General features: G+C 48.9%; 4 protein-coding genes across 5 annotated transcripts; 3 read left to right on the top strand and 1 right to left on the bottom strand.

Moving 5' to 3' along the window:
* The first annotated feature begins 31,930 nt into the window (after nt 1-31,930).
* MAS1 (MAS1 proto-oncogene, G protein-coupled receptor) lies at nt 31,931-32,908 on the top strand. The gene has a single exon (XM_065889210.1). The coding sequence runs from the start codon at nt 31,931-31,933 to the stop codon at nt 32,906-32,908; it is 978 nt and encodes a 325-aa protein (XP_065745282.1).
* Nucleotides 32,909-93,052: 60,144 nt separating this feature from the next.
* On the top strand, nt 93,053-201,155 carry IGF2R (insulin like growth factor 2 receptor). Its single transcript, XM_065889079.1, has 48 exons — nt 93,053-93,201; nt 113,582-113,721; nt 123,118-123,242; nt 124,813-124,911; nt 130,296-130,428; nt 131,670-131,799; nt 133,563-133,668; nt 136,208-136,370; nt 136,533-136,707; nt 137,543-137,646; nt 142,973-143,137; nt 145,549-145,689; nt 146,805-146,945; nt 148,246-148,383; nt 148,961-149,108; nt 149,607-149,784; nt 150,456-150,571; nt 151,015-151,183; nt 152,719-152,898; nt 155,215-155,316; nt 156,455-156,556; nt 158,704-158,899; nt 161,736-161,906; nt 162,692-162,835; nt 162,916-163,091; nt 163,354-163,441; nt 163,888-164,103; nt 171,106-171,236; nt 171,466-171,563; nt 177,530-177,666; nt 178,801-178,991; nt 180,475-180,601; nt 181,278-181,397; nt 181,694-181,950; nt 182,220-182,438; nt 184,020-184,169; nt 186,316-186,477; nt 187,598-187,805; nt 188,118-188,264; nt 189,505-189,739; nt 190,450-190,586; nt 192,735-192,849; nt 193,579-193,725; nt 194,276-194,463; nt 198,183-198,369; nt 198,846-198,998; nt 199,967-200,036; nt 200,757-201,155. Exons 1-48 carry the CDS (start codon nt 93,053-93,055, stop codon nt 201,153-201,155), a joined length of 7,473 nt encoding a protein of 2,490 aa, XP_065745151.1.
* An 11,811-nt stretch (nt 201,156-212,966) lies between these two features.
* Nucleotides 212,967-245,735, top strand: LOC136131757 (solute carrier family 22 member 1). Of its 2 annotated transcripts, none has more exons than XM_065888472.1 (11): nt 212,967-213,481; nt 218,318-218,421; nt 223,913-224,067; nt 226,418-226,586; nt 227,764-227,878; nt 228,116-228,222; nt 231,773-231,987; nt 235,315-235,423; nt 241,643-241,755; nt 242,939-243,038; nt 245,538-245,735. In XM_065888472.1, the coding sequence occupies exons 1-11, from the start codon at nt 213,071-213,073 to the stop codon at nt 245,644-245,646; spliced, it is 1,707 nt and encodes a 568-aa protein (XP_065744544.1). In that variant the 5' UTR covers nt 212,967-213,070; the 3' UTR covers nt 245,647-245,735. The 2 variants fall into 2 exon arrangements, with proteins under 2 accessions (XP_065744544.1, XP_065744545.1); XM_065888473.1 differs by lacking the exon at nt 245,538-245,735 and adding an exon at nt 245,000-245,006.
* Nucleotides 237,469-238,364, bottom strand: LOC136131994 (large ribosomal subunit protein eL42-like). The gene is made up of 2 exons (XM_065888781.1): nt 238,309-238,364; nt 237,469-237,802 (listed from the first exon to the last, which is right to left on the bottom strand). Exons 1-2 carry the CDS (start codon nt 238,362-238,364, stop codon nt 237,469-237,471), a joined length of 390 nt encoding a protein of 129 aa, XP_065744853.1.
* Nucleotides 245,736-256,114: the final 10,379 nt, after the last annotated feature.

The raw sequence follows: 256,114 nt of genomic DNA, 5'->3' as shown, positions 1-256,114 counted from the left end.
CAGAAGTGTTAGTACTGGCAGCCACCCAGAAGGAGAGTTTGGGAGCCACCCCAGAAGTCACACGCCTGTCCTGGGGTGTGAGTGACACGGTGACCGATGGGCTGCTGTCCCTGCGGTGCTCGGGGCAGCTCTTGTGGTCAGACCAATGAAACCCTGCTCTCGGTGAGGGGAGGGAGGTCTTACCCGTTTGTCCAAACGGCCTCCTAGTGGGATTGTTGTTTTGTCTGTCTTCCCATTGGATGTTCCTTTGTGTACACTAAGGAAAAGTCCCCTTTTTTGTGGGCTTTTGGGGCCCCATCTCATGGATGTGAGCCCTGCATTAAGTAAGCAAACCTGAAAAGTGAAAACGGACTTCTCAGCTGAGCGTATACAGTGACCATTTTGACTTCCCGGGGTTGGGGCAGGGCCTGAGCACTAAGCTGTCTTCGTTCTGGGGCGAGAGACCCTATAGTAATTTTATCAGACATTATTCATTTATTCATTAAACTCTTAAACTGTTCATAGGTTGTTCTCGAGTCCCTGCTACGTACACGCTCAGCGGGGCCTCCGTGCTGTTGGTAGCATCCTGCCGTCCACCCACAGGGACTCTGGCTGACCGCACCGTCCACTGTCCCTCCCCGAGGAGGCGGGTGGGGGTGACATCTGAGCTGCTGAAAGCCCATGACCGGGATCGGATTCTGTCTACCGACTTCCCCTGAGGTTCCCCCCGTGCACATGGTTGGAGGTGCTGAGTGAGCGCCCATCTCGTACCAGCTCCCACCCCGTGGGCCCGGGTCCCTCACCCTGCTCTCTCCTCATCTCCTCTAGTTCTTCGTGTCGGTGCCTCTCGTGCAGCCCTTTCTCCGTCATTAAATGAAAGAACCAAAGCAAGGAACAGACACCAGCCTCCCGTCCTCCGCTCTGTGCCCCTCTCCCTGCGGCTCTGGCTGTCCCCCCGCCTTCCAGCCACGTTTCCCTTCGCCGCTGAGTTGCTCACAGCCACACAGCTCGGCCTGCCCTCTGCCATCCGTGGTCCCCGCAGCTATTCGGTGCCGAGGGACTGGGTGCTGTCCGCGTGTCCTGCTGTGACTGAAGCTTGTGCCCCGGCTGGTGTCTCTCTGGGCCCAGTGCATCTGGGCCGGAGCGGAGCGGAGCTATGTTTCTTCCCTGACGGCCTCGTTTGAGGAAGGTGGTGGCCATCCCTCTGGTCCCCCGCTGTTAGCTCCAGGGTAGGGCTGGGGCACTCTTCCCAGACCCTGCCCTGTCTCCACCGGGTGTCCCCCCTTCAGCCTCTCTCTTCCTTGCCATCCCGCCACTGCTGGCCTCGTCCGGGCCCCCTTCACACCACCTCCGTCTGGGACAAGCTCAGAGCCTCCTGGGACCCTGCCCACCTCCTTCCTACAGCCTCACAGACATGAGAGGGATCTGAGGGCAGATCTGGTCCCCTCTCCTGCCCGAAGCCCTTCCGTGGGTTCTGCACCCAAGTCCCGGAGCCCTTGGCCTCCCCAGCTGCTCCACGCCTGCAGGCCATGCTGAGCACCGTCCCTCAGCCCTTTCCCTCCGCGGGGCTCACGGCCCTCGCCCCTCTCGACTCAGTTCAACTGGCGTCTCCTCCAGGTTCTGGAGCTTTGCCGCCCCGATGCCCCGTCAGAGGTTGGGCTCCTTCTGCCCCTGTGACGACTCTTAGCACTGTGGGAACGAGTTCGGATTCTTCGATGCTCCTCGGAGGCACATGGCAAGTGGCACAGGCCTCATCATTTTGCATAATCGACGTGGCTCTGCCTCAGCGGTACAGAAAAGGGACACGTGGCAGCCCCCAGACTCCGCCCCCGGGAGCTCTTCCGGTCCTCTGGGTCCTGATCATATACAAGTGATGTGACTCTAGTCCTTGCTCCCAGAATTTTGAATCTTGTTTGTTTGTAGTTTAAACCACTTCCCTGAACCGAGGCCTCAGAGACACGTGGGGGGCGCTCCCTGGGCCAGGCGTGCTGTCCTCCTGCCACGCCACCTGTGGGGGTCGGGAGCCCATTTCATACCCTCCATGCTTTAATGCCCCACTCGTCCGCCGTGAATATACATGGTGGGTTTAGGCAGGTTCTAAAAACAAGACCGCGTGGCCGACATCTGAAGAACTGGCTCAGCACCGGTTCTTGGACCTTGGCCGGAGCCCCCGGGTGGAGTACAAGTCTGTTGGGCGCCCTCGGCCGCTCCCCCTGCCTCTCCCCCAGCTCCTGCGGCCCCAGTGCCGTGGGAGGACCCCCGGCTCCCTGCGTGGATGGGTACCTTCTATCCAAAGGCTCTTTCTTTTCTCCATGAGAGCAGAGCTATCTGGTATCATATGATGTCTATTTTTTTTTTTTGCGGTACGCGGGCCTCTCACTATTGTGGCCTCTCCCTCTGCGGAGCAGAGGCTCCGGACGCGCAGGCTCAGCGGCCATGGCTCACGGGCCCAGCCGCTCTGCGGCACGTGGGATCTTCCCAGACCGGGATATGAACCCGTGTCCCCTGCCTCTGCAGGCGGACTCTCAACCACTGCGCCACCAGGGAAGCCCATGATGTCTATTTTTATGGTCAGAGAACTGGGGTAATGATTTTCTAAATCCTTAAAACTTTAATAAATAACTTGGACCGTTTTGTGGTGAAGTTTGGGGCAATGCTGGTGGTTGGCCTGAGTCACTAGTAAACAAGCTGGAGGCAGACGTAATCAATGATCTCTGTGCCCTCTTCCATCTAAAGCCTGTGATTGTCCGTGCGCGGGCAAAATGGCGTGTATGCATCACGTTCTGTTATCCTGTAAAGACTGAGAAAATACATTAAAATGATGTCTGTAGGGGAGATTTTGGGTGATTTTAACGTTCTATCTCATACTTTCCTGTATTCTGAAAATTTTGTATAACAGTATGTATCCCTTCTAAATGGAAATGTACTTTAAAAAAAGAAAAGCAAAGCAAAGAAGGAGTTCCCTGACAGTCCAGCGGTTAGGATTCGTCGCTGTCACTGCTGGGGCCCCGGTTCAGTCCCTGGTTGGGGAACTAAGATCCTGTAAGCTTTGCAGCGCACCATTAAAAAAAAAGAAAAAGGAAGGAAATGTATTATGAAAAAGTCAGTACCTATAACTGAGCATATGAGTGATCACAGCTAATTAAAGAGGTGAACTTGCGCTTCCCTGGTGGCGCAGTGATTGAGAGTCCACCTGCTGATGCAGGGGACGCGGGTTAGTGCCCCGGTCCGGTAAGATCCCACATACCGCGGAGCGGCTGGGCCCGTGAGCCACGGCCGCTGAGCCTGCGCTTCCGGAGCCTGCGCTTCCGGAGCCTGTGCTCCGCAACGGGAGAGACCACAACAGTGAGAGGCCCGCGTACCACAAAAAAAAAAAAAAAAAAAAAAATCTCTTTTGAGTGCTGCCTCTTAGAAATTCAGAATATCTCAGCCACTGACTTTTAAAAATAGCCTATTTAACTAATTTTGGGTTTGCCAAGGTAAAGGGACCTTCCCTTGTCTTTTGGGAAAAATTGCCCTAAAGTAACCGTTGAAGAGATAAAAATGCAATGTCCTATAGAAGCAGGGAAACAGAAGAATAAAAATATTCATTAGATGGCTTCCATTTTGTAAAAACCTCAATCACCACTTGATGGCACCAAAAACTAAGGAACCCCAAAGGGTTCCTTCCTGCATACCCGTAGAGCCATTTAAAACCCCATTTTTCCCTAGTGTGAGGGTGGGATGATATTCTTTGAAATATGTTTTGATGTATTTTTGTTCTCGGAAGAGCTTATCACCTGTGACTCTCTCTTCCCCTGTCTGGGACGGACATCACTGCCCAGGCTGGAGTTTAAAACAGTTTAGAAAATGATGGCTCAGACAGCGAGGAGGAGGTTTCCTGGGTACTTGAAGGCGGGGCTGCGAATGTCAGTAGGTCTGGGCTGGAGGACTACAGCCTGGAGTGTCGATCTGAAGACAGACTGCAGACACTCAGGGGCTAGTGCTGGTCAGGAAGTCCTAGCAGAGCTGGCACGGGGCCTGGGAAGGCGAGGGGCACCAGACAGGGGGATGCCTGAGACAGACCCCAAGGGGAGGGTAGCCCAGAGGGTGTGGGACCTGCAGGAGAGGTGGTCCCACACTGCTGCTTCCTCCTGGCTGCAGGGGCCCTTGGGCATCCTGCACGGACCCGGGGGTGACCATGGTGGGCCGGGTGTCCCGTAGCAGCCTGGATGAGCCCCCGCTTCTCTGCGCAGGGTGGGAACAAGCGCTTACATTTCCGCTGGGGCTAGGGGTGGGATGCAGCAGGGAGACACTCCAAAACCAGGCCAGGAGGGCGCTGCGGAGGCCCCCAGACCAGCAGCTCAGGTGACAGCTGCGAGGAGCGCTGTGTCCGGCGCAGGGACTCCCCCTACATGTGCGCCCAAGGCCTCACTTCCCTGGGCCCGCTCCCAGCCAAGGCTGATCTGCAGGGTGCTGGGGCAAGTGGGACTCCCCTGACAGCCAGCTTGGGCTCGGGGATGCCCCACTGGCCCTGCTGAGCCTTCTGCAGGAGGTCAGGACATGTCCACCAACTTCCCGTCCCTTCACTCAGGGTCAGACTTGCATTGATTGTGGTCTGGCAACTCTCCCAGCCGTTGCTCCCTTCCTGTTTCCTCTACACAGGCATTTCCCCCCATGCTGTCCTTGTACGTTAATCCTACCTTCTTGTTTGCCTCTCAGAGGCCCTGGGCTCACACAGCCCCCTGGCACCACGAGGTGCCAAAGCTTCCGTTACGTGCAGTGCTGTCTTTACTCTGCAGAGGGGAAGGGAGAGAAAGACTGGGTGGGACTTTGAAGTGACTGAACTGAAAATCTTAATTGCCTGCTTACCTGAAAGAAACAATTTAAGCTAGAAGAGATGAGTAACATTGGGGTGCCAAGATTAAGGATTTTTCCAGAACAAAGTGGTTACGGGAGTTTAAGCTTTGTTCTAGAAAGTTAAAGACGGATGTATTTCTCAGTACCTGAGGCAGAGTGACTCTACCTCTGCCTGATTCACTGCACACGGAGCCTGTCTGGGCTGCTCTTGACTGTGGATTTGGGGCCACCTGAGCTACCTCTCACCTCTGTGGCACCATCGTGATGGGCTGGCTCCGTGTCGCTAGTGGGATGGAACACTGGGAAGGGAATTACCTCTTACAGTGGATTGAACAGTGTCCCTCCCAAATTCACAACCACCCAGAATCTCAGGATGAGAACTTATTTGGAAATAAGGTCTTTGCAGATGTAACTGAGGGTCGAGCTGAGGTTATACTAGATTAAAGCATAACAATAAATCCATGGGGGTGTCCTTATAAGAGACAGAAAAAGACACACAGACACAGGGAAGGAGGCCGTGAAGACAGAGGCAGAGAGTGGAGTGAAGCTGCCACAAGCCAAGGGGTGCTAGGAGCCACCAGAAGCTGGAAGAGGCCAGGAAGCTTCCTCCCTTAGAGCCTTAGGAGGGAGCAGACCCTGCTGACACCTTGATTTCAAACTTCTGGCCTCCAGAACGATGAGAAAATAAATTTCTGTTGTTTAAGTCACCCATATTGTGATAATTTGTTATGGCAGCCCCAGGAAACTAGTACACCTCTCTAATAAATTTATACTGGTAAGAACAGGCCCAGCCCTAGTAATTTTGAGGCTCAGATAAAAGTACAAATGGAAGCCCACACCCTCTACATCTAAATATTTAAATGTTATAAAACAAGCTACCCTCCATACCCACTAGGATAGCTTTCATTTACTTATTTATTTATTTATTTTATTTTTGGCTGTGTTAAGTCTTCGTTGCTGCGCGCGAGCTTTCTCTAGTTGCGGTGAGCAGGGGCTACTCTTTGTTGCGGTGTGCGGGCTTCTCGTTGCCATGGCTTCTCTTGTTGCGGAGCACGGGCTCTAGGTGCTCGGGCTTCAGCAGTTGTGGCACGTGGGCTCAGTAGTTGTGGCTCGCGGGCTCTAGAGCGCAGGCTCAGTAGTTGTGGCGCACAGGCTTTGTTGCTCCGCGCCATGTGGGATCTTCCCAGACCAGGGCTCAAACCCGTGTCCCTTGCATTGGCAGGCAGATTCTTAACCACTGCGCCACCAGGGAAGCCCCCAGGATAGTGATTATTAAAAAGAGAAAACTACAAAATAACAAGTGCTGGTGAGGGTGTGGAGAAACTGAAGTCTCGTACGTTGCTGGTAGGAATGTAAAATGGTGCAGTTGCTGTGGAGAACAAATGGGCAGGTCCCCAAATACTTAAATATGGGATTCCCATTTGATCCAGCCATCCCATGCCTAGGTATATACCCCCCAAATTGAAAGCAGGGACTCTGTACCCATGTTTGCAGTATTTTTCACAGCAGCCAAACGGTGGGAACAACCAAGTGTCCGTCGACTGCCACATGGATAGACACCATGAGGTCTGTCCATACGTGAATATGATTCAGCCTTGAAAAGGACATTCTGACACGTGGTACAACCCGGATGGACCTTGAAGACATCATGGTAAGCGAAATAAGCCAGACATGGACAAATACTGTATGTCTCCACTTACAGAAGGTACCCAGAGCAGTGAAACTCATAGAGAGAGCAGATTAGAGGTCACAGGGGACGGAGGACGGAGGGATGGAGAGTTAGTGTTTAATGGGTAGAGAGTTTCAGTTTGGGAAGGTGAAAAATTTCCGGAACTAGATAGTGGTGGTGTTTGCACAGTATGGTGATTGTAATTAATGCCGTCGGTGCCCTGGTGCTCCAGGGTCCTGGGTACCCAGAGGATGACCTCCGGCTGCAGGTGGACCCAGGGACCGGGTCCGTGAACGTTGGTGGGTGGGACTGGATAGGGAAGGGCCGCTGGGGGCCTTTAGGTGCGGGGCTCAGGGCAGGGGCCCCACTTCATCAGGCCTAAGACAGTATAGGACAGTCTGGGACACCCGCTCCCTGTGATGAGGATACAGTTCAGACTGGAGAGGCCATTAAGCCTGACCTGGATCTTTGTTTCTCTTTTTGGACCCGCAGAATCCGGACCCCTGCCCACCTCATGAGAGTCTCACTTTCCCAGGCTCCCTTCCTGTGAATCGAGGCATTTGACCTTGGCACAGTTGACCAGATTTTTCTGGTCTTGGCTTTGCCTGGCAGCTGGTGACAAGAATAAGGAACACTGAAGACCCTCTCTGGTGGGGATGGTGTTCAGGGGGCCCCAGGGCAGCGGGACTGGGCGCCTGCGGGGCTGAGGCAGCAACCGGATCGCCTGTGGCTTTAGCGAAGGATGCAGCGGTGTCTTGATGGAGCTCATTCTGCTGTACAAATTTAGCATCACACAGTTATTTTGGGCGTCCTTACTTAGCCTGGATTTTTCTGTCCTCCTGGAGATTCTGTGAGCTAGCAAATGTGCTTTTAATAAATCCCCTTTCTACTCAAATTAGCTGGAGTCCAGTTCTGTGGTTTGCAGTTAAGAACCCTGATACAGGTCCCTCGGCACATGTGGAGTCCAGGGCCGGAAGTATATGCAAAGTACCTCCCGTGTAGTTTTAAGTGAAGTATACCAAGCTGTTGATTGCAGAAACGTTCCTGAAAACTAGATGGAAAGAAGGGTATCTGGGCATTGATCTATAACGTAGCACTCTTAAAAAAGGATGTCCTCCAAAAACCCAAGTGTCCACCATTGGATGGATGGAGAAACAAAATGTGCTACATACACCTTCCATACCATACAATAGACTATTATCCAGCCTTTAAAAGGAATGAAGTTCTGGGACTTCCCTGGTGGTCCAGTGGCTAAGACTCTGCGCTCCCAATGCAGGGGGCCCGGGTTTGATCCCTGGTCAGGGAACTAGATCCCACATGATGCAACTAAAAGATCCCACGTGCTGCAACTAAGACCTGGGGCAGCCAAATAAATAAATATTTTAAAAAATAATAAAAGGAATGAAGTTCTGACACATGCTACAACATGGAGGACCCTTGAAGACATCGTGCTAAGGTGGACATTGTGTGGACACAGAAGGACAAATACTCTATGATTCCGCTTATATGAGGCCCCTAGAGCAGTTAAACCCATAGAGACAGAAAGTAGAAGGGTGGTTGCCAGCGCCCGGGGAAAAGGGCAAGTGGGGAGTCTTTGTGTAATGGGCAGAGTTTCAGTTTGGGAAGATGAAAAACGTCCTGGAGATGGAACGTGGTGATGGTTGCACAACAGCATGAATGTACTTAATGTCAGTGACCTATGCGCTTAAAGATGGTTAAAATGGTAAATTTCATGTTATCTGTATTTTAACACAAAAAATACAAAAAAAGATGTCCTCCACAGGGAAGGTTTTGTGTATCAGCGTCTGTCTGATAATGAGACTTGAACCCTACATCAAATTAGATTTCCTAAGTCAAGTTGGCCCTTAGAAACTGGTTGCAGGAGGATGTGTATGGGGCCATCTTTGTGGTAAGGACTGGCCGTGGTCCCCTCACGTAACTGCTCACTGGAACCAAAACAGACGCAGACGGTCTGAGATGAGGTTGTCTTAGCTAACTATTATTTCAGGATTCAGCATGGACTGAGCTGCAGCACTGAAGCTATGGATGCCCATTCCTGCAGGTCTCGTTTGTAGTTCGCTGAATGTCCTTCTCAGGAAAGGCTTGAGAAAATTTGGGACTCAAAGAGGTCAGCAGACATTCCTGCTGGAAGTCTGGTAAGGGTTCATGGCTGAGAGCCCCCATCCCCAAAGCTGAGAACTCTGTGGAACTAGGCAGCTCTGTCCCACTTCAGCCAGGGCAGGAGATGGAGGCGGATGCAGGGGGGATGGTCCTGAGCTGAGGGTGTTAGTAAAGCTTTTGTCTCCGGGGACCTCAACATTTTACTGCGAACTAGAGTAGAATAGAAGGGCTTCAGAGCCGTGTTCCAGGGTGGTTTTTCCTCCTGATAAATGTTTATGGTTCTGGAGGCATCAAACTATGATTGTGGACTTCCGGAAGGCACGTTCCTGGTTCAAGATGGCAGGATGTGGTGATTGTATTTGAGCGCATTGAGCTTGCTGTATCCAGAGGGGGACAATTGACCCCAGGGACGTTTGGGTGTAGACTCTTCAAGACAGCACGTCACAGGTATTAATGTGTCCAAACCTCTTCTCCTAGGAACTCCAGAGCACAAGCCTGGGTACGCATTGGTACGTCTGCCCCGGTCACGCATCATGCACGAGTCGGATCCCCGCTGGGCCAGGATCCCAACATTTCATGGTAAGAATCCTCTCACATGGGAGTGATGCACACGGCATGGACCTCAGCTGGGGAAGGGCAGAAATCCAGAACTGTCCAGCAACCACTCCCAAGGGGGCCTCAACTAGGGAGATTTAAGTAAACTTCCTAAAGATGTTGGACTATTGCTCGTCCATAACATCCGTAGCAGTGATGCCACAGACGTCTCAGGTTGGGGGATGGGGGGAACCTCAGCTGCCTGTCTCTGCCTGGAAAGAGTCAAGACGCAGGAAACCTCATCCAGTGGCAGCTAATTTTAGGGACAAGCACAAGAACTGCGTGAGTGGCTGCTGCCGCGTCCTGGAGCTGCTCAGATGGGAATAGGCAATAGCTGGGGGCTGGAGGGAGGGCTTGGGGGCTGTCGGGGGACAGAGTGCTGCTGGGGACCCAGGGGCTACAGTATAGGAGCAAGACGGTTAACTGCTGAAGCCCCTCTGTGTCCTGTCCTGGGACAGTTTAGCGCCTTATCCTAATTGGTTACTGTTGTGAGCTGAATTGTGTCGCCCCAAATTCAGGTGTTGAAGCCCTAGCCCCCAGCACTTCAGGATGTGACTGTATTTGGAGACAAGTTCTTTAAAGAGGTGATTAAGTTAGAATGAGGTCCTTGGGGTGGGCCCTAATCCAAGATGTCTGGTGTTCTTATAAGAAGAGGAGATTAGGACACAGACACACACAGAGGGACGTGAGGACACAGAGAGAAGACGGCCGTCTACACGCCAAGGAGAGAGGTCTCAGGAGGAACCGACCCTGCCGACACCTTGACCTCAGACCTCCAGCCTCCAAGGCTGTGAGAAATAAGTTTCTGTTGTTCCAGCCCCCCAGTCTGTAGTATTTTGTTATGGCTGCCCTAGCAAATGAATATACCCATAAGTAGGGAAGGAGGATGAAAGAAGGCAAGACATCATAATGCACAGAAAAACCTGCTGCCCATTAGGGAGCGTCCTACCCTTGCTTCAGGAAGTACAGTCAGAGCACCTGCGGGCAGGAGGTAGGGCTAAGAGCCCTTCGGGGGGCAGCGGGGGCGTGCAGTAAGCCATCGTGCACCTTGGCTTATCTGCTGCCACTGGGGAGTCAAGTGCAAGGGCCACAAGCAGTCCCTTGCTGGTCCATTTCTGGAGGCAGAGACTGGAGATAGAGTCCCAGCCCCTCTCTTGGGGGAACCCTGGGACCGCAGGTTTTCTGATAATCCAACTTCTCACCATTGTGCCCTGAAGGCTCCTCCCCAGCCCCCAGCCCGCATTGCTCAGTACAATCATTGACTGAAGTTACGGGGGGAAAAAGGAGGCTGCAGTCTGCCCGAGACAGAAAGATCAGGTGCCTATCTGCAGAGCAATTTTTCCACTGACAGTGACTAGATAGATGGTAACAGGCTGGGAGGAAGAAGGACCATGTGGACCAGAGAGGTGGGGGCAGGCGCCGGATTACAGCAGGGGAGGGGAGAGCCACCTGGGCAGGACTCAGCCCTGAGCCGTCCCTCTCGGCTTGTTGTCCCCGAGCTCAGCTGTCGTCCATGGCACAGCGAGGCACTTGTCCATCTGTGCCTGGGACGCTGCCCTGCTCTGCCAGCCCCTTGCCGAGTGGACAGCCTTCGGCTCCACAATCCTCCAGAGCAGAGCGGGACACTTGACATCTTTGGACTGATAAAGGCACGCAGGGAAAACCCTGATCCCAGCTTGTGGGGGACAAAATAGAGCCTCTCTGTGGCTGGTCAGGTAATACATGGACTACATATTTGCTATTACAAAGCCATCCACCAAAAATGCCCAGTGGGTAATATGCCTGAGTTTCCTACCCTCTCCCTCTTTCTCTTTTCAGGAAAGGCTCTTGAGCCTAGAATGTTCCTGTTCTAGAACTTTCTAGAACTTTCACCTCAGGTTACTCCTTTTATAATTCCAGGGTATCAGAACTATTTAAGGGATTGGAACGCAACTCAGATTAATGATAAAAATTAACCTAGGTTGTGCTTGGCTTGACCTGTATCGATAGGTCTCTGCTCACCACCCCGACCTCTCCCCAGGGGTTCCAGGGATTCTCTGAGGGGTGGAAGTGCACGTCCCAGGGGTCACTCATTTTTGCCTTGTGCACGGAGGCCTCTGCTTTCTCCATCACCCACTGCTTTCCTCTCATCTCTTAGGGACCACTTCTGCGCCACCCACCTCGGGGCTCGGAGGGCGTCTAAAAGCCAACCTCTCTGACTCAGGGATGGTGACCAGAGGTGACGTAACACATCCTTGTCAGCAGAGCACAGGAAGAATGTTCAAAGGAAAATGTTGAAAATCCCTAATCTCATTTTGGCCAACAGCACAACCTCCTTCTCCTCCAGCACATTCTGCTAAGAACATGAGTTCAGTGGGCTTCCCCCCCATCTTGTTTCCCTGGCTCACCCTTGCGTGGTGATCAGTCTGTGGAAATGAGGAAGGAGCAAACACTGAAAGCACAAGGTCAAGGTCTTGGAGAACCACACACCTAGCGGTCAAGTCGGAAGGAATGGGAGTTGACTGTACTTTCCTCTTTACCCAGAACGGTGATTAAAGTTGGGACAAATTGAGGTTGATTTTAGTTATTTTGCCTAATTTACACTGCTGTAGGCTGGACGTTTTCATTTTTGTCTGATACAATTTTTATAACCAGGCATAGGGCCGCTGGGTGGGTCTAAAGGAGTCACGGTTGCCAGAAATATTTAACTATTGTTTTCTCGGCTGCGGACGCTGAGCGTCCTTCATTAGGGCAACGTATGGAGATTGACTTACCAGTAATGAGCCTGTCGTACGTGTTATTTTCAGACCACTGGAGCAAAGCTAGTTGGGTGCACTTTCACCTTTGTTACTTGCCACCTAAATCACCTAGCAAGTACACGGTAGGCCACGATAGGGCACTCTGGTTTTAAAAAGAGAGTAGCAAGTCCCTCTAAAACACGGCAGGAGTGATGACCGAGGACCCTCTCACATCCTAAACAGATGGAAGTCAGCAGCATGATATCGTGATATATTCCGAAGGGTTTGCTAGGTGCTAGTTGTGATGAATGGAGACAGATTAGTCCAGCAAACTCTCACCCGAGGGCTTAGGAGTTTCACTCTCAGTTACGTGAAGCCGGGTATTTGTCAAGCCATCTAGCAGTGTTCAGCCCCTGGTGTTCTCAGGAAGTGTACATGTGGTTCCTTCCCCAGATGACATGCTGTCCAGCTGGGGAAATTAGACCTTTGACTAAATTTGTAATTTCTAACATTCTTCTTTTAAGCCATGTGGGGCATTTGCAAAGGCAGTTCAAAGATGTGTCTTCAGGCTTCCTAGCAGGGACCGAAAACCCCCCAGTTATACTCTTTATTGTGTTCTATTGACATAAACAAAGTGGCTGCTTCTCAGAAGAAACTCAGCTACTCCTGACGCGGGAATCTCCAACAGGAGACTCTGGAGGTACGGCGGGAAGGGTGCTCGCCAGTTCCTACACGTGCACGGTTTTGATCCTTTTATGTGTCTTTTCTTATAGAGCCTCTAGATGCCGGCTGATGAATATCTCCAAAGGGTAATTTAGAAATTGCAGTTTTATGAAGGGCCGAGACAATGCTTGCCAAGAATGCAGGGCTGAGCCCAGGGTAATATTTAGAACATCCCGAGTGATGGACAGATTCCATGTCCCAAGGCAATGCTCCAAAAATACTCTTTCTCACAGGTGGATTTTTTCATGATGTTTGGACAAGAGAGAGCACAGGATTACAATCTAGGTAAGGAATCTAGAGGGCAAAGTGTCTGTGTTGCCAATTTGGTGCTGACTCAGAGCAGGAGACGGTCCATCTATTACCGTTAAGGAAACTGCCTGGTGCTGGGTCTACACGGGTGACCACCGCACCATGAGTGTCCCCGCTGCCCCTTGGTGCTGAGAGCCAACTTGATTGAGGACCGCTCACCCCATTGTGGGTCACTTTACATTCTCCCTGCAAAGGTGCTGGGCAGGAAGAGTCTTTCTGGAACATTCCAAATACCGAGGGAAGGTCCGGAGAGGCTCGGGGCTGGGGACCTAGCCTCCCACGGCCGGGTCCAATCTGGGTTCAGGCTCCTCTCAAGGTCCACCCGGGAGGGCTGCTTCCACAGATTCCTGTGGGGCTGCTTCCCCCCATGCAGCACCTGCTATGGACTCTGCCCCACGGTGTTCTCACGGGCCCTGCCACGCTGTCCTGTCTAGTTGGAGGAAAACAAAGGGCAGGGAGTAGAAAATGCATTTCTCTTTAAGATCTGATGTTTTAGAAACGCGCCCCGAAAGTAAAGATCCTTACTTGGGAGAGACCCAACCGATGCTGGGCCAGGGTAGGCGAGGAGATGCAGGGCGAAGCGTCCCCGAGGCTGATGGGATTCAGATCAGAGCTCTGTTCTCAGGGCTTTATCTTGGACTTTTATCTGGCCAGTGAGATCTGAAGTCCCTTTTGCAGGATTGGAGGACAGAGGGCGGGGCCAGCCCTGCTCTGAGACCCTGTCAATCAAATGGATGGGATAAATCTTCACTCACTACTCCAGTCAGGCTCGCTAGTCCAAATTTCTAGCAGACCTGAAGCTGTTCTGAGGCCAAATGGTGAACCAAGACAACTGCTGCTAAATGACTTGCCCACCATTTTGAGGACCTGCCGTCTCCAGCCCTGACTCTGAGTTCTGTCCTTTTCCTACGGGCGTGAGCGCCCGCAACTGCCCCACCGTTGCCCTTCTCTCAGTCTGAGCGGTCTACCCCCTCGCTATGCTAACTGTCCGTTTTTCTAACACTGAGGGGAGCGCTGGGCTTTTGGGAAGCACTTGATGGCTGTCTCCTCATAACCAAGGGCTCAATATCTAGAGTAAAGTAGAGGTCCTTCCAGAGGAGGAGAACATTCTAGGATGTGACTGGAATTCACTGGGTGTCCGTGGGGTTAACCCTGAGCAAAGCATACGTGGCCTTGAGAGGGTTTAAAACGTAAGAGTAAACTCTTGATGGAAGAAAGGAATTCTCCCACGTGGGGGTCAACTTATGGGTTCCACCACCTAATGGGTCTACCACCCATAGATCCACTCTGCGGCCTCCTTGGTTACCAAGCTTCCTCCTTCCTTGGTCCCATAAGGTCCTTCCCCAGGCCTCCTCCACCATGTTTCCCTGTTTGATGGGAGAAAGAGGGATCTTGTTTCTGTAGGGAACTTGTGGAGGCGAAAGATGGAACCTCTTTCCACCCTGGACGTTTGGGACTCCTCATTTTCCGGGGCTCCGTGGGCTCCATTACCCCTTCTCTCTACCCCTCCCTCAGCCCAAGCTTTCCCCACCTCTCAAGAGGAGGATGTTTACTCACAAAGACAAGCCAGCACAGAAATAGACAACCTATTTGTGGCTTAAATGCAAAAGCAGTTTTATTTTTACAGAGTTGCTGTATTTTCTCTAAGTATAAATCATTAGCTACCACAGTGAAATTCCGGCTCCATCTGCAAGAGTTCCTGCTTTCGTTAGTGGTGCCAATTACTCACAAAACAGTCGGTGCCTTCCACTGCCCACTCGATCTGGGGGCAGAGAGCGCCACCTCTTCTGGGCTCCCCCTGAGCGGCCACCCCCAACCCCGGGTCCTCTCCCCCTGCCTGGACCCCACCCGACCTCTCCAGGCACTACTTCCTGCTGCCTCGCTCCAGCAGGTTTACCTGCTGACCGTTACCAGTTTCCAAATGGGGCGACCTGTTGTCCTCTGCAGGATGGACAGACTCCTCTGTTCTGTTAGGAGCTGGGAGAAGCAGATCGGTGAGGCCCTCTATTCTGTTGACTTAAATCATGACGTTGGAGGCTTCCTTCCCGTTGGTCCCTCGGCTCAGGGTTTCAGAGCCCCCGAAGGGACAGGGTGAAACGCTCATAAGATCTGGATGGTCCCTGAGCTTCTGAGAAGCAGCCAACTGCTTCCCTCTCTCCTTCCCTCACTCCTCGTTCCCTTCCGGTCTCTTCCTTCCTGCGCGTGACCTTGGCACTCTCTCAGCCAGCCTGTTCCTTCTCTCCCGGTCTGTGTTTGCTTCCCCGTGTCTGATCCCCTCTCCTCTGGCTGCTTCACCCCCTGGGCCTGGCCATTTGCCTTAGGCTGTCCTGGTTTTCCCTGCAGGTTCTGATGATCCCCTGGGAAATGTAAAGGTCTTCAGGGGGCTGACCTTTCCTACCTTGGAACATCAAATCCAGGTAATGAAAACGCACTGAGTTCACCCGATTTTGATTTGCTGCTCAGCACCTGCCGACCTAGTAAATGCCCTGACCTCACCTTGTTTTGCCTGTGGCTTGAAGGTCTTCAGGGACGTGCCCTGGTCACCCCTCTCCTCTTCCCAACGGAGGACAGAGCCCCAGGTCAGGCTTCCCACAGGACCAGTTTGGCTCGCCTTTCGTCTTCCTGCTTATGAAAATAGTCCGAGGAAAGCTTCATCTGTGGGTTCCTAAGTCGGCTTTCCCACAGAATCTGAAATTGCATCCTTGCCCTCTTTTGATTTAGTCAGTCCCGGGAGTCCATGACTACTTTGACACAATAGCCATGAAGGAATACGTTTGAAAAAAGAAGAAATAAATGCTGCTATGAAGCGGGGGAGGGTCTTGACCACAGGGCTTGGCTACTCAGACCATCCAGAAGCCTCCGGCTTGACCTTTGCGCCTTCACCTCGGGTCTGTGGACAAAGGGAACGGGGGTGGCGGCAGGGAAGTAACTTGACTGCCTGGGTGCGAATCTGCACCTAACAGAAACAGCTGCTCCCAGGAATTGTCTTTGAACCAGGCTGGGAAGCAAGCTGGGCATTGATGCTCGTCCACGCCTGAGACGTAGCTTCTGGGCTCGCTCGCTCTCTCTCCTCCCTTGCATCACACCTACACTCTCATGTGGGCATGAGACGCTCTGCAAATGGGTTGTAGGAAGGGAACGGATATTTAATTACTTAACCAAGTGTCCCTCACTGTGCAGGTGTCTACCTATGCCTCATTTAACCATTGCAACTTGTTCTTTTTTAAGTTTCTTTTGTTGTGGACCATTCTTAAAGTCTTTGTTGAATTTGTTACAATATGGCTTCTGTTTTGTGTTTTGTTTTTTTGGCCGTGAGGCGTGTGGGATCTTAGCTCCCCGACCAGGGATCGAACCTGCACCCCCTGCATTGGAAGGCAAAGTCTTAGCCACTGGACCGCCAGGGAAGTCCCTAACCATTGCAACTTTGGGTGGTCATGATCAGCTCCATTTTACAGGGGACAAAACTGAGTCTTCGAGAGCTTGGCAGACATCACTTGGTTAGTTACAGGCTGAGTCAGGAATTCGAGCTGGGTCTGTCTGTCTGCACACGCGATTCTGTCCTTCCATGCAGCGTGCCTCTGGGCCATCTGCCTCCTCAGCCCTGGCCGGCACTGGTGGCTCAAGGGGGTCAACCACCTCACGTGGTCACCAGCTTCTTCCCATTGCGGATCAGCGCGAAGATTTTCACTTGCGTGTGTCACCGAACGATGCGGTTTGAAGCACGGCTTCTGCTGATAAGCGTGGGACCATCTGCTTGGCACTTCTCAAACATTTTCAGCATTGGGAGAGCAGCTCTGATTTCTTCAGAGAAGGGAGGCTGCAGCCATCCTGGGAGGACATGCTAGGACCGGAGACCCTGCAGGCTGGTGGGGCAGCAGTGCCCCAGGATGCGAATGACGAGCCTTGCTGCTGCCACCTCTGACTCTCCCTGAGCAAGTGGACCTAGTGAGTCAGCACCCCAGTTTCTAATGGTGCAGCTACCCTTGACAACCAGAGTAAGATTTTCCCTCTTCAAAAAGCTATTGCCCGGGCCACTCTTTCTGTGCTGGTTGTTTTCATAGTGTGTTAGATGTTTGGTGTTTGTTGGCAAAAACCTCTGTCTCCTCCTGCCTTCGTTTTGGAAAATTTGCTTCTTTGCTGCGTTAGCTGTCCCCAGATGTCGTTTTTCAACTTCGGGGTTGAAACTTCTGTGTTAACTTTTTCTCTTTGACTCGTGACAGGGGACAAGAATCTTAGGATCCATTCACGAATCTGATGGTGGACTTGGAGGTGCTCAAGGTTGTCTAATGGGATGTGACAAACGATAAAGGTGTTGGGGTGTGAAGGGATTGTTAGTGCATTTGATTCCTCCGGGGAACTCTCTTGGCTGGAGGCTGGACTGATGTTCCTCTACCTTTCCTCAGGGAGCACCAGCATTAGTATCGGTTTCTGTGGCTTCTAAAGACAGGTGTATGGCCCACGGGTGGCAAGGTTCCGTTGAAAAGAATCTCCTGCTCTTTGATGTATCTTGGCAATATTTCCCAGGCAGGGTGGGGAGGGGAAACTGGGGAGAGAACGTGCAGGATTTTGTCCGATCGCTATGTAGGCAGCAGTGAGAAGGTGGAAACAAGACTGCCTCTAGTTGCCTCAGCCTTGGCACCGCGACATGTGAGGCCAGAACTTCTTTGCTGGGGGAAGCTCTTCTGTGCACTGTGGGGTGTTTAGCAGTATCACTGGCCTCGGCCCACTAGATGCCACTAGCCTCCTCCTCTCAGTGGGACCATCAAGATGCCAAATGTCCCCCAGGAGAGAAAGTTACCCCCAGTCCCCCCACTTCTGAGACGAGTGGAAAGGGAGCAAGGAGTTCCTGCTTCTCTGCACAGATGGCTCAAGGGTTAGGAAGCTGGGAATGAGGCGTTTAAAATCAGGACAGATGTTCCTGCCGGCACATTGCCATCAGGTCCCGTACCTGCCATGGAAATTCCATCTCACAGATGGGTTTCTGTTTGTCCAGGTTACTGCACACACACAGAGGGGAGAATTTGCCTTTTCCTCTAGAGGTGCACACCTGGAAGGTCCAGCCTAGGGTCAGGCCTCTCCTTTTTGTTGCCTAGGAACATACAAGATTTCAGATGGCCAACCCAGGACACTCATTTGGTTGGCTTTTCTCTCCTTTCCTTTCCTGTCCTTTTCTTTCCCCCTCCCTCCCTCCCTCCTTCCTTCCTTCTTTCCTTCCTTTCTTTTAAGACTGACGTGGTAGACTGAGAACTCAGGATCATGGGAGCACTGTGGGCAACTGAATGGGAATGTGGAAGAGGATGCCTGCTTCTTAGATCTTTAGAGAAAACTTCAGCAAGCATGTACGTAGAGCATTTAAAACTCCACCTTATACCTCATTAAAGCCGAAACTCCCCACAACTCTGCCTTCTTTCATTCTTCTTGCTTTTATATCACCTCCGCTGCTCGTCTGTTCCTCTCACTTTCGTTGAGAAGTAAATACAGGTAGCAATTTCGAGTAGACCTGCCAGCCCACATCCTTAAACATCTGTGGAAACCACTATTCTTGTTTTCCCTGCTTGTTGATTTATGATCTCAGTTTGGCGTTTCCATGAGACTCGTATTGGCAAAATGCTTTTCAGTCTTTAGCTCTTTGTACGCCCCCAGGCTTCCAGAAATACAGTAAACTATGTGCCAACTAGGTGAAGGACCTGAGGTTCAGAGGGGCTAAGCTGCTTCGTGTAGGACTCACATCTATGGTCAGTTTGAGTGAAAGCGTGGCTCAGAGACAAAGCAGGCTAAGTACAGGCAGAATAGACAGTCACCCCTGCGATGTAGTTTGAACAATGTGCAACCTCTTTTTTCAAACATCTCTTTTGCATTCAGATGCCTTACTGCCCGCAGTTTTTTTTGGTGTTTGCAGGGAGGGAGATGGGTGTTAAGTACACCCTCTCTCATAGCCTGGGGCTTGTATGAGGTGGTGGAGCCTGTGCAACCCAGCTGGGGTGAGAGAGGTAGCAGTGACATGGCAGGACAAGGAGGGCATCTGCACGGTGGGGGAGGGGCCTGGAGCCAAGTTCAGAGCTTCTGCTGGGGGAGGAGTATGTCCCAGGGCAGGAGACAGCGGCATGAGGTGAAAGGCCCAGCAAAATGAGGAGGACATCTGGGTGGGAGTGGAGGATGGGCAGTGGTGGACAGAGGAGATTGTTTCCCTATTCGTGGATTGATCAAACAGGTAAATGCCTTGAGGATAACGGGAGTCAGGTTTCTTACCATCAGAGATGGGAACTGCAGATACGGAGCGCAAGAAAACTAAACTGGACTCAGTGATGCTCGATCAAAATTGGAGATGTTTGTATGAAGTCATTGGTAATCAATACGTATGTAGAAAGTTATGGAATATGGATGTCAGTGCATATGTGTATGCCTGTACATATATAGTTATATACATATACTCCTTAGCTCTGTCCCCTGAGAGGGCCTGGGAGCAGTGACACCTCAGTAGCAACGGGTACACCCCACATCCAGATCTTGGCTTCTATGTCCTCATCTCTACTCAGAGGACCAGGGCTCCTTGGAGAAATGGCTGATTCTAGGGACTGGTGCAGGGAACATACAAGATGAGTAGTGCCTCGTAAAACCTCCAGGGTTTTGGCTTGGCAGACTGAAAACACCAGAGGAAGTACGGAACAGCAGCGAAGGTCTGATTTCTGTTTTGGATCAGCTGAGGTGGGTCTGCTGTTACGAAAGGCCCAGTTAGAGATATCCAGGGCTATTAGTTATAGGGTCTGATATTCCGGAGAGATGTCTGACTTAGAACTATAGATTTGGGTTTCATTAGTATGTGGTAACAGTTGAAATGAGGGGATTGGATGAAGCCACCCAGGGAGGGTGAGAAGGGAGGAGGGCCAGGAATGGAGCCTGGTGGCCCAAAGGGAGGGTGAGAACAGATCCAGGAAAGGAGACAGAGAAGAAACTACAAAGAGACAAGAGAGCCAGAGGGGAGAAAGCATGTCTAGGCAATGGTGTCGTCTCTGAGACCACAGCGAGGAGATGGAGTAGAATCTCATAACACACTTTGTATTGTGTGTGGGCAGGGGTGCGAGAACGAGATTACATCTTACTCCCTTTTGGGGGACTTGTCTAAAAACGTGATGCTGCTGTCTGGACCGTCTCACTTTTATTGTTTTCTAATAGAGGTGTTTGTTGATAGTGGAGATGACTACTATCACCCAAGTGGTCACTCCACTTGGCAGAAGAAAGTCAGATGAGAAGAAACTGAAAACAACTCATCCCTGTCTGTTTTTATTGTTGTTCAGTGTTTGGCACTGGGTAGATGAGATGGTGCTTTAATAAATAAAAATCCATCTTCTAATAAATAATAGCATTCTTTAATAAACAAAGAGTCCAGTCCTTGAGGCTTTTAATAAAAATCTTTACTAACAGTCAAATTGATTGTGGTAATCACTTCTGGTGACATTAAGGCCATTGTTAAATGTCCCCAAAGTTCTACTAGCCACATGCGTGGGTGAGTGAACTTCACACATAGATGAACTGTTGACAAAAGACTGGAGTGGGGAGGAGAAACAGTGCCCACTTGGACCTGGGCAATCTAAACTCTGGTTCTGGCTTGGCTGCTAAGTAAATATGTAATCTCGAGCTAGTTATGAGCTAGCTTCCTCACATGTAAAACAAAGAGTGGTTTGCAGTATCTACATGATTCCTTCAACTTCTAAACCTCAATTATCAACAGAGGACAGGCAGACTTGTAACAGTCAGGAAGTGTTTTTATGAAAACTTCAAGCTGTATCCTCTTACATCTTCTATCACATACCCCAGTTTCTGGGGAAAAGAATTTCCAACGTATTTGACAAAGTATTATACTTACGAAGAATTCTTGCAACTCAGTAAAAGAAATGAAAAAATAATGTCGAAGAAGAAATTCAAAGGACTGTTATCATGAAAAATATTCAAACTCATGAGAGATCAAATAAATGCAAATTAAGTCAAAATACCTTTTTAATCACCTATCAAAGTTGGGAATTTTTCAAAATGGAGATGTTATGGGGACAAAAAAGTATATATGCTGTGAAAAAAAGCATTCTCGGGCTTCCCTGGTGGCGCAGTGGTTGGGAGTCCGCCAACCATTTATAAATAAATAAATAAACAAAGATTAAACAGACTGTAAAATGAGCCTGTTGGGGTGATCCATTGGGTACTGGGGGGCCATTTAAACAGTACTGGTGGCTACTTTACTTCACAGTGGACTTTGAATGTAGAGACAACACAGTGATTTCAGTCTTACATTGGCTAAGTCATAAACAGAAATTAAATGAGTATTTGGAGAAAAAAGAAATCCTATAACATTAGGAAATGTAATGTCTTCAACTCCTTAAGTAGGAAGGATTCGAGGCAGATTAGATTAGATTTATAACAGAGAGGCTATAGGGGGCTTCCCTGGTGGCACAGTGGTTGAGAGTCCACCTGCCGATGCAGGGGACACGGGTTCGTGCCCCGGTCCGGGAAGATCCCACATGCCGCGGAGCGGCTGGGCCCGTGAGCCATGGCCGCTGAACCTGCGCAAGGAGCCAGGTCTTAAAAAGAGGATTCAGCCCCAGGGCAGAGTGGGAAGAGCTCGGAGTAAGAATCCTCAAATTAGTTGAGAATGTGAGTATCTCACAGTCGCTCTGGGCTCACTGAAATCTTTCCTTTGTGTGCACCTCAGCTATCTGAGGCCAGTATCCTGTGCTTTCTCATCCGGAGTCTCCTCTGGGTGCATCATTTTGGGTCTGGCTGCTTGTTGGCGGGGTGGAGGGGGTGGGGGGTGGCATGGGGTGGGGTGGTGGGGGTGGTGTGGGGGTGGAGGTTGGGGGTGGGGGTGGAGGTTGGGGGTGGGGGTGGGGTGGGGGGTGGGGGTGGGGTGGGGGTGGGGGTGTGGGGGTGGGGGTGTGGGGGTGGGGTGGGGTGGGGGGTGGGGTGTGTCCTGCCTCCATCGTGAGTTCCCTCAGGGCTCACCGTCAAGGTGGCTGTAATGTGATGACTTGATGGCTGCAACATGCTTTGTTTACTGATAAGGCAGGCGATATTTTTCATTCATACTTAACAGCCTCCCAAGCTGACTGAAGTATCCAAAGCTAACACAAAGGGAAGATGCCTGGAACCCTGAAGTCCTAGGCAATGGCATTCTCACGCTCCACCTTTCTGCTGTCTCCCTAGGACTTGTAGGGAATGAGAGGGCGGGGAGGCTGGGAAGGTGCTTCTCTGGTGCTGCCAACAGTGCTTCCCAGAATGATGCCATTTCCTACGTAGTGGGGTTTCTACTGCTGTGTTGCTGTGTTACCAACCACGTCAGGGATGCGGAGTGCTGTCAGGATACTCTCCTTCCATCTGGGACAGTCACGGTTGGATAAGCGTGCATCACTGCAAAGATGATTGCTGCCTAGAAAGAGAGCTGCACAAAGAAGACGCTGCGTGTGCCCGGACAGAGAGCCCATGGTACCAGAACTGGGGTGACATGGAGACAGGTTGCCCATAGCAGTTAATCCTGCAGTGCAATTGCGTCCCCTCATCTTCACTGCTTTCTGAGCTAGACGGTCTTCAAAGCTGGCAGCACTCACCCTTCTACTCTCCTTACCCTTCCCGACCTCAAACATCTTAGTCATCCACCCATGGAGGTGAATAGTATGCAAAATGACCCGGGAGCCTGGAGGAAGGAAGGGTCTGGGGGTGGTGAGCAGGTAGGACCAGCTGTATTCAAGGCACTTCTTGCCATCGCTATTTCACCTGAGGGACTGAAATTCAGTTTGGTCTGGTAAGACTGGGAATGTAACTTTTAGCAATGTGTTCATTTACATAAAACCACGCTATAACAAATCAATTTGGAGGGTTATTGTTAGTTTTTTTTTTTTAATATTTATTTATTTATTTGGTTGCACCGGGTCTTAGTTGCGGCAGGCAGGCTCCTTAGTTGAGGCAGGCGAACTCTTAGTTGCAGCACGTGGGATCTACTTCCCTGATCGGGGCTTGAACCCGGGCCCCCTGCATTGGGAGTGTGAGGTCTTAACCACTGTGCCACCAGGGAAGTCCCCAGGGTTAGTGTTAGTTTTTAATGAGAATTAGTTTTAATGGGATTTTTATTTGCTTTCCAACCACATCATGATCAAGACACATGTGATGGCCTGGGCTCAAGATGATGGTTTTCTTTCATGGGTAACCAGGGTGCATTCTCAGGGCCATGGTGATGGCCTTTGTCCCTTGGAATAATTCGGTATGTATTTATTGAATGGCTTTGTCAAGTCCTAGAGATTCAGACGTGAATAATAAAGTTTTGCCTTGGAAGAGTTTGCAGTTTAATGCAAAGATATAATTTTAACTCTATAAGAAGGAATGTCATGGCTATAGAGGTAATTAATGAGTAACACCTGAGTGGTGGAGGGAGTATTAGAAAAGGAAGGAATGGCAATGTGAGGGTCTGGGAAGGATAGATTGGTGCAGGGAGCAAGAACAGGAAATGAGGAGACTGATCCCAGGAGTCCAGGCCAAAGACATGGGAATAGAAGAGGATCATGTGATCTTAGGTGACTTCTGCCTTTGAATTTTTTTTTTTTTTTTTTTTTGCGGTACGTGGGCCTCTCACTGTTGTGGCCTCTCCCGTTGTGGAGCACAGGCTCCGGACACACAGGCTCAGTGGCCATGGCTCACGGGCCCAGCCGCTCTGCGGCATGTTGGATCTTCCCGGACCGGGGCACGAACCCGTGTCCCCTGCATCGGCAGGCGGACTCTCAACCACTGCGCCACCAGGGAAGTCCAGAAATTAATTTTTTTATTTATATATATTTTTAAAAATATTTGTTGGAGTCTAGTTGATTTGCAATGTTGTGTTAGTTTCAGGTGTACAGCAAAGTGAATCAGTTATGCATATACATACTACATTTGAAGTTTATGCACAGTAATGAATAATGTTCTAAAGATCTCGTGTGTCTATTATTCTTTGTTTTGTGAAGTTCTGCTTATTAAAAGATGTAGGCCCTTGGGAGCAGAGAACACACAGGCTAGCACATCTGGAATCCACCCTTATGCGTGTCCTCCTGATGCTTCATTCTCAACACACAATGAAACGAATTCTTTGTTCTCCCGGCCGCTGCCCTTCCCGTCAACAGGAGTTGTCTACACAGCCTCCTCAGATGGGAAGCTCAGTCCGCTGATTCCTCCATGTCTCTTCCCCTTCATGGTCACTGGGGCCTTACCAGTCTTCTCTGAAATGTCTCTGGAATCCGTTCTTTCCTTCAGTCATTATCCTAGTTCTGATTTCTCACTGGGACTATTTCAACAACCCCCTACTGGTTTCTTTGATCCATCCACTATTCCCTTCCATTCAGCCTGTAGACAATGACTACGGTATGGTAACCTTTCTAAAGCACAGTTCAGGTCACATCCCAGCCCTGCACTGAAACTTTAATGGCTCCCTAGTACAAAAGGTAGTATTTTTCTTTTTTTTTTAATTAATTTTAATTGGAGTCTAGTTGATTTACAATGTTGTCTTAGTTTCTGCTGTACAGCAAAGTGAATCAGTTATATATATATATATATATATATATATATATATATATATATATATATACCTCCACTCTTTTTCAGATTCTATTCCCATATAGGTCATTGCAGAGTATTAAGTAGACTTCCCTGTGCTATACAGTAAGGTAGTGTTTTTCAAACCATGGCCCAGGATCCATCTGCATCAGAATGCCCTGGATTATGAAAGTTCAGATTCCAGGGTCCCACCCCAGGCTTCCTGAAACAGTGGGGCCCTAGAATTTGCATTTTTAATAAGCAACCCCATATAATTTTTAAGCACTAATGTTGGATAAGCATAACCTATAAAATAAGCCTGATATTTAAAGAAGCATCATAACCAGGCCTTCACGCTTCAGTCCAGTTGTTTATTTCTTGTTAAGTCATACCTCCACCTTCGGTCCACCAGTCTCCTCAAACTCCACAACATTCTGTGCCCTCCTGCCTCCATGCCTTTGTCCATCTGTTATTTTCTCTTAAAATGCCTTTCTTTTCCTTCCTCAGCTAACAAACTCCTACTGACCCTTCAAAGCCCAGCCCTGTGAAGCCCACCTTGAAACCCTGAGACAAGACTTCCTGGTGCGTGTTTGCTCTGATGCGGTCAGTCTCCTTTATTCCATTTCCCATATTGAATTAGATTTAGTTCTGTCTGCCTCCCCTGTAAAACTGTGCAGATGACTGTGTCTTATTTATTTCTGTATACTTAACTCCTAGTGCAGTGACTGAAACTTACATGTTGGTTAAACAACGGAAACAAGATGATCTCTCTTTAGAAAGAGAATTTGGTTACTTGAGTTTGACTGTAATAGAAAAATACAATTTGGTCTTATGTGTTGAAACACCTTTCCTAGCTGATTTTCTTTTAATATTTAATGTGAGTGCATTTTATTTATTTATTTTTTAACATCTTTATTGGAGTATAATTGCTTTACAATGTTGTGTTATTTTCTGCTGCATAAGAAAGTGAATCAGTGATATGTATACATATATCCCCATATCCCCTCCCTCCGGCGTCTCCCTCCCACTTTCCCTATCCCACCCCTCTAGGTGGTCACAAAGCAGCGAGCTGATCTCCCTGTGCTATGTGGCTGCTTCCCACTTGCTATCTATTTTACATTTGGTAGTATATATAAATCCATGCCACTCTCTCACTTCGTCCCAGCTTACCCTTCCCCCTTCCCATGTCCTCAAGTCCATTCTCTACGTCTGTGTCTTTATTCTTGTCCTGCCCCTAGGTTCATCAGAACCTTCTCTCTCTTTTTTTTTTTTTTTAGATTCCATATACATGTGTTAGCATACGGTATTTGTTTTTCTCTTTCTGACTTACTTCACTCTGTGTGACAGACTCTAGGTCCATCCACCTCACTACAAATAACTCAATTTTGTTTCTTTTTATGGCTGAGTAATATTCCATTGTATATATGTGCCCCGTCTTCTTTATCCTTTCATCTGTTGATGGACACGTAGGTTCCTTCCATTTCCTGACTATTGTAAATAGTGCTGCAACGAATATCGTGGTACCTGTCTGGTTTATTTGTGTGTGTGGTACGCGGGCCTTTCACTGTTGTGGCCTCTCCCGTTGCGGAGCACAGGCTCCGGACGGGCAGGCTTAGCAACCATGGCTCACGGGCCTAGCTGCTCCGCGGCATGTGGGATCTTCCCGGACCAGGGCATGAACCCATGTCCCCTGCATCAGCAGGCGGACTCTCAACCACTGTGTCAGCAGGGAAGCCCACCTGTCTGTTTTTGAATTATGGTTTTCTAAGGGTATATGTCCAGTAGTGGGATTGCTGGGTCATATGGTAGTTCTATTTTTAGCTTTTTAAGGAACCTCCATACTGTTCTCCATAGTGGCTGTATCAATTTACATTCCCACCAACTGTGCAAGAGAGTTCCCTTTTCTCCACACCCTCTCCAGCATTTACTGTTTGTAGATTTTTTGATGATGGCCATTCTGACTGGTGTGAGGTGATACCTCATTGTAGTTTTGATTTGCATTTCTCTAATGATTAGTGATGTTGAGCATTCTTTCATGTGTTTTTTGGCAATCTGTATATCTTCTTTGTAGAAATGTCTATTTAGGTCTTCTGCCCATTTTTGGATTGGGTTGTTTGTTTTTCTGATATTGAGCTGCATGAGCTGCTTGTATTTTTTGGAGATTAATCCTTTGTCCGTTGCTTCATTTGCAAATATTTCCTCACATTCTAAGGGTTGTCTTTTCGTCTTGTTTATAGTTTCCTTTGCTGTGCAAAAGCTTTTGTTTCATTAGGTCCCAATTGTTTATTTTTGTTTTTATTTCCGTTTCTCTAGGAGGTGGGTTAAAAAGGATCTTGCTGTGATTTATGTCATAGAGTGTTCTGCCTATGTTTTCCTCTAAGAGTTTTATAGTGTCTGGCCTTACATTTAGGTCTTTAATCCATTTTGAGCTTATTTTTGTGTATGGTGTTAGGAAGAGTTCTAATTTCATTTTACATGTAGCTGTCCAGTTTTCCCAGCACCACTTATCGAAGAGGCTGTCTTTTCTCCATTGTATACTCTTGCCTCCTTTATCAAAGATAAGGTGACCATATGTACATAGGTTTATCTCTGGGCTTTCTGTCCTGTTCCATTGATCTATATTTCTGTTTTTGTGTCAGTACCGTACTGTCTTGATTATTGTAGCTTTGTAGTATAGTCTGAAGTCCGGGAGCCTGATTCCTTCAGCTCCGTTTTTCTTTCTCAAGATTGCTTTGGCTATTCGGGGTCTTTTGTGTTTCCATACAAATTGTGAAATTTTTTGTTCTAGTTCTGTGAAAAATGCCATTGGTAGTTTGATAGGGATTGCGTTGAATCTGTAGATTGCTTTGGATAGTATAATCATTTTCACAATGTTGATTCTTCCAATCCAAGAACATGATATATCTCTCCATCTGTTTGTATTGTCTTTAATTTCTTTCATCAGTGTCTTATAGTTTTCTGCGTACAGGTCTTTTGTCTCCTTATGTAGGTTTATTCCTAGGTATTTTATTCTTTTTCTTGCAGTGGTAAATGGGAGTGTTTCCTTAATTTCTCTTTCAGATTTTTCATCATTAGTGTATAAGAATGCAAGAGATTTCTGTGTATTAATTCCTGACTGATTTTTTGAGGAGTACACGAGAGCTCTCTTGCATATAATGAGAAACTAAAAGCTGAATGATGCTGTGGTCCGTGAGAGATTCCAGACTGTGAACTGAGTCAGAAAGATGTTCTTGTCCCTTTTCTTAAAAATTCTTATTAGGTCCTGATTTTACATTTCTATTCTTTGATTTAGGTTTGTTATTAAGAGATGAAAACATTTGACTTCCTCATGTAAGCTCTTTTGGTTTTGTGATGGCCCTAGATCTGCGCCATCCAGTATGGTAGCCACTGGCCATGTGTGGCCAGTGCACATGTGAAGTATTGCTGGTCTGAAGCGTGACGCTCTATGAGAGTAAAATGCACACTGCATTTTGAAGACTTACTGTGAGAAAAAGAAGCTAAAGTAGCTCATTAATATTTTTATATCGATTACACATTGAAATGATATTTTGAACACATCAAATTAAATAAAATATGCTATTAAAATTCATTTCACATATTTCTTTTTACGCTTTTGTGTGTGGCTCCCAGAAAGCCTTAAATTACACACATGGCTCACATTACATTTCTGTCGGACAACACTGATCTAGACCCTTCATACCCTCTACGGTTTTGGTGTTTCAGGTTTTTCTGTTTGCTTCTTCTCTCCCCCTGAAACACCATCACCACTACCACCAACAAAACACCCAGCTCTAAAGTGCATACCATCCAACTATGTTACTTACCACCCTCCTTGATATGACTGTCTACAGACCTCTGGGCCGCTCTTCCAAATTCCTTAAGGATTTAACACCTGGCTCACAGCCAGTTTTTTTAATGATATTCCTGTATTCTAGCCTATTTTCCAGTGATTTCAATGTCCATGTAGACAATTCTTCCAACACCCTGGCTCCAGGTCCTGATCAAAGGATCTTGTCCTCCACTCTCCCTCAGCCATTCATTCCCATGGTCATGCATTACATTTATCAATACCAGTAACCCCCAAACCACACCACTGCAATCTCAGCTTCAAGCATCCGACTGTTCAACCTCCACCTCCTATTTTCCAGTTCTCTACCTTTAGTACTCGGACTTCAGCTGTTAGTTCTCTGACACTGCTGGGATCTACAGTCGAGGGCTCCTATTTCCTGTTCACCCTCTGTCACCTCTCTCCTGGCCTCACTTTTCTCATAACTCTACTGAATTCCATAGTCTATGTGCTGTAGTGTGTCCCCCACTTTGTATGTGCTATAATGTGTCTCCCACTTTCCATTGCACCAGCCTGGTAGAACCCCAGTCCTGGTTAAATCCATCTCTCCCCTTTCTGCACACTCACACCTGCACAGCTGAGCCAGAGCTGGAGAAAAGCACACGTCATGCCAATCATCTCTCTTTAAATTCATGAGCACCAATCCAGGCAATCTCTAAGGTTCGCCCGGAAATCTTGCTTTTTGTATATTTACCCAGTCCTTTCCCTCTTTCTCCTAATTACTTCACTTCTTGCCCTCTCTCCTTAAACCCTTAACATCTCCTCACTCTCAGCGGATGACCTTGCCCCTGACTTTGCTGAAGAAAGAGATACTGCACATTCAGAAGAGAACTTCTTCCAACTTGTAACACTCCCTCTTCACTCGACCCACCTGGCTGCATCTTAAACCACACACTCCGCCTTCCCTCCTGTTCCCATGAATAAATTATGCTCCCAGCTTGTCAGTTTCTTTTGCTCCCTTCTCTTCATTCCCCTAAGCTCTAAACTTTGAAACGCTCCAAGCCTCAGTCCTTGGACCTCTTCTCTTGTTTAATGGCCCACATTTCGTAGGTTATCTCATCAAGCCTCATGACTTTACGTTTCACCTCGTCTTTGTGTGTGTGTGCCTGTCCATGATGATCTTTATTTATCTGTAACGTTTTTATTGGAGTAGAGTTGCTTTACAATGTTGTGTTAGTTTCTGCTGTACAGCAAAGTGAATCAGCTATACGTATATGTGTATCCCCTCTTTTTTGGATTTCCTTCCCATCTAGGTCACCACAGAGCATCGAGTTCCCTGTGCTATACAGTAGGTTCTCATTAGTTATCTATTTTATACATAGTAGTGTATATATGTCAGTCCCAATCTCCCAATTCATCCCACCCCCCTCCCCGCTTGGTACCCATACGTTTGTTCTCTACATGTGTCTCTATTTCTCCTTTGCAAATGAGGTCACCTGTACCATTTTTCTAGATTCCACATATAAGCGATATTATACGATATTTGTTTTTCTCTTTCTGACTTACTTCACTCTGTAAGACTGTCTCTAGGTCCATGCACATCTCTGCAAATGACACCGTTTCGTTCCTTTTTATGGCTGACTAACATTTCACCTGTTTGCACACAGCCTACATCTGCTCCCACACCCCAGCTCCCGACATGCTTGGAGACAGCTCCGTCTGGCTGTTGCATGAGCTTCCCAAGCTCCGTATGGCCCCTCCCAAACTGCTCTCCCTGCACATTGTCCATTCAGCAAGTGGCTACAAACTCTTCTCTTTTCCTTCGATAACTCATATCTCACCTGTTAGCAATTCAAATTGCGTCCAGAATCCAACCATGTCTCACTGTCTCCAAAACCACACTCTGGTCTGTGCCGTGGTCTGTGCTTTACTTTTCTCTGTGGTGCTTATTACGATCTGACATCTATTTGTTTGTTGCTGTTGTTATTAGTTATTGGTTATTGACTGCCTCCCCACTGGAATATAAACTCCAAGAGGTTGATGGTTTGTTTCATTCACGGCTGTAGCCCAGTGCCTGAAATGGTGCCTGGCCTGAAGTTGGCACTGAAAAATATTTGGTGGATGAACTTGGGGAATATGGCTATCTTACCTACAAACTTCAAATAAAGTCTGGTCTGTACAGCTGCTCTTTGTTCAGCCATGCCATGGAATTGTGAATTCCGGTCCTTGTGTTTGGCTCCTAAGGGTACTGGGGTCTATATCTTAGCTAATTATGAAACAAAAGGAGAGTCTGCTCCAGTAAAAATAATTTCCAGGATGTCATCAGAACAGCTGAGGGAAGGGTTAGTGGGGAGAGGGGTCTCAGGACCATGAAGCCAGGGACCTCTGTGGGCTCCTGGATCAAACACCGGAGAGGAAACTAGCCTTTTCCCCAGCCCACCTGCTCACACAATATCGCGTCTATGTACTGTTCTGCCTCAGTTGAGCTCGTTCAGAAAAGGCATCTATCTACAAATTAACTTTCTAGAGGTTAATTATTTTGCACATATAGGACCCTGTTTTGGAAGGACCAAAAACAAAGAACAATGTTCTACCACCACCAAAAAAAAAAACCAAAGACGTCATGAGTTGGAACAAAGGAGATGACCTCTGTGGGCACCTCCCTTTTCCATTCCCCAGTGGTGGAAGTGGCTTATGTATATTTGTTATATAACAGGAAGAGGGTGGGAGCCGTGCATATATTTATTTAGCAATTCCTAAAGTGTGAGGGAAAGTGGCTCATAATCTTTGCTTTGCAGTCTCAAATATTGAGCATTTTTATTGGTTTTGGGTTAGTGCCTTGTTTAGTATCTGTCAATAGTGTTTTGCCACATGGTCTGGCCTATGGAGCACGAGGATATGAATACACCTTGTTGAAACGCACCATCTGTTCCCCAGGGATGGTTTGCAGGGCATACCTGGTCTGAGTAGGTGCACAGCTTCGTCACAGATATTGAGACCACATAAAACACATACTTTCTAATTGTTCACACTTTTGAAAATATTGGTACCCTACTGAACATACTTTTTCCATATTGAATATTGGTACCCTATTGAACCACATAAAACACATACCTTCTAATTGTTCACACTTTTTGAAAGTATTGGTACCCTCTCAATCACCCATCACTTATGGTACTTTATGCATTAAAAAGCGACAACAACAGCATTGCCCAAAGATGTATTTTGTCATTGCATCTTAATGTGATGAACCTGGTCTCTCAGGCCAGGAAATGAAGGCACAGAAGATGAGATGGTTTTCAAAACACCATTCAGAAAGCTCGGGCCAGACCAGATACGGACACCAGGAATTTGATCCTCTTGCTTTGGCGGATCCCCTTTGGTGCTGAACCGCAAGCAAGTAGTAATACAGAAACAAAGGCTATTGGGGGGATCAAAAAAGATTATTAACTCAGTTCCCTCTCAGTAAAACGTGTAATTTTATCTTCATTGGAAAGAGAATTGTACAGTCTAGTAAACACTTTTCGTATAACTTGAAGGTTATAATCCGTAGCTGAAGTCTCCCTTTTACTGCAATTCATCAACCTTGATTTTTTCTTAAACTTATTTACAGAAAAATACCTGAAGAGCCCAGGCTGAGGTCTCCTCATGGATGAGGCAAACAGGACATCATTTGTTGCTGAGGAGTCCTCGAACGCCTCAACCAGAGGGAACACCTCAGTAGCAGAGCCGCGTCGGGAAATTCCCATCGTGCACTGGGTGATCATGAGCATTTCCCCACTGGGCTTTGTTGAGAATGGAATTCTCCTCTGGTTCCTCTGCTTCCGGATGAGAAGAAACCCCTTCACCGTCTACATCACCCACTTGTCTATTGCGGACATCTCGTTACTCTTTTGCATTTTTATTCTGTCTGTCGACTATGCTTTAGATTACGAGCTCTCTTCCGGCTATTACTACACAATCGTCACATTGTCGGTGACCTTTCTCTTTGGCTACAACACGGGTCTGTATCTGCTGACAGCCATCAGTGTGGAGAGGTGCCTGTCCGTCCTGTACCCCATCTGGTACCGCTGCCATCGCCCCAAGCACCAGTCAGCGTTCGTCTGTGCCCTCCTGTGGGCACTTTCCTGCTTAGTGACCTCCATGGAATACGTCATGTGCATTGACAGTGAAGGACAGACTCAATCCCGAAGTGACTGCAGGGCGGTGATCGTCTTCATAGTCGTTCTGAGCTTCCTGGTCTTCACTCCACTCATGGTGGTGTCCAGCACCATCTTGGTAGTGAAGATTCGGAAGAATACATGGGCATCCCACTCCTCGAAGCTGTACCTTGTCATCACGGTCTCCATCATCATATTCTCCATCCTCGCCATGCCCATGAGGCTCCTCTACCTGCTCTATTATGAGTATTGGTCGACGTTCAGGAAGTTGCACCACATTTCTCTTCTCTTCTCTACAATCAATAGCAGCGCCAACCCTTTTATTTACTTCTTCGTGGGCAGCAGCAGGAAGAAGCGGTTCAAGGAGTCCTTAAAAGTGGTTCTGACCAGGGCTTTCAAAGATGAGATGCAACTCAGGTGCCCGGAAGACCACACCACCACCACTGAAACTGTGACTGTCGTCTGACAGGTGGAGGAAATTGTGGACAAAAACAGTGGGACGCAGACGAGCTATGGTTTGTACTTGGGATGCAACTGAATATCTCCTAAATACGGTATAGGACACCTTACCCCATATGCACGAGATGCTAATTAATGCTGAGACTGTACTCTTGCGTTGTACCTTCTGGAAATGCCCAAATACATGTTGGAACTCTATCCTTTCTGTAGCTTTCAAAAATCTCCTTCTGTTCCTCTTCAGCTCTCCTAGCAACACTTTCCCACAAACTATAAAAATCACTCCAGCGGGAACGTTTGCATACGTGTACAGGAAAGGGTACAAGTATTTGATGGACCTTGAAAAGGTGAAGCCATATAGCGGGAAGAACATGGGTTTTGGAGTCAGGCTGACTCTGTCCTTTGCTGCTGGTGTGACCTCAGGTTTAACCACCAGGGACCTCATTTCCTCAGTATAAAATGGTAACAGCAATAGCCCATACCTCCCGGGCTTGTGGTGAGGATGAAACGAGAACATGAGGTATGCAAAGCATCTGGCACACCTCAGTGTTAAGAAACCTCAGTCTTTCTGATACCTTTAAGTGGAAGAAGAAATACACATTTCTGTTCTGTAAAGCACAGACACACACAAACACAGACATGCGTACACACATATACACACACGTGTACACACAACTCTATGGTGTACAAACATTGTTACATGTTTTTAAATGTTGAATGTTCTTTCTGTTTGCTACACGAGAACTCTTCATGGGACAACACTTCTATAGAAAACATCTGCAGATGTTATAACCCCTCAACCGTCATATGTTAGAGCATCATTTCCTGTTGTGAGGGAAAACATTTGGCTACCAGTAGAGGAATTTCTCATGGCTTCCCTTCCCTCTGTGGGAATGCTTGATGTAAAGAAAGTCAGTTTTGAAATCTTTTGCTGGATATAAATGTTTATGAATGAAACTTACTTCACGAGTTCATGAGGGCGATCGTGCTTTTGGAAGCTCACCACTCCCCCTGCCCCGCCCTGCCCCCATGAAGTGGGTGATGTATTTATAGCCACAAAGTTCCCGCCTGCAGGCAGGTACAGGGTCCTGAACACATTCTTCTGTCATTCCTGGAAGGAGGCTCAGCAGCAGGGGCTGAGGAGAGTGTGGCCATATCTCGGAGGGAACCCGGACATTTCTCCCAAGACAGATCTTTGCAGGGTTTCACTGGCATCTCAGTGCCCTGCTGCTTGCCTGCCGTGACTTGCGTCTGTACCTTCAGGCACGATGTCCCAGGTTTTAGCTGGGAAACCCATCGTAGCTCATAGACTACGTTGCTGTGTTTGGTTTCCTGCTGCCTCTTCGGGACATCCCACGAAAATGGCAATGCTTCATGTGACTCTGGGGGAGTAAAATGTTCACACCCATAAATCAGCTCAGTAATATTTATATAACTGTGGGTCTCCGAAGGTTCAGAGAAGCCGTGATGAAATGGTTCTCTGTTACCACCTGTTTCTGCTCCATCCTCTTCCTTTGCAGGAAACGGTTGCCTGTAACCATGGGGCCAGCCTCGCTGGGAGCGATGCGCAAGGCTTTCCCACCCAGCCAAACTTGGAGGCAGGAGGCTTTTCAGTGGGTGATGACATCTGATTCAGAGACAAGGCAGCTTGCTTTCAGGAGCCCAGATGGGTGTGGAGCAGTGACATTTAGGATGATCTTATTTTTGATTGAAAACAGAGCATCTTCGCTGGGAAAGAACAGAATATGGAGATCAGAGCCACTCTCCTCTGTTCACCATCGTCTGCCCTGATGCCGCGCTGCCTCTGGGTTAGTGAAAAAGGGATCAACCTCATCTCATCTCAAAGGGATCTTGGTCTCAAAGAGGAACTTAAATACTCTTAGAAATCAGGAAATTCCTACACCGCTGAGACCACTTGTCTCTGGCCATGGCATCTGCCCCGTCTGTGAGCCCCCGCTGCGTCATCTCTCACCCCATCTGGGAGACCCCTGGTGGCCCCGGTCCAGTCACTCTCACCATGTCCCCCTCATTCTCTGTCTCACCCAGGCTGTTGAGCGGGCAGAGAACCCTCCCCATGGTGTGATTAGGGCTCCAGCCAAGGTGCGGTCCTAGCAGGCTGGCCTCTTGTCAGGGCCCCGTGAAGTCTTCCTCCATAACCTGGGCAGCTCTTCCAAACCCCCTCTCTCTCTGAAATCTCTCTGCCTGGAACCTTTCCCCTCACTGTCACTCTCTCTTCACTACCTTCAGTCATAGGTGACTGAAAAAAAAAAGAGTCAAGCCTTTGGGCAATGACTCTCAGATCCCCCTCCATCTAGAAGGACCCCAATCTTCACCATTCCTTTCCTCTTCATCTCCACTATGAAGATTTTTCTTCTTTTCCAAATTTTCCTGTCCGTGAGCCTCCCAGACAATAATTCTACGCTTATATTAGCAACGAAAGTGGTTTTCTTTTCCTTTGGCTGAACAGCGTGACATATGGGGGTCTTAGCTCCCCGATCAGGGATTGAACCCATGTCCCCTGCAGTGGAAGCGTGGAGTCCCAACCACTGGACCACCAGGGAAGTCCCAAAGTGGGGTTTTATTTTTTAAGTGAAAAACCAAGTCTTTGAAGTGGTCCACAAGGTTCTCCGTGACCTGGCCCCCGTGTGACTCTCGGGGGCTCGAGTGGCTCGCTTCTCCCGCCCCTCCTACCCTCCTCGAGATCCTTTGGAAACGCCAAGTGCACTCATACCCCTGGGCTTTCCTCTTCAATGTTCCTTCTGCCTGGGATGCTTCCCCAAAGGTCTCTGCTCCCCCTCTCCCCTCAGCATCTGGTCAGATATCACCTCAGTAGGGGGCTCTCTGCCACCGGACAACAGCCCCTGCCCCCTCTCTTCTCCTCCCCGGTTCTCCTCAGCACTCATGATCGTCACTGTGTCACACGTCGATTGGCTCATCTGTGCCTCTAGGAGGTCAGCTCCCTTGTCTGTGCCTCTAGAGGGTTCAGCTCCCTTGTCTGTGCCTCTAGAAGGTCAGCTCCCTTGTCTGTGCCTCTAGAAGGTCAGCTCCCTTGTCTGTGCCTCTAGAAGGTCAGCTCCCTTGTCTGTGCCTCTAGAAGGTCAGCTCCCTTGTCTGTGCCTCTAGAAGGTCAGCTCCCTTGTCTGTGCCTCTAGAGGGTCAGCTCCCTTGTCTGTGCCTCTAGAGGGTCAGCTCCCTTGTCTGTGCACCTAGAAGGTCAGCTCCCTTGTCTGTGCCTCTAGAAGGTCAGCTCCCTTGTCTGTGCCTCTAGAAGGTCAGCTCCCTTGTCTGTGCACCTAGAAGGTCAGCTCCCTTGTCTGTGCCTCTAGAAGGTCAGCTCCCTTGTCTGTGCCTCTAGAAGGTCAGCTCCCTTGTCTGTGCACCTAGAGGGTCAGCTCCCTTGTCTGTGCCTCTAGAAGGTCAGCTCCCTTGTCTGTGCACCTAGGTCAGCTCCCTTGTCTGTGCCTCTAGATGGTCAGCTCCCTTGTCTGTGCACCTAGGTCAGCTCCCTTGTCTGTTCACCTAGAGGGTCAGCTCCCTTGTCTGTGCCTCTAGAAGGTCAGCTCCCTTGTCTGTGCCTCTAGAAGGTCAGGTCCCTTGTCTGTGCCTCTAGAGGGTCAGCTCCCTTGTCTGTGCACCTAGGGGTTCAGCTCCCTTGTCTGTGCACCCAGAGGGCTCAGCTCCCTGGAAGCACAGCTGGAATCCACTGCTCCCCTCTCTGGGCTCCTTTTCTCCCGCAAACACGCGGGCTCCATCGCTTGCATCTTCACACAAACCAATAGTTCACAAAGGGAAGCCGCTCTGCACACTCCTGCCCGCTCCTCCGCCGCCTCTCCTTCCTCTCCTTCTGGAAAGGCCCCTGTGCACTCATGCTCTGCATTTTCTCCTTACCAACCCCCTCCACGCCCTGCAGGCTGACTCCAGACCTCCCCACCACATTGTAATTGGCCCAGCGAGGAACATGGGCGCCTTCCACGTTGCTCAGCTGATGGGTTCTCTTCTACTCATACCGTTTGTGGCATCTGACACGCTGACCATCCCCTTCCTGAGAGTCTCTCTTTTCTCGGATTCTAGTTCGCCACTCTCCCTTCCAGCTCTCATTTTAATCCAATCCTTCCTATTCTGAGTCATCTCATCTCTGTCATTGCTCTTTCTCTGCTCCTCCTTTATTTAGTTATTTTTTATTGGAGTCTAGTTGATGTACAATGTTGTGTTAGTTTCTGCTGTACAGCATAGTGATTCAGTTATACACACATACGTATATGTTTCCTTTTTCGTATTCTCTTCCATTACGGTTTATTATTAGGACATTGAATATAGTTCCGTGTGCTGTGCAGTAGGTCCTTGCTCTTTATCCTGCTCCTCCATTAAATGTGTCTGTGTTTCCCGGGATTCAGTACCTGGGCCTCTGCCCTTCCCCCTCTGCACGATCTCCCTGGGTCCTGATCCACAGTTGCTCACATAGTCATGACCCTCAGCTCTGCACTGACTGGCTGGGCTCCAGTCCTGTACATTCAGCCACCTAAAGGACACCTGAACTTGATGCCCTGCAGCACCTCAAATGCAGCCTGTTCAGTCCCCACCATTCCTCCTGTACTCCTCTCTCAGGGTGACACCCTAGTCACCCTGTCTCCCAAGCGATGCTATTCCCTTTGCTGAGATGGCCCTCCCCCACCCTTTAATCTGGCAAACTCCACTTATTCGTCCACATCCAGCTCCCGCATCAGCCACTTAACTGCGCCTGCCTGGAACCTGACTTCCTGGGTGACCATATCACACCTTCTCTTTCCTAGTCTTTCTTCCTGCATCTTCTTCCTGCCTCACTCTCAGCGGATGCCTTGCTTCCCTTTACCAAGAAGCTTTCCACATCTTACCAGCATCACATCTTCTGATCCAGCTGCATCTCTCTGCACACAGGTTTCTCCTCGTCTCACTCTGGGGGTGCTCACCGAGCTCCTGGCTAAGGTGAACCCGCACACCTGTGCTCTGGCCCCCCTCCCTTGTTGCCTGCCCAGGGACATTTCTCCAGCAGTTCTGTCCTCATTGTCCTGTATCATCAGTTTCAGTCCAGGCCAAGAGAAGACAGATGTTCAGGAAGCAGGAAGGGGGCGAGTCGGTGCAGCATCCCCCTGGACTAGCTGGTCCCCAACCACGCGTGGCAGTTGTTTCTCTGCAGATAACACTCATGCACTGAGTTAGCAAGCAGAGGGCCCAGTGGTCCCCTGTCCTCTTCCCCTGCCCTGTGCCTGGTGGAGATGGACTCGGGACAGAGCTGTATGGGGAGCACCCGGCAGATGCCTCATGAGATTCCCACAATTTCACCGCTAGTGCAATAATTCCCCTGAGGTTAAATTTTGACTTTTCACTCAATCCTTTGTGAAATTACAAATCATCTGTGGAAGGGACAACATACCAAGTCATATATAATTCTTTCTGTGCTTTTTCTCACGGAGAGGAGTATTACAAGACTAGACACCCCGGTGTTAAGGCTGCTGAATCAGGAAGTGGAGAGTTGGGGGCAGGGGTGCAGAAAGCAGGAGGAGGAGCCATCACGTACCTGGTCTCCTGATAACACGTGTACAGAGAGCTTCTTTTCTTTTTATTTCACATTTGACTCCCTAGCGTTACAAAGTCGCGTTGAGAGTGAAAATCCTCAAAACAGGAAAACACTAATAACCGAACGTGTCACTTATAAAACTGGTTCCCACCAAGCCTCCCTCTCTGCGCAGAAGGCGGCTCTCTCTCCCACTGCCTCATCAACATTTTTGTGGATCAGTTGACAGTCAATGGAAACACCACGCAAACTGACGGCAAAGTTAAATTGGCGATCCTGCAAGATACTTGGGATTCTGTGGAGCTGGTAAGAGAAGTAGGGGTAATAGCACTGCAAACTATTGTCAAGAGAGCAGCGGGCGGAGTTAGACGTGATACAGTTGAATCAGAGGGAAATAAATAAGGATAGTGATGAGAGGAGAGCTTCCCAAAAGAAGGGTTTTAATGTGAAACATTTAAGGAAGGGTCTTGGGAAAACTGATGACGCCCTCAGGTACTTTTGCAAAAATTAGCCATTTCTCAACACTCAGCAAAAGTAACCATGAAGTAAAGGACATCGTATCATGGTATCGCGTCATTAGCACTCTTTTGCAGCTGACAACAAGCAGATATGGTCGTTTCTCAAGGTTCTGTGGGATCGTTGAGTTCAGCTGGGTGCCTCTCATCTGGGGTCTCTTGTAGCTGCCATCAGATGTTGGCTGAGGCCGCAAGGGTCTGAAGGCTGGACTGGGAAGGAATCCAAGATGGCGCAACACTCACATGGTTGATGGCGGGCCGCTGTGGGCTCAGCCGCTCAGGCCACACGTGGCCTCCTGACGTGGCTAGAGTTCTTACAACATGGCAACTGTGTTCTGAGGGGAAAAGCTCCTGAGAATGAGCTTTTCCAAAGGCCCCAAATCAACATGTGGTTGACATTACAGATATTCCCCGTTTTATTGAGATATAATTGACCTAAGACATTGTATTAGTTTTAGATGTACAACATTACAGTAAGTTTTGATAAAAAACAAAATAAAAATTGTTTTCATAATTTTAATTTTACTTTTCAAAATAATGTACTCGGCTTTTTCTTTTCTTCAGGATTTACTGTGAGGTTTTGGTCTTCATTTTAGCAAGTTTCCTTTTTAAGAAACTTTTTAAAGAACGTTCTTAAAACTAGTCATTCTTGGATAAGGAGATCCTCTTCACTAATTATTATTTTAAAATGTGTACATATGCATGTAACACGAAGGTTTAAATTGTCAAAGCAGATTCAGTGTGAATTATAGATCTCACCCAACAGAAAACTAATGGTTCAAGTAATACAGGCAAGGGCAGGCACCAATGAAACATTCTGTCCTGGAGGAGCCCAGAACTGAGATGCAGTTCTCCAAACGTCCCCTTTTCCTACACCAGAACATATCTTAGTTTCCAACTGACTGACGAGTTTTGAGTGATGAAGACAGACGTATGGTTCTCGAAGGAAGACATTTAGGTTTGGGGCCCCTCTGCTTTATACTCTGTTACTTACACAGATAGAAGATGTGTATGTGACCCCTTCCCCTTCTCTGCCCCATAAACCTGTATATTCCAAATTTTTAAAAAAAATTTTATTTTATATTGGAGTATAGGTGAATAATAATATTGTGTTAGTTTCAGGTGTACAGCAAAGTGATTCATATTATATATATACATGTATCTATTCTTTTTCAAATTCTTTTCCCATTTAGGTTATTACAGAATATCAAGCAGAGTTCCCTGTGCTCTACAGTAGGTCCTTACTGGTCTATACATTCCAAATTTATTCACAATAATCAATCTTGACAGATCAGGTATATCCTGCTGAAAATAGGACCATTTCCCTGAGTACAACATGTTTACAAGGCAGTCTAACCAAGGTTAGATTCTCTTCAAGGAGCCCCAGTTGAGGTCATTCATTCCCCAGGGCACTCCCTGTAGGGAAGAGAGTTCCAGGCAAACACTGCCTTTCTAATCTCTTAGCCAACACCAGACTGAATGCTTGAGGCAGAGACCTTGTCTTACAAGTAGGGGAGCGGCGAGAGGACACTGCACTTGTGGTGAGGAGACGAGGACTAAAGCCTGACTCTCTATTTCCTAACTGTGCAAGAGTCAACACATTAACCTCTCTGACTCCCTTATCTATACTCAATGATTTAGTTGGAATTCCCCCCAAAGCAGAGCCTGAGGCAAGGATTTTGTGCCTATAATCTAAATATGTAGAAGCTCATCCCAGGGAGCACGAGAGGGAGTGAGGAATTCAGACGGAAGCAAGGAGGTCAAAATAGTGTGACTCAGTGAGTACAGGGGCCCAGGACAGTGGGGACCCTCTGAGGGACCATGGGTAACTCACCTCAGAACTGCCCTCCTTGGGGGTGAAGGTGCTGCCGAGCCACCAACTCCTGCCCCTCATAGGCGAGGGTCACTTTCAGAGTGATAACATCCAGCTCTTCTGGGCCTGCCCTGTGCCAGGTGTAGTGTGGCCTGAGGTGAGCACACTGCTTGTAGGTGACCTCAGGTGGCCCTGTAGCTGCCTGACAGCATCTGCTCTAATGGGATAAAAATAACCTACCTCACAAAGTAATTGTGCCAAGTAAGTGAGATAATGTGTGTGAAACTCTGTAAACTGGGGAGCAGCCACCAAAAGTTAGCTGTTCCTTGAAGACATCACGCTAAGTGATGGACCAATCACAGAAGCACAAATACCATACAATCCCGCATATGAGAGGTGCCTAGAGGAATCAAATTCCCAGAGACAGAAAGTGGAGGGGTGGGTGCCAGGGGCTGGGGGAGGGGGACAGGGAGCTATTGCTTAGTGAGGACAGAGCTTTAGTCTGGGAAGATGAAAAAGTTCTGGTGACGGTGGGGATGAGTGCACGACAATGTGAATATATTTCATGCCACTAAAATGTACACTTAAAAATCGTTAACGCGGTAAATTTCACGTGATGTATATTTTAGCGAAATAAAAACAATCCGTGCTCACACTTTCGAGGCAGTAGGTGTGATTCTCAGCTCGCTCGAGGGTATCTGGCCCTGTGATGAGAACCAAGCCCATGGTGCTGATGACAAAGAATGAAGACAGACTTCCTCTGTTACCCCGGGGGGCGTGGCCCTGGCACTGCCTCCAGGGACAGCTCAGAGACAGGAGGCTAATTAACAGTACAGCTCAGAATCAGTTGTTTTTTTTTTTTTGCGGTACGTGGGCCTCTCACTGTTGTGGCCTCTCCCGTTGCAGAGCACAGGCTCCAGACGCGCAGGCTCAGCGGCCATAGCTCACGGGCCCAGCCGCTCCGCGGCATGTGGGAGCTTCCCGGGCCGGGGCACGAACCCGTGTCCCCTGCATCTGCAGGCGGACTCTCAACCACTGTGCCACCAGGGAAGCCCAGACATCATGTAATTATATGTGTCATAAAAATTCTTTTTTCCTTCAACCATTAAAAAGTGTCAAAAATTACTCTTAGTTTGTAGGAAAGCAAGTGGCGGGCAGCTCTGGTGCCAGCTGTGCTTTGCCACCCTGGCCTAGGTATTTTGGGAATCTCTCTTCTGGAATGGCCTTCAGTGTGGCAGCAGCACATCCATTTGGACTCCTGACCTCGCTGGTGGCAAATCTTCATTGCTTCCTGGAGACGGGACTTTGCAAAAGGACCAGCAGACATCCTGACCCAAACCTGGTGGATGAGACTGGTGTAAAGCTGAGAAATTTCATTTTTGGAAAATCATAAGGTGCTACTAGAAAACGAAGGAGAAATTTTCTGTGGTAGAAATATTCTTGGTTGTAAATAGAATTCCAGTGCTATGCTCAGAGACCATTTTACTCAGCCATACCAAACTACATTCTCTGGATTCAGAGGGACTTATCGGAGTTTTTCAGAAACCAGGAATGAAATATTCGTGCTTAAGAATTCTTGTTGGGGTTTCAGGATAAAGATCTCGCATATGCCTCTTGGGTACAGCATGAATAAACTCTAATTGCTAACAAATTAAAAAACCAGAGCATTTCTAATATTGGGTTGATTAGTACTTGTAAGCTTTGTGCCATCACCGTCTTAATTTAGGAACATAAGCCTTGTCCCGAGCTGTGGGATAAATATTACAGGATATTATTTATGCAAAGGTCACGATCACACTGATGTATTGATGTGTGCTTTTGATCAAAGTGTACCCTTTAGAATGATTTGCTCTTAGTCAAACACAGAAAAAGCTAAAACTATTCCTTAAAGCACAAACAAAATAACGGCACAATGAACCATCATTAAAAATCCTTCAGCCTGGGCTTCCCTGGTGGCGCAGTGGTTGAGAGTCCGCCTGACAATGCAGGGGACATGGGTTCGTGTCCTGGTCTGGGAAGATCCCACGTGCCGCGGAGCGGCTGGGCCCGTGAGCCATGGCCGCTGAGCTTGCGCGTCCGGAGCTTGTGCTCCGCAGCGGGAGAAGCCACAACAGTGAGAGGCCCGCGTACCGAAAAAAAAAAAAAAAAATCCTTCAGCCTGAGCTTCCCTGGTGGTGCAGTGGTTAAGAATCTGCCTGCCAGTGCAGGGGACACGGGTTCGAGCCCTGGTCCAGGAAGATCCCACATGCTGCGGAGCAACTAAGGCCGAGCGCCACAACTACTGAGCCTGTGCTCTACAGCCCACGAGCCACAGCTACTGAGCCCACATGCCACAACTACTGAAGCCCGCGTGCTTAGAGCCTGTGCCCCGCAACAAGAGAAGCCACCGCAATGAGAAGCCCACGCACCACAACGGAGAGTAGCCCCCACTCTCTGCAACTAGAGAAAGCCCACGCGCAGCAACAAAGACCCAACACGGCCAAAAATAAATAAATTAATTAATTTTTTAAAAATCCTTCAGTCTCATTACTGATTGAGTGTGCACGAATGTTTATGGGAAATCGATGTGGGCTCCCGTGTCTTCCTTCCTTCCTTCTTCCAAGGAGAGAGGGAATCGATGGGGCCGGAGGGGCCGAGGGGCCCTTTCCCCCCTGCATCTGAGTCAGAGACTCACTAACCCAGTGAGGGCACGACAGCTCAGATTGTGTTTTTGGAGGGCTTAACACCCAACTCTTGTCTTTCATCTCTATAGACCAGAACAAGAGTGTTTTCAGTGTCAGGTTTGAAGGGCCTTCAGTTAGACACGTGAAGTAGGAAGATCAACGTTAGTTTCACATGGATGGAGTGTGTCCATAAGGTGGGTGGCCCGGCTCAGTCTTCCCCATCCAGCCGTGTGCTCTGGGCCCGTCCATGGGGAAGGGGTGCAGCGCCCCCTCCCCAGGGACCTGCGGGTGTTAATCATCACTCTTAGATCATTCCTGCTCACTTTGGCTTTTCCTCACACACCTTATTCCCCACTTTCTATCATTTTCCTTACTTGTCTTAAAGTCTGATGAACTGAGATGAGAGAAGACGATGCCAGTGAGGGCCCAGCATTGTTGAGGCTACAGACGTGGGAGAGAACCCCTGGGTCCCCGGGCCCTCCCAGCACAGATGACAGCGCCGAGGAGAATAGAATGAAATGATAACGCTGCGCAAGTGGCCTGGGAGATGGGGTGAACCTGTGCCCTCTCCTCGGGTTACAGAGAGGCCCCTGAATGACCGGGGGTGCTCATCAAAGCTGGTCTGAGTTCGGTGAGGGAGCGTTGGGAGGACAAGGCAGGACACCTTTTTTAAAATTTTTGCAGTACGCAGGCCTCTCACTGCTGTGGCCTCTCCCGTTGCGGAGCACAGGCTCCGGACGCTCAGGCTCAGCGGCCGTGGCTCACAGGCCCAGCCGCTCCGCGGCACGTGGGATCTTCCCAGACCGGGGCACGAACCCATGTCCCCTGCATTGGCAGGCGGACTCTCAACCACTGCGCTACCAAGGAAGCCCAGGACACCTTTGTCTTAGGAGTTGAACAGTATCTGTTGGATGACAGACTAACTCTGCAAGTTAGGGTTTCTCAGGAGGTGTCCCCAGAAAGGTCCCAGCTCCCACCTCGGTCCACAGCCTGGGATGAGACCAGGGGACTCCTCAGAGAAAGAGTCCTCCCTCCAGGCCCAAGTGGCTTCTGGGAGGGTTCCTGGTCCACAGGGAGACCACACCAAGATGAAGTGCTGAGATAATTTATAGTCATTGGACAGAAGATTTTCACATCTGTTGAATCTAATAATTAAGATATTGGACTTATATTTTACATGACTTCGTTTTTCATTTCATTTTTCAAGTCGTTGATTTTTGTTATATTTTTAAAAGAAAGAGTCTGCAATGGATTGTTAATAAAAACAAAAGGATAATGTCCGTGGCCACGGATTTTTGGCAGACACTGCTCCGAGGCTCTGCGGACTTAGAGATCATCCCTACTTCTTCTCCTTTCTCCTCCTGGGGAGTTGTTCTTAACTGTAAAGTCATGCTTTTGTGTCCTGTTGTGCTGTGCCATGTTATGCTGGGTACAGGAGAGCAGGCATCAGCGACCTAAAGAACGGAAAGTTTTTGGGTTTCTGTCGAGGAGGCTGAGTGGCGGCATCAGGGTTGGCTGCCCTGATGAGTTGGCCAGGCTGCTGCCGTTGACTGTGGCCACGTCCATCACCTGGACACCCCCGCGGAGGCCAGGCTTTGTTGCCTGCCGCCTCTGCCTGCCACACAGTTACACTCTCATCACGTGTGGGCAGAGTCCTGGGCGAGTTTACACACTCAGGACCTGGCCACCACAGGGCAGGTGGAGGGGGTACCTGCCCTCGTGACACCTGGGCCTCTACAGTCCACAGATGCTCCACATCATGGGACCCTCCGAAACGGCAAATGCCTGCCCCACGCCTTTCCTGCCCACACGTCCCTCCCCCATTTCTAAGCTTTTCTAAGCGCTCCCACCTACCTCTCCAGCTCAAAGCATCTCCAGTCATTGCATCAGCTCCGACTCTAGGATGTCTTGGGGATGAGTTTTCTCTTCTTTCTTCTTGCCCTGGAATCCTTTTCTGGGTTTAGAGAGAAGCAACGAAATAGGAAACCCTAAGAAGAAAATCACAGGGTAGCGAATATTCATCATTTTGGTAATTAGCCTCTGAAAATTTATTTTTCATTCAATTTACATTCTGTCAAGCTTCAAGCTGCATACCTAAATGGTGCATCCTATGGTACAGCTCTAGCATGATCTACATGTGAAGGAGTGGATGATAGTAAAAAATTATATAATGACCAGCTGTGAGAGCTTTTTTTCGATTCCATGATTTTTCATAAGAAGCTAAGGGACAAACTTCCTTATCGTTTCAAGAACCTTGGGCAGCTTTAAGTTTGGGTATGTGTGGGACTTGTGTTTTAAACAAAAGGGGGACAGTTGATTTTGTACACATCTTTTAGAGCAATATTCTTTTTTAAAAATTCATTTTATTGAAGTATAGTTGGTTTACAATTATGTGTTCATTTCTGCTGTACAGCAAAGTGATTCAGTTATACATATATATTCTTTTTCATATTCTTTTCCACTACGGTTTATTACAGGATATTGAATGTAGTTCTCTGTGCTATATATATGTGTTGTTTACCCATTCTATGTATAATAGTTTGCCTCTGCTAATCCCAGACTCCCAATCCAACCCTCCCCATCCCCCATCCCTTAGCAACCACAGGTCTGCTCTCTATGTCTGTGAGTCTGCTTTTGTTTAGGAGATAAGTTCATTTGTGTCATATTTTAGATTCCACATATAAGTGATACTATATGGTATTTGTCGTTCTCTTGCTGACTTACTTCACATGGTATGATCATCTCTAGGTCCATCCGTATTGCTGCAAATGGCATTATTTCACTTTTTTATGGCTGAGTAGTATTCCATTGTGTGTATGTACCACATCTTCTTTATCCATTCATCTGTTGATGGACATTTAGGCTGTTTTCATGTCTTGGCTATTGTGAACAGTGCTGCTATGAACATAGGGGTTCATGTATCTTTTTGAATCATAGTTTTATCCAGATGTATGCCCAAGAGTGGGATTTAGAGCGATATTCTTTTCTGGAGTGCACATGAGTTCACAAGTAAGACCGACTGGCCATTGTTATCAGACTTCATCTGCATAAAGAATGATATCTACCTTGTGAGAAGTAGAAACTAATACTACCAACTCACATCGATATCTACTGTTTGCCAGGCACTTTTCTTAGGGCTCCAGTTGTGTATCTCACTTAATACAACCCTATAAAGACATACTATTATTATCTCTACTTTGCAGACCAACGTCCTCACACTAGTTAACGGTAGATGAAGAATCCAAGCTGTGATGGTCTGACTCCGGAACTTCTGCTCTTTGTCTTGCTCCTATATTAGAATCTTTCCCATGTTGACCAAAGATCACTTCCACTGTGGATTCTGAAAAGGAAGTTGAGAAATCTATGTCATGTAGATGACACGAGGAATCACTGAGGAAAGATGAAGATGTTCCTTCAAGCTTAATATCTTTCGCAGAGACAAGAGGTGCAGAGTTTAGCTGTTAGGAAAACAAAGTCTTGATGTTCTGGCTCCTCAGTTGTTGCCCTGTCTTCCTCCCCCAGCCCAGCTGCTGCGGTTTGCTGATATAACTGTTAAACTCTATGGAAAAAACAGAACTGGGGCTGCTCCAAGATTCTCAGCTCAGGTTTTAAAGGGAGGTTCTGCAGGGCACTGGGCTGCCTTTGCCCACCAAGCAGACCACAATAACCCAGGGGATGGAGAATTAGGGCTGCCTCTAGGGAGTGTCTGCAAATTCCTGCTTCATGGGCCATTTTTACTTTGTGGTGGTTCCTCCTGGGAACGGATCCTGTGGACCTGTGCCTTGTAGACGTTCCAGTGCAGAACCTGGCAAGTTGGAGGGTACAGAATGAGAATGTAAGACAGACGGGAAACACGAAGGGCTCTAAAGCATCTTGAGAAGAATCGGAAAGAAATCAGTCAATACAACATAAGGCTAAAGACGTGACGAAACACTTGATAAATGAACTAAGAAGGCTGAAATTAGTTTGAGAAAGATAAGAATGAACAGTACACAAACTTATGAATGAAGCGTGAATTATGTCATGATTAGCAGGAATCTATACCTTCTTTCATCAAGGAGCTTAAATGTTTAAAAATAAATTTTAAACTCTTTATGTACCGTAACCCCCTCCCCATTTGGGGAGCCCCTTCCTTTTCCAGAATGATCCAGGGCAGTGGATCAATGACCCCCCTTTTAGCCTCAAGCCTCCAGAGAGGCCTCATCTCTGACAGCTTTCGTCTCTCAATTAACTGTTGAGTGAATGAATGAAAAAAGCTTTCATATGAAAAACCAATAAAGAATAAATGAATTTCCTCTTTCCCCTTCTGTGTGCCAGGCTCAGATTCTGCTTTTGGAAATTCCTTCAAGGCAGCCGTGATGTCCCTGTTTAATCTACTCACACCTACATCAACGGCTGCCCCACATTTTCTCATTATCACTGTCTTGCAATTAACATTTTGTCACACAAGCTACATAACATATCCTTTTCGTGTGTGTGTTTTTTATAAAAATGGTATCGTATTCTATGTAGTTTTCTGAAAAATTCTTTTTCCACCTAACGTTATGTTGAGGAGTTCACCTGTGCTGTTGTGTGTGGTTTAGTTCACTTACTTTGCTGAAATACCACAGTTTATTTATTCTCCTGTCAGTGAACTGTTTCCAGTTTTTTTTTTTTTTTAAACTGGAAATGGTTCTGTCTGGGAGCTTTTCTATACATGTGTCTTTGTACACTTGTGCAAGAATTTCTCTTGGGCACATACCTGGAAGTAACATTTCTGGGTCAGATTTATGATACCACAGCAGAGTGTTTTCTGAAGTGCAGCAGGTCAGATGGTGTGAACCAGTTCACACTCCCCCACAGTACACAAGTCCAGCTGACCCCCTCAGTGGGCGCAGAGAATCCGGCTGATCCTCTGTACGTGTCTCAGCGTTTGCCAGTCTAGAAGGTATAAAACAGTATACTGTTGTAGACTTAATTTGCACTAACCGGAGTCCAAAAGAGTTGAGCATCTTTTCATGGCTGTCAGCCATTTATGCTGGACTGAAGTGAATAGTGTCCCCTCCGCCCCCAAAATTCATGTCCACTCCAAAAAAAAGAAAATCATTAAAAATAAATAAATAAATACGAAAGAAAAACAAACAGACCAAAATATTCATGTCTACTCGGAACCTCAGAATATAACCTTACTTGGAAATAGAGTCTTTGTATATGGAATTAATTAATTTATGATGGGGTCATTCTGGATGAGGGTAAGCCTTGAATCCAATGACGCGTGCGCTAATAAGAGTGCCGTGTGAAGACAGACTCAGAGGGAGGACAGCCATGTGAAAACAGAAGAGGAAACTGGAGTTGCATCTACAAGCCAAGGAATGCCAAAAATGGCCAGCAACCATCAGATGGAGACAAAGAAGTATTCCTCTCTCGAACCTTCAGAGGGAGCACGCCCCTGCCGGCACCGTACATCTTTTCCACTGGTCAAATTTTTAAAAATCTCTCTGGCAAGACCATACTGCCTTAATTACTATAGCTTTAGTAATTAAGTCTTGATATCCGGTAGGGAAATTTCCTCACCCAATTTAATTTTTTAGGAGTAATGTAGCAAATGCTGCCAATGTATCCCACTTGGATTCCTTTACAAGGTCCATTTCACTACTAGAGTTTCCCAGGAACACTTCCTAATAAATTACTTTCCTATGTACCCCTGTCTCAGGGTCTTCTGGAGAACTATTTAAAAATTTTGATATTCCACATACATTTTAGAGTATCTTTTCAGGTTACATAAAAATCCTGTTGCCATTTTGTTTGGAACTGTGTAGAGTATATAGATCAGTTTAGGTGGAGAATTATGCCCTTTTATTATGAAATATTTTTACATGTGAATATAAAATATTTTTCTATTTATAAGTCTTTAGTAACTTTCAACAAATGTTTCATAATTTTCTGAGTAATGATCTTGCACATATTTTATCAGATTTATTTCTATAGTTTTTACTGCTGTTGTAAATGGTGAGGGTTTTGTTTTAATTTTGCTTCCTAACTGTTGCTACTGTATAGAAAGGCGATAGACTTACTCTTGGTCCTAATGCTTGGTATGCCTGGTAATTTTTGGTTGAATTCTGGACGTTCTATATGAGAACTCTATGTCAGGATCTCTTTGTCAGTCGAGTGAAGCCCACAGACTCCTTCTTAGAAGAATCTTTTTAAATGCAGAAAATAAAATGCATGAGATTACAAAGAAACCAGTGATATTGAATTGTAGCCCAAATGATCTGAGGGGGTCCATAGATCCTAGTTGAAGAACAGTGTAGAAGTTCCGGGCGATGTTATCTTCCACCAGAGAAGGTTCACGGCAAACTGTGGTGAAGTAGAGAGAGTGGAGTTTGAGGACCTCAATCCAGTCATGAGCTGATCTGATCTGAGACTGACCTGCAGTTTTGGAAGGTTTTGTCTGTTTCTGGTTGGCACTCCCCTGCTAGGGTGCCACCCCTCCAGGAGTTCCAAATAGGGGCTTATTTTAGTGTTTGATACCTCCCAACAAAGAGAAAATCTCAACCACCCAGGGTTTTAGGGAGTAATATATTTAGCAGAAGTAGGTATATTTCTGCAGATAACAGCCTCTGACAGAGTGTAGATATCAGGACTTGATCACAGGGTTCTGACAATTAAGAACTCAGAGGTTTGGAGTTTTGTTGGCTTTTAAAGATAGGCAGAGCTTAATAAGCCAAATAAATTATCATTTAGTTTTCTGCTTAAAATGCTATAAATAGCATTTTACAAGTTCTGTCTGTCATCTCTTTTTATGAGGAACATTAACTATTCCTCCAGCATAATATTTTTGTGAAGGACAAGACATTTCTAAATATATTTGTTAATTACCAAATAATAAGACAAATGAAAGGTCAGAGGTCACTTGTCTTCCATCTTTTCTTTCAGTGATCCAAAAAATTGTTTAAGATATTCTTAATGTACAGTTCTGAACTTATAGTTAATTTACATTGGGTTTTGGCAACAGAAAGGGTTATATAACTGTGCAACCTCCTTCTACGAAGTAGAGATCTGAGTTTTTAAAAAATCTCACTATTTAAATTTAGAAAATATTGACTCTGGTTAAGAAGGAAAATTTTTTAAGACCTTTTTTTTTTAGAGTCTTTTTAGCTTTACCACAAAATTGACAGGAAGATACAGAGATTTCTTATAAGCCCTGCCCCCGCATATGCACAGCCTCCTCCATTATCAGCAACCTCCACCAGAGGGTATATTGGGTACCACTGATGGACCTACACTGACACATCGTAGTCACACTCCATGGTTTCCATTACAGTTCAGTTCTTATGTTGTACATGCTATGGATTTGGATGAAAGCATGACGGTATGCATCCATCATTATTGTATCATACAGGGGAGTTTCACTGCCTTAAAAATCCTCTGTGCTCTGCCTATTCATCTCTCCCCCAAACATCTGGCAACCACTGATTTCTTTTTTTACTGTCTTTATAGTTTTGCCTTTTCCAGAATGTTATATAGTTGAAATCATACAATATATAGCCTATTCAGATTGGCTTCTTAAACTTAGTAATTAATTTGTATTTAAGGTTTCTCCATGTCTTTTCATGGCTTGAAAGCTCATTTTTTTTTAGCTCAGAATAATATTCTATTGTCTGTATGTACCGTAGTTTATTTATCCATTCACCTATTAAACGATACCTTGTTGCTTCCAAGTTTTGGCAATTATGAATAAAACCACTGTAAACACACATGTGCAGCTTTTAGTGTGGACATAAATTTTCAACTCCTTTGGGTAAATACCAAGGAGCATGGCTGCTGGATCGTATGTTTAGTATGATCAGTTTTGTAAGAAACTGTCAAACTGTCTTCCAAAGTGAGTGTAACTTCTTGCGTTCGCACCAGCAGTGAACGAGCGTTCCTGTAGCTCCACAGCCTCACTAGCATTTGGTGTTGTCGGATTTCTGGATTCTGGCCATCCTAATAGGTGTGTAGTGGTATCCCTCCGTTGTTTTAGTTTGTATTTCCCTGGTGACATATGATGTGGAGCATCATTTCATATGCTTATATGCCATCTGCGTATCTTTTTTGGTGAAGTATCTGTTAAGGTCTTTGGCTATTTTCATATCAGGTTGTTTGTTTTCTTATTGTTGACTTTTAAGTGTTCTTTGTATATTTTAAATAACAGTACTTGATCAGATGTGTCTTTTGCAAATATTTTTTACCTAGTCAGTGCCCTGTCTTCTCATTCTCTTGACATTGTCTTTTACATAGCAGAAGTTTTTAATTTTAATGAAGTTCAGTTTCTCAACTATTTTTTCATGGATTGTGCAAGAAGAAGTTTTTCCCGTTGGATCTTTTACATATTTTTTCTTGTTAATTAAGATACAACAATAAATATAGTATAATACTCTCCATATCACATTATTTCAATGACTTGAGGTCAGCTGGAAGGAAAATAGAGTCCTCCATAGTTATGTGGCTTTAAAATTGTTATTATAACTCTTCACCTTATCTGTTTAAATCAGTTCAACATTTATTGAGCATCTTCTACATGCCCTGCCCTATGCTAAGCATCAGTACTGTGGTCCTGGCTCAAAGAGTCTATACGTTACACCATGCCTGAGTGTCAGCAGTACAGGATTGCTCCATAGGCTAAGTGTACCAACAAGTCAGGGATCAAAAACAAAGCAAAACAAAATATTTTTTGAATGCAATATTTATTTTCCATGAATTTATTTAGCTTTTTGCATTCAGAAAAATCTACAAATTGTTTTTAATTTCAGCACACATGTAAGTGTGGAGTTTTATAGTTTAGTGTTCTTATTTTGAAGTTCCTTGAGGGCAGGTGGTGGGCATCATACCCTTTTCAGTGCTGGGGAACACTAAAGGTCTCGGTGTAGTTTGAGTTTAAGTTTTGAATTTGCAAACTCAGTTGAGAGAAGCTTAGAAGATAGAGGAAGGATACTTCTTCATTCACCCTGCCTGCTTCTCCTCCCCAGAAAACCCTCTAGAATTCTTTGGGCTAGGGGCAAGAAATTCAAGGAGGGTGGGGGAAAATTTGATGCAGAGAACGTGGGGATTTCAAGGTTATCTCTCACCTCCCAAGAGTTCGAAGAGGGGGCAGGAAGGGTCATAAAAAAGTTCTTCCATGAGACGCGACTCTTGTGGTCAGTCAAGAGTTTCAAGGCTGATCAAGGAAGAGACAGGACCACGAGGTGGCAGTGTTGCCCAGTAAGAATTATTGGGTTGTCTATGGGGAAGTACCTCTCAGCAGGCGACCCTCCAGGGACAGCGGGCACTGGACCACCACGAAAACTGGGGAAGAGGGTGGGAAACTCCCAGGGTGTCCAGGTGATGTCACTCAGCAGCAGGGTGGGTTGGAGAGCTCCCAAAGGCAGCAGGGATCTAGGGTGGTTAATTTTATGTATCAACTTGACTGGACCACGGGGTGCTCAGATTTTTGGTTAAACCTGATTCTGGATGTTTCTGGATGAGACTGACATTTGAATTGATAGACCAAGTGAAGCAAATTGCCCTCCGCAACATGGGTGGGCCTCATTCAACCCACTGGAGACCTGAATAGAACAAAAAAGCTTGAGTAAGGAAGAATGTGCTCCCTCTGCCTGCCTGTCTCCAGGCTGGGACCTTGCCTTTGGACTTGGACTTGGAGTTGAACTGGAATCTACACCATCAGCTCTCCTGGATATCCAGTTGCCAACTGCAAATCTAAGGAAGTCTCAGCCTCCAGAACCACACGAGCCAATTCCTTATAACAAATCATTTATATGTATATATATGTGTGTGTGTGTATCTCTATATCTTACTATCTATCCATCTCTCCTATCGATTCTGTTTCTCTGAAGAATCTAATAAGGGGTCTTTTAGAGCTACAGGGTTTGTCTTATCCATGGCTAGTGGATGTGTTAAGTGCAGTTTCATGCGGTATGTAAAGTAGGCAGTCTCCAAATGGCTGAAAATACATTTATTTGGACGACATTCAAAACAACTGAATGTGTGAGAAATTGAGTTTGGGTGCCAGTGGACTCTGAGCTAACAGTCCTAGCCTGCTGTGAAGAAGAAAATGACATGGGGACCATTTTAGGCCAATGTACAGGAGCCCTCTCTGGACCATTTATACAACAACTCTGGAGGGAAAAGAGGAGGGTCCTTAATTAGTGAAAGTCTTGATAGCTGATTGCGCTTTCCCTAATTCTGGAGTCCTCTCTGTTATGGGATGGCAGTGAGCTGAGGGGATCTTATCTTTCATGTGAACTCTCTATCACCCTTGTTTGTCCACACCACACCATCCTGGAGAGGGGAGTGAGGACTCAGGTAACCATAGCAACAGTAACAAGAAAAGCTGCATCCTCTCAGCCACTATCTATGCCTTTACTTTTCCCTGGCAGAGTTCCAGGCAGTTCTACGTACTTCCGTGCGTCTACTGCAGCCACTGTGTTTGCTTTATAGCGTTAATTTTGTTTTAATAATTTAAAGATATTAAATGCTTATTACAGAGGATCTGGGAAGTAGAAGAACATTGAGAATTAAAAGTGACCCATACTAGAGATAACTACTAACATTTTTATATACTTCCTCTTAGTATTTTTAAAGGCATGTTTGTAAATATTGAACATCATTAATGTTTTGTATTCAGCTTTTTGCACTTTACATTAAGTCATACGCTTTTCCTGTGTCATTAAGTATGCTTTAGAAGGAGAATTTTAATGTCAGCGTAAAATTACACTCTACAGTTTTAGCATAATTTGTCCAGTTGTTGGATGTTCAGTTTGGTTCCCAGTTTTCCCATTGATAACCAATGGCCAATCACTGCAGGGCCCTGGATGCACCCCGTGCTGTTGCTCCAGAGGAGGTCGGGAAGGGCTCTCTCTGCCCTGTCAGTGTTAATGCTTCTAGGCATCTAAGAAGATGAAAGCACTTTCTCAGTCTCTCTCTGCATCTCTGATCTTACAACATTTCTTTAATGTCATCCTATTAAGTGGGTCCAAGCTCTCTTCTGAGAAAGGCTGAAGCTGCCAAAGCCAATAAACCAAACTGGCTGGAAAAGGAGAGAAGAGCTGGCTGACTGGAAGCTTCCTGGGTGATAATCGAGGCATTATGCCAAAAAGAACACTACACAAATGTGGTGTTTTCACACTGAATTCATGTTAAAACCCATAATGAGCCACTTCGTACCCATTAAGATGGCTGTTATCCAAAAAATGGAAACTAGCCAGAGTTGGCAAGGGTGTGGAGAATCGGAGCCTTTACGTACTGTTGGTAAGAATGCAAGTGGTGCAGCAGCTATGGAAAACAGCATGATGGGTCCTCAGAAAGTTAATGCAGAACTACCGTATCATCCAGCAGTCCCTCTCCTAGGTATGTGCCCAAATTGCATTTGGGCATAATTGAAAACAGGGACTTGAACAGGTATCGGTCTACCCTGTTCATAGCAACATTACGCACAAAAGTCAAAAAGTGGAAATAATCCAAACGTTTACCAGCAGATGGACAGAAAAACAAAATGTGGTATATCCATACAATGGAATATTATTTAGCCTTGAAAAAGGGTGAAATTCTGATACATGCTACAACATGGATGAACCCAGAAGACAACCTGCTAAATGAAATAAGCCAGACAGAAAAGGATTCCACTTATATGAGGTACTAGGGTAATGAGATTCATGGGACAGAAAGTAAAGTGGTAGTTGCTTGGGGCTGGGGAGCAGGGCCAATGAGGGATCATTGTTTACTGGATATAGTTTCAGTTTTACAAGATAAAAAAGTTCTGGAGATGGATGGTGGCAGTGATTGTACAAGACTGTAAATGTACTTAGTACCACTGAACTGTACATTAAACATGATTAAAATGGTAAATTTTTGTTATGTATATTTTCCACAAAGAATAAACATGCACACGATGGTTGCAGAGCCACGCTAAAACCTAGTAGAAGAGTGAAAGACTATTTTCTTTAACCTTTAAATTTTATTAATTTTTTTATATTTAGGAGTTTACAACCTTCTTGATATTTTCCTTAATGATTCCATTCTTTTAAAAAAATTTTTAGTTTATATTGGAGTATAGTTGATTTACAATGTTGTGTTAGTTTCTGGTGTACAGCAAAGTGATTTAGTTATACATATATGTATTCTTTTTCAGATTCTTTTCCCACATAGGTTATTACAGAGTATTGAGTAGAGTTCCCTGTGCTATACAGTAGGTCCTTGTTGGTTATCTCTTTCATATATAGTAGTGTGTATATGTTACTCCCAACCTCCTAATTTATCCCCCCCTGCCCCTTTGCCCTTTGGTAACCCTAAATTTGTGTTCTAAGTCTGTGAGTCTGTTTCTGTTTTGTAAATAAATTCATTTGTATAATTTTTTGGATTCCACATATAAGTGACATCATGTGACATTTCTCTGTCTGACTTACTTCGCTTAGTATGATAATCTCTAGGTCCATCCGTGTTGCTGCAAATGGCATTATTTCATTCTTTTTCGTGGCTGAGTAATATTCCACTGTATATATGTGACACATCTTTATCCATTCATCTGTCGATGGTCATTTCGGTTGTTTCCGTGTCTTGGCTATGGTAGCACAGCAGCAGAGGTGGAGCCCTATGCTAGAACCTAGTAGAAGAGTGAAAGACCTAAAAAAAAAAAGAGTTCAGGTTGATTGCCAGGGCAGGAATGGTGTGTCTACCTTGCAGATATTACACTCCCTGCATATAGAACAGGGGGTGCTCAAGGTTTGTCGAATGGATGCACCTAAGTTGGAAAGGCTCACGGGGAGCCCTCTGGGCCAGGCATCAAGTTATTGTCTCTCAACAAGCAGCCCCTGCACTCAGCTGTGTGATGCTAGGGCTGGGGCTCTGCAAACAAAGTGCTGCTTTGCTAATGGCTCCTCCAAGTTACGGCCAACTGGGGGCCCAAGAGGGAGGTTAAAGGAGGGGCCGCTCCTTCTTGCTTGCTTCCTATGGGCTCTGTGTCTGCTTGTGTGCTGAGAAGCCACAGCTGGTGTACTGAATTAAGAATATACAGATTTGGGGGGTGGGGGACAAGACATCCACTCGGGGACCGCAGGGAGCTCCCTCAGCATCCGAGCTTCCACTTTGAGGAAGTGAAAACCCTGGGGTCACTTTGATTGAAGGTGCAGTTTCAATAGACCCACACAAAGGAACTAGAGTCACAAGATTTATTATTACTTACAGATCCTAGAAATGAGCGGGGCGCAGAGAGCCGAGGGGCGGGCAGTCTCCCATCCCCGGTCACCTGGGAGTAGGAGACAGAGAGCAGGGCAGCGAACAGCCAGTACTTATTAGATGGTTGGGGCGAAGGTCGCGGACTTTTCCCAGGCTTCACTCTAAGTGGCTATTGTAAAAGATGTCCCAGGAAAAGTAAAACAGGAACTGTGGCGGGTGTCCTAAACCCAAGTCTCCAGACCCTGGGTGTGAGAAGTTATCAGACTATAAAATGCCTAAAAGCAGCAACTCGGAAAAACAGAGCTGTTTTCCTTAAAAGTTGTTTTTCTCAGAAGTTGTTTTTCTCATCACAGCTTGTGATCCTCAACTCTGCCGGTATCACTGAGCCCACTTCAGAGACCCCAGCACCAGCTGCCGGTACCCCCTCCTCAGAGGCCAGGATTCCAGGGCCACGCCACGCCAAGAGTCGCAGGCTTAGTAATACCAACCTCGTCTCTTTGTTCTCCAGCCCCGGGGTATGTCTCCTGCAGTTCCTTTAGTGTATCCTTAAAGATACCTTAAAGGTACTATAGGAACCTCCATACTGTTCTCCATAGTGGTTGTATCAATTTACATTCCCACCAACGAGGGAGACGCAAGAGGGAAGAGATATGGGAACATACGTATATGTATAACTGATTCACTTCGTTGTAAAGCAGAAACTAACACACCATTCATTGTAAAGCAATTATACTCCAATAAAGATGTTAAAAAAAAAAAAGGTATTATAGGGTCTCCTCTTGCCCTTTCAGTTACCTAATTAACAACTTTATATGTAAGTGACAGTCTTTTTTTTTTTTTTTTTTTTTTTTGCGGTATGCAGGCCTCTCACTGTTGTGGCCTCTCCCGTTGCGGAGCACAGGCTCCGGACGCGCAGGCTCAGCGGCCATGGCTCACGGGCCCAGCCACTCCGCGGCATGTGGGATCTTCCCGGACCGGGGCACGAACCCGCGTCCCCTGCACCGGCAGGCGGACTCTCAACCACTGCGCCACCAGGGAAGCCCCGTGACAGTCTTTTATATTAAATTCTTTCTGCTCCAATAGATGAGGGGGGCCCTGTCTCCTGCCCAGGAGCTGACTGGGGAGCCTTGCAGGAGGAAGGGTGTACAAGGGTTCCCTGGTGGATGGGGAATTGGATCTGGTGGGGAAAGCCCAGCCATCCTCATTACCTTTAACCTTCATACGGTGCTTGCATGTGGCTACTCCCACCCTTAGGTGCTTCCTACAGCTTCTGTCAGGTCCAGCCGCAGGGCCAGTACAGGAAGCTGTTTAACCGGCCGTCCATCCCTCAGGACCAAACTCAAATACCTTCAGGGACCGGGCAGTGGATAGAAAAGACAGGTGGCCGGGAGTACAGCGGGAGAGCTGGCAAGAAGCTGAAAGGCCAGCGTAAGGGGGGCGACACTGTCAGTCCCTCACCGCCACGAGAGAGGCAGGCTCCGTGGCGCCTGATCTTCTCATGTTTTTTTTTTTTTTTTTTTTGCGGTACGCGGGCCTCTCACTGTTGTGGCCTCTCCCGTTGCGGAGCACAGGCTCCGGACGCGCAGGCTCAGCGGCCATGGCTCACGGGCCCAATCGCTCCGCGGCATGTGGGATCTTCCCGGACCGGGGCACGAACCCGCGTCCCCTGCATCGGCAGGCGGACTCCCAACCACTGCGCCACCAGGGAAGCCCTGGGGTCTCTTTTTATTTTGCACAAAATAAAGATAATAAGCAACATGGGGTATGAGGGTACACAGCAGAGCTTTGGCGTTAAAGGGACACTAAGAGCAAAGTAAGGGTGCCCCGCGCCTCCCAGAGGCTCTATCGCCGCGGCCTCAGCTCGGAGCTCACTCACGAGCCCCAGCGAGGCCAAGTTCACCGCCTACTACACTTGGAGGAGAGCGGTCCTCAGTGCAGGGCTGTGCCGAGTCCTCGGTCTGGCACCCAGTCGTGAATACTGCTCTCCCTGTTTCCGGGCAGGCAGCTGGCCGGGGAGATCTGGCTCTCCAGCCTGAAAGCTGGACAAAAGGCTGTGTAAGGTCGTGAGCTTGGTGAGGGCCCCGCACGACTTCCCTCCCTTCTGAAGACTCAGTGTCCAACCACTTGAAGTATTTTTCTGTCTGAACTGCCCCCGGGGGACCAGTCCCTCCGCAGGGACAGAGTTAATCACAGCAGTGGACTCTAACATTTAAACTTTTTTTTTGCAGTGAGCATTTTTTCAAACAATAAGCAGATAAAAATTGAGCTGTTCGCTTGGACGCAGGGCAGACCTGAGACCTGCTTGCCCACCAGCCCCTTGACGGCTGCTCCAGCCCTGCGGTTGGCCCGAGTCCTCTGTGACCCCTGGTTCTCTTGGGTCGCACGTCCAACGTGGCAGCAAATCCTCTTCCCTCTACCTCCAAGATCTATCCAGAATTTTTCTCCTTCTCACGTCCCCGCTCTGCCACCTGCTCCAGGCCACCTTCATCTCTGACCTGGATCAGTGCAGGGGACTTAACTGGTCTCTCTGCTTCTTCCCTTGTCTTCTTGCAGGAACCCAAGTGCCCTTTTCAGGTAACAGCCACATCATGTCATTTTTCTGCTCAAAGTCTGCAGTGGCTCCCATCCCGCTCAGAGTAAAACTGAAGACCCCACAGCAGCTTATGGGACCCGACCTGCCCCAGCCCTATTAGTTCTCTGGCTCACCTCCTACCCCTCTGCCTCTCATTCTGCTCCAGGCACACTGACCTCCTGGGTATTAACCCCAGCACACCAGGCAGGCTTCCACCTCAGGGCCTTTGCACCTGCTCTGCCCTGGCCGTGAATGCTCTTCACGGCTCTCTGACTCCTTTCACTGCTCTGGAGCACAGGTCACTGCTGCCCTCTGGGTGAGGTCTTCCCAGGCCACCATGTGCAGAGTATAACCTTTTCCCTCGGTGAACCCATCCCCCTCCCTGCTTTGTTTTCTCCACATCACCATGAACATAGGTATCTATTTTGTCTGTTTCCCACCCCTCCCCCAGCATAGACTCCATGAGGACAAGGATTTGTGTGTTTCCTTCTGAAGCATCTCCTCACAGAGCAAGAGTTGAAAAAATACCAAGTCAGAGGGCCGTGTATGACCCATTTCTGTACTATATGACCATATCAGACTATGAACACGAATGCTTATTTCAAACAACTGACCTATTCAGGTAAAAATAAGTCATCGTGCCCCATGGTGTGAGGGTAACACTCACCCCAATATTCTCCTCATGTCAGAAAACCACTGGTGAGCTTCCCTGGTGGCTCAGTGGTTAAGAATCCTCCTGCCAATGCAGGGGACACGTGTTGGAGCCCTGGTCCGGGAAGATCCCACATGTCGCCAAGCAACTAAGCCCGCGTGCCACAACTACTGAGCCCGTGCGCCACAACTACTGAAGCTGGCGAGCCTAAAGCCTGTGCTCTGCAACAAGAGAAGCCACCTCAATGAGAAGCCCGTGCACCGCAACGAAGAGTAGCCCCCGCTCACCGCAACTAGAGGAAGCCCGCGTGCAGCAACGAAGACCCAACGCAGCCCAAAATAAATAAATAAAATAAATAAATTTATTTTAAAAAAAAAAGAAAAGAAAATTACTGGCTCCCGGTCTCTTGGAGGTGTCTATGTCCTTCTATACCAAGTTGAGAACATGACACCTACTCCTTTAAAAAAAGGCCTTCTTATGGTAAATTTCAAATATAGACAAATATTGAGAAAACACTGGTTTCCCATGAACTCATGGCTCAGCTTCAACAGTTGTCAACATTCTGCAGGCTGTTTTCCTTTACCCCACCCTGTTTGGTGGTGGTGTTTGTAGTGATTGCTGCTGACGTATTTTAAAGCAAATCCAGATAGTGTGTCTCCCATAAATTATTCCAGATGTATCTTTGGAGGTTATTCTTGATCTAAGAAGGGCTCCTCTCTGTCTGAGAAGGTCATGTCCTTCAGTCAAGGGAATATCTTTGCAGAGAGGCACGTGGGCCTGGAGAAGAAAGGGAGACCCAGGCCAGCCAGGCTGGAAGCCAGTCGGTAGTACATGTTGCAACGGTGGCTCCTCCAACCGGTGTCCCAGGCAGCTAAGTCTGGGGTTCAAGGACCCCAGTCCCCCATCATCTGGGAAGAGGTAGCTGCCCTACTTGCTAAGGCAGATCGCACAGATCTTCTCTTGCCTCTTCTGGCCGCATGTCATCAGACACAACCCAAACTCAACACACCCACGGCATCTCAGCAGCTAATTGGTTACAAATGACAGAGTCTGCATGGCCAGCCCATGAGGACTCATCCTGGTCAGCATCTCCAGGTGGGACAACACTGAGAGCTACTACTACTGTATCATCAGGTATGGTTTTCCAAGCATCACCACAAGGAACAGGGTTTTCCATTTGTGAAATGTATTGGACAGCAACCAGAAATGCACCAGCTCTTTATCAGATTGAAAATTATGGGGGAAAAAAGAGATTTTCATGAACTTGAAAGACCTTTTCGACAACACAAAAAAATCGTTCACCTAAGTGTGACTTGGAGGGAGTACATTACGGCTCTATGACACGTCCCACAGCTTGGTCTGATGCTAAAGACTCTGGTTCCACAGATGCTGGAAAGGGGATGCTCAGTCCCTCAGCTTCTTCTCCCCAAGGGCTCGTTGGAACATTTACAAAACCTGTGTCGAAGCACATGAGAACCCAGGTGTGATTTCCTTCTGGAGCCATGTCTCTTTCCTCCTGGGGCTTACCTGAAAGGAAACTCACCACCAGGGTGTCAGATCTGTTGATGACTGGCCGGCATCATTGCTGCATTAGCATGGTCGGGTACATTATGTCTGATCATTCTATATCGGTTTCAGTGGGCCATCAAGAAGCCTTTGCCAAGTGATCAACAACGGCAGTCTTCCTACTTCCTCATTTTCGGGCCCTGGGCCAGGCGGACCATCCCCAGGCTGCAGAGAAAGCCACAGGTCTCAGTGGATACCAATGGGGCAGGTGACCCAGCGGAGGCTGTAATGCGGAAGGGTCCAGAGAGGGTCAAAAGCTAGGGATCTTGGAGCGAGACAGAGGAATCCCAGACCCAAAGAGGGTTGAAGAAGAGGGTGGTGGAGAATGGGAGGAAATAATGGTGAGGAGGTTGGGCCTCTGGGCTGCTTGGTTCCTTCTGGGGGGGCGGTATTGCATTTATCTAAGAGGTGACAGAACGTGGTAATGAGGAACCTGATGTTGGGGACCCCCTTGCCTGGGTGTGTGTTCTGGCCGTGGCAGCACCCTAACTGGTTGCTCCAAACCTCACCCTTCCTGTGACCCAGTTTCCTTATCTGTACAACGGGGATGAATATAATAGTGTTCATCTCACCTGTGGTTGTGAGGATTAAACGCCATTAGACGAACAGCTCTTAGCATGTGCGGTACAGTAAGTGCAGCGCCGTCAGTCATGATGACTTCTCAGCCCTCGGGCCTCAGCTCTGGCTGAGATGTGGTTACGGATGCGGAATCGGCTCCGACTGGCTGGGTATTTATTAAACACCTTGGGCACGGCTCTCACCCATGTCAGTTCACTTGCTCCCCATGGAGAGGTTGTAGGGCAACAGACATCACCTTTATTCTATACGGGAGAAGCTGAGGCTCAGAGAGGGTGCCTTGCTCTGAGTCACACAGCAGGATGTGGCTTCATACTTACCTTCTCTCCTCTATCGGCAGCCTCCCTCCTCCCCCGCCCCTCGGCCTTGGGAGAACTGTGGCCATCCCTAAGGCCATGCCTACTGAAATAACAGTAGGAAGCAGTGCAGGAGGCAGGGGCCAGAAGCTATTTTCCGAGGGCCTGTCCAGGGACATGCTGCTCCTAAGGGATCCGGTCCGCAATGCAGCCGCTCTGGGGATACCAGGGCCACTGCGGGGCAGTGAGCAGCTGTGTTCCAGTCTCAAGAAGCCTCTTTCACATCTACTGCTGCCTTTGGAAGCTCCCGGTGCTCTTGCATCTCAGGTGGGCTTGACGGAAATCACGTGGTAAGGGAAGGAAGCCCGCAGGGGACCTCAGCCACCGAGCCCACAATGCTCAGCCCCAAACTGGCCCTGCAGCTACTCATTCATTTATGTAGACTGGAGGGCATTTGACTCAGTGAGCTCAAAGCTTTATGTAGACTGGAGGGCATTTGACTCAGTGAGCTCAAAGCTTTATGTAGACTGGAGGGCATTTGACTCTGTGAGCTCAAAGCTTTCTTCCAGTGAGAGAGCCTACATTTCCATCTCTTTATATGAAAAGACCCCCAAGACTTTTGCGTGTAAGGAAAGAGAGAGAGAGATAGAAGCCCAAAGCTTAGTTCTCTCTTCTCTCTTTCTTTAACAGGTCCGTGGTGGCTCTTCCGTTGTTCTTGATTGTGGGAGTAATTCAAAGTCCCAAGTATGCAAAACCCAGTTGGAAATGTTTTAAAAGGGCAGCCAGATAGGCGTTTCTCTTCCAAATAACAAGTCTGATTCCACTGTTGGATTTTTTAAACTTTTCACGAATAATTTAACTTTGATTTTAGTGTTTTCTCACTGAATAAATATGCCTAAATAGGTTAAAGGAACAGAGAAATAAGATCATCCAAAAACATGAGTCATACAATGTGCTCTAGTGATAAGAGTCCTGGACTGGGGATGAGAAAACGTGGTTTTGCTCCTGACCCTGTCATGGGGTGTGGACTCTGGAAGCCATTTACCTCTTGGGGACTATTTCTTCCTCTGTCAAATTAAGTGGGTTGGACTCTCAGGGGGGCAATTGTTATTTGGGGGATATTCACTTTCTGTTTCCTTTTTCTTCTGGTCATGGGACTCTGGCTTTCCTTTGGAGCACCACCCTTCTTCCACTGTCATGTTTTTCAGATGGGGCTCCAACACAAGCCTGGATTTGGGGATCCCTTCTGTGGCAGGAAGTAATCGGAAAGGATGCTTCGTATAGCACGAAGGGACCTCCTAGGAACGAAATTTTTATGTTAAAGTAAAAATGGCTAAGGCACAAAAGTATATTTCATTCCCTGTATCAGTCAGCAATGCTGCATAACAAACTGCCACAAATTTAACAACTTAAAATAACATACATTCATCATCACAGAGCTTCTGTGGGTGAGGAATCTGGGCATGGCTTGGCTGGGTCCTTAGCCTGGGCTGTGGTCGAGGTGTCAGCCGGGGCTGAGTAAGGCTTGTTCCCACACTCCTTCAGGTGGTTGGCAGAATTCATTTACTTCTTGTCACAGGGCTAAGCCTTTGGCTTCTTGCTGGAAGCTGCTCTCTGAAAATAGAGGCACCCATGATTCTCTGTCTCGTGGGCTGCTCACCGTGGCCCTTGACTCCACAGCAACTTCTTCGAGGCCAGTGATGAAGTGTCCAGCATGTTTGTTAGCAAGATAGATCTTATCAATACGTGGTAAACTGATCAAGGAGCGACATCCCATCACCTCTGCCATGTTCTCTTAGTTACAAGCAAGTCACAGGTCTTGCCCACACTCAGGGGGAGGGGATCACACAAAGGTATGAATCCCAGGAGGTGGGCTTCCTTGGGGGTCACCTAAGGGCCGCTCACACATTCTTACACAGGGCTCACACAGGGAAGGATTGACTTGACCTGTGAATGAGTATCTAACACCTTCCGTGTTCTGTTGGTGAGTACCTAAAAGTCTCAGGTTGGTGCTGCCCTATGCAGTGGTCAGTATGAACCTGAACTCCTCCTTGTGATTTTTTTTTTTTAAGTAATAACTGAGTTGAGGTTCAAGATAGACCTGCCTTTTGCGGAATTCCACTCAGTAGTATGTATTGTCAGGGTCAGATTCCAGGGACTCTGTTTTCATTTAGATACTTGTGTTTACTGGATGGGCTTCCTCCCAGGCAAAGCTGTAACCAGGAGACAGGTTGGTGTTAGTGGGTGATAGACCCTGTGTTTTTGTCTTTATCCATTTATGTGATTATCCCATTAGTGGGATACTCTTCAGTATCAGCCTTGCCAACCCTGCTTCCCAGCACAGAGAATGGATGTTTTTAAGTCCTCCATCTTTATTACACAAGATCAGTGGTGACCATGACAACAGCCTGAAGTTCTCATGTTTAAATTCCATGCTTTCATACCTTCTGTGAGCACTGAACATCTCCAGACTCTCATTTGAGGAGGCTTTCAATATCTGTTCTACTTATCTCTGATTAAACCAGGAAAAATGACACAATCAGTGCTGGGGAGAGGGAGTAACAGATGGGTGGGTGTCTTCACCCAGAAGGGTGGGGGAGAAACAAAAACACACTCAGGCTTCTGCTTCCTGGAGCATCTAAGGACCATCTTACAGCTTGAAGAAATAAATACCCAATCAGAGAGGAGCATCTGGAAGATGGAAGGTTAACGGTCAATTTTCAGTTGGGAAGATGAAAAGAAAGAGGATGGTTACTTTTTAGAACCGTAGTGTTATTTTTCAGCAATTTTAGTAAATCTTCCCTTTCCCTAACTTCCCTTTCAAATGGCTCTGTTGACTTTTTTAAAATAATGTTTTAATTTTAAAATAGTTTTATATTTACAGACAGTTTGTGAAGATAGTACGGAGAGATTCCAGAGACACTTCTTCCCTTTTGGCTCAAAGCTTTGCAGCGTGCAGTCATGAAGCTGACACAGAGAGTCAGTACCGTGCTCAGAGGGTGTGGGGAGACGAAAGACAGCCTCTTTTTTCTATTTCCTTTTTAGTACATAACTGGCTCACAATTTTCAAAGCAGAGGGATTGGGAGTGATGTTGGAAGAGGGACAGGGAAGGAAAGGAGATAGGGCCATGGATTCTTTAACATTCTCAAATTGTATTTTAATGGCTAATTTCAGTCTCCTACCATCTGCACAGCTCTAGAGAAACTGCTAGCAAGTGTCCAGTTGGGTGACCCGTGCTGGGAACACCAGCAAGCCTCGTTCCTGAAGGAGGATGCTCCTCCCTGCCTGAGGGAGGGGCTGCGCCAGGTCACTGGGTTTGCTCTTAGTTTGGCTCAGGTGCTGGTTTAGGGAGCAAGGAGCAAATGACGGGGCAATTTTCTGCAGTTTCCCACACTGATATTCCCCACAGAAGCCCAGAATATTCTCTGCTGCAACCTGTGTGGCAACTGTTCTAAGACCATTTAAGCAAAAGGTGGACCCTGCTGCCCTCTGGGAGGAGAACACAGGCTTTTCATTGTCCTGGGAAAGAAAGAGGAACCTGCAGACTCTCCTGCATGGAATGGACCTCGGGGGCATTTTTAAAACATTTTCTCATCCCACCTTAAATTCTACTACTGTAATCAAAACAGTGTGGCATTGATAGAAAGATAGATGAATAGATCAATGGAACAGAATAGAGAGACCAGGTGAATGGATAAACAAACGGTGGTATAATAGAATATTACTCAACCAGAAAAAGGAACGAACCATTGATACATGTAACACTGTGGATGAATCCCAAAATAATTATTTTGAGCGAAAACCTCCAGTCAAAAGGAGTCCATATTATACGAATCCATTTATGTAAAGTCGAGAAAATGCAAACTAATCTGGGGTGCCAGAAAACAGATCAGCAGTTGCTTGAGGGGAGCAGTGAGGGAGGGAGGGTTTACAGACGAGAGACACAAGGAAGCTTTCGGAGGGGGTGGATATTTTCACCATCCCGACTGTGCTGACGGTTTCACAAGCGTGTACGTATAGCAGAACTTACCAAGTTGTCTGCTTCAAATGGACAGTTTATTGTCTGTCAATGCGCAAATTATTGCATGCCAATGATACCTCAATAAAGCTATTAAAGTTTTCAAAATTCCTCTACTGAACCGCTGCCAAGAGCTTTTCAGCAGAGTTCCCTTTATCAGAATCAGAGATAAGCCAGTGCCCAAAACTGCAAACCAGGAATCACTCCTACGGAATGAGAAGAGAATTGTCTGGGTTCAGTCAGAGCGATGGAGTGAGGGGATGGAGAAGAACCAGCTGGCTGGCGTGTCCAAGAGCCTTCCCTTCATCCTTCACCTGTGAGACAGCTGCCTCGGATGGGCTGACCTCTAATAGCAAGGCTTCCTGGCACGGTGCAAATGCCCTGCATTTTTCCGCTGGACAAATCTGAACTTGAATCCTGGCTCCACCTCGCACTGGTCTCAGCCTTGTAAACTTGCTCTCTTAGATCCTGGCTCAGTCAACGTGGAGAGGTCATCAGCCCCTCGAGGGCTGTGGGGAGGATTAAGGTATTGATGATAAAGAGTGCCTGGCTTGAGCAGTTATTCAGCATGGGCTTCAAATCTTCCCTGCCCTTATTCTACTGGGCATGAATCTCGGTCTACCAAGACAGATGTGCAAGAAATTGGATAATTGGAAATTTTCTTTACTTTTCTGATAACTGAATTTTTTTTTCTTTAACTATTTTCTAATTGAAGTATAGTTAATTTACAATGTATGTTAGCTTCAGGTGTACAGCCACGTGATTCAGTGATACGTATATATCTATTCTTTTTCAGATTCTTTTCCCTTATAGGTTATTACAAGACATTGAATATAACTCCCTGTGCTGTACAGTAGGTCTTCGTTGTTTATTTTATACAGAGTAGTGTATATATGTTAATTCCAAACTCCTAACTTATCTCTCCGCCCCCGGCCCGCCATCCCTTCTGGTAACCGTAAGTTTGCTTCCTATGTCTGTGAGTCTGTTTCTGTTTTATAAATACTTTTTTTTAATTCATTCTTTTTTTGTAATTGGAGTTTGACACTGAATTTAATTTCTATGTGGAGACATCAACCCACTGGAGAGTAGAAATCAACTTGGTCAGTGCCTTTCCCCAGACTAACTTCCAAATTTTGGAGGGTTAAGTGCGGGCCGTGGTGGAGGTGGAGGTCTGATCAGATGTCTTGCCTGGCCTTTCAGGGACAAGTGGTACGGCTCATGGTTGAGTCATACTTCCTGCGACCTCAGCCCCCTGCAGGCTCTGCTCCTTTGCTTCCTTATGCCCCAATCAGGGAAGCAATTGGCACGGAAGTTAGAGGCATGAACCTAGAGCCTGCTTGGATGTGAAGATCTGCCCCGCCATTTCCTAGCAAGGCAAAAACTTCATTTTCACATCCGAAAACAATAGGCCTTAAAATAATTTCGAAAACAATAGGGATTAAAATAATTAAACTCATAGGGTGGTTGTGAAAATCAAATGAGTCAGAACTAAAATAGTGCCCAGAACTTGGCAAGTCTTTGATAAACGACATTTATTTTGTCCTGCTGGAGTGTGCAGGGCCCTGTCTGTCCTTCTGCCTGGGCTCTTGGCCCCTCTAGGCTCTAACAGGAAAGGTGGCACTTTGCCCTTTTGGTCTTATCTTCCCCCAGATGATCTGGGGGTTCTCTGGGAGGGAGAAGTCAGGGCCCAGGTTTCCAGCATAATCGACTCACTTAAGGCTTTTCTCTCCAGAGAGGCCCTATCTGGGAATCTTTATCCAGTGTGGGGGAGAAAGGGGAAGAGCAGAACACCTTGTTGCATTCTCCCCCAAAATCTATTCAAAAAGTACCTACAACTAGGCTCTCAAATCTCAAAGCCAAGTACTGACTCTTTTGCTTCTGCGTCCTGTGTGATGCAGGACACCAATGACGAGCCATGTGGGCGGGCACCCTGTGACTGAATGTGGACACAGGGACATGCAGGGGGCACCCTGTGTTAACATCTCCAAAGGTTATCCTTTGCCTGGCTCGCTGGGGTCTGAGAGGAGGTGTCTGGTACAGAGGGAGAATTGCTAGCAGAAGCCCCCTGTGCCCTGACCCCTCAGGTACTGCGGCCGAGATGACCGCATTAGACTTCTCCATGCAGAGACCAGACCTGCCGGGTCAGAACCTCCCGCAGCACGGGCTCAGGAGAGCGGCGTTACCTGGGACCTGCTGCCCTTTGCAGAGGTCAGGCCTCAACAGAAAGGGGTGAGGATGACCCAGGAGTAGAATGAACTCCAACTCCACTTTCTTCTGGGGACATGTGATGTGTTCTAAGGTAGCTTCGGAAGGGAACTCAAGTTGAAAAATACAAATTGAAGAGCACTGTCATCCTGCCACCTGGTGGTAATATCATTCTGTGAATTTGTTTCTGTGGTCAGTAACCTAACGACTGTCAGGGAGCACTAACTTTTCCTGAAAAGGATGACTGTTTAATCCTACACAGTGTCTTATTAACTACCATTATGCTTTCTATGAAAGATAGGTTATTTAAATGTAAAATATATCATTAAGATCAGTCTTTGAGGTGTATGATACTTAAAATATTCATTCAACAAACATCGATCTTCCTATATGCGAGGCTCTGGGGAAAAATATACAGTCTCTGTCCTCAACGAGGTCAAAATCTACCAGAGAATAACAACATTTTATGTCAATTTCTATATTACAAGGCAAACCCCCAAAATGTATGTATCATATGAGGATCTCTGGATAAATGAGGAAGGAAGTTGGTGATGTGGGAAACTGGGGGAGGTCTAGTGAGGGAGGTGACATCTGAGTCCAGGGAGTCACCAAATACAGGAGGGACATAAGAGGATCTGTGAGGTAGAAAGGTCACTGGATTAGTGGCGAGCAGTGACCTGCAAACTTTTTTGATCATGTACCACTAAAAGTCAAACAAACAAAAAAGTGAGCACGCATTCCACTAAAAGTATTTTATTTATAAAAGATAAAAGCTTACGGACTTATGGATATAACATGTAAATTATAAGGCATATATTAAGAGGAACAGACTAAAATAATAGAGTAGCCCTTGCACTTCTTGCTTCCTACTGGACTGTCAGACCTAGCTACGTTGGATGTTGCTGGTGTGGACCAGTGTGGGCAGGAAGGTGGAGAGAAAAGAATCAGAGAGACTCTGGGAGGCATTAAGACAGTGCAGGCAAAAGCTATTATGAACCTAAGTAAGGTGGAGACAGAATGTGAGAAAAGGGACAGACTTTGAGAGAGAGAACTAGAGGATCGCCAAGAGTTAGGGAGAAAGAACTGTTAAAGATACATCTTAGGTTTTTGTTTTATTTTGTATTGAAATTATATGCCTTTGAGAAGATGTTGAATCTTTGGCTGAAAGAGAATGTAGAAGAAAAGGCAGATTTCGGGAGAAGATAATGAGCTTGTACGTGTCGAGCTCTAAGTAGCAGCGAAATCTGTTTGTCTTCCATAGGGATCTGGAAATTTCTTTCCTGAAGTCCAGAGTGGAGTAGTGTCATCTGATTCAGAGGTGATGGCTAGCGGTAGGAGGGTATGGAGTTGCCCAGAGAAAGATTACAGAGTGAGGAGAAAATAAGCCAAGGACAGACTCCCAAAGACACAGAGTCCCGGGGGCAGTTACAGGGCAGGTTCCCCAGGAATAGACCCTGCGATGGAGGATCGTGAGCTTGTGAGAGAGTCTCAGGACCATCACCTGTAAGGAGTGAAGAAGCAGAGCTGAGTGGAGGAGATGCCGAGATGTGACGTGGTTTCAGCAGGTCTCAGCCGATGCCACAGGAGCTCTGAGCCTGGGATGGCCCTTCACGAGGTACGCGGAGGTGTGGCTGGCAGGTTCCTACCGGCTCGTGGAGGGTGACTGTGTGCATCTCCCTGCAGTTCCTCATTCAGTGATGAGCTTCATCTGGAAATTGGCCACAGTGGGTGGGAGTATTTACACCATGGAAATCGCCCAACAAACCAGGGCTTTTCTTCCCAGAGAACTGGTTGCTAAATACGTACCAGGATACACAGCGATGTCTCTAATGAGGTAAGGGGACGGAATCTTCTTAACTTTGCATTAACTAGTCGTTGGCTGGGGGCTGCCCCTGGAGAGGGGATGTCACTCAGGTGGGGCATCTCCCTTCAGTTGAGGACCACACCCGGAAAAGAACACAGCTGTGAGCCTTCAGCAGTAAACATCCCCTGCATTTGGAGAAACTAGTGTCCTGAATGTGAAGGGGGAAAGTGGGCAGGGCACCATCATCCACTACAGCCCACTTTCCGCACAACTGCTTCATATACTAAGTTCACCTCATCTGGAAATAGCTACTCCAGGATCCTGGTCAGTCTCTTTCCCTGGGAAACATACAGGAGGAAGATTGGTCTGCTCAAGGTCACATGCTATTCATCGTTCCCCACCCCCTCCTTTTCCATCCATTCTAGATCCCCCTGCCACTCAGCCAGTATCTCTGCTGGTCTAGGCAGCCTTCCAGGTAGGATGACCCAAGTGTTCATCTCCAGGGGTTGAAAATCCTGGTCATCATGCCCTTCTCGGGCTATGGCTGTCACGTGATGACTATTTACCATCAGAATTGAGCAGGGAAACATCGAGACCACCAGTGTGTAAATGTGCTCTTCGACACCCCCATGTGGAAGGGCAGACTCTCCCGATGGCCAGGGCCAATTCCCCCCCCGCTGACATGAAGAATCCTTTTTTTTTTTTTTTTTTTTGCCAGCTCATCTCTTGGCACAGGGAGATCTGGTGGCCACTGTGGCCCCAAGGGAAGCATTCCTTCTCTGGAAACCAGGGCCTCTCACCCTCCCCCCGACCCCAGATCCAGGATCCTTCTAGAGATTCATCTGTCCAACTTTTACCAAGTATGTTCCACGTGCAGTGTTCTTCAGAATGAGTCCGGTTTCCTGTCTGGGAGGAGTTGAACCATTATTAGCCTGTGGTTTGGACTCAGAACAGGGATACAGCTGTGCTCCCTTTTTTTTTTTTTTTTTTGCGGTACACGGGCCTCTCACTGTTGTGGCCTCTCCCGCTGCGGAGCACAGGCTCTGGACGCGCAGGCTCAGCGGCCATGGCTCACGGGCCCAGCCACTCTGCGGCATGTGGGATCTTCCCAGACCGGGGCACGAACCCGCGTCCCCTGCATCGGCAGGCGGACTCTCAACCACTGCACCACCAGGGAAGCCCCTAGGTCTTACTCTTTAATTGCTCGGGGGGTGCTATTTTTGCCTCTCCCACTAGGTTGTTGATTCTTTGATGCTTCTGGCTTTCCATGCTGTTTACAACAGCTGAGGAAAAGTCAAGGGCTGGTAACGGCAAACAGGGGGGTTGAATCATTTGATTCTTGCCAGAGAAAAGTTCACTGAGCCCTTCCTGGACTGAACTGATTTTCAACTTTATAATGAATAGGCCACGACAGATTCTTCTTCTATATGGTCCAAGCCTTCATGTTAGGCCATTTTTGCCAAATGCCTAATCTAAAGCTTCCTCCTGGCATTTATCCCTCTTACTCAGTCTTCTTAGGAAAAACAGAAAATACTCACTCATAAGTATGTTACTTTTCTGCTCATTTATTTATCAGCAATTTTACTGAATTCTTCTTATGTGCACAGCATTGCATTGGTCACTTAGAGGCCACTGTGTTGAATGTGTTCCTGGTTTAAAAAGATGATGAATAAACCCATGTACATACGGTCACCTCATCTTTGATAAAGGAGGCAAGAGTATACAATGGAGAAAAGACAACCTCTTCAATAAGTGGTGCTGGGAAAACTGGACAGCTACATGTAGAAGAATGAAATTAGAACACTCCCTAACACCATACACAAAAATAAACTCAAAATGGATTAAAGACCTAAATGTAAGGCCAGACACTATAAAACTCTTAGAGGAAAACACAGGCAGAACACTCTATGATATAAATCACAGCAAGATCCTTTTTGACCCACCTCCTGGAGAAATGGAAATAAAAACAAAAATAAATAAATGGGACCTAATGAAACTTAAAAGCTTTCGCACAGCAAAGGAAACCATAAACAAGATGAAAAGACAGCCCCAGAATGGGGGAAAATATTTGCAAATGAAGCAACTGACAAAGGATTAATCTCCAAAATTTACAAGCAGCTCATGCAGCTCAGTATCAGAAAAACAAACAACCCAATCCAAAAATGGGCAGAAGACCTAAATAGACATTTCTCCAAAGAAGATATACAGATTGCCAACAAACACATGAAAGAATGCTCAACATCATTAATTATTAGAGAAATGCAAATCAAAACTACAATGAGATATCACCTCACACGGGTCAGAATGGCCATCATCAAAAGGTCTACAAACAATAAATGCTGGAGAGGGTGTGGAGAGAAGGGAGCCCTCTTGCACTGTTGGTGGGAATGTAAATTGATACAGCCACTCTGGAGAAAAGTATGGAGGTTCCTTAAAAAACTAAAAATAGAACTACCATATGACACAGCAATCCCACTACTGGGCATATACCTGAGTAAACCATAATTCAAAAAAAGTGTCATGTATCACAGTGTTCATTGCAGCACTATTTACAATAGCCAGGACATGGAAGCAACCTAAGTGTCCATCAACGGATGAATGGATAAAGAAGACGGGGCACATATATACAATGGAATATTACTCAGCCACATAAAGAAAAGAAATTGAGTTATTTGTAGTGAGGTGGATGGACCTAGAGTCTGTCATACAGAGTGAAGTAAGTCAGAAAGAGAAAAACAAATACTGTATGCTAACACAGATATATGGAATCTAAGAAAAAAAAAAAAAAGGGCATGAAGAACCTAGGCGCAGGATGGGAATAAAGGCACAGACTTACTAGAGAATGGACTTGAGGACACGGAGAGGGCGAAAGGTAAACTGGGACAAAGTGAGAGAGTGGCATGGACTAATATATACTACCAAATGTAAAATCAGTAGCTAGTGGGAAGCAGCCGCATAACACAGGGAGATCAGCTCAGTGCTTTGTGGCCACATAGAAGGGTGGGATAGGGAGGGTGGGAGGGAGGGAGACACAAGAGGGAAGAGATATGGGGATATATGTATATGTATAGCTGATTCACTTTCTTATACAGCAGAAAATAACACACCATTGTAAAGCAATTATACTCCAATAGACATTAAAAAAAAAAGAAACAAAATTGAGTTACTTGTAGTGAGGAGGATGGACCGAGAGTGTGTCATACAGAGTGAAGTAAGTCAGAAAGAGAAAAACAAATACCATATGCTAACACATATTTATGGAATCTAAAAGAAAAAAAAGGTTCTGAAGAACCTAGGGGCAGGACAGGAATAAAGACGCAGATGTAGAGAATGGACTTGAGGACACAGGGAGGAGGAAGGGTAAGCTGGGACGAAGTGACAGAGTGGCATGGACATATATACACTACCAAATGTAAAATCAGTAGCTAGTGGGAAGCAGCTGCATAGCACAGGGAGATAAGCTCGATGCTTTGTGACCACCTAGAGGGGTGGGATAGGGAGGGTGGGAGGGAGGCTCAAGAGGGAGGAGATATGGAGATATATGTGTACATATAGCTGATTCACTTTGTTGTACAGCAGAAACTAACACACCATTGTAAAGCAATTATATTCCAATAAAGAGGTTAAAAAAAATAAAGAACAGACATGGCAAAAAAAAAAAAAAAAGATGATTTATCCGGAATATGTGTGTTGGAAAACCTCTCTAACTCCATTCCATAGCCTGCCTGGTCTTTTAAAAAATTATTATTTAAACAGGTTTATTGAGATATAATTCACATACCATAGAATTTTGCCTATTTAAAGTATATAATTCATGAACCTATTTGTAGGACAGGAATAGAGACATAGATGTAGAGAACAGACATGTGCACACAAAGGGGGAAGGGGAGAGTGGGACGAATTGGGAGATTAGGTTTGACATAAATACACTACCATGTGTAGAATAGATAGCTAGTGGGAACCTGCTGTATAGCACAGGGAGATCAGCTCAGTGCTCTGTGATGACCTAAATGGGTGGGATGGGGTGGGGAGGAGGTCCAAGAGAGAGGAGATATAGGTATACATATAGCTGATTCACTTCACTGTACAGCAGAAACTAACACAGCCTTCTAGAGCAAGTTTACTCCAGTAAAAATTAAAATGAAATAATTCAAAAAAAGTAAAGTATATAACTGAATTGTATTTAAGTATATTCACAGATATGTGCAGTCATCACCACAGTCAATTTTAGAACATTTTCATCACCTCAAAAAGAAACCCCATACTCTCTAGCTACCTGTCCCCCCACCATCCCTCACCCCAACCCTAAGCACCCACTCATCTACTTTCTCTATAGATTTCCCTTTCCCGGACATTTCATATAAATGGAATTATATAATATGTGTTATATTGTGTCCTTGTCAACACTTGTTATCTCACCTTTTTGATTTTAGCCATCCTAGTGAATGTGAAGTGGTATCTTGTGGTTTTGATTTGCATTTCCCTAATAACTAATGTCGCTGAGCATCTTTTCATGTGATTATTGGCCATTTGTATATCTTTCTTGGAGAAATGCCTATTTCATTCCTCTGCCCATTTTTTTTTTTTTTTTTTTTTTTTGCGGTACGCGGGCCTCTCACTGTTGTGGCCTCTCCCACTGCGGGGCACAGGCTCTGGACGCGCAGGCTCAGCGGCCATGGCTCACGGGCCCAGCCGCTCCACGGCATGTGGGATCTTCCTGGACCGGGGCACGAACCTGTGTCCCCTGCATCGGCAGGCGGACTCTCAACCACTGGGCCACCAGGGAAGCCCTCCTCTGTCCATTTTAAAATTAGGTTATTTGTCTTTTTATAATTGAGTTGTAAGAAGGTGCCTGGTCTTTAAGTGGGGGCGGGGGGCGGGTTAATATTTGAAGCAGCATATCCCAGTCTGGGGACACATGGTCCTTAGGAGTTTCATATATGTATTATAATTTTGAAAAACATTTCCAAAATGTATACATATACCAGTCACGAGTTCTCACAGAATAATTACACTCTCAGATTTCTTTCCTTGAGTCAAGAATTATAACAACCCAGAATGGTCACACGAGTTATGTCAGGCTTGTCAGGAGTTGATGACACAGAGTTCTCTGGAATGAGACTGACACGTTGGACAGTGCTCCAACACATTGTACAGAGCCATGTCTCAGGCAGCCACAGTTCCTGACACATCCAGCATGCACTCAGCCTCAGATAAGAATGAATATAAAGTGACACCCCAAATCTTAGCAGTGTTTAAGGTCATTTATTCATTCAGCAAACAGTAGACATTTTTGTTGGTGGTGAAACTAAAAGAATAATTTGTAAGGAAATAATTGACTTCATTTATCTCTTCCGTAAATATGAAATTTCTTCTTTAAAAAGAGACCACCTGTATTATCATTATTTTTCAGCATTCTTCTGGCTGCGCAATAAGTGACAATAAAGTATGAAATGCTACGTATGGAGCGAAAAAGAAAAGAGAAGAGTGCTGAGATAGAGAAGAAGATGTGGTGAGAACAGCTGTTTGGCACGGTTGCAGCTGGCCTCTCCGAATTTGAGAAGACGCCATTTTCCTCTGCTGGTGTGGGAAAGAGTGTTCCTAGAAGAAGAAACTGTAGAAACATAAGCCTGAGTCAGGAAAGAAGGAGCCATCACTCTGTTCACAAAGGGGTCCAGTGGGACAAAAGGTTAGTGAGGGGGAGAGGTGGAGCCAGAGGAGGAAGAACAGGTTCATGGTCTTGGAGGCCAGAAGCCAGGGCTTGGATTAATTTACAAGTGCAATGGGAAACAATACTCTTTTAGCAGGATGTTGCTGTGACCTCATAACAGGCATAAATTTCTCTATCCACAAACTGAGGTGCGCAGAAACGTGACTTCTCTAAAATGGAATTCAACTTAGCTGACAACGTTTCATTTCTTCTGAAGGAGGAGAACTTCACCTTGCCATAATCCGGTTGCCTCTGGTTTACAACAGATTCTTTTGGGAAACTGCTCGGTTAATTGGTGATCCTCTCCAACCTCTCTCCCTTGTCCTTTCTCCCTGGGTGGTGTCAGGGTTCGGGGGGAGGGTCCCCTACTGTTCTGGGTCAGGGAGGTGCTCGATGGTCCTTGGTCATCTTGTTCTCGCTACCTTCCAAGGAGGTACACTGTCCTGCAAGGCCACCCTCACCGGGCCAATCGGGAGAGCCCAGGACCCCTGGCCACTTTGGCCATTTCCTTGCTGCCTTGTTGCCTGTGAAGCTTCTCAAAGGCTCACCTGCCTGAGCCCCTCAGCACTGCTGCCCAGCCACTCAGGGGCCCCGTGGGCGCAGAAATTGTCTCGGGGGTTTGCAGCCTCTAGGATGAGTTCCTGGGGGCCAGGCATCCTTCAACTTACCTGGGATTTCTACCACGCTTGCTGTACTCTCCCATTGCAGCAGTCAGCCCAGGAGATGGGATGCTGGACCCCTTCCCAGGGACCCCTCCCAGCATCTAAATTATGGATGACTCACAACTGCCTTTTTCTCACTTGCAGGCTGAACTCAGCCTTCTGGGTGGGAAATGGCTCTTGTGTTTCCACGTGCTTCCACTCTGAAGGCAGAGTTACCCCAGTCCTGGGAAGTGTAACAGGGCCACGATATTCCACCTGGTTGGAGAGGGTAAAAAGTGGTTCCACTTAAGCCCTTGGTCAAAGGTCAGATTTCCCTTCATCCCGCCAGCCCCACTTCCAGGATGCTCACATCCACGAGCACCTCCGTCCTCCACATTAGGGGACTCGGGAGTGACCTGGGCCCTCAGACAATAGACAGGGTGCTGGTCATCAACAAAGGGCACCGGGGGCTGGTCTCTCCAACTCTTTCAGGCTCAAGGCTGCCGGAGGCCCACACCCGGCTTTCCCGCTTCCTCTCTGCTTCCTCAGCTCCTGGCATATTTTATCTCAGCTCTGGGAGCTTAAACCAGCTCTGTAACTCTGCATCTGAGTCTTCACATCCTCAGGGTCCCCAGGCAACGGCTCCTGAGCCCAACAGATAAGTATTTTGCAAACGTTGCTGTTCCTGGTCTGGGTCAAGTGGGTGACTCAGGCCCACGGCTAAGGAGGAGGGACTGTGTTACCAGAGGACAGCTTTCAGGTGGAGTGGGTGTGAATTGCTGAGAGAGAAATTCACCAGCGAGTGCGTTGAAATCTGATTCTAGAACATTCTAAACATCTAAAACTTCCCAGTGGCTGCCGCCTGGCAGCGGAGGATGAGGCTGCAGTAGGCTAGCGCAGATGGTGGCTGGGCCTGGGGTGGCCCTAGGGATGGGGACACACAGAACTGTACTGATTTGTCTTGTATTTTGTATTTGTAGACCTACTATATTGTGTGTGCCTCTAAGTAAGGGACCTTCTTTCAATATATGAAGGACACTTGGAGACTAGTTCTGCATATGAGTGGAATTTATGAATTCTATTTCAGTCTATTAACCTTTCTCAACCTTTCAGGGTCATCTTGATTATATTCTCGTTCTGGCAAAGACTAGCCATTCCATATAAATTTTGATTAATGGCAACAACTAGCCAAAGAAAGCAGCTGTCTTTTGTAAACACACTCAGGATCTACTTTGTCTACTGGATAGTCATCTCCGGAGGGGGCTATATTCAGGAAGGATCCTGTTTGTAGGCGATTAGACAGTATAATTAAAAGGGAATGTGCATTTGCTGTTTGTTCTTGAAAGGTGTCTAATTTCTCTTTTTAGCCTAAAGCCAGCAGGTTCCAAAGTTCGGGCAAATTAGAGCTCGATTAGCCTTGGTGGAGCCCACACAAGCGGTCTCTCTCATTGTCCAAAAAGGAAAGTTTTGCTGGCGGGATGCCCAGGTCAATGAGCGACACACCCCTGGTACTTGGGTGCCTCCCGCCGAGATTTCCTGTCCCTTTGGTGGCAAATCTGTCCCTGCTGTGTGAACAATCACACCATCTGCCTTGAGTCTGCAGGACAGGAAAGCGTGAAGCAACAGTCCCTATGTATAATTAGCCCACCCCGCCGGCCTATTCTAACTTCTGTAACCACAGTGCCTATAGCATACTCTTGGGAAACAGAAAATCATTATAAGAACTGCTCGGTGGAGCTATTTCACAAACTCTAGAGCAGAATTGCTTAAAGAAAAGCGCAGCGTTCAAGGTGGAAAATCAAATGCAGAACAAAGCCACACTTAGAACAGCTGGTTTGCCGGGACCATTTTCTGGAGTAGCAGCCTGTAATGGTGTGCGTTTTTCTTAAGCTACAAGGAAGATTGATTATTCCATAAGAACATCTGTAGGCCTGGAGCTGGAGAGGGTGTTGCTTTTTTTGCAACTGTAATTGTAAACAAGAATGCTGGCAGGGCCTCTTTAAACAGACCAGAAATATGTATTCTAAAATCAAAGGGAATCTTCACCCCCGCTCCTGTGGCTTTATAACAGAGGCAATGAAGACTGTAAGGTGGCTGATGCAGGAATGTGGGTGAGGTGACGTCACACACTGCACTTGGAAACTAGTGCAAAAGCATCTAATTCTGGGGTTCCTGAGCCTTTTGCTCTCAGGATTCCCTGGCACTCTTAAAAATTATTGAGGAACTCAAAGTACTTTTTTTTAAGTGTGGGTTATATCTACTGATATTTACCGTATTCAATATTAAAACTGAGAAATTTTTAAAACACAGGAATAGTGAAACCCTTAAGCCATTAGCTGAGCAATCTGTCCTCAGCACACCACAGGGAGCCTCTGGGAAACACCAGTGTACATGCGTGAAAGAGTGAAAAAAGCAAAATACATTCTAGTATTATTATAAAAGGAGCTTTAACCTCATGGACACCTTAAAAAGGTCTCAGGACCCCTCAGGGGTCCCTGGACCACGCTTTGAGGACCACTGATGTAGAGAAATGTAAATAATTCCTGGGTCCCTGATGAATACCACTGAAGAACTGAATTCTGTGTACAGAGGGACACTCCATTAGCACTGTTTAGTTTACAATCTACAGTCCAAAGAAAGAGCCACAGCACAATGTGGAACAGAAGAGGATTCCCATTTTATAGAAATTAAAAATACATCTCCAGAGGAGGTGCACAGCAAGAGAGCAGCACAGCTGAATGTCAAGTTCCTTTCTACCCATTCTTAGTCTACCTTCTCATGTGCATTCAACACATGATTTGGTCACTGATGTTGAAAAACCATCACCACACCTATCTTATTTGTCAAACACTGAATGTGTACGGAGCACATGGAAGTTCTCTGTCAAGACAGTGGTGGGCACTGTCCAGCCACGAATTGCTATTTGTAGTTTGCAGATTCGGAAATTAAAGTGGAGAGAGGTTAAGTTAGTCACCCAGGTGGCCCAGCTAGAAGGTAAGAGGAGAACAAATTTTCAGACCCGGGATGCCTTTTAAAAGCCCAGATGCTTAACCACAAAACCATAGTACATCCCATAAACACCCCTGTGCCTTCAAGGGTCTACGGAAAAAGGTCCAGACATGTAGACCTATGTCACCGGTCAGTCTCTCTCACCAGGTCGATTCAACATCAAATAAGGGAATGTTATTACATGCTTCTTGTTGTCGGGAAGAAAAACTTTTCCCTTCCTCCTTTCGAGGTTCTTTGATTAAATTGATCTAATAATTAATACGTAAATTTACTGGTCTAATAACTAAATTAATAGAAGACAGATTAACAGGAGAAAATTTTAATTACGTACATATGGGAGCTCAATGACGTGAGACGCAGGACAAGTTGGGCAGTTGGCGCTTATATGCCATCCTGAGCTAAGGAATGGGATGGGGTCTGGGGCTTCCAAGGGCAGGAGGGGGATTCACAGGCCAAGAGAAGAGCAGGTGTTTGGTAATTAGATGTTTGTCTTGCCACAGGTAGGTCCTTCAGATAAAAAATCATCTCTGATCATAGCTCTCTTTTTTGGCCAGGCCCCCTATCTAAATTTTTTTCAGGTAGTTATGGGAAGAGTAAACGGTTTTCTTGAATCTGCTGGGTCTTGTTTGCCTTCAGCTCAAAACAATCCACGTGCCAAAGTGGCACATTTTGGGGCGGCCGATTCTGCTCCCTTTCAGCGTTGTATTAGATCCTGTGGAGGACACAAAAAAATAATATGTGGGCACAAAAAATCAATAAAATACAGCCCCTGCCTTTGAGTTTACCGAAATAAATGCCTCCACATGGGAAGTTAACTAACGACATGAGTGAGTTAGTACCTGGCCAATGCCAAGGAAGAGGAGTGTCCTTGGCATTCAGAGCGGAGGTGCCACCGGGCTGGAGGGAACCACCACGCCATCATAGAAAAGGAGGGTTTGTGCTGGGCTGCAAGGCAAGACGGAAGATCTCCAGGAAGATAGACTGGAATTGGGAACTAGACTTCAGCTGAGCCCCAGTTCCGTCATCACTCAGAGCCCGGTCCAGGCGTCCTGGGGGTGAGGGCAGCCGCGCAGCCGTGACGTGTCCAGGGGCTGGCACGGGTCTCACTACCCCTTTCCTTGCTTGTGCGCAATGGGCATGTCCCGAGCCCTGCCACCCCAATGTGGCTTGTGCACTCTGGAGCTGACCCTCAGCCAGCAGCGCTCCGGAAACATGAGCTCTTCTCATACTTCTCATAGTTTCCCACCCGACCTCTTCTCCCTGAACCTCCTCTGAAATCTGACAGACCCGTATCCCACTCGAGGTCCCTCCACTCCCTTGTTCTACAACCTCAGGCAGTCTCTTTATTCTCTTAGGAACTGCAATTTGCTCATGTGTAAAATGAAGAAAATGATGCCTTACAGAGTTGTTGTGAAGGTGAATGATTGTCAACCACCCCGTACGTGTATAATACTTGGTACACTGTAAATTCTCGATCAATTAGAATGGCTATTTATTATCCATCTCTCATATACTGTACCTATGACATAGTCGCCAGCAATATAAGTTATGAAACGTTGTATTGGATTACTTCATTACTTTGTTTCAAATTTCAAATCGTCATGGAACTGGGTCATCATGGATAGATAAAAAAAGAAACAGAAAAGAAGTACTGCTAGTTGAGAGAACTGTCTCCAGGGGGAGTGGAGAGAGAGGGAGGGAAAATGAGACTGGGAGCATTTTAACTTTATCATGTTCTCAGCACTTTTTGATCTTCATAAATAACCACAAGTCCCCATTAATACCCTTTTGATACTAGAGAATATTACTTATGAGGGCTAGTCAGATCTAGTATGTAATTATTTACTCAGGGGCAGAAGTCGGATAGTCAAAGAAGATGATTTTTGACTCTAGTCCCACATTCCTCAAACTTAACTTTCCCCATTGCTGTTTTCCAGAAAACGAAGGAAGAAAGAAAGAAAGAAAGGAAGGAAGGAAGGAAGGAAGGAAGGAAGGTTGAGGTTAAATGACCTCCAAAGTCAAAGAAGCAGAGACTGGATTATAACTCAGATGCCCGAGGCTCTCTCTGCTACCAGTTCCACTGGGAGAGTTTCTTGGGATAGGCTTGCATTTTTTGTGAGGTGTGCCAATGCAGCCTTTTGCACACAGCATCACTGACATAGGCCTGCTGAAATAAATATGTCCATAATGACAAATTCAATTCTTAGGAACAACAAGTTCACACGCTACTATAAATAGAGAAATAGGTTGGGGTATGAGAACACTGAATTCTATAATTCATCATGATAAGCTTGACACACCATTCAAAAAAACACAAACAACTGGGACAGGAATAAAATTTGTCATTAACCATGGGGAATAAAATTAAAGATTTTCAGAAAATAACTTTACATAGATGAAAGGTTGATTTATGTTACCTCGATGAATTTTATTCACAAAAAAATTAGTTTTAAGAATGAAGGAGAGTGGAATCTAGAAAAATGGTATAGATGAACTGGTTTGCAAGGCAGAAATAGAGACACAGATGTAGAGAACAAACATATGGACACCAAGGGGAGAAAGGGGGATGGGATGAATTGGGAGATTGGGACTGACATACATACACTAATATGTATAAAATAGACAACTAATGAGAACCTGCTGTATAGCACAGGGAACTCCACTTCGCTGTACAGTAGAAACTAACACAGCATTGTAAAACAACTACAACCCAATTGAAAAAAATTTTTTCAAATGAAGAAGAAAACAGTGGAATGAATGAATACAGTATTCACAAAAAAGACTTACCTCTGATATCTGCTTTTCCTTAATTATGCATTCACTATCCCTTCCACCTTTCCTTCTTCAGCCCCTCACGTTCCCCTCTGCCTTTCTGTAGCAGCCAGTCTCCAAGATGACTTTCAGTTACCCTCAGCTTTTGGCATTCATGCTTTTGTGTAGTTCCCTCCTACATTATATAAGTGTTTGTCTATGTGGCCAATAGAATATGGGCAAACTGATGCTATGTAACTCTAAGGCTTTGCCTTATAAGGCATTGCAACTCCTATCTTGGTTTCCTGGATTGCTTGCTCTGAGGAAAATCCAGTCACCATGCTGTGAGGATGCTCGAGCAGCCCTGTGGAGAGGCCCCACGGAGAGGAACTGAAGCCTCCCACCAACAGCATCACCAACTTGCTAGCCACATGAGTGAGCACCATGGAAGCAGATCCAGCCCATCAAACCTTCAGGTGATGGCAACCTTGGTTAACATTCAACTGCAACCTTAAGAGAGACACTGAGCCAGAACTTCTCTGCAAACCCACAGAAAGTGGGAGATAATAAATGCTTATTGCTATTTAAATCATCAAGTTTGGGGGTAATTTGTTAAGCGACAATAGATAACATATACATTTCTTCCATCTTAGGTCAAAAGATTCATGGTAGAGTAGCAGGCAGGTCAGAAAGAAGGGTTAGCAATGAAACAAAGGACAAAGAAGGAGACTTAGTAAGAAGTCAGATGACGTGAGGAGGAGGGAAATAAAAGGGGGAATGTATGATAGCTATATGGCCCAGATTTTTCAGAGCAGTACAAGCTCACTATTCTGATAACAATAACAACAGTAGCTTTTATTGAGCACTTACTATGTGTGGTGGTATCTCTAAGTGTACTTTCTTTAAGGGACCACGGTTCTGATTTCTTGGATTAGAAAATATGCACCTTAGAATAAGGGAAGAGGAAAAGGGAGGGAACAGTAAGTACGCGGGAGAAAATCTGGACAGCAGGGAACTTTGAAAATAAGGCTAAACAAAAAATATATATTTATATGGAACTTTTAAAACTGGATGAGGGGCTTCCCTGGTGGCGCAGTGGTTAAGAATCCACCTGCCAATGCAGGGGACACAAGTTCGAGCCCTGGTCCGGGAAGATCCCACATGCTGCGGAGCAACTAAGCCCATGGGCCACAGCTACTGAGCCTGCGCTCTAGAGCCTGCGAGCCACAACTACTGAAGCCTGCACACCTAGAGCCTGTGCTCCGCAGCAAGAGAAGCCACCGCAATGAGAAGCCCATGCACCGCAATGAAGAGTAGCCCCCGCTCGCTGCAACTAGAGAAAGCCCGCATGCAGCAACAAAGACCCAACTCAGCCAAAATAAATAAATAAATAAAAAACAAAAACAAACAAACAAAAACTTGATGAGGTAAGGGGAAATGTTGAAAATACCTATCTGTGTATTATAGATATAAGACACTCTTCCTCTTTTCCCTATTTCATTTCATTTTTCCATTGATTCAATAAATAACTAGGTACTGAGCCATCACTGTTCTGGCCCTGGGATCCAGCACGAGCAAACACAGACACAGAGCTTGCATTTTAGGAGGATTTTCTCTTTCTCAGTGGATGGCATCACCAAATACCCAGGCATCCTACCAGAACCCTGGGACTCATCCTAATTCCTCTCTCTTCCAACCTCCACAGCTGGTCCCCGACATGCTGAGTTTGCACTTCTTTCTGTTCTCTGTTCCCACTGCTGCAGCCTTCCCGTGAACATTCATCATTCTATCCTGGTGGATCAGTTTCCTGGGGCTGCTCTAACCAGTACCACAAACTGGGTGGCTTAGAGCAACTGAAATTTATTGTCTCATGGTTCTGGAGGCCGGAAGTCCGAGATCAAAGTATTGGCAGGGCCGTGCTCCGTCTGAAGGCTCTAGGGAAGGGACTGTTCCAGGCGTCTCTCCTAACTTCCGGTAGTTGCTTGGTTCACGGTGGCGTAACTCCAGCCTTCACTTGGTGTTCTCCTGGTGTGTGTGTCTGCCTCTTCACATGATGTTCTTTTTATTCTTTTTTTTTTGCGTACCGCAAAAAAAAAAAAATGGTTAAGATGGTAAATTTTATGTTATGTGTATTTTACCACAATTAAAAGTATTTTAAAAAATACAAACCCCAATTTTTTTTTATTGCGGTACGCGGGGCCCTCACTGTCGTGGTCTCTCCCGTTGCGGAGTACAGGCTCCGGACGCGCAGGCTCAGCGGCCATGGCTCACGGGCCCAGCCGCTCCACGGCACGTGGGAGCCTCCCGGACCGGGGCTTAGAACCCGCGTCCCCTGCATCGGCAGGCGGATCTCAACCACTGCGCAACCAGGGAAGCCCATAATGTTCTTTTTATATGGACACCTGTCATATTGGATCGGGGCCCACCCTACTCCAGAATGACTTCATCTTAACTAATTGCATCGGCAACAACTCTGTTTCCAAATAAGGTCACATTCTGGGTTACTGAGGATTGGGACTTTAGCATCTTTCTGAGGGATACAATTCAACCCATAACACCTGGGTTAAGTTACAGTCTTTTCAACCAGCCTCCCTGCCTCTAGTAAGTCCCCCTCACGTGAGCCCTACACCTATCCTTCACAGGGTGGTCAGTGTGATCTGGCTAAAATAAAAATCTGATTATGTGGCTACTCAGCTAAAAATCCTCCCGAGTTTCCCTTCTCTTTATTATTATTATTTTTTTATTGAAGTATAGGTAGATTTACAATGTTGTGTTAATTTCTGCTGTACAGCAGGGACTCAGTTATACATATGTATATATTCTTTTTCACATTATTTCCGTTATGGCTTATTACAGGATATTGAATATAATTCCCTGTGCTCTGTGATAGGACTTCATTGTTTATCCATTCTATATATAATAGTTTGCATCTGCTGACCCTAAACTCTCAATCCTCCCCTCTGTTACCCCTCTCCCCCCTGGGAACCACAAGTCTGTTCTCTACGTCTGTGAATCTGTTTCTCTTTCATAGATATGTTCATTTGTGTCATATTTTAGATTCCATATACAAGTGATATCATATGGTATTTGTCTTTCTCTTTCTGACTTACCTCTCTTTAGCAAAGCACAAAGTTCCTCAAAATCTGGCTTGAGCTACCCTCACTAGCACCTCCCCTCCCCAATCCTCCGCCCCATCCCCAATCCTTTACTCTGACTTGTGTTCTGGCTAAACCAGCTCAAATCTTCTCCTTCGGGAATCCCTCTTAGAGGAAATTCTGTCTCCCTTAGCTCCCTGTAAGTAATTGCCTACCTCCTTATGACACTAAGTAGTAAATTGTTGGTTTCTCATCTTTCTTCTTAAATCTCTGAGTCCCTTGCGGCAGGGACTGTGCCTTCCTTGCACTCCTAGTGTCGAGTATAGTATCAATTAAAAAATAAATATTCAATATGTGTTTGTTGAATTAACTTTACTGTCTTCTCATGGAATTATGCATTTTGTGGAGAGTGAGTAGAGAAGAGAAAGATGGTCCAGTGGTCCTATTATAGTTTTTTGAGAGCCCTCACTCGTAGAAGTCTTGCTAATACAAATCAAATGCTTGTATTTATTCATGAGCTCTTGAGTTTCCTTGTAGAGAATGTTACAAACTAAGGAAACCACGGCACATATCCTCAGCCACATGATGGTTTGTTTGAAGGACATTATTTCCCATCTTCTCACTTACTTCAGGAGAACTTAAAGAATGTATGTTGTAATTAATCTGAGGACTTTCCCTTCCAGCCACCAACCTAAAGTGAGATTCTTGCTGAACTTGCCACAATGCAGCTGCCACCGTTCATTCTCACATGTGCGTCTCATAATGAGCTCCACACAGTTTTCAAGGGGAATTTCACAGGAACTTTCTCTTCCCCCTTGGCTCCCATGAATCCCCTCAGTTTTCTTTCCATGTCTCTGCTTCTTTTCTGGCCTGTTCTCTCTTTGCCATAAACATGGTGCTCCCCAAAGGGGCACTTTGCATTTTCCAAACATGGCCACACCTTAATGCCTGTTCCCTTCCACTTGCTCATTGAAAACTGGGGTCCAGGGCTCCTCCCCCTGGATCTGGGCAGGGGGACTGCCCTGACCAAGAGCGCACACCCAAACCAGTGTTCTGGGACTTTCAAGCTGAGTCCCCCTCTCTCCCCCTTCTCTCTGTCTCTCTTTCTCTCTCTCTCTGCTTTATTTGGAGCCCAGCCACCATGTTTGAAGGAGCTTGGGCCATGTGTCGAGGCCACATGCAAGGCATTCCAGCTGAGGTCTCAGCCGACAGCCAGCACCAACCATCAGATATTGGAGCGAATGAACCCTCAGATGATTCCAGCTCTGAGCCATCGAATCTTCCAGCTCAGAGCCAGAAGTCATGGAGCAGAAAGGAGACCTCCCTACTGGGCCCTGTCTGAATTCCTGACCCACAGAAACTTGTGAGAATTAATAACTGATGATTGTCACTGTAAGGTAATTTATCATACTCCAGTAGATCACGAATACACCAAGAATCCATTTTGTTCTCTCCCTGGGCTCTTTCGTTCACTCTGCTGATGTCCAGTTACCCCTCCCATCACCAATGCTCCTGTCTTTGCAACTGTTTCCCCTGTAATTACTCCCAGCTCTGTTTCATGTTGTATTACCAGTGCCTGCAGGGCACCTTCCCCTGGCTATTCCTGACTAGTTATTGCACAGAAAGACACAGCATCTTTCTTTTCAAATCCATTTTTCTTCTTCTGTTCCCTTTTTCTGTTCTTGGCATCATTCTTTCCAATCTAGAAACTTTTATTATTATTATTATTTTTTTTTTTTTTTGCGGTACGCGGGCCTCTCACTGCTGTGGCCTCTCCCGTTGCGGAGCGCAGGCTCTGGACGCGCAGGCTCAGCGGCCACGGCTCATGGGCCCAGCCGCTCCGCGGCATGTGGGATCCTCCCAGAACGGGGCACGAACCCGTATCCCCTGCATCGGCAGGCGGACTCTCAACCACTGCGCCACCAGGGAAGCCCTAGAAACTTTAATTTTCACTGACGCCTTCTGTCTGTCCTGTCCAACCAGTTGCCAAGCGTTGCACCGTGTTGTCAGTTGGTATGCTGTGGGCTGCAAGGAATACAAAAGCCAGAAAAACATGGTGTAGCAGTCTGGGTCCAATCAGAGGATAGAAACAGGGGATATTCAATATGGAAAATTATTAACTATGACAAAAGAGAAACTATAAGATATAAAGGAACTCTATATGGTACCCTAGGGCTGGTACCAAGGGAGGACAAGCTTGGAAGGGGTTTAGATCTCATTGGAGAAGGTGTGGTTCAGCTCACTGAATAGCAGAGAAGTTCCCTAGTATAGCCAGGCTGGTCTGTAGTTGCATTAGGTCACCCTCTGACATGCAGGTAGGGGAGCAGGCAGTCAGCAACCAGTGGTGTGGATGTCCTGGAAACAGCAGGAAACTCTCTTCTCTTGAGATTTCCCTCCAGAGCGTATTCTACGGTCAGAAAGCTTAACATCATGCTCATTGTAAAGAGAACTACTTACAAGAATCCCTTTGTTCATAAAATAGCATATATTGAAGGGTGCGCTTGGAGCTGAGAGGCAATAAATTATTAACTAACACACACGGCTTAAGCAAATTTATTTATCATGTCATAAAGTGAATGATCAGATACTGGCCAGTTCTAGGCTTTTGGTGAAGTGGTCGGCAACGTCACCAATGATCCTGACGTTTTCCATCTTTCCCCCATTGTGTCGGCCATATCTTCCCTTGGAATTACAAGGGGCTGTAGCAGCTACAAGTGCCTTATACAGACAGTACTGCTTCCAGGGGAAAAAAAAAAAAATGTGGGGTTGGGGGGGAGAGGATTTCCTTTGCATCACTTATTGGAGAGAAAAACATTTTGCAGAAAAATCTCAGAAGACTTCCCGTCAATTTCCACGGTCAGGATTGGGGCATATGCTTTCCCTCCGTTGTAAGAAAGGCTGTGTTGCAAGGGTCTCACATCTTTAGCCTCTTTAGTGGGACGTGGGCTTTGCCAGCAAACAAGGGCATGGGCAATGCCTGCGGGAAGGCAGCCAACCACATCCATCTCTATTCCCATGCCCCCTCTGTTCCCACTGCCGCTGTTCCAGGTGGTCACTGGGCACCTAAGTGCCCTGCAGAGTCACAAGACCTGAGTTCTACTTTTGGCCGGGTGTTAACCAAATGGGAACTGGGTGTTCCTGGGGAAGGGCAAGAGCCTCCACTGTCTCTTTTGTCACCTTAATTCTGGTGCTTTTATTAAAGTGGCTTTCAGTCCATCCTGCAGCTAGATGGATTTTCCTGAAGTATAGCTGTGAACTAACTCTCCCTCTCTCTCTCTCATGTTCCAAATCTTTCAATGAGAAGGAAGTTTATGAGTTAAAATCTTGGACTTTCATACTAGATCATATCATTCACATTGAAGCTCTTACTAATTGCATGACCCCAGGGAAGGTATTTAATTTTATACCTGAATTTCTCATGTTTTAAGTGTGGATAGGATTCCTATGCTCAGAGGATTCTATAAAGAGTAAACCATGAAATACAGGAACGGTTTTTGACACAGTGACTTTTTAATAGGTAGTATTTTATCAGCCATTATTGTTCCTCACTTTATATCCAATTAAATCTAAATTTCTTAGGTCCCCATTTAAGATCCTGTAGGAGCTGACCCCAATACAATTTTTCCAGACTTATATTAAAATCGACTATCTCCCCTACTAAATCATAAACTACTTGAGGGAAGGATCACATTCTATAAGCCCAGGATTTAGCGCAATCTTTGGCCAGAGTTGTTTCTCTGTGTTCCCATGTGGTTTTCATTCAAGCATTCCTTGGCCTGCAGATATCTCACTCCTCCATCCTCATAAGGCCTTCTTCTCTGTGTGTGTCTCGGTGTCTCTACACCATTTCTTACAAGGGCACCAGTCATATTGGACTGAGCCCACCCTCCTGTAGTACGAGCTAACAAAAATTACCCTGCAACGACCGCATTTTCAAATAAGGTCACATTCCAAGGTAGTGGGGGTTAGGACTTCAGCATATCTTTTTAGGGGACATAATAGAACCCATAACACGGGGTCTTGAGCTACATCTCCAAGTCTCTGTTTTCTCAAAGGCTTGCTGCAAAATTTAAATGAAATACGGGAGAGTTATGCCCTCTACCATTTGACTTTAGAGTATCTAATATGCAATTTACATTCAAGTTTTCCCAGTTATCCCCAAGTGTCCCTTACACCTTCCTTTTTAGGGATCTGGGCTCCAGTTAAGGGTCATGTATCACATTTTGTTGTCTTGCCTCTTTATTTTCCTTTAATTTAAGACAGTGGTGAGACAAGAGGGAAGGGGGCAGGGCACAACCATTAAAATAATGACACAGCCCTTGAGGATACAACAAAAACTGGTTAGAACCAATTATGTCCAAGATGGCAGAAGATCTGACTTCCAGTAGACCTTGAGCCTCATTATACACTCACTGTAATACACTAGCATATGCCAAAGGACACACCCACAGGCGCCATGACAATTTCTAGGCTGACCATAATAGGCCAAAAAGTGGGTGGTAGTCCAATTCCTGGAAATCCCCACCCCTTCCCCCCAAATAGTTGGATTAATCCTCCCACTTGTTAGCCTATGAAATTACCCAGCCCATGAAAGCTAACCACCTCCACACCCCGGGGCCACTCTCACCTTCTGAGACGACTGCATTCTGTCTATGGGATGTGTATCTCTCTAAATAAACTCGCTTTCACTTTACTATGGCTCCCTGTTGAATTCTTTCCTGATTGGAGCCAAGGACCCTCACTTGGCAGCCCATCCCAGAAACTCTCCAGAGACCTGGGAATTCTCTCACTCACCCTTTTGCAACAGTGGTTCTCATACCATCATGTGTATTAGAATCTCCTACAAAGCTTATTGAAACAATTTTCTGGGGCCCATCTCCAAAGATTTTGAGTCAACAGGTTGGAGTGAGGCCCATGAATTGGCATTTCTAACAAGCTGGCAGGTGATGCCAAAGCTGCTGGTCCAGGCTCCACACTTTTGATAACTACTGATCTAGAACAAGGGTTGGCAAGTTTTTTCTGTAGAGGCCAGACGGTAAAATACTTTAGACTCTGTTGCAACCAGTTAATTCTGCCATTGTAGGCAAAAGCAGCCATAGGAATACGTAAGTGGGTGCTGCTACATTCCAGTAAAACTTTATTTATAAAACAGCTACCTGGTCAGATCCGACCTCAGTCTGTTGTTTACTCTTGCTGTTTTTTTTGGGGGGGGGGGTGGGTGAAGGAGGGAAGGGGGAAGTCATTCAGAGCACTGACATTTTTGAATTGTCCAGTTCAGTTTTCCTGTAGAATGTTTCACAATCTGGATTTGATAGTTTTATTTTTATTAGATTTAGGTTAAACATCTTGGCAATAACACCACATAAGTGATATTGTGTACTACAGGGGGAAATTGTGAAAGACTTTGAAATGGACCAAAAAAATTATTGGGTAACTTCAGTGGAAAGCTAGCTGCTGCCTAATGCAACTTTGGGCATTAGCTGATTCTCTGGGGTTTTGAGCCTTTCATTATCATTGAGCTATTTTACAGCTCTCTAAATTGTGGAATACTGATGGTAATGTCTGGCATTCTTGTCTTTAGAAATGCAAATTTTGTTCCTTTGACATTCATTTGACCTATGAGCATTGACTAATCTTCCATCTATTAGGCAACTTAACTTCAGCATTCCTGACTGCGTGTGTATGTATTGGATCGTCTTTGGATTCTCTTTTGAACCAGTTGGAACATGTTAGTGGTCTGACATTAAGGAGTTAAGTATTATCTTTGACACATGTTCATTTTACACCTGTGTCTGAGTCATGATTATGCTCTCTTTTAAATATTATCCTTTAGCAGTATTTTTCATTGCATCATTTTAGGAAGCAGAAAATGTTAGTTTTTCCAAATCTTGGTGATATGAACTTTAATTTCTTGATAAAGGTGGTTCTACCAGACCTTTCCATTGTAAAGATATATTTTTCTTTATTAGGGAAATATCCTTTGAGACAAAGTGAATATTCCGATTTGCAATTATTTTTCACCTGATGGTTTTAGTTTCCACTGAAGATCTTTGCCTGTAACAATTATAACACTGGAGTTGCAAAATATGAACACTTTCATGATGCCCACAGTTGGATATCTGAGCACGCCCTTTGAGCCACCACACCAACTTTCCTTTCTTGGGCCATATTCCTCTTTGGCAATATAGCATCGTGGCCAAGCCACACGCTCTGGGACTGTCTAGCTTGAGCTTAAACCCTGGCTTCTCCGCTTACTAGCCGTGTGACTTGCAAGCTTTTTAATCTCTCTGTGCCTCAATTTCCTTATCTGTAAAATGGGTGCTATAAAGATACATCTCTTATAGGATTGTGTTAAGATTAACTGAGCTAAATCAAAGCACCACAACCGTACTTGGCACATAATCACCTGCTCAATAAATGTTAGCTATTATTGTATGCGTTTGAATTCCTGCTTTGCCACATCAAAGTGGCTTTGGGTAAGTTACTTAACATCTTTGTGCCTTCGTTCCTCATTTATAACGGTTCCTGGATTCATGCATGTTAAGTGCTAACACAGTGTCTGGTATGGAGTAAGCATTAAAAAGGATGAGCGGTTACCATCATGATAATTCTGTATAATAATCAGATTATTCTGTGTAAGGTAAACTTTTTGAGTTCATGTCTTTTCGGATTTACCTTCTTATTTTCATTGTGCCTAGCTCAGTCAGTCACATAGTATGGGTTTAATAAAATATTTGAATAGAGGGATTAATAAAGCTTTGCTGAGTGGCACTCGCTTGATAGCTACATTTTGGCCTCCTCTATATTTCAAGTTCCTATATTGGCGCCGCCCTTCCTTATTGTAGGAAGCCCACGCTTGGGAAATAACATTGTCACACAAGGTTGTGAGAAGCTCTGCTGGACAATGGTTGGAAAGCCCCGTGTAGGGCTCCGCGATCTACTTCCGTAGGGCAAGAAAAGTGGGTTCCCATTCATCAAGGATCCGAAATAACAGGGCTGTGCGGTGGCATTTACGGCACCTTAAGTCTAAGCCTTATTTTCCCCTCCCTAACGGTCCAGGGTGGGAAACGGTGAATCCAAGTTGGGAAGCACCCACATCGCGACCCAGAGTGCGCGCTGGGAGAAACTGAGGCGGTGGCCGTGTCCCCGCCGTGACAGCATCCGTGACGCAGGCCTCGAGGCCGCACCTGCGCCCGCGAGGCCGCCGCGCCGCTTCCTGCCCGGCGCGTGCGACGCTCACGTGACCGGGCCTGGGCGGAGCCCGGCGGGCGGGGATCACCTGAACAAGCGAGTCATGTGAGCTGGGCGGGGGAGGGGGCGGTGCCGCCCGGCGGTCACGTGACCGGTCGCGGGGCCGCAGCTGAGTCCAGACAAGCCGCGCGCCTCTCGGGCTCCTGCTCTGCTCCAGCTCCTCGCGCTCCTCTCCGCCTCCGCCTCCGCCCTGGCGGCGCAGCCATGTCCCGAGCGCGGCCCCCGGCAGCCGCGCGCCGCTAGCTCCGCTCCAGCCGCGCAGCCGGGGCCCGGCGCGATGGGGGCCGCTGCCGGCCGGAGCGCCCACCTGGGGCCCGCGCCCGCCGGCCGCCCGCCGCGCTCCCTGCTCCTGCTGCAGCTGCTGCTACTGGTCTGGGCCCCGGGGGCCGCGGGGACCCAGGGCGCCGAGTTCCCCGAGCTGTGCAGGTGGGTGGCCCGCCTGGGTGCAGGCTTCTATCGCGGTGCCCCAGCGCGCGGCGGGCGGGGTGGGGGGCAGGGGCGCTCGGGGGAGGGGCCGGGGTCCCCGAGTCGCCTCTGGTCCGGGCTTGGGTCAGCCCGTCCCCGAGGGAAAGTTGCCCGCGTGGTGGCGGAGGATAAGAGGCTGGGGGTCATGGGCGCGGGCGGGGGGCGCGGGGGCTCCGGCGGCCCGGCGCTGGCTGGGGTCCGTCGCCGGACCACTTGTGGCTGTCACTAAGTCCGGGGCGGCTTTGTGTGCGAGGGGCCGGCCGCCGCCACCCGCCCGGGTGACACACTGCGGCCACCTCACGCCCAGCGCTTGCCCTCTCGGCGGTGTGCCTGCGAAAGTTGGAGGACGCAGGAACTACTGCTCTGCTTTGTTCCCACTCCACGTTTTCCTCAAAGTTCCACCAGCGGGGCTTTAGAGGGGGCCATTAGTTTGGAAAGACTCACCCGCACCAATGGCCGTGGAGTTGGGGGGTTTTGGTTTCATTTGCTGATTGCTTTCCTCCATGTGGGTTTTCCATTTTTTCTTTAAAGTAGCCTTTCTGCAGAAGGTGACTTTTTGGGTTTTTTTTTTTGGATCGGGGGAATGGAGGGTGGTCATCCAGTACTGGCTTTCAAGACTTCACCCTTCACTTCTCCGAGCCTAACTTCCTGTCTAGTTGTTCACATGATGTCATTGTCTCCGGGTGGATTATTCTAGTGGAGTCTTTTGCTCTGGGAACCATGATTGTATAATCGCACGTCCCAATGAGGGCTGTTAGTGTCCTGCCATGGCCGGGAGTCCTGGGGCTGGGGAGCTGCCAATTCCGAGAATTTTCTAACCAACTTTCTCTGGACTGTTTAGGATGATGGAAAGTACAACTTTTATTTATGTTTTAAACTTTGGTTAAAAAAAAAGGATGAAAAGTTCTGAAAGATTAGTGAACAGTCAACAGTTATCCCTGGTGTTAGCAAGTTACTTCGCAGAATGAAGTGAGGTTTAGCCCACTTTGAGCTGAATTTTGAGTTTGTGGTGGCGTTTATGGGGTTCATATTCTTCCCTGGCATCAGAGATGGTCCTATTACCCCTGAATTCAGAACTTGGAGAAATTATTCCTCTGAGGAGAGTGAGGCTGAGCTCACAATCGAAATGGAAAGGCCCGTATTCTTTCTTTTCCCTTTTTTGGAAAGGGGTAGCGGGGCGGGAGGGAGAGTTTACAGCACATAAGTTAGTAGGCCAGTTAGCCGCCCTAAGATAGTAGTTACTCACGGAAGCCCCCGTTACAGCGAAAAGGGCCCTAGCTGACGCAAGGTCAAGCTGCAACTGACCTTTAAAGGAGGAAGTTTTCGAATAATGGCTGCTGTGACCAAACGCATCTGTGAGAAGTTAGCTCAGCTGGGCTCGTGGTGTTGAAGTCTTGGTGTTGTTAGCAAATTGGAATTGATTTCTTAATAGTTGAGGTTAAAGTTGGCCTCGACGGCAGACCTCTGCTCCGCGGCTGCTGCGGGGGCCCTCACTTCTGCGTTAGGGTGGTATTGTCCCAGCGCCTGGAACCTGGTTTATGATCCTCATCTCCAGGTGGACTTCGGCCTCTTGGTCCAGTAGGAAATGGCCGTTGTATCTTGAAATGCTTCGCCTCATGGTCACACGTGGGCATAACTTATGAAATGCTCCATGGTGTTCTGAGGGGATATGCATTTAGCATGTGCCCTCTGAGGTCTTAGGAGAGCTTTCACGTTGGCTTAGGTCCTTTCTGCCAGCCTTCCTCAGGACCGCAACCCCAGGCAGGTCACAGCTGGGCTTGTGCACATTTCTTTCCCGTTACTGCTCTATGGTTTCTCCTTGAGACTTCCCCATAGCTGTGTTTAAAAATCTACACTTCAAACTCCCTACCTGCAAAGTGAATTCTTTCTATTTGTTCCTGTTTCAAATGGATTCCTTGGCTTAAATACTCATTAAGACTTGTTTCTTTTTTTTTTTACCCTTGGGGAGGGGGTTTTAAAAAAATTGGTTTTCTTGAATGAGGTGACACTGGCTAGAAGTTCCTTAACTCTAGCACATACTTGAATGGGAACATGGGCTGAACATCTTTTTAAATGCAGTTTGAAAAACCAAGTAGCACCAAAAAAAACCAAGTAGCACCAAAGCCGGATGTTTTCAGCTGCCTTTTGTTCCACCCCTGGGCGTCCACTTGTAAATAACTCCCCAGGTCTCACTGTGAGTGTGAAAAGCAGACTTCTGCTGTTACTGTTTGTGCAGCTTGTCGGTGGTAGCAGTCCCCGTAGACACCGGGTCACGTTCCAAATGTTTGTAAATTGGTTGCTTGTAACGAGAAACATGTTTTTCCGTGGAAGACTCTCCTGTTCCTGGTGGTTTGGTGCCTGGCGCGGTTTCCAGATCCCCTCAGGTGCAGGTTTGGGGTGCCCGGATGCCACCCAGCATCAGCTAGAGCCCTGGCAGGCAGTTCTCGTGTCACTGGAAAAGGGAGTTGGATTTCTGGGAAAACAACCTCTCCTCCCAAGCCCAGCTCTCTAGAACCTGAGAGGGCACTTTTCACCTGCAGTCCCTTAGGACCAACACGAGGGAGGTCTGGGCCTGCTTCAGGGTTGCCTGCAGGGCACCCGTGTGGCTCTGACCCCTCCTGGGGTGAGGGTGGTGGGCAGGGTGCTGTCCCCTTGCAGTTCATTAATGGCGGGGATGAAGGCAACAGCGAAGCAACTGAATCAGCAGCAGCTTTAATACCTTTGTGTCTGTGGAGAGAGCTGGGCAGTAAAAAGCAGGCACGACAAAGGCAAGTTTCCCAAAGTGTATCTGCGCTCTCGGCACTTGTAGCGCCTGTTCGTTGGAGAGCCTCAGTTGTGTGTTTTTTAAGCTTCACGAGGATTGACGCACCAGGTGAGTCCTATGCTGTGGAAAAAGTCGGTGATTCTTATCACTCACCTATTTCTCGGGAGGTGGTGTGTAGTAGAAAGAAAGCACTTGAATCCAGAGGCCAGTGTGAGTGCCCGTGGGACTGGCACGCATGGAGGGCCTGGGGCCCGAAGGAGTGCTGTGCTGGTGAGGGATGTCCAAAGGTCGCTGGGGCAGGACCCACGAGAACAAGAGGTGAGGGCGGCAGAGGGCAGCCATGCAGAGTCACCAGAGTGACCAGAAGGCCCTCCACTTGTCCACAGCTTTACTCTTTACTGTGTGAGATACATTTTGTAAAAGGCCATCTTACATATGTAATCGGTTAGTTTCCACCCTTTATTTTGGTGTTCACAACGTTCTTAATGAGTGCGGCTCTAACAGTTTGTACTAGTGATAAAGTAACGCTTTGGGCTGGCTTGATTTAGTTAGTTAAGTACCTTAAAATTTATTCAGAACAAGTTTTCCCCCAATTGTTTGGGTATAAATGCTGGAAAGTTTTTGTTACATTGAGGACAAGAGAATAATGAAGCCAGCTGGGAGTTGAGGTTGGTTTAGTTGATGTTTCTAAGGAGATATTTTTTTTCCCTGTGATTTTTCTGAAGGAATAGTGCTTATATGCCTAATTTAGGCCACATGTTGAACCTGGACCACATCCATTTGTGTATGTTTCTTGCAACAATAAGTGTGTGTAGCCCAAGATTGTTAATTAGGGGTATGTTAGACCGCATGCTTTAATTCTTAGAACAGCGTCCTGACAGATTCCCAGGAAATGAATTCCTGATCGGGCTTCATGTTTTTTATCAGCGTTTCACGGAGGGATTTTTAAAAGATGGGGGTTGAGTAAAATAATTTAGATGTCTCATCTTTATTTTGATCTTGGCCTATAAAACTGTAGTGTGCTGGGCAGAGAGAATTCATGAGGGTCGAAGAACTGGGACTGATGGTGGAAAGTAGCTTGTTCCTTTGCAGATACTGTTCTTTTTCTTCTCATTTTTCTTTTCTCTTTCCTTTTTATTGTCCCAGCCGCGAGCTCTCTTGGTAGTGCCCCCACTGGTCATGGAGGTGGAGGTAGCTGAGATCCGGTATACCTGTGGGTCCTTTGTATCTTCCTCATAGCTGGCTCATGACCAGTGAGGGACAGAGGCCTGAATTTATGCTAATGGTGTCTCCTCCCCTTTAATCCTGGCAGGGCGACACAGGATTCATTTATTCTCCAAGTATTCCTTAGGCATTTCTTAAGCAGAGGGGAAAACTGGGAAGGGCCAGAGCTGGAGTGGAGACACCACCAACTGAACAGATCCAGAAGACCGCTGGCTACGACTGCTCCCCCCAGGGAGGCAGCAACAAACGTCCTTTTCCCTTTAGTTTTGCTAATTTTATTTTATTTATTAAAAAAATTTTTTTTTGCAGTTTTTTAAATTAATTAATTTATTTTTGGCTGCGTTGGGTCTCTTGCTGTGCACTGGCTTTCTTTAGATTCGGGGAGCGGGGGCTGCTCTTTGTTGCAGTGCGCGGGCTTCTCATTGTGGTGGCTTCTTTTGTGGAGCACGGGCTCTAGGCGTGGGCTTCAGTAGTTGTGGCACGTGGGCTCAGTAGTTGTGGCTCGCGGGCTCTAGAGCGCAGGCTCAGTAGTTGTGGCACACGGGCTTAGTTGCTCCACGGCATGTGGGATCTTCCCGGACCAGGGCTCGAACCCACGTCCCCTGCATTGGCAGGTGGATTATTAACCACTGCGCCACCAGGGAAGTCCTGCAGTTTTAAATAATGTGTAGTCTTAGTTTTGATTTTCTTTTTGACCCAAGACTCATCTACATGTTACTAGTTTTTGGCTATTATGAAACAAAGCTGTTGTGCATATTAGTGTGTAAGATTTTGTGTGGACATATGCTTTTTTTTTTTTGATACCTAGGAGTGGGATTGTTCAGTGAATGGGGAGTGAGTGAGTTGTCAAACTGACTTCCAAAGGGGTTGTCCATTTTGTATTCCCATCAGCAGTGTGAAGGTTCCAGTGTTTCTACATCCTTAACAACACTTGATCGTATCAGTCGTCTTAATTTTAGTCATCCTAGTGCGTGTCTAGTGGTACCTCAGTGTGGCTTTAATTTTCATATCCCTGCTGACTCGTGATGTTGGGCATCTTTTTCTGTATTTCTTGGGATGCCTAATGATGAACATCTTTCATGTGCTTATGGACCATTTGGATATCTTTTGTAGTGATTCTTTAAGAAAAATTGTTTTTGTTTTTCCCTCTCATCCCTTAACACACTTTTGGGGGTCATCTTACTGTGTTTTAAGAGTTCTTTATATATTATGGGTCAAGTCCTTTCTCAGGTATGTATAATGTGTATTTTCTCCCAGTCTTTGGCTTGCTTTTTTATTTTCTTAATATATTCTTTGAAGAAAGGATAGTTCTTAATTTTGATGGACTTCAATTTATCTTTTTTTTTTTTTTTTTAATTGTTTGTGCTTTGTGTAGCCTAAGAAATCTTTGCCTGTTCCAAGGTTTCTCAACCTCAGCACATTTGACATTTGGCCTGGATAAATCTTTGTTGTGGGGCCCATCCTTAGTATTGATGAGAGCACCCCTGGTCTCACCCATTAGATGCCAGGAATAACCCTTCCCCCATTTGTGACAAACAATAACGTCCTCAGACATTTTAAATGACCCCAGGGGGTGGGGAGGAGGCAAAATTACCTCCACTTGAGAACAACTGGTCTACTCTAAGGTCAAAAATATTCTCTCCTATGTTTGTTTCTGGAAGTTTTATAGTTTTAACTTTATGTTTAGCCCTGTGATCAATTTTGCTAGTTAATTTTTATGTGTGATGTGAGGAAAAGGTGAAATAGAAATAGATCCGTTTCTATTTCTTGATGTTTTACATCGGAGGCTTGCAACTGTGTTTTTAAGTGAGCTTGGGCTATAATTTTCTTTGCTGTACTATTCTTGCCTGAATTTAGTATAAAGAATGTTTGCTTTGTGGAGAGAGTCAGTTAGCTTTTAGTATTTTATATGCTGTGGAACAGTTTTTGTATAGGATGGACAATTTCTCTTCCTTAAATTTTGGTAGAACTCACTAGTAAAACTATCTGGGCCTGGTGCCTTTGTGGAGGTAGAATGTAGTGGAAGAGGAGTTTTGATTATGGTTTCCATTTCATCTACTTTGTTTATTAAGATTCTGTACTTTTTTTGAGCCAATTTTGATAGTCTGTATTTTCTGAGGAAATTGTCATTTTAATTATGTATTCACATATAAATACGTAGCATACTACATATTTGCTTTTGGAAATACTTTTTGAATCTGTAGGTACATTTTAAAAATTCCTGATTTTTCTTTTTTCCCTTAACATATTTACTAAAGACTTTTCTACCCTTTTTTAGTCTTTTCAAAAGAACTAGCATTTTAATTAATTTATAGTTGACTGCATTGGGTCTTCGTTGCTGTGCGCATGGGCTTTCTCTAGTTGCGGCGAGTGGGGGCCACTCGGTTGCGGTGCGTGGGCTTCTTATTGCGGTGGCTTCTCTTGTTGGGAAGCACGGGCTCTAGGCACACAGGCTCAGTAGTTGTGCCTTTTGGGCTCAGTAGTTGTGGCTCACGGGCTCTAGAGCGCAGGCTCAGTAGTTATGGTGCACAGGCTTAGTTGCTCCGTGGCAAGTGGGATCTTCCCGGACCAGGGCTTGAACCTGTGTCCCCTGCATTGGCAGGCGGATGTTAACCACTGCACCACCAGGGAAGCCCATAGCATTTTTTTTGGTTCACCATCTCTATCACCATTAAATCTTGATTTTATTAATTTCTGCTATTTCTAACTTCTGCCTAATTTTTATTTTTTTAAATTTGTTTGATTGAAGTATAGCTGATTTGCAATATTGTGTGAATTTCTGCTGTACAGCAAAGTGATTCCGTTATACATATATATTATTTTACATTATGATTTATTACAGGATATTGAATATAGTTTCCTGTGCCACACAGTAGGATCTTGTTGTTTATCCTCTTTTTTTCTAGTTCGAGTTGGAAGCTTAGATCTTTTAAATCAGTTTACATAACTGAGGGATGAATTTAAAGCTATGTGTTTCTTTGTCCTGAGTCCTATACTACTTAGGTTTTGATACATAGTTTTTTCATCCTTCAGTTCTAAATATTTCCTTCTTGTACCCAAAAGTTCTAACTATTTAAACTTCCTGGGCCCACTAATTTTTAAAACTCTTTTCTTTCCCCAGGTAAATGGAATCCCCACCCCCATCCCACCCCCGCACTGTGGGCAGTAAATGTGGTGAAACTGTGGCCTAGCACCTAGTCAAGTTAATAGTGTTCTGTGTGTTTGGAAAAAATGTTCTCTGCTAGGGTCAGAGTTTCATTAATTGTGCTGTTCAGCTGTTCTTTATCATAACTTATATTTTGTTCTGCTTGGTTTCTCTTTTATACTTTGTATCTGACTACCACTTTGGTCAGGGCTCCAGAAGAATGTCTTGTGTTCTGTCTCCCAGGCCAGCAATTCTCCTGTTGTTCATAAGCTCTTCAACTTTCCTGTTTTTTTAAAAAATTCCAACAAGGTTTAGAGTTGATATATATTCACAGCTGCCTGTTCTTCATGGATGCCACAGCTTTTCTCATCCCGTGGAAGATGCATTGTGAAGTCCTGCTCTGATGGCTCTATTAATTCTCTTTCCTTGGGCCCAGTTTCTTTGTTGGCATTTGTCATCTCATTTTCATGGTGTTGTTGCCCTCGTGACGACTGGTGCTTCTTGATCGTGCTCTTTGCAGTAAGCCTTCTCTGGGACGTTTGTGGTCTCTTTTTGTGCAGCTGTGCAGGATCGAGCTGGGAGCAGTTGTTGGAGCTTGGCTGCAAGTTGCTGGGCGGAGACCGGGGGATGGGCAGGGCGTTCCTCTGGCTGGTGTGTCTGTGTGGCTGGTCTGAGGTGCTTTTCTGTCCTAAGTATCACACCCAGCCCTGTTCCCGCTTGGAGACAGCTGCTGGATCTCTGTTGATTGCGGTTGGCAGGGTACAGTGAGGGCTGCCTGCAGGTGGAGTCGGGAGAGCTGGGTTACTGTGCTGGTGTGGCAGGATCACCTCTTTTCTCTGGATCTCCGTTTCCTCTTCAAGAGGGCTGAGAGTGGAGTTTTGGAAGTCAACTGTCCAGCTTTTGAATGTGGACAGTTTTGGTCTCCTTCTGTGTCAAATCAGGGTGTGAATCATGTTTTTAGGGGGGTATGAGAACCAGAGTGCGTTTAAGTGCCTGGCCATCCTCAGTGTTCATAAATGGTGGTGACGGCAGTGACTGCTTTATTTCTATAGGTTAAGAGTCTCTGCATTAGGTCAGTGATATTTTTAGCTGGTTACTCTGAACCCCCGGCTTCTCCGTTAGTGCCTAGGGCTTTCTGCCTCAACCAGAGGGCGTTTCGTCTTTATCCATTCTAGCCATTGGCACTCCATGTAAGAGTTCTTTTGAGAAAGAAACATCTCCATCATTTAAAAAAGCTTTAAAACCACTGGGCTGTGTGACTCTCAGGGTCCATTTTGCATCCAGAATTCTGTGGTTGCGAGGTATGGATCCTTCAGGATTCCTTTAGCTCTGAGTAGCAGAAAGCCCAACTCGAGTTCGCTTGCACAGGGAGGTGTAGGGTTGGGCGGGTGCCAGGTGCCATATGTCAGGCGGCCCCAGGCCCTTTCCTGCCGTTTTCTTGGCATCGCCCTCCTTCCTGTGGTGGCTGCATTAGTCCACCATCCAGGGGAGAAGAGAGAGCCTCCTTGTTTGTCTTTTGTAGGGGCCCTGGAGGCCCAGAGGACTTCTGCACGGTGTCTGTGGTCAGAAGGGGCTCCCATCCCGGCTTCCCTGGAGGGGGTGGGTGCTGGGTTCCGGGGCGTTTGTTGTAGGTGGGGAGCGGGTGCAAGAATGCGGCCGGCGGGATGGATGTGAAAGCCCTTCGTCAGCTCCACTTTGCCGTACAACTTAAGAACCAGCTGCTGCTGCTGGGGTTTTGAGGTGCCCGAAGCAGTGTGTCACATGCCTATTTCTGTCCTTATGGTAACCAGCGCGGGGGGGCCGGCCTGTGTGCAGGGTGGGGAGATCCCAGTCCCTCTAGTTTCTGGGAGCATGAAACTTGCCTTTCAGATCGACCAGAGACCTTCGCTGGGATTTTGCTGTTGCTTTTAGATCCTTTGGTGAACCTGCGGAGGGCAGCTTCCCCAGGGCGACGGAGCAGAGTCCTGCACGTGTCACTGCTCATTGGGGGCCAGGAGAGTTGCAGGAAATCAGAGGTTGTGAAAGTGTCAATTCTAGTTTTGTTTCAGGATACGGAGGGGCCAGGGAAAGACGAAGGAATGTGGAAAGAGTGAAACGTGGCCTTTGCCGGTGGCAGCCTGGGAGGAGCTGTCTTTTAAATCAGAGCCTTTGTGCTTTAATGCTGTAAATATTCTTCGCACATACGTGTGTGTGGTAATAAAACATGCGGAGCGCACACGGAGAGCTCATCCAGGGGTCGACAGCCCATTGGGTCTTGATTGTGTGTGACGTTAATTTGTTACCATCTGTGTGATTCTCTAGTTGAAAACCAGTTAGACATTTAAAAAACACTGTTCTGTACTGAAAGCCACTCCCCAGCACTCCTGGCCCCTCACCCCTGGCCTGCAAACAGAAACCCAAACTACCAGCATGGACGTGCTGAAGGGGTGGCTTCCTAGAAGTGACAAGGGCGTGCCTCCACTGAGCCACCTTCTGTGTCCTCTGAGGCCCCTCCACCTGCTGTCTGCTGGAGGAGTGTTACCACAAAACAGAGTGAGAAGCCCACAAGGCTCTCTCTCTCTTCTGCCTTTTGAGGGTGGATCCTTTATAGGGGGCCGTGTGAGTTAGACACTTGGGTGGATGGGCTGAGTGAGGCAGGGGAGAGGGTCTGTGGGTGGAGCTGTTTCATAGAGGGTGCACCGTCCCGAGGTCTTGCTGTAGGCGGAGACCTGCGCGTCTAACAGGGGAAGGGTGTTCTAGGCAGAGGGACCCACGTAGCAGTGCTCTGGCGAGGATGCTGGCTGACGCGGCTGGAACACCGTGAGCAAGGGAGAGGGTGGAAGGCAGGAATGTTTAGCAGAGGATTAGCTGGGGGCCAGGTCCCACAGGCCATCAAGATGACTCTGAAAAAGAACGTATGTGTACGTATAACTGAATCACTTTGCTGTACAGCGGAAATTAACATTGTAAATCAACTAGACTTCAATAAAAAAGTGAAAAAAAAATGTACAACTCTGGCTTTTATTCTGAGGGAGGCAGGAGTCTGGGAGGATTTTGAGCACAGGAGTGCCCTAGAGGGGAAGCCGGTATTTCTGATGGACCAGGTAAGAAGTTATAACAGATTGGACCAGGGTTGTGGTGACAAGTGGTCAGATTGTGGATATTTTGAAGGTGGAGCTGATAGGATTTGCCCATGATTGGGTATGGGATGTAAGGAAAGAAAGAGGAAGGCGGACTCTTAGGTTTTTGGTCTGAGTAATTGAAAGGATGGAGTTCCATTTTCAGAGGTGGGCAGGGTTGTGGGGAAAGCAGGTTTAGGGACTGCCTGGAGGGATTGGGTGGAGGTTGTGACAGTGTTCGCAGGTCATTCAGGGAAAGTGCTTGGGGAGGGGTGGGGGGATATAGTTGTTCTTTTAGATGAACGCAGGAAGGTGACCGCTGACGTGGCACTGTGCTTCTGGTCCCCAGCTGGGTGTTAGGGTTTCTGAGTTGTATGACTCCAGCATCTTGAAAGCAGAGTCTTCTCCTGTGACAACATCACTGGCCTTTGTGAAGAACTCCCCCCAGAGAGTGTTTTCATCAGTATCGCGAGCTAACCAGCTGAGATGACTGCCCGGAAATTAGGAAGGCAGACTTCCTCTTGTACTGAGGGCTCTGAAGGAAGGGTACCAGATCTGGGAGGGTTTGGGGGGCATTGGTGATGGCGTATGAGGGGACCGAGCCTTAAGGTTTGATATCTTTGCTGTGGGCTGGGTTGACGTTAAAGGCAGTTGAATTCCGACATCCATATAATTAAGGAGGAGGTTTAGCCTGTAATTCAACCCTTCTTTCTGCATTTGAGGAACAAAGTATGAGAGCATCTAGATTTTAAAAAGGTCCTCAGCGAGCAGGGTTTCGGGTTGAAATCCTGGCCTGCATCCTGGTACCATAGAGTTGATGGGATGAAAAATACGGCAGGTGTAGCAGAGGGAGGACAGGCCGGTCCTTCATGGTAGATTTCTGTTGTGGAGGGCACTTGCCGATTTACTAAGAAGCCCAGCCTTGCAGTGCGGTGAAACCTCTTGAGGGAGAGTATGACCTATCCTTTTCCACAAGTTTCTGATTCATCGGACCTCTGTTCTGGTGGCAGCTGGTGGCTGCATGGTGCAGGCTTGGGTGCTCCCAAGTGCCTGTTCTGTCTTCTGAGACGTCCCAGGAGGTGGCTGGTGTGTGCGTGGATCTCTGTGTGTGTGTGTATGTGAGCGCGTGTGTGTCCAGAGCCCCCGGTCTCTGTCTTGAGCTGCTCCTGGAGATGGCCCCCAAACAAGGGTCTGCCCCCCCTCCCTTTCCCTCTCCTCTCCAGAGCCTGGCAGTGTCACGTGACAGTCCTTCAGGATGGACTCAGCAAGGTAAGTTGGTGAACTCAGTTTTTAGGCAATCTGAGTCCTGCTGTTGATCCAGGTGAGAGCTTAGATCGTAATAGTCTCAAAAAACTCCACGTTCCCAGTCTTGGTTTTCCTCGCTGTGGCTGTGAGGTAGACAACTGTGTAGACTGGAAAGGCGGGGCTCAGAGAGCTTAAGTGTGTCCCACAGGGCTGGTCAGGGCGGGGCAGGATTCAGGCCCAGGTGTGTGGGCTCCTTCCCCTGTTGCCCTGGCACCTTTCTGGGGGAGCTTGCCTCTAGTTCACGTGACCTCTCCTGGTCACTCACTCACGATGCCGGTTTTAAAAGCATCCCTGCCAACCCCCTGGTGCCTTGGGCCCTAACGCTGACTTAGAGCCTCGCCTCCAGCGGATCCCTCTCCAGACACTGGCTTCCTGCTCCCAGACCCTGCGTAACTACCAGGGAAAACCAGAGACTAAAGTCTGGCATTTCCTTGCTTTTTTTTTTGCTGGCTCCATATCTTTATCCACAGCTTTGTGGGTTTCTTAGAATAGGAAGTGAAGTACTTCCTATATAAGCTTTGGCCATGATGCTGTGTCAGACTCATGTGTCCCCCGGCCTTCAGATCAGGGTGCATATTTATTGTGCCAGATCAGATTTTTCTCTCTTAGTGTCAGCAGCAAAAAGTTATTGACAACAGTGGTTACATTATGCTCTTGACATTTCTGCTGCAAATGTCCGTTTTGGAAACCCTGCCTCTTTCCATGACCTCCTTTCCCTCTGCCATTTCCCACCACTCCCTCCCCACTTCCTATTTTAGGAGACTGTTGCAGATTTTGAAGGTTGGTGGTCTGGAGGTATGAGCTGAGAAACTATCTGATGATGATAAGGGGCAGTAGTGAGCCAAATGTTTCCTGAATGTTCTGTTAGAGGACTTGGATGCAGGCCAGAAGCAGAGAAATCTTTTTTGATGTTCAGGTTGCAAAGACTTTACATTCCCCTCATCCCCCAAATTTGGTATTCGCTGCTCACTCTAGATTCAGAAAAACATTCCCTCTAGCCAGTGACCATGCTATGTGAGTTTAGCTTGTATATCTTTTTTTTTTTAAAAAGGAAACCAAATTATAGATTCGTACATGCTTACTAATTTTGTTACTGATTACATCATACCCCTATCCTGCTTTATGTACCAATGATTGTAAGGCCAGTAATCAAGTGTTTAATAGCCACATGGCCATTACCATAACCCCAAGACTCATGGCGAGTGGGGGAACTAAGATTTCAAAAGAGTGTGGCCGTGTGGCCACATGTGAGTAAAGGACAGAATGAAGGTTCATGGAGCTGTTTTGGAGGGAAGGGATTCAGTTTTCTTTTTTATTTTTTTATTTTTTTTTCAGTTTTCTTTTTAAAAATATTTTTAAAACTTTAAAAAATTATTATTATTTTTGGCCACACCACGTGGTTTGTGGGATCTTAGTTCCCTGACCAGGGATCGAACCTGCGCCCCCTGCAGTGGAGGCTTGGAGTCTTAACCACTGGACCGCTGGGGGAAGTCCCAGGGACTTGGTTTTTCTAAGATTTTTTTTTTTTCTTTTCTTTAAGGGGTTGGGCATACCATACATTTTATAGTGGGACTTTATATACTTCATTTTAGATGTTAGCTCTTTTAAAAATTTAGAAAGAAGCGCAAATTATATTTGCAAGGTGTTGCAGTTTTGCAGGTATTGAGTGATGATAATATATGAAAACTTGAGAGGTGTCACATTAAGACACCAGTGTCACATAGTTGAGAATAATTGTCCAGTTGTAGCCTTCTGGCTTTTTTTTTTTTTTTTTTTTTTTGCGGTACGCGGGCCTCTCACTGTTGTGGCCTCTCCTGTTGCGGAGCACAGGCTCTGGACGCGCAGGCTCAGTGGCCATGGCTCACGTGCCCAGCCACTCAGTGGTAAGTGGGATCTTTCCGGACCAGGGCATGAACCCGTGTCCCCTGCATCGGCAGGCGGACTCTCAACCACTGCGCCACCAGGGAAGCCTGGCTTTTTCTTTTGACTGCTCTCTTTTGGACAGACGTTTGCACCGCATTCAGTGGAGATGGCTTTGTGTTTCTCTTCATGACGCTTTCTGATCTCTAGGCACTTGCGATAGCCAGTTAGATTTGCTTCTTCCTTGCTGCCTCTAGCTTGGTCCCGTTTTGACCAGGTTGCGTTCTCAATGTGGCATTTGCCGAACAGGACTGGGAAAGTAGAAATGCCTTCCTGTCTCTGGGTTGGTTGACACAAGTATGCTACTTGTGTACTTCCTTCTAATTGGTGATCTGCCAACACCTTTCAGGATATTATGAAATGTAAACCAAATGAGGTTAAAATGGAACCTCTGTGCCACCGAATAGACGCAGACTGACTGCCATCGTCCAGGGTAGTTTCGGCAGAAGCGGTGGGATTACAGTCAGGGGCAGATGGTCTCAAGTTTTCTTTAACCAAGGGAACAACAGCCTGTGTGCTCACCTTATACAATGAGGTGAATTGTCCACCTCCAGGGCATATCTCAGCCACAGAATTCATTTTATTTTTGTATTTTTTAATATAATTAATGAATTAATGAATTTTGGCTGAGCTGGGTCTTTAGTTGGGGGATGTGGGCTTCTTAGTTGTGACGTGCATGTGGGATCTAGTTCCCCGACCAGGGATCGAACCTGGGCCCCCTGCATTGGGAGCGTGGACCACCAGGGAAGTCTCCAGAATTCACTTTAGAATTATGTCTTAAAGTCATTTGCCTTGTGTGCGACTTCTGTCCTCTCCGCTGTTCCCTGCTGGCTCGATGGTTCGACTGCAGAATGTTTCCCAGGTACTGATGACGCTGTTGGACTCTCGGCTGAGGTTTTCGGAGGGCAGCTTTCTGCTGAGCTAAGGAGTCATTTTAAAGGAGGGTGTGAATCTGAGGCGGGGAAAACAGTACAGATGTGTTCCTTCTTAGTGGAATCCTCAACTGGCCTGGATACAAAAGTGAGGTGAGGGCAGCCCATGGGGAGAAGGGGGCTGAGGGAATTGATATTCTTTCCATGGAAACCAGTTGGGTGAGGGAAATAGGTTGCTGAAGGCAGTGTCTCTGGTGTGTGGCAATTCAGACTGTGCAAAAGAGGAAGCAGAACTGGACGGGATGGGGGGGAAATAGTAGCAGAAGTTGAAAACTTAGGCAAGAACTTGAGCTCAGAAAAGTGTCTCATCTGTTGATCAGTTTCACATAGGGTAGCCTGGATCTTCACAAAGGTCACAGCCTCTCGCACGGGCTGTAGACACGCAGGCGTCGGTAGTTGCAGCACGTGGGCTCAGTAGTTGCGGCTCACAGGCTCTAGAGCATAGGCTCAGTAGTTGTGGCTCACGGGCTCTAGAGCGCAGGCTCAGTAGTTGTGGTGCACGGGCTTAGTTGCTCCACATCATGTGGGATCTTCCTGGATCAGGGCTCGAACCCGTGTCCCCTGCATTGACAGGCGGATTCTTAACCACTGTGCCACCAGAGAAGCCCCTGGATCTGCCATTTTAGGGGCATCTATTGTGACAAGATTTAAATTGTGAAGTTTCCTGGAATGGTTTGCCAGCTTCAGTGTTATAATTGAAAGTAAATATTTTCTGAAAAGTTAAAAAAAAAAAAGTAAAAAAATTGAAAGTAAATGAGGCAGTTTACCTTAGTGTAAGTGCTGGCCCGTGGGGGTGAGACAGGCCTGGCATAAGCCTGGCCTTGTCATTTCATACTTGGGTGATGTTGGGCAAGGAGCTTCAAGTCTCTGAGCCTTGGAGTCTCTGGCTCTGAAGCAGAGGAATTCGGGAGAGTTGATTAATGGCGTGAGGTGCTTGGGTGGCTTGCTGAGTGGCCGTCAGCGCCTGTGGTTGAGAGTTTGCTGTGACGCGTTCTTAGTTCACTGACCGGCTTCCTTCCCAACCTACCAGCATATATTGATTCTGTCCATATATATGTCCATATGTCATTCTGGGGCAGAGGACACTCCTGTCCAGAGCCACGGGGCAGTTGGGGATGCCAGACACCTAAGAAGATCTAGTGATGGGTGGTGGGAAATGCCAGGAGGGCTGGCATCAGAGCTAAGGATGCAGCAGGGACTAGCCCACGTGGTCCGGGGGGCATTGCATGCGCACCCGTGTGTCTAATCGTCAGGTTTGCTTTGAAATGAATTTGGAGTTTTTAAGAGGGCGAGGGGGACGTTGGCTAGCAGCATGTTATACTCTGGAAAATGAGGTAAGAATGGCAAGGATTTTGCTTGCTTTTGCTGATTTTCGAAGCCAGGGTTCTAACACAGGTGGTTTTGTGTCCGGAGGAACATTTCTAACCGGGATTAGGCTGCCTCCTCAGAGGGTATGAACTGAATTTTGCAAGACTTGGAAGTGGGCGGGGCTTCTGGGTGATGCTCCCCGGGGACCACCCGCTTCCTCGGGCCTTCGTGGTTCTTCTGCGCCACCTCTTTGCATCCTGTTTCTCACAGGTGAGATGGAGGACGGCATAGAACCACGGTGTCTTTTAGAAGAAGACTTGACCTGATATGAGTGTCAGAGTTTCATGAAAATGCCCACTGGGCTTTCATACCTGTCCTGCTGCAGGAGATGCTTGTAGCACAGATGTATTTAAAACATTCGTGTGTGTGTGTGTGTGTGTGTGTGTGTGTGTGTGTGTATCTCTGAACGAAGACTACATTTCCACACAACTTGCAGGTATTTTATTCTACCGTTTGTTTCCTGCTAAAAGTTTAAAATTTTAATATTACAGCTTAGTTTTCTCTTTGGTCTAATATGTTGGTCTCATTTTTTCCTGTTAGTTTTCTTTTCCTCTTTATTTGTGTAAGTCCAAATAGCTTAGTTTAGAATATAGACTTCCCTGGGAATCTCAGCTGAACAGTCTCAGCCGCTTGGCTCTTAAATAAATCATACTGTTGGGTTTCCTCATTTTGGCTGCATGTTTTCACTTTATCGCAGAGAATTTTCTAGTGGAAAACTTTGGACAAAAGATTATTATTCATTAAATGTATCATTAAATGTTATTTAGTCTATGAACTTTTATTTCTGAAGCCATTCTCTGGTTCTAGAATATGATCATGGTGCTTTAAAACTTTAGCATAAATTTAAAGAATGGTTTCAGCCTAGGCCATTCTGGTAATGTGGCCTTCAATCTGGCAAGGAGTGTAGGATCATCTAGTTCCAAACATGTAATTTTCTTAAAAAGTGCTATCAGATATTTCTGTGATTTTCAAGTTTAATGAAGTCATCTTTAAAACATATTTCCTACTGGTGAAAGCTTATCTAGATGATAACTTGAATCTGACTGGGGGCACAGGATGCACTGTAGTTTTGGGAGTCTGCTCCGTGAGTTTTCAGATCGATGATTGCAACGGAATGATTATCCCTGAGCTCCTGTTGCTACAAGGCACTGGGCACGTGTATCTGTTTTAAAGCAAAACGCGTCCACTGGAATCCAAGCGTTTCAAGCCCTGACAGCCTGCAGATGCCCTTTCTCCAGGTTTAAGGGAGATGACGAAGGACTCTTTGCCCAGGTGCTGCAGTTTGGATTTGTGAGTTGCTGCCCTGTGGTGCGTGGTTAAATGAAAGTCCTGAAGAAACCCAGCACTCACGTACTTTCGCAGGGTCCTCACCCCTTAATCTGATAACCGCTTAGCATTTTTTTTTTTTTTTTTGCGGTACGCGGGCCTCTCACTCTTGCGGCCTCTCCCGTTGCGGAGCACAGGCTCTGGACACGCAGGCTCAGCGGCCATGGCTCACGGGCCCAGCCGCTCTGCGGCCTGTGGGATCTTCCCAGACCAGGGCACGAACCCGTGTCCCCTGCATCGGCAGGCGGACTCTCAATCACTGCACCACCAGGGAGGCCCACCGCTTATCATTTTGATAAATCTTGACAGAAAGCAAATATGATGAGATACAAATAGAGAAAAGAAATATAGTTGACTAGAGCAACGTATTTCTTTCTAGGAACGCTGCTTTCCAGATAATCAGGACAACATCCTGCATTTTACTCTTTTCCATCTCTTTTCTGCTCCACAAACACAGGCATTTTCCATCTAGCTTATTTAACTATCACCTCTGCAAAAACAGCAGTGGGTTTCTGTTTTAAGAAAAGCGTAGCATTTTCAGTAACCACATGGATGTCTTTGGAGTTGATTCCTACTCATTCACTCATTCTCAAATACCTTCACACACCTCTCATGTTCTTAGGATTCTGGAACACTTTAATGATGCCATTGCTTTCAATTTGGCTTTAAATCTGATGTCTGCTATCCTGGAAAAACTTAGGGGTCCTGAGTAAGAGATTCACGATTTTCCTTAATTAACTGTAATTAATAGAAAAGTTACTAATACTCTGCACATGAAAACCCTAGCTTAAATTTTTAAGGAACGATCCACAGAGTGGGTCTTTGAGTGGCCTTTCTTTGCTTCAAGTACAAAATCAAAACTGCTTCCTTTAATCTGTGTGACCAGGTGTCCCCATCTCCTGGACGTCATCTTCTCCTGGTCTCTGTATCCACCTTGCTCCAGCCACAGGGCCTTCCTTTCTTTTCCATCCACATGCTAAGTTTATTCCTGCCTCAGGACCTCAAAACGGCTAGTAAGTCTGCTGGATATTCTGCCCACCACATCTCCCCCTGGGTTGCTCTTTGTCATTCAAGCCCCAGGGTGAGTATGATCTCAAAAGACTTCCCCAACGACATTAAGCGACTACTCGGTCATTTCCTATCACATTCTGCTATTTTGTTTTCGTAAAAGCATGCTGGTGTTAGGAGATGGAATTTTCCTGTGTATTTCTTTACCTGTTCATTTTCTGTCCTCCCCTGGAATATACACTCCAGGAGGGCAGGGGTTTTTTGGTCTGATTGTTGTTTGATCGTCGCTGTACTCCTCACTAAGTACTTCAGAAAATATCTTGTGAAGGGAAATGAATGAAGGTTCGTGAAGGTCAAAAGAAACAGGCCTTGATGGCTGATTTTCTCGTGCCTGGTATTATTTGGGTCATTTTCTCGGGCCATGTAACTCTCCTGACTCTGGGAGGTATCTCTAAGGTGTTACCGATGAAGAAGCTGCGTTCAGGGGTAACTGCTTTTGAGCCCAGCTGGGCCCTCACCAAAGCATCCCAGCCTGTTTTTCAGGTTTCTTGCACTTCAGAGGCTGTCAGAACTCCCAGGGGAGCATTCTGCAGCCCTGCCTGCGTGCTGACTGTGCCCAGGTCCTTGGCTTCCTAGCAGGTGGAATTGATGGGTCCCCAGACCTGGGTTCAGGAGAATGCTTGGCTCCTTGCCTGCCAGTAACCCTGGGTTAGGGCTCCTCCATTGCTGGGCGGGGCTCTGGGGAGGCGGGCTCTGGTCAGGGAGGGGTGTGTTGCCTGGTGTTTTGTCTCCGCTGGGGTAAGTGGACTCCTGGGGAGTGCATTCTCTCATCCAGCTGGTACTGCTGTGGGTACTCCTGACACACACACAGGCCCTTAGGGTTTAGCAACCTCAGGGTCTCACACCCAGGCCCTCCACAATTCCAGGATAGGCCTAGCCGAAGCAAGTCTGATTTGCTTTATCTTCCTTTCAACAATACTGTTGCATGAATGTATCCTTGCGTTTTGCGGGGAACTTTTTATTTTCTTTCCTCATTTCCTGTCTACCCTTGCTGAGGAAGTTTTACAAAATGGACACAGCATTTTCCCTGGGGAGAGTGGAGAATTGAGAATAATTTTCATGGCAGGACTGACAGCATGATCGTTGACCCTTGGACAGTGTGGGTGTTAGGAGTGCCACCCCCCACCCTGCCCACCCCCGTCGAAAATTCGCATATAACTTTACCGTTCGCCCTCTGTATCCGCAGTTGGCTTCTGTGGATTCAGCCAACCGTGGGTCATGTAGTTCGGTATATGGCAGTACAGTACTTAGGGGAAAAAATGCACATATTAAGTGGACCCATGCAGTTCAAACCCATGTTGTTCAAGGGTCAACTGTGTTCTGTCCCAAGTGTGCATTTTGGTTCATGGGCAGTTTGCTCAGTATCTACTTTGCCAGAGGTTTGAACAGACAGCAAGTTTTTTTTTTTTTTTTTTTTTTTGCGGTACGCGGGCCTCTCACTGTTGTGGCCTCTCCCGTTGCGGAGCACAGGCTCCAGACGTGCAGGCTCAGCGGCCATGGCTCACGGGCCCAGCCGCTCCGCGGCATGTGGGATCCTCCCAGACCGGGGCACGAACCCGTGTCCCGTAGCATCGGCAGGCGGACGCTCAACCACTGCGCCACCAGGGAAGCCCCCTGGACGGCAAGTTTTAATGCATGTAAAATGCTTGATAACATTGAATCAACCTAAAGTAAATTTTGTCTGATTTTGGATCAGTTGCCTCATGGCACAGCTTCACCTTGTCAGTTCAGATCTGAACTGTAGCTGTAAAAAGTAAAACCAGAACTAGAACTGTCTTTCATGCCATAACTAGTTTTTAACTAAGATGAAGTTAAAAACAATCATCTGGCTTTTCAGCATTCCAGTGTGATCGGAAAGGTCACTCTTAAAATTCATCATGATTCTTGAGCAGTGACTTACACATCTGAGCTGCTATTCTTAAATTAATGGTAGAATTTTAAGTATTTCAATGTTCATGGAGTCTTGAGGCTGCTTCAGGGTGGATTGAACCAGAGTGAGGTGGTATTTAGTGGTTTCTGCCCTGGCTTCTATTCAACTTAACATAGTTTGACTTTAGTATTTTTGGCTAATGAAAGTGTGTCTTCTGGGTTATGGTAATCTTAAGCAACTGTGGCTTGAATATGAAACTAGAGAGAAGTTTAATTATTGGCAGATCAGTAACAGTGACAAATTGCTTTTCTTCCTTTCTAGTTATACATGGGAAGCTGTTGATACCAGAAATAACATGCTTTATAAAATCAACATCTGTGGAAACGTGAATATCGCCCAGTGTGGAACATCAAGTGCTGTTTGTATGCACGACTTGAAGACAAACAGGTTTCATTCCGTGGGTAAGTAAAACTACCCTTAAATTACTGGATGTCCAGGATCCCAATTTTGCAAAAATGACTCTATGTATATACAGCTGTCTATACAATTATATATGCTTATGATACATAATATACATTTTATGCTTTATAGGAGTTAAAAGTGGTAACAATTTAAACGTCCAATTTGAGACCAGATTAGGTTACTCCCATCTAGCGGATACTATGCAATCACTGTGAAGAATTACGCATGTTTGTGTTTATTGATCTAGAAGGATGTTTTCTCCATGGATCTGCCTGCCTCCTCATGCTTTTCTTAAACCCTGTCCTTACTTTTCTCCCTGTTTCACCTCATTTCCTCTAGTACCTAGATCCCTTCCCCCTTATATCTTTCTGCCTTCTTCTGTGGTGGTTTGAGTCTCAGGCAGTCTGTATTCACATGGGGTCAAAGACGGTCACTGGTTTGGGGCTTACACTAAAAATTAAATAGTCCTAAGGACCGCCCATCCCAGAGGAAAAAGCACAAACCTTTCTTTCCTAGGTAGGGCTCATATCATTTCCCCCAAAGCCCTCTTTTTTTGGTCAGTATCCCTTTCCTTTGGCAGGGTAATCCAAGTGGTTGACAGCCCTACCAAGTTACATGGAGTGGGAAAGGGGCAGATGCCTAAAGAGACGTAGGGCAGACATAAAAGCAGCCAGTGCCATCCTTGGATGTGATGTCATGGATGTCGGTGGGTGGTGGCCTTTTGACCAAGGCGTTTCAATGGTGAGGTCTGATGGTGAGGGTCAGTCATGAAGTGGAGACAGCGTGTGACCGGGGACAGCGTAGCAGGGAGAAGAGGGAACTCAGTAGATTTTTGGAGTTGGGAGGGGCAGCTTACTTTGGTAGCTCCATCTCTCATCTTGAATGGAAATTCCTAAGCACAGCTAAAAAGGGCTTTTTAGAAAGTAATGGTTTAGAGTAAGAAGAGCGAGGTCTGGGAGGTCTCCTGGTCAGGTCCAGCGTGTGTTTTGATTTCCCTCTCTTCCAGCACGGAGACGGTTTAGATTGAAAACACTGGTAAGAGGGATTTGAGGCCCTGGGTAGAGATCTGAGAAAGCACCAGGTTGTTCTGAATTCTTGGACCAAATTTTATTACTTTGTGATATACTTAAAAAACTTGGAAATGAGACCACCAGTTTCCTGGTTGGGATCTTTTGACCATTCAGAGAGAGAGGCCACAAGTGGGCCTGTTGGCCAGTGTTACTTAGGTTTTCAGAAAGAGGAAAAGTAGTTTTCCTCTTGACTTTATTATAATACTTGGCTATAGCATTTTTGGCTAATGAAAGTGTGTCTTCTAGTTTGTGGTAGTGCAGTATAGTGTAATGTAACATAGATATATACCAGATGCACACAAGTCACTAGGAGGGTGATTTGTGAGGTTGGCGCAAAATTTGAGAATGACCAAGTCAGGTCAGCTTTGAAGGCCAGGCAGGAGAGTTGATGTTTTCTGGGGTAGGTAGTGGATCTGTTATAGGTTCTTTGTGATGATAATGGGGGAGGTAATCTGATAGATTGTGTTTTTAGAAGGCTGGGCCTGATGGACTAGGAAAGGTTGGTTAAAAGGGAGAGTTAAAAAGATGAATTGTTACTAGTTGATGATGATATAAACCAGCTGTTTCTAATCTCATTTTACCCCCAGACACACATGACATACTTTTCCTAGGGCCTCAAACTCCCTGAGGGAGAGAATGGTATGCTAGATGATGTGTACTTTCAGCAGTAGTGCTTATTACCCTGTCCTCCAACTCAGGAGAGTACATTACTATGAACGGATGAGAGTGACATTAACATTATCACAGATAATCTTGAATCTGATCTAATTTCGCTAATTGGTGTTGTACGGTAGAAATAACTAAATTTGTTATTGTAAATTTAGTTTTATAACTAAATAATAACGAAATTTGGTGTGCACTTACATGCCAGGTGTTACGTTTTTAAGTAGACTATCTCATTTAATTCATTCAGCAACTTTTGCAGTAGATGATCTCATTTCCCTCATTTTATAAATGAAGAAACTGAAGCGCTAAATGGATAAGCAGCTTGCCAGAGGTTGCATGGTTATGGATTTGAGTGCTGGCAGGCCAGCTGCAGAGCCTGTCGATTTATTCAGGGTTCTTGTTCTGCTAGTCACAGGGTCACATCAGACAGTTGTAGAGCTAATATGGGAACTACGGTGGGTAACCTGAACTCCTGGCTCTTAGAGGACAGCTGGAAACTAACATGAACTTCCTAGAAAGGAAAAAAAATGTGAATTTTGAAAATAGCCACAAAAACTGGAGCAGATCAGAGGAACAGAAGAGTTAGTTTAACAGTAGATCCAAATACATACGAGAACTTAACGTATAACCTAAAATTTGTATGTAATTAAGCTGTGTATCTGTTAGGAAACAACGTTAGACCTCTCCTTCATGTTGTGTAACAGAAATTATGGATTAGTTAAAATTAAACGTAAAAAGACAGTAGAACATTGGGAAAAACTTAGTAACATAGAAACTTAATCTGGAGGAGGTAGGAATTTCTCTTAATAAATGGTAAGAAAAACAACCCAGTAGAAAAATGGCAAAGTCTAAGAACAGGCAATTCACAAAAGAAGAAATCCAGATGGTCAATTCAGCTTCATTAGTAAGCCAGGCGTAAATGCAAATCAAAGCAATAATGAAATCTAGTTTTCCTTCAGTCACATTGGCAGAAGTTTAAATGGTTGAATCGTGGACTACTGGCAAGGAGCCTAGAAGTGGGCACATTCATACATTGCTATAGGAAGATGGTTGTCTGTAACCCTTCTGAGAAGATCGTTGTTGATGTGAGTTTTATAGTGCCCACAAGGGCAGTTTTTGTACTTAGAAACAAATATTAAGATCTCAACTTTGGTTTAAATAATATTACATTATTTTTGATAAAAAATCCTGTGTTAGTTCTTCCTTAGGCCAAGGATATTATATTGTTACATGTATAAATCTAACAAGAGTTTACCAGTCATTTATATGGGGTCTGTGAACAACCATTTGGTTCCATTTACAACCGAGTTGAATCATCTTCACATTTTAAAGTGATTTATACATTTTATATATTTGATTTCTCTTTAAAGTACCTCAGGTGTCTGATCTGACAGTAAAAACTTAAGGACTAATAATAATTCTTAAAAATTTAATAGTTTAAATGTAAAAATATGATAAACCTGAAGTTCTCTTAGTTGTTCAAATACTGTCACAATTCTAAATCAATTGCTTAGTTATAACCTTTGAATTAGTTATAAAATTAGACATTGCAAGTATGTAAAAATACTGAATATATTCACATTCCTCCTAAAATCCTAAATATTAATACCATGGTTTTCATTTAATTAATCTTTCTGGGGGTTAAAAACTAGGTGTCCACTTCATGAAGGCTGTTACCAGCCCATTTAACCGAGGTAGCAGACCCACTAAGGAAGGATGTTACGTGAGGTTACTCACCACCGAAGCCTGGGATGCTGCCTGGCTTTTTTATAGGTGACCTGGGTGTAGGGTAGAGTGAATTCAGTTGTAGTTGCTGGTCATGTGACTTCATTTACTCTTAAGGAGCCTGACCCTTGACTTCAGGTGATACTTACTGTCTGATTCTTGTGTGCACTCACAGAAATCTACAACAGCTATCCAGGTTGATCGCTAGATTCAATTTTGTATCTCTATTAACATGTGAAAGTACCTTTTCCTCTTGTATCTTTAATTTTCTAAAATTATATAATTCTATTGGATATTTAAGATGATATCTGGTTGATTTTTAGGTATAACTCATGTTTTCATCTCATTTATAGTCTCTCCTGGTTGTCTGGCATTGTCCATCAAATTTAAAAACTTAGATTCCTGTAATGTACTTTTGTAATCTTACCAACAATGGAGGAATTAATACTGTACATAGATTTTTGTACAAAAAAATTACTTGGAGCATTGGTAATGGTGGCAAATATGCTGAAACAGCCTAACTATGGGGATAGTTCAATAAATTTTAGTGTATTTTATTGATTTACTTGGTTAAATCACACCATGACAGATATATGTATATATAAATATTTTTAAAACAGCCAACACTTAATATTCATTTATTTATTTGTAACAAATATTTGAATCAGTCACCAAAACAGACAAAAATCCCTTTTCTCATGGAGCTTACATTCTAGTGGAGTGGGAGACAGACAAGAACAAACAATGGCTCAGTGGTATATCAGACTGTGATGAATGCTGTAAAAAAGAAAAGGAAGGGGTGTCAGGAGTGCTGGGGGTCTCAGGAGTGTGTGTTCAGGAATATTCAGTGGGGTAAGTGTCGCTGAGAAAGTGACATTTGAGCAAAGACTTGAAGCCGAAAAGCCGTGGGTCACGTGGCTCTGGGGGAACAGCCAGTGCAGGGGACAAGGGGAGGGGAGTGTCTGGTAGAAGCGAGAGTAATCTCAGAGTGTTCATATCAAGAGGAGCGGAAAAGTGAGGCAGTAGCTGTAGGGGAAAGTTGGACAGAGGGGACTCTTAATTTGGTGAAATAACACGTGAACAGCACACGTCGAAAGACACGGTACAATAGAGAAGGGAGAGTGGACAGCGAGGGAGGCCTTCCTTGCTGGAGCACATCGTAGACTAGCACGGAGAGGGCTGGCGGCCTGGCTGGCAGGCTCTGAGCGAGGTGCTGAGAAGGCCCGGCGGCCGCGAGCTGGGCCCCGAGGCAGCAGGTGGAGGCGCGATTGCCAGGCCCGGCAGCCTCAGCGAGGCCGGGTTGCGAGCTCGGCTGGGCTCGGCCGCGGACGGCGAGGGTGGCAGGCGAGGCCTGGCAGGCCCGGAGCGCGGCCTGGTCGGGCGGGCTCTGGTGAGCGCGGCCTGGCGCGCAGGGTCTGCAGGACCCGGCGCGGCCTGGCTGGCAGCGCGTGGCCGGGGCTGGCGGGCGCGGGCGAGCGCGGCCGGGCGGGCCTGGCGCGCAGGGTCGGGAGGACCCGGCGCGGCCTGGGCTGCGGAGCGTGGCCGGGTCTGGCGGGTGCGGGCGAGCGTGGCCTGGCGGGCGCCCTGGCGCGCAGGGTCGGGAGGACCTCCCGGGGCCTGGCCGGTAGCGCGTGGCCGGGTCTGGCGGGTCCGGGTGAGCGCGGCCTGGTCTGGCGGGCCCGGGCGAGCGCGGCCTGGAGGGCCCGGCCTGGAGAGCGCTGTCTGGAGGGCCCAGCGCGTGGTCTGGCGGACCCGGCGCGGTCTGGTGGCCCCGGCCTGGAGACCGCGGTCGGGCGGACCCGCCACGGCCTGGCGGGCTCGGCAAGTGCGGTTTGGTCTGGCGGGCGCAGGTGAGCGCGGCCCGGTCTGGGGGGCCCGGCCTGGAGGCCGCGGTCGGGCGGGTCTGGCGGGCCCGGGGTGCGTGGCCTGGTCTGGAGGACCCGGCCTGGAGAGCGCGGCCTGGAGGACCCGGCGCGGTCTAGTCTGGTGGGGCCTCGCCAGTGCGGTCTGGTCTGGTGGGCCCGGGCGAGCTCGGCCTGGTCTGGCGGACCCGGCCTGGAGAGCGCGGTCTGGATGACCCGGCGCGGCCTGGCGGGCCCTGGTGAGCGCGGCCTGGCGGGCCCGGGGCGCAGGGTCTGAAGGACCCGGCGCGGCCTGGCCTGGAGAGCTCGGCCTGGTCTGGCGGACCCGGCCTGGAGAGCGCCGTCTGGTGGGCCCGGCGCGCGTGGCCTGGTTTGGAGGACCCGGCCTGGAGACCGTGGTCTGGAGGACCTGGCGCGCACGGCCTGGCGCGGTCCGGAGGACCCGGCGCGATCTGGCGGGCCCGGCGAGCTCGGGCTGGTCTGGCGGGCCCAGCGAGCGTGGCCTGGTCTGGCGGACCCGGCCTGGAGAGCGTGGTCTGGAGGACCTGGCGCGCGCGGTCTGGTGGGCCTGGCGCGGTCCGGAGGGCCCAGCGCGCGGTCTGGAGGACCCAGCGCGCGGTCTGGCGGGCCCAGCGCGCGGTCTGGAGGACCCAGCGCGGTCTGGCGGACCCGGCCTGGAGAGCGCGGTCTGGAGGACCCGGCGCGGCCTGGCGGGCCTGGGCGAGCGCGGCCTGGTCTGGCGGGCCCGGCCTGGAGACCGCGGTCTGACGGGCCTGGGGCGCGCAGCCTGGTCTGGAGGACCCGGCCTGGAGAGCGCGGCCTGGAGGACCCGGCGCGGTCTGGTCTGGTGGGGCCCCGCCAGTGCGGTCTGGTCTGGCGGACCCGGCCTGGAGAGCGTGGTCTGGCGGGCCCGGCGCGCGGTCTGGAGGACCCGGCGCGGTCTGGCGGGCCCGGCGAGCGCGGCCCAGCCCATTTGGCGCCGTCCTCGGGAGCTGGCCGTGGGCCTGGCGTGCTGGCCGCCGCCCCGCAGTCCTCGCCCGGCCCTCGTCCGGGGAGGACGGCCAGGCTGGCCGGTTGCCGCGGTTGTCTGCCGCGGTTCACTGCCGCGGTGCACTGCGGCCTCTCTCCGAGTGCCGGGGTCGGCAGTCGGTCCTGGCCGCCAGGTGGAGCGGGCAGAGGAAGAAGGCAAGGTGGACAGGCGGGCGCGATGCCGATGGGGCCTGACGCTGAGGGATGCCGGTGCCCCGCGCCGCGGTGGCAGAGGTCGGCCGGATCCCTCCCGGCCTGAGGCCAGAGCCCTCCTCGTTTTCTTTTCAGGGCGAACCCAGCAGTTATGAGGAGCCCCCAGGAGCTCTGGGCACAGGGCCGGATGGGGCCGCCGTGTGGGGGGACAGGAGGCGTGGGGGGAGGGTCTTTAAGGTGGGGGACCCGCAGCCTGGGAGCGCCCCCTCCTGGCCGCTGCGCGCGCCGCTTCCCATCGGCCTAGCCCGCCCTCCGTGTCTCCCGGAGCTCAGCGCTGCAGGGCGCGTCGAAGCCCCACCCTCTCTCCCGGTCCCAGGCACGCCCACTGTGGGCGGGGCTACGGGCGCTGTCCTCGGTCCCGCAGAGAAGGACGATTCTGGCAGGCCGAATCACGTAGGCAGGCAGGAGAAAGAACCGTTGTACTGTTGTTGGTATGGTGCTGTGGGTCTGAAAGCCATTATCCGCTCTCCATTGGCGTCTTAATTTTTACCCTTTCTACTCTCTGTCTCTCTCTTTTAAAGATCTCTGGTGTATTTATCAAATTGGACCAGTTGTAATCCTGAGGTCATGACACGCACTCATCATCAATCTGTGAGGTCACCTCTTTCTGTTTTTTAATTAGTTGTTTTGGATAATGCAACGAACCCCTTCTCTAACAAAATCCAGGACCTTGACTATAACCACTGTCTGTGTGGTGTTCCATCCTCCTGTCTCTCTTCACTGGAGGTAATCATTCGCTCACATCCTGTATTTGTGAGCGAATGATTTTCTTTCTTCTTTCCTCTCTTTCCCAGAGTCTGTCTGTCTTTCTCTCTTTCTCAAATGTCTGGCTGTATGTGGTGTTTTCAACTTAATAGAAAGTATGTATCACGCTGTGTGTAATTTTTTGGGACTTAAGTGGTAACAATATTATATTGTTGAAAAACAACTGTATTACCTTTCACTGTGATTTATTCCTCTGATTCCTACGTAATATTGTAGATCTACCAAAGTTAATTTGTCCACTCTTCTCCTGATGGGCATTTGAGTTGTTTCCAGGCTTTTAAGAAATTAATTAATTAGGTTGCGCTGGATCTTAGTCGTGGCATGCGGGATCTAGTTCCCTGACCAGGGATAGGACCTGGGCCTCCTGTGTTGGGAGTGCAGGGTCTTAACCACTGGACCACCAGGGGAGTCCCTGTTTCCAGGTTTTTGCTAGTGTGAAGAACACGAGATGGTCTTTCACATGTTTCTTGTCATGTATATGTCTATGGCTTTCACTTATGTATTTACCTAAGAGTTGAATAGCTAGGCCGTAGGGTACATGAATGTTCAATGATAGGACACAATGCCATGCCCACTTATGTAGTGGTTGTACCAGTTCACACTTCCACCAGCAACACGGGAGAGCTCTGGATCTTCTCTTCTCCCACATTTGGTGTTTAATTTTTGTCGATAGAATGGCTGGAATTGGTAAGCCGCATGGTCTTGATCACCAGTGATGTTGAACATCTCTTTATTTATGAGGGTGTTTTTCTCCTGTCTGATCATGTCTTGTCCATTTTATATTGAGTTATCTATTGCATGTGATCAATTCTTTCCCTCTAGAAGCTTTAGAATTTTATCTTTGCCTTTGATATTAGAATCACCATACTGTGACTAGGTGTGGGTTTTCCCTTCTCTCTCCTCTCAGCGTGTTCTCTCTGTCATACGTCGTTCATTTTATTTCCTACAATTATAAAAAAACTTCTTTTGTTTTTGTGTGTGAGTATACATCTTCTTGATGCTAGATCTTTGCCAGCTCTTTGTATCTCCTAGTTTATAACTTGTTCTAAACTTTTTAAAGCTATTTTTAAAAAATAGCTTAAATAGTTTTCCTTAAGCTACTTTTTCATGAATATAAACTTTTTAATAAGCCACAGTTATTATTTTTTTTTGTAGTTAATGCTTTTGAGTCTTCAGTATTTCCCTACATTAAGATCTAAAAGATAACTCTAGCTTTTACTGAGTTAAAATTTGGTTTCTGATGTTTACATCTTTTAATCCATTTAGAGTTGATTTTTGTATACAGTGGTAGATAGGGATTCAGTTTTTGTCCTTTTTCCTGTATGGATTGCCATTTTGTTTCCAGTTTCATTTATTGAACACTTTGCTCACTGACCTGATACGTTACTTCTATTGTGTATCAAAGTTTGACTCATAGATATGTCTGTGTGCTCTCTGTTCTGGTGTCTTGATCTTTGTTACAGTCTGTTTGTCAGTTTATTTGTTCCTGTGCCAACTACCGTCATATTGATATTATGGAGACTTTTTATTGCAATAATATCCCAGGCAGACTGAGAAGTGATCACCGTACTTGTGGACCATTCTAAAGAATTTTGATTCTATAGCATGTATGATGGGAAGTTATTGAAGAATTTCAGCAGCCAAGCTATATATTCTGATTTATGTTTTTGGTGCAAGATGGATGGGGAAGGGAGGATGGTGAGGGACGAGACAGGAGTTGGAGGCAAGGGGCCCAATTAGGAGGCTGTTGCCAGAATACAGGTGAGAGGTGACAGTGGTTTCAGTAGTTGTAGAGAAGGAGAGAGGTGGACGCATTTGAGGTGCAGGTAGAAGCCATACAACTTTCTGATGTGACAGGTGAGAGGAAGATAGGACTGAGTGCAGTGTGTTTGGGGCTGTGTGGGGATGCCATTCCCGAGACGGAGAATTCTGGGGAAGGGGCCGTTTGTAAGTTTGTAAGCTTTCAAGTGAATTATAGTGCCATTTTTAATTTGCTGATGCTTGGAAATAGCTCTGTGGTTATGCATGTTTTATGGCTCGTTCATACCCTTTTCTTTCCGAATAGGTGACTCTCATTTGAAGAACGCAACCAGATCCCTCCTGGAATTCAACACCACGGTGAGCTGCGGGCAGCAGAGCGCAAATCACAGAGTGCAGAGCAGCATCACCTTCTTATGTGGGAAAACCTTGGTGAGTCCACACAGAGGCACTTTATCATCGTTCTTTTAAAATCGTTTGTCCTTGGGGCGTTCTTGCTGTAGCCGGTATTCTAGGACGACCAAGGGAGCAAAATTATAAAAACACGAGCAAACAGATGAACAGGAACCCCAGCCTAATTACCGTCACCATTAAGAACCAATAAGTAAACAAATCCGAAGCCTATAGTTACAACGTTTAAGTGAAACTCGACCCACATCCTGTGTAAAACTCCAGTGTAAAGGTTAGGGTGTTTAAACTCAAAGCACTGTTGAATGTTTATGTTGCAGCATAAATTTTTTTTTTTTCTTTCTGAAACTTCTTCTCGCAGCATTTTATTTTGATAATTGTCAAGGCAATGTGTTTATTGTTTTAAACATTTGTCCTCATTTACATTAAATGGAACATATTAACATCTGTCTAGAAGAAGCCTTGGCCAGTGGGTAATGGGGTTCCCAACTTTTGGGGTATCACTAGTGTTGAAATGGGACCTCATTGTCGAAAGCGTGATGCTGGTGGTCTCACTGTCTGCATATTGTATGTGATTTTTCGATTTTCATCTTTAGTATTTAGAAAGGGGCTCTCAGCAAATGGCTGCTAGCTTTTAGCAAAAGCAATTTGTGTACAAACCCTGTGAATGTTCTCTAATCAGAGTAAGAATCCAAGTGTTCAGAAAAATCAGGTTGAGTGAAACTTAGGCGGTTACCAGATTGCTTTGAAGTATCATTTTTAGAATTTGGTGCTGTGACTGTTGCATTTTCAGGGCCACACTGTCTTGTCTGGAGAACTTTAAAAACAGAACTTACGTTGTTAATTTTGGACCAGCCTATCAGTTGCACTGTTGCCCATGTTGAAACCTTGGGAAAAAAATCTGTTTGCAGTGGTATGAAATCTGGAGGTCTGAGTTACAGAATAAGCCAGCTTGTTGTTTGAATTTTAACTAAATTGTCTTCAAGAATTCTGTGTTCGCCCTGTGAGAACCAGAATTCACAGAACTCTTCAGATTTGCACATGGGCGCCCAGAGGTAAGTCCCCGCCACGTCTCGTCGACCAGCCACACTGTGGCCGACCGGTTCGGAGTCCTCGCTGGCCCCCTCCTGCTGGGAGGGGCCGCCCTCAAGTGCAGGGGCGTCTGAGCAAGGCTGGGGTACGAGCTCGGTCAGGTCCAGATGGGCCTCCTCCCGCGGCTTCCAGGAAGCATGAGGTCACATTTTCTGGCTTTGGTTTTGTTGGCTTTTGGTTCAGAGAACATTTGGAGTTTGAGAGTGGGAGGTCAGTGAAGATTACTTCCCATGAGCTTACTGTACTTGCATAGTTGGGGCAGTAGAACAGTTTTGGATCATTTATAGCCAAATTCCAACATGATTTTATGAAGCTTTTGTCTCAGAAGTTTTGGGTTTGGGAACTTCTTGATGACCTTGTTTAACTAAAACAATTGTGTGTCATTCCCCACCTCCCGCTGCTAGTTTAAGATTTTTCGTTAGCCTTCACTGTTTCTGACTTAAAAAAAGAACACTTTACAATATGCTAACTTGTTTTTCCTTTTTTTTTTTTTAAAAAAAAGGGAACTCCCGAATTTGTAACTGCAACAGACTGTGTGCATTACTTCGAGTGGAGGACAACTGCAGCCTGCAAGAAAGACGTTTTTAAAGCGAATAAAGAGGTAACAAGGGCCCTTCAAGGTTACATGCTTGTGCAATACATCCTGGGACCTTTAGGATTTGAAGTACTGACGCCAACTTTTTGGGGTAGAAATCTTATTGTGGTTTTCAAACTTCATTTGAGCAGAGATACCATGTGATTTAATTGTTAAGTTGTCCTGGGTGGTTCTTATTTCTACGACGGGGCATTTTAAATACACAGGACGGACTGGAAATGGAATGGCTCACTTGCATAGAGCAGGTTAGCTCTCGGTTTCTGATGCCATGCAACTCAAGAGCCGAGTCCCAAGTCGAGCTTGGGTTTAGGTACCATGCCACCTACAGATGGCATTTCCTCAGCCTTGGGGTGGCTTCTGGGCGCCTTGTGGATCCAGGTCAGGTGTGCCTGGCCCTTCAGTTCTTTGCCAGCTCACCTCAGAGACTAGACGACTGTCATCATTACTTCCCTTCTTTCTCTGGTATCTGGTCAAGTGTTCCTGGTGGTTGGTGAAGCACCCTCTTCCCTAGCCTAGAGCCTCTGACTTGCCCTGGTGCTGGAGGGGGCAGAAGACAGTTTCCTCTGCCTCTTCCCTACTCCCACCAGCCCGGGTCTTAAAGGTGACTTCCTGTGTTCACCCAGACAACAGTCTTCATGGGTTGAGTTTTCTCACTTTTCTCCGTTAGTTTTCTGTTCTGAAGGGTTGAGTTCAAAGACTCTCAGGAACTAGGAACTGACAGATGAGAGTTATCAGTCATTTCTGCTGATGACCTAATGTGTTGTCATTTAAGAGGGGCAAAAAGAGATGTTTGTTCTTAAAAAATAAAACCGAATTTAGGGATTCGCAGGGGGAGGGGGAGGGAGCAGGAGATTAAAAAACAAAAACAAAAACAAATTTAGTTACAAATACGACTCTTCAGCTGTGGCAATCTACAAAAGAAAAGGCAGTCGGAATGCTGCCTCCATGGGTGTAAGGAATGTTCAATGGGAAGAAAGTTCAAAGTGTGGGAAGAAGTAAGGCCTAATGAAATGACACCGATATTTAGTAGGAGATGGTGTCATATTTAAACTTTGCATTTTGAAACTTAGCTTCAGCCGTTTGCCAATGTACAGTTAACGGCAGGAAAAGCATCTCTGAACCGCAGTGCCAGACACCTTCTGCTCTCCTGTGAGACCCCAGGCCTTCCAGGCCCCATGGAGGTTCCTTCTCTTGGGCCCTGGTTCTCCAACTGACAGTTATTACACCCATTTTTCCTGTTTTAACCGAGCGTCCTTTTTCCTTGCTTTGCTGAACTGACAGTTGTTTCCCACCACCTAGGGAATAATTGCTTCCCCAAAGAAATAGTGACTTGTTTTTGATTTTCTTTGTGCTATAGGTCAGAAGTCACAAACTACATCCTGTGTTTGTACAGCCTCAGAACTAAGAATGGTTTTTACATTTTTATAGGATTGTAAAAAAAAAGCAGAGAAGAATACACAGCAGAGACCTACGTCACTCACAAAGCCTAACATGTTTACAGAACAAGTGTGCTGACCCCTGTTCTAAGTCGTTTTGGGGGGTGGGAACGGGGAGATACAGTCTGTGTTTTTCTCAGAAGTGACGTTTAACTTCTCTTAGAAGCTAAGCTGATCCAAAGATGCAGGAGGAATCCTGGTATGTTCCCAGTGATCATTTCTTTGGGCCTGGTTGGCAGCTGGGCTTTATTCATGGAGTTTTCATTTATCGAGGGCATGTTGTGGGCTAAGCATTAGGAATTTCCTTCCATTTTGAAAGGGTTGTCGCATTCATGGAGCTCATAGACCGAAGGTATGGAGGGCATCGCTCTGCCTTAGGTGTAGCTAGATTAGACGGGAAGAACCAGAGAGCGTGATGGCTGCAAAAGCAACGCTGTCACCGCCAGCAGATCACTGTGAAGCATAGTCCCTTTTCACTGTCTTCAGTAGGATTTGATTAAACCTTACAGGCTATGATAGAACTTCAAAAATTATATGAAATGTCGAAACACTCATCATTCCTTTAAGAAAAGCCTAGATTCTACACCTTATTGACAGCTCCTCATTTCTTCTGTTGCTTTGGCTTTGTCAGATTTAGAATGGTGTGATGAGCAAAGAACACGGTGGTTCCAGAAAGTGCCTGTTGAACCCACCGGGGTAGTGCTCGTTCAGTGGATTCGGGTGGGGTCGTTTTAGATCATAATTTCTGTGAAAGCTCGTGGACATACGTCCCTACCATCCTACTCTTGGGACACACAGAGAATGCAGAATTGGCAAGCCAGTGGTCTTACCGGAGTTACATAAATACGGTTAATGTACATCCCTACACCGTTAACAAGGGTGACTCAGTGTGCAGTGTGGGGAGCTGGCACCAGCCTCCTTCCCCGGCCGCTGCATTCCTGCGCTGATGAATGTCTCCATTGCTCTGCTCGGGGGAGCAGGAAGTGGGAGGACTTTCCCCAGGAGCCTTGCTTGTTTTTCCGACGCTCCCTCCAGTTGTGGGGGGCGCTGCACTGGGCGTGTCTCCTGTTGCTTCCTGGAGTCGGGAGACAGCCAGAAGTTGCTCACGGCCTTGAGCCGGGTGTCCGCAGCAGGCGTGGCTCACTGGAAGCCCTCAAGCCTTTCGGTGACATCGAGCTAGTTTCAGGAGTGTGGCCCCATCTTCCCTCCTGCTGTGTGCCGTTCCCGCTCCCTCGCCTTTATTTTGTAGCTGGAGAGTTGCTTCTTTGTCTCCTTTCTTGAATTGCTGCCCCGTTGGGTTGAGTTCATGTTTCTGTGTTATCCTGCTAGGAGTTGACAAGCTCTAGATTTGCAGGATTATGGACGCGGGTTACTTTTACCAGAGCCTCCTCCGGGTCTGCAGTCCTCCCTTTCTTGCACTTCCGTTGCCTTTCTGCAGGACGTAGTGCCAGGCGTGGTTCTGGCCTCCTGACCTCACCTGCTCTGTGCCCATGTTCGCCCTCCTTGGTTGGCATCAGCATCTCTCGTCAGCGTTGTAGGCAACGGGAGACTTTGCTTTAAGGGTTTGGTTGACGTGGGTTTAGGTGCCCCGCTGAGGCTCCGAGGGGGTGCAAGTCCTTGGGTCCCATCCGTTTGCTCTCCGCAAAGTCTCTGCAAACAGGACAGGGGAAGAAGGTTAGTGGGTCAGTGCATTCCTGCGGGTTTGATAGCATCTTTCTGAGAAACATTTAAAAGCTAAACATTAACTTTTGTAAACGGACCTGCCTGTGAATAGCTTCAGTTTTCTAAAAGCCTATTTAAGGAAAATTATCCATAGGAAGTGATGAAACAAACTATTTTGAAATGATTGCAGCGAACCTGAGTTTTTAGAATATTCCTTGGCTGAGGCGATTAAAATGATATGGGGATGTTTCACATAAAGACTGGGCGACCTGGGCCTTTACTCGGGGGCACATCTCTGGGCTTGAATGACTTGCCTTCCGAATTTGGTGGAACTTCGAAAGCACAGGGTCTTGCCACCTGTAATGGGTTCCTTGACACTCCTCCTACACCCCTTTTTTTCCCACCCGCGTTACTGAGGTGTAATTGACAAATAAAACTTCATACACTTAAAGTGGATAACGTGATTTGATACACTCCTTGACTTAAAAAAAAATAAAAGACCATTCGTTCATAGAGATGAGAGAGCGCTCATAAATTAGAATCCAGCTAGAGGCCCAGAGGAGGAACTTCTCTTCAGGTTAGTGAGCAGGTGTTCAACGGACCCCTGTTAGGTTCTGGGTACTGTCCTAAGTCTTGCTTAGGGCTACAGCAGTGACAAAGGCCCTGTCCTCGGGGAGCTTACTCTCAGGTTAGCAGGTGGAGGTGCCTGGTGATAGACACCAGTGCTCTGAAGAAGAGAGCTGGCGATGTCAGAAATGGCCCCCACTACGCAGGTGACCCTTCACCTGAGGCCGGAACGCAGTGAGAGAGCCGTGGGGCTGTAAGGGAATCATTCCAGGTAGAGGCAGCATCACTTCCACGGGGCTGATCTGTACCCAGAAGCCAGTGTGGCTGCGTGGAGGGTCCCCAAGGCTGGAGACCGTAGAGGAGCTGAGATTTCGCCCTCAGTGTGATGGGAGGCCACTGGTGGATTTTGAGCAGGGAGTGATGTGACCCAATGGTATTTTAAAAGGATTGATCTGGTGCTTGTGGAGACATTGGCTGGGGGAAGGGGACATGGAAGGTGGAACCAGGGGTCCCGTTAAAAGAGACTGTTGCAGGCGAGAGGTGATGGCAGCTTGGACACGGGTGGTAACGGAGGAGCCCAATCCAGGGTTGGGTTTGAAGCACTGAGAGGACTTGCCGATGGTTTGGATGTGGAACGTGCACGTGGAACGTAGCCTTCATGGTTTGGCCCTGAGCAACGGGCTGAACGATTGTGCGTTACTGAGGTGGGGAATGCTGGGATGAGAGCAGGTTTTGAGGGGAAAAAAGGCCTATTTTAAATATGTTAAAGTTCAGATGCTTTTGTGTATCTAAGTGACAACGGTAAATAACAGCAGGTGACACTTACATTGACCCACCAGGACCTGCACTCGTTCGGTCTTTGCAGCAACCCTGTGAAGTATCGATAGTTACTGTTATTATTCCCACTTGACACATGGGGAAACCGAGGCACAGAGGCTCGATTGGCTCGTGGTCATACTAAGTGTCAGCCCCGGAGTTTGGACCCAGGCGTTCTGTCTGCAGAGTCTGCTCATGAACACATCTTTTGTGCTGGCGTTGGCTGTGAAGTCTGGGCTTGCGGGGAGAGGTCACGGCTAGAAACATACACTTGGGAGCCAGTGGCGGGTACCTAATGGCGTCGTGCACGAGGTCACCAGGGGAATGAGCGGCCGAGAAGTCAGCCGTGGGACACCTTTGCACTTAGGGTCCGTTCAAAGGAAGTTGAGGCACATTCCCAGCAGGCTGAGAAAGCAGGCTGTGGGCAGAGGGACCCCAGGAGCCCCTGGAGGCCAGGCAGCCAAGTGAAGAAAGAGTTTCGGGCAGGGGAAGGCCATTGGCGTGAGGCCGGGGGGAAGGCCGAGAGTGGTAGTGAGGCCAGAGTGGGTAGTGGCTGCGTCCAGCAGAGGGTGACGGAGAGGGAGAGAGGACAGTGAGGGTGGGCAGGCGGGAACGTCTGCGCTGGTTGCAGGGCTGCGGCGTGGTGGCCGCGGGGGTGTAGGGACAGGGGATGACGTGCGTGAGAGGCGGCAGCAGGACAGCACGCCAAGGGGGGACGGGGATGGAGCGGCTGGGAGGGCACAGGTGGGCAGAAGCAGCCGGAGCCCTGTCGGCCTTGGCTTTGCTGTCATCGGGGGACCTCACGGCGTGGAGACTGGTGTCCCATGATGTGGGGCATAGGCTTTGCTGAGCCCCCAGCCCCCAGGAAGGTGTGTGTCAAAGGCTCGTGTTCTCTCCTGTCTCTCCTAGGTGCCGTGCTACGTGTTTGACAGAGAGCTCAAGAAGCATGATTTAAACCCACTGATCAAGATCAGCGGTGCTTATTTGGTGGACGACTCTGACCCGGACACTTCTCTGTTCATCAACGTTTGCAGAGACATAGGTCTGAGTCCGGGGGCGTTGTGGGCGGGGATGGTGAAGGATTTCTCTGGAGGCTTCAGTATCTTTGCCCTTGCACCGTACTCCTTTGTGGATAACCCTGTCGCTGATTGGGCCCTCTAAGAAAGCTTGTCCCCAAAGATGCTCTCTGCACAACCCCTCCCCTTTGCCCCCAGGAAATTCTGATGCCATCGCGAAGTCCATTCTGACCATTGGCCATGCCAACATGTTCTGTCTGCCAGATGCTTTGGGTTTCAGGATTCTCAAGTAAACCTTCCTTCTCACGATGAGGGGAGAATTGGCTGATTTTGCTACTGGGGGTGCTGAGAGCTGCCGGGGCAGAGGAGAGACATGGAAACCCTGCCCTCGATGAGTGCTATAAGACTTGAACTAGGTAGAGCCCAGGCTGGGTGATACTTACCCATCCATGGCAGAGCTATTTTAGGGCCCCCGTTATGTGGTGGCCTCTAATTTAGGCGCTGAGCTGCAGCACTGAGCACATGGAGGTTCCTGCACTCTTGGGGAAGATGCACAGCAAACCTCCTGTAATGTGTAAGGCAGTAGGTGACGATAAAAGTAACGCAGCCTAAAGAGAAACGCAGCTGTAGTCATTGTGGTATTGCTGCCGGCAGGCTGTCCTGTCTGGCTGTTATCCCAGGCACATCTAGTTTGTTCTTTACTCCTCCCCCAGACTGGTGAGGTAGCGCCCTGACAGTTGGATCCGTCTGCAGTTTGACCAAAGTTATAGAGACAGAAAGGAGTGGATCTAAGATTCGAACCCAGAACTGCCCATAGGTTGTTTCCATGAATCTACTCATCTTTCCACCAATCCACTCCGTGGAGACCCTGCATTTTCTTGTCTGTAGGTGATTCTAAGGTTCCTGTAGCTCTAGGAGAAGGGCTGTGTCCCTTAACTACCAGTAGCACCTTAGTCCCTGTTTATCGGCACCTCTTATGTACCAGGTACAGAGTGAGCATCTTACATTGTTTCGCCCTCACTTCCCGGCTGCCCTGCAGGGCAGGAAAGCTGTTCCCATTTTCCACTTTCAGATCGGCCGTTGGCTTGCCCAGGGTCTCAGGATGGGATGGGATCCTACTCTTCTGGGTTTCCAGACCTCTGCTACCTTATATCACTTATGGAGACTTAAAACAATTTGGTAATTTTTACCAGGGACCCTGGACCTAAGGTTAAGTGTGATTGCTACACTTGACACATTCTCTGATTCAATGTCACACGTTTTACAGAGGTGCTACGGGCCACGAGTCCAGAGGTGCGTCCCTGTCCCACCGGCACTGCCGCCTGCCTGGTGAGAGGGGACCGGGCATTTGACGTCGGCCGGCCCAAGGAGGGACTGAAGCTCATGAGCAATGACAGGTCGGTCTGCTGGTGGCATGTGTAATCTTCAGCAAGAGCCTGGCTTTTCAGGGAGTTGCAAGAATATCCCTTTCAACAGGGCTTACAGAGTTACTATTACTACTTCGCATATGCTTGTAAAGTTATTGGTCGTTGCTTGAGTCACGTAGGCTTGGTGACTTAGGCAGGAAAATGTGCATCGTGATCCAGCCCATGTCCATAGGGTATCCACTTCATGAAGTCACACCTACCTTAAGGTGTGTTTGGGCATCTTCCTTGCTTTGTCACCTGTGACGTTGGTTTTACGTCCGTGGTTTTATCTGTTCTTTAAAAAACACCGTCCTGGAGGCGAGTGACAGGAGGGCCGCTTTGCCCTTCTGGGTGCAGAGTTCGCTTCCCGACTGGGACGAGGGGGCGCTCCTTAGTTCCCAGTGGGGATGTTTCATTTCTCCTAATAAGCTGTGTTGTTTACACACATTTTTCTCATGCGTTTGTACCTCTCTCGGTGGGGAGAGGTTTTTCTCCAGTGTGTCACACGTGACCACATCCTGAACTTAGATTGAGGATTTTGATTTTCTCCCTGTTCCAGGAGCCTTTGGTAAACGCCTCGTTGCACCTGCTCTAGTCTGGAACTAGTGGTGTGTCACCGTGTGCCATAGATCACACTTCTGTCCCCAGAAAGAGCTGGAGCGTAACCTAAATTTAAAAACATCTGAGAGGTTTCTATATGTGCGTCTGTATTCGTTTGCCAGAGCTGACACAGCAAGTGCCACAGACTGTGCGGCTTCAACAGCAGAAATTTGTTTCCTCTCAGTTCTGGAGGCCGAGCTGTCAGCGGGTTCTTCTGAGACCTTTCCTCTCGGCTCGTAGAGAGCCACCTCCTGTGTCCCCTCACGGCCTCTCCTCTGTGTGTCTGTGTCCTGATCTCCTCTCCTTATAAGGACACCCATACTGTCTGATTAGGGCCCACAGCAGTGAACTCAACTTAATCACCTCTTCCAAGGCCCTGTTTCCAAATACGGTCACATCCTGAGGTCCTGGGGGGTTAGGGCTTCAACATACGAAGTTTGCGGGGACACAGTTCGGCCTATCGCACCGTCCTAAGTGATAAATGGGTGTCTTTCCTTACTGGGAGGGCTAGAGACGAATTCGGAAAGTGTGGGCATCGAGCGAAAGCCTGAGCGTGTATTCAGAGGAAAGGAAGGTCATCTGTTTTCGGTGGTCCTGTGGCCGGTGCACCGGGAACTGTGGCCACAACCCACAGCTAGGCCAGCACCCCCATGGCGGTTCCAGGCTCTGCCTGGCCGCGGGAGGCCGTGTCACCAGGTTGCTGGGCTGTCTTCAGGCTTAAAAAAAAAAGATCTTCCGCTCGCACTGAGAAGTGGTTGTTTAGAGAAGAAGTGGTCGTGTAGCCTTGCGGGCTGAAATGCAATTGGCTGGCTGGGCTGTGTTTGTTTTGTTTTGTTAGATTGTTTATAATCTTTTTTGTTGTACTCAAACAGCTTTTCTTAGTATTTAAGTTTATATGTTGTTTGTTCTACTTATTTTTTTAAAGCACTCATTGAAGTTTACTTAAAAAAAAATTTTTTTTCCCAAATGGAAATAAATTTAACTTACTTCGTACTATGGCTTCTTTCGTAATGTAAGCTTCTGTTCTCCCTTTCTGCACACATGGGGAAAGGGAGAACAGAAGCTTGAGCTGAAGGCTCAGGGCAGCAGGCTAATTGGAATGTAATTTGTACTTTTGTAACCCTAACCCTCTTTTCTCGACGTGTATCCTCCAGGCTTGTCCTGAGTTATGTGAAAGAAGGGGAAGTTCATCCAGACTTCTGTGAGGGTCACAGCCCGGCAGTGACTATCACGTTTGTCTGCCCGTCGGAGCGCAGAGAGGTGAGTGGCTTGTCTGAGAGGACGCCCCAGTGGCGTGAGCACAAGTCAGGGTGGGGCTGGTGCAGGACAGATGCCTCCGTGGAGGTGGCAGCCATGCTTCCCGGGACTGACTCGGACGCACGTGCTCGGCTTGCTGTTTGCTGTTTCTCAGCGACCCGGAGGGGTGTCTATGCTACGAGAATGGTGTTTTGTTCAAGGGTCGAGTGCGATATTAAGTGGTCCATAGACAGATTTTAAAAAATTGTAGAGCGATGCCGGTCGGAATGAGTATTTGAAAAGACCGTACGTACCATCCTAACCCTGTGGCTTCACGTCTGTTAGTGCTTCGGCTGAGGCACGGCCAAAGTAGCTGATTGGTTTACAGAAACACAGTCAGCAAGGAGCAGTACAGGTGGTATGCAGACCTGGCGGAAATGGCTCGGGCCAGCGGCTGAGGTTCCGGGGGTGGGTACCAGTGTAGGAGAATTAGGGCCAGAAGGGAGGTTCCTGCCAACTCAGAGTGGAGCGTGTCACCCCGTCGCCTGCCCGCCTCCGCCCTGCCCCCCCCCCCCCCCCCACTCTCCCGGGCAGATTGACCACCCTGTCCTCTGGCTGTTTACTCAATTCGAGTGCGGTTGTAAACTCCTTGAGGGTAGGGCCTGCGTCTGGGGTGTCCTTGGGCCCCGTGCCCAGTGGTGTCTCTCCGGTCCACTGCTGCTTAAGTGTCTTTGCAGATGCGGTGGTGATGAGGGGAGACATCCCCAGGGAGGAAGGAAGGGTAGGGCTTTCCTCCAATTTATTTCTGCCTTCTCCTTGTAGAATGAAGTAGGAGGAGCTGAATTCTTTTGCCAAAGAATGTCCTCCCCTCCCCCCAAACAAACGTGGAATTTGCTCTGGTTTCTGGCAGGCAACTGGCCTGTTGTGTGTGTGTGTGTGTGTGTGTGTGTGTGTGTGTGTATGTGTGTAGGGGGGCGTCTATGGAGACAAAAGTGCAGTCCGGCCAGCTTTCCATTCGTTGTCCCCAGACTTCTAGGGTCGCGTGGTGTCCGCTCAGCAGGGACCTGACTGACCGGTAATCCGCGTTAGTCCTGAACGCGATATTGAGGACTATTTATTTATACTCTCCATCCTACAGATGTGAATCAAAATCTTTTGAGCCTGATGAGATGTTCTAAGCCGGCAGTGGTTTTAGTGTGTCCCTTTCTTACTTGTGCTGCATTCAGTGAGAAATCATTTCACACTATCACGAGGGAGAGGATGGAGAAGTTCCCCTCTGTTCTCCGTGGGATGTGAGGCCGTTGGGCTGGTGGGTTATCAGTGGAGCTGAGGGTTCTGTTTCCAGCCTGACTGTTCCCTGGGTAGAACTTGGGGGACGTGGGCTTGGACCCCTTAACACTTGAAGGTTTACTGAAGAATTTCCACTGGCTTATTGAACGCTTCTAGGAGCTGGAACTTGAGTAAACATTCGCCTTGCCACACAGATCTTTTTAAAAGAGTTTTATTGAATTTATGTACATTAAAAATACACCTGTTTTAAGTACAATTTAACGGTTATTAGTGTACTAACAGAATTGCACAGTCAGTGCCACGGTCTGTGTTAGAACTTTTCCGTTACCCCAGAGAAGCCTGCTGCCCAGTTGCCATCACTCCCCTGCTCCCCCAGCCCCGGCAGCTGTGGACCACCTTTCTGTCTCGCCTTTCCTGACATCCCACACAAGTGGAGTCACACAGCACGTGGTGTCCAGCTTCTCTCACTCAGCACTTGGTCCACGTCACTGTATGTATGTCTGACTGCTCTGAGCCAAGGGCTGAAAGCGTAGATTTTGCGTCCGTAGTCGGGGCTGGACCGCGGCTCTGCACCTTACTAATCAAGTGACGGTAAACCCGGCACTTAGCCCCGTGCCTGGCACGTAGCAGGTGCTTAGTAGGCGCTTGCAGAGTGAGGCGCCTGGAATCAGCACAGCTACTCCTGATGCTAAGGCCAGGGAGACGTTTCTCCCAGGGAAGGTCAGAAAGATGACACCGCCCCCCAGTAAACAGTGACTTCGTGGCATCCTTCCCAGAAGCCGGGTGTGTGGTGGGCGATACCCTGGCTTCACCCAGGGGCAGGAACAGATGTGAATACAGGTGAAGTGTGCCCTAGAGCCATGGACGTTCCCGTGGAAAGGGGTTAGGGACCATCTCCCCAGATGCATGGAGGCTCAGTGATGTCCACCCAGCGGGCAGGGGTGGGGGGGGTCCATCTGGCACAGGCTCGGCGGCACCTGTGATTGAAAGGGGTGCACGGACCACAGGCCCTTCACATGTCATGACTGCTTGCCAGGGGCGTGGTGGGCGGGTGATACCGCGTTCAGGGCGGGCTCACAGGTTGACGCTTGCGCGTGACTCTGGAAGGGACCGGAAGGGTTTCAAGGAAATGGAGTCGTTGTAAGGCAGACAAAAGAACAGAAAAATGTCAAACCCCAATAACATACCTTTGGCTTTTCAGAAGCACAGAAACATCTGCATTTAAGCTTCATGAAAAGAATTAATTGCATTCCTTTCACCCCTTTCATGATAGGGCACCCTTCCCAAGCTCACGGCGAAATCCAACTGCCGCTTTGAAATCGAGTGGATCACTGAGTACGCCTGCCACAGGGATTACCTGGAAAGTGGGAACTGCTCTCTGAGCAGCGAGCAGCACGACATCGCCATTGACCTCCAGCCGCTCAGCCAGCCCGGAGGTGAGTGGGTGCCTGGGGGCCAGGAAGTGGGAGAGGGAATGAGAGCCCAGGGACCGAGCTCCCCCTGCCCTGGGGTGGGCGTTTCGAGTTTGATGCTGTCACTTTGCCACCCACACCTGTGTGCGTAACAGAGCCTCTTCTTGTTTATTCCCTTTTCCTTAGCTTCAAACTCCTCGTACTATACCGCAGAGGGGGAGGAATATGTTTTTTATTTGAATGTCTGTGGAGGAACTGAAGCACACATCTGTGATAAGAAGGATGCTGCAGTTTGCCAAGTGAAGAAGTCAGATTCCACTCAAGTCAAAGTGGCAGGGAAGCTCCAGGGTCAAACCCTTCGGTGCGTATGGCCTCCACGTAACTTCAGGTGCATCGTGCGTGTTCCTGTGAGACGTAACATACTCCCCCGCCTTCCTCCTCCTTCCACCTTCCGCACAGCACAGGGAAATCAGTTAAGCTGGCGTGATTTTCCTGCGTGAGTCAGGCAGGTGCCGTCTATCCCTGACCAGTGGATGCTTTTCCTGGCTTTACAGTAAGAATGCTTCTGTTAATACGGTTCGCTTTATAATCTGTTGTTTGCAGGGAACCGTACTGTAGGAAAGCTATTTCATTAGTTGATATGGCTTTTGTATGTTACAATTTACGTTTCCGAGGAGTTTTGATTTTTCTCTGGTGGTTTGAGACTCTGAAACACCATGGACATCACACACAAGTGTTGAACAACTAGGAAAACGCATTCATCACAATTCTTGTGACCCTTACCTCGGTAGTTACCTTCACAAAAGCTTTATCAAAATGTAGTTTCTCTGAGCTGAGGGACCAGGATCCCTCAGGTCACACTTTATGGCAGTTGCTGGAAAAGCTGTGTCTTCTTGGGCGTTACTTATTTTGTACAAAATCCGAAAATGAGAGCAGAAGAGGCCTCATGGTCCTAGCAAAACCTTCAGTGCCTTTTCCCAGCCAGTTATTACTTTGAAGTAAGAGGACGGGAAGCCCGTCCATTTGGAACTCATCTCCTGTAGACGGTTCTCCCCCAGCCTGCGAGAGGGCTCGCTGTTTTGTGTCGCTGCTGCTCTGTGGATGGTATGCGAAGGCTCACTGTAGAAGTGTTTAAGGATTCAAGTTTCTTTCTTGGTTCTACCAAACACGTGCGTGTGTGTATTGTAAAAACTTAGGTACTCAGACGGAGACCTCACCTTGGTATATTTCGGGGGCGACACGTGCAGCTCCGGCTTCCAGCGGATGAGCGTCATCAACTTCGCGTGCAATCAGACTGCGGGTGAGTGCGCCCTGGGTCAGCCGCGTACCTGTGCGGGTGGGCGGGCTCCGTGGAAATGTGGAGCGCTGAGTGGGGTGCTCAGACGTCCTCCTGCAGACGTGGCCCCTTTGAGGCCCCCTCTGTCGTAGCGGGTAGGAGTACCCCACCCCGTCCTGCCGACGCCTGACACACACGTCTTGTTTCCATCTTCTGTTTGTGTGGGGACTGGGCCCAGAGTCAGGCTCGCTGGGAAAGCCTCTCTGTCCTGAATTCTGGCTCTCCCGGAGTGCGCTCAAAGCCGGCAGTCTGGGTTTACTCACCACCTTCTGATGGGTTGTCACTAAACAACTCTTCTTTTAGGAACTGAGTTTTTAGGTGACCCTTTTTGCAAATGGTGGCCCTGCTGTAGAGGTGGGATTTGGGGATCTCGAGAGACCCCAGGGCAACTTTAAGTGGAATGTTTGGTTTTTCTGAGTGACTCGGAGAAGCTACCTTGACGTCACAGTGGCACTGGCATTTCACAGAGCCGCACTGCCGTCCGTATCTCAGAGATTCTGAACACAGTTTGCATCTCTTGAGAGGTGATGGGATCCCACCATCTTGAGAGAGCCGTCCAATCAGTGGACCCCCAAGCCGTGACCCCAGGTGCCCTGCAAGCCGGCTGAGCCCCTGCACAGAGCTCCGGTCTGGGAGCCGCCTGGGTCTGGCCCCGTCCGCACAGCCGGCACAGTCTCGCACGGCCGCCCCACCCCTGAGGGTCTCCTGGCCCCTCACTGTTTGTTTTGTGTGTTTCTATGGTAGAGCTCTTAACCATCTGGTCACGGGGCAGGTTCCTGTGTGACTCACTGCGGGGCCTGGGGGAGGCAGCTGTGCGTGACGGGAGCCGTGCTCCAGAAGCGGCTCTGGTGGTGGAGGCGGGCAGGAGGGGTGGTGACCACCGCCGAGCGCTGGTAACCCGCCCGGAGAGTCAGCAGAGAATCACCTGGGCTGAAGCAGGAGGGAGACCTCATAGCAGGACACCCCTTGACTCCTGGCGCCGCTGGCCATCGTCACCGTTGTTCTCAGCCCACTGTTGCCTGTCAGCCCCCTACCCCTGCCACGTGCGCTCCGAGCTTACATTGGAGGCATGTTCTCAGTTGATGCGTTGAACACATTATATTAGTACGTGTTTGCTCAGACCCTGCGAAGCCTAGGGATGCCGTGATGGCTGAGAGCTCCCCGGGCGTTTACACACCAGCAGCAGAGAGAGAGATGAGGATGGTGATGACGTAGTGCAGGGGACGCGGGTGCCTGGCAAGGTCTGTCACCTGGGCCTTTATCCGGAGGGAGGCCCTGAGGTCAGGGGTCTGGGGTCTGGCTACCCTCGAGGACCGAGGCAGTTAAGAGGAGGTGCTGGGTGAGGGAGCCCTGCAGGACAGTTAGGGGCAAGCTGGGCGCAGAAGCCGGGTGGCCATGGGGGCTGGTCTTTGTGGCAGGAGGAACAAACAGCTCATGCAGAGGCGGGAATTTGGGTAGCCGTGAGCAGGTCAGAGCTGGGTGTCCAGGCCATGGCTAAAGAAGGAGCTGGAGCAACGTTGTGAAAAGCTTATGTGTCCTGCAGAGGAGTTGGACTTTATCTAGAAATCAGCGTGAAGGGACTAAGCAGGGGTGGCCGTGCATCTGGCTTGGACGTGGCCTTTGGATCCATCTCCCTTTGGTTTGAATGCCCGCCCTGCCTTCCCCAGATTCTCCATCTTTCTTCCGTCATCCTCACCTCTTCCAGGCTCGTAGGAGACCCTCTCCAAAGTCCACCCCTTCTACTCTGTGTCCAGGCCCCTGGGAAATGCAGCCTCTGTCTTATCCCAAGTCCCCAGACCCTCAGGCACTCGGGCTGCCCGGGTCTCCCAGACTCCCCTGCTGCTGGGCTGCTCTGGGGTGGGTGACTTGTGTGGGCCGAGGCTCCCTCTGTCCTGTCGCTACCTCCTTTGGCCCTGTTCTGTCCGCACTTTTTATAAATGACTTGGCCGCGATCTTTGGGAATGCGCTGATCTCATTTGGGCATGTTGGGAGGATGGAATAATGATCCAGAAAGATCCCAGCAGACGAGGAGGATGTTGAGAAGGGCCCTTGGTCAGGGGCTCCCAGGGAAGAGGGATGGACCTCCAGGAGTCGTGCCAGGAAGCTAGAGCCCAAGGGGGCTGAGGCGGGAAACAAATAGGAGAGGCCATTTGTTTTTCCTTTATTCCTTTTTGTCATACACGTTTTCGAATATATAAGTAGAAAGAACATTATAGTGAAAACCTACACACCCACCACTCAGGCTTAACAGCTGTTAATGTTCCACCAAACTTGCCTCACGTTTATATGCTGTGTCACGTCCCCAGTGGATCGTTAACACTCCACCCAGACTGCAGGAAAGGACGTTCCTTCACGTAGCCTCAGTGCCATTATCAGACCTGACAAAACTGATAGCAGTGCCTTAATCCTGAAGACTCATGTCATTGTGATCGTGACACGGAGTCCAGATCCAGAGACTTTAGGTGTTTCTGAGCCTACTCTCAGGCTGGAGCTGGATTATGAAATATTTAAGACTCCTTCTAGCTCTGTGATTTGGAGCCAACTGTAGGTACTATGTTCTGTGTACGCTAAAATTATTCCATTTTTACCTTGTTTGAATTTAAATTTAGAGTTTTTAGAGAAAACCCCTTGGTGGATTCTGTGTTTATTGGTAATAATGTATTTTTGCATGTTGAATTGGGTGTTGATTGGCTATGGAATGTTATGAAATGTGGTTTATAGTTCAACTTGGATCTCCAGGAATTATTTATGCTTCTGAATCTAGGGTTTCATGCATTTCAAGACACAGAGGTACATAAGTTTATTTTTTTGTCCATAATATATATATATATATTTTTTTACCATTTGTTTCAATAACTTATATCTAGTTTGATGTAACGTGATACCTGATTATCGGTGATCCTGTCACATAAGGACATGAGACCGTTTTGGGGGGAGGAGTGTGGTGTGTTAGCATAGGCCAGTAAAAACTGTCCACAGATTCAGGTGACTCACGATCACACTGAAGACTTGTTCTCTTTAATTGCGTTCAGGCCTTAGGGGGCTGTGCTCCACGTGGTCGTGTGGGGACCTTTGCATTTTCCACCTCGTGTTGTTGCTGTCTGTGGACATGGCTTCCAAGGACTCTGCAGGATGGGAACAGCAGTTGTTTTTTTAATGGACCAGAACTAAGAGGCATGGCCCAACCTCAGAGGCAGTGAGGCGGGACGCGCAGTTTGGCGCAGTTTGGGCCGAGAGGGAAAGATGAACCGGTTTAGTTTCTGTCCCAGAGCGGCGGGGGGATGGGGCAGCCGCCTGCTGCCCAGGCCAGAGCTGGGTTTCACTGGGAGGGTCCACTTTCTGCCTTCAGCTGGTGCAGAATCCACGTACCGCCAGGCCACGTAAAGGGTGTGCTGGGGGATGTGCTGGAGCCTGGAGAGCCGGGAAACTTTCAGGGATGAGATTGATGGAGAGATTACAGAAAGTCATCCTCATCCTGCTGGTGGCCGGAAACCGTAGGGCTTAGCTGTCCTGATGGCAAGGCCATTGTGTTTAAATAAACAGCGTGGTTTGGTAGTGGGGAGTCTTCCTTTACTATTCTCCTCAAATTCTTGGAGGAATTAAATAAGAATGCAGGTAGGGTGCATGCCAGTGGTTATTTAAATTTTATTTAAAATGGGCTCTCCCAGCAGATCATTAGTAAGTTTCAGATGCAAATCTAGCTCCTGAGTAGGGACGGACCCTGGAACCATTCATAGTATCATTTAATCGTCTGTAAACTTACCTGGTAAAAGAAAAACACTGAGTGCGTCAGGTTTTCAGGAAACACAGATCTTTTCTGAACAGTGAAATACCAGTCCAGTGGGACTAAACTGTATGTAAACCTTGAAGGGGCAGAGGGGTGGGGAGCATGTTGGAAAGAGGCGAAGCAGCTTCACTGCTCCCTCGGTGGAGGGCACGGCGGACCCCCAGCTAGAGCGTGTGCTGTCGGAAGGGAAGTTGGGAGCGCTGGTTCTTAAAAGAGAATGGCTTAGAGGACTTAAAAAAAAAAAAAACCCAACAAACCAAAGACACACAGTAGCGCAGGGAAGTCTTGCCTTGCGGTTATGAGTCTGGCTCCGGGGCCAGACCGTCTGGGTTTGATTTCTGGCTCCTCTGCCCTCTAGCTATGAAGCCATAGGCGAATTATTTAGCCCCCCTAAATCTGCAAAACGGGGCTAAGCTTGTCCCTGTGTCATAGGATTTCACGGTGGAAATACGCGAATGTATGTGAAGTACCTAACACAGAGCCTGTTCTCTGCATCCAACCCCTGTGGAGGGCTCAGTGCTTCGCATGGCGCCTGCCTCAGCTTGTGCTCCGTGTGCCTTAGCCGCTGTCGCTGGTGTTACAATTATGATGTTTATAATATTAAAGATTCAATAGAAGTTGCAGTTGAAACAGCATTCGCCCTTGGTACAGAATATTATTTCCGTTAGAACATTGTGCACTTCAGGGCCCTAAACCTCAAGAAAGGTAAATCATGTAGGAGGTCCAGAGGAGGGTTATTAAACCATCAAGGGGTGGAAAACGGACCTTCGTGCCAGCAGTGCACTAGCTCGGAAAGGCGAGGGGATAGAATTTCTGGTACGGGAAAAGTCAACAGAGTTTGCTGAAGCCCACGCTACGTGGACGGGGAGGCGGCACATGAAGGCCTAGCTTGCAGAGCGGAGCTGAGCCGGGAGGGCTCACGGTTGAGAGCCCCGTGGGGCTCCCTCGGGCTGATTGGAGTGGGGCATTAGAGACCCACGCGTGCCAGAGTCCCCAGGATCCAGGATGCTGGCCCCTCTCGGGGCGAGGTCACTAAACCTCAGCACCCTTCAGCTGGGAGTGGCTGCAGACCGTATCCCTCTTCCATGCTCATTTTAGGGGCGAGTCCTGGGGAACGTGTCCTGCTCACACGCACGTCATTAAGCCAGTGGCACTTCTCTGGAACTGGAGCCCTGATCTCTGCCCCCCTTTCGGTGACTCCCTGTTCTGGCTTGGTGTTCATGAGCCTCTCAGAGACTGACCGCTGCCTGGGGCTCACACCCCGCTGAAAACAGGCTTCTGTCCTCTTGAGACCATCCCACCAAGATGAAAGGGACACAGGCCTGCCCTGCAGGGTTTAGGTCGTGTGAAACGCAGTAAAGCCACTCTGATCTCTGGGGTTTGAGCCCGGAACTGGTTTGCCTGCACACCTGCTACGGGTGTCCTGTTTGCTGTCTCTGCTCCTGGGACGTTCCGGGGTTTTGGTCACATCATGGGTGCTTTCTTCCTTTTGATGCGGCACAGGTAACAACGGGAGAGGGGCTCCCGTGTTCACCGGGGAGGTGGACTGCTCCTACTTCTTCACGTGGGACACGAAGTACGCCTGCGTGGACGAGAAGGAGGCCCTGCTCTGCGGCGTCTCCGACGGGAAGCAGCGCTTCGACCTGTCGGCCCTGGCCCGGCACTCAGGTAGGCCCACCGCCCGCTCCGTGTGTGCTCGCGCACGTTCTCTCGGGTCTTTCCCGCGAGCACGTTTGGAAATGCTGTTACAGTTTTCCTTGTCAGCTAACTGTATCGTGGCCTTTCCCCGCTCCTCACGGAGCAGTATGAATTATCAGAAATGACACCGAATCAGGAGGCGAGATATCTGAACTTGAGGTCGGCGTTACCGTTTTCTACTTGGAATATCTTGGGCTCATCTTATGGTAGTTCAGTAAAAACGGCCAAGTGCCTTCTGTGTGCCAGGCCCTGTGCTTTGTGATTAGAAAAAAAAATTTTTTTTTAAAAACTTTTGTTGCTAAGAGGGTAGATCTTAAAAGTTGTCAAAATCCCCACGAAAATTGGTACCTCTGTGTGGTGATGGTCGTTAACTGCACTTACTGAGGCAGTTGTCGTGCAGTATGTACATACATCGAATCGTACTGTACACCTAAAACCGGTGCAGTGTCATGTGTCAGTCATAGCTCAATTAAAGAGTTTAAGCTCTTACAACAGCCTTCAAGCAGGCGGTGTTCCCACTTAACACAGAGACTGTGAGGCCCAGCGGGTTGCACACCTGGGGTGACAGGTGTGTGTCGTCTCCCTGCCTCTTTCCTGTCTCTAAATGAGGATTTGCATTCCCTGACCAACCTCAGATTCTTTTGTGAGACTGAAAGGAGGCGGGATGTGGGACCTGTCACAGGGACTGGCTCATGGTGAAGACCCATCGAGGTTAATTTATTTGTCCTGTGAACCAAGGCTTGCGGAGTGTTTGTTGCTGGCGGGGGCTGGGCGAGGTGCTGGGGATACGGCAGCAAACCTGGCGAGCACGACCCCTGCCCCCTCGGGCCGTGGAATTTAGCAGGGGGCACAGAAGACTGAACAGTAAGCGTGGGGTCACCCAACAGGGATAACCAGATCTAGGTGGGGATTTCTAGTTCCACCCTTTCAGCAGCCCTGGAATTGGGCATAGATAGAAGCAAGTTGCCTCTGTAAAGTGGAATAGTACACAAGACAGGGAGAACGGCCTGAGGCCACATAGTCACCAGCTACTATTGGAACAATTACTCACGTGTTCAGAGTCCCAGCTGCTTGGGAAAGTATCACATTAGAAGGAGAATTCCTCCTTCGTGGGGTGCTGGAACGCTGTCCTTTGAACAGGAGCCCCACTATAGATGCTGTCGGGCAGCGAATTGCCCGGGGGAATAACCGTCTCCGTGCTTTCCTGGTTCAGCACCTTTGAGCCCTGGGGCTGGTGCCGTGGTTACAGTCTGTGCCCTGGTCAAGAGGCTGGATTTCTGTCTGCCGAGTGGGAAGAGCTCTCACCTCCGCCCAGACATGGGTTTGAGGCCCCGCATCCAGCTGTGTTTACTTACTTGAGCAAGTTACACCCCTGCCCCCCAGTTTTCTTACAGTAAACTGAGTGGTGGTTTCAGATCCTAGGATCTGCGAGGTTGCAGAGATGCATTCGTACTCAGCTGACTTGGGCCACCTCTCCGGTTCTCTGGGACCCGGGTTATTTGTGTAGCATTTGCACCCAGATATCTAAGGAAGCTGTGAGGTGAGAGCTCACATCCTTCTCTGATAGTTTAAAGAAGTCCTGCTGCCTGAAGCCCTTCAGCCCTCCCCAGCCCAGCCAAAGCTTTCAGGACAGTGTTTGTCGTGGTCGGCCGTGAGCCCTTCCCGGTTACTGACACCGGTGCGTAGTGACCGTGTTACCACTGACGCGGGATCTTCCTTTTAAACCCCCGTCTCCAGTCCGCACGGGAGCGTCCTCACTGTCTGTGTGTCCTCCTTCCCACACGGTTCCAGTGATGCCTTTGGGGGCTGTTGGGGGATGGTCTGCCTTTGACTTGCTGTCTGCTCTCAGCCTGTGCTCCTTCTACCTTCCACGGATTGTCTTCTGTTCATGCTTGACTGAGTCATGAACCCTTTGAGTTAAGGGACCACGTATCTTGTTTATCTTCCGGGGGCACGGAGCACGAAGCCCTGGGCCAGGTCTGCCTTATCTGTGGTCTGGAGGCAGATGCGTCACCAGTGGCATCTCAAGTCTGGGCTGGCGTCTGGCTTTGCTTTTCAGTTTCTGATTTCAGACTTTGGGGCTTGGGAGAATTTTGCTGTTTAATCCTCTGGCGGCCCCCCCACCCCGCCTTAAGCCTCCTCTTCTGAGGAGCTGTTCGGGGCTGGCTTGTTTCTGTCACATTCAAGACAGGCTTGAGATTCTCGCTGAGTTTGTGTGCCCTCAGCCTGCCGGGTCCAGAAACGTGAGTGCCTGACGTCTAGCAACCACAGGCCTGGTGAGCTTCAGGCCTTTATCTTCCGCTTAATCACCATTTATGGTGTGACTCACAGAGAAATAATCACTGCCTTTGGCTGGAAGACTCTTTTTTTTTTGGTTACAGAACTGGAACAGAATTGGGAAGCCGTGGATGGCAGCCAGAGGGAACCAGGAAAGAAGCATTTCTTCATTAACGTCTGCCACAGGGTCTTGCAGAAGGGCCGGGCGAGGGGCTGCCCCGAGGACGCGGCCGTGTGCGCTGTGGGTGAGTGGTGCCCTGTGCCTGTAGGTAACGCGGAGCCCGGCTGCATCCAGGTGGGAGTGAATTAGAAGTTCTTCCTGCGGTTTATCTCAGCCTCCTTTCTCTGCGTTCAGCGTATAAAGGATGGTGAAGAAAAGAGTTTAATGACTCAAATGCAGGGAACTGGTGCATTCGGGTATCTTGAAGTTGGCTGAAGCCTTCTGAGGTGGGCTCACTGGAAACAGGAGGAAGTGGCTGGGGGGAACTTGGTTATCTTTCTGCTCCGTCACCTGTGGAGGAGCATTGCCAGTGCTCATGTAGAACTGATTTTGATTTTTAAACAACCTTTCTGCCTGGAATTGTTCAAGTGTTATGGCTTCAGGCCGGTGGACTCTCGTAGCCTCATGCGAGAGCGCTGGACCCCTTGGGTTCCTTTTGCTGTAACTGTGTTGGTTGCGACTTCTCAATTGGATGTAAGTGTTTATAGCATATTAGTTGTTTGTCACTTAAGACTCACCTGGAAAACGACAGACAGTGGGAGTAATTGGAATCTGTTACAAGCATTAGATAAGGGATTGTGAACCCAGGTTGGATTTTAGGAATTATCCCAGGATTCAGAATTGGTGGTGTGTCTTTTAAAAGCAGGTCCAGCCATGTCCCTGCCTTTATTTAAGAAGGACTTGAGACAGACCTTCAGTAAAAGTCAATTGAACCAAGAATTAAGTGGTCACGGTTTTTGGCTGGCTGCACAGGTTTAATTAGTTTCTGCTTTGGTCATGGGACAAATGCTGCCCCCTCGGTTTCGACAGGCCTTGGGTCTCAGGAGAGCTGAGGGCCCCACACAGGGGGGAACAGTGTTATTTTCCAGGATGGTGTAACGTGCGTTCTTGCCTTTCTGCCTCTTGTGCCCTCAGAGGACGTTGTTTATTCACTCTCGTACTTTCCTCCTAAGCCTGAAGGTGCCCTTGGGGTCCTCAGTGTGGCTGCCGCTGCCCTGTCAAACTTGTCACTCAAAAGAAACCCACTGACCCTCCGAACACCTGCAGGGCCTCGGCTCATTTTTGGTACCTCTTCGTCTGTGTCATTCTCACTTTTAATCACGTCTTCTGTTTTTTTCCCTTTTCTCTTCTCTTTTCCAGATAAGGACGGAAGTAAAAATCTGGGCAAATTTCTTTCTTCTCCCACAAGAGAGAAAGGACACATTCAGCTGTCTTACTCAGATGGTGATGAGTGTGGCGACACGAAAATGAGCACAAATATAACACTCGTGTGCAAGCCAGGTACACGTTACAAACGCGTGGCGCCTTCGTGGGCTTCCCCAGCGGCAGCCGCATTCTTTAGTTTTCGGTTTGCCGCCGGCCCCTGCCTGGGTGACGAGGCAGAGCGGGCCCGGGCCGAGCACCGAGGCTCCAGAAGCATTAGTGTTGGTCCATTGGACTAGATCCCCCTCCCCAGCCCCAGCGCAGCGATGAAGAAACCATATGGTGTCCAGGGGGGTTGTGCTGCAGTTTTCCAGATGAGTTACGCTCCTGGCACGGCTTCCTCTTCCTGAGGCCCGGCGCGGGCTGACGTGGAGGCTGCTCCACTTCCTCCAAAGGGGGAGCATCACATCACAAGTGCTTGAAAACACTGTCTGTGATCTCAGCGTCGATACACTCAGTGCACCTTGTTTTTCAGGGTCAAGGTCTATATAGATCCGCACATTTTTATGTTCCTCAAAACATAGTTTTTTTTTTTTTTTTTTTTTTTTTTTTGCGGTACGTGGGCCTCTCACTGTTGTGGCCTCTCCCCTTGCGGAGCACAGGCTCCGGACGCACAGGCTCAGCGGCCATGGCTCATGGGCCTAGCCGCTCGGCGGCATGTGGGATCTTCCCGGACTGGGGCATGAACCCGTGTCCCCTGCATCGGCAGGCGAACTCTCAACCACTGCGCCAGCAGGGAAGCCCAAAACATAGTATTTTGTGAAGACTCTCTTATGTTTCACAGTTGTGTTTATAATTTTTAGGGGCTTCCTTGTTGCTAATGGCTTGGTTTTACTATTTTTAAGCATTTTCCCTATTGTTGGGTTAATAGCACGTTTCCAGTGTTGGTGATTGTGCTGTGACATATCCTCTCTACCTCTTGTTGGAAAATTTCCTTTGGATAAATTCCCAGCTGTGGGATAAGTTCAAGGACCAGGACAGTTTTTTTTAATTTTTGAAAATGGTAAAATATACATAATATAAGATTCATCATTTTAAAGGAATTGTGGTAAAATACGTGCAACATGCAGTTCACCATTTTAATCATTTTTGCGTGCACAGTTCGGCAATTAAGCACCTTACGTGTACATTGTACCTTAAGTATGTTTACACCACCACCCGTCTCCAGAACTTTCTCGTCCTCCCAAACTGAAGCTCTGTCCCGTTAAACACGGACTCCCCCCCAGCCCTGGCCCCCAGCCTTGTCCTTTCTGTCTCTGAAGGTTTGACCACTCTTTGTAGGGGCGTCAGATCGGCATTTGTAGGGGCGGAGTGTATTTAGAACAAGGGAAGCTTTTTGAGACCGGATCAGCGATGGGTCTTTCTTCCCCTTCGGCAGGTGATTTAGAAAGTGCCCCAGTGCTGAGAACTTCTGCGGCGAACGGTTGCTTCTACGAGTTTGAGTGGTACACGGCGGCGGCCTGCGTGCTGTCCAGGACCGAGGGGGACAACTGCACCGTCTTCGACTCCCAGGCAGGTGTGTGTCCGAGCGCCTTGTGGGGCAGGCTCTCCTGCACCTGCTTAGCTTGTTTTTGTTTTGTTCTTAACATTTTCTATGAGTGTTTCAGAGATAATCTGTGTTAGAATTATATTAATACTGTTTGACCAAAACTCCGGAAATCTGGTGTTTCAGGCTTATCTGAGATAATGAAAAACCTGTCATATTCAAAGTCGAGGTAGGTTTGCTGATCGCAAAACCTGAGGAGCACAGGAAGTAAATCATGTTTGAAAAGGCTTTTCGCATGAATTTCTGGCCAGGAAACCCAGCACCGTTGACTTTTCATGGCCGTTGGTCGTCCCGCTTTGAACACACTGGTTGTTCATTCACCCAGGAGTTCCGGGCTCTGACTCGGGTCTTCGGTGAATGCAGCAGAAGGGGCGTGGTGATGGGGGACCCGTCTCCAAGGGGAAAGTGTTGGTGACAGTGGTCCTGGTAGCTCCCGTCCCAGCCGTTGGGCAGGCCTGGCCACGAGCTTCTCCTGGAGGCCGGGAGCTGAGGGGGCTCTGCTTCACTGTGGTCTCACTGACCTGGGATGGTCTTGATTCTTTTTTAGGGTTTTCTTTTGACTTGTCGCCTCTCACAAAGAAGAATGGTGCCTACAAAGTTGAGACGGAGAAGTACGAGTTTTACATCAACGTGTGTGGTGCGGTGTCCGTGGGCTCCTGCCAGCTGGACTCGGGAGCCTGTCAGGTGTCAAAAAGGCAAGTAACTGTTCCCAGTTTCCTGTCTTTCGTTAGGTATCTTGTGCTCACAGGTGTTTTATTCTGGAGTAGGTGTGTTGTCTGCTGACATCTTTGCTTTATGGTGAGTGTGTGAACTCTGGGAAGACCTGGACTGGAAACCGGAGGATGCTGCCGGGAGCTTTCGTCTCCCAGGGAAGGAGCAGGACAGCAGTGGATTCGTGCAGTGCCTCCCTTCTGTGTAGTCGGCACTTCGCAGTTGTTGGATGGGTTTATGTACACGCTTCTCCCTTCAGTGTGTTCGTCCAGGGAGTTGTGCCTTAAGCCAGCCGCGCTGAGCGTGGATTTGGGTCCGGTGTGGGGTGGGTTTGCCCTCGCACCGCTGCTGCGCTGAGATCCTAACTGCCGTCCCGGCACTGCCACCCCCTACGCTGTCCCCGGCGCTTTCTTCAGCATCGCGACATCACAGAGCTTCTGGTCTTGGTATCTTTCCTGAGAAACGTTGTTTATTTGTTTTAGTGGTGGGAATTCTTGGAACTTGGGACGCAGTAATGCTAAGCTTTCATATTATGACGGGATGATCCAGCTGAATTACAAAGATGGCACGCCCTACAATAATGAAAGGCACACGCCAAGAGCCACGCTGCTCACCTTTCTCTGTGATCGAGACGCTGGAGTGGGTCTCCCTGAATATCAGGTAGGAATTATGCTGTGTGTGTGCACATGTGTGTGCCCGTGTGTGTGTCTGCAGAGCGACAGGCAAGGAGGGAGAGAACGTCAGTCTTGTAAAGGCAGGGGAAGAGAAAAAAGTGGTCAAGACAGGGCTTGTGACTTTTCTGGAGCGAGACAAGATTCTGTTGTAGGTGACGTAGGAGCTGGGATGGTCCTTGGGGATAAACCATCAAGTTGTCTGGCTCCTCAGGACTTACACAGGAGCCTGTCCTGGGAACTTTATTTAAAAGGAGAGCTATTATTAGTCTGGTTTCCTGGGCAAATCGTCATCTCGTATGATTTTAATTAATCCTTTTAGATTTGCCAGAGGACACGGGCAGTATTCATTTTCTGAGCTGTTGCTTCAGTGGGCTGTACACCTCAGTCACAGCCCATGACACTGTTGGTTTTGGGTACAAAACACACAAAAGCATCAAAACCATCCCTTATTCCCGTTTAACAGAGGATAGATTTCCATCTTAATTTATTGCTGGGCAATCTTTTTTTTAATAAAATGAGAGGGATGGGCAAAGTAAATTAACTTTCCTGTGGTTTTTATTTAGAAAAAAGTGCCCCGTCTTTTTAGAAATGCTGGCTTTGTGTAATGATTACTCTTTTCTGCCACCCCTCCCATGTCTGTCCTTGTCCTGAGATTAGGAAGAAGATAACTCTACCTACAACTTCCGGTGGTACAGCAGTTACGCCTGCCCGGTGGAGCCCCTGGAGTGTGTGGTGACTGACCCCTCCACGATGGAGCAGTACGACCTCTCTAGGTGAGGCATGTCAGCCTGCCCTTGGCCGGGCCCCAGTCCAGAAAGCGCTGACTGAGGTCGATTAGACCCTGCTGGTGAGCATGTAACTCAGCCGATGATAGGGGATCAGGTTAGCTCTAGGTACAGGACCAAGGTGGGAGCTTGAAGCAGAAGGAATTCTGCTAATGGTCCTGTAGCCTGTGCGAGATCAACCAGTCTTCGCCCAGCAAAACCTCAGTCTTCACTGCATCATTTAAAGCAATGCCTGTTGGTGCAGAGGTGTGGGGCCAGTTCCAGGTGTGCCGGGGGCTGCATTTAGTGAGTTCGAGAACACAGGTGTGCCGGCTTTGGTAGTTTGGTGGGCGGGGCACGTTTCCTTCAGTATTTCTCTAACTGCTTAGAAGTGGATCGTAGGACCGAAACCTGTCAGCTTGAAAAGCATGCATTTCCCTTTGAAATTTCAGGCTAGCAAAATCCGAGGGTGGTCATGGAGGAAACTGGTATGCCCTGGACAATGCCGGGGCACACAGCACGTGGAGGAAGTACTACATAAATGTGTGTCGACCTCTGAACCCAGTGCCGGGCTGCGATCGGTACGCGTCCGCCTGCCAGATGAAGTACCAAAACGACCAAGTGAGTCTGCCGTCCCCTCCTGAGCCCAGGACTTGGTGGTGGAGGGGGCTGTTTTGGGACTCTCAGATCTAAGCAGGCCTGGCTGCTGACGAGAAGCCCTCTGAGTGGGAGAGGGGCCTCGGGGTGAATTCCCCTGCCCCCTACAGATGTGATCCTATTCGAGTCATGGTTCAGATTTAAAATTTTAAAAAGCCTGGGTGTCGGGGAACCTCCTGTGCTCCCAGTACTCGGCAGAGGAAGTGTCTTTGAGTGAGCAGCAGACATCTGTAAAGCATAGTTTTTGCTTCCCAAAGCTCTTACTTCTGGACTAATTAGGGGGCCACCTGCTCGGTAGAGCTGCTGTGGATGAACTAGATCCGAGTGTTAGCTCTCGCCAGGGTGCGAGTTGCACTTTGTCATCCGATGGAATGCAGCTACTGCTGGAGCTTTGGTATGTTTCCCTGGGCTCCGTGTACACGGTGCATCTTAAAATAAAGATGAATGTGTGCTTCTTTAAAAATAGCATGCCGGGAATGTACTTTGCTGGCTTCTGTTACACGGCAGCTTGGAGGTGTTTTAAGGGAAGCTGGCGAGCGCTCTCTGGTGGTTCAGAGTGAGCACCCCGTGGTGTGTACACGTGTACGTACGCGCGCGTGCTCTTTGTCGGAGCAACGGCCTCGAAGGACAGTCAGTCCTCGTTATTCTCAGATTCTGTATCTGCGAAGTTGTCTACTTGCTCGTGTTTATTTGTAACTCCAAATCAGTACCGGGTGCTTTCACAGTCTTCCGTGGACATGTGCAGAGGGGCCTGACGTGGCTCTGCGTTCTCGTCTCAGCTCTCCTACCCAGACGGCCAGAGGGTGGAGACACGGGGGGTGGGCAGTGCGGTGTCAGAAGCTCCTGGCCAGGTGGGCGGGGTTTGAGTCCTTCCTCTGATGCCCGTTAGTGGGGTGGCCTTGGATAAGTCACTTAGCATGTCTGAACCTCGTTTTCTCTTTTGTAAAATAAAGAAAATAGAATCTACCAGGATCTTGAGTATTCAGGATCACAGTCTGTGTGACATAAGTGTACATATAGGTACTTCCAGTCGTCCCTTTTGGTGCGTGGGGTGAGGATTGGTTCCAGGATCTCGGCAGATACCAACAGCTAAGGATGCCCAAGACCTTTATGTACAGTGTCGCAGTATTTGCACATCACCTACACACAGCCTCACCTTTAAGTTCCCTCTAGGTTACTTACAATACTTAACACAGTGTAAATGCTACGTTAGTAGATGCTGGTGGCAAATTTAAGTTTTGTTTTTCCTGGAACTTCTTTCCCCTGAATATTTTCGATCTGAAGTTGGTTGAACCTGCAGAGGTAGAGCCTGTGGATATGGAGGGCTGACTGTGTTTCCCCTCTGTGTACGAACGGTGGTTCAGTATTCACTAATTCAGCATTTGTAGCGAGTTTATAGAACACAACTACTGTGAGTAATGAGAATCCACTGTGTTAGTAACGAGGAAATCAGTTGTTTTCTCTTCAGAAGGAAACATAACGGACACGCATGTTTGCAGGGTTCATTTTCTGAAACCGTCTCCATCAGCAACTTGGGGATGGCGAAGACGGGCCCCATGGTGGAGGACAGCGGCAGCCTCCTCCTGGAGTACGTGAATGGCTCAGCCTGTACCACCAGCGATGGGAGACGGACCACCTACACCACCAGGATCCACCTCGTCTGTTCCAGGGGCAGCCTGGTAAGGAAGGCGCTGCTTGTCACCCATGACCTTGGTTGCTTTGGGTGTCTCTTCACAGGGACAAAGGTTGATCTTAATTCTGCTTCAGGCCAGCATGTGATACAAACTCAAGGAGGCAAGGAGCATGGTGATGGTGCTTGTGTGGCTGTCCTTTCTCAAATTTAAGCCTGATCTCTTACTGCTGGTTTGTGACGTACACTGTATGGTCTTCTGTAGACTTGAGTTCTTTCTCTGAGTGGTACAGATGCCGCCCTGCCTGTTAGTCCCTGTGAGTTGGTGATCTGAAGATCACGGCTGCAGAATAGGTCTTAGAGACGGTTCAGTCCAAACAGCAGACTTCATAGAGGAGACTGAGGCTGGGTGCAACTCAGGCCAGTGGGTGAACACGGAGGGAGGTGTGTGTGATACGTCAGAAAAGCAGGAATGAAAACTCAAGGCTGGGAAATGGAGGAGGTGATGGAGATTGCATTTGGGCCCGAGTTCCTCGGCCAGGGCAGAACAGAAGAGAAAACTCCAAATAAAAATGCCCCGGGGTCATTGGGAATAGTCCCCATTGGTTTTTTAAAAACAATGTGGTGGAAGATGTATAACATAAGATTTACCGTTTTAGCTGTTTTTAGATGTACAGTCGAGTGGCATTAAGTACATTTACAGTTCTGGGCACGCATCACTGGTGTCCATTTCCAGAACTTTGTTATTCTGAACTTAATTTTTTTTTTTTTTTTAACCTGGAGCTTTACATTTATACCTGGGTCACGTGTGTTTTTGAATCATCGCCAGACTCTTCGATGAACACTGAGTGGGAATAAGAAAGAGCTCATGTTTATTATCAAACAGATTCTTTCCAAGGGCCGGTTCCACTTTTTAAGGGTCTGCTACAGCGTCCTCTCACTTCGTAGACAAGAACCCGGCCCGGTGTGTCCACGCCTCTCCGCAGGCAGGGGGCCTCAGTCACTTACATACTAGGCGTCCTGCAGACGCCAAGTTTTCTCTGTCCTTTGCCAGCACACGAGTTTTTCCCAAGAGATAATGTCTCTAGAGCTTAAGGTCACTCTGATAAGGGAAGGAAAATGTTAGCTGGCTGAGCACAGCCTGAGTTGTGCAAGGAAAGTGTCGCATAACTGAGCTGTAAACACACACTCCGATAAGCCAGAGTCGGCTTCCCGATTTCTGCTCTCCGTCCCAGGAAGGAATGCTGGCTGCCCAGCCCGGCCCTCGCCTCCTGCTGGGCACGTCCGGGTGTCCCTTCCCTGGGCCTCATCCCGCTCCGCTTCCTCTCTCTGGTGTCTCGTTGCCACAGAGATAGTGGACAGTTCCAGGAAGTTCTCTCGGACCCTTATTTTTTTTCAGCTTTCCTGTGACATCCTATTTGGACAGTGCTGTTCAGTTTTCAGAGCGATTGTACGTTGTTAACTGTATCCCTCAGCAGTGCTGCAGGGGGTGGCGCATTTCACGGGCCCAGGAAGCACTGAATGAGGGTCGTGTCCCGGGGAGTTCCACAGTCCCAGGACTTTCCACAGCCGCGTGGTGAGGCAGAGGGATGGGTGTGTGTTTAGTTCACTGTTGGTGATGCTGCGGCTGAGAGGGTGGGGACTTCAGATCAGAGGGTGCTCGGTGGGTGAGGCGTGCGGGGCAGCCTAGCATCTCCTTCACCTGTGCGTCTGGGCGGGCGTCTCACCTCCTCTGTGCCTCCATTTGCTCATCTGTACACAGAGGGCAGGTAGAGGTTGTCCTGAGGCTCAGTTGAGGACTGCTCATCACACCTGTTGTTGAAAACACACCCAGGAAAGTGCCCAGATGGTCAGTGACTCACGGCGGGATGAGCACACCCGTGTACCTAGACCCACGGCTGCAGATAGAGCCCGAAAGCCTCCCTGTGCCCCTTCCCGGTCCGTTCCCCCGCCCCGTGCCGATCCCGCGCCCCATAGGTCGGTCTCGCCTGCGTCTGCGCTTGCGTGGCTGTGATCACGTACACCGGCACCTTGGGCTCTGCCTCTTGTTCCGCATCTGGGTGTAGAACGGTTTTCAGAAGCGTGGACTGGACTCAGACCTAGGTTTGGATCCCAGTTCCCACTGACTCCTGGCGTGACCTCAGGTGAATTTCCCAGCGTCCGAGCGTAAGAGAGAACATCGCCTCAGTAGGAATGCTGAGGACGTTGAGCTACAATTAGAGACGTCACGTGCAGCACCTGGCCTAGCGCTGTCCCGTGATAGTCCATACATTTTAGCTCTTGTTATTTATCAGCCATGCATTCTTTTGGTTAGAGCGAGTTCCATTTTCTCATATTGACTTTTATCCCGGATTTGTCCTTTCAGAACACGCATCCCATATTTTCTCTCAGCTGGGAGTGTGTGGTCAGCTTCCTGTGGAACACGGAGGCTGCCTGTCCTGTCCAAGTAACGACAGACACAGACCAGGTACGGGTGCGGTCCCGGGCCTCTGGCCATTCCCACCCGGGTGTCCCGGCTCTGCACCCCTCCCCTTGTGCTTCTTAATCCCTTACAGTGTCTGCCTTTCCTCCGCCTCGACAGCAGGCATCTGGAAGTCATCCCGCGTGCCTCTCCCTCAGCCCCGGCTCCCAGTCCTGGGATGAGAACCAGGGCCTCCAGCTTCCCTCTGGGTTCCTTCCTTTCTCTCCACATCGCTGTCCCGTCAGCGTGGCGGTGGCTCTGGGTTCTCCGTCACCGCAGAGATGGGTGCTTAAATATCACGACCATGCCTAAAATGTGCCCCATCGTCTGTCGGACATAGCCCGTGTGGTTTAACGTGATGTTTAAGGTTTTAATGCCCTGCTTCCAGCCGCATCCCCGCTTCAGCCCCGCGCCTGCTGCAGCGCCGGGCTCACGCCGCGCTTCGGCCTTGGCATGCGCGCCTGCCCTCGGTGAACCCCTGCCTGCAGAACGGGGCAGCCGGCTGCTCCGAGATGTGTTCTCTGCCCTCCCGGGGTGCACCTTGTGTTCACAGCACGGGGTGTTTTTCTTTATGATGGGACGGATTTCCCTCCCTTTTCAGGGCTCCATCAGGCAGCAGAGCCCAGGCTCACCCAGATGAATGTTCCCGGCGCAGGGTCCCGGGCTTGTGGGACGCAGGGAGGGTGGGAGTCGGGGCCCGCCGCCCTGGCCCGCCGGCAGTGTTTTCTGAGGCTGTGGCCACTGCTCCATTCTCTGCATATGGCGGGTGGGGTGGAAAAAAGACACGAGGCGGTGGGGGAAGAGGGGGGCTCGTTATCCCTTTTAGAAAAGGGGAAGAGACAGGTAATTATTTGTGGGTCTCTTACGGTTCCTCACTTTTCTTTGGGGGTCAGCAGCGGTCTTGTTCAGGTAAATGAAGCAGTCTTAGGAGCTCAGATGAGGTCAGCATCTCTGAGCTGGTGTCCCACTTGGAGCGCTTCAGATGCGGTATTGGAAGGGGCCGTGAGCTCTCCCAGGGCTGCTTCTCGGACAGGGTTTAGCGTCAGTGCAGTCCACGCGGGGCAGGCTTTGGAGCTGCTCTGTCTTTGCCATGTTCTCATGGACCAGGTTTGAATGTGCCTCTTTGCCTCTTTTGTTCCTGCAGGCCTGCTCCATCAGGGACCCCAACAGTGGGTATGTGTTTGATCTGAACCCACTAAACAGTTCCCAAGGATATGTGGTCTCGGGCATCGGGAAGACTTTTGTGGTAAGGCTTGTGTGATGACTTCCGACTTGCCTTGGAAGGATGGGAGGATGTGTGGAAGTCACCTGCAGCTGGCTGCAGGGGAGGCAGGTGCCCTCAGGAATTGCCCAGGGCCCTGTGATGGCAGCTTTTACCCAGGAAGAGATGAGAAAACCCAGACTGAAGGGGAAATGAGGTGAAGCCGTCGCCCCATCCTGTTATGCTGCAGATGTGAGGTTGTCACTCTGTAGAAGATAGGCTGTTCCTAACGTGTGGCCATGCGTCTGGAGTGGTGGTCCCAGGCCAGCAGCGTGGGCATCGCCTGGGAGCTTGCAGGAGGTGCAGTGTCTTGTGGGTGGGGCCCAGCAGCCTGGGTTTTTTGTTTGTTTGTTTAAAATTTATTTATTTATTTATTTATGGCTGCGTTGGATCTTAGTTGCTGCGCATGGACTTTCTCTAGTTGTTACTCCGTTGCGGTGCGCGGGCTTCTCATCGCGGTGGCTTCTCTTGTTGCACAGCACAGGCTCTAGAACACAGGCTCAGTAGTTGGGGCGCACGGGCTTAGTTGCTCCAAGCCACGTGGGATCTCCCTGGGCCAGGGCTTGAACCCGTGTCCCCCTCATTGGCAGGCAGATTCTTAACCACTGCGCCAACAGCAAAGCCCCAGCAGTCTGTTTTGACAAGGCCCCACGTGGCTCTGATGCCCATTGGGGTTTCAGAGCCACTGGTCAAGTGGAAGTGATATTCCCCTATAAGAGGGAGACGACCGATGGCAGTGCTCTGGGATCTTCTGACGGCACTTCCTTCATGGGCGGCCCTGACAGGGTGTCTGGAGCGGTGAGGAGGAAAATCTCCACTTAATGCTGTTCTGTTGTAAACTAAGCGCTGCTAGACAGGGAGAAAGCTTTTTAAAAACCTTCATTTAGGTTTAACAACTTCTAGCAAAATCCACAGTGGAAGAAGAGAATACCCTTTGAAAGCAGGAAGCTGGGGTGAGAATGTCATAGCACTTTGATGCAAAGGGGACTTTGTAGGCACAGCGCATGCGGGAGGGCCTGCGGATTGTTCCAGAGCCAGAAGGCACCTGACAGGGCTCGTCACTCAGCAGCACGGTGGCTTGCAGCCCTCCCTCTCCCCACCCCCTCTCAGAAGCTGCTGCTCTGGAGTTCGGCTTGTACCAGGTTATCACAGGTGACAGTATATTTGGCTGTCGGTGTGAGTGTGAGAAGCAGACAGGACCTTTGCTGAGCCCCACAGGGAGCATGTCGGAAGAGGAGAGTCCCATAGAGGACATGCCAGAGGCGGCGAGCCCAGGGAGAACGTGCCAGCAAAGAGGAGCTCTGTAGCGGACATACGGGAAGAGGTGGCCCCGTAGACAGTGTGCTCGAAGCTGTGCCCGTGCAGTAGCAGGGGCGGGAGGCAGCAGGTGCACAGTTGCGGACAGCAGGGACAGACTGTGGACGATGCAAGCGGAAGTGGAGTTGATTAGTGGGTGTCTAGGCTCCTGGGAGTCAGGACACAGCCCTTGTGCTGCCAGAAGGGCTCAGGACGCCACCACCCAACCAGCCGGCTGCTTGGCACTGTTCCCTTATCACCCGGCCCTGCCGGGCTCAGCTGCCCCTACTTCTGTGACCACGCAGCCCACGTGGCTGCAGGGCACCTGCCTGGGTGTAGTCTTAAGTGGCCATTTCGAGCATATCCTGCTTCCTTATATCAACTACTGGATTTAAATCGAATGGTATCGACAGCTTTAAGAAATACAGGGGTATCCCATTATATCTACTTTTAATTAATGTGACTTCAACCATATGTGCTTTTCCTCATGTAACCAAAAATACTGGCTACTTAGAGTCCCTCTCTTATACATGCTGCATTGTTACGTGCAATGTGTCTCACGCATTTAGAGATACGGGGCTGTATAAATAAAGCCTTACAGGCAATTTATGGGCATTGCCGTTTGGACTTTGATTTTTGCTTTATGGACCAGCTTCAGGGTTTAATTGCCCAGGCACGCAAAGTTGGTCATTTGCCTCATAAGGAACAAATGCAATTGTTTGGATAACAAGCAGGCAACCCTGTTTGGCTGGGCGGGGCTTGAGTTGTTCGGGGTTATGTTCGCGGTGAGTCACGTGGCCTGAGTCGGTGTGTGGTTCTCGCTGTCTGGCCTGCAGTTTAACGTGTGCGGCGCGATGCCCGTCTGTGGCACCTTGGATGGAAAGCCAGCTTCCGGCTGTGAGGCAGAGACCGAGACGGAAGAGCTGAAGAATCTGAAGCCAGGAAGGCTGGTGGGACTGGAGAAGAGCCTCCAGCTGTCCACCGAGGGCTTTATAACTCTGACCTACACGGGGCTTCCTTCCCACCCCAGAGGTGAGCTCACATCCCTGTGTTTGCAGCTAACCGGTGTCCTGGGGGTTCCGTGACTGTAAACCTTTCAGAGTGTAACGGGAGTGCCTGTAGACTCTGAGTCCTGGCCACCCTCCCCGCCTCTGAGCCCCACGTGCCCAGCCTCTGGTGTGTTCTCCCAGCCGCCTGAGTGCATCCCGCGGCCGGAGGGGTCCCGGCCACTAGGTTCTGCTGTGCCCGCCACCAGGTGTCCTCCACCTGCACCTCCAGCGGCTCCTCTGATAGGAGTGTGTTCGCTTGGCCTTTTGTGCTGTTTTTCAGGTATTAAAGAAGCGGTGGGTGAAGGTAACAGAAGTTACTTTGCTTTTTCCTAAATTTCTTTCTTTCCGCCAACCCCTCCGCTCAGTCTTGATTGTATCTTCAAATACAGTTTTGCATCTCCAGTGGGTTCACGTTTCTACTGCTTACTGCAGCTGTGACTGTCAACTGAAAGCTGCCGTTTTTGGTGTCATAAGGTGCAAGGCCGAGTCTGAGGGCCTCGGGAGGACGGTGGTGGTGGAGTCACAGCTACCGTCGTGAATGCCCGCCGTGTGTGCCCCCGTGTGGAGTGCTGTGTGCGCTTAGCGGGTTGGTTCTCCGCCAACCCCGTGCATCTCATTTGCGCTCACACCCTCTGCTTAGCCATCTTCTTGCTTCACAGGTGACGAAGGCCCCGGAAGGCCCTGTGTCCTGGGCAGAGCCAGGGCTGGCAGCCAGGTCTCTCGATCCTCATCCTGGCTCTGCCGACTAACACGTTTCTGTGTTGCGTTGAGGCTCGGAGGCCCACAGAGGCGCAGCCACGTCACACACACAGCCAGTGAGCAGCAGGGCGGAGGTTGGAACCCACGCCTTCTGGCTTGTGAACCTGTGCTCTGTGCACCACACCGGCATGGACTCAGGAGGGGGCAGTCATGTGATGTGCGGGGCGGAAAACATGAGGGGCGTCTGAGTCGACGTCAGAGGAACTTAGTATCCAGGAGGGAGTGGGGACGGCTCTGCCCTCCTGCACCCGTGGCAGTGTGCGGTCACTGGCTACTTTTGTGCATCGCGCTCAGGCTGACGGGTCCATGAACACGCTGGGAAGAGAACTCTTAGGGCATCGAAGGAATGAGTTCAGGATTCCTGTGAAGGGGATTGAAGAACTGGGGTCTTCTTCAGGGACAGAAAACATGGGGCCTGGGGTCTGCTATCACCTCCTGGAAGAGTTGTCCTAGAAAGGGAATTGATCTTGTTCTGTATCATTTGTTGGGGAGGGTTTGGACCACAGACCGAGATAATTTTAGTTGGTTAGAGGAGAACTTAGTAGAGCCGGGGGAGTGGTAATCCTTTGCTTTACAGATGGAAAGCTCTTCAACTCTTGGTCAAAACAGTCAGGTGCTCACTCACTTCAGTATCCAAAAAGCAGCGTGCTTCATTCTGGCTTATAATTCTGCTCTCCAGTTCCAGAGTGCTGTTTAAAAATGAAATAGATTAGGCATTTATGTATAATTTTTTTTTTTGGCCCTAATCGTGTGGCTGACAGCCGCTGACACTTACTCTGCTGGGTTTGAATCCAGGCGCTGGCAACCCCAAGGGCGTAGCACATGTATAACCAGCCCTTTTTTTTTTTTAACATCTTTATTGGAGTATAATTGCTTTACAATGGTGTGTTAGTTTCTGCTTTATAACAAAGTGAATCAGTTATACATATACGTATGTTCCCATATCCCCTCCCTCTTGCATCTCCCTCCCTCCCCACCTCCCTATCCCACCCCTCTAGGCGGTCACAAAGCACTGAGCTGATCTCCCTGTGCCGTCCGGCTGCTTCCCACTAGCTATCTATTTTACGTTTGGTAGTGTAGAGCCATGCTGCCCCAGACTGCTCCTTACCCTCTTTTTGCCTCAGTTTCCTCCTGTATTAGCCGGGCATCTCTGGTCCCCTGTGAGGGTTAACGTGTTGATGACCCTGGGGTTCTTCCCCTAGCGCAGCCTCTGGTGCTCACCACCCAGCCGTGGTCCCCGCCCTGCGGGAGCCCAGAGTAGCAGCCAGCCCTGTCCAGTGGCCGAGGGACACTGGCTGCTCCTCTGATGGGGTCACCCGCCACTGTGCTAGCTCACTCCCGCTGACCTCCTGCTTCTGGAACTGGGGAGGCCCACCATCGCCCATCCTCCCCACCTGAGCCTTGGTCCTTGCTCTTCCCTCTGTCCGCAGTGCTCTCCCCTCAAGACTGCCAGGCAGTTCATTTCTTCTCTTCACTTCGGGGTGGGGGGGCTCAGATGGCACCTTCTCAGGGAGCCCGGCCACTCCGTTGGAAACCGCCATGCCTCTTCCCCACCACCCTTGGGGTTTCTTAGGCCCCGTCCCTGCTGCATTTTCCTTCGTTTCCAACTGGTCTGTGAGGGGTTGCCTTTAGTTTGCTTACTACTTGGGCGCTGGACCGGAGTGTCAGCTCCCAGTAGGGCGGGTTTTCTTGTTTCTTTCACTCCTGTGTATAGTAAGGAACTTAGTAAATATTGTCGAATAAACCCGTAAAGGAGAGTGACATTTTTCTAATATTTGGATGGATAAACGGATATAGCATTTGCACACTTCCTGGAAGAGAAGAATGCCAAGACACCAAGTTCACGGTGCAAACCGTCTTTGTGTGGGTCGCTATCACAGTGAACGTGGCCACTTTGTAGTTCAGATTGGGTCCCTGAAGCAGACCTGGCGCTTCGCCGTGTTTGTCTTAGAGGGTGGCTTGGAGGCTCGTTCCCGGGCACACTGTCCTGGTGCCACACGCGTGTTACGGCTGCACTGTGATCGCTGTGGTTTCCTACAGTCTGGTCTTTCTGTTCGCAGGGAGGGCTGATGCTTTCATCATCCGCTTCGTCTGCAATGACGACGTTTACCCGGGGACCCCCAGATTCCTGCATCAAGACATTGACTCTGACCTGGGGATCCGGGACACATTCTTTGAGTTTGAAACTGCATTGGCCTGTGTACCTTCTCCGGTGGATTGCCAAGTCATGGGTGAGGCCGGGGGACCAGGAATTAAGAGGCCGGTCAAAAGCGTGTGTCTTTGCCTGCGTGTGTGTCTGTGTGTGTGCGCACATGTGTCTCTGTGTACTGTATGTTTTACTTTACAGGCAGCATGATAGATGTGTTACATATTTTCTTTGAATGATACTGGAATTGTAAAGCTTCTCTTGAAGAGAATCTAGATACATAATTAATGGTTTTGATCAGAAGCTGGTTAAGAACGGAGAAGAAAACTAGGGGAAAAAAATCAAGTACACGGTCAGAGCTTCTTACAGTGTAAGAGGAGAAAAGAACGAGAGGATAAAGCTCCGTAAGGTGTACCTGGATGCTGAGCCGGGTCTCCAGCAGCCCTCATTCCTTGTGGTGGCCCCCAGCCTCACCTCCACACCCGTGGTGATTTGTTGTAATGGAGGTTTTGAGGGTCAGGGCAGGTGTATGTTTCTGTAGGAGAAGCCTCTCGGCTTCCTGTAGATCTCCTCATTTCTCTGTTAAGAATATTTTTATTTTTTAAAAAATATTTATTTGGCTGTGCTGGGTCCTAGTTGTGCCAGGCGGGCTCCTTAGTTGCGGTATGCGTGTGGGATCTAGTTCCCTGACCAGGGATCGAACGCAGGCCCCCTGCATTGGGAGCGCCGGAGTCTTATCTTAACCACTGCGCCACCAGGGAAATCCCTGTTATGAATGTTAAGTTCGTGCATCCTTGGTCTTTGGGGTTGAAAGGCGGTGCCCAAAGCTGCCAGGAAGGCAGGGGTTTCCAGCGTTTTCATGTGTTTCAGACCTCGCTGGGAACGAGTATGATCTGAGCGGCCTAAGCAAAGCCAAGAAGCCTTGGACTGCGGTTGACAGCTCGGCTGATGGAAAGAGGAGAACCTTCTACTTGAGTGTCTGCAATCCTCTCCCGTATATTCCTGGCTGCCACGGTGAGTTCTGAGCAGTGGACTCAAGTTCGTTCTGCCTTTCCTCCCACCCCCAAGTTCATCGGCTTTCCTGGCCCTTCCAGGCAGTGCAGTGGGGTCCTGCCTCGTGTCGGAAGACAACAGCTGGAACTTGGGCGTCGTGCAGGTCAGTCCTCAAGTTGCCGCCAACGGGTCCCTGAGCATCGTCTACGTCAACGGCGACAAGTGCGGGAACCAGCGCTTCTCCACCAGGATAACGCTCGAGTGCGCCCACACGACGGTGCGTGTCTATCGTGCCTCATTCTCACGCCCCTCCAGTCTCCAGATCTTCTGTCTGATGTAGAACTTGCCTGAGTTTTCAGGGGTTTTAGGCCATCGATAGGGTTTGACTAGAATGTGCTGTTTTCCCCCAGATCTGATGTGTTTCGTAAGTGACATGTATTTTTCTCGTGGAGGTTAAAAGTTGGGTATTAGTTCTAGCTACCATTTGACTCATATTTTAAATAAATGAGAACACAGTGAGCTGTTGGTTTCTGTTGTAGGGATCCCCAACCTTTCAGCTCCTGGACGACTGTGAGTATGTGTTTGTCTGGAGAACCGTGGAAGCCTGTCCCGTCGTCCGCGTGGAAGGTAAGACCCAGCCCTGCTCACTGATGCTGGTGAATGTGTGAAGTAGGGGGTGTTTTAACAGCATCTTAACCCCGTGCGTGATCGTGAAACGTCCATCAGTGGACGGACTGCTTCCTATACTTGATTTTTTTTACTCCACTCCATTGCTCACTTTGCCAGCTACGTTTTCCTCACCCACCCAGACTGATGGACTCTTGGCATCTCACGCTTGAGAATATGAACGTGGGGTTTGGTTTTGTTTAAGTGGGTCTTCATCCTGTGACCTAAGCTTTTCGAGAAAGCTTTTTGCCAGGCAGTTTGTCTTATGTATACAGACAAAAGGAGAGAACGTGGAAGTGATGTTTAGTGCCTCTGTTAAGACAGGACTTAGCTGATTAAAAGTTGCAGAACTTTTGCCTCAAGGTGTGAGTGTGTGTAATTGCCCTTCCCTTCTCGTGTTCTCGAAGGGGACAACTGTGAGGTGAGAGACCCAAGGCATGGCAACGTGTACGACCTGAAGCCTCTTGGCCTAAATGACACCGTCGTGAGTGCTGGCGAATATACCTATTACTTCCGGGTCTGTGGAAAGCTGTCCTCAGGTGTCTGCTCGACCGGTGACAAGTCCAAAGTCATCTCATCCTGTCAGGCAAAGCAGGGACCCCACGGATTTCAGAAAGTGGCAGGTACCATGGTTGTTTCTTCTCTTTTTGCAAAAGGATGGAATTCCACATTTAAGATGTTATATCTTATGATTTAAGATCTAAAGATTATAACTTTCCTGAGTAGGAGGAATGTCTGCTGTGTTCCTGTAAAACAGTGTGTGAGTGATTTTTTTTGTTTAAATCTTTATTGGAGTATAATTGCTTCACAACACTGTGTTAGTTTCTGTTGTACAACAAAGTGAATCAGCCGTATGCATACATATATCCCCATATCCCCTCCCTCTTGAGCCTCCCTCCCACCCTCCCTATCCCACCCCTCTAGGTCATCGCAAAGCTGATCTCCCTGTGCTATGCTGCTGCTTCCCACAAGCTAAATATTTTACATTCAATAGTGTATACGTGTCGATGCTACTCTCACTTCACCCCAGCTTCTCCCTCCCCCACCACCCCGTGTCCTCAAGTCATTTCTCTTATGTCTGCGTCTTTATTCCTGTCCTGCCCCTAGGTTCATCAGAACCATTTTTTTTTTTTTTTTTTTTTTTAGATTCCATATATATGTGTTAGCATACGGTATTTCTTTTTCTCTTTCTGACTTACTTCACTCTGTATGACAGACTCTAGGTCCATCCACCTCACTACAAATAACTCAATTTCGTTTCTTTTTATGGCTGAGTAACATTCTATTGTATATATGTGCCATATCTTCTTTATCCATTCATCTGTCGATGGACATTTACGTTGCTTCCATGTCCCGGGTATTGTAAATAGTGCTGCAGTGAACATTGTGGTACATGACTCTTTTTGAATTATGGTTTTCTCAGGGTATATGCCCAATAGTGGAATTGCTGGGTCATATGGTAGTTCTGTTTTTAGTTTTTTAAGGAACCTCCATACTATTCTCCATAGTGGTTGTATCAATTTACATTTTCACCAGCAGTGCAGCAGGGTTCCTTTTTCACCACACCCTTTCCAGCATTTACTGTTTCTAGATTTTTGATAATGGCCATTCTTCAGAATGGCCAGTGTGAGGTGATACCTCATTGTACTTTTGATTTGCATTTCTCTAATAATTAGTGATGTTGAATATCTTTTCATGTGCCTCTTGGTCATCTGTATGTCTTCTTTGGTGAAATGTCTATTTAGGTCTTCCACCCATTTTTTAATTGAATTGTTTGTTTTTTTGACATTGAGTTCCATGAACTGTTTGTATGTTTTGGAGATTAATCCTTTGTCCCGTTGTTTCATTTGCAAATATTTTCTCCCATTCTGAGGGTTGTCTTTTCATCTTGTTTATGGTTTCCTTTGCTGTGCAAAAGCTTTTAAATTTCATTAGGTCCCTTTTGTTTATTTCTGTTTTTATTTTCATTAGGAGGTGGGTCAAAAAAGATCTTGCTGTGGTTTATGTCAAAGAGTATTTTTCCTGTGTTTTCCTCTAAGAGTTTTACAGTCTTACATTTAAGTCTTTAATCCGTTTGGAGTTTATTTTTGTGTATGGTGTTAGGGAGTGTTCTAATTTCATTCTTTCACGTGTAGCTGTCCAGTTTTCCCAGCACCACTTATTGAAGAGGCTGTCTTTCCTCCATCATATGTTCTTGCCTCCTTTTTTGTAAATTAGGTGACCATATGTGCATGGGTTTATCTCTGGGCTTTCTATCCTGTACCACTGATCTATATTTCTGGTTTTGTGCCAGTACCATACTGTCTTGATTACTGTAGCTTTGTAGTATAGTTTGAAGTCAGGGAGCCTGATTCCTCCAGCTCTGTTTTTCTTTCTGAAGATTGCTTTGGCTATTTGGGGTCTTTTGTGTTTCCATACAAATTGCAAACTTTTTTGTTCTAATTCTGTGAAGAATGCCATTGGTAGCTTGATAGGGATTGCATTGAATCTGTAGATTGCTTTGGGTAGTATAGTCATTTTCAGAATATTGATTCTTCCAATCCAAGAACATAGTATATTTCTCCATCTGTTTATGTCATCTTTGATTTCTTTCATCAGCGTATTACAGTTTTCTGAGTACAAGTCTTTCGCCTCCTTAGGTAGGTTTATTCCTAGGTATTTTATTCTTTTCATCGCGATGGTAAATAGGATTGTTTCCTTAATTTCTCATTCTGATTTTTTGTTGTTAGCGTATAGGAGTGCAAGAGATTTCTGTGCATTAAGTTTGTATCTTGCAACCTTACCAAATTCATTGATTAATTCTAGTAGTTTTCTGGTGGCATTTTTAGGATTTTCTATATATAGTATCATGTTATCTGCAAACAGTGACAGTTTTACTTCTTCTTTTCCAATTTGTATTCCTTTTATTTCTTTTTCTTCTCTAATTGCAATGGCTAGGACTTCCAAAACTATGTTGAATAAGAGTGCCAAGAGTGGACATGCTTGTCTTGTTCCTGATCTTAGTGGAAATGCTTTCAGTTTTTCACCATTGACAATGATGTTTGCTGTGGGTTTGTCATATATGGCCTTTATTATGTTGAGGTAGTTTCCCTCTATGCCCCTTTTGTGGAGAGTTTTTATCATAAATGGGTGTTGAATTTTGTCAAAAGTTTTTTCTGCGTCTATTGAGATGATCATATGGTTTTTATTCCTTAGTTAATATGGTGTATCACATTGATTGATTTGCATATATTGAGGAATCCTTGCATCGCTGGGATAAATCCCACTTGATCATGGTGTATGATCCTTTTAATATGCTGTTGGACTCAGTTTGCAAGTATTTTGTTCAGGATTTTTGCATCTATATTCATCAGTGATATTGGTCTATAATTTTCTTTTTTTGTGATATCTTTTTCTGGTTTTGGTATCAGGGTGATGGTGGCTTCATAGAATGAATTTGGGAGTGTTCCTCCCTCTGCAATTTTTTGGAAGAGTTTGGGAAGGATGGGTGTTAGCTCTTCTCTAAATGTTTGATAGAATTCGCCTGTGAAGCCATCTGGTCCTGGACTTTCGTTTGTTGGAAGATTTTTAATTGCAGTTTCAATTTCATTTCTTGTGATTGGTCTGTTTATATTTTCTAATTCTTCCTGGTTCAGCCTTGGAAAATTGTACCTTTCCAAGAATTTGTCCATTTCTTCGTGGGTGTCCATTTTATTGGCATAGAGTTGTTCATAGTAGCCTCTTATAAGCCTTTGTGTTTCTGCAGTGTCAGTTGTGATTTCTCCTTTTTCATTTCTAATTTTATTGATTTGCATCCTCTCCCTTTTTTTTCTTGATGAGTCTGGCTAAGGGTTTATCAATTTTGTTTATCTTCTCAAAGAACCAGCTTTTAGTTTTATTGATGTTTGCTTCTATTTCATTTATTTATGCTCTGATCTTTGTGATTTCTTTCCTTTACTGACTTTGGGTTTTCTTTGTTCTTCTTTCTCTAGTTGCTTTAGGTGTAGGGTTAGATTGTTTGTTTGAGATGTTTCTTGAGGTGAGATTGAATTGCTTTAAACTTCCCTCTTAGAACTGCTTTTGCTGCATCCCATGGGGTCATTGTGTTTTTGTTGTCATTTGTTTCTGTGTGTCTTTTAATTTCTTCTTTGATTTCTTCAGTGATCTCTTGGTTATTTAGTAGCACACTGTTCAGCCTCTATGTATTTGTGGTTTTACAATTTTTTTCCTGTAATTGATTTCCAATCTCATAGCGTTGTGGTCATAAAAGATACTTGATACAATTTCAGTTTTCTTAAATTTTCTGAGCCTTGATATGTGACCCAAATTGTGATCTATACTAGCGGATGTTCTGTGTGCACTTCAGAAGAAAGTGTATTCTACCACTTTCGGGTAGAAAGGTCTATAAATATCAATTAAATCTCTCTGGTCTGTTGTGTCACTTAAAGCTTGTGTTTCCTTATTTTCTGTTTGGATGATCTGTCCATTGGTGTAAGTGGGGGTGTTAAAGTCCCCTACTATTATTGTGTTACTTTTGATTTCCCCTTTCATGGTTGTTAGCATTTGCCTTATGTGTTGAGGTGCTCCTATGTTGGGTGCATAAACATTTATAATTGTTATATCCTCTTCTTGGATTGATCCCTTGATCATTATGTAGTGCCCTTCCTTATCTCTTGTAACAGTCTTAAAGTCTGTTTTATCTGATATGCGTATTGCTACTCCAGCTTTCTTTTGATTTCCATTTGCATGGAATATCTTTTTCTATCTCTTCACTTCTAGTCTGTATGTGTCCCTAGGTCTGAAGTGGGTCTCTTGTAGATAGCATATATACGGGTCATGTTTTTGTATCCATCCATTCAGCTAGTCTATGTCTTTTGGTTGGGACATTTAGTCCATTTACATTCAAGGTTATTATCAATATGTTGTTCCTATTGCCATTTTCTTAATTGTTTTGGGTTTGTTTTTGTGGGTCTTTTTCTTGTGTTTCCTGCCTAGAGAAGTTTCTTTAGCATTTGTTGTAAAGCTGATTTGGTGGTGCTGGATTCTCTTAGCTTTTGCTTGTCTGAAGAGCTTTTGATTTCTCCATCGAATCTGAATGAGATCCTTGCTGGGTAGAGTAATCTTGGTTGTAGGTTTTCTCTTTCATCGCTTTAAGTATATCCTGCCACTCCCTTCTGGCCTGCAGAGTTTCTGCTGAAAAATCAGCTGATAACCTTATGGGGATTCCTTTGTATGTTATTTTTTGTTTCTCCCTTGCTGCTTTTAATGTTTTTGCTTTGAATTTAATTTTTGTTAGTTTTATTAATATGTGTCTTGGTGTGTTTCTCCTAGAGTTTATACTGTGTGGGACTCTGTGTGCTTCCTGGACTTGGGTGACTATTTCCTTTCCCATGTCTGAAGTTTTCCACTATAATCTCTTCAGATGTTTCCTCAGAGTCTTTCTTTTTCTCTTCTTTTTCTGAGACCCCTGTAATTCTAATGTTGTTGCTTTTAGTGTTGTCCCAGAGGTCTCTCAGATTGTCTCCAGTTCTTTTCATTCTTTTTTCTTTATTCTGCTCCTTGACAGTTATTTCCACCGTTTTGTCTTCCAGCTCACGTACTCGTTCTTCTGACTCTGTTATTCTGTTATTGATTCCTTCAGTGTATTTTTCAGTTCACTTATTGTGTTGTTCATCTCTGTTTGTTTGTTCTTTAGTTCTTCTAGATCTTTCTTAAGCATTTCTTGTATTTTCTCAGTCCGTGCCTCCATTCTGTTTCTGAGATTCTGGATCATCTTTACTGTCATTACTCTGAATTCTTTTTCTGGTAGATTGCCTATTTCCTCTTCATTTATTTGGTCTTGTGGGTTTTTACCTTGCTCCTTCATCTGTGATATATTATTTTGCTGTCTCTTTTTTTTTTTTTTTTTTTTTTTTAATGAGTGGGATTGTGTTCCTGTCTTACTGGTTGTTTGGCCTGAGGCTTCCAACACTGGAGTTTGTAGGCTGTTGGGTAGAGCTGGGTCTTGGTGCTGAGATGAGGACCTCTGGGAGACCTCACTCCGATGAATATTCCCTGGGGTCTGAAGTTCTCTGTTTGTCCAGTAGTTGAGACTCAGAGCTCCCACTGCCGGAGCTTTGGCCTGACCTCCGGCTTGTGAACCAAGATCCTGCAAGCCGCGAGAGGGGGCAAAAAAAAGAACGATGACAAAGTAAAAAATACAGTCAGACTAGGAAACTAACAGATATGTTAGAAAAAAATATAAAAATAAAAATATAGGTGAAACAACAACTGGAAGGTAAAAAGGAACCACAGTAGTAAAAAAAAGAGAGAGAAAAAAAAGGTGGAAAAGGCCTTGGCTCTGGAGGGTGGGGCCTTAGCAGGGGCAAGGTTTGGGTGGTGGGTGGGGCCTGTGTTTAGTACCCACAGGGCTGGAAAAGGCCCTGGGGGATGTAGGGGGTGGGGCTCAGGCTCAAGGAACAGAAGGGGCCCAGGTGTGCCTCCCACCCCTGGTCTCATAGGGCGGGGGACCCCACCTGGGAGCCCAGCAGCCTTCCTGGGTTTGAGTGGGTGGGGCAAACGCCCTTGCTCCTTTCCTGCTCCTCTGGTCCTGGAGAGCCGCCTCCCTGCTGCCTCTCCTGTTCTCTCCTGGCCTCCCTCCTATGTCCGCAGGATCAACCCGGCCTGGAGGGGGACCTCTGAGGGTGTAGGGCCCGGTCTGGGAGCTGGGCAGACTTCCCCGGCCGATTGGGCAGGGAAAACACTGGGCCTGCTCCCTGCTGATCGGAGCCCCTGGGGGTCCCTTCAGGCATGGGAACCCCTCCCCACCTCAGCCACCCCTCAGGGGCGCTGGTCCTGTCGGGTCTCCACTTCTCCAACCCCCTCAGCCCCCCACGTCCTACCGGTTTGGTCGGGGGTTCTTCCCGTCCCCTTAGGTGTCAGGGTCCCCCACCAACGTCCAGCAGGCGCCTTAGTTGTGGGGAGATGCGAACTCTGCGTATTCCCGCACTGCTATCTTGGCTCCATCCCCGGCCCTCCCCCCCGCCCCTGCGCGCCCAACGATGTTTCTGATTTCACTTGATTTTTGTCACCATGACATGTACTGATAAGTGTTGATTTCATTCTTATTTAGCAATACCAGTTACCAGTTCTGAGATTGAATGTCTTCTTTTTATTCCAACTTTGGTGCGCACTGGACTATTAGTGGGTGTCCTGAGGTAGTACCTTCTAGAACTGAGGCAGAGGGGACTCATCTCATACAGGGTGGGCTGCAAAATACATAAGACAGGCTGCTGGTCCTCACGCCGTCTCAGCCGCTGGGCACACGGTGATAAGTTTAAGAATCTTTAAGGAAGAAGTTGAAGTAGCCGATGGGGTGAGTACTTGGGCCTCCCTGAGGGGCTGTGAAGAGGAAGTGCCATCCTCTGAGCTCATCAGGCCAGGGGTCTCTACGTCATTGATCCCGTGGTTAGTCTATAAGATCGCAGCCTTGAGCGAGAGGAGGACTGATTCTGGTCTCTACGGTGGCACGTGACGGAGCCGGTGGTCCAATAGGCCAGGCACACTTGGTCTTGTGTTTGTTCAGCATGTGTGATGCACCGTGTCTGTGTTGACCAGCCTGGGTCTTCCTGAACTGATCCTTGTTGAACTGGCTGCTTCTCGAGCAGGTCTCCTTACCCAGAAGCTGACCTATGAGAATGGGGTGTTGAAGATGAACTACACCGGTGGGGACACCTGCCATAAGGTGTACCAGCGCTCCACGACCGTCATCTTCTACTGTGACCGCAGCACCCAGGCGGTGAGTGTGCTCAACGCAGCAGGGGGCCGCTTCGCCCTCAGCCCTTTGCCTTTGTCTTTACAAAGTGAATCTGCTTTTACGTCTCATAAAACTTCCTGGTTACTGTGTTCACACCTTGATCAGTCTGTGTAGAGTGTAATGAGCAGGCCCATCCCTTACTACTTGCATCCTTAAAGCACCGCCTATCTGACGTGTCCCGTTTCACGGACATGTCTCTCCACTTCCGCAGCCGGTGTTTCTCCAGGAGACTTCTGACTGCTCCTACTTGTTCGAGTGGCACACGCAGTATGCCTGCCCGCCCTTCGACCTGACCGAGTGCTCATTCAAGTAAGTCGATGCGGGTGTTGTCCCTGGGGCAGTCAGGTTTACTTGATAATATTTTGCTTTAATAGTTAGTGGCCGGGGGCTTCCCTGGTGGCGCAGTGGTTGAGAGTCTGCCTGCTGGTGCAGGGGACACGGGCTCATGCCCCGGTCCGGGAAGATCCCACATGCCGCGGAGCGGCTGGGCCCGTGAGCCACGGCCGCTGAGCCTGTGCGTCCGGAGCCTGTGCTCCACAACGGGAGAGGCCACAACAGTGAGAGGCCCGCGTACTGCAAAAAAAAAAAAAAAGTTAGTGGCTGCGGGACTTCCTTGGTGGCACAGTGGCTAAGGCTCCATGCTCCCAATGCAGGGGGCCTGGGTTCGATCCCTGGCCAGGGAACTAGATCCCCCATGCATGCTGTGACTAAGAGTTTACATGCCACAACTAAGGAGCCCACATGCAGCAACTAAGACCCAGCACAACCAAATGAATAAATAAATATTAAAAAAAAAAAAAAAAAAACTTAGTGTCTGGGCAGGGGACAGGATTAGATTAGTCAGGTGATTTCTCTAAGCCTTAATTCCTGAATGTTAAACTGAGGAGTTGGATTAGGGTAACTGCTAAATCCTTCACGACTTTCATATTCTTTGATTACCTTGTGTTAAGGTACAGGGAGGTGACTGGAGTTGAAACAGGAAACCTTGTATGATTCATGGGTGTGAGTGGATTGGAGTGACCAGGGTGTCCCCTGGCCTCTGCTCTTCCCTGGATGCTGCCTGTGTCTGGTGAAAAAGACGTGGAGAGGGAGATGGTGGAGCTGCATGGTGGGGTGTGTGTGTGTGTGTGTGTGTGTGTGTGTGTGTGTGTGTGTGTGTGTGTGTGTGTGTGTGTGTGTGTGTGTGTGTGTGTGTGTAGAGAGCACCAGGGGCTGACACCCACCCTGCAGGTTCTCAGCTGCCATCACCGGTTCCTTTGTCCTGTTACCTGTGGCTCAAGTAGGCTCCTGAAATGAGGTGGTTGGCAGCTCCTGAGATAAGGTGGAGGTCTTCATTGTGTGTGAATTTCATCAGCGTCACCCTCAAAACTGTTACAAATTACACATCTTGGGTTCCATCCCTGGAGATTTTGGTTTCTACACATTTGGTCTACACATTTCTGGATATTTAAGGGACATGCTGACGTTTCTGTTGCATGAGGACCCAGCCTGAAAAGAATCACTGAGTTACAGCATTCCGTCCTGGGGAAAAATTAATCATTTCCCTGTTTCCTTCCAGTTTTTATCCTTAATTGAAGAATCAGTTAAAATGAAAGCTTATGCGTGTATATTGTATGAATTCATAAGTGTAGAAAACTGTGTCAGATGAAGTAAGCTTCCCCCACCTCAGCCTCATCCCACTTTTTACCGTGTCTTCTTGTAGTTCTGTCTGGAGCCTTGCATGACTCTAAATGAGCAATACCCGTGCTTGTCAACCTCAAATGGTATCGGTCGACTCTGTCTTCAGACACCAGAAATGTAATTCTGGTCTCCTCTCCCCTCTCCCCTGCCCCGCGTTCATTAGTTCCATTTTTATTTCCTCTTCTGGCTGCCTTTAGAATATGGGATGATACACTATAAGCTCTGTTTCTTGTTTCATCACCTTTAGACATCTCTTGACTTCCCGCTAAGTAAGATGAGGGCCTCGGATTCTGCCTGTCCCTCAGCCGCTCCTCCCACTGCCTCAGTGCCAGCAGGCTGTCGCTGGTGCATTGCCAAGGTTTAGAACATGTGTCTCCTGCTGGGTAACTCTAATGGTCTTACCTGCTTTATTCAGAGGGTGGTTCTAAAGAATCAAACACTAATAAGCGGCGTTTACAGTATCGCATAAACATCATTTGCTGCAAGATCACATGGTCTGATTGGATCTGCAGAGAAATGACATCATCTTGTGTCTCTTAGCTTCCTCTTAACTGAAGGAAGATAGGCTTAGTGTTTAGGTCAGAAGATTCCCATTTCTTCTATTTCCTAAGTTGCGCCAAAAAATCATTCCACGTTGTTTGCTTAATACTTGGGACATAGCTACCTCGAATAGGTTTTAAATCTTGGCATTTTACGTAGTCTCTCTCTTTTATTGTTGACAGAATAATATGCCTTCCCATTGTATCTCGGACTGTCAGGGCTCTTCACGATGCTGTGTCTACGAATAATCACCGTTCTTCTTCAGGAAGGTCTCAGTTCGGATTTGGGCCGTGTGTTTTCTGCTCTTTGATCAGAGCTCATTTGGAGATCACTCCTGGCTTGGATCCGCTGCTTCTTGGATTTCACGCCCTTTGTCTTGGCTTCCTTTTTCGTTTTGTTAGAGTGTATCCTCCTATACTTTAGAGAGGTTGGATGGGAGAGGACCCATGCGTTGTCTGAAAATGCCCATAACTTGCTCTTAAATCTGATTGGTTGTAGTAGGATTACAGATTCAAATTAATTTCCCCTCAGTTTTGAAGGCATTGTCCCATTTCCTACAAGAACTGTGTATGTATGGTGGAAAAGTTAATTGCTCATCTTCTGTTTTCGTGTTTTTACTCCATTCTGGAATATTTTCTGAACTTGAGAAAATCAGCTATCCTTTGGAGATTTTTATTTGGAATTTCAAATAAGTCCTTCTCATCATCTCTGAGGATACTAATGATATATTTTTTTTGTTTCTTTTAAAAAAAATCTCATCATGCATTCCCTGAATTATAATTCATTTTCTTTTAATGGTTGCCTTAAACACGTATTTTTGATTTAATGGAAAGCTAAAGTTAGTAACTATACCCATCTCTCCAACAATAAAATAACGTAGAGTGTTGTAGCCCCAACACTCTCTCCCCATCTCCATGGTATTGTGGTCGAGTGCTTTTGTTCTGATGTGTTTTCTTACCTCTTGAATAAGTCATTATTGTGATTTTTAAAAATATCCATTGGTTGCTTGACTATATAAATTTCTTCTTTTGAAGAGGAAAAGAAATGTCTCTCTTTCTTTGGCTTACCCTTCCTCTTTGCATTTTACCCCTTGCTTTTGACTCAATTCTCTCTCTTTAAGTATCTGTTTAGTATAATGCTGTGCATAGTGCTGGTTTGCAAACTGTTTGCTTCTGGTCTCTGATGGGGTGAAGAGCTGTGTCACCTTGCACTAGGGACAGCGAAGGAACCAGTGTCCATTACCGGTTCATCTTGTGGCGCTGGCTCCTTCCACGGTTGCTGACTGGTCCTGGGTACAAATCGCACAGTGAGTCACACTGCTTGCTGGTTCGAACAGAGACTCTGTCGAGTTAAATATTGGTCTTTACTTGAAAAGACTTAGTTTTATTGTCACTAGCTTGGCACAGAATTCCAGGTGAGTACTTTGTGTGTGTGTGTCAGCACTTTGAAGGTAATCTACCATCTTCCGGTGCTTAGTATTGCTGTTAGAGAATCTGCCCCCGTCCGTCCTGTTTTCATTCCTTTGTAGATAATCTACCTTTTCTGTATATTTTCTCTCGTATCTGTTCTGCAGTCTCAGTCTGTTTTGTTAGGTATGGCTTTGTTATTTATGTTGCTTGGAAGATGGTGCTTTCTAAGTTAAAGATGAATGTCTGTTATTCACTTAGGAATATTTGCAGTCATTGTAGATTTGAAGGTTGCCTCTAACCTATTCTGTTTCTTTTCTTCTGGGACTTGTATTAATATCTTAGGCTTTCCTATTCTATCCACCATGTCTTTTACTTATTTTTTTTTTAATAAAAAAAATTTTAATTTTTTCATTTATTTATTTTTGGCTGTGTTGTGTCTTTGTTGCTGCATGGGAGCTTTCTCCAGTTGTGGCGGGCGGGGGCTACTCTTCGTTGCGGTGCACGGGCTTCTCATTGCAGTGGCTTCTCTTGTTGCGGAGCATGGGCTCTAGGCATGTGGACTCAGTAGTTGTGGCGCATGGGCTTAGTTGCTCCGTGACATGTGGGATCTTCCTGGACCAGGGCTCGAACCCCTGTCCCCTGCATTAGCAGGCGGATTCTTAACCACCGTGCCACCAGGGAAGCCCTCACCATGTCTTTTAGATATCTTATTTATCTGTTTCTGGACGGTATTCTGTTTCCTTAGACCTATCTCCAACTTAGTGATTCTCTTATCAGCTGATTTAATTTGCTGTTTTGACTGTTCCCTTTTTAATTTTCATGACTGTGCTTTTCATCTAGGAGTTCTGTTTGGTACTCTTTCTGTTTTAAAACTTATTTTAGAAACAGTTTATTCTTTTTTTTAACTTAAAAACGTTTTTAATTTATTTTGCTGCGTTGGGTCTTAGCTGCGGCACACGGGATCTTTGTTGTGGCATGCGGGCTTCTCTTCAGTTGTGGCGCTCGGTAGTTGCGGCGCGCAGGCTTAGTTGCCCCACAGGGCATGTAGGATATTAGTTCCCCAACCAGGGATGGAACCCACATCCCCTGCATTGGAAGGTGGATTCTTAACCACTGGACCACCAGGGAAGTCCCTGTTGGTACTCTAATTCATCATTTCTTCCCTCCATTCTACCCCCCCTTCTTTTATTATAGTTTCAGTTTCTTCTTTTAGGTCTTTAACCATTTACAATAAGTCTCTATCAGATGGTCTATTATATGAAGTTCTTGAGGACCTGCTTTTGCAAATAAATACCTGTGTCTCCCACATTGGCTGGTATCAATGCCAGCTCCATCCTTTCGCTCTCATCCCATTTATGGTCCATCAGCTTTCAAAATGCCTAGAGTTCTATCTTCCGGAAGCACCTCCCTGCCCTGTTTCAGGCCATCTTCATCTCGCCCCTGCATCGCCGCAGTGGCCCCTCAGGGGTCCCCTGACCCACGCTGGGCTAGTCCCGCACAGTGACTACAGTGGCCCTGTTAGACTGTAAGTCGGCCCAGGCCGTTGCTGCGACCCCTCAGTGCGGTGAAGCCCCTGTCTCTGCTGGCGGGAACGCTCCACGTGATGCTACGCTCAGCCCCTGCTGTGTCACTCCTCGTGTCTGCTCTGCTCCAGCCACGTGGGGCCCCTTGCTTTCCTGTGAGCGCACCGGGCTCTCTGCACCTCAGGCCCTTTGCTCCCGCTGCTGCCGCTGCCTGTGCTCCGCTTTGCCGGGTCCCCGCGTGACCGGCCCTCCCGCGTCTTTCTGAGTTTATTCAGAGGTGGCCTCCTCAGGAAGGCCTTCTGCGGCCATTGTCTAAAATCTCACCTCCTCTTTCCCCTCCCAAACCTCATACCCACCTCCCTGCCTTTTTCCCCTCTTCTCTCTAATTGCCATCTTACGTCTGTACGTTTTACAGTATTACCTTGTGACTTCTGCAGACTTCATAAAATGGGCGATTTTTATCTCTCCTTCAACACAGTAGCCCCAGTTGGCATGTAGTTTTTGAATGAATGGGTGATTCACGGGTGATTCACAATCAGTCCCCTCTGATGTGCTGAGGTTACCGCCTGGTGAAGTGGCATCTGTGGCTGTCCTCTGTCTCCACCTGGGTCTGGCGCCCTGCAGAGGGAGTGTTTGTCTTGCTTACCATTAATGCTCTGCACCTGGCGTAGGGCTGGCTCTCGGTGTCTGTCCCTACTTGGGGTTCATGCAGTAAGTAAACCGTTACCTGAGCAGGTCAACATCAGCCTGGTTTACTTCAGTGACTGTTGGTGTCCTCCAGCTTGGACAGGGCTGCCCGGGCTGCCCTGGGCGCTGCGTGTCTTAGCTGTCTGTGTACCCTTGTCTTCTCACCGGCCTGAGCAGGACAGGTGCTTACTCTTAGCTTTCTTTGGTTAATACACAATTTTGTTGAGCTAAGGCTTGACATTTCCTGAACTCAAGCTGTGTTGTTGCTGGTTCCGCCTGGATCTGGGAGAGTCCAGTGTCGAGTTCTGTCCCTGGCAGGGTCTGATTCCCAGGGTGTCGGGAGCAGACTCTGCCTTTATACTGATCCTTTGCAGACGGAGTGCTAGACTCCGTTCGAGTCCAGCCGAACCTTACCGTGGTGCTTTCTTTCCTTCAGAGACGGGGCTGGGAACACCTTCGATCTCTCATCCCTGTCGAGGTACAGTGACAACTGGGAAGCCGTCACGAGGACGGGAGCCACCGAGCACTACCTCATCAACGTGTGCAAGTCTCTGGCTCCGCAGGCCGGCTCGGGTGAGTGAGGTCTCTGGCGGAGGTGCTCATGGCTTGTAGTGAATTTATGGGTGAAGAGGAAGTAAGAACGGATTCTTCGATGGCGCATTGCTCTCTGACACATGAGTGGTTTTGCCAAGAAGCAGCAGGAGGAATTATCTGAGGGTCGTGATGACCCATCCCTGGCGTGGTCCAGGATAAATCAGTGCTGAAGGCTCTGTTGGGAGCGTTGTAACCATCGTTTGAACGTGGGGAGCTGGAGGGTAGGTAGAAATAATCACCGTGGCAGGTAATTCTTAGCCAGGGCAGGAGATAGGAGGGTGGGAAATGGAGTTCTGGGTATGTGCCCTCTGTATTCATGGAGAGCAGAGGGGGTGGGGTCTTGTTAGGATGCACCCAGACCCTTGGTGCCAGTGATGAGGCTAGAACTCAGTTGTGCCCGTGCAACTGGGAGCAGCATCCCACGGAGACCTTGGTGCCATCCATGGCCCCTTGGGATCCTGGGGACGAAACTTGTCCCGTTTTCTTGGAGTTTTATGCAGCCTCGCTGAGGCAGCCTCTTGTCTGGCTCAACTCAAAGTGGGCACTGTTGCTGTCTTTTTTTTTTTTTTAAAAAACAAAAACCCCAGAAAGTTATTTTTCTCCTCTGCATGGTTGAGGCCATGGCCCACTTCCCCTTGCTTTGTATGCTGGCTAGATTGGGGACGCCGAGGCTCTTATTAATCCACGGAGTGGGACTCGTTCTTTACCCAGGGCAGATGACTCAGACATTTCGGGGACTGGGAGATTGGCACGGTTCCTGGTGACTTCTTAAAGTAAGATAGCACGTGAATAGAGGCCATTTAAAATGTTCCACGGGCGTAATCTAGGTGTTTCAGCTTCATCTCGTTTGGGGATCAGAAATAATTGAGGCTGTTCTGCCTTGAATTCTCCCCACACTCCATGCTCACCCCCAACCCATCTGCGGTAAAACGGCGTTTCATGGAGTGAGAACTCATGGTGTCATTGGCATCCGACTTAATGAGAGAAATCATTTCTCTTTTGAGGTAATTGTTAGAATCGACTGTGTCACGTGCCGGACGTTACGTCCCTTGTTAAGTCCTAGACTGGACAGGGGCTGACGGTCACTCCTAATTGTCTCTGCTTGTGCTGCAGAGCCGTGCCCTCCGGAGGCGGCCGTGTGTCTGCTGGGTGGCTCCAAGCCCGTGAACCTGGGCAGAGTGAGGGATGGCCCTCAGGGGAGCGAGGGCATGACTCTCCTGCGGTACGTCGATGGTGACCCGTGTCCGGACCAGATCCGGAAGAAGTCAACCACCATCCGCTTCTCGTGCAGCGAGAGCCAAGTCGTAAGTGACGCAGCTGTCTCGGCCCCAGTGCGAGTCCAGGGTCAGCGAGACCGATGTCTCACTTCCTGGGATGTGAGCTGAAGAGCTCAGGGTGACCCAGCCTAACAAAGGGCGTGGGCGGCGCGGCTCGGGCCCATGGTCCCGGGGTGTCCACCCCGGCAGTTCTTGTTCCAGAATTTGGTGGTTCTCTTTGGAGTTTGACTCAGATCCCTGAAGGCCGCAGAGAGAACTGGTATTTGGTAACCTGCCCTTGTCTTCATGGAGGCACTTGGGTAAAGCAGAAGGTCGGGCAGACCCGGTTCCAAGGTCGCTCTTCCACTTCCTGGCCGTGGACCTCGGTCACTTGACCTCCCTAGACGGGGCACCTGTTACCAGCACGAGCTCGGCCTGTCCTGCCAGATCGCCATGAGGTTAGAGAGAGGAGGCGTGAAGCGCCGGGCACTGTTTCTGGCATGTGGTTGGTGCGTGGTAACTGGGTTCTCGTCTCATCTCTGGATGATTCCTTCCCTGACGGGTCGGTACATGCAGTGCAGCAGGTGGGGGCTGAATTAATGGTTTCTCTGGACTGTGTTTTCACCGCGGGAGCATCTCTGCCACGGAGATTAAGGTGCAGCCTGTGTGCTGTCTTGTAAGATTCGGGAGTGAGGTCAGGCTGGCCCGGTGCACTCCATCCTCAGTGTCGGGACAGAGCACCACTGTCCAGCTGCGTGCGGCCAGCTGTGGTGGGAGGAGCCTGAGGTCTGCCCCCTTGACGGGGTGGCAGCTGAGGTTCCGCCTCAGGAGGCTGTGCAGAGGCTGAGCCTGGACCCCTGTGCTGCTGGGGTCCGGACTCCTGGGCCCCCATAGACTAGCTCAGCTGTGTATCTGAGGAGAGAGGCTCACGGCGGAGCAAGACAGCTGCTTGGTCCGTGGAGGGCTCTGCACGCGGGTGCCGGGGGCTGGTTTATCTGGGAAGGAGGGCGTTGCTGCACGAACCTTACCCTTTTACCCTCGCCGTGTGGACGAGACACGTCTGAGAGGCAGGGAGCCTTAGCCCAGGGGGTGGAGGGATTAGTTAGTTCATGGCTGGTTCTCCCTGAGGGTCTTCCTGTTGTGTCCATCATAACAGATGTTGGTTCCGTTTTTCAGGACATGATCATTTATTTCCTCATTCGTGCCTCACAGTAGCCCTTTGAGCATCCTTCACCACCCTGTCCCCGACCCCACCTTAAAAGCCTTAGCTGTAGGAAAACGTCCCTGCCCCCCGAGTGGATTTCCGGCTCTGTCTCACCCTGTGTGTGTCAAGCCCCCAGGGGTATCTCAGGAGCAAACCCTGACCCTTTGCTTCTCCCCAGTCTGCCCTCGTCCCGTGAAGACACCGAGACGGGTGTGTCACGGGCTTGTGGTGCATCACCGAGGAGTTCCTGCTTGGCGCCAGTGGGCGCTGTTACCTGCATCAGGCGCGCATCCTGTCAGCAGCTGTCTGCCCTTCGCTTGTTTCTAGAACTCCAGGCCCATGTTCCTCAGTGCCGTAGAGGACTGCGAGTACACCTTTTCCTGGCCTACGGCCGCTGCCTGCCCTGTGAAGAGCAACGTGCACGACGACTGCCAGGTCACCAACCCCTCCACAGGTGAGGGCCGCTGCCGGCCACCCATCCCCACACCCTCAACACACACACACACAGGTACACACGCATACACGCGCACACACACGTGGGCACACGCGCACGTGCATACACGTGCGTGTGTGCACGCAAGCGGTGAGAGACCCAGTGTGAGGCTGGGGGGCAGGCACCCCGGGCAGCAGCATCCTGTCTGTGGGTGCGCGTTTGGCCTTTTCTGCTGGATCGGCCCGGTCCTGTTGACTTGCGGTTCTTTAGCGGAGAAGAGACTAAGCACCTCCCTGAAAGCCGTGCTCCCCGTAACTCCTGTTTCTGGGGTGCTGGTCCCAAGCTTTAGGCTGGCGGAGCTGGAGTCAGTCTCCCGGTCCTTTCAGAGTTGACGTGGGGCAACGAGGAAACCACAGGATCTCAGCTCTGGGGCCCGGAAAGGTTTGGGGCTGGGTCACTGGCAGCGGGAGGGATGCCGACGGGCCCTCCCAACCCCACTGGAATCGCCGTGGCCGCAGTGGCCCAGGCGCAGGAGGACGCCCTGGGTACTTTCCGGCTGTCAGGAAGGTTTTGGGGGCCGCGTCAGTGAAGGGGGGCAGTGACACGTGACAAGGAATCAGGAGGCCCGATGGCCGGCGGGATCTGTGTGTGAGCGCCGGTGATGGGTCACGGTGTCCCCATCCTTTCCCCCGAGCAGGACACCTGTTTGACCTGAGCTCTCTAAGTGGCAGGGCCGGGTACACTGCCGCCTACAGTGAGAAGGGGCTGGTCTACCTCAGCGTGTGCGGGGACAACGAGAACTGCGCCCCTGGTGTAGGTGAGTGTGTGTGGCCCGCCCTCCCGGCCCCGAGGTCGGCCTCGGCCTCCGCGTCCCTCCGGCGAAGAGGTCAGACGCCTTCCTTCATCGGCAGCAGTGGGCTGGTAGGGGTGTGGGGGCTTCGTGGCCACGTGATGGGATACTAGATGTGTAACGTTTGCTAAAACCACACGGGACCCTCCAGAGTGTTAGCTGTGAATTTCAAAGTCTGGTTCTGCAGAAAGTTCTCATCGGAAAGCGAGTGGTTTGAATCCGTAATTGTGTGTTTTCCACTCTCCCTTCTGTGTTTGGGACAGGGGCCTGCTTCGGACAGACCAGGATCAGCGTGGGCAAGGCGAACAAGAGGCTGAAGTACGTGGACCAGGTCTTACAGCTGGTGTACGAGGACGGCTCCCCCTGTCCTTCCAAGACCGGCCTGAGCTACAAGAGCGTGATCAGCTTCGTGTGCAGGCCCGAGTCCGGGCCCACTAACAGGCCCGTGCTCATCTCCCTGGACAAGCAGACGTGCACACTCTTCTTTTACTGGCACTCGCCCCTGGCCTGCGAGCAGGTGGTGAGTCGGGCTGGGCGCGTGCGGCACGGCCCACCCAGGGGCCCTGCTCCGCCTCTCCTGCGACTCCCTCGGGCCCCCAGCCTGTCTCACCCACTCCTGGGGCCCCCAGTCATACTTGGTTCAAAGTGCCCGATGTTAGGTAACCAAGCATTTGGGGGCACTGCTTCCACCCTTCGTGCTTTTTTGGATCAGCTTATATTGTCATGGGTGACTTGGTGGTCGGGAACACGTATTGCACACACCAAGGAGGCGTGTTTCCTTCTCGACAGACGGAATGTTCGGTGAGGAACGGCAGCTCCATCATCGACTTGTCCCCCCTCATCCACCGCACCGGGGGGTACGAAGCGTACGATGAGAGCGAGGACGACGCCTCTGACACCAGCCCTGACTTCTACATCAACGTCTGCCAGCCGCTGAACCCCATGCACGGGGTGCCTTGTCCCGCCGGCACTGCTGTGTGCAAGGTTCCCGTCGACGGCGCCCCCGTGGTGAGTAGGGAACCAAGGGCGGAGACCATCCTGCGACATTTTTAACAATCTCCTTCATGCCGTGTTTCTGGCTTTCACTGGAGACTTTTCAGGCAGAAAGAATGGGGAAATGAGCCAGGACTACGTGAGTCTGAGTCCCCTAGGGGAGGCGGGCTGTAAGGAATCGTGCATCGAGCTGTCGGCAGACGAGGGTAGTCAGCAGTTACGGGAGAAAACGTGGACACACACGTGCAGACACACCGTTTTGTATCAGGTCAGAAGGCTCAAGGATGTCGATGGAACTTGGTTTCTTGGCTTACACGCGGGTCTTGTGTCACTGAAACGCTTGTGAAGTGCAAGCAGGTTCTTTGGTAAATGAGTTGTAATTAAGGGTATAAGCTGCTTGGCTAATAGCCAAGTATTCTGCCTTCCGTTACAGATTTGGAACTCTAAACCTTGTCTCCATGAGTTGTATTCATGGTTTGTCAAATTCTTGGTATGTTTTATTTGAAATGCATCTCAAAAGTGGTGTGTTTCTCTGCATTCTTTAAACAGTGAGTCCTGTCATAAGGTATCTAGGTGTCCTTTTAAGAAATGGATGTTGGCTGTGGTGTTGGTGGGGAGAGATGTTGGGAGGGGTGGGGAAGTTGCCGTGTTATGAACTTGACAGAGGCGTAGCTACGTGACAAGTGCAGGGCCTGGAGCAACCAGATGTTGGCAGGAAGTGCTGTGGTGTCAGCCTTTCTAGTGGTGCAGGGGGGAGCCTTGGTGTGAACCACTTGCTTACAGATCCAGTCTGCTTTTCCCATCTGGCTACCTTTTCTCAGATTTAAAAAAATGCAGGAAGTTCTCTAATTAGAGAACTAATTAGAGTGTTGTGTCATCGTGGACCTAACATGCCCCACAGTGGTGAACAAAGCACGTTGTGGCTTCATTCACACACACATACTCAATACACACATACTCATCTCGCTCACCACACGCACACTCGCACACGCACAGTCATCACACACATGTACACACACGCTGTTCCTGGCCGGGCACTTTCCTTTCACTTGCGTGTTCATTTGCTCGAAAACACTTGCTGAGCAGCCAGTGTGTGCCAGGGGCTGTGCGAAGCCGCAGAAGATGGCGGGGAGTGAGTAAGCTTGTGCTCAGTGCCCCCTGAGGCCACGCTGTGGGCACCACCGAGGAAGCAGCTGTCCCGGCGCAGTGCTGGGCAGGATGAGACGGGCATCGTTGGGGCAGCCACGTGGGCTCCTGCTTCCCACCAACTGGAGCCAGAGACTGTGCAGCCACCCCGGTGTAACTGGGGAGAGAAATTCCTGTTGCCTGGAATCGTCAAAAATTGACCCTGAGTAGAAGTAGAACCATTGTTATTAATGTAGGACCGAAACTGATAACCACCCCGGCAGACTGAGGTTTCTTTGTGGTGCCTTACTGTCAGGACATTTCAAGTGAGCTGCTATTGACCCAGTGTCTTTAGGTGCTACTCATCTTTGAGACAGATGGCATGTAATTTTTGCAATTCTCTGCTAGCCGTTTCTCCACTAACTTGGGGAAAAATTACTTTTCTGAAACATGGCTTTTTTCTTTGTTTAGGATATTGGTCGAGTCACAGGACCTCCGATACTCAACCCCATAGCTAACGAAGTTTACTTGAACTTCGAAAGTACTACTCCTTGTCTGGTGAACAAGCGTTTCAACTACACCTCGCTGATCGCCTTTCATTGTAAGAGGGGTGTGAGCATGGTAAGTGAGCGCCTGTTTACAAGGTAGGAGCCAAAGTGTGGGTCGATGAACCAGAGCTGGAAACCCATAAAATCTGTTTCGGACCAAGAGTGCCTGTGTTCACAACGCCTGTCTTGCATCGTGTGGTGTGCCAGTGGTGCATGGAGTAACTTAAAGCCATTAAGTTAACAATAAGTAAGCCCACCCTGAGTTACCAGGGCAGATTTTGCTCACAGAGGCCTGTTGTAATTTAAAAATGTGAAACACTTGAGCATAGAAGCAGCCTTCACCTTTGCCTACCGATATACAAAAGTGTCAACTTTAGTTTTTTTTTAAAAAAATTACAACATTACTGATCTTATTCGCAAGTCAGATGTTGTGGCAGCTGTAATCACTCAGGACATAATCCAAACTTTGGAAGTTGGCAAACGAAAGAAGACCTCTGGAATCAAAATAGCTACAACAAACTCGTACAACCTGCTTTTAAGGAGGCCATTGATTTTTGTTTTACATGCATTTAAAAAACAGAACTGGTTTCCATTAAAAAACAAAGTGCTATTTTATAAAGAATTTTGCATTCGTTTTCTCTTGACCTCGCTCTGAGAATGGGAGATAAATTGGTAGATTGTGGCCTCTGTTTTGCACTGACTCAGAAGGGCCGCCTGATGTCACATGGCTCTGCAGGGGCAGCTGGGCGCCCACCCACTGCTCCAGTGGAGAACTCTTTGCTCCAGGCAGCCTAGCTTTCAGCCCCTTCCCTGTGCTTCTGAAATCTCTAAAACTCCAAAAACTTACAATCCTTTGATGTGAGTGGACTGGGGCGACTTATGGTCTGTATTTGTCACAGCTAACGTGAATATGTAGAAGTGTTAATGTACTTGATTACAGGACCGTGTGTGTGTGTGTGTGTGTGTGTGTGTGTGTGTGTGTGTGTGTGTGTGTAAGAAACACGTATCCTGAACTGCCTCTGAAAACCCTGAAGGTGATGAATTCTAAGGCTCTTGTGGCTGAAGGAGTGCAAGTAAAAGGTCGTGGTTCTGTAACATGGAATCTCAGTAAGATGACATTCTGATTCCCTGGCCTCTAGCAGGTTTGTGAGGGAGAGGGGGCTGTGGCTGCCACAGATGGGTGACTGGACAGTGGCAGGAAGTGGCCTGGCAGCAGCCGGCTGAGGAGGAACAGACAGTACCGTCACTGAGAGGAGGGGGAGAAACAAGCCATTGCTTTCTGGGGCCTCTGCATATAGAGCCCCACAGCTCCCAGACAGACCTTTCCCTGTTCAGAGACTGTTGGGTGTGAGGATAATCCTGAGTGATCAAGGCGAGGGAAGCCGTGACCGTCGGATCCCTCGTCTCCGCAAGCGGGGGCGTCTGGACACACGTCCGCAGGTACCCCTGGACTTGCGCTGGTCTCGGAGCAGCGGTGCGCTAAGAGCGATCGGTGATTTGGGGTTTTAGAAACGGTATCTCACGCTGCGTGTGCAGTCAGGTTTGGAAAGATTTTCAAGGAGATTTTATTTCCCTGTTTTTTATCTTTAGTGGAGATATTTTATTCACTTACATTTATAGAAAAACAGATTTTCAGCTACAGCTAAAAATGAAATTCCTCATCTGTTTTTGTGGCTGTTGCTGAATGAGGGAGGGAGAAAGCACCTTGATTTATATTTATTTATGATACTTGGCCTGTGGAATGTCTTGCCAGGTCACTTCTCTACCTTACTGTAAACGTCCTCAGTTTCCAGAGACGGTGGAGCAGAGATGCATACAGAATCACCTGCCTCCGTCCTTTGCAGCGGGAGGGTCTTGGTTTCACACACTTCTCTGTCACGACGTTTAAAGATCCCTTCCTTTCTGCCTTTGAGCTGGTAGTGTGGAGCACTGAGACGCTGTCCCTCTCTAGGTGCAGGGCCACAGCCTAGGGGCAGCGAGGAGCTGGGGCGTGGGCAGGCCTGCCGGGCAGTGCTGCTTCCTTGGCGCTGGCAAGGACGATGGCTCCCTCCTCTTGGGAGAGAGGCCACCGTGGGTCACCCTGAGCCCCTGGCGGTCTGGAGGCAGCGCAGGAGCCCACAGCCCCCGGGCAGGTGTCTCTGGCACTTGGCGGGGGAACAGGGAGGACGCTGTGTTTATTAACCTGCATGGGTTCAAGCCCGAGCCCTTCCTTAAAACAGGGGACTCCGAAGCTGCTGAGGACCAGTGACTGCGACTTCGTGTTCGAGTGGGAGACCCCGCTGGTGTGTCCTGACGAGGTTAAGGCAGAGGGCTGCTCCCTGACGGACGAGCAGCTGCACTACAGCTTCAACCTGTCCACCCTCTCCAAGAGCACCTTCAAGGTAGCGCTGCTCCCCCGGCGCCCGCCATCTCGGGGCTGCCGCCTGGATTCTTTCTGACGCTCGCTTGCATTTCGCAGCGTGGCACGTGTGATCATTGGAGGACGTGTGGCCACGAGGCAGTGCGTGGCCGGGGGTGGCCTTACTCTGTCCCGGGTGGGGCTCGGACGGTGTGCAAACCAGTCGCGTCTCACACCTGAGATGAGTGTCGCGGTCAGAGCGATTCTTTGTTTTGGAGGGTTCCGCGGCCCGGTGAGGGGGCAGGGGGGCTCTTCCTGTCGCAGATGGAGAGCAGGTGTCCGCTCGTGTGTGACCGCATGTGGACACGTGTGTGACCACGTGCCCGTAAGGGGCGAGGCCGGCAGAGGCCCCGTGGACCCCCTCTGTCTCCAGCGTGACCACAGAGGTGCCGGGGGGAGGGAGCTGTGGGCCCCCCGACTCGAACACATTTGGGTGTTTAGGGGGCTGGTCCGGTCCCGGCCTGAGCGCTGTGGACTGTTCGTTACGTGTCTGGGGCCGTGGCCTACGTCCCTGTGATGTAGGCGTTGCTAAGTCGTATGGCCGTGGACCGAGCCTGCGAGATCCCCTGTCTCCCAGGGGACGGCAGCTGGTGAGCGGTGAGCTCCGAGTTGTGTGCCCAGGTGCCAGCGGCCTGGCTGCTGTAACAGAGACCGTGCCTGGGTGCAGACCCTCCTGACAGGTGCGCGGCAGGTGCGGCCTGCAGAGGCTGGGCGGTAAGGGAGGCACCTTCGGTCAGGCTGCGGCCACTCTGCGCTCAGCTCTGAGTCCTCGGCGCTCACAGGTTACAGGCGGGAGACGTGGGCTTCGGGAAGGGGGGGCGAGCTGGCTGGGGTCTCGCAGCTGCCGCCCCCCACGGGCCCGCGGGAGCACGGCCAGCAGGGCTGCCACCGGAGGGCAGGGCCTCGGTGTGGAAGGCGCCCAGAGAGTGGACAGGGCGTCACCCTCTGGAGGGGGTCAGGGCTCCAGAGGAAGAGGTGAGCGCCAAGGCGCCCGGGCACAGCCTGCGGACCCAGCTGCTGCTTGCCGGCACGCGCCCGCCTCCCGCAGCGCTGGCCCCCTGCACCTGGAGACCCCTCACAGCCGCGGGGTGATGTCTCTCCAGGTGACCCGAGACTCGCGCACCTACAGTGTCGGGGTGTGCACCGCGGCTGCGGGCCTGGACCAAGGAGGCTGCAAGGACGGAAGCGTCTGTCTGCTCTCCGGGAGCAAGGGGGTGTCTTTCGGGAGGTTGGCGTCAATGAGACTGGACTACAGGCACCAGGACGAAGCTGTCATTTTAAGTTACGCCAACGGAGATAATTGTCCTCCAGGTAAATCTTTACAGGGGGGTGAATTTTACGTTCCCAGGAAACATGAAAGCAGACCTGGCGGGAGGAGAGAGCTGAGGAGTGATGCTGTAGGTGATGCTCAGACCGTGGGCCGATCCGTCCTAACAGCCCTAGGTGTGAGCGCTCAGGCCCTCGAACTGCTCGTCGCGTTGTGGCCAGGAGGCCTGGCAGTCCCCACGTTGGCTGAGGGTGACCATTTCTATGGGGAATCCTTGTTTGAGGTGACGGCGCCTGGTAAGGCACAGCCAACGTGGTGCTGATAATCAGGGTTACGCAGACTTCTTCTCTTTCCAGAAACTGAAGAAGGCGACCCGTGTGTGTTCCCCTTCGTGTTCAATGGGAAGAGCTATGAGGAGTGTGTTCTGGAGGGCAGGGCCAGGCTCTGGTGTGCGACCACCGCAGACTACGACAGAGACCACGAGTGGGGCTTTTGCAGACACTGTAAGTGGGAGAGCGCCAGGTCCCAGCCAGGCCAGTGAAGTAGCCTTGTACCCGTTGGAGGCCTGCTTTGTGCTCAGGTCTTTTAAACAGCAGTGATTCTGTTGCATATAATCTTCTAGCCAGGGCTCTTTTCCATAAAGAAAAGTCGTCTTTAATTGTTCCGTGGGGCGTATTGCGTAACCGTGAACGTGCACCGCTGCGGGGCCAGGTGAGGGGCAGGTTCGAGGTGGTCAGCTTGCCCACTCCCCGGCTCGAGGGACTTGTGTCCACACACCAGTGGTTCATGCTCACTCCCAGCAGGATTGCTGCTGTCCGGGTCTGCGGGGTGGTGGGGGGGTGGTCAGGCCTGCAGGGGCTCGTAGGCTGACCGTCTGCTCTGTGGGGGGCTGGGCTGGGCTGGGGCGGGGGTCACAGCCAGCCAGGTCCAGCATCCTTGCTGCTGCCGCGTGGAGAACCGGCACACGAGGGAGTCCTAGTAACACGTGTGGCACAGACTGACATGAGCTCCCAAGGATGGCGATGGGATAAATGCACGAGAAGTTGTTTAGTGTTTGTAAGTCATCAGGGAGCAAAATGATACAAATTCAGGAGTCAGAAACGGTAAGTTTACAAGGGACAACTGTAGCTCTCTTCAGAGGCTTATTAGGCCAGGACCTTTCTCCTGGTCTGTCGGATGACGCGTTTTTAGGTAATGAATTACAGGTATCTTATTGTTACTGTTTCCTTTTTTTTTTTTTTTTTTTTTTTTTGCGGTACGCGGGTCTCTCACTGTTGTGGCCTCTCCCGTTGCGGAGCACAGGCTCCGGACGCGCAGGCTCAGCGGCCATGGCTCACGGGCCCAGCTGCTCCGCGGCATGTGGGATCTTCCCGGACCAGGGCACGAACCCATGTCCCCTGCATCGGCAGGCGGACTCCCAACCGCTGCGCCACCAGGAAAGCCCCTGTTTTCATTTTTTATTGTCATTCATACATTAATCGAACACTGAATACCTGTCTGCAAGGCACCGCGCTATCGCTGTGAGCTTGATGAGTGCAGAAGGAGATACTGTGCCCCGGGGGAACTTGGTCTATCTAGGGTTGAGATAACATGAATGGAACGCAACGAGACCTGGCCGGGGCTGCCTGGGGAGCGGCCAGGGATGCACAGGGTCCCTAAGGGCCAGCGCAGCGGAGGCAGGGAGGAGCCTAAGGACGAGCGAGGGACAGGCCGGGTCTGACTGGTCCCCGTGTGCTGCCCCAGCCAACAGCCACCGGACGTCCGCGATTATCTTCAAGTGCGACGAGGATGCCGATGTGGGGCGGCCACAGGTCTTCAGTGAAATTCGTGGGTGCGAGGTGACGTTTGAGTGGAAAACCAAAGTCATCTGCCCCCCGAAGAAGATGGAGTGCAAGTTCATCCAGAAACACAGGACCTACGACCTGCGGCTGCTGTCCTCTCTCACCGGCTCCTGGTTCTTTGTCCACGACGGGACCTCGTGAGTGCCCACCCCCCACCTTGGCCGCGTGCCGACGGGCTGGGTGCTTGGTGCTTGAGCTCAGACTCTGAAGGCGGGATGGCCTCATTCCTCTGACGCTCAGGGCGGCCTGGTGCGCGGCGGGTGGTTTGGAAGCAGAGGTGACAGAAACCTTCAGAACCCAGAGAAGCTGCTGGTCAGCTGTGGGCCTGGCGGAATTAGTCTCGATTTGGTTCATGTTTGTGAGGGGCAGCCGTCCATGGCTGCGTGTGTCGGGGCGCGTGAACCGTCCCAGCTTTGCTGCCCGAAGTTCCTTAGGCCATGCTGGCCCACGGTGGGTTAGCTGGACTGACTGCTCCCTGCATAGAGCCTTCCCCTAGGCGCTCCGGGATCCTTCCGTCCACACGGCAGGGGGGAGCGTGGACCTGGAGGGCCTAAGTAGCCGTAAGCGAGGGAACGACTCGCCGGGGTTTGAGCCGCTGCCTGTCCTGACTCTAAACCACCCGAGTCTCGGGGCTCACCCCGCGTGCCTGGTTGGCACACTCGCTTCTTCAGGATCCAGCCGCTCTTTGGCCCTTCTTTACCCTGAGACCTGTTTCAGTGCTGCGTGCAGAGGTGCTGTGAAATCCTTGGCTATCAGAACGATTACCTTTTCTGAAAGGAATGGAAGGAGCTGCCCCCGAGTGCGCAGGACAGACACTGACCTTGCCTCTCTCTGTGTCATTTTACAGGTACTACATCAATTTGTGTCAGAAAATATACAAAGGGCCCCTGGACTGCTCTGAAAGAGCCAGCGTTTGCAGAAAGAGCCCCTCTGGCGACGTCCAGGTCTTGGGGCTCGTTCACACGCAGAAGCTGGACGTCATAGGTAAGGCCTGGACCCTTGTCGCATGGTCACAGGTGTCGTGTCAGATTCGGGAATGTGGAGGTGTCTTCCTGTGACCGGAGGGTCAGCACTGGCTTTGGTTGAAGCCTCCAGGTGTCATTTTCAGCGACTGTTTCGCAGGCACTTGGCACCTCCCAGAGCATTAGAATAGGTACTGCTCTGTATCCTCCGGGACGGCAGGTACCTAGTCTGTGTGTCTAGAGCGCTGGGCGATCCTGGGAAGGTATTTGTCCTCAGGAGGAGGGCAGAACGTTCAGGGTTCCTCTGAGTCCCTGCTCCAGCCTCCATGTATATATGCAAGTGTTTATCCGGGGAAGCCGAACGATGACATGAGAGAACCTGGTAAAGACGATTCAGGATACATTTTCGTAATGTTTTAATTCGGAAACACAAAATGAAGCTTGTCTTAGTAGTTTTAATAGAAAATTCATCTTGCAGTTGGTTGTTGAAGGATTCTTTCATCACATAAAAGGAAAAGGCGGGGTTTTCTTAGTTTAGGAGCAGTCAGGTGCGTTGGGAGGACGAGGAAGAAACAACGTTCGCTGTGCCTGTCTGGCTGGAGGGGGTCCCCAAGCTGTCCTGATTAGAACACGGGGAGCCTATGTCCACTCCAGCTGTTGACGGGGAGAAAGGGAATTCTGGGGAACCACTGTTACCCTTGAGAAAAACCCCGACTCTGCAGGTTGGAAGTGGGGCGAGTCACTCCCCCGGCAGGAGTGGCCAGACCTCGTGGCCCACGGCTCGCCCTCCGTTGGAAATCTTTGCCGTAGCCGCCACAAAGGGCATAGGGGCTGCAGGTGGGTCTGTCCCTGCTGTTTCGTCCTCACATGTAGATATTTGACCCGTCTCTCCCTCGGTTTCCCATAGCCAGGTGAGAAAAACTAGAACGTTGAAGCCTCGGGAAAAGATGAGCTAGTAAAACCTGTTCCCTGACGCACCAGGCGGGGTCTTACCCTTAGGCCCCAACAGGACGACCATCTAAGGCCAGTCGCCGTGACCCCCATGAGCATTTAGGGGGTGTGACCTTGTGGGGCGAAGAGTTGGACTCTTGTCCCAGGAGTTAACAGTCCCCAGCAACCAGGCTTTATACGTGTGTGTACGTGTGTGATTTACGCGTGTGTACACGTGTAGTCCTCAGTGGCCCGGGTAGGTGTTAGACTCCATTTCACAGGTTGGGTAACTGGATGTGTGGAAGGTTGAGTGTGTTGTTCATCTAGTATGGGGCTGGGGGCACTTCATCAAGACCTATACCTGTTGGTTCCACATTCCAGAAGTTTAAGAATTTCTCTTCAAAGCTGTGAAACCCTTTCTTAACAAAATTTTCACCAAAGCCCAATATTTAAAACAAACTCACCCAGAGCAGCCTTGAGCCTGGGTGGGTCCGGGAGCGTGGACCTCACCTCCTGTCAAGGGGTCCCCGTGCCTTGGCCACGCCCCAGAGAACACCTGGGCAGCGGGTGCCGTCCCCTCCGCGTCCCCTGCCTCGAAGGACATGGGTCGGTGTGTGAGGGTCAGGCCGGAGGACTGTCCCGTGCTGGCCCCGAGAGCCACTGTCTGTGCGCTGAGCCGGGCTGGCCTCGGGCACCCCCAGGACGGCTCTTGGCTGCCGGTCGGAGTCGCTGGCCCCTGTGAGACGTGCCCCTGGAAGCGCGGCCTTGCTTTTCGCGGCCCCTGCAGGCTGGGCTTCCCCTGGTTCTTTGACCACGTCATCTTCAGAAGGAGAAACAGCTCCACGTGGAGCCAGGGGGCCTGAGGAAACCAGAGCTGTTGTGTGTGGAGTGTCACGCTGGAGGGTGGACGTCTGGCGCCTGCCCTGTCCTGCCCGGGAGGCTCAGGGTGGGGAAGCGCCTAAAACGGCACAGAAGTTGCGCGTGGCGGTGGGGCCCTGCGTGCACGCTGCACTGGGCGCTCCCCGCTCGGCCCCGGACTGCATGCTGCGGGGGTCTCCGGCTGCACAGGTGAGGAGACGGCGAGCGGGCCGGGTGTGGTCACCAGGCTTGGCAGTGCTGATGACCCGCGTAATGAGTCTCCAGAGGCACAGACGTTTGTTCGTGATACAGGATTCACTTCTGACACTGGGGCTCTGGCGATGCCCTAGAAATAGCGTCAGCTCTGTCGTTTGTGTTTCAGATGACAGAGTCATCGTGACTTATTCAAAAGGCCATCAGTGTGGTGACAATAAGACGGCATCCGCCGTCATCGAGCTGACCTGTGCGAAGACAGTGGGCCGGCCTTCGTTCACAAGGTGAGGGGATGGGGGTCCCCCAGGGAAGCTGTGCGCAGGGTGTGCCGGGATCCCGTCGGAATTTCTCCCCGTGGTTTCCCCTTGGGGGCGGCGAGGGGCACCGGCCGCTGAGACGCGCGGCCTGGTGGAGCCGGGGCTGACCCGCACGGGGAGGGTTCCCTGGATGGGGGCTGCGACAGGCATAAAAGCAGGATTTCACCGGCTTCCGGCTTTGAATGTCACATTGTAACCAAAAGGGCATTGATGGGTGCCACCCAAGGCCAGCTGTTCAAGCAGCCTGTCTGGGACCCGCGGCCGGCACGGTGGCACCTGGGATGCTTGCTCTTGGACTATCCTGGAAATCTCTGGGCAGCTCTGTGTCTGGGGCTGGGGGCGGCACCGTTTGGCCAGCAGAGGGAGCGTGTGAGCTGCTGTGTTTGTGAACCGACCGATTCCTTCCAGAAACTGGGCTTGGGAAGGGGGAGACCCAGGCGTTGTCAGAGGATTCAATCAGTTGGAGAGCGTGAGGTGCTTGTAAAGCAAATATTCAGAAATCTAGGAGCAAATCTTTCCAGCTTTTAGACAGTGCACAGTTTCTAAATTTTAAGAATACGCGTAAGCGCTTGCCTGCTCTTTCACGTGGCAGATATGCCGGATGGGCATCTTCCTGACCGTAAGTCACCCTCCTAGCTCGGCGGCGTCCTCGGTTCGGGAGGGTGGCCGTGACCGTGGAGTGTGTGCCACCTGCAGGTTCGACGTGGACAGCTGCACCTACCACTTCAGCTGGGACTCGCGCGCAGCCTGTGCAGTGAAGCCGCAGGAGGTGCAGATGGTGAACGGGACCATCACCAACCCGGCCAACGGCAGGAGCTTCAGCCTTGGGGACATTTATTTCAAGTCAGTGGAGCGTTTTCCTTCCGGGTGCTGCCATGTATTCAGATCTCTCCCCGGCCGAGGGCTGCGAGATAAAGAGGCCCAAGTGTTTGTGTGTTTTAGTTACTGTTTCCAGGTAGTCGTCATATTTTGCTCAAGCAGAGGGCAAGCACTGCTCGGCTACTGAGCGTGACACCAAAGGTGCCGAGTTCTCTTGAGCGTAAAAATAAAGTCGCCCCTCCTCCCTCGCCCAGGGGTTGGAGCTGGAACCTTCTGACACAGTTTTTGATGAGGAACTTCTGGGCTTACTAGTTTGTGAATTAAAAAGTCAGTTGCTCAGCGGTGTCACTGGGTGGGTCTCAGTGTCCGGGGCTGTGCCTGGGCAGGGGGAAGCGGGCATGGTGCGGGGCACAGCGAAGCTCAGAGCACGGAAGGGTGGGCGGTAGGACGGAGAGACGGCAGGTGCCCTCGGCAGTATCCTGCAGCCCTGCCCCGTACCTGGGCTTTGGGTCCAGGTGACAAAGGGCTCTCTTGAAGGACCGTTGGAGTCACCCGACCTTTACTGTTTCTTTAGGCGATTCAGCGCCTCTGGGGACATGAGAACGAATGGGGACAAGTACCTGTATGAGATCCAGCTGTCCTCCATCACGAGCTCCACGAACCCTGCGTGCTCCGGGGCCAACATCTGTCAGGTGAAGCCCAACGACCAGCACTTCAGTAGGAAAGTTGGGACTTCTGACAAAACCAAATACTACGTTCAAGGTAACTCTCTCCATCCATGTGCCACGTTTAACTTCCTTGGAGGATCTGTAACATATTTTCATGAACAAACGCCCTGCGGTTGAAACGTCAGATCAGTTTTAGCACAAAAGTCCTGGGTCCGATCCTGTGTCTTGACATGCGCTTGTCATAGCGGACGAGCAGCGTGTGTCAGACCCGAGCGGTTCACTGTAGGGAAGACTTACCTCCTAAACAAACAAGCAAAACCTGGTCTAAACCAGAGGTGGTGAGGTGGGCGTGCATGGCCACGTCCGGAATTCCCTTTGGTTTGATTTTTGTCACGATACATCTTTATTTTGAAACTTCAGATGTTACTGTAGAAGGGTAAGAGGTTTCGTGTTTGTCAGAAGGATGAGAAGAAAAGAGAGGCCTGACCCAGGTATTCGGGTGGGTGTGGAGGGGAGGGCGTTCCGCTGCGCTGACGGAGCTTTTCCTTTTGTTCCCTTCCAGCTTTATTGAAATATAATTGACATACAGCACTGTATAAGTTTAAGGGGCACAGCTAACGATTTGACTTACATACTTCATGAAGTGATGACCGCAAGTTTAATGAACATCTGTCATCTCCTGTGGATACAAAATTAAAGAGGAAAACAAAAAATTTTTTTTCTTGTGATGAGACTCTTAGGATTCACGCCCCTAGTGACTTTCAAATGTAACCTACAGCAGGGTTAATTATGTTTAGCATGTAGCATGTAATATCCCTATTATTAATTTATAATTAGAAGTTTGTACCTTTTGACCACCTTCATCCAGTTTCCTCTCCCCACAGCCTCCTCCCCCGGTAGCCACAAATCTAATCTCTTTTTCTGTGAGTTTGTTTGTTTTTGAAGTACAGGTGACCTACAACGCTATTTCAAAACGGTCACCACGCTAGGTCTGGTTACCACGTGCCACCACGCAAAGATGTCACACGATTATTGCCCACATTCCCCACACTCTACACTTCATACCCGTGACTCATTTATTTTGCGCCTGGAAGTTTGTACCTCTTAATTGCCCTCACTTACTTCTTTCCTAATTCCTTCTTGACCTTGAAAGAATATTTCCAGGAGGCAGCTCATGTGCTTTTGTTTTAAACAGCTAGTCTTTCACTATATACCATTTCATGATTTGATTTTTTTTTTTTTTAATTAATTAATTTATGGCTACGTTGGGTCTTCGTTTCTGTGCGAGGGCATTCTCTAGTTGTGGCGAGCGGGGGCCACTCTTCATCGCGGTGTGCGGGCCTCTCACTATCGCAGCCTCTCTTGTTGCGGAGCACAGGCTCCAGATGCACAGGCTCGGTAGTTGTGGCTCACGGGCCCAGTTGCTCCGTGGTATGTGGGATCCTCCCAGACCAGGGCTCGAACCCGTGTCCCCTGCATTGGCAGGCGGACTCTCAACCACTGCGCCACCAGGGAAGCCCCATGATGTGATTTTTGAACGAGGTGAATGAACTCGCTTTTTAAACAATTAAATGTGTTTACAAAACCAGCTGACTTCGACCTCAAAGGGCTGCTGAGAGAGAGATTCCCGGCGAGGAGGGGAGAGCAGCTGCTCCCTGAGTAGGTGTAGCCTAGAAGAGGGCGTTTCTGTGCTCAGGTACCGAGCTGGTCACTGCACTTGACAGCGCCCACCAGGGGCCGGGCAGAGACCTGCCAGGTCAGTCTGGCTCGCTTCCGTGATTCCCTGTCATAGGGTCAGCCCGCTGGTCCCCTGTTCTCTTCCGGTGATTCTGGGTCAGATGCTGGAGTTGTGCAGTGGCTGGTTGGGCCCTCTCTTGAGGTGCTGTCCTCAGGGCCTGGCCCTGTAGTAAGTGCTTGGTAAATGTTTGCTGACTGACTGAAGGGCTGCTTTAAACGCCTCCAAGGCCACTGCTCCGCAGAGAAGGAAAGTCCAAGCTCTTTTGAGCACAGCCTGGAAGATTTTGACAGACTGCCGTTTTCTTAGCGGCTGGTCCTGCAAACGCACCCAGACCCAGCCATCAGGTTACTCACGAGCCCCTGCAGGTCCCATGCCGCCGCTGCACGGGCCTTCCCGCTGGACTGCCTCCGCCCGCCCCATCCTCCTCCTGCTGCCTGTCCCAGCGAGGTGCTCCCTTCTCACACCCAGGGGCGCGGCTGCGGGTGTGCCTGCAGCAGTGGTCAGGCTCCACGCCACAGCCCAGGTCAGGGGCCCAGCCACTAGAGTGAGAACCTTCGCGTCCGTAAGGCCTGCGTCTAGTCTAGTTGGCCTCCTGCGGCCCCCCAGCTTCAGGGTGTGTGTGCGTCTGTGTGTATGTATGTACACACACACTTGTGTGCGCACGTTTATTTATTCTTGGTTAATGAAATCATTTCAGACGTTTTCACTGCCTTCATTCACCAGCGCTAAGAAGTAGGTTTAGTTTTAAGCCTTCGTCCACATTTCAGGAAGACCGCAGTTTAACGCCCTTCACGAGCCTGCATGCATCCGAGTGGGCAAGAGTGGGAAGCCGCAAAGCCCGTCTCTGGCTGAGATTCAGAGCTGCCACCTCGGCCCCTCTCTGGCTCACCAGTTTGTGCCCTCGTTCCAGCCCGGGGAACAGCCCACTCAGGTCATGGCTCAGCCAGTTGTGAGTAAGGACACGCGGGGCGTTCCCGAGCCCAGCCCGTGGGGCCGGGTCTCGGCCGCCCTCCGAGCGCGTCGCTGCACACGCTGCGCTCCCTGGTGCTCCAGTGGTGGCCGGTCGTGAGGATTTTGAGTCTCCAGCCACGAAGTTGTCCACACAAGGCAGAGTCCACACAAGCTCCTCTCACTTCTGACACCAGCTGCAAGTTCAGGGGGCTCCATCTCCGCCTCAGAGTTGATAATTCACTAGACGGATGCTCAGAGCCAAGAGCTGTCTTAGTCGTGCGTACAGTTTATTACAATGAAAGGACGTAAAGTCAGCCAGTGGGAGGAGTGGGTAGGGTACGGTCTGGGAGGGAGCCAGACGCTTCTGCTGTCTTCTCCCTGTGGAATCAGGACGTGTTATGTTCTCAGCATAAACGTGACAACGCACACACTAGCGCTCAGGAGCTGACCGGGGAAGCCCACCCCTCCCTCAGTGTCCAGAGGTTTTATTGGGGCTTCATTGCATAGGCTTGACTGATTGATCACTCGGTTGGTAGGTTGGTTGGCTGGCTGGTTGGTTGGTTAACTGATTCGTTGGTTGACTGGCTGGTTGGTTGGTTAACTGATTCGTTGGTGGACTGGCGGGTTGGCTGACTGGCTGGTTGGTTGGTTAACTGATTCGTTGGTGGACTGGTGGGTTGGCTGACTGGCTGGTTGGTTGGTTAACTGATTCGTTGGTGGACTGGTGGGTTGGCTGACTGGCTGGTTGGTTGGTTAACTGATTTGTTGGTTGACGGGCTGACTGGCTGGCTGGTTGGTTGGTTGGTTGGTCAACCTCGGGCTCCAGGTGGACTGATACCGTGTAGGCAGCCCCCTCTCCAGGTCATATTGTTAGCGGAGGACAAAGGCCAGACCTCTTTTTGGGCAAGGTTCAAGTCTTTCCCACATTTTGACTTAGGGCAGGGGCTCCATAATGTGTGTTGAGCAGTCTGTGAGAGCTCACCTGGGACATTTGATGAAGGACCCTTACGTCTGATTTTAACTCTCTGCAAACTTTACAGGCTATGAAAAGGTAAACTTGGCCCACTACTGAAACACCAATGGTAATGGTGCTGTGCTTGTGTGTGTGCCTGCCTTGTTGACAGATGGCGATCTGGATGTGGTGTTTGCCTCTTCCTCCAAGTGTGGAAAAGACAAGACGAAATCTGTCTCCTCCACCATCTTCTTCCACTGTGACCCCTTGGTGAAGGACGGGATCCCCGAGTTCAGCCACGAGACCGCCGACTGCCAGTACCTCTTCTCCTGGTACACCTCTGCCGTGTGTCCTCTGGGGTAAGTGGGGGCCTGCCCCACGGTGTTCCCATAACTCCAGGAGCATTGAGGCTGTGTCCCAAGGTGAGTTGTTGAGAGGGAGAAGCTCTTACCTGGGCTGTGATCACTGTTTCTTCCCAGAGAAGAGAGCCGTGTTCCCGGGAGATGAGGGCGGCCAGCGTGTCCCTGAGTCTTTGCTCCAGAAGCGCCTCTGTGCTCTCGGGGCCCTGCAGAGGGATCAGAGAGGCCTGGGAGAGGCGTGTTGCCCAGAGCTCGGCTTTTCTCGTTCCCTTAGTGGCGAAGGGTCGTGTGGCTGGGGGATCACCTTTCCTAGTCCTCCTGCCTTAGTCTCATCATCAGAGGGGTTTGTCCGCTGTTGACCTCCACCTCTGGTGGAACCGTCTCACTGTGGGGCTGCAAAGGCAGGGCCCCCGCCTGAGCTGGGCCTCGCTAGGCACTGGCGGTGGTGGTGGCTGAGTGTTGTGGCCTCCCCGCAGGATGGGCTTCGACAGTGAGAGCGCCGGGGACGACGCGCAGGAGCGCAAGGGGCTCTCGGAGCGGAGCCAGGCCGTCGGGGCCGTCCTCAGCCTGCTGCTGGTGGCACTCACTGGCTGCCTGCTCGCCCTGCTGCTCCATAAGAAGGAGCGACGGTAAGGAGAGGGGAGTGGGCCGGGGGACGGGCCAGTGGTTCAGAGTCTATATCTGGGCTCCTTTTTTTGAGCTCGTCAGCAGCCAAAGTGTGGAAGCGGTCCCCAAAGCTGTGTTTTGTAGACGTCTGCGTCCTTGTGACGATGTGTCCCGTCTGACCAGGGCTGTGGATCCTGTCAGGTCACGTGGCAGATGCTCTGTGGGCCTTGGCCTGGCCCACCTGTTCCCAGGATGTGGCTCTCTGCACGTGTCCACAGATGGACAGAGAGTTAAACACCTGTCACGAGCTGACTTCCTTCTGACCAGCTGACTTGTCTGCCCTTTAAAAGGGAAGCATTTGTTAGGGACCGGCTGTGACACCTCCTGCATGGGCTCCCCTTTGCTGGTGAAAGGTCTTGTCACTCACAGGCAGCACGACCGTCCAGCAGATTTCATGTCACACATGAATGACGCCCAGGGCTCGGTGTGTAGTCACCCCTGTCCAGAGCGCAGGGATGGTCCAGCTCTGGGCTTCCCTGTTGCCTCTCTCACCTGCCCGAGGAGCCAGCGGCAAACGAGAGAGGGTCAGGGAGTGCTGACCGCAGCCATCCCGACCCTGAGAGGCTGTCAGCGGGATGCAGGATTGGGGCAGGAGGTCTGGGTGTGAGCCGGCCCTGCGTTCGTCCGTCGGCCCAGTAATCTCAGCGCAGCCCTGGGGCGGCGGGAGGGTGTGGGTCATCGTATTGACGCGAAAAAGCAGAAGGACAAATGCTGGCTCACTCACTCTGGCCCTTCTTACACCATGAAAACGGGGAGCAGGATTTGGACCCGCGTCCGTCTGATTGTAAAGCATCCTTCCTGCTGAAGTGGTTTACAGCCCTGCTGTCGTGGGTTGAGGGAGCGCGCTCTTGGTGCAGCCTCCCAGTAGCAGGCCCTCGGGAGCCGGAGGGGGGCGCGGCTCCAGCCTGGAGTAACTTGGGTCTCCTTTCAGGGAGACGGTGATGAGCAAGCTCACCAGCTGCTGTCGAAGAGGCGCAAATGTGTCCTACAAATACTCAAAGGTAGTTCCCTGCTGAGGTCTTTGGGTGACGCAACACGCTCGCACGCGCTCGAACCGTTGTCGTGCTGTTGGTCAGTGACTACGAGGAAACTGTCATCGCGGGAAGTTTGAAGTGGACAGAGGGAAAATGTCCCTCTGCTCTTAACCCGAACACACTTTTTGTTCTTTTTCCTTCAAGTTTTTGTCGTTGTAGTTGCAGCTAATTTCTTACAGTGTTTAGTATTAGTTTACTTCTACTTTTTTGGCTATTCTACAAAAAAAGATGGTAATGAAAATTTCTGTGCCTCTGGCATTTAGATGGCTTCCTTTGGATGAGTGTCTAGAAATTTAGGCCAGAGTGCCTAAATGCACTCATGGCTCTTGACTGTACTGCCAACTGCTTTCTGAAAGGCTTCCCTCAACTACAGTCATCCACGTGTCCCACGCGCGGCCCCTCTCCCTGCTGCCCGAGGGCACCTGGAGCAGAGGGGCTCCGTCCCCCAGCACTGCCGCCTTGTCGCTGGCCGCCTTCTTGCCTCCTGACACCATCTGCCTTGGTTGGGTCTCAGCAGGAGCTGGCAGTCGCCAGCCCTCCCCTTCTCCCTGAGGAGGAACATGGGACCGTGATGGCTGTGGTGGGCTGGGAAGAGGTCCCCGACTCCGGGTGGGTCATGGAGGGAGGGGGGCAGAGGAGGCTGACGAGGTCTCAGGCGGACCCACGGTCTCTGCTGTGTCCCGGCAGGTGAACAAGGAGGAAGAGGCGGACGAGAACGAAACTGAGTGGCTGATGGAAGAGATCCAGCTGCCGTCACCAAGGCCCGGGAAGGAGGGGCAGGAAAATGGTCACATCACGACCAAGTCCGTGAAAGCCGAAGCCCTTACCTCCCTGCATGGGGATGACCAAGACAGCGAGGATGAGGTGCTGACCATCCCGGAGGTGAAAGTGCACCTGGGCAGAGGGACCGGGGCTGAAGGCGTGCACCCACTGAGGCCCCCGCCGAGGAAGGCACTTCGGGAGCGAGCGGACGACCGGGTGGGGCTGATGAGTGGGGAGCAGGCCAGGAGGGGGAGGCCCCGGGCCGCTCAGAAGACCGTGAGCTCCTTCCACGATGACAGCGACGAGGACCTCCTGCACATCTAGACTGCGGGGTGCACTCGGCAACTCCGCCGGCACCTCCAACCAAATAAGACTTTTGACTCCGTGATGCTTCTATCATTTTTGCCTTTAACAAAAACTGTCTCAAAAGGGAAGAGTTTTGGTGATGGGGGAGAGGGTGAGGAGGTGGGTGCCGCTCTCTGTGGTCACCGGGATGGGGCATCGCTCCAACTGCCAGAGGGCGGCACCGGGGCCCCGTGTTTAGTCCCAAGTCCTCGCATAGAACGTGGCCACCGGGCGCTTCCTACTGCGCCCGGGCCAGACACGTCTCGGAACAGAGGGCTGCGTTTGCGGAAAACCCTTGCTGCTTTAGGCCCTGTAGGGTATTTGATCATTATATTTTAGCATTTAATTCTCTCCTCCTATTTATTGACTTTGACAATTACTCAGGTTTGCGAAAAAGGAAAAACACAATAACAACAACAGTTTTTTCCTGCCGGCAGGGGGTAATCTATCTGTCTGTCCCTTAGCGGGGAGGCTGCTGGGGCGCTCGGGTGGTTTCATACGAGGTTTTGAACTGCTCCACGACACGTCCTCTAAGTTAGACTCCGCCGTTCTGTCTCTTTTCCCTTTTGCTTCTGTCTCGTAAGGGCGTGTGTGTGCGCCCCTAGTGCCTGGGCTCTGGAGGGTCTGCCTGCTGTATGCCTCTGGTCAGTAACGGCTGCAGCTTTTTGCATGACGTCTTCAATCCTAGGTGCACAGAGCACAGTTATCAGTATTTCTTTCGCCAGCTGGTGAAGTCAGACAACCCACCCAAAGATTGATTTGTGCGTGCATGCGTGTGTGTGTGTATGTGTGTGTGAGAGAGAGAATGGAGTTGAGATGTCAGACTTTTTTCCGGACTTGGGGGTGTAGGTCTCACCTCTTCAGGTTCACATGATACCACCTTTACTGTGCTTATTTTTTTTTTTTTTAAGAAGAAAGTGTTTATCAACCATTCGACCTATAAGAAGCCTTAATTTGCACAGTGTGTGACTCACGGAAATTGCATGAAAGCCAGTGGGCCAGATTCTCGCTCCTAGCGTTGCACCTGGATTCCTGCTCGGTGGGGGGTGGGGAGGGGGGCGGCCAAGGCCGGCCTCTCAGTCTGCAGGACGGGAGGGCGAGACCACTGTCCTTCCCGGCTGTCGGCTCCTTTCTTGAAGTGTTTAATGAATGACTTTTCTTGCATTATAGAACTGTATATAGACTCAGTGGTATTCATATCCTGGAAAGCAGACCAGCCTACAGGGCTCCTTGGTTTGTACTCCGTTTGGCTGATGGCTTATTTGATTTCAACATGAGTGTATTTTTAAAAATTGATTTCTTTCCTCATTTTTTTTTTCAATCAAATTTACTGTAATATGAAGTATTCAACAATTTGAATAAAAGATAAATTATTAACGGGTGTTCCTGCTTTTTCCCCACGAGAGTGAAAAGCTGCCTGGTTAGTTGCCAAGCTCAGTGCCCTCTCTGTGCCTCCTGTTACGTGTCCGGATGGCAGCCGGCCCTTCACGTGCAGTACATCAGCTTTCTCTCTGGAGTCTCCCTGCGTGTAGGTGCTCACCCGAGGCCCCCAGGGCTTCTGTCAGCTCCATCCACGCCTGATTCTTCTTCCTTCCGAGAAAGGGTATTGTTACCAAAACAGCCACCGTGTGTGCAGATCCCATACTGCCAGAAAGCGTCCTGGTGCACAGCCCGAGCTAACGTGGGGGCAGGAGGGCTTCTCTTGCACAAATTGGGTTTCCATCTGAAATTACTGCCTAGTAATGAGAGCTTCTTAGATATTAATGTGAAAGCAGACCCAACAGGGAGTTACTACAATGTCAGACTAGACTTCTCGGCGTTAGCATCCTTCCCTCCTCATTTTCTGATTATTTCCAATTGGGGTGACTTTTTTTTTATTTTTAAGGATTTTACAATGTCACTCCTGAGACAGGCACTCTGGGGTCTTATCAAGGTTTACATTGTGACCCCAGAGTTGCTGGTCCTTGGACACTGTGCCCAGTGTTCTCTAAGCCACTCCCCTCTCTTCCGGGGGTGGGGGGCACTTGCAGGTGCTCACTGGCCCTGTTGGTAAACTTGATGGTGGGGAAGTTCTCCGTCTGCACCTCGGGCCACCTGCCCTGGTGCCCAGCTTGTGCCGGCCGCAGAGGGATGGGGAAGTGACCATGTGCGTGAAGCTTTTGCTCAGGCTCTTTTCTTGAGCTCCTGCAAACAGACTAACAGCCCGTGCCAGCTGTGGTCACAGGTAGTTTAGGAAAACGCCTCCCTGACAGCAAATAGGAATTAGAATCTTTTAAGATTCTAGTTAGTTTCCTTTTAACCAAATTCTTTAAGCCCCGCCGCTTTTTTGAGACTGTCCATTGAATGGCGGAGGAATGGGATAAGTGGAGGGTCAAACCCTGAGCCCAGGAAATCCACGGGAGAGTGGAAACACGGCTCCCGCCAAGAACATTCTAAACGCAGCTGAATCCATTTCTCCACCAACCTCTGACATAGGCTGGTCATCCGACGATTCCTTTAGGGAGGCTGACTGCCACCCGGGCATTCAGAAGGAATTCTTTGGTCCCCTTGTACCAGTTCAAGAAGTGGGCATGGAGGTCTTAGCTCCCTTCCAGGGGATCAGGTCACAAGGGGATGGTGTGCCTCGGGAGCGGAAGGTACTGGCCAGCTTAGATTGATAAAACCCCCCTCACCAGCTTTGGAGAATCCCCGCGACTCTGACGTCACGACACGACTTCTTATTTCCCCAAATGAACGTGGCTGATGTGGAGCCGGCGTCTCTCAAGGGGAGCTGAGCGTGCCGTGCCTCCTGGAAGGACGGGTACCCGGGGTGGCCCGCTGCACAAAGCCCGGGTGGGGTGGCCTGGCCGGGTGGTCCGGCAGCTCCTCTCTGGGCTGTGGTGGGCCCGGAGACAGGCAGCCGTGTGCTCAGGGACGGAGGGGCTGGAGGCGCTGCAAAGGTAAGGCTGGAACAGTCCTGGAACTTGGAGAGTCCCACGGAAGTCGCTGTCAGTACCACCCTGGGGGAAATGCAGTGTTTCCCCTAAAAGTAGAGGGAAAGGCCAAAGGTAGGCCACGAATTATTAGCTACTCATGTTTCTTTCCCTCTTAATCTATTTTGGTTTTTTTTTTTTTTTTTTTTTTTTTGTGGTACGCGGGCCTCTCACTGTCGCGGCCTCTCCGGTTGCGGAGCACAGGCTCCGGACGCGCAGGCTCAGCGGCCATGGCTCACGGGCCCAGCCGCTCCGCGGCATGTGGGATCTTCCCGGACCAGGGCACGAACCTGTGTCCCCTGCATCGGCAGGCGGACTCTCAACCACTGCGCCACCAGGGAAGCCCACCTCTTAATTCTATTTTGTTTTGACCAGTTTGAGAATCAAATTCAGTGAAATTCATGCTGTTACTTTGATACTCGTGGAGTCAGGGGAAAGCAGAGTTGAGTGGGGTCTTGTTGGTCGTCACCCCTGAACAGGGTGACAATGCAGGTCACTCGGCAGCTGCTCTCAGCGCCGTCCTGGAGAAAGCGGCCCGGGGAGCAAGGCTCATTCCACCAGAGCAGGGAAGTGACGTGGGGGCTGGATCCCATGGGGTGGGTGCGTAGAGGGTCAGGTCCCAGGCAGACCCTGTGACCCTTGGCTTCAAATTTAAAAAAAAGGTTGACAAAACACAGAGAATTTGAACATATAGGACAAAGAACTTTTTTCCCGCAACTGCGAGTGTGAGCTGCCTCCCTGGCGCCTTGTCATCCCAGGCCCCTCAGGATGTCACTCCCCATGAGCACAGTGCACTCTCTGGACCCAGAACGCCCACGTGGTCCTGCCAGTTATCATGGCAACACCGTTTTCACTAAGAGGACCCCATTCAGAATCCTGTCCAATTCAGTTGCCCTGTCTCTCTTGAGTTTCCCTCAGTCTGGAAAGTTCCTCAGCCTTTGACTTTGGTGACCTTTACACGTGAGGTCACCCTCCTCATCCTGATGGCGCTCTGACACGCCTGCCGGTCACTCTCCCCTCAGGGACACCCTCGCCCACCCTGCCGCTGGGACGAGGCCTGTCCTGCTCTGCCCACCTCATGGCTTTGGGACTCGTTCTAGAAGCACGGGGCAAGAGGCGAGGGGCTCAGGATGGATGCAGCCACACCTGAACTAGAAGATTGCATTGGCATGCAGTTGGATTGTCGTATAGTGGCATTTCCCGAAGTGCGCCCCACGGAACACTTGTTCTGTGTGATTGTGACAGATGTTCTGCAAAAATTGGAAACGACTTATGTGCAAGAAAGTTTGGAAAATGCTGAATGAAAGGTAAATGGCTTCTCTTGCTGTGAGGCTTCTCAGAGAGTCTTTAGAAGGAGACACTGCTGGGCGAAATTACAGTAGGAAACGTGGCCGGTGAGTCTCCGAGCAGGGGAACGGCACGCAGCAGTCCCTGGATGCTGGCCCGTGTCCCCTTGGGGGACCTGGTGGGGTGTGGACAGCCCACTGAGGGTGCTGTCACCACGGGCACGGCTCTGTCGTTCTCTGGACAGTCCCGACGAGCAGGGTCGTGGGTCGTCTGTTCGAGAACACACCGCTGCTGGATAACGACAACAAGGCCAAGCGGGCACCCACTGCCTCGGACCTGCCCTCCCCAGAGGGAGCCTCCGCTGCCTCCCCCACCCTTGCCCCCGCCATTTGTGTCCCCCCAGTACTTCTCTCTCCTTGGGGTCAAGTTCCCCAAGAAGGTGACCCTGAGCCCTGATCTTGAAGTACAGTTGACCCTTGAGCAACACGGGTTTGAAGTGCACGGGTCCACTTAGACGTGAGCTTTTTTCAATAGATGCCACAGTGCTACACGCTCTGTGGTTGGCCGAATCCGTGGATGCCGAGCTGTGAGTATGGAGGAGGGTGACTCTGGGCTTGAGCATCCCCGGATTTCAGGACACGTGGGGGTCCCTGGCACCGGCCTCCTGTGGATACCAATGGACCACTGTACTGGAACCACTGAAATGGTGCTCTGACCCCATCCTTCATTTATTTCCCCTCATTTGAATACTGGGGTATAGACGTTGTTACGGGTTGAATCTCGTCTCCCCAAAACCCACATGTTGAAGTACTAACCCCAGTACCTCTGAATGTGGCATGGAGACAGGGTCTTTACTGGGGTGATCAAGTGAGGTCAGTGGGGTCAGTCCTAACACACTAGGGCTGTGTTCTTATAAAAAGGGGAAATTTGGACACAGGGACAGACGGCACCGGGGGAAGAGGTGTGAGGAGACAGGGAGGAGCCCGCCATCCATGGGGCAAGGACGGAGGCCTGGGACAGCCTTCGCTCGGCCCTCAGTAGCAGCCAACCCTGCTGACACCTGAATTCTGGACTTCGGGCACCCAGATCTGTGAGGCCACGTATTTCCGTTGCTTAAGCCACCCAGCCCACGGTGCTTTGCTACAGGAATTAATCCAGAGATCAGAGGCCCAGCCTCTGGCCTCCAGGAGCTCACAGCCTCCCAGAGCGGCCGGGCAGTGATGAGACTCGTGGAGGGCAACCCCATGGCTGTGCCAGGCGCTGGCCCCTAGGCCGGGCTGCCCTACGTGACCTTTCACTGCCTTTCATGCCCGTCATGGCCCACGCCAGTTGCCTTTCCTGGGATTTCCTGAAAACACTATGCAGGAGATCCACGCAAACAGTCCTGAAAGTCTCTCAGGCCAGGTACCATGAGAGATGCTAGCACACCTCCTGAGCCACGATGCAGGCTACAGTTGTGCCCACAGGTGCAGGGCCCTGGGGTGGTAGCTGGCACGGATACACCTTTAACTGTGTGCCAGGCAGTTGACAGATACCAACTCATCTAATCCTCATGGCAACCCCGTAGAGTGGATACTCCTGGTATCCCATTTTGCAGATGGAAAACTGAGGCCCTGAGGGTTAGGCAGTCAGTCTAAGGTCACAGCTGGTGAACGACGGAGATGGCATTTGAACCAAGTTATTCTGGCTCAGGATTTGCACCCTTAACTGCCCGTGTATACTAGCCCCTCAGAGGCCAGTTCACGGGTGGGAATGAGGCTGGAGGAGGCCGGTGGGTTGGTTGTGAAGAGGGGGGTCAGGCTTGGCGTTGGCTTTGCATCCAAGTAGCTCCTGCAAGTTAGTTACTTAGCTTGGATTCTCAGCTGAGGAGAGAGAGCTTCCTGCTTTACTGGGTTAGCATGGAGACTGAGAAGTAACAGCTGGTGTTTGGTCCGCCCTCAGTGCATCAGCATCGTTTTTGGTGGGAGAGAAGGGCCCACAGACTGGGGCTTAAACAACAGAAATTAATTTTCTCACGGTCCTGGAGGCTGGAAGTCTGAGGTCAAGGTGTTGGCAGGGCTGGTTCCTCCTGAGGCCTCTCTCCTTGGCTTGCAGACGGCCGCCTTCCTCCGGGTATTCACATGGTCGCCCTGCCCTCTGTGTGTGTCTGTGTCCTAATGTCCTGTATATAAATAAGAAACTCTATGTATAAGTTTAGGGCGCAACCTACTGACCTCGTTTTAACTTGATTACCTCTTTAAAGACCCTGTTTCCAAATTCTGAAGTACTGGGGTTAGGGCTTCAGCATGTGAGTTTGGGGTGAAGGAGAGCACAGTTCAGCCCCTAACTGGGAACAGAAGCTACAGTCCACTCAGGAGGTGGGGAACACAGATGCTTTTCAGGCCAGGCTTCTGGGAACCTCTGAACACCCCTTAGGAACACCCCTACGAGTGTACACACACGCACACATACACACACAGTGCTGGCGCACCTGTAAAATTAGATCCAGTCATAAACGTAAGAACTGTTTCTTGAATGCTTTCTATCTGCTGGGCACAGTGGAGCTTGGCAGTTGTGAGCAAAATAGAGTGTTTCTGAGTCCCATGGTCCTGAGTCTCTTCCTTTAACTGTCTTTTCTTTTTTAAATTTAATTTAATTTTTTTTTTTTTGGCCCCATGGCATGCGGAATCTTAGTTCCCTGGCCAGGGATTGAACCCATGCCCCCTGCAATGGAATCAAGGAGTCCTAACCACTGGACCGCCAGGGAATTCCCTTAACTGTCTCTTCTTTTTTTCTGTTTTGGATTTTCACCAGAGACCAGTCTGGGAAATGCATGTCATCCAAGAGGGGGAAGTGTGCATTTGTGCACAGCCAGGAGGAGTCATCGGACTCTCTCCCCTGCTGTCACAACAACAGTTCACCCCGACCCAAGGCCTGAGCTTTTAAGTCCATCTGCTGTGTCCCACCTGAGTTGGTTCGGCCCACAAGCTAAGCATGGGGTTTATGTTTTTAAATGGTCGAAAAAAATTAAAGGAAGAAGAATATTACGTGGCACATGAGAATTGGATGAAACTAAAATTTCCATGTGCCGAAATGAAGCTCTATGGGCAGCTGGGTGCACGTGTTCATTTACGTCTCATCCAGGGCTGCATTAGCACTTGGACTGAAGGGGAGCAGCTGCAGAGACCAGACGGCCCAGAAAGACCACTACGCCCAGGCGTTTACCACGGGGCCCTTTACAGAAAAGCTTACCTCCCGCCCCAGGCTTTCTGATCCGCATAGCCGCGCCGTGGGGTGGGGCAGCTGCAGACCCATTTTGCAGTCGTGAGGATTAAGGCTTAGAAGATGAACAGCGTACAGCTTGGTGCTGATGGAGGCAGGCTTTGAACGGGCTCGCTGACTCCAAAGCCCCTCTCCCATGCGCCGTCCACACGCTCTTTGGATGTGGCCCGGTTCACAGCAGCCCCCAGACTAGTCCCCTCGGTTAAGGGCAAGCCAGTCCTTCCAGATACTCAGGCCAAACGCCTTGGTGCCTCTGGACCCCTCCCTTGCTCTCATACCCACACCCAGTCCGTCAGCAAATCCCTTCCTCTCTACCTTCAATCATATCCTGAGTTTGCTTCTTTCCATCCCGGCCTCTTGCTCAAGCTCAGACTGTCTCCGGGGGCCCGCAGGGTAAAGCCCCAGTCCCGGCGGGGCCTGCAGAGCCCTGTGCCCTGGCCCGTGGCCCCTCCGGCGTCCGTCCTTTTGCTCCCTACGCTGGCTCTCCGGCAGTCCTGCTGGCCTCCTCGCTAACCCGCCGGGCCCCTGCTCTTGCCGGCCCCTCTTTCTGGAACACTCTTCCTCCATCCGCAGGGCTCGCCCTCCTCCCTCCCTCAAGGCTCACATCACCTCTGAGAGGTCATCCCTGACCACTGGTTCTGCGGTCACAGCCCGCACCTTCCTGCTTAAGATCTCCGTCGCTCTTCCCACCTACTATGATACAGTCTAGCGTGTCCCTTGCTGAGTACAGACCTCTGCTCTGAGATGTTTGTTTCTTCGTTCACTGCTGCGTCCTCAGTGCCCAGAGCAGAGCCCGGCAGACAGTAGGCGCTCTACTTTGTGCAGTGGGTGAGTGAGTGGGTCCCTTTGCGGGGACAGGGCGGTGGGTAGCTGAGGGCTGAGCGGCTTCCCTTGGACAAGGCTTCCACACAGTGTCTCGAGGCTACCCTGCCCTGGAATGTTGGAGCCTCATCAGGAATAGAACCGAACTGGCTCCTGCCTGCACTCGTGGGCTAGCCCACGTCCCAGGAACCCCGGCCTCAGTGGTGGCATCTGTGCGCACTCGGCCCTCTGAGCTCTGGAGGTGGGGAGGGTAAGTAGGGATGTAATAATGGCCGGCTTCTGCTGCCTGTGTCCTGGGACAGGTGAGGACAAGGTGGAGGCCGAGGACGCCTCTGCTTTGTCCCCTGATTGAGGCCTGGGTGGGAGCATCCTGCCTGGCAGCCTTCTGTGTCAGTGGCTTGGGTGCAGGCAAAGCAGAACCATCGGAGCTGGCCGCTGGCTTTGGGGAGGAGCCCGGGGTGTGAGGGACAGTCCGTGCCCCTAAGAAAGGCTGGGCCTTTGATGGCCAGGCTGGAGCCTCCCGGCGGCCTCCCGTGCTGCTCCCACGCTTCTGGCCGTTTCCGTGCTCCCTGGCGTATTTACCACCTGTCCCCTAATGGCCTTACTGAGCGGCGCTGCTTTGGAGGAAGGTGCCGGGGTCAGGGGCTGAGAGGAGAGGTCTGCTCCACCAGGACGGTCCCCCCGTGACAGCACAGAGAGGGAAACAGCGACCCTGGGGTTCGGTGCAGGGGCAGCCGTGGCCCACACCGTCCCCGCCCCACTGCAGCACAGTCCGGGGGGTGGGGGATGCCCAGTGGCGACAGGGTCAGGAGCTCCAGGGCCGGGATCGCAGGGTGGCAGGCAGGCCCGTTCTCCCACAGCCCTCCTGGAAAGTCAGCCCGGTCGTGGTGAAATCACGCCACTGTGCGGGTCACCTGAACCTCGGGAGCCCTGGTGGCCGGGTTTTCACCTGCAGATCTGGGCTTGCCCCTAACGCCTCTTCCTTCTCTGTTTTCCCGGAGGGGAGCCCGGCCTCTCTTCTTACCTCTGAGGCCTCAGGAGGTCCCAAGGCCTGGGGTGAACTGTCCTGGAACAAAAGAAGCGTATTTGCGTGAAATCTGTGTTTCACTGGCCGTTGGGCAAGTTGAGTGGCAGCGCAAGAGTCCTGGAAACTTGGTCGCTGGTCACTGGCCCTGGGGCTTTCGAGCCAGCAGCGTGACAGTGGACAAGGGACTGACCTCTGGGGCCTTGGTTTCTTGTCTCTAACACGTGGGTAACTCGAGGGTTCTCGCAAGATCACATAAATATCAAGATCAGCGAGGAGCCTGGCCGTCACCCGAGAGGCCAGTGAGGACGGTGGCACCGGCCTTCCCCAGCTGGTGCTTACCCACGGGCCTTGGTCGCTTCTGCCGTCTGCGACCTGAGCCCAGGAGGACCCGGCCACCCCGATGTGAGCCTGGACCAGGGGCTGGGAGACGGGGGGGAGGGAGTGATGCAGGGCAAGGGGAGGGCCTCCCTGCTCTCCGGTCCAAGAGGAAAACAGAGCTCCCAGGCCACGGAGAGCCGGAGGGCGCTCTCTCCCTGGAGAAAAGTGGGCAGTGGTGTTGGTCTGGCCGGGGAGGCGGGGGCAGGGAGGGTCCCGCTTCCTCCCCAGGTTGTGTTGGGGGCAGGATCGCACCCTGGCTGCTTCCCAAGCCAAGGACTCATGTCAGGGGAGCCCGTGCATTTGGGGCTGGTTGTGTTAGAAAAAGCCAGTCGCTTCCTCCAGTGCAGGGAGAACCCAGCTCTCCCTTCTCCCGGGAGTCCCCTTCACTCCTCACACAGGACACTTCACTTTTGGTCACCAAATGTGGGGTGTTTGCCCCACGCCAAACACTTCTCTGCAACACCAGCAGAGTGTCCCACAGTGTAGCCCACTTCTGACGCCATCTACCTGGAGAGAGCATCAGACCCCGCAGGTTAAGGGCTCGGACCCACGACACTGCCCCTGCCCCTCAGATGCCAATCTCTGTTAGGTGCCCGGGTTACCCACACTTCTGTCCGACTTAGCCGTAAATCAGGGTCCCATGACCTCTTCCCCCTTTGGACTCAAGTGATTTGCTAGAGCGGCTCAGAGAAGACAGGAGACACTGATTTGTTCGCCAGTGTATTAGCGGATGTGGCGAAGCATCAGAGGACAGCCGGAAGAGGAGGTACACAGGCGAGGTCGGCGAGGCTCCCAGTGCGGGAGTTGCTGTCCCCGTGGGGCTGGGGTGTGTGGGTGTGTTCGCTCCGAACCCTGGCTACTGAGATTCTAATGGACACTTCACCACGTCGTCAGCACGAACCCCAGTTTCAGCCCTTCTCCCCGCTCAAGAGAATGGGGGCAGGGCTGAAAGTTCCAAGTCTCTAACCACGGCTTGGTCTTTCCTGTGGCCAGGAGCCATCCAGGAGCACACCTGGGGCCACCTCGCTGAGCGGAAGACACTCCTATGGCTAGGAAATGTCAAGGGTTTCAGGGGCCCCATGCCAGGAACAGGGCGGGTGGGGGGAGACCAAGATATAGTTTCTATTATCTAACTCAGCGCCTGGCCTGGGCCTGCCGAGGCCCTGCCTTGGGGAGGTTTGCCCCCAGCACTCTTCCTTCCCTCCCCAGCAGTGAGCGCTCAGTCCAGGTGAGGAGGGGTGGTTTGCAGAGCTGCAGTTCCCTGAAGCGGGCTGTATTACCAGGCCAGCCGGTGGCCAGCTCCCATTGTCCACGGAGTGAAGAGGCGAGAGTCCCAGGAACGAGACGGTGCACGGGCAGCCCCTGAATCTGTTATCTGTCCCTCCTGTGTGCACAGGGAGGGACGTGGCCTGAAGGTCTGGGCTGAGCTGGGGGGAGGGGGAGGTGTTTTCTGCCTGGGGCTCTTTGAGGTCTTCTATCAGCACCTCTGGCCGGGGCCATGGAGGTCTGTGCCCAGACGGCCCCGTTGGCCCTCTTTCCTGGGGATTCAGGGTCAGTCCAGCAGCCGGGAGCCTGCCTGGGGACGCAGTGAAGCTGGGTGAAGTCCCACGTGGGTCCCAGAGAACACGGTCGTCCTACGTTGGGACAAGGAGGTAGGGAGACGGGTCCGTCTGGAGGGCTTGGCTCTCCCATCACCCCAGCCAGACCCTCACTCCACCCTGCATCAGATGCCAATCACAAGTAATAGGTCCTGTAGCTGTGCCCGGCGGCCAGCTGCTGTCTTTGGTTTATCCGGATGATAAAGAGTTTTAAAGTAGGTAATCCCTTTGGAAGAGAGTTCGGGGAGGCTCGCGGCGCCCTTGCTCACTGCTCTTACTCTTTGAACTCCAACTCGACAGAATTAGGCCCTCAGCCCAGGGGACTCCCTGGCCCAGCAAACGATTTGGCCCGTCATCCTCCCGCCCTTGCCTGAAACCCGTACCGCAGGGTGAAAGATTATTTCCAGTTGGTTGCCTTCCAGGGCTGTTACGCTTAGACAGCAAGTTGATTTCAGACCAGCCCATTGCACAGAAAGCCACATGAGACGCTGACCCTGGGCCCTGCGGCCGAAGAGGTCTGGTCAGAGCTATGAGGGTGGTGCTTCAGCCATGCTCACCGTGGACGACGCTCTGGAGCAGGTCGGGGAGTTTGGCTGGTTCCAGAAGCAAGCCTTCCTGACCCTATGCCTGCTCTCTGCCGCCTTCGCCCCCATCTACGTGGGCATCGTCTTCCTGGCCTTCACCCCGGACCACCGCTGCCGGAGCCCCGGGGTGCCCGAGCTGAGCCGTCGATGCGGCTGGAGCCTGGCCGAGGAGCTCAACTACACGGTGCCGGGCCCCGGGCCCGAGGGCCAGGCCTTCCCCCGCCAGTGCCGCCGCTATGAGGTGGACTGGAACCAGAGCGCCCTCGGCTGCGTGGACCCGCTGGCCGGCCTGGCCGCCAACAGCAGCCTCCTGCCTCTGGGCCCCTGTCGGTACGGCTGGGTGTACGACACGCCCGGCTCCTCCGTCGTGACCGAGGTACGTGCAGGCCCTGCACTGGGCCGAGCCCGTGGGTTTCAGGGCCAGGGAGGAAATATATGACGAAGACTACAAGGTTCAGCTTCACGGCAGGAAAGAGGGAGGCGGGGCTGTGTTCACTGAACTCTAACATCAGCGGGCTCCAGGCTGGGCACTCGGGATTCTTCTCTTGTTTAATCCTGCACAGACTCTGGGTGTTAAAGGAAGAAACTGAGGAGAGACCATCGAGAGCCGGGCTGAGCTGGGTTGTTTGGACACGGGTCTCTGGGGAGACCGGGGTTCCTCTTCTCTCTGCCCCACTGGCTCCTCGGCAGGCCTGCAGAATTCACCTGGGGTCTAGTTTCCCCACTATTAGAATTGTGAAGGCCCCCCCCCCCCCCCCCCCCTGCCGACCCGCCTGCTGCATTCAAGAGCCATGGACACGTGACAGCTAAACACTGGCCTCTGAGCTGGGTGGAAGCTGCCCTGGAGTCAGACAGAATCCCAGCCATGCCCCGGATTGGCTGAGCGAAACTAAGTAGGTTACTCAACCTCTCTGAGCCTTAGTTTCCTCATCAGTAAACCAGCGATGATAATGTCCTGCCCTCACAGGGGTCAGCATGAAGGTGTTGACCAGACAAGCCGAGCTACGCTGGGTGTCCCACGGACGGCCCACGGGGGAGGGAGATGGCGGCAAAGGCTTTGCCTGCACAGTTTAATGAGTTATCTGAGCGTTTTCTTCGCAAATATTTTAGTAAAAAGGCACCAGGCTTTTTTTCCTTCATGGACCCTTTGGAAAGTGTTGTACCGTGACAAGCGTGGGCACTGGGAATCTAGAAACAGACCAGGACGGGGAAGTATTGTTCTCTGTGTCTGCAGTATACTCTGCTTGGAAAGCATCAGATGCAAGAATTCATCCACTCACTCCTCCATCTGTTCATTCAGTAAACGTGTTCCGAGCTTTTCCTCTGTTTGGGCACTGGGTGTGATGCCAGGAGGGAGACAGAGAAGAAGCCTATGAGGTTTAAGGAGTTTGCAGTCTCCAGGGAGTGAGGGACAGATGGCAGTGGTGAGAGTAAGACTGGCATCCCAGACCATGTGTGGGAGATGCGGAGGGGCCAGTGGGCTCTAAGGAGGGGGATCTTAGCTACTGAGCTGATCATGGGGGTCTTCCAGGAGGAGGTGGCATTTTTTAAAAAATTGAAGTATAGTTAATGTACAAGGTTGTGTTAGTTTCAGGTGTACAGCAAAGTGATTCAGGTATACATACCTACATATCTATTTTTTTTCAGATTCTTTTTCCTTTAAGATTATTATAAAATATTGAGTCTAGTTCCCTGTGCTAGAAAGTAGGTCCTTAGGAGGTAGCATTTGAATGGAGCCTCGGGTGGTATTTTGAGCAGCAAGGAGGGGGAACAGAGTGGGCGGGGAAGCGTGAGCCGAAGCTCAGGGGAGAGGGAGCCGGTGCTGCATTCGGACAGCAACGAGCTGTTAAATTGATTGGAATCCAGGGTCCAGTAGAGGAGTCCCAGGGGAGAATGGTGGTGCCAGCTCACCTTCAGGCCAGAGCACTGAGTCCTTACCAGATCACCAGATAAAATACAGGACGCCCGTTAAATTTGAATTTCAGGTCAACAACGAACACTTTTTTAGGATAATTAAGTCCCAGGTATTGCACGACATTTGCTACAAATGTCGTGCAATACCTGGGAATACGACCCAGGCGGAGAATGCAAACACTGCAGGGGGCACACTTACACTAAAACAAGAGTTGTTTATCTGAAATTCCAATTCAACAGGGCACCATGTATTTTTTTTTTTCTCTAAATCTGGCCATCCTGCCTTCGTGCCAAACAAGGGAGCTTGCTGGTCAGGCAGAGGACAGAGACCGTCCTCGCTGGACCTTGGGGATGGTCCAGGCGCTGGTGGGCGTGGGGCTGGGGGCTTCGTCAGGCGGGGAGAGCCTGAGGAGGCCGAGACATGAGTCCCGGTGGGACTGTCAACCAACACGGTTGCCACAGGAATGAAAAGAAGAACCGATTTAAGAGACACAGGCCCGGCAGGGGCTGGGGGCCAATTTGCCAGAGGGTTCTGGCTGGGAAGGAAGGGGAACCGAGCTCCTGAAAACTGAGGCTGGAACACAGGGCAGCGGCCGTCTGTGCAGGCCTGGGAGCCTGGCCAGGAGGTGGCCTGAGCGGGGCCGTGGACTTGGAGAGGAGGGGACACAGAAACGATTGGCCAACTGGGGGCTTCCAGTTGCCCTACGATCCAGCGTTGGGGAGGCCTGAGAGGGCGAGCCGAGGGGCCGTAGGGTAGAGCTCATCTGGGGACCCGCGGAGTGTGAGGGCCGGTGGGGCCCGGCTGGAGGCGATGAAGGGCCATGAGAGCGCGGGCCTTGAGGTCAGCAGCGGGAGCACAATTTCTCCCGGAAGGAGTGGGCTTCCCTCTAACTCTCCCTTCCCACTGTCTCAAAACCCCTTTTGCCCCCTCTTCTCATCCAAAGCTGAAGATTAATTTGGGGAGAATTCACCTTTGTTGTTCATTTCTGCAGAAATAATCTTTAACTTGGCCTTGCCTTGGACATTGGAACTGGCTTAAGGGAGGACGATGAGGAGACCTGTTTGAATACCCGGCTCCGCTCCCCCCCTCGTCCTGGGGGCGGAGGTCAGGGTCCATCTGGGGCAGGAATGTGCCGTTTCCAACCTCGCCTGATCCCAGGGATCACCTGGATTCTGATTTGTATCTGCTGAGACAGGATCCATGGGAACCTGTATTCTAACGAGGACGCTGGGTGATTCTGTGCTCGGGCGAGCTTGGTGAATACTGTACTGCTCTATAGGTTGTATTCCCACCACACGGCCTGGTCCCAGTGAAATCCCAGCAGGGATGGTGACCCGGCCTAGGACACCCCATCCTGCACTCTCCCTGTGCAGCCCCAGGCTTTCCCCAGGGGCCAGGCTTGTCTTCCTGGTGGCACAAAAGTGTCTGGGGGCAGTGGCAGGGTTTGGGAGCACAGGGCCAGGCAGGCTCACGAGCCTTGCAGGTGCCTCCAGGCCGAGACCCTCAGCGCAGCTGGGGGCAGAGTCCTCAGGGAAGGCGGGGTTAGCAGGGAAGGCCGGGTGCCCCTTCCTTGAGCTCCGTGAACACTCTGGCTTCTGCACGTCCCCGAGGAAGGATGGCACCCAGGGCATTTCAGGAAGGGTGGCAGGGACATCTTACAAAGATGCTGACTGCAAAGAGTAGAACAAACCCAGGGCAAAAAAAACGGTGCCCTGCGGCTTTGGTGAAATCTAGAATGCACAGAAAGTCGTCTTGGGCGGAGTGGGCGGAGGCTGCAAAGAGGCGCTGCAGGTGCAGACCTGGGACAGCTAGATAACACCCAGGAGTGGCCTCCCCCGCATTCTGCTGACAGGGACCAGGGAGCAGGAAAGCCAAAGATCTGCAGGAGGAGTTTCCTGGCGAGGGTGTGTTTTCAGCTGAATTTTAAAGGGAATAAACCCCTGGACCGGCAGAGAATGGGAGTGACTGGTATCTCATCCTGTCTCTCAGATCTGAGCTACTCTTGCGAGCGGACAGCGGGCTCTGGGCATGAGACAGATGGTAGCGCGAGCTCAGTATTAGTTTCTGAAAGTCCAGTGGTAGCAAGGAGTTTTACCTGTGTTTTATTTTTAACAGTGCTCACGATGGATCCCCGGGACCAGGAAAAGGGCATGGCTCGTGTAGGCAACTTTAGATTTTTAAAGGTGGCGGGTAACAAAGCCTCCACGGAAAAAGTTAAATGGTTTGTTATCTACCAAACCATTTGCACATGATTTGTCCCTGCAGTGCCTGCACTAGCTCTGTGATGGTGACAGGATGGGCGTCACACACCTATCAGACTGGGAAACTGGGAGACTAAGGCCCAAAGTTGCTAAGTGACCTCCCTGCATCACACCCCACAGTGTCACCTGGTGGGGTGGAACCATGAACCCAAAGTGTCCCTGGACACCACCCAGCTGGTGCTGTGCCAGGAATGGGGAGGTGAGGGCCCCGGCTGCTACCCCCCAGCCCCTCTCGCGTCCCTGGGGCGCTGTCCTGCTTTTTGTACCTCTGAGCTCTAAGTGGTGATGCTCCCGCACTCGGGCCTCCCAGCTTGCCCAGGCGTGTGGGCATCAGCACGCATGTGCCAGGCATGGAAGGAACCCCACACACACCAGTGTCTTTCCCCAGGGGACCCGCTCCTGCCTCTGCCTAGGTCTTTCCCCCTCAATCCCTCCCTCCGAGTCTCCTGCCACCCCTGGGTCCCCCCCACCCCACTCCCTGCACACTGTAGCACACAGGCTGCTCCCTAGAAGCTCCCACCGCCGGGACTGTGTGTCTTTGCTCAGCGATTCTCGTGTTGACGCTCAGCTCCATCAGTCATGACCAGTTTACATAATTACTGGTAGAATTTACATAATTAAACATATAATTAATATGTACTTAATTAAGGGCCTTGACCAACTCTGGAAAACATTTATTTTACCACGTTTATGTCTGTGGATAATTACTTTGCTGTATTTCCTTTAGAAACCTTCCCTTTTGGCCATGCTGTCTTTTGGTAACTGTCAGTGGCACTTGACAACAGCCTCTTTAGTGTATATTGAGGGTAAAGCCACGATAAAGATACTAGGCATATAATGACATTGACTGAGATTCACCAGAAACCTTGAATTTGTCTTATGAAAATGTGGTAAAGAGAAAAAGGTGTGAAGCACCTGGGGGAATCCCACATTTTGTGTGGTACGTTTACGTTGTCCGGAGGGAGGATGGAAGGTGTAGTCTGACTTACAAACGGTCTTGTGTTTTCGGCCCCTCCGACCGCGGTGTGACCCGCAGTTTAACCTGGTGTGCGATGACTCTTGGAAGGTGGACCTCTTTCAGTCCTGTGTGAATGTGGGCTTCTTCCTGGGCTCTCTGGGCGCCGGCTACATTGCAGACAGGTACGTAAAGGCCGATCCGACTAAACAACATCAACACCGTGGAGAGAATGGACTTTAGGGGCCAATGGCGGGAGAATGTGACCAGTGGGAATCTTTGCAGAAGTTGAGGGAGACAAGACATGGCAGTGAGTGCTATGGACTTTGTGGGGCAGCAGGACGGAGGCAGGTGGGGATTTAGGATGGATTTCAGAGGTTGAAACTGCACGCAGAGTGTATAGCTGGGGTGTGGGGCTGAGAGGAAGGGGGACAAAGCCACTGTTTGTGTCTAGCAGATGGGTGGAGGTGGGCGGGGCCATTTTTTGAGATGGGACAGAACGGGTTAGGAACAGCCTTGGTTGCTGCTTTTTGGGGTGAAGGGGGTGGGAGCAAAGCAAGAGTTCTGTCTTGGAAGTGGTAAGATTGGAGATGTGTTCAGAGTAGCCTGTGAGACAGAGAAGAGGTGCCAAGTAGGCAGCTGGATTATGAGGTTTGGGCTAGAGTTAAATACTTGGGATTTGTCACCGGCAATTGGTATTTAAAGCTATAAACCGTGTCTGAGATAAGCTAGGAGAGGGCATATGGAGAGAAGATCCACATGTAGAAGTTGGTGGGCAATGGCAGTGTCAGTGGAAGGTAAGTGAGAGATGAGAGAGTGGATTTTTGTGTGTGGATGACTCTTCCCCACACCCCCCCCCCAGTATTTCCTTAAAGCATGTGAATTTCACCTTAACGTGGGAAGAAGTTGGAGTGAAGTTTTCAGTCACAATAGATTAGAATATTTTTAGCATTTATTTATTTATTTTCAGGAGTAGATAATTTTCATGTATGAGTTTAAAAAATATATATTTGTTTTGTTTCTTAACTTCCACATATGAGTGAGATCACATGGTATATGTCTTTCTCTGTCTGACTACTTTCACTTAACATAATACCCTCTACGTCCATCTATGTTGTCACAAATTTATTCTTTTCTAGGGCTGAGTAATATTGCATTATTATATATATATATAATGTATACACACACACACACACAGCAAATCTTTATTCATTCATTGATTGATGGACATTTAGGTTGCTTCCATATATTGGCTATTGTAAATAATGCTGCCATAAACATAGAGGTGCAGATACCTTTTTGAATTCGTGTTTTTATTTTCTTTGGAAAAATACCCAGATGTGGAACTGTTGGATTGTATGGTAGTTCCATTTTAAATTTTTGGAAGAAACTCCACACTGTTTTCCATAGTGGCTGCATCAATTTACATTCCCACCAACAGTGTACTAAGGTTCCCTTTTCTCCACATCCTTGTCAACACTTGTTATTTATTGTGTTTTTGATAATAGCCATTCTGATAGGTGTGAGGTGATATCTTGTAGTTTTGATTTGCATTTCCCTGATGGTTAGTGATGTTGAGCATCTCTTCATGTGTTTGTTGGCCATCTGTATGTCTTCGTTGGAACAATGTCTATCCAGATCCCCTGACCATTTTAAAATCTGGTTGTTTGTTTTTTTGATATTGAGTTGTATGAGCTCTTTATATATTTTGGATATTAACCTCTTATCAGATATATTGTTTGCAAATATCTTCTTCCATTCTGTAGACAGCCTTTTCATTTTGTTGATAGTTTCTTTTGCTGTGCAAAAGCTTTTTAGTTTGATGGAGTACCATTTGTTTGTTTTTGCTTTTGTTTTCCTTGCCTGAGGAGACATATCCAAGAAATATTGCTAAGACTGATGTCAAAGAGCCTACTGCCCATGTTTGCTTCCAGGAGTTTTGTAGTTTCAGGTCTTACATTTAAGTCTTTAATTCATTTTGAGTTTATTTTTGTATATAGTGTGAGAAAGTAGTCTAGTTTGATTCTTTTGCATGTAGCTGTCCAGTTTTCCCTCCATCAGTTATTGAGGAGGCTGTCTTTTTCTTATTGTATATTCTTGTCCCCTTTTTCATAGACTAATTGACATATAAGTGTGGGCTTATTTCTGGGCTCTCTATTCTGTTCCACTGATCTATGTGCCTGTTTTTGTGCCAGTACCATAGTGTTTTGATTACAGTGGCTTTGTAGTATATTTTGAAATCAGGGAGCCTGATACCTCCAGCTTTGTTCTTCTTTCTCAAGATGGTTTTGGCTATTTGGAGTCTTTTGTGTTTCCATACAAATTTTAGAATTATTTGTTCTACTTACATGAAAAATGTTATTGGTATTCTATGGTATTGTATTGTATTGAATTCAATACACTGTGTTGAATCTGTAGATTGCCTTGAATGAAGTATTCTTCCAATCCATGAGCACAGTATATCTTTCCATTTTTTTGTATTGTCTTCAATGTTTTCATCAATGTCTTGTAGTTTCCTGAGTACACATCTTTTACTTCTTTGGTTAGATCTATTCCTAGGTATTTTATTTTTTTTGATGCAACTGTAAATGGGATTGTTTCCTTAATTTCTCTTTCTGATAGTTTGTCATTACTGTATAAAGATGCAACAGATTTCTGTATATTAATTTTGTAGCCTGTAACTGCTGAATTCATGGATTAGTTCTAATAGTTTTTTTGGTGGCATCTTTAGGATTTTCTACATATAGTATGTCTTCTGCAGTGACTGTTTTACTTCTGTTGGATTCCTTTCTTCTTTCTTTTCTTTCTTTCTTTTCTTTCTCTTTTCTTTCTTTCTTTCTTTTTCTTTCTCTTTTCTTTCTTTCTTTCTTTTTCTTTCTCTTTTCTTTCTTTCTTTCTTTTTCTTTCTCTTTTCTTTCTTTCTTTTTCGTCTGATTGCTGTGGCTAGCACTTCCAATATCACGTTGAGTAAAAATGGTGAGAGTGGACATCCTTGTCTTGTTCCTGATCTTAGAGGAATTTCTTTCAGCTTTTCACCACTGAGTATGATGTTGGCTGTGTGTTTGTCATATATGGCCTTTATTATGTTGAGGTATGTTCCCTCTATGCTTACTTTCTGGAGAGTTCTCCATTATAAATGGAGGTTGAATTTTGTCAAAAGCCTTTTCTGTACCTATTGAGATTATCATATGGTTTTTATTCTTCAGTTTGTTAACGTGGTGTATCACATTGATTGATTTGCAGATATGGAACCCTCCTTGTATCCCTGAGATAAATCCTGCTTGATCATGGTGTATGATTTTTTTTTAATATATTGTTGTATTTGGTTTACTAATATTTTGTTGAAAACTTTTGCATCTATGTTCATCAGTGATATTGGCCTGTAATTTTCTCTTTTTATGGTGTCTTTGACTGATTTCAGTATCAGGGTGATGCTGGCCTCTTAGAATGAGCTTGGAAGCATTCCTTTCTCTTCAATTTTCTGGAATAGTTTGAACAGCATAGGTGTTAACTCTTCTTTAAACGTTTGGTAGAATTCACCTGTGAAGCTGTCTGGTCCTGGGTTTTTGTTTGTTGGGAAATTTTTTTTTTAATTACTGAGTCCATTTCATTACTCGTAATTGATCTGTTCATATTTTCTATTTCTTCATGATTCAGCCTTGAGAGATTGTATATTTCTAGAAGTTTATCCATTTCTTCCAGGTTGTTCATTTTATTGGTGTATGATGATTCATAGTAATCTCTTATGATCCTTTGTATTTCTGTGGTATCAGTTGTAACTTCTTTTTCATTTCTGATTTTATTAATTTGAGCCCTCTGTCTCTTTTTCTTGATGAGTCTGGCTAAAGATTTATCAATTTTGTTTATCTTTTCAAAGAACCTGCTCTTAGTTTCATTGACTTTTTCTATTGTTTTCTTAGTCTCTATTACACTTATTTCTGCTCTGATCTTTTTTTTTTTTTTTTTTTTTTTTTTTTTTTTTTTTTTTTTTATGCGTTACGCGGGCCTCTCACTGTCGCGGCCTCTCCCGTCGCGGAGGACAGGCTCCGGACGCGCAGGCTCAGCGGCCATGGCTCACGGGCCCAGCCGCTCCGCGGCACGTGGGATCCTCCCAGACCGGGGCACGAACCCGCGTCCCCTGCATCGGCAGGCGGACTCTCAACCACTGCACCACCAGGGAAGCCCTCTGCTCTGATCTTTATCATTTCTTTCCTTCTACTAACTTGGGTTTTATCTGTTCTTCTTTTTCTAGTTCCTTTAGGTGTAAGGTTAGGTTGTTTATTTGAGATTTTTCTTGTTTCCTGAGGTAGGCTTGTATCACTATAAACTTCCCTCTTAAAACTGTTTTTGCTGCATCCCATAGGTTTTAGATCATTGCGTAGATGACTCTTTAAAACAAGATAGCTGTGAAGGAAATGGGGAAGTGGAGAGGTGAAGGGTCCAGGAAGATGAGACCAATATCATGGAGAGAGCAAGGAACCAAAGGGGCTCAGTCAAGGGCTGGACCTAAGTGCAGTGGGTGAGGCTGCCTTTGGGAGGAGACACAGGAGAAAACGGATGCTGGTACTATTATGTCTGAACATTCTTGGGTAAGAAGATGTGGGCTTCAGACAAGAAGTGTCTCTATATAGAAGTTTGAGGCAAGAAGACATGGAGTAGATAAATGAAGTAGACATGCTGGAAGCCAGGAAGTAGGATGACAGGGAAAGGCAGAGGGCTTGCTGGGCCTGGTGGGGAGAGATCCTGGGTGTGGGCAAGTTCAATGTAACCACATAAGAGGTTGGTCCTTTCCTTCCTTGCCTTACTGCCAGAGAATGTGGGATAAGATTTAAAAGACCAAATCAATAAAGCACAATTATGGGATGAAGTTTTAGCAAATAATTTGCCCATTTTATTCATGAAAAAGGAAGGGAAAAAAGCTTTTCAATAGTTATCCTATTTGGGGCTTTCCTGGTGGTGCAGTGATTAAGAATCCACCTGCCAATACAGGGGACATGGGTTTGAGCCCTGGTCTGGGAAGATCCCACATGCCGCGGAGCAACTAAGCCTGTGTGCCACAACTACTGAGCCTGTGCTCTAGAGCCCGTGCTCCACAACAAGAGAAGCCACCGCAGTGTGACGTCCACACACTGCAACAAAGAGTAGCCCTCGCTCACAGCACCTAGAAAAAGCCCACACGCAGCAACGAAGACCCAACGCAGCCAAAAATAAATAAAATAAATAAATTTATTAAAAAATATTTATACTATTAGAACTGAAGGTTTTCCCAGAAAAACTAGTATGACCATCGATAAGACTAACTATGTGGGGGGAAAGCCTGGTTTCTGGTGCACCCTGTTAATAATAATACGGTCTGTTAAATACAAAGGTAATGAGAGGAGATGAGTCTGAGAAGTAGGAGAGTCCGTGAGGGAGGCCACTCATCCTTGGCTGAGATGCCATGTTGCTGAGAGTGCTCAGGATTCCTCTTCAGAGTGGCTTAATGAACCCCGCAAGAGCCGCTGGTCGCTGTTCACTGAGGATGGACCAGGTCAGGCTTTGAGGAGGGGCAGTGATCAACGGACTGCATGGTCCCTCAGAAAAACTGTCTTGTCTCCCACGAGAGACACTTGCTGTTCCATCGTCCCTGTGAATACTCAATACTCACCTCACCTCGCTGTCTCCTTGCCTCTGAAGGTTTGGCCGTAAAGTATGCCTCTTGGCCACCACCCTCATCAGCGCCATCTTGGGTGTCCTGACGGCCGTTGCTCCAGACTACACGTCCCTGCTGCTCTTCCGCCTGGGGCAGGGGCTGGTCAGCAAGGGCAGCTGGACGGCTGGCTACACCTTGAGTAAGCATCCACTGGCCTGAGGTTTCCACACACTTTAAGGAGCCACGGAAGTCAGGTAGTGGGGTAGAATGGGATGAAGCCAAATGTGGAGGTGGGTTTTTTTGGGGAAGAGGATGTTTGCAGGGTCTAGAGAAAGTGTGGTCATTCTAGCTGTATTTGTTGTCTGCGTGACTAGGGCTGGGCATGCTGTCAGGATGGCCTCCTTCTCTCTCTCTCTTGCACGCTCTCTTTCTTTTTGTTTGAGAGACACTTACATAACCACTTTAATAAATCAGTGTTTCCTATCAACTAATCCGTTTGGGAAAAGAAGATCACATGTGATGTTACAACGATGGGGGTGTGCAGGAAGGGGAGACAGGTGGGAGAGTATTTTAACATTTTAAATATGAAAGAACCAGCATCTTTTAAAGTGAATACAACAAACTCAACTGGTTTGAAGGACACTAAACAGTTTGGAGAGAAGACACAGAGGAAATAAAAGAAGAGATAAACATAATGATTTTTAAAAGTGAAGTGCAAATCAATGTAATTCTATATACTGTTTTTTTTTTCAAATTTTCTCTGAAGGGTAAGAATAGAAAATGAAAAATACTTCCTTAGAAGAAGGTAGCATAAGAACCATCTGTGCTTCCCTCAGCCGGTTTTTGGGCACATCAGACAGCAGTGAGGGTAATCCGCATTTCTGCCATGTCTTGCCATCTCTGAAAACGAAGTCCTATGGCTTGGCATCCTGAGAAATAGTTCACTAGAGCCAAGAAAAATCATATTCCTCCCTTGAGAAACCATGAACACGCTGGTTAAGTGTAGTGAGTTCAGCACATATCTAGTGAGAGCCCAGCTGCCTATATGCTGAACGGGCACTACTTGGCCCACGGTGAAGAGGATTAATTTTAAGGTCAAATCTACACTGACCGGCGGTGTGGTCTTACAGACAAGCTCCATAACCTCTCCATGCCTCAGGATCCTCTGCACGGGAATGACAAGGCTGTGAGGTAGATGAAGTGCCCCAGGTGTAGCCTCGAGGGATGCCCGCCCCAGACTCCTCCCTGCAGCGCGCGCACCTGCTGCCATTTGGCAGGCAGCGGGCGAGATGGGCTGCCAAGAGAGATAAGGCCCCCGTCCTCCTTCAAGGAGCTCAAAGGCTAGAGAGAAAGGGAGACCCACCGGGAACCCCATTTACCCGCGGTGGAGCGACAGCTACTCCTGGCCTCGTTCTTCCCGCGGCTGTCCCCGCTTGCTGTGGGCCACACACGCCCTGGTCCTGTGCGCGCGGCTCCTGCGCAGTCCCCTGTATTGGCTCCTCCTCTGCTTCCCGACCCCTCAACGTGGCAGGACCCAGGAGACTGTGCTCCCCCATCCCCCAGTCTGTCCCACCTGTGCCCCCCTCCCCAGCCCTGCTGTCCCCTTTACTTTCAAAATCCCTCCGGAACCCCATCATCTCACTCCTCTGCTGTCTCCACGGCTCCCAGACACCAGCGTCACCTCACCTCCACGGTGGTCTCCCCGTGGCACCTACAGGCAGCAGCACAGTGAGCCTTTAATAGACGTGGGATCGCGTCACCCCTGTGCCGCGGCGGCTCTGCGTTTCCCGCAGTGGAAGCCAATGTTCTGGGCAAGCCTATGAGGGCCCCCAGGAGGGCGCATTGCCCCAATGACGGGGGTCCTTGTCCACAGGGCCACTGCGCTGCTGTTTCCTCTGCCTGGAACTCGCTTCGCCCTTCTGTGTTCGGCTAAACTCCCTCACCTGTTGCAGGTCTTGGCTCAAATGTCATGCACGAGCTCCACCCCACTGCTCTCTGAAAATCTGCACCCCCTCCACCCTGGACTCTCCTGAATCCCCTCGGGCCATCTGCCTTTTCTCTCCGCACAGCGCGCAGCGCGTTATGACCCGGCTGTGACTTCTCACTTGTGTGTGTCGTCCACCATCTCTCCCGAGAATGCGGGCTTAGGAGGGCAGGACTTTGCCGACTGAGCTCACGGTACATCCAAACACCCACAACAGGGCCAGGTCCCTGGCGGGCACGCAAAGACCGTCGTGAAATTAACGAGCGCTCCCGGGGGTCGTGGAAAATAGTCCAGCTCGGCCTGGAGCCGATGGGAGGAAGGCTCCGGGGAAGAGAGCCCGGCAGACTGAATCCTGCCCCGTGAAAAGGAGAACTCCAGACGGCAGATGGGGGGTTTCAATAAGGGGCGGCTGCAGGAGAGCCGGGGCAAAAGGACTGGGCCTCGTGGGGAGGAGACGGAAGGGCGTTTGGGGAAGGAGCCCCGGAGGCGCACGGAGGAGGCGGGGGCGCGCCGCCCTGGCTTCTCTCCTCGGTGGAGCCCACCAGTGACGCTTCTCCTGTTTCAGTCACAGAATTCGTGGGCTTGGGCTACAGAAGAACGGTGGCGATCCTCTACCAGGTGGCGTTCACGGTGGGGCTCGTGCTGCTCTCCGGGCTGGCCTACGCTGTCCCTCACTGGCGCTGGCTCCAGCTGGCCGTGTCTCTGCCCACCTTCCTCCTCCCGCTGTGCTACTGGTACTGTGTCCTCGCGGGGACCCCGTCTTCCCGGCGGCCAGGGCGGCCCTACCCGCAGGCCTGGGGCTTACAGCCATCTGTGCCGTTTGGGGAGCTCTGTCACATTCCCCCGGGGCGCTGCCCTCAAATAGAGCTGCTTTCAACTCGCGTCCCCAAGATAGAGGCTGGGATGCTACGAGTCAGACACAAGGGCACCGAGTCACAAAGGAGGCATCTGCTGTCTGTCGAGTGAATGAAGGGATGAAATGATCTTTGGGGAGTGTGCACATTAAACCGTTTTGAACAAAACCCGTTCAAGTGAGCTGTTAATCTTATTAGCTGTCAGCCCTTGGCAGGGTGAAGGGAGGGGCAACTAGACAGCTGAGTTTTTATTGTGGGAGAGGGAAGCGGGGGTCGGTGGGCGGGTGCGTGGTAGCAGAGAGGTTTGTGGAGAGAATGATCGCGTCCATGCAGCTTTCGTCACCGTTTTGCTGCGAGCAGATCTTTTCCGTGGGAGGCATCGAGTCCACCCAGTTTCTCAAACCTGCGGCTGTAAGTACACTCCCGTTCGGGAAGAGCCTGCTTCCTCCTTGTCAGTGTGAAACAAGGGGCCCTCCAGTGACGGGACACCCTGGCTGAGTCCCGATGGCCGGGCTGGGTGAGACTACACCTGGGTGTTTTCAGATGACCAGAGATTCCCAATCTTTGACTTTATAACATCCCTGTCCCATTTGAAATAAACACCATGGTGTACTCGATGCTAAAAAAAAAATGACTATAGTTTATTTTGTTTTGGAAATATTTTGAGACATGTTCCACAGCCCCTGTCTTACAAGGAGGCAGCTGCTGTATCGCAAGGGGTGGGGCGTGTGGAGCATCTATTATGTGTGAGAGATTTCCTGGGGTGGGGAGAAGGGCTGCTGGCTTCCAGGAGAGAATGGGACCCCCGCCCCACCGGATGAAGGGTACATAGGAAGCGATGGTTCTCTTCTGGTCCGTAAATCTTAGCAGGTGGCACTAAGAGCACGAGTGACTCACAGAGCTCCTGTGTGGGCTCTCTGGGCCAGCACACAGTGGCCCCAGATGCTCGTCCACCAGACGCTTGAGGAATCACAGTCCCAGCGTGAGCGCCTGATCGGGGCTTAACATCAGATGAGCTCCGCAGAAAATGAGACGACGTGATGATGTGTGTCCACAGGTTTGTGCCCGAGTCTCCCCGATGGCTGTTATCGCAAAAGAGAAACACTCAAGCCGTAAAGATAATGGACCACATAGCCCAGAAGAATGGGAAATTACCTCCTGCTGATCTAAAGGTGACAGCCTAGCAGAGGGTTTCTCCCATCACTGAACTTTGGGTTGCATTTATGACTTAGAGCATGCCTGTGGGGCTGCCTTGGGAGGCAAGAGGGCACTGGTGACATTTGGGGTGATGGGTGTGGCGGGCAGCCATGCGAGGACCGACCTCGGGGCGGGGGCCGGGAAAGGGGGCCCTGATGGCGTTTCCTGCTCACGGCAGCTTGGATGCAGCTGACGCCCTGACTCCTTCCTAGATGCTGTCTCTCAAAGAGGATGTCACTGAAAAGCTGAGCCCCTCGTTTGTAGACCTGTTCCGCACGCCACACCTGAGGAAGCACACATTCATCCTGATGTACCTGTGGTAAGGGCCCTTTCTGACGCCTGTCCCCAGATGGAACTGGTGGGCTTACCTGCATACCCGGGTACAAGTTAAAGACAGTGGAACAGCTCAGGTGGAAAAAGAGAAGCATGGAAAGGAATTTCCAGATGGTTTTCCAGTGGTCAGAGAGCCCTTAAAAAGACACCTGATTTCTCCCCTGAGGACTGCATAGTAGAGGAAGGACCTCATTTTAGTAAGAAGAAATTCTTACATAGGAGAGGTCAACAGTAAGCTGGACGGAGGCTTCTCAAGGTTGCCTCAAATCCCACACGTCTCACCTTTGGGGAGTAGCCGAGTCTTGACATAGCGTCAGAAGGTGGATGAGATGTCAGTGGCTCTTGGTGCTTTCACGGAGGAAGAGCCCTTCCCCGCATCTAAGACCTTTATAGACCCCGATGAGAGTATCAGTGCTTTTTTTAACCCCCGATTAGGAAACTCACATCCACATCCAGATTCACCCATGTACCCCCGGCACACCCCCAGGGCTGCATCCACCTCCCAGGGAGCTACCTGGAGACGGGGTCTCCGTGCTCTTTCCTCAAGGGGTGCCGGGTCAGCTCCTGACATCAGGGCTTTCTCGTCAGCACGAGAGAGGTTATTCAGTTACTCCCCGAATGCCTGGGCTGAGTAGCTGGACCCTGGGCTTCCCTTCCACTGGAGTCGCTCTGCTGTCCTGCACTTGTGTGCCCTTCCATGAGATAAGGGTTCCAACTAAGAGGGCAGCCCCTGGCACCCTCAGTAAATATTTGCTGAAGGTTGAATGAATGACCGCTGTTCCACAGAATCCATCCCAGGTTCCTTAGATGCCAGGCTAACCTGACCCTGTCCCGGCAGCCCCAGTCACTGTGTCTCCGGGCAGGCCCCGGAGTCCCGTGCCCACTACGTGATGGGCCTCTGCAAATACTCCAGGTGCCTGGTGCATTTCTCATCATGCTCAGTATTCGACTCAGCAACGTCTCTTCGATGTGGAGGCCCGGGCCTCTGCAGATAGGAAGGCTCGCTCCTCTCCTATATTACTCCACGGCCCACTCCCATCCCCTAAGCACTCCTGTCAAGGTGTCCCCTCTGCTGTCTTACGCCCCTCCACGCAATCCTTGGGCAGATTCTGCTCTGTCTTGAAAATATACTGAGACTCTGCCATTCCCCGTCACCTGCTCTCTCAGGTCCCCCTTTGAGTGTCGTGATCTCTCGTCCATGTTATTGCGGCAGCCTCCTCGCTGGTGGTCTGCCCCGACTCCTGTCCCCCCAGGAACTGCTCACAAAGCAGGCAAAGGTCATGGCCCGGGTCACCCCCTCGTCCACATCCTCACCGGCTTCCTAGTCCACCGAGAAGAAAACCAGATTCTTTCCTACAAGGCCTCACGCGCCCTGGCCCCCGGACCCCTTCTCCTGCTGTCCCCTCCCCTCCCCCCGCCCTCCATCCACTCCATTGATCACAGCATCTCAGGAGGGGTGCCCATCACTTCCAGGCTGTGTGACTGTCAGGCAGCTTCGTGATCTCTGTGACTCAGTTTCCTCATCAGCCAGTGGATGTAATGATAGGACCTACTCACAGGCCTGTTGGAAGAATTAATGAGAGAATATGTATAAAGGGCTTATGCCTGACAGCTACAAATTGCTGTTTGTGTTTTAATGTGTGCATGCAATTCGTGGGTCCTGCCAAAAGATGGCAGCCCTGCACATTTGTTAACTGTTGCTAGTTTTTTGTTTGTTTTTTGGGGGTCTTTTTCGACAGAAAATTCAGGGTTCTCCATTCCTTTCTCTTGGATCAGTCTCTTTGTGGGTTAAAGGTGACCATTCCCATTTAACCGGCTAAGCTAACCAGCATGGAGGACCCTACCGGGCTCATCTTAACTCACTGAGTTGCTGCCAGGGCCTTCCTTCTTGTATTCTTTTTTTTTTAATTTACATTTTAAAAAATATTTATTTATTTGGCTGCATCGGGTCTTAGTTGTGGCACACAGGATCTTTGTTACAGCATGCAGGATAAGTGGGCTCAGTAGCTGTGGCGCGTGGGCTTAGTTGCCCTGCAGCATGTGGGATCTCAGTTCCCTGATCAGGGATCGAACCTGCGTCCTCTGCATTGGAAGCCGGATTCTTAACCACTGGACCACCAGGGAAGTCCTCTTCTTGTATTCTTGACCCTTTGGTTCAACCAGGAATAATTTAGGACTAGAAACAAAAGCATCCCATGCTTCTCTGGGTGCAGCTTTATAAAACCAGGGGCTATAGTAATGAGAAACATACGCTGTGATCTCAGTTTTGGAGCTGATGGGCAATTGGCATTTCTATAAGAAAATAATTTCTTATCCACCTAAATCTCTTCTCACAGTGTAAATACAGTCAACCCTTCATATCTGCAGGTTCTGCATCTGGGCATTCAACCAACTGCAGATCAAAAATATCTGAAAAAAATTCCAGAAAGTCCCCAAAAGCAAAACTTGAATTTGCAGCATGCTAGCAACTATTTACATAGCATTTACATTATATTAGGTATAATAAGTTATTTAGAGGTGATTTCAAGTGTACGGGAGGATGTGCATAAGTTCTATGCAAATACTACGCCAATTTATACAAGGGTCTTGAGCATCCTTGGATTTTGGTATCCCAGGGGCTCCTGGAACCAATCCCCAAAGGATAGTGAGGAAAACTGTACCAATAGAATCATTCAACGTTCCAAAATTATGTAGTTTGACCAAAAGTGACACGTGGGACTCTCTGAATTCCCCCCCGAGTGGGAGTGACTGTGCTGGTCCCCATCGGTCTGTGTGCCATTTTCTGTGACACTGCTATTCTTTCCTCCAACATGGATGAAGGGGTCGTGCAGCGGGATATGAGGTAAAAAGAGTAAGGGAATAATGCCTGTTAAAGATGGTGTGATGTGTGGAGGGAGGACCACTGTGGAGCTGGAAAGACTTGGCCGACTTCTCCACCCTGTTGTGCTCTGGATCCTTGCCCTTGGAGAGACAGCAATGACAGCAGTAAAATCTCATCTTCACTGAGTGCCCACTCTGTGCCCGGAACTATACTGAGCACGTTTTGTCCATTACCTCAATGAATTCTCAAGACAACCCAAATTCACAGCTGAAGGAATTGAGGCACAGAGAGGTTAGTTAACTTACTTAAGACCACACAGCTCGTACAACAGTCTGATTCCTGAAACTCTCACTCACCACTGCCTTCTCCTGGCCTTCCCCTTGGAGGCCGTTGGAGCATCTGATGAGGTAGGGCACATGCAGTGCTCAGGGCAGGGCCAGCACCCAGGTGCGCGGTAAACAGTAGCTACCATTGTTTGCCATTTCTCGAAAACGGGAACCTATCCTGTAAGTCACACCCTCCCATAGATTGTGAAAAGAGGGTCTCATCGAGGGCCCCTCAAGGGCACCTTTCTTGATTTTGATCCCCCTCTTCTCATATCGCTCTAGAACATTCTACACCCAGCTCGCGGTGTCCTTTATCCTCCCAGCCAGAATCCTAAATCTCCCCTCCTCCGAGGAGCTTGCCTTTGACCCGGCCTCTCCTCCCTGCTCAGGCTCACCAGCTCCGTACTCTACCAGGGCCTCATCATGCACATGGGCGTCACCGGCGGGAACCTCTATCTGGATTTCTTCTACTCTGCTCTGGTCGAATTCCCGGCGGCCTTCATCATCCTCGTCACCATCGAGCGCTTCGGCTGCCTCTACCCGCTGGCTGGGTCCAATCTGGTGGTGGGGGCAGCCTGCTTCCTCATGATCTTTATCTCACACGGTGAGTGGTCCACTTTCATCATCTTCCGGGTCATTGAATTGTGGGAATAGTGTGTTAACTCTTTCATAAGCCTCTGGAACAGACACAAAGACAAGGCATTACCTGAGTCTAGAATCATTTTTTAAAACATTTACGTTGAGGTATAACATACGTACAATGAGCCCATTATAAGTGTTCAAGCCAGTGAATTTTTACATGTAGGTATGCCTGGGCACCACGACCTACAAAAAGATAAAGAACGTTGCCAACATCTCGGAAGGTTTCCTCACCCTCCTTGACCATCAGTATTCACCACCCCTGCACGGGTCACCACGACTCTGGTCTCTGCCGCTGCAGATTAACCTTGACTGTTCTTGAACTTCATACAAACGGAACCATACCACGCGTGCTCTGTATGGCCTCACTTCATTTGCTCATCCTTATGTCCACGAGGTTCGTCCACGTTGTCACGAGAGTGAAGTTTGTACTTCTTCCTTATCGTGAGGCATCCCAGTGTATGAATACCCCACTATATATCCACGCCACTGTTGATTGACAGTTGTGTGGCCTCCAGTGTCTGCCTATTGGGATTAAGGCTGCAATGAACATTCGGGCACATCTTTTCGTGGACAGTCATTTCCCTTGCTACGAGGGGGACGTATGTAAGTTTTAGCAGATATAGCCAGACAGCTTTCCATACAGTTGGACCAATTCACGCTCCCACCGCGATGCACGAGCATTCCCATGGTTGCACATCCTCACCAACGCTTAGTATTGCTAGCCTTTCTAACGGCAGCCATTTTGGTACCCGTGTGCTTTACTCCGTAATTCTTAGCAATCCAAGATAAGCCAAAGGAGATTCATTTGGGTGGTTTTAATTTAAGTACATAAATTGCCTTTCTCATCTGTTACTTTTGGAAATGTTAAAAAAATACGAAGGCAGATTTTCTATTTTCTTCGTTTTTATTCCTTGTGCTCTGAGCCCATTGGTTTGAGTCGTTTTGGCAGGCTTTTGGATAGCATATTACGGGAAACGTCCTGTAAAATCTGTATTCTCAAGAACCAGGTTCTATAGATCAGGCTGGAAATTTAAAGAGATGGAAAAATGTAAGTCAAGTTTTTTTCTCCCTCCTTTCGTGGAGAGAGAACAAAGAAGGCAGGAAAAGAGGCAGAGTGCATCTGAAATCGATTTTACCCATTTTCTCCCCATCTCCCTTTTTCTGGAATCCTGGTAAAATGGAATGAATGGGCAGATTTTTATTTTTATTTTTATTATTTTTTATTTTTTAGTAACAGCATGGAGTGCTGAGAGGGAGCCTTAGGTCTGAGACCGTTTATCACCTCAGGGATAAACCTTAGGTGATGCCGAAGCTGAGAGGGAACTCAGGCATCACCCCCTCTGTCCTGCACCCCCCCAGGACCCTCCTCCCAGTGCCCGCCCTCTCTGCTTGCCCCCATTTAGTCCCCATCACATTAGATGATAAACCTTCACTGCCACCCCCGCCCCCCGCAACAAGAAAATATTTCAGTTACCTTCTATGCACTTGATGTAGCAGGCACCTCGGCCCTAGGATCTCAGATGTGAGCAAAGCAGAGAAAGTTTCTGTTTTGTGGAGCTTATGTTCTAGATGAGAAGGAGAAGGAGGGAGAGGGACGGGGCGATAATTCTTTGTCTGGTGGTCACAGGTGGCCTTAGGAAACCTGAATGAAGTGGGGACGAGCCATGTAAACATCCGGGGAAGGAGCTTTCCAGGCAGGGGAGCAGCAAGAGCGAGGACCCCGTGGATGGGGAGAGCTGGCACTGGAGGAGGAGCGGCGGGACCCTTGTGACTGGGGCTGGGCAGGCGGGGGCGAGGACAGCCAGAGTGAGGTCGGGGGTTAGCAGGAGATGCCAGTGTGGCTTTTATCCCGATCATGGAAGGAAACCACCTGGCTCTGCACAGGGCGGCCACGCGGCGGGACTGTGGCTCTAACTGGGCCTCTGGCTGCTGAGGAGAGTGGCCCGGGCCCCGACAGAGGCAGGGCAGTTCTCTGAGGGCAGGGATGCTGTGCACGTCCAGGAGAGCATCTTGCCAAATCGATCAAAGGCCACAGAATTTGTGACAAGGGCCCCCCTCTAGATATCTGAGTGAATTCCTTTATCTTCTATCTTTTGGGAGCTGGGAGGTGTGGTCCCTAACTAAAGGCTTGGCTTGTGTTCTCCACCAGGCGGAGGGCAACTGAGACCTGGAGAGACTATGATGGCCCTGGGCCATCTGGGTCCTAGCGCCGCCGGGTCCACTCTCCCGGGAGCCTCATGCTGGCAGAGTGAAGGAAGCATGCCTTCCATGGGTAGCTGGCTCGTGGGGACAAGGGCCAAGATGACACGCTCTCTGTGACCCCAGAGGCTTTGTTGGTGAGCTGGCCTGTCTCAGGAGCCACTGGTGGTTTAGGGTTCGGGTAAACACCTACCAACCAGGTGAAGTGGATGATGGTGCCTGCTGCTTTGATGGCGCCCCAGGAAGGAGAGGGCTTCCTGTACCTCCAGCTAATCAAGAACCGAGAGCAGTCTCCTGGGAGGAGATGACGGTTCGCTTTCCTCATGTTCTCAGACTGTTCTGAAAGGTGTTTGGGTTAAAAAATGTGTTGGGAAATGAACACTAGACTGAGGATGAGAAATCTGGTCTACCAGCCCCAGGACGTCTGCCCGAGAGAACCATGCTGTTGACGACCTATTACGTTTCAGGCACCGTGCCAGCAACCACAGTATCCACGATAATTAAAAAGCCAACACTGATGGAGTGGTCACGGTGCACATCTGACACGTATTATCTCTAAATCTCACAACAACCTATAAGCTGGGTAAAATTATTCCCATTTTACAACTGAGGAGACTGAAGCATGAAGAAGTAAATCGTGGGCTTCCCTGGTGGCGCAGTGGTTAAGAATCCGCCTGTCAATGCAGGGGACACGGGTTCTATCCCTGGTCCGGGAAGATCCCACGTGCCGCAGAGCAACTAAGCCCGTGAGCCACAGCTACTGAGCCTGCGTGCCACAGCTACCCAACACAGCCAAAATATAAATAAATTAATTGATTAAAAAAAAAAAGAAGAAGAAGTAAAGCATTTGCCAGGTCCCACCGCTGACGGGAGGCCGAGCTGAGATTCGAAAAGCACATTCGTCCCTCTGCCCAGCGGGGCCTCCCCTCATGCATCATCATCAAGTCCCGAAACCTTTCAGAACTCAGCTTACGTATCCACAATGGAGGGGTCAGATAAGACAATCTTTCCGGTCCTTCCAGCTCTGAAGGCAACTCCACGGGCACGGTCCTCACTTGCTCTCTATGCCCTCTGTGTGTTTCTTCTCCAGATCTGCACTGGTTGAGTATCGTGGTAGCTTGTGTTGGCCGAATGGGAATCACCCTCGCGTTCCAGATGGTGTGCCTGGTGAATGCTGAGTTGTACCCTACGTTCCTCAGGTGAGTGCACGGTGGTGTGGGCTGGGTGGCCGCTGGCAGAGCTGTGGGCCAGCCAAGCTCGGTGAGGACCATCCGCCAAGATGCCCCAAGGGTGGATTGACAATGAGATAGGGGCTAGGCGTCAAAGACAGGGCCCTCGCCTAATCTGGTAGAGAAGGTGAAATGCACAGGTTCAGTGGACTAAGGGTCGCATCGTGCCCTGTACGGAGGGCAAGTGCAAGAGAAAAGGCGTCTGGCACAGAGGAGAGAGCCCTGGGCGGCGCGTGGGAGGCTGAGGTGCAACCCTGTCCTTAGCGCCGACCAGTTGTCTAAACTTCCGCAGCTCCACTGACACCTCTGGACATAACTTGCTTCAGAGCAGTTCATATTTGTACAGTGACATACAGAGCATTGCCAGACGTGGGCTGCGGCTCATCCTATAATATCATTGTGATACCCATTTTACATATGAGAAAACTGAGGTTTACAAAGAGAAAGAGACCTTCCAAGAGTCACACAGCTAGAAAGTGGCAGGGCCCAGACAAGAACCCACTTTCTTTCTTTCTTTCTCTCCCTCCCCATTCCTTCCTTCCTTCCTTCCTTCCCCCCTTTATTCCTTCCTTTCTCTCTCTCTCTTTCTTTCATTGAAGTATATTTACAATGTTGTGTTAATTTCTGCTGTACAGCAAAGTGATTCAGTTATGCATAATATATATATTCTTTTTCACATTCTTCTCCATTATGGTCTATCACAGGATACTGAATATAGCTCCCTGTGCTCTACAGTAGGACCTTGTTGTTTATCCATTCTATATACAATAGTTTGCATCTGCTAATCCCAAACTCCCAGTCTATCCTTCCCCCACCCCCTCACCCTCTTGGCAACCAAGAACCCGCTTCTTTCTGACCTTGAAGCTGATGCTTTTCCCATGATGACTCTGTAAACATAGCAACAGGCCTAGATGACTCATTGTTTAAAGTCAGGTTTGTTGAAGTAGAATTTTCTTAGAGCAAAATTCCCCCTGAAAGGTACAGTTTGATTAGTGTTGATTATACTCGTTTCACCACCATCACAGTCAAAGTAATATAGAGACATTTCCATCACCTCCAAATGCTTCCTCATATCCCTTTGTGGACCATCTTCTCCCCTCCCACCTCCAGTACCTGGCAACCACTGGTCTGATTTCTCTCCCTGTGGTTTTGCCTTTTCCGGAATGTTACGTAAATGAAACATAGCGTGTAGCCTATTGTGTTTGGCTTCTTTCACTTGGCATCACGGGACCCATCCACGCTGTGGCGTGTATCAGTGCTTCGTTCCTTCTTATTGCTGAGTAGGTCCCGTGTGTGGAAGATGTGCCATGATGTGTCTGTCCATTTCCCAGCTCGTGGAGGTTTGGGCTCTTTCCAGATAGGGGTAATTACGATACAGCTGCCAATAAGAATTCACATACAGGTCTTTGAGTGGACATATGTCTTCATTTCTCTTAGGTAAAAACTTAGGAGTGAATAATTACGTGGGACTGAGTGAACTGATGAGGGTGATTATAAGTTTTGTGACTTTCTGTTTGAATAAAAAAAAAATCCCACAAGGACTCAGAGGCAAAAAGTATACAAATCAGTTTTCACTGCAAAGTAAAGGAGCGGTTACGGTGGAGGATTCCTGGACTGAATGTCAATGTTATGACGTAGTATGAGTGTGTTTCGTGTTTGGTAATCGCAATCATTGTTGCTTTGTGGGTCACGTGGTGGATGTGAGTTTAAATTCATGAGAGACCGTCCGAATGTTTTTCAAAGTGGCCGCACCATTTTCTGTCCCACCAGCTGCGCGTGAGAGAGCTGGTCGTTCTACATTCTCACCAGTCCTTGGTGTCGCCAGCTTTTAAAAAAACAAGTAATTCTTGGAAATGGTGGTATTATTGTGACTTCTTTTTTTCCCCGGGGAGAATTTTATTGATGGCACTAGTTTATTTCCCTTCCAAAATGAATAAATAAATAAACAATTGAGACTAAACGAAGTAAACAATCTCAAATTTTTATTGTCTTCATAACAAAACAAAACATGAAGCTCAGAACTGGATCACTTGGCCCTTTCTCTTCTTATCTCCTCCCAGCTCAAAATGCCTGCATCTCTTAATAGCCAGCATCCTCTTAGATCTGCAGTTCCGCTCAACACGTTCAAGCCTCAGTACAATGTTCTTTGTAGTTTTAGCCTTTTTCCGGAAAATCGGTTCAGTCGGCCCACCATAGCCACTCTGCTTCCTGTCATACTGCCGCTTTCCCTGGGCATACAGAGAATCCTTGCCCTTCTTGTACTGTGTCACTTTGTGGGGTTGGTGCTTGCCACACTTCTTACAGAAAGTCCGGCGGGTTTTAGGAATGTCCACCGTTGCGGAGCACAGGCTCCGGACGCGCAGGCTCAGCGGCCATGGCTCACGGGCCCAGCCGCTCCGTGGCACGTGGGATCTTCCCGGACCGGGGCACGAACCCGTGTCCCCTGCATCGGCAGGCGGACTCTCAACCACTGTGCCACCAGGGAAGCCCCAAATGAAGAGCATTTTTATTGTAAAAGTAATTAACCACTTTATTTAAAGCTTTAATTCTGACCTTTGTTAGAATTTGGCAGATTTCCTTAAACTCGTTTTTCCTCTATATAAATTGTTTCTTCTCCCCATGTCATCAGACCAGTGAAGCCTAAGAAATATTCCAGCTCCCCATATCCCCCTCTTACAGCGGGACAGCTCTCAGAACCCCTCCCTACGCCAGAAGACACAAGGGTGACTCTGATTCACTCTTTCCTCTCTCCTGCCCATCCCTTCGTTAAAAGGCCCTCTCTCATATTCTCATCTGGAAAAGGTTGCTTGGAATGAGTACAAAGAGACGAAGACAAATGAAAGAGAAAAACCTACATCTGGCAGTTCTGAGCCGAGTCTAAAATAGCTGGGCCAAACAATTCCATTGTCATGGCCACTGGACCCAGGGGACTGACTCAGAATGTAAACTACCAAAGGTTCTGAGTGCCTGGCGCTGCGTGGAAGAAGGCCAAGTGACATGTCCTCAAGGAGCCCTTGACTGTTTGTGCAGAGAGTCAGTTTAATGAGGATTCTCAGTAATTAGGAAGGGAGGCCAGGTGTTCAGAAATAACTTAAACTTGATCCACACACAAAAGTAAGGCAGTCATGAAAGTTTCGATATTTTCAATCAATTGAATCAAATTGAAATTGGAAAAAAGGGATTATTACTTTACAAACACTTCAAGTGCAAACAGTTTCTAGTTAAACCATTTTGACCCTGCTTCTCATTCATAGGAGGCTTTAGAGTTGAACGGCGTCCTCCTTCTAACTGTCTGCAACATATACTGTCAAGAACATTCTTTTGGCATCAGTATGCTATGCCTTGTGTTGAAAATCATCCCCCTGCTTTTACCTCATCACTATATTATGAGCTCCTTGAAAGCAGGAACTACATGTCATACCTCCCTGTGCCTCCTGACGCTGTTCTACAGCTATACTAACCAGTCACCTGGTGCTTGTAGAATGAACGAATGAAGTATCACAGATGTATGACCTTTAAAGAAGGGGCCTAGTTCTTCACTTCGTCTAGCGTCTGTGTGCTTATCAAATTTTTCTCTCTTTTTAAGACTTATTTTCTTAAAATTGTAAAAAAAAATAATGGTGTCTTTTTTTCCTCCTCTTGGAAATCACACTAATGCTATTAGAAGAATGAGAAACAGAAGAAAAAAAAATGCAAATGCCATTTTTGAAACTAGGATGACCCTGAAAGACAATAGTGAACAAGAAGGGCTGCCTAATGCAGTGAGTCTAAGAGGGTCTGGAAGACTCCAGGGAAGCTCACTGTGACAGCAAATTTGAGACAAGGCCAGTGGTTTTCCAAAATAGGAAGTGTACATTGAAGGGTCTAACCCACAAGCCCTTGTTGCAATAACAGGGAGGATGCAGGGCTGGGGGCATATGCTTCCTCCCCTGGGTGTTGTATGGCTGGAGATGAGCCAGGGAGGGCAAGGCTATGGGAGAACATTCAGGAGCTTTTGAGGGAGCAGTGTGCTGTGAGGTGGGGTGGAAGAGAGAGACCCTGAAGGGTGAGAAGTCCTGTACTGTCAGCCCCTGTAGACTAGGGATAAGAGAGGCCAAAGCATCTAATCACAGACAACCCTGGTCAGAAAGAAAACTTCTAGTAGCCTAGAACGTGCCCCTCCCCACAAATCCTTCTAAAATAGCTGAGACGGAAAGAAATCATAGTACTGAAAGAAGAATAAATTAAAAAGTAACTTGCCCAGGAGCTATACAAATATATCATGAGATGAAAGGGGGAAAGGAAGAGGAAAAGCAAATGGCAAATGAAGAAAATGCACAGGGAAAAATATTGTCAGAAAGCGAATAAAAAGTGTGGCCAAATATACTACAGCTAAATGCAAAATATTAATGAATCAATCATCTCTATAAAGTAAGAGTGTAGGGCTTCCCTGGTGGCGCAGTGACTGAGAGTCTGCCTGCCGATGCAGGGGACGCGGGTTCGTGCCCCGGTCCGGGAAGATCCCACATGCTGCAGAGCGGCTGGGCCCATGAGCCATGGCCGCTGAGCCTGCGCGTCCAGAGCCTGTGCCCCACAATGGGAGAGGCCACAACAGTGAGAGGCCCGCGTACCGCAAAAAAAAAAAAAAAGAGTGTAAAGCAGAGATGCAAGTTCTTGGGAGACTATGTGATAAGACAATAGATGAAGTCAGCTCAGGCTGAAAAAAAACAAAAAGAAAAATTAAAATATTTGACAACTGAAAACTACTTTGAAAGCATTAAAAGGAGAACTGATATAGTAAAGACAAGACAGGCCTAAGAATTGCAAAATTAGATTGAAATAAGCAGAATTTAAAAGGCTTAGAGATCATGTTTAAACATATGTTCCCCAGAAGATAACTGAAATAATGAAACAAAAGAACTTCAAGAAAAAAAATAAAACTTGAAGAAAATGTCTGAAAATAAAAGAATGCTTGGATTTATAATTTGAAGTGGCATATGCCGTGTAACAGAACAAACCCAGAACACACACACACAACATCAAGAAAGACACATCACAAAAACCTTAAAAAGCAGTCAGAGAAAAAAAACATCAGAAAAAGGAACAAAGATGATAAGGACAGTAGATTTCTCATTGGAAACAATGCAAACAAGAAGGTGGTAGAACAACATCTTTGATGTACTGAAAGAAAAACTGTCAACCTAGAATTCTTGACTCATCAAAAAATAAACTTTCAAAAAATGGATGGAAAATAAAACCTTTTTCAGATATATAAAAGCTGAACAAATTCGTCACAAGCAGACCTGTACTACAAGAAATGTAAAAGTCTTTCAGAGATAAGGAAAATGATATCAGGTTGGCAAAAAAAAGACCCAGCTGTATGCTGTCTACAAGAAACTAACTTTAAATTTAAGGGCAGAGATAGTTTAAAGGTAGAAGTATGGAAAAAGGTATTCCATGTGAACTCTAATAAAAAGAAAGCCAGAGTGGCTATATTCCTATAAGACAGAGTAGATTTCAGAGCAGACTGTTGTCAGGGATGTAGAGGGAGGTCATTTCAAGTAGACAGTTTCCTTACATTTCCCCTCTGGCTTTCTTTGTCCTCCATTTCTTAATATCCTCTCTTTATCCTTCCCTGTCCCTCTATGTGAAAGAAAGAACTCTAATGACACCAACCAATTCTCCAATCTCCAAACAATTCTGACAAAATCCGATTCTGACGTTAACTACCTGGAATTAGTGCAGACTTCACAGGTTAAGGCTTCGTCCCACATGACTGCCCTTACTTTAGATGCTAGTTGCAAGCCCCGCATTGTACACCTACACTTCTGACCACTGGCTATAAATCAGATTCCCATGAGCCCCTCCTTGAGTTCAGTAATTTACTGTAATGGCTCACAGAACTCAGGGAAGCACTTACATTTACTGGTTTATTATAAAGGATAGAAACAGCCAGATGAAGAGGTACACAGGGCAAGGTCTGGAAGGGTCCTGAGCACAGGTGCTTCTATCCCTGTGGAGTTGGGGTGTGCCACCCTCTCGGCACATTATGTAGGTGTGATTGATTAAATCATCAGTGATTAACTCCATCTCCAGCCCCTCTCCCCTCCCTGGAGGTTCGGGAATGGTGTGTTTGCTTTAAAACAAGTTTACCATTTGGAAAATTGATTTACAGAGATGTCATCTTTTTTGTTATCTGTATTTTATCAGGAACCTTGGAGTGATGGTGTGTTCCTCCCTGTGTGACTTGGGTGGGGTCATCACCCCCTTCCTGGTCTTCAGGCTGATGGAGGTTTGGCAAGGCTTACCACTCGTTTTGTTTGGTAAGATTTCGTGAAACATTTATCATTCCTTGTTTCCAGCTCAGTGTGAATACTCGAGAACTATTTGATGAGCAAATGGTACCCCCCAGCGAGTGTACAGAAGGGAAGGATGGCTCCTGCTCTTTCACTGGCTCCTGGTTCACTCTGTCTTGCCTCACGGGGAAGATAAGATGCTGTTCCTAGAAGGTGGGGGCCAGAGGTTTATGTCCTATGGCTCTGGAGTCCAATAATTCATTCTATGGAATAGAATGGGAGAGAATATTTGACATAGCCTCCTGGTTTCTTACGAATTTGACTCCAAATTTTTGTGTATTTAGCATGTAATTGCTAGAGGTTTGAAGATGCTAGATTATCATCCCTCTTCTGCTTCCAGATCTTAACAATTGACGGCAGACACAGGGGGACAAATGGGAATCGAAGTTTAGTATCAGCTTTGTTACTGATTATATTGGGTTAGAGAAGGAGGAGGGGACTCTCCCACCTCTTCCCAAACCTGCCACTCGGTGGAGGGCAAAACGGCTGCCCATGTAGAGAGTTGCCATGCCTGGGCCCAGGCGAACCCACGAGGGGCGACAGGGAGTGATGAGTAACAAGAGAGGCCCACACTGCCCACATACATATCACCTAGGCTCCATATCAAATGTATATATGGTAACATAATATTTATATATAGTAACTGTAATATAATGTTATAGTTTATATATAATGTATGTTATAAAGTATATATAATTACATATTATTATATATTACAACAAATTATTGTATATAATATATATTATAGTTATTGAATATAAACGATAATATATAAATTATGGTTAGTATATACAAATACTATATTATATTATGTTAAATTAATACAGTATTTTGTATATATAGTAACTAGTCAAAATTGAGTCCCATATTGTTTTTGAAGTACCTGAATCAATAAATCCCCCTAATACTTAAACATCAGTTACTGTGGAACTATATACTTATGTGGAAGTAAAACAAAGATGATATTCCCTTTTCTTACTCTGCCATTTCCCCAGTTATTCTATTGCTTTAATTTTCTAGATGTTCCCAACTTTTTAAAAGTGACCCTCACATGCGTGTTACCTAGGCATCTCTTTAGTTAGCTGTCATCATATGTAAATGGTATTGACCATGCTCTAACGGCTCCATGTGAAATCTGTCTCATCTGAAGCGGCTTTGGGGCTAGTTGCCGGGGGAGTGACGCTGCTTCTTCCGGAGACCAAGGGGGTCGCTTTGCCAGAGACCATCAAGGACGCGGAGAACCTGCGGAGGTGAGCCCTGGGTGCTGGGGCAGACAGTCGTCTGGTCTAAACTGTGAGATAGAATGATTTGTCTGTGATGCTGGCCACATGGAGCACCAAGGTCCCCAGGTCACCCCCCGAGTTAACAGCTCTGAGTTGGAAGCAATTTTTAAATCAATCTTCTGTCTTTTTAGCGATTGTTGGTTCAGATTCCTTAGTGACTTCCTTCACAAAGAAGAATGACTTAAAACTTTCATTCCTATGATGGGGACAAGTGCTCAATGGAGTCCCAGGTCCTACCCTTAAAGCCATAAAAAAGGAAAGGAAGGGGCTTCCCTGGTGGCGCAGTGGTTGAGAGTCCGCCTGCCGATGCAGGAGACACGGGTTCGTGCCCCGGTCCGGGAAGATCCCACATGCTGGGGAACGGCTGGGCCCGTGAGCCATGGCCGCTGAGCCTGTGCGTCCGGAGCCTGTGCTCCACAATGGGAGAGGCCACCACAGTGAGAGGCCCGCGTACCACAAAAAAAAAAAAGAGGAAAGGAAGAAAGACAAAGCATTTGATGATGTGGTCGTTACAGGCTCGGTTCTCTGGATCCCACAGTAAGGACACACGTGTCCCTGGGAAGTAGAGAATAGACTCCGTGGACTCATTAAGGCCTCGGTTCAGCCCAGGGGTGGTCGCCTACTTGGCCAAGTGACTTTGGGAATGTCATGGAACCCTATAACCTTCATTTCCTCACCTGAAGAATAGCCACGATAATACTTGAGGGGGTTGCTGTGAAAGTTCAATGAGATAAAGCAGGTGATAGCGACTAATCCATTGCCTGGCACATAGTAGGTATCCAATAAATCTTAGATTCTCTCTATTCTTCTTGCATATGGTGTGCTTTCCTCAGTGACTCTCAAACTTAGTATGCAGAAGAATGCAGACTCCTGGGCCTTCTAGGTTTCTGACTTGGTAAATGAATGGGGGAACCTGGAAACCTGAACTTTTAATGACAGTCGATACCCGTTCAGGCCCTCTGTGCTCCTCGCTTTGAGGAAATCTGCATTTCTCAGTGCTGATAAAGGACAGACACTCTATTTTAACTGTAAACACATCTTGTAATTGCTGGCAATAAGCTTCTTGTTGGTCCCAAGTCGTAGACATATATAGCTAAGGTTGACTCTCTGATTGTAAAATGTTTCATTATAATTTGTTAATAGGCACTTTGTCATCTTTTAAGATGTTGTGTTTATCCCTTCACTCCATCTTCATAGCCATTCCTGGCCTGCCAGGTGAGGCCAGGGGCTTCTGCTCTGAGCCCAACACCTCCCTGTTCACCCTGTGTTCTTGATAATGCCCTGCACAAAGTATAATCATCACTTATTTCATTATCTGCTTTCTCCGCTCTCCTAATTCCATAAATAGTGGCCACAGTCTATTGCCGGAGAGATCATTTCAATGACACCTTCTTCCCTACTTTCCAGGAAACAAGGCCAGGGAATGGGAGTAGTGGTAGCTCTAGCTAACAGAGGGCTCATGGTGCGTCAGCTTCACTGAGTTTCAGGTGCCTTCTCACTCCATCCTCCCAAAACATGGCGAGGCAGCTCCTGTCATTAGCATACCCATTCTACAGATGAAAGAAATAATGACAGATACCCTCAAAGTCCCCAGCTTCAAAATGGAATGTTGACTGTCAGGTGATGGAGTGAGGCAGCAACACAACAGGTGCTCTGTGTGAAGGGTTGGCAAACTCTTCCTGTTAAAGGGCCAGGGAGTAAATATTTCTGGCTTCGGGGACATTGTCTCTGTTGCTAAGTTCTGCCCTTTCAGCACGGAAGCAGCCACAGACAGTACACAAATGAATGGGTTTGTGAGTTCCAGCACAACTTTATTTATGGATGTTGAAATTTAGATTTCATCTCATTTCCAAGTGTCAAGAAATAATATTTTATTTTTGATTTTCGAAAACTATTTAAAGATGTAAGAAACTGTTCTTAGCACACAGGCCATAGCAAAACAGGCAGAGAACCAGAACTGGTCACTGGCGGTCTCTGCTGACCCTTGTCTTCTTTGTCACCTGCTGTTCTTGTTCTCACCTCTTCTTTTGAGACTTATTCCTGGGTACGTCAAGCCATTATGTATTTTATTGAATTAATTTTAATTAATTAATTAATTTATTTATTTATTTTTGGCTGCACTAAGTCTTTGTTGCTGGGCACAGGCTTTCTCTAGTCGTGGTGAGCGGGGGCTACTCTTCGTTGTGGTGCGTGGGCTTCTCATTGCGGTGGCTTCTCTTGCTGTGGAGCACGGGCTCTAGGCGCACGGGCTTCAGTAGTTGTGGCACGTGGGCTCAGTAGTTGTGGTACGCAGGCTCAGTAGTTGTGGCGCACGGGCTTTGTTGCTCCGCGGCATGTGGAATCTTTCCAGACCAGGGCTCAAAGCCGTGTCCCCTGCACTGGCAGGCGAGTTCTTAACCACTGCGCCACCAAGAAAGTCCCCCATTATGTGTTTTAACTTAGATTTTAAATTTTTGATTGCTACAGGAAAGCAAAGCCCAAAGAAAACAAGATTTACCTTCAGGTCCAAACATCAGAATTCAACTCGCAGGCACCCGAGAGAGATGCTCCGCTGGGGACCGGGTGGCAGAGATGAGGACAGAGTGATCCTCTGAAGAATTGCTCAGAAGCCCTAAGCTTTTCCTCCTACTTGCCTGCCCCTAAGTCAATATCAGTTCTAAAGAACACTGTGTTTTTTTTGTTTTATTTTCTTTGTTTTAAGTCTCTCAAAGCCCTGGTTGTCTTTTATCTACTTATCCTTTCCAGTGAAAGCTGTTGGTGGTTACCAGGTACTTAATTATCTAAATTATTTGAAAGGTCCAGTAGAATTTAAATACTGTTATAAAAGAGACCTCCGTAACTGGTTTCCTAGAATAAGTATTGTTTTATTCACTCTCTGAAAGAAAATGTCTTTGTATTTGTAGGTGCCTGTGTTGGCAAAAGTATTTCAACATGTAGATTTCTTGGAGGGCACTTGTTTTTTTTTTTTTTTTGTGGTACGCGGGCCTCTTACTGTTGTGGCCCCTCCTGTTGCGGAGCACAGGCTCCGGATGCACAGGCTCAGCGGCCATGGCTCATGGGCCCAGCCGCTCCGTGGTTTGTGGGATCTTCCCGGACCGGGGCACGAACCCGTGTCCCCTGCATCGGCAGGCGGACTCTCAACCACTGCGCCACCCGGGAAGCCACAGAAATTTTAAATAGATATACAGTAAGTCCTCTACGTATGAACCTTCAAGTTGTGAACTTTCAAAGATATGAACGTCGGTTCCATCAAAGTCAGGCGAGCGTGACATTGCAGCTCGCCCTCCGTCTCCTGTTGCTGACGATCCTTCAGCTCTACCATCTCCCACCTCCTCTCCCTCCTCCAGTCAGTAACTCTTCTTGCCTGTTCACGCGATGCCAGCCCCTGGATGCCGGCTGTTGTGCTGGACTACTGTGCCTTTCAAGTTACCGTACTGTAAGATTAACAATGTTTTCTTTATTTTTTGTGTTTGTTTTTTATGTATGTTTTTGTGAAAAGCATTATATACCCATTACAGCACAGTACTATGTAGCCGATTGTGTTAGCTGGGTACCTAGGCTAACTTTGCAGGACTTAGGAACAAATTGGACTTCGAACGCGTTCTCGGAGTGGAACTTGTTTGTATGTAGGGGACTTACTATATTACTTTTAGAAGAAAAAAGACTGGAACACCAACAGAGGCAACAAAGAGCACACTGAATACTACAGAAAGCCAGATTAGTGAATTAGGAGATGAGCTTGAGAAATTCTGCTAGAACGAGGAGAAGTGTGGCAACGGTGAGCAAGCAGCTCATGCAGCTCAATATCAAAAACAAACAACCCCATCCAAAAATGGGCAGAAGACCTAAATAGACATTTCTCCAAAGAAGATACACAGATGGCCAACAAACACATGAAAGGATGCTCAACATCACTAATCATTAGAGAAATGCAAATCAAAACTACAGTGAGGTATCACCTCACACGGGTCAGAATGGCCATCATCAAAAAGTCTACAAACAATAAATGCTGGAGAGGGTGTGGAGAAAAGGGAACCCTCTCGCACTGTTGGTAGGAATGAAATGGATACAGCCACTCTGGAGAACAGTATGGAGGTTCCTTAAAAAACTACAGATAGAACTACCATACGACCCAGCAATCCCACTACTGGGCATATACCCTGAGAAAACCATAAATCAGAAAGAGTCATGTACCAAAATGCTCATTGCAGCACTATTTACAAGAGCCAGGACATGGAAGCAACCTAAGTGTCCATCAACAAATGAATGGATAAAGAAGATGTGGCACATATATACAATGGAATATTACTCAGCCATAAAAAGGAACGAAACTGAGTTATTTGTAGTGAGGTGGATGGACCCAGAGACTGTCATATGGAGTGAAGTAAGTCAGAAAGAGAAAAACAAATACCACATGCTAACACATACATATGGAATCTAAGAAAACAAAAGAAAAAAAAGAAAAAGAAAATGGTCAGAAGAACCTAGGGGCAAGACAGGAGTAAAGATGCAGACCTACTAGAGAATGGACTTGAGGATACGGGGGGGTGGGAAGGGTAAGATGTGACAAAGTGAGAGAGTGGCATGGACATATATACAGTACCAAACGTAAAATAGATAGCTAGTGGGAAGCAGCCTCATAGCACAGGGAGATCAGCTCGTTGCTTTGTGACCACCTAGAGGGGTGGGATAGGGAGCGTGGAAGGGAGGGAGATGCAAGAGGGAAGAGATATGGGGACATATGTATATGTATAACTGATTCACTTTGTTATAAAGCAGAAACCGACACACCATTGTAAAGCAATTATACTCCAATAAAGATGTTAAAAAAAAGAAAAAGTCAAGGGAAGCAGAAACCCTCGATGCAATACGCAGATGTAGAATATTCGATATGAAGTCTCCTTCTGTTTTACCCCTAAGCTTGGGGCTTCGTCTGAGTTCCACAGAAAGCAGAGGAGTGCTTTGCTCGGGAATGGAATCTGGGTGAAGCTGGCAGTGTGGAAGGGGCAAGGAGCCCCTTCCAGATGGCAGAGATATGGTGATATCCAGAATTACTGGATCGAGACAAAAGACCTTCCAATCTAATCACACCAAAGTTACCCCACAAGCACAGAGACAATCCTGAACGCCCGTAGAAGGTGGGGACTTCCAACAATGCCCTCCAATTTACATCAAATACATTCCGGTTGAGTTGTCTAAAAGTGGAAAATAAAACCATTTAAAATACTAGAAGGTGATATAGGCCAACATTTATATAATTTTGGTTTAGGCAAGACCTTCTACATATAATACCAATCAAGAAACCATAAAGGAAACCACACATAGATTTGTCCACTGAAATTTTAAAAACATTTCTATATGTGAAAAATCCCAAATAAGAAACTAAAAGGCCAACGATCAACTCCAAGACACAAATTGAGGATTCCATGCCAATCAAAGTGTTAATATTCTTAATATATAAGAGGCTCTTGCCTATTAATAAGGAAAAGTGGAAGATCCCGAAGGGAAAATGGGCAAAGGACAAAAATAGTCACGTTACAGTAAAAAGAAAATTGCCAAGAAATATGAAAACATGCTCAACCTCACTGCTCAAGGGAACACAGGGAAAACAGCCATGCGGTGTGACCTTTTGCGGATCAACTTGGTAAAACTGTGTGTGTCAGTGGTGCGTGTGTGTGTGGGGGGGGGTGAGAGAGAAAGAGTGAGTGAGCGAGAGAGAAACCGTGTGTGGGGATGCGGACATGGAAAAGCACACTCTCCCGGGTAGTGTTGGTGGAATTAATTTGTAACCCATTCTGAAGGACAATTTGATACATGCAGCAAAAGTCTTTAAATGTACATCACGTAGCTAGTAAATGGAAAACTCTCATCTCTACACTATCCCAGCTCTTCAGCACTCCTGTCTACTGCCTCAGCTTTACTGCAGTTGCAGACACAAAGTACCAGCGGTAAAGACAAGTCAAGCCTCTCTCTCTCTGGCCTTCCTCACTTCTCTCTGACACTGTCTTCCCTCTTTATCTTCTGCTGTCTCTTCACCCCATCGCAAAGACTTACCTAGTTTGATCTGTTGGAGAACCCTGTTTAATTGGTTTAATGGGACTTCCTTTCCTTAGGGACACTTGACCAATCCCCCCTTCTCTCGGATGCTTTAGAAAGAATCACTCACTAGTTGAACTTGGCCACGTTCTCTGGAGCCAAATTTAAAAGGAGGGAGGGGGAATCTCTTTTTTAGAGCTTCCCTTTGTCCTCTCATTAAATTAATTACTATCCCAGCTGCACTTCACATTGAACAGCGTTCTCTTGGCCCTAGAAGAGAGAAAACCGTTACGTGTTTGAGCTGAGATAATGATGTGTCAGAGTCTCACCCGGGGCAGTCAATTCCCACGTAGGAAAATTAGAGACAGCAGGGCTTGGCTTTGGAGGAGTCCCCAGAAAGCACCAGTGGCTGCTCTCCTTTGAAGACCCAGGAACAGATGTTTTCCTGGCCTCCCAACTCAGCACGGCTCAAAGAAAAAAGCAACCCACATTGTCGGCTGTGGGAAAATATTTTTGTGTATTTTGTACCAACCCATGTTGATAAGGGGCCTAACAGAGCCTGTGAGAGGGGATGGAGCTTTGGGACTGTCTCCCAGTTACGTTCTGAGTATGAGGGTCCCAGCCAGGGAACATGGGACAGGGGCACAGGATGTGGGGATGTGACGAACGCTTCCCAGGTGGGAGCAGCCTCCCAGAAAAGGATCAGCCAATATCCTAGTTATTTATGATGGTTGAGGCTCAGAGTCTAAATGGTTATTCAGAATAGGGAATTAGAAAAAGAACCACAGAATCAACCCAAAGTAAGAAAAATGAAGATAAAGATAAAAGCAGAAAGTAATGAAATACAAAACAGAGATGAAAAGAAAGAGATTGAAATCAACTATGCTTCAATACAGTTAAAAATATATTAAAAAAATAAAGTATAGATTGACAAAAGAAGACCACAGACCCAAAATGGAGTCACTGATGCTAGGTCAGGCCACCAAACCAGAGCTTAATACCTAACTTAAGTGAAGCTTCAAACTCCCCCAGAAATACAGCCTTAACCTGTCAATCAGGGATTTTCTGGTCAGTACCAGTGAGGGAATCTGTCACATGGGCCCTCTCCATCCCCCAAAGGAAGGTGAGGTAGCCCACCTAATAAGACCCCTCGTGTTTCACCAAAGGAAGTTGACCTAATCTGAAATAATCCTATTTTCTGTTTATGACTTCCTTGTCCTGCCTTTAGAAAGTTTCCCTTTCCGTCTCCCTCTGGAGCACCCCTCTACACGATGGATGGGACACAGCCTGATGCATGGATTGTTCAATAAAGCCAATTAGATTTTTAAAATTTACTCAGGGGAATTTTGTTTTCTAACAGGATGCATACATCCGTGAGTGTGTGTGTGTGTATGCATGTGTGTGTGAGATAAACATTAAAAGCAAGGAAATGAGAGAGACAAAATCTGGAATAGTTGCTACCTTTGGTGTGATGGGGGCTGGACCACGAATGGATTCGGGAAGGAAATTTTATCAGTGACCCATCTGTCACATATGTACTTTTCTAGGCAGCAAATACTGACTAACAAATATATATATTTTAAACTTTATTTATTTATTTATTTAGGCTGTGTTGGGTCTTTGTTTCTGTGCGTGTGCTTTTTCTAGTTGTGGCGAGTGGGGGCTACTCTTCGTTGCGGTGGGCAGGCTTCTCATTGCGGTGGCTTCTCTTGTTGCAGAGCACGGACTCTAGGGGCACAGGCTTCAGTAGTTGTGGCTCGTGGGCTCAGTAGCTGTGGCTCGCAGGCTCTAGAGCACAGGCTCAGTAGTTGTGGCACATGGGCCTAGTTGCTCCGTGGCATGTGGGAATCTTCCCAGAGCAGGGCTCGAACCTGTGTCCCCTGCATTGGCAGGCGGATTCTTAACCACTGCGCCACCAGGGAAGTCCCTAACAAATATTAAAAAAAAAAATACATGCATTACAGAAAATCGAGGAAATGCCAAAATTATGAAGAAGAAAATTTTTTATTATCCCTACTCTCAATCTTTTCTTTTCTTTTTTTTTTTTGCGGTACACGGGCCTCTCACTGTTGTGGCCTCTCCTGTTGCAGAGCACAGGCTCCGGACGCACAGGCCCAGCGGCCATGGCTCACGGGCCCAGCCGCTCCGCGGCATGTGGGATCTTCCCGGACCGGGGCACGAACCCGTGTCTCCTGCATCGGCAGGCGGACTCTCAACCACTGCGCCACCGGGGAAGCCTCCTATTCTCAATCTTAATGCTATTTCTCTTTGAACCATTTTTGGATCGAAGCGTTTCTTAAATGTTTTCTGTTTTTTCTTGCTTTCTGAAAGAGTACTTGAAAATACTTGAAACTGTTTTTATGATTTCTGGTTGTTTTGTGGACAAAAATTACTGTGTGGTGCTCTAAGCTACCGACAGTCTCAGGACCTCTAGACCGGCTCCTGGACGTTTGCCCCTTTGTGAAGTGTCCCCGGACTGCCGAGCATGTGCAGTTAGTTTCTAGTGTGTCTGTTTTCTTAGATTGTTACGGGATAAGCCACACTGCTAGACTCTTCTGAAATGCCTCCTTAGCCTCTGGCCCCACATCTAATAGCCATGCTTTTGCCTTTCTCCCTAAATCTCTCTCTCATCGGCCTCCCTCTCTCAGCCCCTGCTCCGGCCAGCACTTGGCGGCTCCATATGCCTCCTGCTGCCCCTCCCAACTCTCCCTGCCCGACTCTCTGCCCACAAGGTCAAGGTCAACACCCCTGGCCACTCTGCCTGCCTGTCCACTTCCTGCACACACTGAACCTCAACCACCCAGGGTATTTTCCCCAAACCTGCCGCCATCTCCACATAGAACGCACCTTCTCCTTTGTCTGCAGATTCCTGGAACTGTAGCTAAGTGTGAGCTCCCCATTCAGGAAGCAGGCCCAGCTCTGACTTTGGGAGCACAGGCACTTCCTTCCTGTTTGTCCCCAGGCACACTCTCCACACTGTGCTATCATTACCGGGTCACTTCCTCCATCGCCCATGAAGTCAAAGCCCGCATCCATTTCCTTCATCTCATCCCGATGCCTGGGGTCATGCTGGCGCTGTTATTCAGTAGCCCGTAACTCCCAAGTAGAGAAGACCTGCACACTCGGACTGCACTGTGGTTCGTAGTCCGTGGTTAGCCCTCTAGTGATGAGGGACATTCGAGGCACGGTCCTACTTACAGCACCTGTTTGTTGTGTTTGAACTGGGCCCCTGCTGGGCTATGACCTCCAGGGCCTCAGCATCTGGGTAGGCTCACTCCTCCTACGGTTTCTGACCCTTGTAGCTCTGCCTGACATGAAAATTATCACTGAACGTCTGTTTGGGGGTAAATACCTGTAACATTCCACAAGTTTTCCTGGGGATGAGAGTTGGCTTAGAAAATATGAATATTTTCTAAGCCAATATATTGTGCAAGCAAAAGATGAATATGGACCTTTGCAGAGTTCTTCTTATCAAAATCTAAAGATGATAAACATTTTTGTCATTGGCAGTAAAATCTCAAAAAGAAATGCTGGCTACAAGGAGCCCTCAGGACAACTGGAGCTGGGAAGGGAGTTCTGGGCTGGGGCCAATGACTTGGAAATCCCAGCCAGCACCTGGTGTCCGGAGTCATTGCTTTTTAGGAGTTTCTGGGCACACGAGCACTGAAGTGATTGAAGGACCAATGGCACTGGGATGAAGACCACAAGTTTCTACTACACAGCCAGGCTGGTTTCCAGGATTAATGCCCTCTGCCCCCACGGGTCGCTGCCCAGGAGAGGCCTAAGATTCTGGGTCATAGAGTGCCTCTCTTTCGATGAGGCACCAGAGGGGAGATTGCTTGGTGTCAAAGGGCCCTGGATTGGCCAGGAAGAGTGGGTGTGGGGAGGGAAGAGAGGCGGCCCAGGGACAAGGGCACCCGGAACATGGATGCCTCAATTTTGCCAGGACCAGTCGTGATAGAGGTGGTATGTTTGTGAGATTTATGCTTGAAGAAAAGCACTCCTGGTGCAAGATGTGTTGGACTCCAGGCAGGGAAGACACAGAGCGAAGGCGCATTGATATCACACAAACTTGAAAATTACAGCAGCTGGAGAGCGATGGATGTGTACATCTCTCACTCCACATCTTCCTGCCTTAAAGAAATTGTTGCCAAAGACATCTGAAGGTGAACTTGAGCCCAAGACCCATTTGTCTGATGACATAACGTAGAGTCAGACTCGTTTGGAAAAGAAGGCTTTGCCAAGTCACCTTTGATTCCAGAACTTAATGGGGGTCAGTCCAGCTCACGGCTTCAGAGTCCTTGTTAATTATGGATCTTGTACTAAAAGCTGCCAAAAGGGAAGAGGGAAGAGAGTTTTATTCTTTGGGTGCAGTTCGGGTAGTGGTGTTTTATACACGTTGTCCTATTCATCAAGTCTCGCATGAGAGAAAAAAAGAAAATTCTATGTTTTGTTTAAACTACCAGCATTGGGCTTAGGAGAAGCTCATGAAACCAGCCTCTACTAAACTGGTTTACAGGATTAGCCCTCTGTGATGATTTTGTGTCCAGATTAAACATGATATCTGGGTGAGTCTGTGAGGGTATTTCCAGATGAGATTAGTGTTGGAAGCGGTGGACTCAGTAAAGTGGACGGCTCTCCCCAGTGTGGGTGGGTAGCATCCAATCCATGGAGGGACTGAGCAGAAAAAGAAGCAGGGGAAGGGAGGGTTGTCCCCTGTCTGCCATCTGCCCTTCCTGCCTGCTGTTGAGCTGGGACATCTGTCTTCTGCTCTGGGCCTGGGAGTTACAGCATCGTCTCCCCTGGTTCTCAGGCCTCCAGGCTGGGACTGAATGGCACCACTGGCTTTCCTGGGTCTCTGGCTTGCTGACAGTAGATCGTGGGATTTCCCAAACTTCACCACCGTGTAAGCCAAAGTTTCCTTTCATGTATGTGTATATCTTCCACTGGTTCTGTTTTCTCTGGAGAACCCTGACCAGCACACCACCTCTCTGTGAAACTGTAACTGAGCAGGACCCTATGGGGCCTTTCTGGGACAGACACCCTCCCCCGTATCCTCTGCTGTAGCTCCTCTCTGAAGTACCCAGATAATAGTATCTCATGCATATTTCCTGAGTTTTTCAGATGCTAAAAACCACCGCCAAATGGAAGAAATTGACTACTTGATGATCATGTAGCCCCTAGACCTACTGGCGCCTAAGGCCTGACAATGCTAACCCCTGTGACACTGCCCTGTTACCTCAACATCAACCAGTCAGAGAATTGTCCACGAGCTGATCACCAAACCTGCCACTGCCCCCCCCACCACCTTGTCTTTAAAAATGCTTTGCTGAAATCCTTCAGGGAGCTGGGGGGGTTTTGTGGGTGGTGGGCCACCCATCTCCTTCCTTGGCCCTGCAATAAAACCTTTCTCTGCTCCAAACTCTGACGTTTCGGTTTGTTTGGCCTCACTGTGCGTTGGGCACACCGACTTGTGTCGGGTAGCAAAACCAGCTGATGACTCCTCGGCTCAGCTAGGGGGCCACATTCTAATGTGCCCATCCATCTGCTTCTCCTAGTTGAGTTACAGGCTGATGAAGGACCAGTTAGATTTGTTCCTACATCTGTTTTTTCTCATTGAACTTGGTATTGTAATTACCTAATTTGATAACATCATGTAGCCTGATGAAATAGGAAGGTGAAAATGCATTTTTATTATAATTTGATTAAAGTAAATTAAATGTCTTCTTGATATTCAGTGAAATGAGTGCCTAAAAATGTCATCTAAACGTGGGCAAGTCAAATGTTAGAAAAAGTGTGGTAAGAATCTGGGATTTTGGATTCAGGTCCTTTCGAAGTGTTTTGAGCTCTGGCTCTAGTTTAAAGAGACCCAAATTGCAAATCATGAACAATGCATTAGGTTTATGCAAGAAAGAACACGTAGAACTCCTATCAGGAGGCCTACATTTAAAGAAAAGATCTTCCTCTGTCGTTGAAGAAATAGAAATATGTTCTTTTTGTTTTAGGTTAAATTAAAGTAATAGTCTTTGACGACTGGGATGTTACGTAATGGGGATTCTGCTAAGCGCATCTTACAACACAGATAGAGTGGTCCCCTGCCCTTCCACTCACAAGCTGCCTCTCCCAGTTTACACAGCCAACCCATTTCTTTTCCTCAAGGGTGTTGGGGCTTTGGGGGATCACTACCCCCAGAACACACCCCGAGGCCGCTGGGTCCAGCCTGGAGGTCGCAGCCCAGCCCACCTCAGGGCATAGGGAGCGATCCACAGGGGGCCATGTCCACGAGCGCACTGACATAATGTGAGCTCTTCTTCTTTCCAAACTGCCACCTTTTCATCTGACTTCTTGCCTGTTTGCCTGCCTACAAAAAAATGGTGTTGCATTTCAGGCACACAGAAAAGGGAGTGCGGATTTTAGAACGTTAATTGTATTGCCCTCTCTGTGTTCTTATTATGTTTTTATTCCAATGTTCCTTTCAGTTTACAAGAGGTGGAATTCTACCTAGGGGTCAGCAGACTTTCTTCATAAAGGGCCAGATAGTGAATCTTTTAAGGTTTGTGGGTCAGAGAATCTTTGTAGCAACAACTCGCTCTGCTACTGTCACTGCAAAGCCGCCGTAGAGGGTATAGAAGTGAATGGGTGTGACTGTGTGCCAATAAAACTTTATTTAAAAAACAGGCAGTGGGCTGGATTTGGCTTATGGACTGAACCCTGTGTCTACAGTAAGAGTTCTTAACTGAGTGAGGGATTGGTAAAACCTGTGAAAGTGTATGCAGATTTGGGGTATATATTTTTCTGGACAGAGGAACTGTAGTTTTCTTTGGATTTCAAAGGCATTTTGATCACTAACGTTAAGAAACATTGCTATAGAGAAATGGCCTCTTCTGGGTCCCCATAGGATTTAATTTTTAAAAATATTGTACTTTTAATCATTTATTTTCAAAAATTTTATTTTGAAATAACTATAGATTTACAGGAAGTTGCAAAGATAGTACAGAGAGGTCCTG

This window comes from Phocoena phocoena, chromosome 12 (genome assembly GCF_963924675.1).
Source record: "Phocoena phocoena chromosome 12, mPhoPho1.1, whole genome shotgun sequence".
Lineage (NCBI taxonomy): Eukaryota > Metazoa > Chordata > Mammalia > Artiodactyla > Phocoenidae > Phocoena > Phocoena phocoena.
This window is presented reverse-complemented; position numbering and strand designations above follow the sequence as displayed.

Excerpts from the sequence above, each read along its gene's own strand:
- MAS1 (XM_065889210.1), top strand. The coding sequence starts at position 31,931 with ATGGATGAGGCAAACAGGACATCATTTGTTGCTGAGGAGTCCTCGAAC.
- IGF2R (XM_065889079.1), top strand. The coding sequence starts at position 93,053 with ATGGGGGCCGCTGCCGGCCGGAGCGCCCACCTGGGGCCCGCGCCCGCC. Across the intron at positions 136,371-136,532 it reads GCCGCTCAGCCAGCCCGGAG|CTTCAAACTCCTCGTACTAT; the intron begins GTGAGTGGGTGC and ends CCTTTTCCTTAG. Across the intron at positions 189,740-190,449 it reads TTTGTCCACGACGGGACCTC|GTACTACATCAATTTGTGTC; the intron begins GTGAGTGCCCAC and ends GTCATTTTACAG.
- LOC136131757 (XM_065888472.1), top strand. The coding sequence starts at position 213,071 with ATGCTCACCGTGGACGACGCTCTGGAGCAGGTCGGGGAGTTTGGCTGG. Across the intron at positions 213,482-218,317 it reads GCTCCTCCGTCGTGACCGAG|TTTAACCTGGTGTGCGATGA; the intron begins GTACGTGCAGGC and ends TGTGACCCGCAG. Across the intron at positions 243,039-245,537 it reads GACGCGGAGAACCTGCGGAG|GAAAGCAAAGCCCAAAGAAA; the intron begins GTGAGCCCTGGG and ends TGATTGCTACAG.
- LOC136131994 (XM_065888781.1), bottom strand. The coding sequence starts at position 238,364 with ATGACAATGGAATTGTTTGGCCCAGCTATTTTAGACTCGGCTCAGAAC. Across the intron at positions 237,803-238,308 it reads TCGGCTCAGAACTGCCAGAT|CCTGTGCTCCGCAACGGTGG; the intron begins GTAGGTTTTTCT and ends GCGCGTCCGGAG.